At 37.7% G+C, this 288358-nt stretch overlaps 8 protein-coding genes and 1 long non-coding RNA gene across 13 annotated transcripts; 7 read left to right on the top strand and 2 right to left on the bottom strand.

Moving 5' to 3' along the window:
* Positions 1 to 7070: 7070 nt before the first annotated feature.
* LOC306872604 (B-cell CLL/lymphoma 9 protein-like) lies at positions 7071 to 57782 on the top strand. The gene is made up of 11 exons (XM_079421228.1): positions 7071 to 7773; positions 9789 to 9943; positions 27515 to 27581; positions 42262 to 42659; positions 46588 to 46922; positions 50246 to 50356; positions 50644 to 50803; positions 51676 to 51775; positions 51889 to 54190; positions 54772 to 55056; positions 55160 to 57782. The coding sequence occupies exons 4-11, from the start codon at positions 42319 to 42321 to the stop codon at positions 56275 to 56277; spliced, it is 4752 nt and encodes a 1583-aa protein (XP_079277354.1). The 5' UTR covers positions 7071 to 7773; positions 9789 to 9943; positions 27515 to 27581; positions 42262 to 42318; the 3' UTR covers positions 56278 to 57782.
* A 266-nt stretch (positions 57783 to 58048) lies between these two features.
* On the bottom strand, positions 58049 to 73500 carry LOC306872605 (gap junction alpha-5 protein-like). 2 transcript variants are annotated; one of them, XM_079421230.1, is made up of 3 exons: positions 73367 to 73488; positions 72649 to 73268; positions 58880 to 61063 (listed from the first exon to the last, which is right to left on the bottom strand). In XM_079421230.1, exon 3 carries the CDS (start codon positions 61045 to 61047, stop codon positions 59935 to 59937), a length of 1113 nt encoding a protein of 370 aa, XP_079277356.1. In that variant the 5' UTR covers positions 61048 to 61063; positions 72649 to 73268; positions 73367 to 73488; the 3' UTR covers positions 58880 to 59934. The 2 variants fall into 2 exon arrangements, with proteins under 2 accessions (XP_079277355.1, XP_079277356.1); XM_079421229.1 differs by having other exon boundaries at positions 58049 to 61063; positions 72649 to 73500.
* Positions 73501 to 83771: 10271 nt separating this feature from the next.
* LOC306872602 (gap junction alpha-8 protein-like) lies at positions 83772 to 87355 on the top strand (the record flags this gene model as incomplete). Its single annotated transcript, XM_079421225.1, has 1 exon — positions 83772 to 87355. The coding sequence occupies one exon, from the start codon at positions 83772 to 83774 to the stop codon at positions 84948 to 84950; it is 1179 nt and encodes a 392-aa protein (XP_079277351.1). The 3' UTR covers positions 84951 to 87355.
* Positions 87356 to 88639: 1284 nt separating this feature from the next.
* On the top strand, positions 88640 to 89053 carry LOC306873232. The gene is made up of 3 exons (XR_013784467.1): positions 88640 to 88744; positions 88853 to 88883; positions 89022 to 89053. It is a non-coding gene; the product is annotated as an uncharacterized lncRNA (long non-coding RNA).
* Positions 89054 to 90600: 1547 nt separating this feature from the next.
* Positions 90601 to 111360, top strand: LOC306872094 (follistatin-related protein 1-like). Its single transcript, XM_079420476.1, has 11 exons — positions 90601 to 91169; positions 91297 to 91353; positions 104704 to 104805; positions 105774 to 105903; positions 106779 to 106811; positions 107730 to 107860; positions 107964 to 108085; positions 110054 to 110166; positions 110277 to 110387; positions 110528 to 110628; positions 110822 to 111360. Exons 1-11 carry the CDS (start codon positions 91167 to 91169, stop codon positions 110861 to 110863), a joined length of 945 nt encoding a protein of 314 aa, XP_079276602.1. The 5' UTR covers positions 90601 to 91166; the 3' UTR covers positions 110864 to 111360.
* Positions 111361 to 112459: 1099 nt separating this feature from the next.
* On the top strand, positions 112460 to 118080 carry LOC306872401 (leucine-rich repeat-containing protein 58-like). The gene is made up of 4 exons (XM_079420930.1): positions 112460 to 113143; positions 115095 to 115223; positions 115313 to 115590; positions 116996 to 118080. The coding sequence occupies exons 1-4, from the start codon at positions 112689 to 112691 to the stop codon at positions 117187 to 117189; spliced, it is 1056 nt and encodes a 351-aa protein (XP_079277056.1). The 5' UTR covers positions 112460 to 112688; the 3' UTR covers positions 117190 to 118080.
* Positions 118081 to 119327: 1247 nt separating this feature from the next.
* On the top strand, positions 119328 to 123663 carry LOC306873156 (CST complex subunit STN1-like). The gene is made up of 9 exons (XM_079422239.1): positions 119328 to 119671; positions 119955 to 120050; positions 120454 to 120531; positions 120675 to 120842; positions 120979 to 121099; positions 121487 to 121637; positions 122177 to 122302; positions 122563 to 122635; positions 122943 to 123663. The coding sequence occupies exons 1-9, from the start codon at positions 119536 to 119538 to the stop codon at positions 123098 to 123100; spliced, it is 1107 nt and encodes a 368-aa protein (XP_079278365.1). The 5' UTR covers positions 119328 to 119535; the 3' UTR covers positions 123101 to 123663.
* A 1119-nt stretch (positions 123664 to 124782) lies between these two features.
* On the top strand, positions 124783 to 226167 carry LOC306873155 (SH3 and PX domain-containing protein 2A-like). Of its 4 annotated transcripts, XM_079422235.1 has the most exons (15): positions 124791 to 125341; positions 141998 to 142078; positions 163253 to 163328; positions 164978 to 165054; positions 167178 to 167269; positions 186508 to 186533; positions 203862 to 203990; positions 214454 to 214567; positions 216185 to 216268; positions 220264 to 220381; positions 220678 to 221057; positions 221328 to 221342; positions 222076 to 222125; positions 222219 to 222338; positions 223506 to 226167. In XM_079422235.1, the coding sequence occupies exons 1-15, from the start codon at positions 125270 to 125272 to the stop codon at positions 225456 to 225458; spliced, it is 3387 nt and encodes a 1128-aa protein (XP_079278361.1). In that variant the 5' UTR covers positions 124791 to 125269; the 3' UTR covers positions 225459 to 226167. The 4 variants fall into 4 exon arrangements, with proteins under 4 accessions (XP_079278362.1, XP_079278361.1, XP_079278363.1 ...); XM_079422236.1 differs by lacking the exon at positions 221328 to 221342 and having other exon boundaries at positions 124783 to 125341; XM_079422237.1 differs by lacking the exon at positions 216185 to 216268 and having other exon boundaries at positions 125110 to 125341.
* A 7927-nt stretch (positions 226168 to 234094) lies between these two features.
* On the bottom strand, positions 234095 to 269851 carry LOC306873154 (E3 ubiquitin-protein ligase NEURL1-like). The gene is made up of 6 exons (XM_079422234.1): positions 269632 to 269851; positions 258893 to 259134; positions 256749 to 257070; positions 243592 to 244287; positions 238466 to 238615; positions 234095 to 238376 (listed from the first exon to the last, which is right to left on the bottom strand). Exons 1-6 carry the CDS (start codon positions 269663 to 269665, stop codon positions 238135 to 238137), a joined length of 1686 nt encoding a protein of 561 aa, XP_079278360.1. The 5' UTR covers positions 269666 to 269851; the 3' UTR covers positions 234095 to 238134.
* Positions 269852 to 288358: the final 18507 nt, after the last annotated feature.

Raw genomic sequence — 288358 nt, 5'->3', positions numbered from 1 at the left:
AGGGTGGCTGGGAGGAATATCTTTCTCTCGTCTTGCTGTACGCCTTCATAAACCTTACAGCTTTCTTTTCTAACAGCGCTTCCCTGAGTGTGCTGTTCTTTCCTCCCTCCACTGGCATCAGGCACAATCTATTCCTCCCTGTTTGATTGGCAGGTGTTGGCTCATAGCTTCGAATGTTCCTCCTGCTCATTGTGAGGTAATGACTTCTGAATGTAGTGGATGGAAGCCAGTGTTTAAGCTAAATAATCTAGGCTAATGACTGCGCTCTTCAATTATTTATCAGACTCAACATGCTCGCTCTGCACAGTATATATAGACATCCTGCTGGCTGGTTGGCTGGCTGGCCTGATGACCTAGTGACTGACTGGCAGCCGTGCTGACTGGCCTATTTGCCAGGATTTGCTGAGTCACGCTGCCCATGGGGTGGAGGGGCTCTCTAAAGCTGTTTCCAGATCTGCAGGGAGGCACTTATACTGATTCTAATGTGTATTGATGTACATTTGTGTTTCACAGAGTCAACATTTTTCAGAGTATGCTTTAAAGTCCCCAATATATGATACAACGAGTGCAGTTTTCTTTCCTCTGTTGATCTATCTATCTATCTATCTATCTATCTATCTATCTATCTATCTATCTATCTATCTATCTATCTATCTATCTATCTATCTATCTATCTATCTATCTATCTATCTATCTATCATTTTTCATGAATGTATGAAATCAGTTCCCCTCAAATTCACAAAGATTTGCAGATTGTAGTTCATTAAAGTGATAGTTCACCCAAAAAATGTGCCATCATTTACTCGCCCTGGTATCATTCCAAATCTGTATGAGTTTTTCTTATGTTGAACCTAAAAGAAGATATTTTGAAGAACGCCGCTAATCAAACAGTTGATGGTCCCCGTTGACTTCCATTGTATTTCTTTCCCTATATAGAAGTCAATGGGGACCAACAACTATTTGCTTCTTCAAAATTCTTCAGAATATCTTAAAGAAACTTGTATAGTTTTGAAACAACATGAGGGTGAGTAAATGATGACAAACCTTTTGGGTGAACTACTAACAATATTGTTACGGTTTCATATTTTGAAACCTAATCAACTTTTTAAAAAGTTTATTTTCTAAAGCATTTGGACTGAAAAGTGTGTATAAAATGGAATCATAAAATGCTGATTTCCAGGCCTTGTGAAAATGATAGAAAAAAATAATTACATATATTGAAAGTGTTCTATTAGTATCATTTGCTCTTATAGTATTTATTCATATATTTTCTTTTTATTTATTAATATTAACTTTCATTTTTAAAAAGTGTTTAGTTTTAGTAATTTTGATGTGCTTTTATGTTTTTTTAATAGTTTTATTTTTTTAAATGCATTTCAGTTTTAGTTTGAATACTTCAGCTTATTTTATTTCAGTTGCTAATGTAACATTACTTTTTTCTTTGTTTCTTTCTTTTTGTTTAAGTTTTTCACCTAATATTTCTATTTTATTTCAGCTTTATTTCCATTAACAAAAAAAAAACAGTTTTAATAGTTTTAGTTTGAGCACAATAACAACAAGGTCTGGAAACCACTATTTTACGTTTTCCATCATCACGAAAACCTCTATAAGAAACACAATTGTCCAAAACATGTTAAATTAGCTATCTTTAGGTTACAAGCTCAGACTGTTAACCATAGGCACTCTAGTGGTTACCATTTAATAAATCCAAGTGATTAGGAGCAGTTTTAGATCCATGGGAACATCAAGGACACCTATTAAAAACACGTGTTGCTGACTGAGAGAAAATATGTGGGCATAAATGTGTTGTTGAGTGAAGAAAACCAAAGTCTGTTTAGCAAACGCCACAATGGCCTCCTCAGCCACCCTGACAACCACAAACCACTACAGCTACATTACAGTAAACACCCTCTCCGACTCACATACACACTGAGAGACAATGGTTAACGTGAGAAGGAAGCAAACAGATACAGTCTGTGTAAATGTTTTTCAGGTTTAGATAATTATTAGTGTCCACAGAAACTCACAAGTGCAGTGTGTTGAGGTATTTGTCTTTAAGCATAGATGGCAGAAGACACCTGCATCTGAAAAGTGGCATAGGGGCTGGCGTGCAGAACTACAACCACATAATGACTGGATACCTGCCTGAACAGATGACTATCAACGCAGCCTTGGTGGTCCAGTCCTCACCTTCTAGTGGGGGACAAGCACATCCATTTGTGTTAGACAGGTAGAAGATAACATCTCATGGCTAAGGCAAAGGCCAGGAGAGACTTGTGTGGGTGTTGGAATGCTATGGCTGTTTGGATCTTCACCAAAACTACTGAACTAAATTTGATCTACAAAGGTGTCCTCGGGCTGAGGGCGTAATTTGGGAAAGGGCCAATGACCATTAACTCTGTATGTACATTTTCCGTAAACTTTTTTTATTCGGAAAAAAAGGTATTAGAAAATTATCTGAAACATTATTAGAAAAAAAACGGCATGAAGTGACAAGAAATTGTTTGGGAAAAAGAGAAAAGTCATGGACTAATAGGAGTATAAGGAGCATAATAGGAATAATAGGAGTATAATGGGCAAACTTGAAGAAAAAAATGAAAATCATGAAATCGTATGTTAAATATTGTGGCCAAATCAAGTAGGAGCTGTACTTGAATGTCTATTTCCTACATAGATATTAACTGTCTGGTTGCAGATCGAACTGATTTACCAGACTTAAACCTATCACCTACGAGCGCTGGCTCAACCTGTTGCTAGCCAGTGCACCTTGTACAATATACTAAGCACAAGGCATTTATGTTGCATGCTGGGTTTACCAGGGATAGAGAGAAATGTTTCCTATTACAGTGACAGAGCGTGTAACACAGAGATGAATGAGATAGAGGTTGAAGGGAGAAGGAGGGTAGAGTGGCAAGAAGGAAATAAACTTTAGAGAAACGCAGAGAGAGAGGGACAGACAAGGATGGATGGTGCAACTAAGCTATGCACGCTGCCAAAATCGTAGAAATAAATTAAAAAGGAGCGGGGGCCCAGCAAAGGAAGTTTGTTTTGCTGTGACGTTTGTGCAGAGTCGAAAGATCTTCTGTCCTGTCGAGACGGATATGACTGCGGCCAAAAAATCTTTCCTTCAAACTTGAGCCAAAAGTTGAAGAGAGATCATAACTCACTCACACTGGTAGCATTGAAAAAAAATTAAACCACTGCACACTTGATCACACAAGCATTTCACTTCTTCCCTAATTAATATACAATTTTAAAAACCTTGCTCAAGTTCAAGTAAATGTGTTATTTAATTTTGTAAACAACAATTACACAGAAATTAATTTTGATAACTCTCTCTTAAATAAGGGCTTTGATATGCTATTATCAAATATATGATGGTGCTTGATTAAATTGTTTGGTATTAAGTGGCATGTTGATGAAATGTTAATTGTTCTTTTCAAAACACATTTATGCGCTTTTATGCAGCTGAAGCAGTTGATATTTGACCCAAGAGCAAGAGCAAAAATAGAGAGAAGAGAAGAAGGGACAGTTAAAGAAACACCTTTAAGTGGTGATTATAGACCAAAAAAAATAAATTAAAAAGTGTAGAAAATTCTAATTGATTTATTATTATATTATTTTTTAAAAAACATGTTAAAATGTAATTATGAAATATCAGGCTTGGTGGAACTGGTCTAAAGGTTCAATAAACTGTTCCATTTCCAAAAATTGAATTTTATTTGACTATTATTATTTTATATGTCAAGCTGAACAGGGTTAACATTTGACAGCTGGATCAAGACAGTGATCTGTATCCTGGTGATGAACCAGATACTGTTTGTGCTCTTTCATTCAACCAGATGTCACATGGTGACACTCGATGGTTAAACACACCTGTGCCATATGGCTCCAAGGGCTTATGTTCCCTACACATCTTCATCCTCATCATCTTCATTATCAGAGCATCCAACAAAACTCGTGTCAAATCAACAGTAATGTCCAAAACAGGTATGTGAAAGGCGTATAGTTACACACGTTGGATTTGACGGGTCACTGCCGCAAGGGGCGCTATAACAGGCATTAGCAAGAGAGTTTCTCCTTCAAGATGAGTCTTGCTGAGTAAGTTGATTAAACTGCTAACAAGCCACCTGAATAAAAACACAGCCAGTTTAATGACACAGATATTTGAAGTGAACTACTGAAATTACCTTCACTTTAACGCAAGAACGGATTGGAAGTATGTGCAATGAAAAAAATTTGGTGTAGAAAACTTTTCACTCAGAAATTACTAAAATACTTAATACTTAAATAATTAGTAACACATAAAAATGATTTAATTTTTATTATTTTTTTTTTTTTTAGCTGCCCATGTACAGGGATTATTATTGTTAATTAAAACTGAAACCATAAAAAAATGTATAATAAAAAAGTTTACTGAAATAAAACAAAATAAAAAAAGCAAAAAAGGGGTTAACCACAAAACAAAATTACAATATCCAAAATATTTTATGTATATGTATATTGCTATCCCTACTTAGGTCCCATTAATGAACCTAACTAACAATGAGTATTACATTTGTTACAGTAGCCTGTTTGTTAATCTTTGTTATTTAATAAAAATAAAGCTGTTCATTGTTATTGCATGTTTGCTCAGGTCCAATATTAAGAGATAAATCATTTGTTTTTAATAATAGCACGTTGAATTGAACATTAACTTTGACCAGTAAGCATTTTTCATTGTTAGTATAGGTTATAATGCGAACACAGAACCTTATATTAATAAGGACTATGAGTTTATCAGTCATACTAAAATAGCACTGACTCCATGCCAGTGTTTTGTATTTCCCAGGAAAGCTCAGTTGAGCACACTAAAGTATGTAAACAGTGTCATCTGTGCCTGTTCTCTCCTTCATAGTGTGGAGAGGTAAAAGCTTCATACTCCACTAAGACTCTGTCATGTTTTTTTTATCTCCTAGAAGAGAGTTAATACATTTCCCTTCTATCAGCAGGGAAGCACTGTTTGTACGCATCACTGCTGGAGGAAAAGGCAACAGATCGTCGGTTTTCCTCTCCTTTGTTACCTGGGGGGACCAAGTTTGGGACTCAGCAGTGGGTAAAAAGCGAGAAAGCAATTGCTAACATCATGGGGAATTGAGTACACCCCAGGATGGAAAGAGAATCTTGTGCTGTTGTTTTTAGCCCCCCCCCCCCCCCCCCCCCCACACACACACACAAACAGCGCTTGGGTTTGTTGGTGGTAGTGACGGCTCAGGATTAGATTGCCAGCAAATGCATTGAATCCCATGAGTCTCACCTCTCCTCTTCTTCAGCATTTAATATTCTGTAGTGTGAACAACAGATACGGTCACCTCCGAGCGCTCACACACTCACACAATAGTTATTGTTTTGGTGTCGTCAAAATTAAGAGAAATGTATTTTAGTCCCCTCTCGCTCTCTATTTCAGGCTTGAATAAATAGCAATTTCTTGTTGTTTAAATAAGTAAATATATTTCTGCTCTTGCGCTCAGTTTATACTTATGAAATCTGTTTGTATTCTGCCGCTCTCTGGTTTTGCTTCTATATGAGGTTTTGTTGCCGAAGTGTCTCAGTGCAACAGGGTAATATAAGGATTATGTGTTTCCAAATGACATTTAAACACAGGATCAGCAAAAGATTTTGGAAAAGATTGTTGGACCTGCGGTATATCTTGTGGGAGAGTGTTTGACATAAACTATGTGCCTGGCCATGGACAAAAAATGCTGATTTCTTAATGCAATATTACTTGTGCCCATAGAATTTTTAATGAAACCTGTCAAGAACATGTTATATTTTACCCTACAATCATAAGAAAAAGAAAAAAGGAAATTCTTCAGAGATAGGCCTAAATCTCATTCTCATAGCTGAAGAATGTAAAGAAACACAAATACAATAATTATATCCTATCAATTAAGATTTAAAGTGTTTATCAGTGTTGGGGGTAACGCATTACAAGTAACGTAATCAGATTACTTTTTTTCAATTAACTAGTAAAGTAATGCATTACTTTTTAATTTACAAGAAAATATGAGTTTACTTTTTTTCGCTCACAAAAAAATGAATTTACTTTTCCTTCAGCCTGAGGCGTATTCATTTCACTTTTGTTGTGAAAGGGCTTTTACATTTGCCTAAAATATAACTTTTTCCATTAAAAACAAACAAGCAAGCCCAGGCCAGATTTAAAAAGTAATGCAAAAGTAACGCAATTAGTTACTTTTTTAGGGAGTAACACAATGTTGTAATGCATTACTTTTAAAAGTAACTTTTGCAAAAACTGGTATTTATAGCTACATAATGGTAATGTATTTATTCAAATTGCAGGATTTATGTATTTTTGCTGCACTTGATGCACTACTTGTTCTGGGCATATATGAATACTACATATTCAGACTCATACTTTTTTGACATAGTAGGGAAATATTTAGACTTGGGGATTGTGTAACGACTGGATGACTTTTGTCAATGCCATTACATGTGAAGATTAATGTATTTTCCTTTGTTGTAAATAATAATTAGAATTGTAATAATTTATTTTTTTGGATTTGGGAGTAAATATAATGCAGACAGAGTTTTCACGAGATAAATGGTAGGAATGTGATAATAATTTTGGCACCTTCTCTTGCCTCACAATGTCTCACCGGGATTCAACACGTCCTTACTACACTAGTGAGCTCTTCCTTGCTTTGATTAGCCATTACCCATATTTGAATAACAAAGAATTCTGTATTCAGAACGCAGTCTCCGCCGTCACTCACTTATATTCAGTGGCGAGTCAACCTGACCTTATTACAATATGGACTGAACCATCCGGCCGGATCAAAGAGGGGGGAGGCGAGCACACATCAGCGGCACTCGCTCATCTCTGATGGGGGAAGCTATGTTAGTGCCGTCAGCTATTTTAATCACCTGTGTTTCACGAGGAAAGGCCGTGACTAGCACGTTTTGGGGAGACGGAATCGCTCGCGAAGCCGCGTCGCGCGGAATGGGACACCCCTCTGTGTTTTTCCAACCGCACACTTTTCACCATTAAAATATAGCGGCTTTTCCCAACCACTGTAAAGGAGAGCAGTCCAAAGGATAAAGAGTATGCTTTTCGCATCTAAAACATATAATGTCGATTAATATACCAAGAAACATGGCCCTAAAAGTGCTCCGATATATTGTCTATAAGGACCGACGTTGATCCTCATAAGATATCTTTGTGTCGCTGCGGCCAGCTGCGGTTATTATTTGATCCACTGCTATTTTTAACGCATATCACTCGCTCTACAAATACACTGCAGACTTGATTAAAGCGTTTATTCCAGTGGATCGCTAGCTCATAAGAGCCTGCAGGATTTTAAGCTCTCTCTCTCTCTCTTTGGCCAGGAGCTTGATAAAACGGCTCCCCTCCCCCAAGCTTTGGCGAAACAGGAACAACTTCTTTGAGAGAGGAAAAAGCCTGCACAAGTTTGGGACGTCTTGGATCCGCCGTTTAGACATTTGTAGTCCGGAGCTGAGATTTTTTTCCTACACCGATTCTTTTTAGGTTTTTACTTAGGATTGTCGGCGCCCTTTGTTAGCGAGGAGGCTCCGGCATACATTTAATTTTTTCTTTGGAAAATGGGATACCTCTAGGATTATAATGAGGGGAATGCGCTCGCTTGTGGAATAACTTCACTTTTTTTCCAGTGGGAATGGAATTCGCGGAGCACTGATTTATTTGAGCAAATGCAATGGGAAAAGTGCTTTATGTGGAATATTTGCTTGACATGGGTAAGATTTGTTTTGCTTTCGTTCATACTTTTCTTCCACGCTCGATTGGCCTTGCTCCCATTGAATTATAATTTAGGAAACCCCGAAGAATGACTCATTTCGGATTATTTGCTTTTAAAGGTCACAAATAAATAGTCCAAGTGCTCTTAATTTAATTCGACTGCGTTATATATTTTCCTTAACAAACATGCATTCATAGTAAGGCACGTATAACTTTCTTGCAAATGCCATTATGGCTGGAGATGCTAAAGGAAGCTTGTTTTCCCACCCCGCGGTTCCCCCCCCCTCTTTTAATCGCTACAAATCTCAACTGTTCATTTAAAAACACTTATTTCCATATGCACCGTCCTTATACATTTAAACACCTTCTGTTTCCCTCGTAAACGCCTTTGCTTTCCTCGGGTTTTTGTCCTCTTCAGAGAATCCACCAGGTTACAAGGAAGTTCGTGAGGCCGCCGCTGCTCTCCATTGTTACATCAAGCCCCATTTACTTTTCTTATAATGTTGCTAAAACCCCGTTTTGAAACCGTATATCCATCTGAACATGATACGCAGATATAAATGGTGTTTTGTTGTCTATTAGCTTCCTCTGTGTGCAGGTATCTGTGTTGGGTTAGTTAACTCTGCCCAGGCCTGCACACAGCAGGGTGTATCACAAATGAGCAAAAACATAAGCAACCAAGGTGCTTTTGAACTACATTTTCATCAGAAGACTGTCAAAATGTGTTTGACCTTAGGAAGTTATGGTGCTTGAATTGTGTGCAATATAGATAAGGTTGTCACAGTCAAGGAACTCTCATACTTTGCATATTTGTGATATTATTCAAAAGGAAAGCCCATGTTTGCTGGGTGTGGTTTGCCAAGCGTGAATATATAACCTTGAATGCTTTATTTATAGGTGTTACAACCTTTGGTAACCCTAGTTTGGACTTAAGTGACTTTTAGTGCATTATGTATGAACTTTAAAGACTGGTCTTGTGTGTAGTGTTGTGAGACTTTGGCTTAAGGCCACAATTTAGATATTGATGAGGAATTGTTTATTATTAGGGTCAAATTTGTTTTATAGTCAGGAGTAAATGCTCAGATTGTGTACTAAATTGCTGACTGTATGCTATTATGGGTAACAAATTACAGTGTTTTCCTTGGTAAGGACTGACCTTTAAGATACAGATGGTTTTTGTTGTTGAAGTAAGATCTTGTAACTTAACTACTGTGATTTTGAGAGCATGAGCACCAACCACTTTTCATATTTACGTAAAATCGCTAAAGAAACATTGCAGTGTGCTAATGTAATGCTTGGTTTTCTCTGTTCTGAAGATTGAATGTACTACTTTGTCAATCTTGTAGACTACAGCATAGAAGACCTGAGGGAAATCTTCCCCCATTCTTTTAACAAGCCAGAGTGTGTGCTTAGAGAATGGAATTCTTGTTGTACCTATCCACAAAGTGAGTCATGTAATTGCTGCCGTAGGTTTGGTTTTGTCAAGAATTAGCATGTGGTGAAGTTCGTTAGAACGATTGGAAAGGAGGGAAAGTTCTTATGTTTCTTGGATTTAGTTTCTGGCAAACGTTCTATTCGTTTTGGCTTCACCTCACCACAGCGTTAAACAACAATGCCAGGTATTTGTCCCAAGTCACTGTGCAATAAAGAGAAGCCCAATACCAAATTGTCTGAAATATTGCACACTGTGATATTTGAGAATAGTTTGGTTTTTCTTTATTGAATCTTAGTTTCTTGCTGCCGAATGATGTTGAACTGCATTGGAATTATTTGGAACCTGGCTTCCTGTTTTTGCCCTCGTTTCTGCACTTTCCATGAAATCTCATCATCGCTTTTATAACTTGCACATAATCTCAGTGCAACCAATTCTACTTGACATCTAAGAGTAAATGCTCAAATAAGAAAAATCACATAACAACCTCTACCACCGTCAAGCATCTCCTGCTATCTTCAGATCTTCTGTGGTTATGTGTATGTTTGTGGTCTGACTCTGAACTTCTTTTTTTCTCCACAGGTGTTCGGATAGTCTGTGATCTCCTGAGCTCACTGGTTTAATCTACGGGAGAAGAGGTGCTCACAAATTCACACACACTATTTACAGTGGAAATTATTTGCATGGTCTTCAGATGAGGGAGAACGGGAGACTCTGAAACCTGAGGGGTGTTCAAGGTAAGTTAACTATAGTGCAATGCACACACTGTCTTGTTTTACACAGATCTGAAATGTAGGATTTGATATTTAAGACCTTTTTGATTTAATACGGCAAAGAAAGACTAACAACATTACTTTACATAAAATCAGTTGTGTTTTAGAAGACCTTCATACTGGATGATGGGGGACCCTGCTTATTTATTTGAGTCCATTAAGGAGAAAGGCAGCCCACTAGATTGATTTGAATGGTATATTGAGTGATAGAATATGTATATTAAGGTAAAAGAATGCATTACTGTTTCTCATGCTTGAGATTATGGATGTGAGTTTCTTCTACAGAAAAGACTGATAGTTTTATTATAGCTATTGTTTTTGAAGCAATAGTTCACCCAAAGATTCATAACTTGCTTGTTTCTGTTGAACGCAAAAGGGGAATTTGAGCAATGTTTTAGCTGCATTTTTCCATGCTCTTACAATTAATGGAGACAAAAAGGAAGTAAAAGCATCATAAATGTAGTCATGCACTCTATTGCAATTCTTATTATTTTTTTTGTGTGTGTCAGACAAACCAAAATCGAAGTCGTTGTTCACTGCTAGTTCCTCAAGAACCAGAGTGATATATTTTGTGAATGAATTGCTCGGCACAGTTTTGTGAACCAGCTCAACCAACTCATGCTAAATATTGGCTTGAAAGAATAATGCCTTTAATGTTGGCTTCAAGAGATTTGGTGCATTTGCATTCTTGGTGAAACTTAAAACACCATTCCCAATTAATTGCTATTGCGTGGAAGAGAATGACAAGTACATATTTAATTACAAAATTAATATGTCATAAGGGTTTGGTATGACATGAGAGTGAGTAAATGATGACACAATTTTCATTGTTTCATTCTTTTAAGTAGAATTGTGGATGGTGCATACATGTGTAAAAATCCAGTCCACGTAGCAACATGTAAAAAACCGAAAACACCCTAGCATTGTGTTGTTGAGTTTTGCTTGGGCAAGTATCACTCCATTTTTTTTTTCTTCTTTCTGAAAGTATAATTTAAGTCTAATAAGATATGGGCGCCTTGAATTTCTTTTGCTTTTGGCACTGATTATTTTTGCTGTATAGATGTTACAAAGCACCTATGGAATTTATCCGCTGCATTTAAACATGCCAATTATTGAAAGTGAATTTGGGAGAAAGTTTATGGGAAACAATGATTTGATTGTGTCTTCTGATGCAATTTTAGTGTCTTGCTCTTTCAGTGTCTGTCCCACTCTCATATTTGGCAGATATTGCTGGTATTCTGTATCACAGGCTTGGCTGTAGTTGTGGTATGCCCAGAGGTGACTGATGCTAGCAACCTGTCCTTTGGCCAACAATAACTGTAGCCGTTTACAACAATTGTGTTTGTGATGCATGAATAAACTAATTATTCTTATGTTGGTTTTGAAAACACAAATTGTCAGACATAATCAAAACTTGGATGTCAAAGTAAAACAAGTTTTTTGTTTCCTTCTGTTTATTTTAGGATTCCTTCAAACATTAAATTTATAATTTTCATTGTTTATTTGAAACATTTTCTTTGTAGTTAAAAGAGCAGCTAAGACATTTGGATTAATATCCTCTTTTGTGTTCTACTGAAGAAAGAAGGTCATATAGGTTTGAAAAAATGCCATTTTCATTTTGTGTGAACGAATACTTTATTTCAGTATAGGCCAAACTGACTCATTGAATTGTGAGGAACCACCAAAATGTCAATGTTGTAGCTCAAACTTTTCTGTAAAACATGTTTTGGTCAGCCCAAATTTTAATGTCATGAGACAAACTTTGATTTTGTAGAAAAACCTTTTTAAGTTTTTATTTAATTACATTTAAAGGGATAGTTCACAGAAAAAATAAAGTCGTTAATTACTCACCCTCATGTCGTTCTAAGCCTGTAAGACCTTCGTTCATCTTCGGAAAACAAATTAAGATATTTTTGATTTAAGTCTGACAGCTCTCTGACCCTACCATAGACAGCAAGGAAGCTACCACGATCAAGGCAGAGAAACATGGCAAGGAGATCGATGAAATAGTCCATGTGACATTAGTGGTTCAACCTGAATGTTATGAAGCTACAAGAATACTATTTGTGTGCAAAGAAAACAAAAATAAGCATTGTGCAGAGTATCATGACGTATGCACTTGCTTCCGGTTCATGTAAACAACACATGTGCATTACGCTGCTGCTTACGTAACACGCACATACGTTGTTTACATGAACAGGAAGCAAGCGCATGTGTCATGATACTCTGCACAGTGGCGACACACCTTTGCAGACGGAATGAGGAGTAGAAGAATTGTTGAATAAAGCAGTTATTTTTGTTTTCTTTGTGCACACAAAGTATTGTAGTAGCTTACTGAAATTTTGTACACGGTTGAACCCCTGATGTCACATGGACTATTTCATCAATGTTCTTGCTATGTTTCTGTGCCTTGACCGTGGTAGTTCGCTTGCTGTCTATGGAGGGTCAGAGAGCTCTCGGATTTCATCAAATATCTTAAAGGTGGGGTAAGTGATTTCAGGTAGCCAATGTTGATATTTGAAATCACCAAAACAAACATGCCCCTACCCCAAAAGGCAAAAGGGTCTCGCCCCTATTTTGATAGCTCCGCCCCACACACATGTACGGCAACGATTAGTTCCGTGAATCAAAGTTACGCACCTATCAAGAAGAAACAAAGCAACCTCGGCGCCCGATCGTAGGCCTTCCCGCTCCTTGACTTGGCTCCTACTTCTTGCCTTATCGTAACACCGTGTCTAAACCGGACGCGAGTGGCGCGGTATGACAAAATACTATAGAACTCATTATAATCACTAATAATGCCGTGTACGCTGGATGCCGCGACACGATAAATCCCCGACAGTAAACTGCTGCTGTGTTCTATTTATTATGATATATTGACACAAATTTCAAATGATTATCAACGGTCGCTTTGTCGCGTCCGGTGTAGACATGGTGTAAGCCGCCTTTTGTTCTGCAGACGTTTTCCTCCTTGTTTATTTTTATCTGCCATCGCTATCTTTCTGTCGTCGCTCAGCTAATGTCTGTCATGTGCACTGATGAGCGTGCTCTCCTCGTATTAGGAGTAGACACGCCCTTTACTGCTGATTGGCTACAAGTTTGTTTTGGTACTGGCCCGTCTCAGTTTTCTAAAGCGTTTTTGAAAAAATGCATACCCCACCTTTCATTTGTTTTCCAAAGAAGAATGAAGGTCTTATGGGTTTGGAATGACATGAGGGTGAGTGATTAATGACACAATTTTAATTTTTGGGTGAACTATCCCTTTAAATAATCTTTTATATAGTTGTGTATATATAAAATTATTATTTATTTTTTTCTAAATTGAAATGAATAAAATGTTCATATTTATTGTTTGTTGAATTAGGGCTGAAAAAGATTAGTCAACATTATCGATGATGCAGACAAATTTTTTGTTGTCAAATAGTATGATATGGCCTAATGTAAGAACCTACAATAAGATGTTTTGACCAGTGTGGCGCTGTAGAACAAGACTAATTATTATAAAATTGTTTTAACATTTTCAAAAACTTAAGTGATTTATCTTGTTTTATTTATTAGCTAGATTGTTGAACTCATTTTAACTTTTTTGCGAAAGCAAAAATCCTACCAATTAATCTGAAATAATCGATAAGTCAATGTCGTTCTAATAGTAGTTAGATTAATCGATTATCAAAATAATTTGTTGCAGCTGTATGTTGAATCTATGTCTGCAAATAGGCCTACTTTGTTTCATAGTGTTAGCATTTGTCTGAATTTACAAGTAAACGGAGTGATTTTAAATGCAAGTACTTGATTTGTGAGTATATGAGTGAATGCTGATGATTGTCTGGATGTGAAAGTCTGTGTTTGAAGTATGAAGTGTTTCTAGACTACTAATTAGAATATATCAATGTTATTGTCTGGCAGTGTTGAATGAGGTTTGTGTACTTTTGACAGCAAAGAACTGTATTAAAGTTTGTGTGTGACTGAGTTGGGACCCTGAAAGATGAGTTGTTCATATACAAACACCTACATACAAAATACCAACCTGTAATCACTGGTTCAGCCTTTACGCCTGTCCTGCTCAGTGCCAATGAAATGCTCTTTAATGTGTGTGCTTTGAGCTGGTTGTTGTCACTGTATGTCTGGAACCAGTATGGTGAGAATAGTTTCTATTGCTTGTTTGTCTGTGAATGGGTTTTGTGTGAATTTTGTGTTGACTTGCCCGTTTACTTGTGTGCTCTTTTGATTAGTACCATCCCCTCTTTCAGGTCTGTGTATGTTAGTTTGTGGTTTGCATTTCCTTTGCAGTTCATAATTAAAGGTGATTTTGATAAATGTGCAGGAGGATTTTATAAACCCCACTGGCCACAGCGGAAATCCTGCCGTTTAACCGGAGCTGGTCATACTTTTCTTTATTGGTTGTCTTGTTGCCAGGGTTACCTCACTGAATTATGAGTGTCATTTATCACTGACGAACTTCTAAAACCCCGTTTTTCGAAAGTTTATAATAGTTGCAGTTTAACCTGTAGGTTAATCTGAAACAGCATTGAGTTCATTGGAAAAGTTTCGACCGAAACTCCAAATGCTTGTTTTGCATAAAGTGGAAGCAAACAAGCAGGTTGCTTGTTTAAAATGAGCTGATTTCTCCTGGAGAAATAGGATTTGCATGTGTAAATGTTCAGACTGTTTTTGCTTGTCGCATAGAGCTAACTAGATTTATTTTTATTATCTTTGAGAATATAAATCACTTGCATTATAATTGGTCTTTTAAAGATGTGATGTAATGGAAGTAGTGGCAGATTTTTTTTTAAATATTGTGATGTACATCTGAGTGGAAAAGGGCAGGTACTTGGTTATGTTTTATTGGTTGTTGATTGGATGGAGGCCAATGTCAAAAGAAGCTTACCTTTGATTTAAAAAAGGGGCGGGTTTGAGCAAATGAAATGATTGGAGGGGCCCGTCATGTCACTGGAGAAAAGTCTGTGATTTTTAGCGATCTCTGATTCAAAATTATGAGCTCAGTTTTTCAAAACGTATGGATAAATAATTCACAAGGTTAATCACGTGCATTTAGAAATGAATAGGTTGCATTTTCATTTCATGTGTCAACTTTAGGGTTCTGAATTATTTCCAATGTAAATCCTTTTTTGCACTTGTAAATACGCATATCATATATGGATTTGTTTAACAAGGATATCTGTAAATAAGTGAGTTATTATTCCTGATGAAATGAAGGCCCTGTTTACACTTCGTATTAACATCCATCTAGGTGTATCCCATCACATGTGGTCACGTGACATGCATAATGTCTCAAATGTGACTTCTATGATCTTGTGATCAACTTTACTCACGAATGGGTCTCGTGTGTTACTATATTTGCTAAAATTATATTTGCTCAACTTCAGATGTGTGTGCTTTATATCATCTGTGTCTTTACATATTGACTCTGAGATCGTGTCCATTTATATGTATGAGTTTTCTATAGTTTATCAGTTTTTTTAAGTTACACACAAATAGCAAAATTTAAAACCATTGCTTGATTGACAGAGTAGGCGTTTTTGCATTAGGATGCATTGTGTAAATGCGATGTGGACTACCTCCCTCTACAGTTTGGATCACAAAACATCCTGGATGCGTTGTATCTAGGTCTGACCACGTGTAATCAGATAACCTGAGACTGAAGTTGTAAACGGGGCCTAAAATGCATTACTCTCTTGTACACTGGCATAGATTGAACTCATTATAATCTAATTCAGTTGTGTTCGACAAAGCAGAAGCCCACACCTGTTTTTGCATTGTTTGTTTACCTCAAAGCACTACCAAAATGCAGTACATTTATTATTTTTGCAGTTTAAAAAAAAAAATATATTTTTGTGTCATTCTTTGAAGTACTATTCCAGAAAAAAAAAAAAAGGTTAATGGTTTAGATGGATATGACTGGTTTATCTGGTCAAGCTGGTCTCCCAGTATGCTCAAACTCTCTAAAACCAGCTGACCAGGCTAGGAGACCAATTTAAGACCAGCTATTTTTTAGTCTTAGCTATTTTGCTTTTTTGAACAGGGATGTAAATAGCAAGGTATATGAATACAGTAATCATTCATTGCCATAGTAATGTCTGATATCATCTTCGTACCATGGTCCTGCTGCCATAGTACGGTTTTGTGAGTGATTTTCTTCAGTCTTTTCATTTTACTTTATTATAGTTGGTTTGCTGGTAGCGTGTTGGGGAGTATATCTATTAAACAGTTCAGAAAATGCCCTGAAATTTAATTTGTAGTCTAAATTTTCAGATTAGAAGTTGAGTGTGTAATAGTGTAATCATTGTGTGTTCTCAGACCGAATCTAGCAGCATTAAATCGACCTACAGTTCACCAACTCTGTTATCCAAATTGTAGCCTCAAGCGAATGAAGAGAGCAAGAGCTTCTACCTCCTGCTAACCACATTTATACAGCGGTAAATTGTACACACATGATCAAATCTTTTAACTGAGAAGCTTAAAAACATCCTAGGTGACATTTTTGCACTTACACTTAGTTGTGGTGTACAATTAGTATTTGAATTAGCAAAAGCATACAAAAGCATTTGTATTAGCATTTTTATTCTACTTTTCATGCCAGGATAAATAAAAAAAATATATATTTAGCCACCGGTAGTTTTAACCATATTTGCATTAGCAGTCTCGACTTTTTAGGCTCTTTTGCTGGCTAGCAGTATTCCCGTAACCATATTCGTCTGAGAGAGTAGTGCTCTCAATATGCAAGCGTCATTAAATGCTAATCATGGCCGCTGGGTGCTGCGCTGCAGAAATAAGTCTCACGGTTTCTCACTGGTGACCAAGTAACCCTGTCCTGACACAGTCTCGCTGGCTTCTCCCCTACAGGCCAGCTCACCATCTGGCCACCCTCACAGCTGTCATCCAGAGCAGCATTAACCAAAAAGACTCTTTTTAATCTCTGCAGGAAACCATACTGCTCTGCTAATCTTAGTGTGCTTGCTATTCTGCCAAGCTTATTTTTGGAATTGGTTATTAAGATCAGGGATGCTGCTTTACCTTCTGTACAGACGGTGTTTGTTTTTGTATTGTAATATTGTTCAAGCTATTGCGCAGTGGGACTGTGGAGTAATATTGATTCATGTAGACAAAACCCCCAACCATCTTGTCTGTCTTGGCTTACTTATTCACCATATATTTTTGAGTGGCAGGCTGACAGTTAAGAGTAGGGACGGGAACCTTAAAGTGATAGTTGACAAAAAGGAAAATTCTGTCATTAATAAAACCCGTAAAATTACGGTCGATGTCACATTGATTATTTTAGGATGTCCTTACTACCTTTCTGGGCCTTGAACATGTCAATTGCTTGCTGACTATACAGGATCAGAAAGCTTTCAGATTTCATCAACAATATCTTAACTTGTATTCCGAAGATGAACAAAGGTCTTATGGGTTTGGAACGACATGAGGGTGAGTAATTAATGACAGAATTTTCATTTTTGGGTGAACTATCCCTTTAAGCAATTGACTGATTCTAGTTCTGATTCCTTAACGATTCCATGTAATGATTCTTTTAGTACTTTTGAGTAAGTAATTCAGTGAGTCAAGAACCGCTCTGACTGAAAAACTGATTCAGTAAATTGAAATGGTGAACTTGATCGCTTCCTTCAAATACGCATACTTCCATATTATGTACAGTCAGTGTTGGGGAAAGTTACTTTTAAAACATTTTCATTACAGTATTGTGTTACTCCATATAAAAGTAACTAATTGTTACTTTTTATGGAAAGTAATTGGTGCTGAATCGCGATTTAATCGTATTCAAAAAAGTTTTTGTTTACATAATATATGAGTGAGTGCTATGCATATTTATGTATATATAAATATAAACACATGCATGTATATATTTAAGAAAAATGTTATGTTTATAGATTATACTTTTTTTTAAATATAGACAGTATTTTTTATGCATATATTTATATATAATAAACACAGTACACCCATTATGTAAACAAAAACTCTTATTTTGGATGTGACTAACCGCAGTTAATTGTTTGACATCACTAAAAGTAATGCATTACGTTACTTTTGTCACATGAGCTGGGCTTGCTTATGTTTTTTTTAATAACAAAAAATGCAAATGTTATATTTTTGGCAAATTTAAAGCACCTTTCACACCAAAAGTGATATTGATATTCCTCAGACTGAAGGAAGTGCCTCTGCACCTCAATCCCAGTATCTCTCAACGTGGGGACAGGAAAGGTGTCAGTGAATAAATGAGAAAACAAAGTAACTTGCTTTACTTATTTGAAAAAGTAACTCAGATATTTCACTGTAAATTTAAAAGTAATGCATTACTTTACTGTATACTTGAAAAAAGTAATCTGATTACGTAACTAGCTTTACTTGTAATGTGTTACTCCATAGCAGAGGGGAGTGTCAACAATTTCCCCTCCGAGCATTTAATAATCACTCCGCTCCGAGTTCACCATTTCACGCTCCCGCTTCACTCCTCGCTCACTGATATCAGAAACACCGCTCCGCCTTTGTTCTGCATCTGAAGTATTTCAGTAGGTTTAAAATATCATGTTTAACATGTGAATTCTTGCTAAATATTCAGTTATATAACAGGCCGTTGGCATGAATTGTACTCGTGATGGAGGGAGCAGTGGTGGAGCGCTCTTGGAGCGAGTGAAAACCACGACGCTCCGACTTTTAAAAAAATCCAACTCCTCGCTTCAGTCAAAATCACTCCGCTCTGCTCACATACTTTGCTCCATATTGTGTAAAAACAGTATGGCAAAAGAGCAGTATGTCTGAATTCATAGCATTCAGGGGGAAAAAAAGTGGCCAGAGTACCCTGATGTCCTTATACTTTTAGCAAGATCCTGGAGTGTGCATTTGATGCTAACTTTACTGTCCCATGAAGCCACGAGAGCCATCAGTTGCATCACAGCTCTCACGCCATGCTAACTGTATTGACTGCATTTGAGTCTACTGAGGAAAGGTGTTAAAGATTTTTTTGCCTTCCTACTTCCCTCCTTCTCATTTTCTCCTTCAGAAATAATCTCATGGGCTAACAAGACTGATCTCTCTGTTTTCAGTCCTCTTGTAAGGATATGGTACTGGTGGGGGGCACTGCTGACCTAAAGCTGTGTCATTTATGGTGTACGTGTTCACAGTTTCAACCTCTGTGGGATATGGAGAGGTCCAGCTGTGCCAGCTTGCACCCACCAAGCCAAGAGCACTTCGGGCCAGAGCATCTGTGTGCCAGTTCAGAAGTGTGTGTGGGGGGTTTGTGTGCCAGCCTGCTAAATGGACCTGAATTTAACAGTGTCATTTTCTTGGACGTCTGTCTGTGTTTTTCTGTGTGTGTCCTGAAAATCTGGATCTATATGAAACAGAATAGCAAATTACGAGAGTATTTTTGGTAGTTAATGTGAAGTAGTCTATACTATCTTTGTTACGAGCCAAGAGATGATGTTCAGATAAATGTTTTTCCTAACTGGAAAGACTTTTTCTTCTGTGGAAGACCACTTTTCCCCCCAGAAAGTTCTTTAAAGGAAGTTTATAGATGTTTCATTAGCAGAAAATGTAGAAATTTGATCGTTTTCTGTAAATTATTCATTCTATCTTTTTATGTTTAGTCTATCTCCTTTGAACTGTTTATTTATTTGTTCATTTACCTATTTATCCTTTATCGTTCTTGCTATGAAAATACCTCTGGATGCTAGATACATGGCATAAAACAAAATACAAACAAAAATAAATAATGTACTAATTTTTTTAATTTGCACATTGTAATGTTGTGATGCCTAAATATACTTGGAAAAGATAATTTTTTTAAAGTTTTTAATTGTTATAAAAATGATTGTCTACTATATATTGCCCAGAACTGCCGTATCAGTGCCAGTGTTATTTTAGTATCATTGATACTATTATAGTTTTTATTTATATTTAGAATTTTTTTTTTTATTATTTTACTTTACATTTCCCGTTTTAGCAATTTAGTTGTCTTGTGTATAGTGTTTTTGTTTTTTAAATTGATTTAATTTAAGTTTTTATTTTATTTTGGTGATGTTTCTTTTTTAAGCAACAAATCTTTATGGTTTTTGTTTTTTTATTTTTCTTATTTTCTTCCGTTCTGTTGCACTTTTTGTGTTTTAAACAAGTCTTATGCAGACAGCCAATTTTACCGGTTAGTTGACCAATTTTTAAAGGCAACTGACTGATAGTTTGATTTTTACAATGTATAGTGGTACTCTGTACATATGTGCACATGAAGTATTGCGTGTGTGAGACCGAGCATGCTCATTTTCTTCGGTTGTGTGTGAATGCATGCATGCACGTGCACACACTTACGTGCCAGTGCACATCACCCTTCTCACCAGCTGGTCGTCCGACATCATTTCACCATGGCGCCAGGCCTTTGGCGGCCTGTAGAAGCCTGCAGCACCATGCCAACAGCACACACACAGAAACAGGAGTTTAGTCTTGCATTTAGGGAGCGGGAACACCATGCCAACTCTGGTAGCCAAGCAGGATAGCTTTCTACTGCAGACACGCACAAACACACAGGAGCGGGTGAGATCCATGCCAGCGGTGGTCTCAGATCAGGAGAGCTCACTTCACTAGACAGACACTCCACTGAACAAAGGAACATACACGGCCAAGAGTGCAGCGCTGCATTTAGAGAGAGCGAGGAGGAGAACGGATGGAGGCGCTGAACATTTGTCTACTGTTTAAGTTCGCCGGGTTCAGCCTGGGCCTGCACAGTTTATGGCTAATGCGTTTGGAAAATGTTCAGGCGCTGTGGAGGAAACAGACGCACGCCTGGTAGAAATGGGCATTTCGAACAGCATGTGTAGCTATTGTATGAAACAGTGTTTTTGATTTGAAAGACAAAAATCATACTGCAAAAAAGCAAAATAGTACAGTACAAATGCAACTGCATGCTTATGGTGGTTTGTGAATAGTTTGGGGTTAATGAAACGGGTGCTTGGTTAGAGTTTAGGAAACCCTGGTGTAAAAAGCATATATGCACTAAGTAACCGCAGTGTGACCTCAACATCAGTGAAGCTTTTATACAATACCAGTATTAACAACCTTTTTGATTTCTGTATTTAAATAGTGTGTAACTAGGGCTTGAATTGAGGGAGGATGCAGGGTGATGGCATCCCCCTGGTGGAAAAAAATGACACACAGCATCCCCTCCGTAAAACCACCATCCCCCCCTTACCATCCCCTTTGGATTACTAATTTTGTGTATTACGTAAAACTCATCATGCACATGAAATGTTAAAATATATCTCTAAACTATTGGAAATTATTTTAGTTTCCATTTCATCTAGACCACTTTTCCTATATGTGACCCTGGACCACAAAACCAGTCTTAAGTCGCTGGGGTATATTTGTATCAATAGCCAAAAATACATTGTATGGGTCAAAATGGATTTTTTTTTTTTTTATGCCAAAAATCATTAGAATATTAAGTAAAGATCATGTTCCATGAAGATATTTTGTAAATGTCATACACACACATATATATATCTCTCTCAAAACTTAAATTTGGACAACTTAAAGGTCGATTTTCTCAGTTTTTATTTTTTATTTTTTACACCCTTAAAGATTCCAGATTTTCAAATAGTTGTATCTCGGCCAGAGATTCTCCTATCATAATGAACCATACATCAATGGAAATCTTATTTATTCAGCTTTTAGTTGATGTATAAACAAAAATTGACCCTTATGACTGGTTTTGTGGTCCAGGGTCACATATAGCGTTGCAGGGATGGTGGAGTCTAGCTCAGCATCTTGGGCTGTAAAGGCAAGGAAATATCCTGGCTATTTTAGTTTAGGTTTTAGATTAATAATTTTTTATTTTTTTTTGAGGATGCTTTGAATCTCTCTTTGCTTCTTGATTTCCTTGTAGATCTCTTTCTTGCCAATAAATTGGTTAAACGATATATTAGTCTATTGTTTGGCCAATTGGGGATTGAGCAAGGACAGTAAATTATACTCGTGTTGTTCCAAATCATTGCCTTCCAGCAGCAGGGAGCATATATGTTTCTGCACCAGTTGTCTCTGTACAGATAAACTGGTTTGTTGGAGCATGTGTGGAATGCTATTGTGAAAGCACCGTACAGCAAAAGGTTAAGTCGTACCATGTCTGCTTGCGTCACTGTCTGCTGATGAGAGGCTGGGTGTATGTGTGTTTGCACACAAAAGAACCTGTAATTTGAGGCAACTCTATCTGACAGACTCATGACAGCACCCAGTTTTGCTACATCTCATGTACGTCATGTGTTTATTAGCACCTCTGTGTGCGTGTCTGATGTAACCTAGCTCAATGAGGATACAGAGTAAGCCTTTAATTAGCACATAACTATAAAACTGTTAAAAAAGATTGACTATAAAATAACCCTGGGCGTAGATACGGGCGAGCTGAAGGATGTTTTTAGCTTTTGAATGAGTGAAGCAAACAATCACCTTGAAGTGATTGACAGAAAACAAGGGAAGGCGGGGAAAGTCATAAATGATGTGTGTTGTGTGAGATTATTAAAAAGTTTAGAGTGTTGTTTATGATCTCATTGCAGATTTAAAGGAACAATTGCTCCATAATGAAAATTGGTATTAATAACTCAACCCATGTTGTTCTAAACGGTGGTTCGGATGTTTTCAACTTTGTTCTGCTTTTTTATAGCATTAAAAACAAAAGTGTGTGTTTGTGTGTGAGTTGTATATACTTGTGATTTGATCATGATGGACAGCTAGTCATTTCTTATTTTTTTTTTAAATAGTTTGAATAGTTTATTTAAAAAAATAGTTTTTTGAGCTATTTTTATAATTTGTTATTTTTATAAAGTGCTTTTTTATAATTTGTTTACTTTTATTTTTATACTTATTTAAATTTTTTTATATGCATTTCTTTATTTCATACTTTTTATACTTATTTTATAATTATTTTATAGCTGTTTATTTTATGCCTATTGTATTTGTCTATCTGTAAGGGGGTGAGTAAACCACCAAATTTGTCATTTTGGGAGAACTGTTATTTAAGTAAAAGTTGTTTTTGTGTTTGTATGTGTAGCAGATATATAAAATAGTCTGATGATGTGTTTATTTCATACACAGAATCTGCTATTGCATTCACATTAGGTCAGTGTTTGTCTCTCACTCTCTCTGTCCTTGACACATTCAAGTCACACTGTGCGGTGACCATAGAATAATCTGAAATCTGCAGTCTTTCGGTCTCTGGTAGTGGCTTAATATCACAGTGGAGCTCGTACTGAATGTGACTTCCTCAGATGATATGGCCAATTGATGTCACATCAGGAGAAATAATTTCGCTGTTAGAAACAACAGAGAAATGGTTCTCATGTGGCGATACACAGTTTCTCCCTGTCTGATTTGGTATAATATACTGCTGACCCAACTATATGCCTTTTTGCTTGATATTGATGCTCACATTTATTAAAAACCCACACATGTGGTAGACGAGGCCTGGTGAATCGTGCACATGCTTCGATGAATAGCGTGCAAGCAAATTTAACTCCCAATACCACTCATTTGCTGCTATTCTATCAAAGTAAAACTAGTACAAAAAGTCATAATCTTCACTGGACTTGACTGACAATGAACCAGATGTTTAAAATGCAGGAAGGCTCTTTTAATGACTTTGGGGAAAGAGGAAGCTGGTTCTAGATCAGCTCGTGTTTGGAGTAGGAAGTGACCTCATTAGATGAGGAGGCTTCTGATGGGATTTAGAGTGTCGTTTTGAAACAAAACAATGCGTCATTTCTTTATGACGTTGTATTGTCTGCTTTTTGTCTGAATGTGGGCTTTGAAGCTCCGTTTTTAACTGTGGGCGACGTGTTTGCATCGGTGCCTGGAACCTTTGATAAACGTCTTTCATGTCTTATTTCTATGAGTTTATTATATTTGGGGACACCCACACAGATTTGCACTTTCTTTTTCGCTCTCATTCATTCCTTCATCTACTCTTGAACCGAAAGGTAAAAGCTTGCTGATTTCGTGATGCTTGAAATAGAAGTGCTCCTCGCTTGGTCACTGCACCTATGCATATCTATATCTATCACTGTGTTTGTGCTTGTTCCAGAGACTTTCATTTTAGTGGTGTTTTTTTTCAGACTTTGCTTGTCTGGGTTGAAAGGCCAAGTTTTTCTGACATTTTTATATATATATATATATATATAATTTATTTCCTTGATGAATATTTATTTGCAATAAAAAATGTCTAACATTAATGAAATATTTGCTGTCATTTTAGATTAATCTAATGCATCCTTGCTGAATAAAAGTATTAATTTTGAAAAAAATAAAAATCTTATAGCCCCCAAATCTTTAAACGGCAGTGTATACATAAAAAAAGAAAAGAAAGAAAAATAGGTACCTCTCAGAAATTCTTGGTGTCCACTTTCAAATTCAGTTCCTGCTCTCTCATATTTAAAAACATAAGAACCAAATGCATTTGCTGTCATTGACATCAAACCTGGAGCGTTACATCTTGCCAAGTTTGAATGTGCTGATGCAGTTGACATTTCAGAGGTTTCTGCTGACGGCTAGATTTAAATGAAAAAAGTGGTGTCATACAGGTATTAAATGACATAAATGGTGATTTGCTTGAGCTATTTCTTTCACTGTTTTCAGTATGGTATATTACAGCATATAGTGCGAGCGTGGGAGCGGGTTCGACAAGCTCAAATTCTTTATAATGATACACTTCTCAAACAAGTGTCATTCAATCAAAATCTGCTTCACCCATCTATTATTAATCAAGCCGTTACCTCAGTCTATTCTGCAGATCTGGCTTTAACACGCTGCTCTTGCCTCTTAACAACTTCAGAACAATAGCTCCAAAATACTTCCAACATCACCATCAACACGCGAGGTGATCGTGTACTTGACCACTGCTACTCTCCATTCCGGGACGCCTACAAATCGCTCCCCCGCCCACCTTTCGGCAAATCGGATCACACTTCCGTTCTGCTCCTGCCTGCTTATAGGCAAAAACTGAAACGAGAAGCACCCGCCCTCAGGACAATTCAATGCTGGTCGGACCAATCAGACGCTATACTACAGGACTGTTTTGATCACGTGGACTGGGACATGTTCCGGGCAGCGTCTGATGACGACATAGAGGCGTACTCAGATACTGTAACGTGTTTCATCAGGAAGTGTGTAGAGGATGTAGTACCGACAAAAACAATCCGCATCTACCCCAACCAAAAACCGTGGATTAACAGCGATGTTCGAGCAGCCTTGTCAGCGCGGACATCTGCCTTTAAATCCGGAAACTCTGACGATCACAAACAAGCCAGTTACGATCTCAGGAAATCAATCAAAGCTGCCAAACGACAATATAAAAATAAAGTTGAAGAACAATTCAAATCCAACAACGCAAGAAGCATGTGGCAGGGTATCAACAACATTACAGATTTCAGAGGGAATAAACCAGCTACTGTGAACATTGCCGCCTCTGTCCCGGACGAACTTAATCACTTTTATGCTCGTTTCGAGGCTCACAACACCGCCCACACAGAGCGCGCTCCCGCGGCTGTAGCAGAAGAGGCGAGCGCACTTTCCTTTTCTGTCGCAGATGTAACCCGATCCTTCCGACGGGTGAACATCCGCAAGGCTGTGGGTCCCGATGGCATCCCAGGCCGTGTGCTCCGAGCATGCGCATTCCAACTGGCCGGGGTTTTCACAGACATTTTTAACCTTTCCCTCTCTCTGTCCGTGGTTCCCGCATGCTTCAAAAAATCCACCATTGTGCCCATACCAAAGAAAAATAAAATCACATGCTTGAATGACTGGAGGCCCATTGCTCTGACACCCATCTTCAGCAAATGCTTTGAGAAACTCATCAGAGACTACATCTGCTCTGTGCTGCCTGACTCACTGGATCCCCTACAATTTGCATATCGCAGAAACCGTTCCACAGACGACGCTATTGCCTTCACCCTGCACACTGCTCTCTCCCACCTGGAAAATAAGAACACCTATGTGAGAATGCTGTTTGTGGACTACAGCTCAGCATTCAATACCATAGTGCCTGCCACACTGGTTGAGAAGCTCCAGACTCTGGGACTAAACGGATCTCTGTGCAGCTGGATCCTGGACTTCCTGACAGGCAGATGTCAGGTGGTCAGAATGGGCAACAACACTTCATCCCCGCTGACCCTCAACACTGGTGCTCCTCAGGGCTGCGTCCTCAGCCCACTCCTGTACTCCCTGTACACACACGACTGTACAGCAACACACAGCTCCAACGTCATCGTCAAATTTGCTGACGACACAACGGTGATAGGCCTGATCACTGACAACGATGAGACGGCCTACAGAGAGGAGGTGAGAACCCTGACTAAATGGTGTCAAGAGAACCACCTCTCACTCAACATCGACAAGACCAAGGAGCTGGTGGTGGATTTCAGGAGACAGAGCAGAGAACACACACCCATCACCATCGACATGACACCTGTGGAGCGAGTAAACAGCTTCAAATTCCTCGGTGTTCACATCACTGAGGATCTCACATGGTCCGCTCATACAGATGCAGTGCTGAAGAAGACACACCAACGCCTCTTCTTCCTGAGACGGCTGAGGAAGTTTGGAATGAGCCCCAGCATCCTCAGATCATTCTACACCTGCACTGTGGAGAGCATCCTGACAGGCTGCATCACCGCCTGGTTTGGAAACAGCACTGCTGGCAACCGCAAAGCTCTGCAAAGGGTCGTGCGAACTGCCCGTCACATTGTTGGAGGTGAGCTTCCCTCCCTCCAGGACATCTACACCAGGCGGTGTATAAAGAAAGCCCGGAGGATCATCAATGACTCCAGCCACCCGTCCCACAGACTGCTCTCTCTGCTGCCCTCAGGAAGACGTCTCCGCAGCATCCGATCCCGCACTAGCCGACTGAGGGATAGCTTTTTTCCTCAGGCTATCAGGCTAATGAACAGTAAAAACTAATACACCCTACAGCACACTCCCACTTTACAATATACCACGCACTGCACTTTAATTCCATACAGTTCAAACTGGACTACCAGTACACTACTGCACAAATACAACAATCTTTTTGCCAGCACTGGATACCATCCAATGCACATCCATGACATTTGCACATCCGGTTATATATAATCTGCTGCATCTTCGCATATTACTGTGTGTATATAACGTAGAATGTGTACTACATACTGTGTATAATGTGTATCGGTAACTGTATGTCTGTCTAATAGTACACTATGTGTACTGAGTATATGTATGTGTATATTACACATTGTCATCTGTATAAGTCTGTACGTATGTATGGTAATGTCTATATGTAAATTGTTTATATGTAAATTGTCTATATGTAAATTGTTTCTGCAGTGTCTGGAGCACGCTCTCAAGAATTTCACTCACGAAGGCACACGTGCTGTGGTGATGTGACAATAAAAGTGATTTGATTTGATTTGATTTAAAGCATTTCCTCGGCAGTGTTACATTGGCCCTCAGAGTGTGTTTAATAAATGTGTATTTTCTGTCTTTCTCTCTCAGATCGTTGGTGTTCTGTTGCAGTCAGTGCAGTCATGGCCACAGCTATATCGTGACATAGAGGGACATGGTGAGTGCCTTTTGTTAATGCATTCATGTCAAACAGCAGCTGCGATGTATTTATGTGTGTGATGCACTACAATTCAGTGTGACATGATCCTTCAGAAATCATTCTAATATCCTGATTTGGTGCTCAAGAAACATTTCTTATGATTTTCTTGGTTGAAAACATGTGCTGCTTAGTGTTTTTGTGGAAAGTATTTTTTTTTTTTTTTTTTCTCAGGGCTTTTTAATGAATGGAAAAAAAAACATTTATGTGAAATAATAGAGACCTTTGGAACCAATGTCACTTTGAATCAGTTTACACCATCTTTGCTGAATAAAAGTGTTACTTTAAAGAAAAATTCTAACTTTTGAACAGTAGTTGTATTAAAATTACAATGACCATTTAAAATTATATAGGTTCAGGACAGTTGATGTGCAGTAGTTTGGACTTGACATCCTTGACTGCTTCAAGATGCACTATATTGCCTAAAGTAGTGGGTCACCCCCTTCTAATGAACATGTTTGACTACTTTAGTAATTTCCATGAGTACAAATCTTAATGTTTAAGAATATAATGAAACATAATTTTTTTATATACATATATTTTTTATATATATATAAAAAAAAATAATGAAAATATTTACATATACATATATTTATTATTATTTTTTATAATTTTTCCTTAATGTTTTCCTGCATGTTCTGAGTGATATTGTGTCAAATTATGAAGCAGGTTTGTGTTGCCTTTGACGCGTATCTACTGCACATTTGACTGTAGCTTGAGTTGGCAGTAGTTGTAGCTTGAGTCTAAATACAATTGTTTAAATAAGTTTAGTATAAATGCACAAATGCTGTAGCTTAATCACAAAAAATACTATAATTTTATTTGATTACTCCTTTTAATACATTTATTACATGTCTATATCAATCATATAATAAAATTTTATATTAATGTCCCACATTTCTGTCACAATAGCATGGTGTAGTAAATCCATGGTGGCGATTTGTAGATTAAAAAGCCTTCTGACTGTATCGTTGCGCACAGTGTTTGTCCTGTTTGTCAGCGCTGTTTTAAACTCGTTTAAATCACCGAGTCATTTGTGTTCTTGGCTGAATTTAGATGCTTCACACTGGATCACAGTGCTGTTTAGTGCTCGTGCGACTGAGACTCCCCATCAGGGAGTAAACGCATCTGCTCTAGTGAGCTTGCGCTGCTGTTTGAACTTTGAGCCGAGTGAATAAATGGTCCGTGTGCCACGGTTTAAATAAGTAGAGCTGTTTCCTTCCGTTTTTGGTGTATATATTTTATATTAAACATTTATCAGACTGTTAATATCTATTTTAGCAAGGAAAATTATTTCGCAATAATTATCGTTTTCATTTTATCGCCCAGCCCTAGGATCTGGGCACTAAAGAAACTTGGATGGTTGCTCTTGAATGGATGAGTCCTCCTGACTCTCTGTGAAACTTAGTGGTTGTCATCAAAAATGTTCTGGACCTCTTAAAAAAAATTAATAATTATTGTCCAGAATTATTTTTTTGGGCTCTGAAGAGATTTAGTGGAAGTAGTTTTTGTCTTTAAGAGAAATAAAGCTCAATATATTGAGTGCCCATAATTAATTTACTTGGAGCTAATAATGCTGGTTTATGACCAGTGTAGGGGTCGACCGATATGTGTTTTTCAGGGCCGATACCGATTATTACAGACCAAGTAGACCGATAACCAATATATTGAACCGATATATATATGTCTGGTGTAAAAATTAAAATGAATGTCAAAATTAAGAATAACAAGGTTCTGACAAAAACGGCCTTCCCTAGTGTTGGTTGCACTTCTTACTCTTGTCTTCCCCCATGCATCCATCTACAATAAGGGTAATATATCAAGAGAGAGTTAAAAGTGGGGCCACTGCATGCTTCATGATTAAGCCTATGAATACTAAATACTAAAGCTAAACAGCTTGGGGAAATGTAAGTATTTGGCTTCAATAATTTACATGTTAGAAATGTATGTGTAATAGCATAACCTCTCATAATTCTTCATTAATTATTTTTGGTTGACTAAATCATAACCTACAAGAGGGGACTATTCAATTCATCATCTAATGCACATCAATTGATTAATTTAAAAAGCGCAATGTATATAATAAGTGTAAATAATTTAATTGTCTTCATGGCTCCATTGTAGAAGTTGCGAAGAAGACCGCAACTATTTTAATGAAACTATAACACTAATAGCCTTTTATAGGCTCACTTGGTTCAATAGCCTATTGAAATGTCCCAATTTCCGTCATCATAATCTTGGCCTATGTGACAGTATCTTAATCTTGGCCTATGTGACAGTAATTTCCATTAGTTTTCATTTACAGTGCAGTGCAAATGAAGGCATAAAACATTAATTTAATTTATCTTTTAATCAAATGAGTTAAACTCAAATTTGGCAAACAAATGGGTTTACTATTAAAATTAAAACATGTAAGAAATAGTGTATTGTGTGATTGATAGCCTATTTATGATATGACGATCGTTTTACTCAAAGGAAACAGTCAAATGCTCATGAAGTAACTCTCAGAGCAGTTCTGGGGATGATGTTCATATATTTATGTCCTCATTTAGTGACATGGCAGATGCGGAAAACACCGCGTGTGTGTGTCAAAACCGCGCGTCTGTGCCATTCACATATACAGAGACACACCGAACATGCAGAATTCATATTTAAATAGTCTTTTTGCAGCTTAATGTTTACAGATAGTCCATATTGTGAGTCAATTTAAGTGTACTGACCTACTTTTGATTAATTCATCCAAACTTTGACTAATTCCGTGACTCCGCGTTATACAGTAAATGCTATTTATATGACTGGATTCCGCGTTTCCCCCTACGCTTCCCCATCTCGGAAACCATAAATAGATAATATTGAGGTTTTTACAACTTCAGTGTAGTGGATTGTAATTTATTGCAACTTGAGCAACGTCTGCTGCTGCCTTTGAGAGATAACTGATGTGTGATGAAGCAGCACCAGTTAGCAAGCGTTTTCGGTGTGAGAGTGCCTTTAGTCTTCCACGTTGATTGGTCAGACTCCTGACTCTCAACAAATCAGATGCGCGATGGGCGGAGACTGCTCTAGGCCACAGAGTGGTGAGTTCCAACAGGCTGCATCCGAGCCAAATAGCGCTTTTCAAAATTAAATAATTTTATCGGCACATCGGTTTTGAAAATGACCGATACGATTATCATAAAAATGCTTAATATCGGTGCCAATAATCGGCCAGGCCGATAATTGGTCGACCCCTAGACCAGTGAATCCCTTTTTCTGTTAGACTGATGGCGCACACATTTCAGCAGTCTCAATCTTTTTTTCCCTCCCAGAATGCACTGAGCTTGAAGTGATTGATCTGAATTGTCTTCAGCTTTACTTTAGCAGTGCAAGGTGTCTTTGTAAAACATGATTACTTGAATGTTGTCCATTACATCTGTCTTTGGCATTTTATTTATTTTATTTTTATTTTATTTTATATTATATATGTGGGTAAATTTGATTCTGGTTTGATTCATGGTTCAAAGTAACATGCTAAACGCATATTGCTCTTTAAAAGCAGAATTTATTAGTTTTATAATTGTTAAACCAATGGAATGTAGCCTTCAAGCAATAGTTAATAATTATGCAGTGAATACTATTCTAATCATTTAGCTATAAATCATTTAATATGGTCATGTAATGTTGATTGTTTTGACTGAGAAAGACCCTGTAATTAAAATAAGTCCTGCCTTTTGTTTGTTATATTGTAGTGGATTTATTCAATTATTCAAAGTTACCTATCTATGTTTTCTGTCTTCTAAAGATATTGTAGATTTTTTTTTTTTTTTTTTGTATCAGCGTGTTACCCAGATGCCAGTACTTTTGACATCCCTACTTGTGCATATAATTCACCTTAGTTTTTATTAAGCATAATTAAATTCTTAAAATATAGGTGTTATGTTGTGCATAGAGTAGATCAGAGGTGCTCTGTCCTGCTGCTGGAGATCTGCCTTCCTGCAGTCTTGAGCTGCGGCTGTAATTAAACGCGCACCTGAAGGAGCTAATCAGGGTCTTTGGTTCACTTATAAATTACAGTCAGGTGTGTTAGAGCAGATCTCTGCTAGAAGAAAAGTCTGCAGGTGCAGGACAGAGTCCTTCTAGCTGATAAATAGACTAATTACGTGAAGTCACTTACCAGTTCATAAGTGTGCTGTGTTAAGTGTTTATGGTGAACCAGTCTCCGCAGCATCTCTTTGGTGTAAAACCGTTTCATAACAAGGCATGATGTGATAAACCCTGTCTGTTCAACTTTTGAGTGTCTGTGTTGATCAGAGTGTGAACCAGTGTGGCAAGCTATACTTCACACTTGGTTCGATTACCTGGTCCGAACCAGAGTTCGATTGCCCCTCCCCTCCCGCTGCCCCCACTGGACTGCATTCATATTATTTAGTTTGGGTCCGAACCGCGGTTCGTTTGCATCAAGCCCGTAGCTGTTTACCCCGTTGCTTGGTAATGATGGCGCAGGAGAAGGCAGCAAAATGCATAACATTGCTCTCTGCACTTTTATATATTTACGTTTTTGAACCGTTCGTTTTGTTTACAAAGTTTCAGTGCATAAAGCCCTTACGTCTGTCTTATGAATGTACCGCAAATGCTCTAAAGAACGCTGAAAGCGAACAGAAATGTGCTTGCAGCGCGTAAGTCACGCTCAAAAACGCACACAAACATGCATTTTTATCAAATAATACTGCATTAATAGCGGTTCACTTCCGCGATTTGGTACGATTGCATTCACATCAGCAGCGACCCGTACCCCAGGCCACCCTTATTAAGTGGACTCTGGTACGGTTTGTGGGTGCGCACCCGAGGTCGGAAGACAGTTTTCACATCATCCAAACGAACCGAACTCTGACGTAAATCGAATCCGGGTGCGAACCAAAAGTGCTAGTGTAAAAGCACACTTAATGTGGTTAAAACACACCAAAGCTGAAGCTGAGCTACTATAATGCTTCTGAGAAATGTAGTTACATTTAGTGTTGCTATTTTTATTTAGTGTTATTTATAAACTATTTATTTTTTAAATTGTTCTCAAATTTCGTTTTAGTATTTATAGCAGTTCAGTCAGTAATTTAGTCACTTTTCATTTTTTTTGTTTATTTTTCGTTTGTTGTAGTGCCATTTTTATTGCTTTTCAATAATTGTTTTTATTTATAAATTTCAATTTTACTAATACTAGGCTGTGTTATTCAAACATTATGAACTTTTATAGTATTTATTAATATTTTGAATTAGCATTTTTATATTTTCAGATTTAATTAATTGTTTATTTAATTACTTTTTATTTTAAATTCAGTTTTAGTCATTTTAGTACTTCAGCGTTTTATTTCAGTTAGTTGCCAATGCAACGCTTCTAATTTTCATTCAAGTTCAGGTTTTTAATCTAACATTTGTTTAATTTTAATTCAGCTTTATTTTAATAAACAAAAACACATTTTAATAGTTTTAGTTGAGAGAGAGTTCCCTCAAAAATTAAAATTAATGTCTTCATTTATTCACCTTCAAGTTGTTGCAAACCTGCATGAGTTTCTTTTTTCCGTTGAACACAAAACGAGATTTTGGTAGAAAGAATGTTGGTAAACAAACAACCATTGACTTGTAGAATAATTCTTTTTCCATACTATTGAAGTCCGTGGTTACCGTCAACTGTTTGGTCATTTTTGGGTGAACTATCCCTTTTACAATAACACAGTTCGATTACTGCCATCACTGCTTATAACGGGGACATTTTGTTGGTCACATAGTTTAGCCCATATAATGCACATCAAATTTGCCTGCTGATTTTTGTTGCATGCTTTCAGTGTGGACACATCACTGGACACATATCTCAGCATGCACAGCGGGAAAGTTATGTATTTGCCTTGTTTGCCTTTAAGCACACTACTATATGTTTACTGGTTTGTCTGAGAAGCATCTATACATGAAGACCCATTCGTGTAGCTCAAGTCCGGTGCTAGCAATGCAAAAGTCATGAGTTCAATTCAAGCAACCCAGTGTATAGATTGAATGCACTGCTAGTTGTTTTATGTAAGAGCATCCGCCGAATGCATTGAGTGTCTGGATGCCTAGTCGGTCTGCGACGGACCTGCAGTTGTTTTATAATCTACAATTGACAGGCAGATCTGCTTGTTTGTGTCTTTGTCACTGTAGGCACTCGGCCAAAGCAGATGGTCAGTTTAGACTCGTTTCCTATCGATTATTTGTGCATTATAAATCCTATATGCATATGTCTGGCCTGTTTTTTTATAAGGAATGAAGACATTTGTGTAACCATCTAACTCTGAGCGGTTCAGATTGATGGATTTTATGTCGACTGTTTGTTCTGGCTGCTATATCCAGCCATAAATCATGCTAGCTGTCTTTATTGTATTAACAGAAGCTAGGTCTAATAGCAATATAATACCATTTTCATACGCTGTCTTTATTGGTAAAGACTAGGATTTGGGTACGGAAAACCACAGCTCGCATTAAACGACAACTTAAGTGCGTGTATGTGTTTATTTATTTTTTCCACCCAAAGGCAATGGCTTTCAAGGTTATAGCAGTTCTTTTTGTCTGTGTGAGGAAAAATATGAGAAATCCTTTTCACCATGATGCCGCACGCGTGTGTGTTTGGGCCCACACGTCTCCTACACACATGCACACTCTCTTTATGATTTATAAGTGGGAGTATACAGCCCTGGAGCCATGCAAAATGGAAATGGAGTTTAGGAAGCTTTGCTTTAACTGAATAAGGGTGGCAGGACCTCTGCCGTAAACAGCCCATTACACAGTGCATATAGTCATTTAAGCCTCACGGCTCTGTGGCGTCCAGCGTGGCTGTCTGTGTGCACCACACACCTCCTGCTATTTTTCTATTTGCCTGTTTGCGTTCCTGATGATGCCCGTAGCGGTACCGACGGCCGGCCGCATCCCAAACACCTTGATACTGCTGCGCCAGTTTGGAGGTAATGGATTGTGGAAATGCACAGTGAAGGCTTGATCCACTTGTGAAGCTAGTAGAAGCAAGCATCTTTATTTCTCTCTCTCTCTCCCTCTCTCCCCTTTCTTCTTTTTCCAGCCTTTTGACAATATAGCATATGTTGACCAATAATACATAGAAAAGAATATCTAGGTACTTTTTATTTAATTTTTCAATTTAATTTAGTTTATTTTTATTTACTAAATTCTGTTTTCCGTTTTAATTTTTCTGGACTCCTTTTTAATGGTCAAATTAAATTGTATTAATCAAAAAGCATGTCTAATTAATTAAAATCATGAAACTTATACAATTTAACATTAATTTATTAAATGTGTAACAAAAATGACATGTTTAGGGCTGTATGAAATGTTTTTTTTTCTCACCTTATGTTTTATTGTTATCAAATTCTGTGTTTTTAGCATGTCTGATTATTTGAATGCATACAAACAATTTTATTTATTCTTACAGTAGCCTTATGAAATGTTTTTCCCCCTCAGAAATTCTGTGTTGTGTATTTAAATTTTACTGGTTATCAGATGAAGGCATAAAACATTGATTTAATTTATTTTAATTAATGAAAGTTAAACATTTAAATTTGTCAAATAAAGGGGATTTACTATTAAAATTTCAATATTTTGTGATTATTAAAATAAAGTTCTATTATTTTTCAACAGTAGTAGTAGTATTACGTACATTCTACTAAATAATAGTAATATAGCCTATTTCTGCACAATGTCCTTAAGTTAAACTGAACTTTTATTTTGACGGGTTGCCGTGATTCATATTTAAATCGACTTTTGCGGCTTAATTTTTACAGATACTAGTCCATATCGCGATTTGATTTAAAGGTCCCATGGCATGAAAATTTCACTTGAGTTTTTTTAACATTAATTTGAGTTCCCCTAGCCTGCCTATGGTCCCCCAGTTGCTAGAAATGGTGATGGGTGTAAACTGAACCCTGGGTATCCTGCTTAGCCTTTGAGAAAATGGTTCTCAAAGGTGAAGTCTATGTGTGGGAAACACTGACCGTATCCAGACACAATATTTTAAACTAAGCATTCGGAGACGTCCTGCTGTAGCCGCTGAGTTGCAACTTCTTCATCTGGTGCTTCTCCATCCGGATCAGATTCTGGGTCAAACTGAAAAGCTTGAACGACTGCATGTCTATGAGCCATTGCGATACATCCACTGTCAACATTAGCGCATGGTACCCACACACCCACCCTCCATCTTGCCCCGCCTCTCTCCTCCTCATTAGCATTTAAAGCTACAGACACAGAAATGGCACATCCTAAGGAAAGCTCATTGTGGGACTGGCTCATAGTGGCTGAAATTCTGCACCAAGGCTGAATTTCGGGAACGAGACTTCAGATACAGTACTAGGGACCACTTAGGCCTATATAAAAGCATCCAAAAAACAGCATGTCATGGGACCTTTAAGTGTAATTACCTACTTTTGATTAATTCATCCAAACTTTGACAAATTCCGTCACATTCCGCTTTGAACTGTAAATTCCGTTTTTATGACTGGATTCTGCGATTCCGTCTGCATTTTCTGCATTGCGGAATAGGGCCCTACTAATTATAATACATAGAAAAAGATGTATGTAGGTACTTTTTGCTTTCATTTATTGAAAGAATGAAAATTTTCCATTTTTTTTTCAAAGTTTTTTGTTTTGAATATTCCCAGCCTGCATTGTTGCAGTTGTTTTTCATAGTTATTTGATATTTCATATTAATTTAAATTGGTGTATTAATATGTATTTATTTCTTCAGTCTGTCCCAGATTTCACTGGATATCTTGTCACACTGGCTACTGTTTTCACATTTTTCTTGTTCCCACTCGTTCAAGACTGGACAGGAAGTGTAAGAGCGTTCAATGTTTGTCCATTTCTGAGAAGGAAGTGGAAATGTCTGAGCTTGAATGCATGTGCGTTCTTTTTCTCTCTCTTTTTATAGCTTCATAATTTCAAGACTCGTTCCAGGCTTCTTAGACTCAGAATCGGATGTTAACTTATTTTTGTTTATTTTGTTTTCAAGTCAACACGAGATGAAAATAGACACACGTCATTTAGAATTTTTCGAAATGCATCAACGCATGTTTCAAAGAAAAAGCTCTGCTTTAAAAAAATTCCATTGGAATGCTTTGGGATTCCATTGGAAATGTACATATAGCTTTAAGTGCATATACATTGTAAATGTTGGCGCAGATTGGTGGGTACGGGTATGTTTTTGAGGCTGCTGTAGATCCAGGGCCTGTCAGTTGGGGTTTCCTTGGCAACGGTGTTTGTGGGTGTGTGTGCATGAAGAGAAATATCTGTGGAGGGCTGGAGAAGGCTTGACGGCCATGCTGCTGCCGTTGTACGCCATTAGAGCTCGGCACCGGAGCAGCGCACCAGCCTCTCACACGGCGAACGCTGAAATCTGAGAATGTCAGTATGTAAGTGTGGGTTCAGGAGGAGAGAGAGGGGCCATGGAAGGAAACCACGCTTTAAATGACAAAAAATGAAATGGCTGCTTCAGTTGATGTGCTCGTTTCTCTCTATGTGCTTCCTTTTTACTTTTTTGTGATATTAAACCGATATGCTACCATTCAAAAGTTTGAGTTTGGTACAATTTTTTTTTTTTTTTTTTTTTTTTTTTTTTTTTTAGAAAGAAATTAATCGTTTTGTTCAAGGATTAATTAATTGAACAAAAGTTACAAAAACAGTTATAATGTTACAATTTCTATTTTAAATGTTTTTGTTTTGAACTTTTTAAATTCCTCAAGAAATCCTGAAAATAAAATAAGTTTCCACCAAAATATGAAGCAACACAACTGTTTTCAATATTGATAATAAGAAATGTGTCTTGAGCAGCAAATCAGCGTATTGATTTCTCAAGGATCATGTGAGACTGAAGACTGGAGAAATGATTCTAAAAATTCATTTTAGCATCACAGGAATAAATTACATTTTAAAATGTTTACATAGAAAAGGTATTTTAAACTCTAATAATATTTCACAATATTACACTTTTTATTGCATTTTTACTCAAATATGGTCCGCATAAGAGATTTAATTAAAAATGGATTTTAAATGAATATCTTCTATAAAAATGTATTAAAATCTTCCTTTACAAAAATATTCCATATTAAAAAAATCCACCCCAAATTTTAGAGTAGTGTGTTTGATTTATTGTGCATTGTAAATAAATCTAGGTAACCTGACAGGTGAAACTAAACCAAATCAGACTGATTACTTCAGAATAAACGCGTGTTAACACATTTATAATAATTTTATTTAGTCAGTAACATGCGTTGACTGTTAGATATGTACTTGCACTATTCTTTGTTGACATGAATGGAAAGCAATGAAAAGCTCCAAATCAGTGTGAAACACAATTTGCGTCGTTAGTTGAATTTGAATTTTTATTCTGCTAATATTATTATAATCCCGTTTGGCCAAATAATTTTTCACATGCCTAATTTTTACTTGCAATATGTGAGCAATATGCTTTGATGTTTTACGTTTTTAAGTTTAGCGCATTTGGGTTTAGATGGCGTGTTTGAAAGTAGTATAATACACTTTGAAACATTGTGTAGTTTACCTGAATTCATGTGATCTAAATAAGAGTTAATCATTTGAATATGATTTCTTTTCAGCCCTTTTTTTCTGAAACACTTTATGAAAGTGTTTATGGGTTTAGTGTACAATTATCTTAAATCCCCAAAATGGAGTCTTGGTGTCGAGTTAGCACTGTCTTTCAGTGCTCACTGTTAGGCTGGGAGGGAGTACGCGAGATACTTGCATCATTTGAGTGTTTTGGAAGCTGTCCTGAATATTTTCTGGATGACAACGCAGTCTGACACTGCAGCTTTTTGTGAGGGTTCTCGTATTTTATGAAAGCTAGATTTTACATAAAGACAGAATCCCCCTACATGTTAATACAATCTCATTTCCACACAGAAGAACTAGCACACCCTGAAAGACAAACTTAATCATTCCCACTCCTGTGATTTTTGTACATTTCAGTCGAGTGTAAAGAATTCTAGTCACTTATCAGTTGATTTGTCGACTCAACCACAGCTGTTTCTGTTAGAGAGATCTGGGTTACAAGGTGGTACATATTATGTGCTGCTTGTGCTTGCTTTCTGTCTCTTTCTACACTTGTAATCTGAATTTCTTTTACATTTATGATTTACTGTCAGATTTAACATCAGATTTGGGCTTTGGTAATCATACAGTACCGTTCAAAGGTTTGGGGCTGGCAAGGGTTTTTGGAAAAAGTCTCTTATGCTCACCAAGTCTGCATTTATTTGATCAAAAATTCAGAAAAAATTGTAAATAGTAATACTGAGATACAATAACTGTTTTGTATTTGAATATATTTTCAAATGCGATTTATTCCTGTGATGCAAAGCAGATTTTTTTTGCATGATTACTCCAGTCTTCAGTGTCACATGATCTTTCAGAAATCATTCTGATATGCTGATTTTCTGCTTAAGAAACATTTCTTATTATCAATGATGAAAACTGTTGTGCTGCTTAATATTTTTGCGCAAAACATTTTTTTCTTTTTTTTTTTTTTTTTTTTTTTTATTACTAAAGTTCAAAAGAAAAGCATTCATTTGAAATAGTAAATAAACTTATATGGTCTCACAAGATTTCTTGGTAGCACTTTCTTTTACAGTTCATTCCGCATGTACAGTGGGGCAAATAAGTATTTGATACACTGCCGATTTTTCAAGTTTTCCCATTTACAAAGAATGGAGAGATCTGTAATTTTCATCGTAGGTACACCTCAACTGTGAGAGACAGAATATAAAAAAAAAATCCAGAAAATCACATTTCATGCAATAAAATGGAAATTAATTATTCAAAAATCATACAATAAGTATTTGATACAATAGAAAAATAGAACTTAATATTTGGTACAGAAACCTTTGTTTACAATTACAGAGGTCAGACGTTTCCTGTAGTTCTTGACCAGGTTTGCACACACTGCAGCAGGGATCTTGGCCCACTCCTCCATACAGGTCTTCTCCAGATCTTTCAGGTTTTGGGGCTGTCGCTGGGCAACACGGAGTTTCAGCTCCCTCCATAGATTTTCTACTGGGTTCAGGTCTGGAGACTGGCTAGGCCACTCCAGGACCATGAAATGCTTCTTACAGTGCCACTCCTTAGTTGCCCTTGCTGTGTGTTTGGGGTCATTGTCATGCTGGAAGACCCAGCCACGACCCATCTTCAATGCTCTTACCGAGGGAAGGAGGTTGTTGCCCAAAATCTCACGATATATGGACCCATCCATACTCCCCTCAATACGGTGCAGTCGTCCTGTCCCCTTTACAGAAAAGCACCCCCAAAGCATGATGTTTCCACCCCTATGCTTCACGGTTGGGATGGTGTTCTTGGGATTGTACTCATCCTTCTTCCTCCAAACATGGTGAGTGGGGTTTATACCTAAGTTATATTTTGGTCTCATCTGACCACATGACCTTCTCCCATGCCTCCTCTGGATCATCCAGATGGTCTTTGGCAAACTTCAGACGGGCCTGGACGTGTGCTGGCTTGAGCAGGGGGACCTTGCACGCGCTGCAGGATTTTAATCCATGAAGGTGTAGTGTGTTACTAATGGTAACCGTTGAGACTGTGGTCCCAGCTCTCTTCAGGTCATTGACCAGGACCTCCCGTGTAGTTCTAGGCTGATCCCTCACCTTTCTCAGGATCATTGATACTCCACGAGGCAAGATCTTGCATGGAGCCCCAGTCCGAGGGAGATTGACAGTCATCTTGAATTTCTTCTATTTTCTAATAATTGCGCCAACAGTTGTTGCCTTCTCACCAAGCTGTTTGCCTATTGTCCTGTAGCCCATCTCAGCCTTGTGCAGGTCTACAATTTTGTCCCTAGTGTCCTTAGACAGGTCTTTGGTCTTGCCCATAGTGGAGAGGTTGGAGTCTGATTGATTGAGTGTGTGAACAGGTGTCTTTTATACAGGTAACAAATTCAAATAGGTGCAATTAACACAGGTAATGAGTGGAGGATAGGAGGTCGTCTTAAAGACAAACTAACAGGTCTGTGAGAGCCAGAATTCTTGCTGGTTGGTAGGTGATCAAATACTTATTTCATGCAATAAAATGGAAATTAATTATTCAAAAATCATACGATGTGATTTTCTGGATTTTTTTTAAATATTCGGTCTCTCACAGTTGAGGTGTACCTATGATGAAAATTACAGATCTCTCCATTCTTTGTTAGTGGGAAAACTTGAAAAATCGGCAGTGTATCAAATACTTATTTGCCCCACTGTACATACTATGTACTTGTTATAGCAGCTGCAGTAATTGGGTAATAACCAGCTACTAAACATAACCTTAACCCTTGTTGAGGATTACCTCAAACTTTTTAACAATTTATTATGTACTATGTATCTTTCATGCAAAAAGGTGAATATTCATCCTAGTTTGAGAGCAGTGAGGGAGAAAATTATATCAATTGGAAAGCGCAAAGGTTCGGACCAGGATTAGCAAGTCAAAAGTATTTCAAATCCAAGTACGTCACAAGACTGACTTTTGCTGAATGTTTCAAGGTATTGTCCAGTTGGTTATTTGAACACTTAAATTTTCCACACTTGGTTCCATCCAGTTCATGCTTGGATTTCTAACTTTTCCGGTCCTATTACAGAGCCTTGCATGATGGTTCTCCTCGCTTTAACTGTGTCCTCAGCATGATGTTCTTTTGCAGACAACAAAATCTACCAGCAAACTGTTTTCAGTCTATCACACGCCTCCATCCGAGATGTTACACGACCACTTGTTTTCAACAAATCGTTCTTTTGGTGGCCTTCAGTCTGACTCTTCATTGAGTTTTGGATGATGGCCACTGCCTGGCAGATTCACAGCTCCACATTTTCTCACCTTAAACTTCAGTGTTTTGGAGAATATGCAGTGACTTGAAATTTGCTTATATTCTTGGCATGACTGGTATTTTTTTTTTTTTTTGAGTAATTTGACTTGGATGTGTTAGTAATGTTGCTTGGTTTTCATGGTGTTGTAACTTGGTGTGGATGTTCATAGCCACCTCAGGTTATTCAGACAGTTATGGAACGTGTCTGCACAGGTGGACAAACAAGTAAACATGTGACTTGGCGTTAGTTACTTCAGAGCTAATGTAGGTGTGGCAATGCAAGGAGAAAAATAGACTTTATTATGCACTGCAGTTTACCTACTTATTTGCAAGAAATTAGAATTTTTTTTATTCAGCAAGGATACATAAAATTGATCATAAAGACATTTTATAATGTTGATTTACATTTAAAATAAATGCTGTTCCTTTGAACTTTTTATTCTTTTTAAAAAATCCTGAGAAAAAAATGCAGCACTGTTTGCATACAAATAACAACAAATGTTTCTTGAACCGCAAATTAGCATATTAGAATGATTTCTGAAGGATCATGTGACACTGAAGATGGGAGTAATGATGCTGAAAATTCAGCTTTGCATCACAAGAATAAATTACGTTTTAAAATATATTCAAATAGAAAACTGTTTTTAAAATGTAATATTTCACAATATTACTGTATCTTCTAATTGAATAAATGGAGCCTTGGTGAGCATAATAGACTTAATTTAAAAAAAATTAAAAGATCTGACTAAACTAAGTGTTCTTTGCTTGTTTGTTTGTGTTTAGTGTGGCCAGGGGCTGTGAGGGCTCCTCGGGGAGACTCCAGACAAGCCCACACAGAGAATGCTGGAGGTGCAGGAGGAGAGACCAGCAGCAGCAGCAGCCACAGCCACGGCAACCACCGCAGCTACCGGAACCACAGGAAACGCTTCGGGCAGGAAGGAGAGGGCCAAAGAACGGCAAGAGGAGGGCCAGGACTGCAGCAGCCCTGTCGCAACCCCCAATACCGGGCCCCGGAGCACCCGGGCCAAAGCTACGCCCACCTCTACACATACACACTCCCACACACACACACCCAGTCCCCACCAGCACTCTACTGCTCCTGCCTCTGTCGCACTGGGACTGACGTCAATGCATTCCAGCAACCCCAAAGTGAGGAACTCTCCATCGGCTAACACTCAGAGGTGAGAGAACTGTACATGTGTACGAACTATTCCTTGAAACCAAAGTTTTATTAGTTTTGTAATGTCATATATAGCCTATATACATGCGCTACAGTTTGAAAGTAGTTTATATTTTTATTCAGCAAGGATGCATTAAATTAAGCAAAAGTGACTGTAAAAACATTCATAATGTTACAAAAGATTTGTTTCACATAAAGGCTCTTCTTTTAAGCTATTCTTAAAAAATCATATAAAAAGGTATCTTGGTTTCTATAAAAATATTAAGCAGCTGTTTTCAACATTGGTAGTAATTAGAAATGTATCTTGAGCAGTAAATCATCATCTTAGAATGATTTCTGAAGGATCGTGACTCTGAAGACTGGAGTAATGATGCTGAAAATTCAGCTTTGCCATCACATGAATGAGTTTCATTTGTAAATATAAACCAACTTTTTTCAGAAGTTAAAAAAAAAAAAATATCTTACCGACCCCAAACTTTTCAACAATAATGTATCTAGCAATACAATAACAAAATGCTGAAATTAATAACAAAAATAGTTTGGTTTGTTCAGTGTGGCATGCAAAAATTGTATAGAGGTGAATATGGACAGATGTGGATTAACATTAATTTTAAATAATGGAAGCAATATTTAGCATTTTTATGTGATTTTCATTTAAAGGGTTAGCTCACCCAAATATGAAAATTCTGTCATTAATCACTCACCCTCATGTCGTTTCAAACCCATAAGACCTTTGTTCATCTTTGGAACACAAATTAAGATATTTTTGTTGAAATCTGAGAGCTCTCTGACCCTCCATAGACAGCAATGCAACTGACACGTTCAAGGCCCAGAAACTTAATAAGGACATCGTTAAAATAGTCCATGTGACATCAGTGGTTCAAATCTAATGTTATGAAGTTATGAGATTACTTTTTGTGCGCAAAGAAAACAGAAATAACTACAAAAAGTATTATTATATCTTCATAACATTACATTTGAACCACTGATGTCACATGGGCTATTTTAACTAGGTCTGTCGCAATAATCAATATATCGACTTATTGCACAATATATGTACATGACCTCAATAATTTTTGGTGAAGCGATATATTGGCCATTATTTACATAAAAATTAATGTCACCGTGTTTTTTGCATTCCACTTGCGCCTGTGTCTTTTGCAGCTTCTGCATAACGTGGTGTAGTCATGAGGTGCTAGTTCAAATTTAAAACTGTCTTCTGCAGTTATGGCTTTGTTTAGGGGTCTCTGCCTTTGTGCAAACGGGCAGGGATTGTGTTTTTCAGCAGTATTGTGCACCCTTAATTTACAGAGAAAGGAATGTCAGGGAAAAATCTGTTGATGGAAAAATCTCCATACAAGTTCTTTGTGCCTTTTTCTTTTTTCTAAATGTTACATTGCACTTTTGTTAGAAAATCTTAATTTTTCAATTTATTCATGTTTTTTACGTATCTAATATTTTGATTCAGAATTAAAAGTTTGTTGTCATTTGAAAGTGTGTAGGCCTTTTTGCATTATTAAGCCATTATATTATGATTATATATTCAGTGGCATAAAATGGTCTTAAAATGACAATAATATCGCTTATCGCAATTATTTCTGGGGCAATATATCACACAATAAAATGTTATCGTGACGAGCCTAATTTTAACGAAGCCCTTACTACCTTTCTGGGCCTTGAACGTGTCCGTTGCATTGATGTCTATGCAGGGTCAGAAAGCTCTCGGATGTCATAGTCTACTGATTTTGGAAAATATGTAGTATTTCATAATCCCTAATTTTAATAAATTATCGAAATTGGTTTTTGTTTCATCCTTAGTTTTATTTCCCTGGGTAAAATGCCTTAAACTGTTTTAATGCAGTCAGACACAATTGCGGATACTATTAATTCACCACTATCTTATATTAAACCGTTCTTAAGTGTATGAGGAGTAGTTGTTTTAATTTCTGCCTAATGGAGATGCACCACACCAGCGACTCATTTGCTGCCCACTTACTCACAATTCCCACCCCCACTTATGGCCATTGAGCTGTCTCTTATAGACAGGAAACCAGTGCGAGCTGAAGTAACTGCGGCACAAGTGCAAGGCAAACTGTGCCCTAAAGGCAGCGCTGGACATGGAAAGCTTCCAGAACCTCATTGAGCATTTGAGAAACTGACCCACTTCAGCTCAGCCAGAGCATATACATCCCGCCCTGCTGGACGTTGGTTCCAAAATGGCTGCTCTTGCTGATTCACAGATCTGGAATTGGTTAAGGAGTCGGCAGCGGGGCTCCTGGGAGTCCTTCAGTGAACGCTATGGCCCATAGCCTAATCACAACCCATTCTGTATGTGTTTGCAGCTGCTGTCCAAAGCGTTTGGATTTTCTCTGAATACTGAAAATAATTTTGCATTGTGCGCAGAGCTCTGAAACATGGCCATGGCCTGTGAAACCGGTACCTCACTTTTGGAAAGCAGTTTGTGCTTTCAGGCAGACATTAGGATCTAATATGGAGGCAAAATGGACAAGAATATAAGTTTTACTGCCAAACTCAAAGGTGTCCAACAATGACTTGCCATTACCGTTGGCGTGTAACTGGTTTCCCTGGTAACCAGGCGCTGTGGACCCATTTCTTTGGCTATGGATGGAGGCTAGCTTGCGGGAGATCTGGTTTGACGAGTTTTGATTAAATATTAACCTGGCAGTCGGTCAACAAAGAACAGGCTAGGACAGAAGGTCGCTGAGAGTACTGTAATTGCGTCACCGGTACACGTCAAGATTGCCCTCCTATTATCGAATGGCATGTTTTCAGGGTGTGGTGGCTGCAATTGATCAGTCAGCTGCTAAGATATGACTCAGTCGTCTCCACTTTTTCATTCTGGCCTAAGTGGAATTCTTTACCAAAGAAAGGGAAGTTAATAGGATTCTGCTGGTTTTCCACAGACAAAGTGGAAATGGCAGAAACGTTGGAACTATTGAGTAAATAAATGTTTTGGCTTAAAGATATTATGAATGGGATACAGTCTTGCTGTAACGGTTATAAATGTATAATTCAAAATATGCAATAAAAACAAATAAATAGCAACCTTGCAGAATATTTATTGTTTTTAAAGAAATAAATTTTATTCAGCAAGGTTGCATTTAATTGATGCACTTGACCGTGAATATTTTTTTCGGAAATATTTGTTACTGAAATCCTAAAAAAATGTATCAGGGTTTCCACAAAAATATTAGGCAGCACAAGCTGTTGGTGATTATTAAAAATAATGAGTCATAAGCACCAAATCGGCATATTAGAATGATTTCTAAAGGATCATGTGACACTGAAGACTGGAGTAAAGATGCAAAAAATTTAGCTTTGCATCATAGGAATAAATTACATTTTAAATTTATGTATTAAATATAGTTTAAATGTAATATTTTGCAATATTACTGTTTTTGCTTTTTTTCATCAAATAAATTAACTTTAGTGAGCATAAGAGACTTATTTCAAAAGTACTGATAAAAATCATACCGACCCAAAACCTTTGAAACGGTAGTGTTCATTTTTGTTAAATATTTAAGAAATATTAAAAAGCCTAAAACATTTTCAGCACAGTGTGCAATACTAATGCTCAAATTATCACAGAAAATTACAAATTAAAGCTTGTAACACTTAAACGCATAACACCATGATACATAATAAACAAATGCAAGATGTAGTGTTAAGACAAATTACATTAATAGGCCCCAAACTCTCTCGAATTTGAATATTGTTAACAATTTTTTATATTAAATAACTGTTTGATTTGAAAAATATTTAGATGTCAATTTTTGTCTTTGTTCAGCAGTGCCAGTTTTTTTTTTTTTTTTTTTTTTTTTTTTTTAAAGGCTGAAATGATTGATCTTGACCGTCCAAACTGTGTGCCCTGGGTCAATCTCACCCATTTTTTCTTTCACTTTTCTCAGCAGTCCGAAATCCAAGCAGGAGGCCATGGTGAGGTCGCCACCCGTGATGTCCCCCTCCAGCGCCGCACAAATGGACTCCAAACTGCCCAACCAGGGAAAGCAAGGGGGCGCTGGCAGCCAATCACAGCCGTCTCCTTGTGACCCCAAGTCACTGAGTGGAAGCCACACACCCAAAGGTCCCCAAGGCCCCATAGGGAGTATGGGACTCAAAAATGGACAAGGCCTGAGTTCAGGCAATGGGGCAAAAGGCAAGATTAAAAGAGAGAGGAGCACTTCAGTGGAGTCATTTGAGCAAAGGGATACAGGAACGCCAAACAATGAAGGGGACCAGAAAGGTAAAATAAAATGTGATTTTGAGAGTTTTTCACATGCATTTTGAATTATGAAGCTGATTCAAAGCTCTTGCATTCATAATGTATCATTCATTAAAGGTATAATTTACCACTATGGTTTTAGATGACATCTAGTGTGGTTTTAAGCATCTCCAGTATCTTGCATTACTATATTGGTCAGGTAATTATATTGAGCGGTGGCATGATGTGCAGTTATTTTTGTATCTCTCAATATTATGATCTTCCTGTGGCACAGAGTGATACTATTACCACCTTGCTTTGACATTGAATGGACGTCAGTTTTGTGCATTAGGTCCATTCTCAGGAAACGGAGCGTTTTTTGCTTAAACTCCCCCCCCCCCCCCCCCCCCCCCCCCTTTTGTTTCATTCATTCATTTAAAAAAAAAAATAATAATAATAATAAATGCCTTGTAATAAATCACACATTATAATTGGATGAATTTACATCACATAGAGGAAAAATTAATAAACTTGATAATTATGCATTTTGCTTGATGGGGAAAATCCAAGCAAACGTGATGAAACACTGATTAAGAATGCAAGATGGCCTTCTGTTTCTTTTCTTTTTTTTTTTCTTTTTTTTTATATTACATGATGGTCAAAGATGCAACATTCAATAAGATGCTATGCAAAATTAATGTTAGAAATATAAATAGAAAGGTGCAGAATTGTGACATTGGCAATAGTAATAACTTATTTATAATGGCTAATAATATTATTTTAAAATTTCTGAATTGCACACTTGACTGTAAACTTTGAAGTTTGTAATGGGAACAGGCATACCACGATGTCCAGAGAATGACCCATTAATGTCCTGGTTCTTTTGTTTTGAATTGTTTAATAAGGGTCTTTTTATGCTGTAATGTAGTGCTGGGCTATCATTTTCATATGCTTCTGGATGCACATTCTGTTTTCTGTCCATATATAGAATATGGCAAAGCTCCATTGCCAATGACCTTTAAATGACCCATGATGCTAACAGGCACCTTATCCCAAGGGCCACACATTTTCGCTGGTTTTCTTGTCATGTATGCGTTTGTTCATTTGGCAGGGTTGCACTGAGGGCTATAGTGGTGCATGAAGACATTCATACCCCTGTACGTTTTCTAGTGGCCGCATCACAGGATAGACCTGGTTTAGGAACGCCAGGGAACAAACCATTTGGTTTGCTGAGTGAGGGGGAGCCACCTTGCTGTTATTTTTTTCTTTTCCTCTTCTCCCCCTTTTTAAGGTTGGTGTTCCTGACAGTGTGAAGGACCCCTGCTGGTTGTTAATGCCTCTGCATAAACATATTTCAGTGTGACGCTCAATTTTTATTTTTTTGTTCTTTTGTTTTCGTTTCAGATTCTATTTTTTAAACCAGCTTTCCCCCCCCCCCCATTTAATTTTTTTAATTGGTAATTCTTGAGGTGCAGCATTAAAGTCTGTCAGTCTATATTTAAATGTTAGTTTTAAATGTTGATGTTTAAGTCCGAAATGGCTTGTTCAGAAGCAACCTGTTTGGTTTTCTTTGTGTACCAATGTGCTTGTATGCTCACAGGGAGACAGCTTGTAAGTCTGTTTGGTGTGCATGTTTGTGTTTGTTCAAGCTGTCGAGAGTTTGCTCTTGCCGTTTGAGCAGTATGTGATGTCTGTACACAGGAAGTCTTACATCTCCCCTTTTGACCCGACTGTGTCCTAGTTTCAGTGAGATGTTGTGGTCTGGGAACTAACCAACTGGATAGACACTAACAATAGTGCTACTGTATTGTCTTTTTAAAACCTTGTTCACACTGACAGTAGGGCTGTGCGATTTGGGGAAAAATATCAAATTGTGATTTTTTTTTTTTTTTTTAAATTTGCAAAGTCAAGCTTCAGCTCAATATTGTCAATAATGTGCAGCACAGTATGAGGATCATTACCCTGCTGAAAAAACAAACAATAGAAACCATCACAGAAATTCTTATAGTTTCCATAAAAACCAATACAAAATTCCTTTTTGTTTTGGGCATTATTCCAATAGGAATTGCTGTTCTATTGGTTGCCACCTGCTAGATTACATCCCAAGAACTGTATTTCTTTAGTCAATTATTAAAGTAGTACATGTTACACTGGCTGATTTATTCATTTTTAAGTATTTGGGATTTTAAGAACAAGTGGGAAATGTACTGAATGTTTCATTTCGTCCACGTGAAATTGGCAAGAGACCGGCTGCGTGTGTGCGGCTCGTCCGGGAGACGCGCAGCGTGGGTCAGAGCGGAGCGAGTATGAGAAGCATTCAAAGACACAGGCTGTGTGTGCGGTCTTCTGAATTAGCGAACATACATTTATTTCAAATTAAAATGTTGGGGAGATAAAATGTGTAAGATAACGTTCATGTAGCCTACTAATAAAAACATCTTATTTTCTCCAGTACTGAAAGCAGAACCGATAAGCTCTTGATATGCGTTGTGACGCAGCTCTTGCAAATTACCTTTTTTGGTCGTTGTCTGTCATTTCGAAGCTGAAGTTACATACATTTATCTTTAGTTTTAATTTGCCTAACTTTCGATCTGGCCCTAACTGACAGTGATTATTTTTTCTTCCTCCTCACTGGAGGTCAGCTGTTTTGATTGTTGTAGGTGTTCCTTTTAACTCCTGGATGCTGGTAATGTTATTGTTGGGCTGCACAACTGGCCATAAATGTTTTTGTTTTTTTCCCGTAAAAAATGTGGTTAAAAAATGTAATCATATCAGTCTTGAAAGTATATGTAAATGCAAAAGCTAATTCACTTGTTTGTATTTATAACTCTTGTGTGTTGACAGTGTGTTTTTGTGCTTTAAACTTACAAAGTGCTATAAGTGCATTGTCTAGGAGTTTATGTAACTCTAAATTTCTGTGTGCATTGAGGTTTTGAAACTTTTGACCTCATAATTGGTGAAATGTAAGTGGCTGGGTTGCATACATTTATTGTACTTTCACTTCTCTAAAACTTGAGCCTGTGGTTTCATGGCATTTAATAGTGACTAAGAACTTTCTATGTTGTCCAAGAAAAGTTTTATTTAAATTTTTTTCTTTGGAGAGCAATGTGTATTTTTGGCTCCAAGTTATCCAAAGTCTGTTTTAAGCCATCTTTGACACCTTTAAAAGTTTCAGAACAGCCTAGATTAGTCAGCATGGCATGAGCAAATGTGGAATTTATAAGGAATTATATTGTTGCATTTTCTATCCACCGATGTGTTTGAGAAACAACCCTGCAATTTAGTAGTAATGTGCTTCCCAGCAGTAGAAATCATTGACTGTTTCATGGACATCATGGTAATCTTACTCTTCTGTCTCTCTAAAGAAATGGGCAGTAGAGCGAAAAGGTTATGTGTTGGAGAGCGACGGTTGCCATACAGCGGTGCAGATTGGTGTTCAGGGGGAGAGAGTGATGAAGACGACCCAGGATTCTTCAGTATGTGCTTTCTGCATTTCATTTTTTGTTTATAATAAAATACATTTAAAGTGTAGAACAGTTCTTAAAAAATGTAGGTATGAAATTATAATTGTCACCTTGTGGCACAGATTTATTATGTAATACTAATAAGAAATTGAGTTGTAATTACAAATTCAATTTACAAACTATTGACATTTTAAGTCTTACTGCAAAAAAAAATTACGAAACCGAGTGATTGGCAACGTTATCTTATTGTTGCTAATGCTATGTGATCATATCTATAATGCTGCTTATGTTTTGCACAGACTGTAACTCCGCTGACATAAAGCCAGATCCAGTTGCTCTTTCTGCTTCTACGCCTACCCATAATACAGTTGGAGGACAGAGCACAGCGTCTGAATTGGGGAGTGGGCAGAAACCAGGGTCAAAGGTCGTTTACGTCTTCACCACAGAGATGGCCAACAAGTAAAGATTTCCTGTTTGTTCTTTATAAATGGTGCTTGTCATAATATAATTGTGAACGTGTTCTAACGCTTTGCACCCTCGGGTGCACTGATAAAATGCATTTGTTCTGTTAAATCACAGTGCCATGGTTTTGTCAGTTCAAAGAAGCAAATCCCTCTATCACTATCTCTCTCTTTCGTATTTCCTTTTTGCTGAGCTAAGAAATGTCTAAAAGTAGTAGTGGTAAAAGATGAAAGTGTTTGAGCACTGACAGCAAGATGTTTGTCTAAACTAGTCTCTTAGATGGCAGATATTAGAATGCCAAATGTTAGTGACAGGATGTGTCAGAAACTTTGTCAGATGTTGTGACCATAACGAAAGTCTCCCACAGAGCAGTGCCATTACTGCTCTCCCATCACACTAGATGGGACTGAGCCTAGTGTCAATTTCTTGTGACTATTTGTCTATCCTTTTCTAGCACTGGTGTGAATGTGGCTATGGACAGTCACCGTACTCGTTACTAGCATGTAACGTGGTGGTAGTGAAATAAATATGTTCTGTAATAAAACTGAAATGTGTGATTTCTGTGCCACGATCATCACTGAACAGAATTGCTAAAAAGTTTTTAAATTGCTTGAGCCAGTGTTGCTTTGTTTGTATATTTGGCATGCTCAAACAAACAGCAATTTTATAGTAGTGCCACAGATACAGATTGCTTACAGATTTCAAGAAAAACAACTGTTGTTTGTACATATTAAACTGGGATTGGCGTAAGTGTTTTACGAGAAAATAAATGCACACTTCAGTTTTAAATGAGATATTAAAGTGAATACTGCTTTTGGTCAGAAGAGTTATGCAAAGCTTTGACTGTGACTGTTTTCTTCCCATCTCAGGGCGGCAGATGCAGTCATAACGGGACATGTAGACAACATCATCACTTACCATATGAATAATATCTCTAATAGCAAGGGTGGAAAGCCCCAGCTCCCCCTGGTAAGAAAGGACATCACTGAATTGTGATTACACTAAATGTCAAGAATGTTTGCTACTAAATGTCAAGATTTTCACAGATGCGTTAAACATTTCTATTTTATTGTCTGTTTTAGAACAATCAGATTGGGTCCCTCAGAAGTGACACTAAACAGCAAGGAGTTCCATCCCAGCAACAGCCCTCATCTCTCGCCAGTGATCAGAACCACCAAGCAGCCTCTAAAGTAGCGCAGCCAGGCCAGCAGCAGCAGCAACAACCTCAAGCGCAACCCACCCAACCTCAGCAACCAACCCAGGGGGCAAAACCAACTAGCCTGCCTCCAGACAATGCACCTTCAGCTGGTATGGACTCTAAGAGCCTCCCCAGCAGTAGCCCACAGGATGGTGCTGGATCCCACGATGGTAGCAACTCTGCAGGGACACCTGGTAGCCAGGCCTCCAACCAGCCTCCCAATGCTGGCCCTCCACAGAGCTTCCCATCCCTAGATTTACCTAAAGGGGCAGATGCCAAGCTCACAGCTCAACACCACCAGCAGCTGGCTCATGAAATCATGTCTAGCATGGGGGACAACCCTGAGGGCCTTTCCCAAGAGCAACTTGAACACAGGGAACGTTCCTTACAGACTTTACGTGATATACAGCGTATGCTCTTCCCAGATGATAAGGACATGGCTGTCATGGGCCAAGGGAACATGGGTGGACCCCTGCCCAATTCTGCAATGATGGAAGGAGGACCCAAGAAAATAGAACAAGGGCCTCTCCAAGCCATGATAGCCCAGTCAAAAAGCCTTGGGAAGCCAGGTGGTCCTGGAGGACCACGTCCAGATGGGCCTCCCTTTGGTCCACCTGGTCCTAGAGACATGCCCTTTTCTCCAGATGATCTTGGACCCCCTCCACCAGGTCCAGGACTTATGAACTCTCATCCAGGTCCTGGTGGAGAGCATGGAGACCATATGACCCCAGAGCAGATGGCCTGGCTAAAACTGCAGCAAGACTTCTATGAGGAGAAGAAGCGCAAACAGGAACAAATGCAGCATAGGCCAATGGGAGACATGATGCTTCATCAGGGTGGACCTAGAGGAATGATGCGAGGTCCACCGCCACCCTACCAGATGAATCCTGGAGAGGTGTGGGGCCCTGGTGGCCCTGAACCATTCCCTGACCAGATGAACATGGGCCCCAGAGGGATGCATCCACACATGCAGAGGATGCCTGGCTTCCCTGGCATGATGAACCCTGACATGGAGGGAGGGCCCAATACTATGCCCAGACCTGGAATGAACTGGCCTGATGATATGCCAAAAATGGGGGATGGGAGGGGATTCCCTCCTGGACAAGGCATGTTTGGAGGTCCGGGTGGAAGGGTGGAAAGATTCCCTAATCCTCAGTCTGTACAGGAAGCTATGTTCCATCAAGGTATGGGTGATAAACAAGGCATGGGTCTGACGCCTGGCATGATGATGGAGATGAATCGAATGATGGGTAATCAAAGACCCATGGAGCCTGGAAATGGAGGTGGCATGATGTTTCCCAGAATGCCAGGTGACGGTCCCATGAGCCCCTCCTCAAGAATGGAGTTTGTGAAAGGTCTTGGTCGAGACATGAATGAATTTGGCATGGGACCTGGAAACCTCAATGTAAACATGGGTCCTAGCCTGCAGATGATACCACCTAAGATGAGAGATCCACCAATGAACCTTAGTCCAGAGGAAATTATGAAGATGAGGCAAGGTGGAGGTCCAATGCCTGACAATGTAGTTCCTTCACAGAGAATGATGCAGGGGCCTCCTTTCCATGACCAGACCCATGCAGGAGACATCAACATGGGACCCAGCCGACAATTCCCTGGCATGGGTCCCCAAGGCCCTGGAAATCCAAGAGGTCCCAGAGGCGAGCCACCCTTTGGACCTGATCAAAGAGGAGGCAGTGTGGGTGGAAATGGTCGTCTTAGTCACATGCCTCCTTTACCACCGAACCAAGCTCCCAACAGCTCAGGGCCTCCGCCTGGCCAGAGAAATATGAGTCGCAAGCCCTCAGACCTGAATGTCCAGTCTGGCCCCGCTAATTCGCCCAACATCAATGTCAACCCGCTAAAGTCACCAACACTGCGGCAGGTTCAGTCGCCGATGCTGGGCTCACCATCAGGTAACCTCAAGTCTCCACAGACGCCGTCCCAGCTGGCTGGTATGCTAAGCGGACCATCAGCGGCAGCAGTAGCAGCAGCGGCAGCCATTAAGTCTCCTCCCATGATGGGCTCAGCAGGGGCATCACCTGTCCATATGAAGTCTCCTTCGCTTCCTGCCCCCTCCCCTGGCTGGACGTCATCACCCAAGCCGCCCATGCAAAGTCCAGGAATCCCTCAAAACAAGCCTTCCCTTAGTATGACGTCACCAACTATGATGGGCAGTGTAGAGCAAGGTACAATAAAAATTCCTGCCTAAACAAATGTCTTTTATTAGCCATTATGTATGTTACACAAGTTTACTTTTTAGTCAGTGTGCATATGGCATATTTTTATGTGGAGAGTCTTTGTTTATCGGTATGTAACACTGTTGGTACTTTTTGTTGGTCCCCTTTAGACATTTTGTTGACTATAGGTGACTTTGCAACTACACGTCAATCACCAGTCATTAGAGTATTAGTAGACCATCTGCTTAATATCTGCTGAAACATTTTATTGGTTTCTCAACATTGGATGTTGAACAGACATTCTACTGACTTGAAGTAATTTTGTAAGTACAACTTACTCTACTAACCCTAACCATGAAGTCTACTAATACTGTAATAACAGTTAGTTGACAGTCAGTTGGCACTTTGTTTTCACGTGGTCTCAATTATTCCTGCTAATTATACTGTTACACAGCAGGATCTTTTTAGTAATGTTTTAACAGCTATTGACCTAAGATGTGTCAGATAAAAGGTCATTGGTAAAAGCTTTTCTTCCTATATCCTACATCTCCTCTCTTCTCTTGACCTCCTCTCTCCTCTTCTTTTCTCAGGTGGTAATCCTCCTCCCTCAGCTCCTCCCTCCAGTAGTTCCTCCAGTCAGCCAGGTGGCATGAATGTGCCAGGAAGTCTTCCATCCAGCAGCCCCTACACAATGCCCCCAGAGCCAACGTTATCCCAAAATCCTCTTTCCATCATGATGTCCCGCATGTCCAAGTTCGCAATGCCCAGTTCTACGCCCCTCTACCATGATGCAATCAAAACCGTGGCTAGCTCTGATGATGACTCGCCGCCTGCTCGATCGCCAAACCTGCCATCTATGAACAACAGCATGCCCGGTAATGTCTATAAGAGTTAACAAAAATGCAGTAGGTTTTGGTTATGCTGGCATATTCTAGAGGTCTTTTCCACTAAATTAAAATCTTTTGGTTCTCTTTGTAGGTATGGGTGTGAACCATCACCCAGGTCATCCTCGAATGATGACACCCAACTCTTCTGGTCCCATGCCTTCCCTCAGCCCAATGGGGATGAACGCTATGGGCTCCCAGCCACTTTCCCATGGCATGCCAAACCAGATGCCCTCGCCCAATCCCATGGGCCCCAATATGCCTCCTCACTCTGGGCCTATGGGTCCAGGCATGATGCCTCATGGTATGATGATGAACCCAGTCTCCCAAGACCCTGGCATGGGCAACCACCACATGATGCCACAGGGGCGTATGGGTCTTCCTCATCGAGGACAGGGCTTCCCTCCAGGACAGTCACCTCCACAGCAGGTCCCCTTTCCTCACAATGGTCCCGGGCACCAGGGTGGCTTCCCTCACGGGATGGGTTTCCAGGGAGAAGGGGGCCCGTTGGGCAGGATGGGCAATATGCCTCATGGACCTGGTGGTGAGCCAGGTATGTGTAAACCTAACACTCCAGGAGGCCAGGAGTTTAATAACATGCCGGGTGTCTTCAGTGACTCGGATTTACATGAGGTCATGCGACCAGGTGCGTCAGGTATCCCCGAGTTTGACCTCTCTCGAATTATCCCCTCTGAGAAGCCTAGCCAGACTCTGTCCTACTTCCCTCGTGGTGGAGACGCCCCTGGTGGGAAGCCACCACACCCGTCTGGCCCACCTGGATTTCCTCAAATGCAGGGGATGATGGGTGAGGGCAATCCGAGGATGGGCCTCCCCATGCAGGGAATGGGTGGTCCTCCTGGCCCTGGACATATGGGACCACAGGACATGCCCATGGGTAATCCAGGCCACAATCCCATGAGACCCCCAGGTTTCATAGGTCAGGGTATGATGGGGCCACAGCACAGGATGTTGTCTCCTGGCCAGCAGCCAGGAATGATGGGAGGCCCTGGAATGATGCAAGGAAAGGAACGGCCAATGTACAACCACCCTGGCCCTGTGGGGTCTCCTAACATGATGATGTCACTACAAGGGATGAGCGGTCCTCAGCAGACTATGATGATGCCTTCTCAGATGAGGCCTCGAGGAATGGCAGCAGACATGGGCATGGGATTTAACCCTGGCCCAGGGAACCCTGGGAATTTAATGTTTTGAGCCTCCACTACAGTTATGAACAGTCGGGAAACTGTGTAACCTGTGAAATAAAAACCTTCTGAAATGAAAGACAAAAAGAAACTCTTTGTTGTCAAGCAGATACGTGTGGAAACCGGGACATTTTCTGTGCGCACACACACCCTGACACCTGGTTAGAGCAAGGTTTATAGCTTAAACATTGATGGGTGTCCATCACATACACATGGATGTGTTCACAGGGAATCTTCTGCATTGGTAATGTCATTAAACAGGCGGAAGTGTGAGAAGCTAATTGTGCTTTCCTCAAAGTTGGGCTCAGGTCCAGCACCGTTTGGAAGGGACTTTTTTTCGACAACTTGGGAATGTATATGGAATTTACAAGACCGACTTGCGTCGAGGATATTTGTTTGACATTGTGGACAAGATGCCACATATAAAGTCTACAGCAAACCAAGTATGAACGTTTAGGGGCTTCATTGTACTTTTATACATGGTTGGAAACCAGGAAAGATTGTTGGAAAAAAAAAAGTCCAAGAACTGAAAGAATAGACATGAAAGTGGAAAAGTCAAGGAACATTTTGTCACAAGGTGCACCGTCTTGGCTTTATGTTTACATCTCATCGCATCACTTCCCTCCAAACAGGAAATGCTCTTTGTATGTGTGTACTGTACTTGTGTTGTTAAAGGGATTCTACCAGTGATTTCTATAGTTTTTTTTTTTTGTCTTCATTTGTAAAGGGGGGATTGAAGTGGTTGTTTGTGGACAGTAGGTGACACAACAGCACCACAAAATACTGTGTACTGTGGGGCGTACAGAATATTTTAAATTTAATTTTCTTTGCTACTCCAGTGTATGATAAAACCAAACTAAGACCTCATACAGATCATAGTATTATTAAAAAAAGCACAAATAAGAATTAACTGTAAAGAATAAAGTTTTTTCTTTTCTCCTTTTTTTTTTTAATTGTAGAGAAAAACACTTTGACAGTCAGTAGGAGCAGTAATCAGATGTATGCAGTGTGGTCTTCCGTTCCTGTTTTAGAAACCTCTGTGAGCTGGTCTGGGTACAGGTGAGGGTGACTGTGGAGGGGCATTTTTGAACCCCATAAACCAGCAGCACTCAGTTCTGCAGTGACGCTCAGGCTACTGTCTGCATATCAGTGTCTGTCCGACAAGGACTTCAGTCAGGCTGTCGCTGTTTGCCACCACTGCGGAATACATTGAAAAGATGTTTTTTGTTTTGTTTTTTTAATTGCTTGGCTGTGTACAGCTATACAGTGCAGCGTTGACAACATCTGAGCTACTGGAGGGTGGGCTTTTTCTTTCTTTTTTTGTAGAAAACAAATGATTATTAAAACAAAAACAGAAAAAAAGCTAATAGGTTGTCCTCTTGACCCTGCCCCTCCTGTGTTGATGCTCGTCATGTGTAACTCCATTGAATTTGGTACTGAACCACTTCCTAAGGCTGGGCTGTGGTGTTGGACGACAAATAAAATATATTGTTTGGTATAAAGAGTGTCAATGGCTTTGTGTGTATCTCATGGCTAATAATGGTCTTCCTCTGCCCCCTAGTGGCAGGTTATGTTTTCCTTTTTTTGGCTACCAGTTGCACAAAGCCAACAAGACATGATTATTTGGAATCTGTTATTATTTGTATGATTGAGTTGGCAGTGTAACATATTTAATCTGGTTTAGTGGGGGTGTAGCAAGTTTTTAAAAATATAATTTGGTACTAGAATGTTGTAATGTAAATTCCACAAGGTGATCACCCCTGGGATTTTTGTTCTTTTTTGAGCTGTGCATTTTACCTGTATTGCAATTAGCTTTGCATAAAATCATCAGGTAAATCACAAATGTGTGAGTACTTTGGATTTATGGAAAATCTCCATTTTGCAATTTCTGATATATTTTTTATTTTTTTAATGGAAAAGCTTCAAACTACACTCTTATTGTTAATTTAAAACAATCAAATTAGTAAAAAAATATTAAATGTAAAAATTTACGTTTACAGATTCTATATAGCCTTATGCATATGGCAGAATTACAGATACAGGTAAAGTACATAAAAAATGGCATATCTCAGTGTGTATTATCTGACTTCAAATATTAACAACTTTAAGTTATGTATCTTTGCAGTTACACTCACAGTCTTTGATGCTAATTGTTTATTTGTTTGTGGAGAGTTCATGCTTGGCTGACTGTGGCTTGATTCTCCTGTAAGTGGACCAGTCCTATTACAAACCTCAGTGTTTTTTAGCAAATTCTTTCTAAATGTATGTTTGCTGAGGTGCAATAATGATCCAGCACATTGCTCTTGAACTGATGGTGTCCATTGCATGGCTAATTTTAGCTGAGGTTTAGCAGCTGCTGCAAGGAGACTAGTTCACTTATTTGGTCCCTATTTATCCACTAGCACAAAATGTAAAGCACTTCAGTGTCAGGACAACAACACATGACCTATTAGCTTACACAGAGCATTCTGATGAGTGCATGTTTAGGCTACTGGCCAGCTTTGTATTGTAGTGGAGAGTGATTGCGCCATCTAGTGGTAGCCGTGACATGATTGGTTAGATGTAATTTGATATGTAAGTGGTAGGGGGTTTTATAAGTATGTATATAAGCTGACATTTCTTTTCATTTTATCTATACTGCAGTATGCATTAATAACACAAATATGATACATAATTAAGAACAAGCACATCTGTTTTTACAAATGGAATTAGAAATATGACTGCAAAGGCTAAAACAGCAACATTGTTTTACATTCCTTTTTCTTTCATATCTTCAGGCAAAGTATACACAATTGGGGCTCAGTTCAAGAGCTTTTCACCCCAGATTTTCAGTTTAAATCACTCTTGTACTGTCGGGATTATTTGGTTTGATCAAATTAGAGGCAACTGCTTCTTCAGGGCTGGCCTGTTATGACAGTCCCTGGATTTACAGTAATGTTTTAATTTTTTCAATATTTGATGTCTCTCTCCATTGTCCTGTCTTGTACGCAATCAAAATGGGTTGTGAAGTCACAGTAAGTGTTCAAAATGCAAAAAGTCCATTTAAGTGGTTAGCTCAACATCCATTTTCTGTTTGAGAGATGTGTTTGACGAAGAAAGATGCGTTCATTTTCTTATCAGCAGTCCAGAATATTTACATACTGATAAGATCGGCAAATATAAAATATCATAAACATCTCATTTAGCAATAATGAGAAAAAAAAGATCCAGAGTTAGTGACGAACATCTCATCAGTGCATTGTGCAACGATACATTATAGTGCATTATTACAGTGAAACTGTGGTATAATATGGTGTATTTCAAAGTAAAACGTTGGCTTGATTTTGTTTCCAATGCATTAGTCCAAATGCAAAGCAACAAAAGGCGCTTCTGAGGTCGAGGAAGTTTCTGAATTTTGCTGAAAGATTATAAAGATAAGCATTTAAGTATAACATGTCTTGGTTTCATGTTGACTTTTTTTTTTTTTTTTTTTTTTTTTTATAAAGTCAAATGTTTTTCTTTATGCATCACTCACTCACATTATGCATCTGTGCAAATGTGTGAACCGATATGCTGGCTCAGGCAATCAGACAGCAATAAAGTAAATGTTAGGTCAAGTGCAAAATCACGTAGCAGATTTATGACTAGTCACACTAGATGTCCCTTTTCCAGATTCGATTGGTCAGTACTACACTGCAAGGTCATCCGGTCTCATGCGGCTGCTGGTCCCGCTGCTCTTGCTAAACCTTCGCTTGTCCTCAACAAAATCACTGCTTAGAAACGAAGGCGAGGCGCATGAGTTGGGCGTCTCTGTAGGTGAGAAGCTCAAGAAGTTGACACCTAGATAGTCCTGACCTCGATGGTGTTCAGTGACCATGTTCACTGAGTTTTGCTGGTGCTCCAGCCGGTTGTGAAAAGGTGGGTAGGTTGGGTGTAAAAGCGAGTGTGCATGTGTCTGTATGGTTGGGGAAGACGGTGGAGATGTCAGGCACTGGTTGAAGTCAGGAAGCGGAGTGCAGGCTCGGTTTGGTGAGACTGCAGCTACTGTGGATGGTGTATTCGGTCGCTGTTTGGAAGCCTTATATCTTTGCAAACAACCCTTAAACTGCTTCCACGCCAAATGATAGAGTTCTACAATACTGAGCAACAGCGACACAGCTGCTACCGCCAGCATAAACACAATAAACACATTCTTCTCCGTAGGTCTCGAGATGTAGCAGTTAACCGCATGCGGACATGGAGTGGCCTTACACACGTAGAGCACATGAAGGAAGACTCCATAGATCATGTACTGGACTATGATGAAGATCACTTCCATTACAGTGCGGATGAGGATGCTTAGTACGTACGTTTGTAGCAAAACCCCCTTCAATTGCAACTTCCCACCTCCACCTTCGTCCTCCTTCCCACAGTTCTTGTCTTCCTCTGGGTACTTCTCTCCATCTCTGTCTCCTTGCGCTCCTTCATCTTCCTGCTCTTTCCTCCTCTTCTCCTCTCTGCGGACAATGTGCATAGCTTGTCCCATGTAGATGAGAGAAGGTGTGGACACGAATACAATCTGGAGCACCCAGAAGCGGATATGCGCAATGGGAAAAGCTTGATCATAACAAACGTTCTCGCAACCGGGCTGCTCCGTGTCGCAGGTGAAGTCTTCCTGCTCGTCGCCCCACGAGGACTCTGCAGCCGTGCCCAGGACCAGGATCCGGAAGATGAAAAGAACTGTGAGCCACACCTTTCCCACCGAGGTGGAATGTTCCTGGACTTCTTCTAGAAAGTTCCCCAGCAGACTCCAGTCAGCCATGACTAATCAGAAGAGCCTGAGAAAAAACAATAGTGTGAATGAAGGGAAAACTTATCCTTTACTAATATACTTTCAAACTGTAACATTTAATGCCTTCTGTTTGTACATACATGTTGTGCTAAACCTTAGTACTAAAGGAGGCAAAAGTATCGTTATTGAGATGGCTAGATATAAACATGCCAACTTTAAAGGAATATTTAACCTAAAAAGGAATTTCTCATATTCCAAACCTGTGACTTACTTTCTTCTGTGGAACATAAAGATATTTTGCGTGATGTCTAAGGTTTTTGTCCATAAAATGGAAGGCAATGGTAACCAAAAAATTGTGTACTGCAGATGACAACAGACTTAATTCACTTTCCTGATGTCCTGTGTTTTAATTTTTGGGTAAACTAACTACTCTAACTTGTACTAGTCTTCATGGCCTGAAATTTAAGAATTACCATACTAGTTTACGCTAATGCTAATGTGCTAACACTTCAGCAAAATTTGTGCTCTGCCAATTTTTTTTAATTATGTGTGAAATCAAACATACACAGCTAGAAGGTTTTGTGTTCATGTACTTGCATTGGCCTTTTCTAATTCGCATAGGCCTGAATACTGTTGTCCATGAGAAAATCATGTTGAAGAACAGCTAAAAGGTGTAAATGATTTAGAGGTGCTCTAAACCACTTTTAAAAAAACATTTACAAAATTAATTGAATAGTACTTTTGATAAAGTGTAATTCGAATCATATGCGTTGCCTACAAAAGCTACTTTATTCTACGTTAGGGTGGTCCCTCTTCATGGTGATTGCTATGTTAGGATCACATGACCATTCACTTTATCTATTTATCTGCTCTAACACAATTGCAAATATGGTATTTCAATAATTGCATTTTGCATTGTTTGTTTTGGGTTAAATTGCAGCCACACCATTCTTATTGACCAATGAAATTCCCCTAAAAGTTCATGCTAGTTTCTTCCATGTACTTATTTACAATAATATAGTGTAGTAAAATTTAGGCATGTACTGAAAATGTAACAATATTTAAGGCCTGTTTAAGTGCCTTGTGCACTGTGGTCGGACTTTCGCACAGTTCCAACCTTCAATTTTCATAGAATATCATACTATTGATATTGTTTCTGCCACATTAAGATATAGGATAAATAATGCTAGTTGTATGCTATTTCGAACGCTGCGCTACATAGTATAATCATATACTGCACTGCCTTCTCATGCTGTTATAAAACAAGGACAAAGATGTCAAACATGCAGCGACTGTATATTTGGGCTATGTTTATGTGTGTAGATTTCTGTTATTCAATACAAACTTTTCCCACACACTCAAGTACTGGGAGTCTGGGAAAAGGAACCTACAGCTAAAAATAAGCAAAGAAGTAGATATTTAGTGGCATTTGTCTTTTCTGGGTATTTGATGGCTGAACGTTACCTGTTATCGTTTTAAAGCAACTGTGAATATTTTAGCAAAGTAACATCGCCTATCAATGAAGATAAAGTATTGACTTCCATAGCATTTCTTTCCATACAATGAAAGTGAATGGGTATCCAACAACTCTTTGGTTCTTCTATCTTCTTTTGTGTTCCATATAAGAAAGAAACTTATACAGGTTTGGAACAACATGAGGATGAGTAAATGATGACAACATTTTCATTTTGGGGTGAATTATTCCTTTAAGACTACACTCAAGTCCTAAAGCTTGTCATATTTAAATGTCATGGGAATGTTCAATTGGCAGGGTGATGCTGGATAAACGTGTATGATTTTTGACTTTTTTAATTTTGTTGGTACTTATGTACCAATTACACAGCGTGACGATGTGCTTTATTGGTCTTACTCTCTCTCCCTCTGGATTAATGCAAAGTTTAGCATCAGAGTCTCAGTCCTCAAGGGGGTTTATGGGAAGAGGGAGCCCAGAATACTCTCATTGCTTTAACGTGAGAACTTGGGTAAGACTGTGTGTTTAAGGAACAGTTTGTCTGTGGGAAGTATTGAGAAAATATTTGGATGCAAATTTAACTGCAGACACGCACTGTGTAAACAGACCTTATTCAGACCCCCACTCTGCCAGAAGTTTATCAGTCTGGAGCTTCATGCCCTACCAGCATTATTTTAAGAATACGTTTCTGCAAGGAGGGAGGTTTTCTGCCTTTATCAACTTCCTCCTTTAAAGTTCACATAAAGAAGAATAAGCTCATTTCTTCATGACTGTTTTGATACAGTAATGACCAAATGACTATTCATTATTCTTTACAGAGTTTTATTCCTATAAGATGTACCTATATTCCCAAATATTTATTTCTATTGTTATTCTGCGAATTCAGTCTCTCTATATACACACATGTTGTCAACAATTAGTGGGAAGGGCAGTTTGGCATCAGATGTGGGAACCACGTCTTTAAAGATGGACTGAATGTTGCGGAGTCTCTATACAAGTGTGTCTTGCTCCCCTCCCCTTTAAGGAAACAATCCTAAAAATATAATTTCCCTCTTACAAGGCACTTGAAAGGAAACTGGCTGGGTTCAAGACACTGAGGCCAAAGAGGTTATTGGCACACTTAAGATTGTGCTGTGAATTCAATCTCTCTATACTACCATTGTCGTGGCACAGAATGTAGGTTTAAGTGTTTATAGGTGAGAATGTAGTTGTGTAGACTAGCATCCAGAAGGTCCATAGCCATTCACCACGGCCTGCAGACTTGTGCCTAAAGCCAAATCTCAGTCGTGCTGATAAATGAGCAACGTTGCATTGCTACTCATATGGGCAAGAATGTACTCATTTAGACTTAAAATATGCAGTTTGTTAATAAAACATCTGTTAGAAAATTTGCTTCAATGTTTTTGGGGATTTGAGCTCCAGGGCACCAGCGGCTATTCTGTGCTCATGAACCCACCGAGAGCAGACTTACCTCGGCCATTCAAACTAATGATTTATTGTGAATATGAGACTGAGCTGAAGAATGAATGCTGTATCAGATGCAGGTAAGTTAATCACACTCGCTCAGTCCTCTCTCATAATACTCTACATAATACAATGAGCTTTTAATACAGTAATACAATAAGCTTTCAATGAAGAAACTCAACGTTCCTTCGTTACTAGTTTTAAAGTGACATTTTAAAATTACTAACAGAGGCTTGGGCTCAGCTGTTAAACAGTCAATCCGTTGCAGACGGAAGTAGTTCTGTACAAAAGAGGGCTTTTAAAGACACTCCGTTGTTGTTTAGTATGTATTTGAATTGTCGAACTGTTGTATAAATGCAATATCACTCTCGTAGCCGTGAGATATTGCTGTATATCGGCATGCAGTGATTATCCATGGCCGAATCACAACCGTGCCCATATATACCCATATCGCACTATGATATCTGTGATCTGTATATACTTGACCAAGTTATCTTAATGAGTTAGTTGAGCTCTGCACTATTTCTGTGTCAGGGAGACTTTCAGGAGGAAGGTGGTGAGACCTACTCCCTTCTCCACTTGTTTACCCGAGGAAAGGAGAACAATGTGGGAGTTTTTTTTGTGTGGCAGGGGCATCTGGAGATGGGGGCTGCTAAACAGCCGCATAAACAGCAATCAAGAAGAGAACCATGCTCTTCCGGCCTCTGTTTGTCCTGTCGGAGTCAGCACTGTGGCAGACGGCACAATAAAGAAAGCCTGCTAGCTACATACAGTGCCCTCCATAAGTATTGGAACAGTAAAGAAAAAATTGCTTTGTTGGCTGTAGAGTCAAGACATTTGCAAATATGATTAAAAGGTGAATATGAGACAAAACTACAGAATATCACATTTTATTATTAGCCGTTTCAACACATACATGTTTTGCTAAATAAAAAGAACAGCACTTTTAGAGTTCATCCCACTCATTGATGTGAGGATAAGTATTGGGACAGTTGAACATAAGGCAGATATAAAAGAGTAAAGGCTATTATTTAGTTGCAGATCTCTTGCGCGCAATCCCATCAGTGAGTCTGTGACCCATAGACATCACCAGACTCTTGGTCTCATCCTTTGAAATACTTTTCCCAGCCTTTAATGCAGCCAATCCCAATTGTTGCTTGTTTTGGGGAGTTTCTGCCTTTCCTCTCCTCTCCAGCTGGTGAAATTCATGTTCAATCAGATTTAAATCTGGAGATTGACTTGGGCAATCTAAGACTTTCCATTTCTTTGCCCTTATAAATTCCTTGACTGAACTGGTAGGGTGTTTTGGGTCATTGTCCTGATGCAATATGAAGCACGTCCCAATGAATCTGGTGGCATTTTCTTGAATATTGGTAGGCAAGATGGTTTTGTACCCTTCCAAATTCATTCTGCTACTGTCATCATACAATAAGTCATCAGTAAAGTTGAGAGGGCCTGTTCCAGAGGCAGCCATGCATGCCCATGCCATGACACCACCTCCACCATGCTTTACAGATGAGGCTGTATGCTTGGGATCATTTGCAGTTCCCTTTTTTTCTCCACATTTTTGCTTTCCCATCACTTAGATAAAGGTTCATCTTTGTCTCATCGGTCCATAAACACAGTTCCAAAACTCTTCTGGCTCACCTTTGTGCTTTTTTGCAAACTTTAATCTTGCCTTTCTATTTTTGGTGCTGGTCAGAGGTTTGCATCTTGCTGTGTAGCGTCTGTAATTCTGTGTCAAAGTCTCCTGAGGACAGTTTTTTTAGGGTTCATTTCCACAACCTTTATTTGTCTGTCATCAACTACTGTTGCTTCCTCAGCCGATATTCAAGAAAATGCCACCAGATTCATTGGGAAGTGCTTCATATCAGAATCAGAATGAGCTTTATTGGCCAAGTATATTTACACATACGAGGAATTTGTTATAGTAACAGAAGCTCCACAGTGCAACAGAAAGACAGCAACAGGGCAGATATTTAAAGAATAATATCCAAATATCCAAATAGGCAATGTACAAAACAGCAAAAACACAATATATAATATAGAAAATTATGTGTGTACAGGTCTGATATGTGCAAATTTGAAATTAAAAAAATAATAAGTACGTTTGGTGAATAAATAATGTATAATAGAGTTGTGTGTTCCACGTTTATTGTCAAGTGTTCATGAGATGGATTGCGTGAGGGAAGAAACTGTTCCTGTGTCTGGTCGTTCTTGCTCAGAGCTCTGTAGCGTCGACCAGACAGTAACAGTTCAAAGAGGGCGTGTGCTGGATGTGAGGGGGTCCAGAGTGATTTTACCAGCCCTTCTGCTCACTCTGGATAAGTACAGTTCTTGGAGAGTGGGGAGGGTTGTACCAATGATTCGCTCAGCAGTCCTCTGTAGTCTTTTGAGGTCAGATTTGGTAGCTGAGCTGAACCAGACAGTTATTGAAGTGCAGAGGATTGATTCAATGATGGCAGAGTAGAACTGTTTCAGTAAGTCCTGTGGCAGGTTGAACTTCCTCAGCAGGCGAAGGAAGTACAACCTCTGCTGGGCCTTTTTGACAATAGACTCAATGTGAATGTCCCACTTCAGGTTCTGAGAAATTGTGGTGCCCAGGAATCTGAATGACTCCACTGCAGTCACAGTGCTGTTCATGATGGTGAGTGGGGGGAGTGCAGGGGGGTTTCTCTTGAAGTCCACAATCATCTCCACAGTTTTGAGAGCGTTAAGCTCCAGGGCCCGTATTCATAAAGATTCTAAGAATCCTCTCAGAGAGCTCCTATTTTAGCTTAAAAATGTCTAACTAGGAGTCTTAGCTTAAGAGTGATTCAGGACCAATCTGAGAGCAACTGTGAGCAAGGAAAAGACAAAAACTTTTATCTTAGTGAGGAGGCGGGGTTGACCCCGATGCTAGGAATGACACAGTCTTTTGAAAACTGGGATTGGTTGGTTGTCAAGAAGGAAATAAAAGAGTGCTTTTAAGAGTAAGGTATATTATAAGCCTTCACTTTTCCTCTCGCTTTTTCTCTCTTTCTCTCACACACACACACGTTGGTTTTTGTGGTTTATGGGGACTCTCCATAGGCGTAATGGTTTTTATACTGAACAAACTGTGTGTGCTATTGCCCTACACCTAAACTTAGCCCTCACAGGAGACTTTGTGCATTTTTAGATTTTCAAAAAAACACCATTTACTATGTTTTTTTTATAAGCCTTTTGAATTACGGGGACATAGGCAGTGTCCTCATAAACCACCTTCATATTGTAATGCCTCTGTCATACCCATGTCATTATGCAAATTTGTGTCCTCATAAACCACATAAACATGCACACGCACACACACACACACACACATTATATATGTATATATATTCTTTATTTTTTATTTACCATGCTGTCATACTTACCGTGTTTTATAGGAAATGAACAGAGACATTGCCTAATAAGTGCTGTAACAGACCCAAATCATCACTGCTGCATAGTTGGATTTTTCCAGTTGCCAAATATGTTAATGTAGTGATTACGTCCATTTCTGGCGCTATGGCATTTCAGCATGGTGTCGGAGATGTTAGCATGTCTTTAATAAGATTGGTCACGAACATGATCCCTGCATGATCTAATGTGTAGCGTCTTATTAACTCCCTGTCATGCATTGTGTGCAACACATTTCTTCTCCCTCTTCATGTTTCGTCCATTTTCTCCGCTGCTAAAGAAACTCTTAAGCCCCTTAAAAGTCCTTGTCCGTACTCCTAACAATGTTGGACCTTAAGACCTCTTTTAAGGGTTAAGATGCTTTCTGAATTACTTTTTTTTCTCAACTCTTAGCACTAAGATTTTTCATGAATACGGGCCCAGGTTGTTAAGACTGCACCATACAGCCAGCTCCTTAACCTCCTGCATGTAAGCAGACTCGTCACCATGCTGAATGAGGCCGATCAGTGTGGTGTCATCTGCAAACTTCAGGAGCTTGACAGAGGGGTCTTTAGATGTGCAGTCATTGGTGTAGAGGGAGAAGAGCAGTGGGGAGAGAATGCAGCCCTGAGGAGCTCCAGTGCTGATGGTGCAGGTGTTGGATGTGAATTTTCCTAGCCTCACTAGCTGCTGCCTGTCTGTCAGGAAGTTGATCCACTGACAGACAGTGGTGGGGTTGGAGAGCTGTGTCAGTTTATTCTGAAGGGTTTCCGTGATGATGGTGTTAAAAGTGGAGCTGAAGTCCACAAACAGGATCCTCACATAAGTCCCTGGTCTGTCCAGATGCTGCAGGATGAAGTGCAGTCCCATGTTGACTGCATCATCCACAGACCTGTTTGCTTTGTAGGAAAACTGCAGGGGGTCCAGTAAGTGTCCAGTGATGTCCTTCAGATAAGCCAAAACCAGTCTTTCAAATGATTGCATGGCCACAGACATTAGAGCCACAGGTCTGTAGTCATTAATCCAGTAATTTTGGGTTTCTTTGGGACGGGATGATAGTGGAACGTTTGAAGCATGAGGGGACTTCGCACAGCTCCAGTGATCTGTTGAAGATTGGGGCCAGCTGTTCAGTACAGATTTTTAGGGTGGTGGCACACCGTCTGGGCCTGGTGCTTGTCTTCTTTTGTTCTTTCTGAAGACCTGGCACACGTCATCTTCACTTATCTGAGTTGTAGGTGGGGGGGAGGGGGGTTGCTGGAGGTGTTAATGGTTGTGTGGAGTGGTGTTCAGAGCGGGTGTGGGGTGAGTTTTCAAACCTGCAATAAAACTCGTTCAAGTCTTCAAGTCGTCTGCTAGTTGTTGATTCTCCAAAGTGCTGGGGGATGGTGTCTTGTAACTGTAACAGAGCTACTGCTCCGCCAACTACAATGTCCAGCAAAACATCCGAATAGTCAAAATTCGGTAAAAGATTTTGTGGTGTGTTCTGCCGAATGCTCAGCAGGGCATCCCTGGTAAAACTGATCGTATTTGAGAAACAAAAAACAGGAAAAACAAACAAAAACTACAAACACTGAAGAGCAAAGCACAGTAGCTGCCATCTGCGGTGCCAGACAATGACCCAAAACACCCTGCCAGTTCAGTCAAGGAATTTATAAGGGCAAAGAAATGGAAAGTCTTAGATTGCCCAAGTCAATCTCCAGATTTAAATCTGATTGAACATGAATTTCACCAGCTGGAGAGGAGAGGAAAGGCAGAAACTCCCCAAAACAAGCAACAATTGGGATTGGCTGCATTAAAGGCTGGGAAAAGTATTTCAAAGGATGAGACCAAGAGTCTGGTGATGTCTATGGGTCACAGACTCACTGCTGTGATTGTGCGCAAGGGATCTGCAACTAAATAATAGCTTTTAATCTTTTATATCTGCCTTATGTTCAACTGTCCCAATACTTATGCTCACATCAATGAGTGGGATGAACTCTAAAAGTGCTGTTCTTTTTATTTGGTAAAACATGTATGTGTTGAAACGGGTAATAATAAAATGTGATATTCTGTAGTTTTGTCTCATATTCATCTTTTAATCATATTTGCAAATGTCTTTACTCCACAGCCAACAGAGCAATTTTTTCTTTACTGTTCCAGTACTTATGGAGGGCACTGTACAGGTACGTGCAAACATAGACATAAAAGAGTTCTGGAGCACCTGCCCTTTTTGTTCCTCGAGAGAAACTGCCCTTTTTTCTGGAGAGTTTTCTTATTTTTTTATTTTTATTTATTTTTTTATTTTTAATAAATGAATATAGGCCTATGTATATACAGGTCCTTCTCAAAAAATTAGCGTATTGTGATAAAGTTCATTATTTTCTGTAATGTACTGATAAACATTAAACTTTCATATATTTTAGATTCATTACAACACAACTGAAGTAGTTCAAGCCTTTTATTGTTTTAATATTGATGATTTTGGCATACAGCTCATGAAAACCCAAAATTCCTATCTCAAAAAATTAGCATATTTCATCCGACCAATAAAAGAAGTGTTTTTAATACAAAAAAAGTCAACCTTCAAATAATTATGTTCAGTTGTGCACTCAATACTTGGTCGGGAATCCTTTTGCAGAAATGACTGCTTCAATGCGGCGTGGCATGGAGGCAATCAGCCTGTGGCACTGCTGAGGTGTTATGGAGGCCCAGGATGCTTCGATAGCGGCCTTAAGCTCATCCAGAGTGTTGGGTCTTGCGTCTCAACTTTCTCTTCACAATATCCCACAGATTCTCTATGGGGTTCAGGTCAGGAGAGTTGGCAGGCCAATTGAGCACAGTAATACCATGGTCAGTAAACCATTTACCAGTGGTTTTGGCACTGTGAGCAGGTGCCAGGTCATGCTGAAAAATGAAATCTTCATCTCCATAAAGCTTTTCAGCAGATGGAAGCATGAAGTGCTCCAAAATCTCCTGATAGCTAGCTGCAATGACCCTGCCCTTGATAAAACACAGTGGACCAACACCAGCAGCTGACATGGCACCCCAGACCATCACTGACTGTGGGTACTTGACACTGGACTTCAGGCATTTTGGCATTTCCCTCTCCCCAGTCTTCCTCCAGACTCTGGCACCTTGATTTCCGAATGACATGCAAAATTTGCTTTCATCCGAAAAAAGTACTTTGGACCACTGAGCAACAGTCCAGTGCTGCTTCTCTGTAGCCCAGGTCAGGCGCTTCTGCCGCTGTTTCTGGTTCAAAAGTGGCTTGACCTGGGGAATGCGGCACCTGTAGCCCATTTCCTGCACACGCCTGCACACGGTGGCTCTGGATGTTTCTACTCCAGACTCAGTCCACTGCTTCCGCAGGTCCCCCAAGGTCTGGAATCGGTCCTTCTCCACAATCTTCCTCAGGGTCCGGTCACCTCTTCTCGTTGTGCTGCGTTTTCTGCCACACTTTTTCCTTCCCACAGACTTCCCACTGAGGTGCCTTGATACAGCACTCTGGGAACAGCCTATTCGTTCAGAAATTTCTTTCTGTGTCTTACCCTCTTGCTTGAGGGTGTCAATGATGGCCTTCTGGACAGCAGTCAGGTCGGCAGTCTTACGCATGATTGCGGTTTTGAGTAATGAACCAGGCTGGGAGTTTTTAAAAGCCTCAGGAATCTTTTGCAGGTGTTTAGAGTTAATTAGTTGATTCAGATGATTAGGTTAATAGCTCGTTTAGAGAACCTTTTCATGATATGCTAATTTTTTGAGATAGGAATTTTGGGTTTTCATGAGCTGTATGCCAAAATCATCAATATTAAAACAATAAAAGGCTTGAACTACTTCAGTTGTGTTGTAATGAATCTAAAATATATGAAAGTCTAATGTTTATCAGTACATTACAGAAAATAATGAACTTTATCACAATATGCTAATTTTTTGAGAAGGAACTGTATGTATGCGTGTTTGTTTCTATTTGCGCACAGCTTTCCCTGTCAAACAAATAAAAAAATCCAAATATCAGGTCGGGTCAGAAAATGCTGAGACTCTGTCGAGTTCCGATGCCTTTCTCCCCTCCGCGTCTCGGCGCAGGCGCGCGCAGCACAGCAGTGTCACACACATTGATCGGCACATGCACATCACAGACAGGCAGAGAACCGCAGAAGTGAAGCCCTGCCTCCCTCTCCAGTTGTGTTTATCTTGGTGTGGAGGTTGGTGGTGATAAACAAAAGACTAGCTACCTGTGCCTTGAATTTACAGCTAATTATCCAAAAGACAAAAGGCAAATATAGTTACTTTGCCTTGCTAACATCAGCTACCATAGTGTGCGTTCTTTCACAGGTAAAAAAATAAATACATTTAAACTAATTGGAAAAGATTAATTTCTACCACTGCTGTGAACTGATCACCACAGAATATGCAGAATATCAAACACTTTAGGAGTTGTAGCTGTCCACGGTAGTCCTGAAGATATCAGCACAATAACACACTCAGCAAAATATTCTCTAATTATCGTTATCGATACAATTCCAGAAAATATTGATATATTTTTTGTCAATATCGCACACCCCTAATATATTTAGTGTTTTGTTTAGAAAATAATGAAATTAATATGAAAAGTGCCCTTTTTTCCACTTGAGCCCCTGCCCCTCAAAATGTCTGCACGTCCCTGGCACTGTATATATATAATATATATATATAATAGAGAGAGAGCGTATAATTTATTATCATAAAATTAATACACAGTATGTATTACTAATATATATAATATACTTTTATTATAATAAAAAGTTGCTCCATGTTAACAGTTTCTTAATATGATGATATTACCAGTTTTACTACACAGGACAAGTACTTTGGGATACTTTTTTATTTGATCAAATAAATAAGCTTACCATTGATGTATGGCTTGTTAGGATCGGACAATATTCGGATGAGATACAACTATTTGAAAATCTGGAATCTGAGGGTGCAAAAAAATCTAAATACTGAGAAAATCGCTTTTAAAGTTGTCCAAATGAAGTTCTTAGCAATGCATATTACTAATCAAATATTAAGTTTTGATATATTTACAGTAGGAAATTTACAAAATATCTTCATGGAACATGATCTTTACTTAATATCCTAATGATTTTTGACATAAAAGAAAAATCTATAATTTTGACCCATACAATGTATTGTTGGCTATTGCTACAAATATACCCATGCTACTTATGACTGGTTTTGTGGTCCAGGGTCACATATATTCAATTTCAGGCATATTGAAGACATTTCCATTCATTCAATAATATTTTTTTAAACAAAATGTGTGTATATAATGCTTTACATACCTTTTAATAGTTGTGGACCAACAGGTGTCTGTAAAAGATCCGACAGGTGTGCGTTTGTCTCTCTGTCAACTGATGGCTGTTTAGAGATGAATCTTGACAGATTCTTGATCCCTCTGCCTCTTTACCTGTGAACACTTCCTGTCTCTTCTGCTTTTAGGATGTGCGATTAGTTGCCAGAACTCCTTGGCTGGCTGACAGTCACCGAGCCTCAGAGGCCTTCAAACTTCAGCCGAAGCTTTACTTTGATATATGGTTCTGTTCATATGTTCTGTGATTAGAGTGTTTCTGATGAATGATCCTGACTGAACGATCTAGAATGGAGTCAGACTGTTGATGCTGAAGAGCTGAAGGAGGTATGTTGACACCTCAGTGGGAATAAGGTGATTGAACTGCAGTTCTTTTTCTTCCTGTTGTATTTTCCTGACAAGGTCGAGTTGTGGACACAAGGCTGTTTGCAGACAGATTGCTTCTTGTTCACTTGTCATCGGTATATTCCACAGACTGATGGTGAAGATTGACTCTTTATTACGCCAGTTGACAAAATGTAAGCCGTCTCCTTCAAAGATAAAGCTGGAATTGATGGATGACTCGCTGTGGTAGTTTCTAGCCGTCCACAGTCTCTGTGTTTGAGAAAGGAAAGATGAATGTCTTTATAGATGTTCACCTCTGTTGTTTCACCCCAGAATGAATCTTAAGATATGTCTAGTGTAAAACAAACCAATCAATTCAGTTTTCTCTTTAGATGAGTCCTTGTCCTCTCAGTGTCAGGGGATGACAGATTACAGACTTGCTGATAATCAGAAACAGCTGCTAGCGGGCCATCATGGACAATCTGGAAGTGCCCTCACACTCAAAGGACATGTTAAGAAATACCACCAGAGCAGCACCACCTCCTTTCCCTCCCTTTCCCTCCCTTTCCCTCGCCACCTCCTTCTACTCCTCCTCCTGCTCTCTTCTCACAATGCCGGACTGCCACTCTATTTTAGTTGAAGGAATATCTCCTCATCAGGAAGGAAAGTGAGATTGTATTGAGAAACAATGGGGATTCAACTCAGGCTTGTAGTCTCCATTATTATTTTGAGCTCTAGAAGGTTCACACCACTCAACTTATTTTGCTTTCAGTTTATTTTATATTTTTAAATATGTGCCTCTAACTCAGGTATTATTAATGCTTTAAGCCTGTTTTTTCATAAACCAGCATCATGCACTCCTATAGAAGGATGATAATCATCCATTAGAGTAGTATCTTATAGCAACATTTTTTAGGTTAAAAATTCATTGTTTATTTGTTTTATATCTGTGATTGTTTTTGTTTTTTCTTTAAAAGTCTCTCCTTCCCAGTAAGGCTGCATTTATCTATTAAAAAAATACAGTGAAAACAGTAATACTGTGAAATATTATTGCAATTTAAAACAGCTGTTTTATATTTGAATATATTTTAAAATGTAATTTATTCCTGTGATGAAAAGCTGTATTTTCAGCATCATTACTCCAGTCTTCAGTGTCACATGATCCTTCAGAAATCATTCTAATATGCTTCTAATCACAAGCAATCAAATATATTTCTTCTTCTTCTTATTATTATTATCAGTGTTGAAAACAGTTAAGCTGTTTAATATTTTTGTGAAAATACATTTGTCTCAGTATTCTTTGACGAATAGAAAGTTTAAATGTTACGTTAATGTATCGAGTGTCAATTTTGATCAGTTTAATGCATCCTTGCAAAACAAAACTGACCCCAAGCTTTTGAACATCATTGGAAATAAACCAACATTTTGCATGGGGATCATTTGACTCGTATTATTATCAAACTGAAATTTTGTTAATAATCAGTTTATCATCAGTGTAATCATATGAAATTTGTTCAAAATATCAACATGATCTCAATGTCAAGCTATTAAAGGAACACTCCACTTTTTTTGGAAATAGGCTCATTTTACAACTCCCCTAGAGATAAACAGTTGAGTTTTATCTTTTTTGCATCCATTCAGCCGATCACCGGGTCTGGCGGTAGCACTTTTAGCGTAGCTTAGCATAGATCATTGAATTTGACTAGATTTAGCATCGTGCTGAAAAATGCCCAAAGAGTTTCAATATTTTTCCTATTTAAAGTTTGACTCTCCTGTAGTTATATCGTGTACTAAGACTGAAAATGAAAAGCTGTTATTTTCTAGGCCGATATGGCTAGGAACTCTACTCTCATTCCAGTGTAATATTCAAGGAATTTTGCTGCTGTACCATGGGTGTAGTAGGTGCAATGATATTACGCAGCGCCTGAAAGTAGTCCTCAGCTAGGTAACTAGTTATGATATAGCTGGGGACTACTTTCAGGCGCTGCGTAATATCACGCAGCGCCTTAGTACGGTCTTAGTACACGCTATAACTACAAGAGAGTCAAACTTTAAATAGGAAAAATATCGAAACTCTTTGGTAATTTTTGATGAACAAATGCTAATGGTCTAATCCGATTCAATGATCTATGCTAAGATAAGCAAAAAGTGCTACCGCCAGACCCGGAGATCGGCTGAATGGATTCAAAATCTGTAAAACTCAACTGTTTAACTCTAGGGGAGTTGTAAAATGAGCCTATTTCCAAAAAAAGTGGAGTGTTCCTTTAAAAGTGCCTTTGGGTCTCTTAAACAAAGATTTACTCATCCAACAAAGCCCTTTGATTACAAAGTTTCTCCCACAACCTTTTAAAAAGTAATATGCCACACTACCAATTCGACAACAAATATCTCTTTTATAATCCTTCAGTTTTATATGAGTGATGCAGGCACATGATGTGTATTGGTAATGGGACATTGAAAAGACCCACCATGTGACCAGACTAGCTTTGGGCCACTGTTCAGTTATGTCTGGAGTTTGCTTTCTTTGTTTCTGTTTCTGACACCAGTCTCGAGATCTGCGATCAATTAAAAAACTTGGAATTATCAGTATAACAAACGTAACTAATAATACAAATTAATGTTGCTTCTGTTCCTTTAACGGGTCTCCAGAGCTGCTCGAACCACTAAAGGAAACGTGTTACTGTGGCACTTGAAGTTGTCATCAACACCGCTGTGACTAACAGCACTCTCTCATCAGCTCTGGTCATACGGACAGCGATAAAATGCCTTTCCCTTCATTTAGCTGTGCCACAGTGTGCTCAAACCACACTACACAACATACAAGCCTGAAACAAGGTCAGTGAGGGGTGTAAATGATAATGTAGATCATCGCTATATATTGCTCAAACAGCTAAATGTCAAAAGAAATTCTACTCAACTCTGCTCACACCTTATGCATTCATTAAATTTAAGAAGAAAATGCCACTTAAAAGTCATAGTCATATCAGCTGAATTTCGACCATCTTTTATTTACCCAGAAGTCATTGCGAGGACCGCTGTAAGGATAGTGACCTGTCCTGACCCCTCACATTTTAGACACCTAGACGGTGTTAATCCACCTGATGATCGTGCATGAAAAGACAGACTTTTCCTTTATTTATTGCTTTCATGCGTCTGTCCCTCATATTGACCTTTATTGTTGTCCTAACAGCCGAGCGGATTATTACGTAAAAGGCCTCTGCAAACGCCAAACAAAACATTGGCAGTGTTCAAAGTGATATCGCTGGCTTTTTCTGAAATGGACAAAAAAAGCAGAACAACCTCTTGGTGTCTGTCTCCGTCTGCTCTTGTGTTCTGGTGTCAAAGTTTATTTTCGCATTCACCTTTTGGAAACAATGGAGAAAAGATGGCAGCTTTCCACACTCAGCAAATATCTTTATCGAAATTCTTATTCATCACAATGGTTGTGCTGACACCTTAGACGCTTTCAGATCTGACATTCAGACTCAGCTTTAAGATTACAGGGGCAAAGGGTTTTGTTAAAATGTGGATTTATTTATTTATTATTTATTTTTTTGCTGGGTTAGAACTTGGTGGCTGTTGAAGTATATAATAGTTACTCACAGTGACCACAAAAAGTATTTAGACACTATAGCCGTATTTAAAAAGGAATGTCTTTGCATTAGAAACAAAAACATAAAGCCTTCCGCGAACAAATGATGCTAGTGTCTCTCTAAGAACTGAGCTATTTTTAAAAGATGTATGAATAGTTTCCCTCAAGTTCACACAAATGTTGAGATCATTTTCAGCAATATACTGTTTTGTTTTTATCTAAAAGAAACTATTTTTTCAGTTGTTAACTGACAGAATTATTATTTATTTTATTATATTTTAATTGTTTAATTTTTTTTTTGCATATTTGCTATGTTGGAGTGTGAAACTAATCATGATGCTGAAATCACCTCTATCTATTTATACTGGACGCCGTGAAGCTGCATAATGCTAGCAAGTGATAGAGACAACCTTTGCATCAGGGTTATCACATGAGAGTGGACCCTTCTACAACCTGGTGTTAAAGAGCGATCTGACTCGACCCTGACAGAATCCTGGCTGAGAGAAAGAGTCAGACAACCACACATTCATACATGGCAAAGACTGATGCTTGCAATGTGAGATAAAATCTGCAAAATGTGTCAGAAAGTTACCAGAAATACTCTGCTGCATTGTTATTTGTACTTAGATTTCCAAATTATCTGGATTTAATTGCCAGTGACATTAGCTAAAAATTGCATTAATAACATTCTAGACAGTTTTATTGACCTTACGTTGTTTTTAATTGGAATTTTCTTGTATAGTCTAGAACATTCTGAGATTAAGACGTATCTACCTGGCCCTTAACTAATTTTTGAGCACATCTGAAATAATAAAAATTGTAAAACCTGTTGAAATTCAAGAGTAAAGTTAAATTAAATTTGAAGTAATGTAACTGCTAACTGAATTAGCAATAGCAGAATTAGAAGACGTAAAACATTTTATGTTAGGTAAAATTGTGATGCGACGTAAATAGCGACAGATATTTTCCTGTGTATCGTGAGATACAAATGTAAAAGAAAAGTAGGGCAGGTAATCTGTTCTATCTACTGGGTGATTATTGGATAAAGGCAATTTTTGTCCTAGATTTGATTTGTAACACCCTGCCCCTCTTCCACCCCAGAATGTGATTTTATAGGGTTACTCCACCCCAAAATGAACATTTTGTCATCAATCACTTACCCCCATGTCGTTCCAAACCCATAAAAGCTTCATTCGTATTTTGGATGAAAATCAGGAGGCTTGTGACTGTCCCATTGACTGCCAAGTAAATTCCACTGTCAAGGCCCAGAAAGTATAACAACATTGTCAAAATAGTCCATCTGCCATTAGTGGTTCAATCTGAACTTTATGAAGAGACGAGAATACTTTTTGCATGCGAAGAAAATAAAAATAACGACTTTGTTCAACAATTCGTCACATCTGCGCCATCTGAATGCACATGTTGAATATACTTCAACGTGCATTCATCTCTTGCCTCTTAGAGAATATGCGCTGTTAATGCAGCGTTAGAAAACTCCCTCCGTTTTTTTTTACTTTCACTTTCTGTATGACTGAAGTTAAGAAGTTCACCGGCATAACTATTGCGCAAAGTTTGCACGTTACTTTTGTGATATCCATTGGCTCGCCTTCATGGTTTAAAACATAAATATTTTCAGTATTACGATGTAACTGCAACCCCCCATGCATATGTATCTTAAATGCAGGGATACATGAAAGAGGAAAAAAATCGGTATGCCGCGCTGTCAGAAACACGTCTCTATGCTTGTGCTCGCTTCGGGTGTGTGCCAGTACAGCGCCCAAGTAACGAATTGAGTTTTGTTTCCTTTCTTCTTCTTGTGGTTTTAAATAGCTTGAACGTGTAAATTGGCAAATTAATCTGCGAATCACACGCCGAACAGTGGGGTCTGGACCTGGTCCGTATATCACCGATCAACTGCGATCCGTCTAAAGCCCTAGCCATGACAGATCAGAGCTATCTTTTATTTACTAATTTAACATGAAATCGTCAAATTGCTACTCGATATCAATCGCATACAATGAAAATACAGAATAATTAGAAAAATCATTTACGCACAATAAATAACAGAGCATCATATCTATACACATTTTCCCCAGAACTTTCTCGCGACCCAGTAGGAATTCTTCCACGGCCCAGTAGTGGGTCGCGACTCGGTGGTTGGGGACCTCTGGCGTATGCTGTTCTGTGTCAGCCGCATCACACGGATACGAAGCTTTTACGGGTTTGGAATGACATGGGGGTAAGTGATTAATGACAAAATTTTCATTTTGGGGTGGAGTAACCCTTTAACCATTTAAGGGGAACCCACTCAATTTAAGAAAATAGGGTGAATTTCCATTTCATGCCAACTTCAAGCGACGTTTGAAGAACAAAGCTCTCTGAACTCCGTGAACTCTGGTTTGAGCTGACGAACATGATTGATTGTCAAGATGATCCCCTCGCCCCTTTTTAACCTCCTTTACTTTATCAGGGCCACTGGACTTAAGTCTTCTAGCCTCTCTTTGTGACTTGTGACCACTCTTGCTTCCGTCTTTCTATTGTATTGCCATGGGCCTTTCTTTCCTCTTGCTGTACCCTAACCAACATGTACATGCACAGGAAGTCTCATATCCATTTCCTTTGAGTTTGGACAGAACAATCGATCACCTTTTCTCCACCCTTTCTCCTACCAATTCAGTATTGTAGGTGATGCATTAAAGCCCATGGAAAGCTGGAGCTCTTGGTCAGGGTGTGGTTAGATAGTTGTTTGTCACCATGCTTCTGCGAAATTAACAATTTTAAACCCCAGTGCTATGTACTGTATGTGCACATTTTTTTTTTTCAGCTCTCTGAAGTAATCATTTAGCCACACTAATGGATGTTTAGCCCTTTGTTAGAAAGGCTAAATCCAGAAACCAAGAAAGACTGGACAGTGTCCCATCGAAGGTGTAAGATTAGATCTCCAGTGAAAGCTGCAACAAAGGCTCAACCAAACCAAGTAGTTAAGATGTTTGCCAAGAGTGGTGTCCATTGTATTCCATGTGGTTGTGCTACTCTAGAAAGTGGCGTACAGATATGTTAAGGATAGTTTAATAATCTCATTCACAGTATCTCTGCACTGCAAGTCTACAGTGAGGCTTCATTCACTCTTTAGTTTCCCACGAGGAATGGAAGTGAACTGAATCAGGTAAATCCTCCTTATTGTAGCTGGTATCTCTGGCATGCACAAAGAACAGAGAAGAGAGAGACCCACATTGGATCCATCAAATGGCTGGCTCTAGAATAGAGATTAATGGGATTACCACAGAAGAACAAGAGGATGGGCACCACTGTTAAACCATGCAGGAGTTCAGTATCAATCTGGAGCAATATTTAGAAAGTAAACCCACATTTTACAGATTTACAGTCGTGGCCAAATGGATAGAGAGTTGGACTTGTAACCCAAAGGTCGTGGGTTCGCGTCTCAGGTCCGGCAGGGATTGTAGGTGGGGTAGTGAATAACCAACACTCTCTCCACCCTCAATACCACGACTGAGGTGAGAGCAAGGCACCAAACCCCCAACTGCTCCCCGGGCGCCGCAGCATTGGCTGCCCACTGCTCCGGGTGTATGTTCACTACTGTGTGTACACTTTGGATGGGTTAAATGCAGAACACAAATTCTGAGTATGGGTCACCATACTTGGCCACACACCACTTCCCTTTCCCTTATTACTCACAAAGACATTAAGTGTCCCAGTATGTACAATCAGTAAAAATACTTAACAGGTCTCCTGGAAAGAGCAGTGATGGTTCAATTTTGGATGATAGTCTCTAGAATGGTTTACTAGTTTTCCCAGCAGGATTCTAAACTAACTTAACTAGCCCAATTCCATCGCAAACCAATGGAAATATCATGTGAACATTCTATGGTTCTTTGATATAAATGCAACACTATCCTTGCAAAAGCTACTGTTATTTAGTAGTTTACACATCCCAAGTGAAATTAAGTCCCAGTTATTCAAAGTAAATCTACACTGTCTCACTAATCTTGCCTTAGTTATCCAAAACTCAATGTTTGTGTACAGAGTGAGAGCACAGGGGATGCATCCCCCTATCCCTTTTCCCTGCTAATGGTTAATGCTACCTGCATGCTAATGCTAGCCTTTCACTGTATCCTATGTAGTTTTATGGCTGTCAGCTAAATTGTCCCTTAGAAGCAGGAAACGTGGTGCAACAGCATGTAGTCAGATCGGCGTAAGATAACTTTGTTTGAGGGATGGTCCTATGCTTAGCCATAGCCTGGGGCCTGCTTCATTCGCACAATCTGGGATCATGCCTCAGTGCGCACGTTTAATGGACACAGCGGACTTCATTATGACATCATGCCTTTGTTTGAAATCCCAACACCCATTCACCACTCTGCTGCTGGCTTAGGCTGCCAGCGCCGGCAATATCAACAAGTAGCACCTTTAAATGAAGGCTTCAGGGTCAAGCTAACATGAGGACTGTTTGCTCCAGCATACTCTAATGCAGATGGTGTTGAGATACTTGTGTAGGACTAAAAGTCCATGCAAGAGAACTAGGTTAGGATAGAATATATGGTTTATTTATTGACAGGCCATACTGGTTGCCAAAAAGCTCAGTAGATGCCTAAAACAAACAGAGATGGCCTGCTGATCTCTTCTTTTCTCTCAGCCTTGTTTTTGTTGGTTTTAGAGGGGTTTTGGCCACTTATCAGTCTGAGACTAGCTTGGCCAACCATATGGACCAGCATAAACTAGCTAAGACTTATGATGGTCTTAAGCAGGGGTGTCCAATCCTGCTCCAGATGGGTCAATGTCCTGCAGATTTTAGCTTCAACCAGGTCCAACACATTAGCCTGGAAGTTTCTAGTTAGACTGATGACCTTGATTAGCTGGTTCAGATGTGTATAATTAGGGTTGGAGCTAAACTCTGCAGGACAGTGGCCCTCACGGAGCAGGATTGGACACCCCTGCTTAAGACCATTTTAAGCCTTAGCTGGTTTAAGCTGGTCTACATGGCTAGTCTTCAAGTGGTTGGCCAGCTAGTCTTCCAGTCTGATAAGTGGCCAAACCCCCTCTAAAACCAGCAAAAACTAAGCTGAACACAAGTTTGGACACCCCTGTTACACACAAAGTATTCTTTGTTTTTGGGACTTTCACCACTGGTGTCCTGAATGATCATGGTGCATTAAAAAAATCACAGCCTTCACTTATTATTTTTTGATAACACTTTAGTTTAGGGACCAATTCTCACTATTAACTAGTTGCTTATTAGCATGCCTATTATTAACATACTGGCTGTTTGTTAGTACTTATAAAGCACATATTCTGCATGATCATATTCTACATCCCTAATCCTACCCGATACCTAAACTTAACAACTACCTTACTAACTATTAAGCAGCAAATTAGGAGTTTATTGAGGGTAAAGTCGTAGTTAATGGTTTGTTAGTAGTGAGAATTGGACCTTAAAATAAAGTGTGACCATTTTTTCTGTTAAAATGATAGTAGAGGGTATTTTGGTTGATCTTCCTGCTCCTCTATTTCATCCATATTAAATGCAACAGGGTCATTGGGTTTATCACGTTAGTCTGTAGTAGCTATAAAATGTTTTAACACTGACTTGTGATATATTTCAGAGGCGTTGCTAGTGTTTAATTTATAGAATATATGTAAATGCACTGCCTCCACCCACCAAACACTCACATAACCACCCACTGAACATCTTTCTTCAGTATCAACCAATGGCAACACTTACTCCATGATGTAATTTCTAAAGCACATTCCAGTTGGATGAAAAGTGGTCCACACAGGCTAAAGCATTGTCCAGAGAGGGATTATTGGTTGTGGTTTTGACTAATTAGACTTGACTCCTTTGGCTTTATGTTGCTATAAAAGCATGTGTAAAATATGACTCTATTTAATTGTAAATTTAAATGTTGAATGTTATATATTTACATTACTAGTATAATGTTACTTTTGATGACTAGTATCGTAAAGTGTGAGAAAAATAAAACTTCATGATAACATGGTGTTTTATAGCCATGTCCTGATGCATTATTGTGACATGAAGAAGAAAAAAAAAGTCTCTTGCCATATTACACAGTATTATTATCCATGTATGATTAAAAAAAAAAAAAAAAATGTTTTAATGTTTATATGTTTGCTTGATTGGGATTTTTATTTTAAGTGTTCAAAGAACAATATGAGTTTGTTGCTAACTTTCAAGCCTTCAAATAAAAAAACCCATCTATAATTATTGATGCGACTGCTTTCTCTGATGGGTTTAGCATAGCAGTAACCTTGTGTCCATAAAAAATTGACATGAACAAATTTGAGTAAAGGCCACCTTACCACTTCCTGTGAGTCAAAGAACCAATGTTTCTGAGAAATGTAACCAGAGTTTCTAATAGCAAACTGATAATGCTGCTAGTTCAAACTCAAGTGACAATGTACTGAATCTAAAAATGTATGCTCAGAATCCTGCACCATGTCAAGTTTACACTTTTAAAATTGCCCTTTTCCCAATGCCAGAGTCACATATGTTCCCATTTGTGTTTGTGAATCCTATTGTACTACGCGTCACCATGTGTCGCCCTCTGAATAAAGGCTGTCTGGCTCCCAGCTTAAATATTGCAGCAAACTAAAAACCAACCATCAGACTGGATTCATTCACTTCTGCTCACTCGGGCGACAAGGATTGGAGGCCATAGGTGGGAACCAGAGAGCAAAAAGTTCACTTCACACCACAGTGTGCCAAGAGAAGGGGAACACAAATACTCTGGAGCTCTTACTGTGGCAAGTTGCCCATTTCATACTCTTTACCTGTATTGCTTCTCTTCTGTGTTTGTTCTATATAGAGCACCTTTGGCTGTATGCATTTGATTCGGTTGTAGAGAATTGTGGGTGTTTTTTTTTTACAATCAGATGAGAAATGTAAGAGTTTGTGACTTGTTTTTAGACGGGGTAAAATATCATGTCTTGATTTGTTTATCTTTCGAACTGTAGATGTTTATCTGCTAGAACTAATGTCGCAAATGTGATTTTTAAATAATTCTATCAACACATTTCCAACAGTATATTGCTTGGGACAATCTACATCAAATGTACTCCCAAATTTTCAATACAAAAAAACATTTCACATCTCTGCCCGCTTTCAAACATCTTGTTTGTTTGCTCCACAGTGCTGACAGTCAACCATGGGTGACTGGAGCTTTTTGGGTAACATCCTCGAGGAAGTAAATGAGCATTCGACGGTAATCGGTAGGGTGTGGCTAACGGTCCTCTTCATCTTCCGAATCCTCATCCTGGGCACGGCCGCGGAGTTCGTGTGGGGCGACGAGCAATCGGATTACGTGTGCAACACGCAGCAGCCGGGTTGCGAGAACGTTTGCTACGACGAGGCCTTCCCCATCTCGCACATTCGCCTGTGGGTGCTCCAGATCATCTTCGTTTCCACGCCTTCTTTGGTGTACGTGGGCCACGCTGTCCACCATGTACACATGGAGGAGAAGCGCAAGGAACGGGAGGAGGCTGAGCTCAACAGGCAGCAAGAGATGAACGAGGAGAGGCTGCCGATTGCACCCGATCAGGGAAGCGTCCGTACGGCCAAGGAGACGAGCACAAAGGGCAGCAAGAAGTTCCGTCTAGAGGGCACTCTCTTGAGGACCTATATCTGCCACATTATCTTCAAGACTCTCTTTGAGGTAGGCTTTGTGGTGGGCCAGTACTACTTGTACGGCTTCCGAATCCTGCCGCTCTACAAGTGCAGCCGCTGGCCGTGCCCAAACACGGTCGACTGCTTTGTCTCAAGGCCTACCGAGAAAACAGTGTTCATCATCTTCATGTTAGCCGTGGCCTGCGTCTCGCTTTTCCTCAACTTTGTGGAAATCAGCCATTTGGGCCTGAAAAAGATCCGCTTTGTGTTCCGTAAACCAGTGCGGCCGCAAGTTGAGGGACCAGGGGCGGCCGAGAAGGCCTTGCCTTCCATAGCATCCTCTTCGATCCAGAAAGCCAAAGGCTACAAGTTGCTAGAGGAGGACAAAGCTACGTCGCACTTCTTCCCCCTGACTGAGGTAGGGGGAATGGGGGCTGGCCGGCTTCCGGCTCCATACGAGCCATTTGAGGAGAAACCAGACGAGGCGACCGCACCTAAGAAAGACGTGTCTAAGGTGTATGACGAAACGCTGCCCTCCTACGCCCAGACGACCGTGATAGGACCGAGCGCAGCGGCTGGAGTTGCACACAGGGATCAAGACGAGGACGAGTTGGCCATCAAAGCAGATATGGAAGCCAGCGAGACGATAGAAGACGCGCGACCGCTCAGCAGCCTGAGCAAGGCCAGCAGTCGGGCAAGGTCAGATGACTTGACGGTATAAATAATATAGAACTGGATTAGAAGTGCAGCAGTACCAATTGTAGTTTTGGAAAAAGCATAGAAAGTAAAAACGAGAGCCTTTCGGCAACTGCGGCGACATTTATAATACCAGCTCTTTTTTCTATATAAGAACACGATTTAAAAAAATAATGCTGTGTAATTTTCATGCGGAAACTTGAGAGCTTGATTCGTTTTTTTTTTTAGTTTTTTTTCTTTTTTTTTATACAGCAGTATTTTTTTTAACTGTTTTTATCAAACAGTTAACAAACCAAAGATCTGCATAGGGAAGCAAAAATATGTGCTGTTTTTTGTTTTTGTTTTTATATTTTCTATCCAGAATTTTACTCGAAGGTGGGATTCTGATGTTTACATTTTTGGATTAGCCATTAGCTGAATGTTGTATGTGATATTTTGTTATTATTCTGATAAGAAAACTGTCAGGGCATCATCCTTTTCACCTCAATAAGTTCAACCATACATGATGATAAATGCTCAATCAAGCTTATTGATTTGTATGTGAATGGTACTGTAATGGATATGTGTATGTGTGAGGTGAAACAAATGCTGATAGTTGCACAGTCGTTCATCATGGCATAGTAGCAAAATATAAAGTATCTATTAAAAGAAATGACCACCGCTGATATACGTTCAACATAACACCTTGTTTCTGGACTTACATTAAGAGTCTCTGGATTTCATGAACTGTAGGTTAGAGTGTATCTAGCGATAACTGTAATAATTACATTAGCCATAGAAAAGATTGTAAGCCACTTTCTTTCTAGTCTCTCTGCGCATACAGCCATGATGATGATGATAAAGATCACGCCCAATCAGCACAAAGTATTGTTCAGCAAGAGACAATAAAACAACATTACATGACATGTCACCGCAGACAGTTTGACATCCTTGATGTTTTTGGAAACAACATTTTCATACTTTGGACCTCCATGATATTTCATTTAAAAATTCAAAATATTTTAAAGGGTTTCACCCCTTTATAGCCTTATCATTTTCAGCAAAGACATGTCTTATATTTTAAAATACACCTTAAAATTGAGTATGAAATATAGAATTTCTTTTTTTAAAAATCGGTTATGTATAAATTTCAGTTTTTGATTGTTTATTTGATTTTATTATTTATTTTAATTATTACCAATTAAATTGTCCCTTTGTTTGTAACATTTTCACAGTTCTACCAAAGTCATAACACACAATTTACTGAAATGTATAAAAATAGTTCATTTCGTGTCAAATGAGTGTTTATGATAATAACTGGTATGTCAAACAAGTTTTTTCTTTTCTTGCCAGTGGTTTCATATTAGTTTGGACTGAATGTAAAATAGTTTTATTTCAGAACCTAAAGAATTGAATGAAACTAGAATTGAAAGGCCAATTTTCTGTACTATATGTCGTATGTGGATGATATTATTTATTGGCAAAAACACACATGATGCTTGGGCAGACTGCATGAGGTGATGCAACATTAGACCCATATTAAATAGCACAAATATCATCAAGTAGGTCAAATAAATAAAATTGCAGAAGTAAAAAAAGAAACCCATAAACAAAAGCAGAGGAATAGTCATCATTTGGCCCCTTTAGTTATTGTATTAATGTACAGCATTTTCTGTTCAAAAAGCCTCAAAGCAGATGTTTAAAGGAACACTCCAGAATGAGAGGATAGTTCCTAGCCATATCGGCCTAGAAAATCACAGCTTTTCATTTTCCGTCGGTCTGAGTACACGATGTAACTACAGGAGAGCCAAGCTTTAAATAGCAAAAATATCGAAACTCTTTGGTCATTTTTGAGCGCGATGCTAACGGTCTAATCAGATTCAATGATCTATGCTAAGCTACGCTAAAAGTGCTACCGCCAGACCCGGAGATCGGCTGAATGGATTCAAAAACAGTAAAACTCAACTGTTTAACTCTAGGCGAGTTGTAAAATGAGCCTATTTCCAAAAAAGTGGAGTGTTCCTTTAACGGCAGTTATCTTCTCTGTATGCGTCTTTGATAAACAGTTCTTCACTGTGTCTTTTCTCAGAACTGGTTCGTAGAAACAACAATAAAACACGGAGGGCTGTTATGATAAGATAAGAGCATGAGATTACTTCATAGAGAAGCTTGCTTTTCATAATCTGTGAAATGCAAAAGAAGCAACCACTGTGACACACATTACCACAGAGTTTGCAGCAGAGGACTCGTTCTACATTTTGCTGCGGTCACAGACGAATCATAAAATCTGATTATCGGTTCTTAACTGTGAGTTTCAATGGCAAATTGTACTGAGAAGTAACTTTGTTTAAGGCCTTCTGCCTTACTTCTGCCTTGTAGTCCTTTACCGCACCTATACAGAAATGACTGTCAGTTGAAACCTGTGGATATAGCCAATAAAAGTCATGTGTGGTCAACAAGACTGTCTGACAGTATTTATTATCACAGTGTGAAAAATCATTCTTCCCAACACAAGCAAGTTTACATGTAAAGATTTCCCACACACAAACACACACATCTATCTAACAAAAAAAAGATATACTATTATAGATATACTATTTCTATATTCTAATTTGTGGAATATGCATTATGCTTATGAAATCTATTAATATAAATATAAATTATTTATGATTACTATATGTTAAACATTAATTAGTTTCTTTTTATATGTAATTTTTATAATTATATAGTTTTTTTCTAAAAAAAAAAAAAAAAAAAGGAACAAATTATTTAAAACATCCAAATTGCATGCTACTACCAATCTACATGATTATGGTAATAATCTCCTGATACTTCATTGTACCACTTTGCAAGGTTAAGCTGAGACTCAGAACACTTTGCTGCTCTCTTGTGGTCATTTGGTGAATTATTTTCTACTAAAACATTACAAAACTTACACAAAGCAGTTTGAGAACAAGAAAGAAATATCTGCAAATAATATTTGAGTGGGTAAAGATGCCATTATGGACAAGTGAAAACTATACTAATGCTAACTGATTCATTAATAACGACAAGAGGCTCACTGCAACCATAAAAAATATTTATTTTGTTGACACTCAGTAGTAAAGCCATTGGATGTTACTTTTTTGTTTTCGCATTATGGATTTTTTTCTAGTCTTGTTTTGTTTATTATAAAGATTTTACTATTCAAATTCTGAAAGGGTGTGAAATTTTGAAGAGTATTTCCTGTGTGAGGCTGCTCATAGGAAATGTGAGTATAGCCAACCACAGTGCAACATGACATGCAGACCTCGCTCACACACTGTATTAACAGCTACTGCAAGGCTTTAACAAGCAGCAGATATCAGAGGGTAAGTTTTATTGTCAGTCTTCATTGATTTACACCACAGATATGTTTTTAGCCTAGTTTTTATAAGAGGAAAACATTAGTGCAGAATATTTTCACTAATTTCGTGCTACTTTTGTAGGATGTCATTTTGAATTCAGCAATGAATTTCAATCAGTCTGTGGGTGAGCTGAGACTCGGTGATGTATATCATCATGAACTAAACTGAGACAGAAGACAAGACAGACATTGATTAAATGACTACATTAATTCTGAACTTTAACATTTTCAGTGCTCTTAGCATAAAAAATTATTTAAAAAAGTTACTAAAATACAGAACAGACATTATAATATGTCTAAACAAAATTCTTTATTTCTATTTTAGGTACTTCTCATCCTCTCAGTCTTGTAACCAGATTTTCAACAGTGGTCGTGTTGTCCGTCCTTTGGTGTTTAGTTTTTTTTCTGTTATTCAGTATCTGCTTGTTTTTATTTATTATTCATCAGAACAAAAAGTAAGTCATATCTTCCAACATAATCTTTCATTATCATTCATATTAATCAACTACATGTAACATTTTAATATTACAAAATGAAAAATGGTTCCTGCTTCAATTTCACAGGCAAAAATCACAACCGAACGACGATGATGAGGTAAAATATTTTCATATTTACTACATTATCGCTCTAGCAAATGCAAAGGACAGCAGTGTGTTGATAAAGAGAAAGACATGAAGATAGCTTGATTATTTATTATTTATTATTCATTGGTTGTTGTTTATTTTTTGAAAGGTCACAGAAGCGGATGCTTCTTCAAATGAGGTATGAATTTTGAGAAGTCACACGTCTCAGTTTTGCTGTCAAACCTCAAGCCTGTATTTAGTATCTGTTTATGCCGAGGGTCATCCTAGCTCTGTCTCTATTTTTAGGTCTCTGAAAAGATGAAGAAACAAGAAAAAAGTAAAAGTTACAAAGAGAGGGTAAACTCAGTGTACTATGAGTGGTTTATGGATCACGAACCACAGAGGAAATCAAGCAGTTCCTACAGTACAGTATAAATGCACTAGTCTAATAAAAAAGAACTTTGGTCTTGTTTCAATAATAAGAAATGTCTTAACGTATTATAGTGAGTTATAAGTGCAAACACCTTTTGTTTTCATTGGCCATGATAAAAGGGCGCTGTTGCACTAAATCACTAATTAGGTGAGATTCATAAATAACAAATATTTAAGGAATAGTTCACAAGTTTTATGTCCATGTTTTCACATTTTGGGTGAACTAATCCTGTACTGGACAGATTCAAGTAGTTTATGCACATTAAAATATCAATTTCTTCCACAATTATTAGACCTCTATATACACACTGCCGCTCAAAAGTTTGGGATCAGTAAGATTTTTTATGTTTTTTTTAAAGATGTTTCTTCTGCTCAAGGTTGTATCAATTTGATGAAAAATACAGAACAAAAACTGTTATTTTGTGAAATATTATTCCAATTTAAAATAACAATTTTCTATTTTAATATACTTTAAAATATCATTTATTTCTGTAATCAAAGCTGAATTTTCAGCATCATTACTCCAGTCTTCAGTGTCACATGATCCTTCAGAAATCATTCTAATATGCTGATTTATAATCAATGTTGGAAACTGTTGTGCTGCTTCATATTTTTTGGGGGGGAGGGGGGGGGGGGGGGGGGCTGTGATATTTTTTTTTAGGATTCTCTGATTGATAAAAAGTTCAAAAGAACAGCATTTATTTAAAAAAGAAATGTTGTGTTACAATATACAATACTACTCAAAAGTTTGCGGTCAGTAAATTTTTTTTATTTCTTTTTTTTTTTAAAGAAATTAATACTTTTATTTAGGAGGGATGTGTTAAATAAAAAAAGTCATAGTAAAGACTTATATTGTTAGAAAAGATATTTTGAACAAATGCTGCTCTTTTTAACTTTGTATTCATCAAAGAAACAGAAAAAAGTATCACATGTTCCAAAAAACAATATGAAGCAGCACAACAGTTTCAACACTCATAAATCAGCATATTAGATTTATTTCTGAAGGATCATGTGACACTGAAGACTGGAGTAATGATGCTGAAAATTCAGCGCTGCGTCACAGAAATAAATTACATTTTAAAGTATATTAAAATAGGAAACCAATATTAGAAATTGCAATAAGATTTCACAATATTTCTGTTTTTTCTGTATTTTTGATCCAATAAATACAGCCTTGATGAGCAGAAGAGACTTCCTTAAAAAACATAAAAAAATCTTACTGATCCCAAACTTTTGAGCGGCAGTATAAAGAGAGCGAGAGAGGGTGACTGTTTTTTCTCCCTTTATTTTTCCTTGATTTTAAATATGATCATGTGGTATTATGATGTTTGTTTAATGAAAGACAAAGTTATTAACATGTACATACAAATTCTATTTTTATTCCATCCATTATACTTAATTTAACCTGCTTTATAAAAATGTTAATGAGTTGGCAATTGTAATCCATATAAATCATGCCAATAAAGTTTTATTGACTCTGATTAAGAATAGTCCGTCTCTGTGTAGCTACTTTTTTGGGACAAATTTATACCCAGAAGTGAACTAGATCTGACAAACCTCCTACAACCTCCTTTGGGGACTTCCTCATTTGTAAAAACAGCATAAAAATAAAGTAAATAGAGGTTTTTAGGTTTAGGGTGCATGTAGATTAATGTTAGTATTTATAGCTATACATAAAAATAATACAAGTCTATGGAATGTCCCCATTTAGATAGCCAAGTAAACGTATTTGTGTGTGTGTGTGTGTGTGTGTGTTTGTGGGTGGGGGTGTGGGGGAGGGTGAATCACTGGCTCTCTCCAGAACTCTGTTATCCCTCAGTTCTCTCTCTCTGTCCGTGCAGCAGCTCCTCACATCTCTCCTTTCTTCTCTAACTTCCTCAAAATGGTAAGTCATCATGTTTCTTAGCATTGCACAGACCTTATATATGCACCAATACATCTGATATATTTGTACTTGTATTTTTTCGCATTTATATTTAAATATCTTCTTCTGTACTTATATCTTTCTGCAGATTATTAGGACACTTTCTCCATTCATTGTCCTCTCCGTTGTCTGCTGTTACGCAGAGGTAAGAAGACAGAAAGCTTTCTGAATTGTTTGGATAAAGGTCTCTAATAGAGGAAAAAGTGTCCAGGGGGAGTTGAACAGAGCACTTCTGTATATTTTCCAATTTGGCACATTGTCAATTTGAATAACTGCAAATAATTACTTCCATAATTCCAGGAATGCAGGCATCGGAGAATTTCATTTATTTGGCATGTCTGATATTAAAACATAATTTCTGATAGACACTAAATTAATTTCAAGAATCATGTATCATTTTTAATGCTTTATTGTTAATAAATAGTTTTTTCCCCCCTGATTAATTTACATTTTAGTAAAGGGTTACTATCTCTTGAGTTACTTTATGTATTTATGTAATTTTTTTTTTTCTGTGCAATTCTACTTTGGTTAAAAAAAAATGTCTGTAATTAGAAAACTGCATTTTCCATATTTTACCCATGTTTTGAGTTATGCATTGCATTTTGTTTTAGGACTAAAGGAAATATTCAGAACTTGGCAAAAAATTACCAGTACCTTCTTTTCTCTATAGATTGTTTTCTCACTGTGATAGTTTGAACAGTCACACTTTATTTTAAGGTTCAATTTTGGCTATTAACAAACGATTAACTGGTCCCTATACTAAAGTGTTACTGTTTGAACTTAATATAATTCAGAAATCCTGAAGCACCTTTTTTAGGAGTGTAAATCCAGCATTCGTAGGCGTCAGATGTGAGCTAGTTGTCTGGGTTTAGCAGATGAATGAGCAGCTGCTGTTTGTCTTGGCAGGTAAAAGCAAAGTAATTGGTAGGTGGAGTAATGGAAAGCCAAACAACAGCAGACGTTACCACACGGGTGGGATAAGGGCATTTTAACACTAACTCTGAAGACTTCACACAGATGCACAAGCATAGCCGTTCTGTGTTGTGTGCGCGCGCGCAGAACTCTGGGATGTGATCTGTCTGCTGATCTTGTGCGGTGTTCAGGTGCTGACACATAGTTAGACAAGGCAGATGTGCTGGTCTTTTCATGTGTGCACCTGGAGGCCTGTTTATATCTGCACATCATCAGGACGAACCACGTCATGCCTTTTCCAAACCAAACCACAGGGCTCACACAATGAAGTTCCTGTGTGCAGTTGTGTGGAGGGTATATTTTTAGAGCTGACTTCACATCTTTGTGATGATGAGATGGTTAAAGTGTTAAAGAACAGATTGATCTTATGTAGGAATGTGGTAAGACTACGAAACTAATGTGAAAAAACTACATGTAAAAGTTTGGTGCCTCTAAGTTTTTTTTTATGTTTTTGAAAGAAGTCTCTTATGCTCACCAAGGCTGCATTTATTTGATCAAAAATACAGTAAAATCAACAATATTGTAAAAATATTATTACAATAAAAAAAAATGTAAAAAATTAAATACATTAGGGCTATCAACGTTAACGCGTTAACGCATGCGATTAATCTAAACATTTTAATGCGTTAATATTTTTTTTATGCAAATTAATCGTTTGATAATGTTTGACCCCAACTTCTTGCCGTCATCGCAGCGCGGAAGGAAATCATTGCCTGCATCCCAATGTGCACACTATCCATCCTAAATTCTATGTGATATTAGTAATTTTCAATACTATTAAGGGCAGATAGGGTGGATAGTATGCACATTGGGACGCAGGGATTGTGTGATTATGAGGCGCCGGGCTCAACAAAAGTGAAGCGAACGTGGAGAGAGGGAGTGTGTCCGAGAGAGAGCGAGCGAGAGAGAGAGAGAGAGATGGTGTAGGGGGTAAAGTTTGTGACATTATTAAATCAATGTATTCAAGCAACAAATGTGCCATACGAATTGGCAACAAACATACAGAATTCTTCACCCAGAAGAGAGGAGTACGGCAGGGCCGTAGCCTGAGTCCAACACTGTTAAATATCTACATTAATGAATTAGCGGTGCAGTTGGAACAGTCTACAGCCCCTGGACTCGCTCTACAAGACAAAAACATCAAGCTTTTGCTGTACACAGATGATCTAGTGCTGCTGTCATCCGCCCCACAGGGACTACAGCAGCACATAGACCTGCTGGAGAACTACTGCCAGAACTGGGCCCTGGCAGTAAACCTCAAAAAGACCAGCATTATGATCTTTCAGAAAAAGCCCAGATGTCAGGAACACAGATACCAGTTCAGTCTAGGCAGCACCGCCCCAGAACACACGATGCAGTACACTTACCTCGGCCTGATCATCACTGCATCGGGGAGTTTCAGTATGGCAGTGAATGCTCTAAAAGATAAAGCTTGAACAGCTCTATACGCAATCAAGAAAACAATCCAAAATATTGAAATACCGCTTCCAATTTGGTGTAAAATCTTTGATAGTGTAATTCAGCCCATAACGCTGTATGCAATTGAGGTTTGGGGTCCACTCAGTGATCAGAGCTACACTAGATGGGACAGGCATCCAACAGAAGCCCTAAACATAATTCTGCAAAATGATTCTAAAATTACAAAACACCCAATAATGCATGTAGGACAGAATTAGGCCATTTCCCATTGATTATAAATATTCAAAAAAGATCCCTCAAATTCTGGATGCATCTAAAATCAAGTCCCACAGAATCGCTACATTTTAAAGCACTACAAACTCAAGAACTGAACCCCGAAAAGAGTCCACTCAGTCAGCTGGTTCTGAGACTTACTAACCTGACTAACTCTACTAACACTAACCAGTCTCAGACCAGCACTGCTTCTCACCCAATCATCAAAATAAATCAAATGATCAAACAAAAAAATATATATCTGGAACACTGGGATCAAGAAACCAAAACACAAAGTAAAATTACAACTCTATCGAACTATAAAATTAAATTATGAATTATAAAAATATCTCCAGAGTGTCAAAGACACAAAGCAGAGACAGATCCTGATCAAGTATAGGCTCAGTGAGAACAGACTAGCCATTGAGACCGGCAGACACAAAAAGAGCTGGTTACCCAGAGAGCAAAGAGTGTGTGCTCACTGTGAGACAGGAGTGTCACAAGGAAGCAGAGACAGGATTCAATAGTGGGTGCTAAACAAACAGTTTATTAGAGAATCTCTGAAGAACTACAATTGCGCGTCCACATCAGTCTAGCCGAGGGCTGAAAAGTCACTGTAGTGCAGGGATGCAATGGGCAGCTCACGGAGGAAGAATCCCAGGAAGCAGACCAAGGAGCCAGAAACAGGAAACACAGAGAGACCAGGAACGCGAGGACAAACATCAAGGATCTGACAAAACAAGGCGAGATTAGCACAGCCAATATAGTGCCGCAAACGAGCCACACCTGGAAATGATTAGCTCGTTGCGGTAATCAGACACACCCACACACACAACAGTACCAAGCCCAGATGAGACCGTGATCCCATGAACCGTGACAGTACCCCTCCTCCTAAGAGCGCCTCCTGGCGTTCTCTGCTGATCTTACCTGTTGATTGTAATCATCAATAAGTGAGTGATCCAATATGTCCCTGGCAGGAACCCAACTTCTCTCCTCCGGACCGTTACCTTCCCAGTCCACCAAGTACTGGAATCCGCGTCCCCTCCATCTTGAGTCCAGAATGCGATTAACCGAATAGGTAGGTTCCCCATCTACGAGACTCGGCGGTGGAGGAACCGGAGTAGGCAGATTAAGTCGTGAATGAAAAACTGGTTTAATTTTGGAAACATGGAACACGGGATGAATTCTCCCAGTACGCCGGAGGAAGTTTGAGGCGGACTGCCACTGGGCTAAGAATCTTAGTGACAGCAAATGGGCCAATAAGTTTACTACATACGGGGCGGAGCGGAATGTTCTTAGTAGAAAGCCACACCTTTTGACCTACGACGTAGACGGGAGGCCTCGTCCGGTGGCGATCGGCCTTGGCCTTGTTGCGTGCTCCCACCCGGAGGAGAGTCTCACGGGCTCTTGTCCAGGTGCGACGACACCTCTGGATGAAGGCGTGAGCAGAGGGGACCGCGACTTCAGATTCCAGACTGGGAAAAATGGGTGGCTGGTAACCTAAGCTACATTCGAATGGCAAGAGGCCCATAGACGACACTGGCAACGAGTTATCAGTGTACTCAACCCACGAGAGTTGTTGGCTCCAGGAAGTGGGATTCTGTGTGACTAGACACCGCAACATCCTCTCCAGATCCTGGTTAGCCCGCTCAGTCTGACCGTTGGTCTGAGGGTGAAACCCCCGAAGACAGACTAACACTCGCCCCCAGTAAACGACAAAACTCTCTCCAAAATTTGGATATGAACTGGGGGCACTCTGGAAGCGAGGAGCTGGACGGGACCAGCGGAGACATAGGAGGGCGCTCTGGAAGCACGGAGCTGGATGGGACCAGCGGAGACCTAGGAGGGCGCTCTGGAAGCGCGGACTCCTGGGGGCACTCTGGAAGCGCAAAGCTGGATGGGACCAGCGGAGACATAGGAGGGCGCTCTGGAAGCGCGGACTCCTGGGGGCGCTCGGGCAGCGCGGAGCTGGACGGGACCAGCGGAGACATAGGAGGGCGCTCTGGAAGCGCAGACTGCTGGGGGCACTCGGGAAGCGTGGAGCTGGACGGAACCAGCAGAGGGCGCTCTGGAAGCGCGGAGCTGGACGGGACCAGCGGAGACATAGGAGGGCGCTCTGGAAGCGCAGACTCCTGTGGGCACTCTGGAAGCGCGGACTCCTGGGGGCGCTTGGGCAGCACGGAGCTGAACGGAACCAGCAGAGGGCACTCTGGAACCATGGACTCTTGTGGGCACTCTGGGGCACACTTGAGTAGCTTCTCTTGACAGGAAACTAGGAACAGGAACTGGACACACACCTCACCAATACGGCTGACAAGGACTGAACTCTGGAGCACGCAGACTAGGGATCGCTGGAGAACACACTCAGGAGAAAACACAGCAGGTAAGTATCAGGCATAGAGTTGCAATAGCAATGGTAGTCCTCTTCATACGAACGATTAACGCCTTAACGAGACCAGAACGCGAGGACAAACATCAAGGATCTGACAAAACAAGGAGAGATTAGCACAGCTAATATTGTGCCGCAAACGAGCCACACCTGGAAATGATTAGCTCGTTGCGGTAATCAGACTCACCCACTCACACACACACAACAGTACCAAGCCCAGATGAGACCGTGATCCCATGAACCGTGACAAGGAGAGATCGAGACAGAGACACACTTCCTACTTCACTGTTACCAATTTAAATCAATCAGAGACATATACATCAACAAATTCACAAACATCATAAAGAACTTTACAGCCATGACTGAAGAGGAACAAATAAAGATTATACTAGGAGAAGGACAGACAGCAGCACTGGCTGCGAGATGTTTGTGGACGTGCCACAGCCTGAGAAACAGCAGGTCAATGTACATAATGTGTGCAATATGTGTATTATGTCTGACCTCAGTGTGTTTCCCTACTGTCCACCACAGTGACCCTCAGCCTGTGTGTGTTTATATGTTAAACACTGTGGTATGAAATGTTCACACTTCTGAAATGTTCACAAGAAAAAAGTTCTTATTTGTTACACTGTTTATTTAAGTTTATATTGTTATAATGTTTTTATTGTATTATTTTGATATTTTCATTGTTATTATATTTCTATATATATATTTCAAGCTTTGGCAATATTGTATTTTTTACAGTCATGCCAATAAAGCAATATTGATTTGCTTCGAACTCAGAGGCTATGCTGCAGGCGGCTCTTGATGACGTCGACTGGGACATGTTCTGGGCGAGTTCTTCTGACATCAACGAGTTCACGGATGTAGCATTAAGCTTTGTAAACACGCTAACCGAGCAAGCTACAGAAACAATAACTATAAGGACATTCTCCAATCAGAAACCGTGGGTGGACAGAACAATCCGTGCAACGGTTAACACACGCACTGCCGCTTACAATGAGGCTCTTCTGACCGGGAATATGAGCGAGTACAAAGCATCGTGCTATGCTCTCCGACGCGCAGTAAGAGCCGCTAAACACAGATACAGAGAGAGAATTGAGTCTCATTTCCAGCTCAATGACTCTCGACGGATGTGGCAGGGACTGAGAACCATCTGTGCCTTCGGAAACAAATCCTCCGCTGAGGTGAGAGCAGATCCGTTGTTGGCCGACGAGTTAAAAATCTTCTACGGCCGCTTCGATTGCAACGGCGGCGGCGCGACCCTGCCGTCCAGCGCGTCAAGAAGCAGCAGGCAGAGCAGCGATAATCCTGTAATCACCTATGTCGGAGGATGAGGTTCGGAGGGCGCTAAAGAAAGTGAACGTCAGGAAAGCAGCCGGACCTGATGGGATAACCGGCCGTGTTCTGAGGTCCTGCGCTGATCATCTCGCTGGTTTGTTCACTTCCATCTTCAATGAGTCCCTTGCTACCTCCGTCTTTCCCACCTCATTCAAAAAATCCATCATTATCCATTATCCTGTACCAAAGAACAATAATCCCTCTTGCCTGAATGACTATCGCTCAGTTGCCCTCACATCTATAGTCATGAAGGTTTTTGAGAGACTTGTAAAGAGCCACATCTGCTCCTCCATCCCTGATACTTTGGACCCTCTTCAGTTTGCCCAAACAGATCTACTGACGATGCCATCTCTCACGTCCTCCACTCTTCCCTCACACACTTGGACAGCAACAATGGGAATTATGTAAGGCTGCTATTCATTGACTATAGCTCAGCTTTCAACACTATAGTCCCATCAAGCTGGCTTCTAAACTCACAGACCTCGACCTAAACTCCTCACTCTGTGACTGGATTCAAGACTTCCTCACCGGCAGACCTCAAGTGGTGAAAGTTGGCCAGTTAACCTCAAACTCCATCACCCTGAACATAGGAACATAGGAGCCCCACAGGGCTGTGTCCTGAGTCCCCTGCTCTACTCTCTCTACACGCATGACTGCGTGTCCTCTCACAGCTCCACATCTATTATCAAATTCGCTGATGATACTGTGGTTCTGGGCCTCATCTCCAACAACGATGAGACCGCATACTTGGATGAGGTAGAGAGACTCACATCATGGTGCCAGGACAACTGTCTCTCTCTGAATGTGAGCAAAACTAAAGAGCTGATCATGGACTTTAGGAAGAGACAGCAGCAGCCCTACACTCATGATCAGTGGGACCCCTGTGGAGAGGGTGAGTAGCTTCAAGTACCTCGGTGAGAGAACCTGACTTGGACTACACACATCCAAACACATCCAGGCAAAGACTGTACCATCTGCGACAGCTGAGGAAATTCAGGGTCTCACCAGCAATCCTGAAAACTTTCTATTCAGGGACCATAGAAGGTGTATTGACTCACTGCATCTCAGTGTGGTACGGAAACAGCTCCAATCAGGACTGCAAAGCACTACAGAGAGTTGTGCGCTTAGCTGAGCGCATCTCAGGGTCTGCTCTCCCCTCTCTGCAGGACATCTACCTCAAACGCTGCAAAAATAGAGCTGTCAAAATCATCAAGGACTCACCTGGTAACCGACTATTCACTTTGCTTCCATCTGGTAAGCGCTTCCGTAGCCCGTTCCGATGGCAAAAACTGAGAGACTTAGGAGGAGCTTCTTCCCCCAGGCCATCAGGCTCCTAAACTCTAACTCTGTGTCATAACATCACTTGACTCCATGTAAATATCACCATATCAATAAGCTATTCATAATTTTTCTCTACCTCATATTCAACAACATACTGACCTGCACATTTATATTTTTTATCTTATCTTATCTTATCTTTTATTTTATTTTATTCTTTTCTTTTTTTCTACCTTTATTTTTCTTATATTTGTATTCTATATAATTGCACTGTCCTGGGAGCAGACCTGACCTACATTTCACTGCTGGTTATACTCTGTATAATTGTGTATGTGACAAATAAAAATCTTGAATTGAAATCCGAGAGAGAGAGAGAGAGAGAGAGAGAGAGAGAGAGAGATGTATACTCATATTTGATAAGGGTACAGCGAACCAGTGTTGCCAGGGTCGCGGTTTCTCAGCACAATTGGGTTATTTTGAAAATACAATCGTGGGAAAAATTACAGAGCCGTGGGTTGCGGTTTTTTGGGTTAGTTTTATAATGTACCGCGGCCGCCCAAAGTGTAAAGCCTATATACACACATGTGATAGCAAAAGGAAGTTATTACAAACACTCGGTGGTGGTTTAAAGTGAGTTCTGAGTAAAAAGTGCACTATTAATCTCATAAACTGTCTTATGTAGCATGATGCTAATGTTAGCTCTAATGCACCTGCAGAACAGGTCCAATTCTTCTTCATAATGCATTTTATCATAATACTTCATGTAAGGTCGCAAGATAATATGGCTGATAATGGCTGAATTAAAACAAAAGAATTAAAGAATATGTCTCATACCTGGCGGAGATGTGAAAGGTTCTGTTTCCTTAAACTAGTTTGTTATGCATTCCTTTATTTCAACACATTTACAGGTCCAGGACTGTGATTAACGTGATTAAATTTTGTAATCAATTGACAGCACTAATTTAAATATATTTTAAAATGTAATTTATTCATGTAATGTAAAGTTGAATTTTGGCTGTCAATCCACTAGTTCTGTTGTCGGAAGTAGCGCAAGTTCTTGGACTATGTCTGAAACAAAGCTGTGAAAATTGTAATATAACTTTACACAGAACATATTAGTGTGACAAACCAAAAGGGAGCTGTGCAAAAATAAAAATCTGACTTTTGCATGCAAATTAGCGAAAGATTTCATGAGCACGAGAAGCTTTTTTTAATTTACGTGAAACATTTGCATGCTTATGTATGGAAGCCCGTTTCCCCCAATGAATAAAAAATAAAACAAAGTAATTGCGACTTTTTATCTCGCAATTCTGACTTTTTTTCTCAGAATTCTGAGATATAAACTTGCAATTGTGACTTTTTTTCTCGTAATTCTGAGATATAAATTCTCAAAAAATTCTCTGAATTCTGAGAAAAAAAGTCAGAATTGCGAGTTTATATCTCCGAATTGCGAGTTTATATCTCCGAATTCTGAGAAAAAAAGTCAGAATTGCAAGTTTATATCTCAGAATTGCGAGTTTATCTCCGAATTCTGAGAAAAAAATTCAGAATTGCGAGTTTATATCTCCGAATTCTGAGAAAAAAATTCAGAATTGCGAGTTTATATCTCCGAATTCTGAGAAAAAAATTCAGAATTGCGAGTTTATATCTCCGAATTCTGAGAAAAAAAGTCAGAATTGCAAGTTTATATCTCAGAATTGCGAGTTTATCTCCGAATTCTGAGAAAAAAATTCAGAATTGCGAGTTTATATCTCCGAATTCTGAGAAAAAAAAGTCACAAGAAACATTACAGTAGTGTATGTTTTGCATATTTTAGTCCACATTTCCATGTCTGTAGATTTTTCATCGGTTAAGGACGAGCATGTTTATATCATCATATTAAAGGTAAGGTTATTTCAGATCAATTGGTCTACTTTTCACAGTCATACCAATATCAGAAAGGGGCCTGAGTTACTTGAGCTCAACCTGTATAAACAGTCATTTTGCAGCTTATGCTTTATACTTTTGCCAATTCTCCCAACATCAAAAACACATTTACACTTGCATTCTTTATTTTTTCATGAGCATGAACAAACATCAGGCAGACAGAAGTATAAGAACTAGAGAGAGGCTTTAAATGCTTTGCTGAAAAATGCAGCAACTATAGATATCACAAGATTTTATCAGATCGTTTGCATTCTGCCACTTCAGGCTACTAAACTAATAGGCTTGTGGTTGGTGAAAGCTTCTTCGGTGTCTGTGCAAAAGGATGTTGTGGGCAGTTGCAAAAGTGTTGTTATGCGGTTGCCAAATGGGTTTTGTAGTCGTTATGTGGTGAGACAAGACATTCTGGTCCCTAGAAGCCCACCTATTGACTCTTTTTACATTTCCAAGCAAGGAAGGAAGAAAAATCATTATATGACTTTACAAAAAAGTAAAAAATTATTACATTGGTCAGAAGCGAGAAAGATTGAAAGACAAATTTGTTGTCACTCATTCAGCAGTTGTATTTTTAGAAACACTCACATAGTAGTGTTAACTAGTTATATATATATATATATATATATATATATATATATATATGTTATATATATTAACTAGTTATATATATATGCAAATGGTCCATTCATTTTTCACAAGAGTTGTACTCCTCACACGTTTGCCACAGACTCGTTCTAGATTGCTATATGGATACATAATATGGATACATTGATACTGAAGCCCTGAGATTGAGTCTAAACAATATAGTACATCTCAAGTTTTAAAAAAATGTGTTTTGGGACTGGGAATGGAGTAAATGTCTTTTTAACACAAAGCCATTTTATTTTATTTTATTTAGTACAGGCTGTGTTTTTGACACATATTATGCTGCAACAACACACACAGGAACACACACACACTGTGTTCTAGCACTTACTGAAGCTGTCACAAAACAGTTTCCCTGACAAAAACATGTTGCAATGAAATATTATTGTAGTTTTGCAAAGCAGTCAAAGAATATTACAGACCTGAAAAATGTCTACCAATAACAAAGTGGCTAAATTTTCTCTTACACACTGTTATTGTCCCATACTTCTAGTGTGTAAAAACCAAAGTAGTTAAAATGTGGATGATCACATATTTGAGTTTTTTTAGAGTAGTGTTTCCTCTGTGGTTCCCTTATGGGTGTTAATGAAAGTCATCCACATGAGTGAAGGGCTGGTGTATCTGAGACACTGCACCAAAACAAAAACCAGAACGAGTACAGACAATGGTGTCAGTTTAAAAAAAAAAGTTAGGATCAGTATAGTGATTTTACACAGACATCTGTTCACTAATAATGTGGTGTCGTCTTACAGAGTCTGTCTGCTCTGATCTCCATCAAACAATCTCAGCTGACACACTCGGGAATGTGAGGAATGTGCCATCTGCCCTCTGGTTTTAGGTCAATGCTCGGTGTGTGTGTGTGTGCTTTGTACAGCCTGTTAGGAGTTGTGTGACGTGTGTGAAAGGGGTTTCCGCTCATCTCAGTTTATTGGTGTTAATGTTCTGTTGAATGTGATAGACTCTTCTGGTTTCTGCACTTTAGCCAGCATCTGTTAGGGTGTGAATTGCTTTCAGTTCTCTTCAAAACTGACCTGTCTCTCTCTTCAATGTTATATTTTATATTAATATGTTAAACTATAGATTTAATTTCCTCATTCCATATAATGTGTGTTGGAAAAGTCGTTTCTTATGCTCACCAAGGCTACCTGGTGGTTAAAATACAGTAAAATCAGTAATAATTGTGACAAATTGTGATTTTGTTTTCTATTTGATTATATATTAAAATGTAATTTATTCCTGTGATGCAAATCTGAATTTTCAGCGTCATTATTCCAGTCTTCAGAGTCACATGATCCTTAAGAAATCATTCTAATACGCTGATTTGCTGCTCATGAAACATTTCTTATTATTATCAATGTTGAAAACAGTTGAGCTGCTTCCTGTTTCTGGTTGAGTTATTGTGTTTATCTGGTTAGGATGCTCATATGAATAAAGGAGATGAATTGAGTATGCTGCTTTTCATATTTCAGAATAACCATGCACTGATGTTGAAATATCTTAAATCAGACTCGGTCAAGAAACTTAAATACAATTTCAACTGAAAAGTATTTGAAAAAGGTCTTTGGGTCTGTTAACAGATCAAAATAAATGGACAGGCCTGTTTGTTTTTCACTTTTCTCTATGTACATATTGTCTGGCACTCTGAGTCATCACTGGTAAACACATTCACACACACACACACACACACACACACACACACACACACACACACACACACACTAAAACACACGCACTAACCAGTGGAAAACTCTGACGCATTCCCCAAGTGAGATCATATTATTGGCACCCAATGAACATTTTATGTGAAATATTCATTGCACGTGCACACATTCCTATGTGATAGAGAAAGAGCAGCATCTGTCAGTTCATATTAGGCTGCTCCACCCTACATGATCCCCTTAAAACATAATCCCTTTTCCTCACTTCCTTGAGATACCATTCTATTATGTCCCAGTCTTCCCAGTGAGAAGTTAAAGATCAGAGTTGAGGGGTCACAGGCCATGTAGAGATGGACAGATGTCCCCAGGCCGTATGTCAGCATGTATCCAACTATACATGTATGACATCTTCCAGGATTTTCTGTACACAGACGCAGTCTGTCCTGAGCCAGCAAGTAAGCACTTGCACTGGTGAGTATACCTCCTCTGGGGCTTCTGAAAAGGTCTCAGTCGGTGTTTTACTAAAAAGCCACTCTTTCACTAAAAATATGTAATGTACAATGTGCTATACTAGGCTATATATATGTACATGTATGTACATATGTAGCTAGGCTAAAATATATAATAGAACATTTTCTAGTTTTTAAATATTATTTTTATTTATAGTTTCTATATTATATTATATTTTAAGAATATTACCAATGTTCTATTTTGGACTTTTTTGCTGCAAAGAGGTAGCTCAAAAACATCTGCTTTTCGACAGTATACCAGTACAAATGCTTTTCCTGTAGAAGGATCAGAGCACATTAGGATACACAGATGTTGCAGTTGGTTTGTATGTGTGTGTGGGAGTGTGTGCCATCTGTCTTGCAGTCGTGTGGTGCTGCTTTTATATGTGTGTTTTTCAGTGAGTGACAGCGTGTGCTGCTGTATTGTCATGGTCAGACTCTTTGTTACTCACCCTCTTTATTAGATGGCAAAGGTCAACAGGTCTGGCTCCCATCTGGAGCTGTGTCAGGGCAGCTTTCACTTCAGCCTGCACCAATCAGACGGCACAACAAAAGGACAGCACATGTCTGAACAGAGTGAATGAGCAAGTTCTGTTTATTTACGTGAAAACATGGTGGACAAGAGTGCTTAAAGTTCACTTTTGTACGCCTGTGGGTCAGTGTAATTGGATCATTTGTTATTTGGATGTTACCAAATAAAGAAAACAGCATGTTGGTTGTCATTTATTAGTAAATAAACTGTTCTGCTTCAGGTTTTGTTAGGCGTGACCCAGTGAGTGCACTATTATGTTAAGTATGGCCTAAAATATGCATGTTTGTCTTTACCAATAAAAATGGGATTGGTTAGAGTTTGGCGTTTAATATTTGGACTACATGACGTATCACTTTAAAACTAAGTAATAAAAAGTACAACAATTATAGGCCCTTCAGCATAAAACCTATATTATAAACGCTATAATTTCTGAGGAATTAACCCTCCTTCACCACTAGTTAGAGCCAAAGCACAACACTAAATGTCACTGTCATATCGAAAAGATCTTGGATACGCTATTTGATGTGATAATATTCTAGACCTACTTACATTTCTCTGTTTCTGTTTGTGTTTTGTGCAGGAGGTAAGGAGTAAAAGTAAAGTTTGTGCCAATGTGTTCTGTGGAGCTGGGAGAGAATGTGCTGTGACAGAGAAAGGAGAACCAAGCTGTCTGTGTATTGAGGTGAGTCATTGTATTCACCGGGACTCCGAAAAAAACCCATACACATGCTGCCTTTCCCACCACGGTTGCCAAATCTGCTTTTCAAAACTAATAGGCCTACTAAAGCTTCAATGAGCAATTAAACCAACTACCATAACTCTAAATGCCACTCCCATACTATATATTTTACACTTGAACTTGAAAATCAATGCATGGTAGTAATAGTTTTTTATAAAGGAGATTATAGGAGTTCATAAAAGTTCAAATAAGAATGTCTCATTTCTTTCTTTGTTAAAGAAACATACATAATACATAAGTTTTTCAATGCATGCATTTCAGTAAAGTATAATAAATAAACCTGCAGGAACAGTTTACACTTGTTGGCAACCTTATCACCCACATTTTATTGTTTTATAAACAAACTAGGTGTTTTACATGGCTAGACTAGGTTTTCATTTTTGGTCATCAAGTGGTGACCCAAGAAGTAGCCTAGCAAAATATTTGATCATACACAAGTAAACAAAAATATCCTTGAAATGCAACAACCCAACAATATGGAAAATCAGTAACGTTAAAACATGACAGGAAAACACACACACACACACACACACACACACACTTAAATATATAAATAACAGCAGAATTGTAATTTCCTATCCTGCAACAAACACTGGATCAGATATTGTAGGCTATTAGTTTTAGTTCATATTAAAATAACAGGTGATTTGTATTGGACACACAGCCTTTAAACAACAAAACATGAAATTAGTTTTTACCATTTAAAGTTTATTTATTTATTTGCTTGCTATTGAAATATGCACATAGTTAATTGTCATATTATTTTTTGCTTTTTTTGGGGTAATTTTTCTGTTATAACAGACCCATTTTCTTTGATTCAACATGCGCTAGTTGAGAACAACTGAAATAAATTACATGGATATCATGAATGTACACTTATTTCAATGTGTGTGTGTGTGTGTCTTGATCAGCAATGTAAACCCCATAAGCGTCCAGTTTGTGGCAGTAATGGGAAGACATACCATAATCACTGTGAGCTGCATCGTGATGCCTGTCTCACCGGACTCAAGGTTCAGGTTGCCCATGATGGACATTGTAAAGGTAAGTGTGTATGTGCTCTCATTTAACTGGTTTATAGTGTTTGCATTGATAGCTCATGTCTATACAGCATGACATAGTTGTATTCATGGAATACTACAATACACATAACAGACCTTTCCATTTCAATAACGAGTACACTACCCTCCAAAATTTGGAAACACCCCAACCTTCCTAAACCTTCCAACAAGACAATGACCCCAAGCACACTTCCAAGCTGTGCAAATCCTATTTGGAGAGGAAACAGTCAGCTGGCATCATGTCTGTCATGGAATGGCCTCCCCAATCACCCGACCTCAACCCAGTTGAGCTAATGTACTATGGGAGGAACTGGACCGTGATGTCCGTAAGAAGTGTCCAACCAGTGTGAATCATCTTTGGGAAATCCTTCAGGAGGCTTGGAGTAAGATACAGTATCAAGTCAATGTTTGAATAAACTGACAGCTCGGATGCCCAGATTATGCAGAGCTGTAATAGCTGCTAATGGTGGATATTTTGATGAAGTTTTTTCTATGTATAAACTGTTTATGTAATAAAATATGTTTTCGTAGTTTGTGTTCTCCCTTATCAGTGCAAAATTATCACAAAATAAAAAGGATTCATGCCAATATTGTCCAAAACCCCAAATGTTTCCAAACTTTTGGAGGGCAGTGTATGTGTAGATGCTTTACCACAAACCACTATCATAGATGTTAATGGGAAATGTCATTGTAGCCTAGGAATTTAAATAATTGCAGCCATTTCCTCTCAGAAATGTCACCACAATTTGCCACATTCGAATACATAAATATGCAAGATATTTTAAGATCTTTGCAGAAAAAGCAGCTTTCAGTTGTTGTTGAAACGCACTGACCTGGTTTCTGTCTCTTCTCATTTAGAGAAAAAAATGGAAAAAGTCATCAACAGCCCAAGTGAGTAAACATACATCTGTTAGGTTGAGAACTGATTATCATTTTTTTAAAATATGGAATTATGCCTTTTTATTGTTAGAGTCTACCATATAACATTCAATACTCACGTGTATTTACTGAGCAGTTTTGTTTCGACAGAATGTGAATATGTAATATAGAACTTAAAATTACTTATAGTTGTTACGGGGCTGACGAGACGTGAGACGTGCGGATCCATATGCAAAGCTTTATTATTAAACATGGTCAGACAGGCAGGGTCGAGAGACAGCAAACAGGTATGGCAGAGGCAAGACAGAGCAATCCGTGGAGCAAGCGTGGGTCAACGATCGGCGTACAAAATCCAGACAGGGCAAGACAGAGAGAATAATCCAAGAACTCGGGCAGGGTCAGACACGGAAAGGAAAACAAGGCAAGGCAAGACTATGAAAACTAGGAACGCTTTGTAAGGTAGCACGCTAACAATACTCGGCCGTGAGCAAGAGCAAGTCCCAGGCTTAAATAGAGTGATGGTGATTGTGAAATGGTGATCAGGTGTGTGTGATGAGTGAATGGTGACAGCTGATCTGTGCAATGCATAGTGGGAAATGGAGTCCAATGTGTTGTGTAGTGTGAAAAGTCCATGTGGTGAACGGGTGACCTCTGGTGGTGAATGAGTGGAAGTGCATGGCCAGGATTCGTGACAATAGTAGATAGTGATTGAAAACAAAGGATTATATTTTCTTGATTTTTCTTGAAGGTATTTTCATTCATTCATTCATTCATTCAATTTTCATTTTAATAATTATCTATTCAAATAGGGTCTGACTAGGCCAAAGATGGTGGTCGATATGTTTTGAAAGGGCATAAAGTTACTTAGTTTTCAGATGTATAGTGCAATTGTAACTAGTGCCTATTTGTCCTGTTTGTTTGATTATTTAGTTGTTTGTTACCTTACGAACCGCAATGAGTTGAGAAGTCGTGTGATTGAATGGCTGCAGTCTGAGGTGGAGCCTGACGGCTGGTTTTCTAAAGGATCCAACTTCTCAGATGTCCTCCTCAAATACTTCCAGGTTTGTGTGTGTGAATGTGTGTGTGTATCAACATATTGATTCATTGAACAATGCATTTGTCTTCAGAAAGGCCAGTGTTTCTCACACTTTTATGTTTCAACAGAACTATGATAACGGAGATGCTCAGCTGGATTCAACAGAATTCTTGAAGTTCATTCAACATAATGAGACTGCAATAAATGTCACATCTCCTTATGCTGAGGAGGAGAACAACCACCTACTCAGGTCACACACACACCCACCAATACTAAATCTCTTTAAATAAAATGGTAATGTACACTCCCGTTAAAATATTTGCGATCTGTAATTGTTTTTAAAAGTCTCTTATGCTTACCAAGGCTGCATTTATTTGATCAAAAAATACAGTAAAAACAGTACATTTGTGAAAGATTTTTTACAATTTAAAATAATTGTTTTCTGCTTTAATATTTTTAAAAATTACATTTATTTTTGTAATGCAAAGCTGAATTTTCAGTGTTGCAAAATGCTTAAGAAATCATGCTATAATATGCTGATTTGATTTTGGTAGCCAAAATAAAGTGAGTGTAGATCATTTTAACCTTTTGTTTTGCACCTTATAAAATGCACCTTCATTTTAGATCAGTTTAACAATACATCTATAAAACAAATCTCACATGCATTCAGATATAATGTTCATAATAGGCATACTCTATCAAGTATATAATGTCATCTTGCCCTTGTTGGCTCATCTCCATCTTATATGACTTACAATCATGTTTTTTTAATCATTCGACCTGCACAATCAGATGAACTGATGAAAGTGAGTCATTTCTAGATAGAGACAGTTTACAGTTGTAAGGTTTATTAACCTGAACACTTTCTTTATAATCGGCACTATCTGTGTCAATACTATTATCGGTTCTTCTTTACAGCCACTTCTGATAATTTCTTTCTGAAGATTCTGAAAATCTTTTTGATAACTGATATATCTCTGGGCTAGTCTATAAAATATAATGATTATGACCTCACTGTCCTATGACCGAAGCGCAAAGCAAGTCTTTCAGTATGCTTACAATTTACGCTCACAAGACAAAACAAGATATTGGTGGTATATACAGGTTGTTTTTACTTTGTGCATTCAGCATTTAAGTTGCATTTTATTTTGGTTAATAAAAATGGGCACAAAATCCATCACTTAGTAAATCTGATAAAGACCCCACGATATTCACTGCTGTGACTGTCCCAGTGGTCGTCCAACCGATATAAGTTCTTCAAAAGGTCAGTGCTGATACTGATATCTAGAGATGAGGGTGTTCAGTGGCTAATGTATATATGTAATACAATTTGTAGGTTGTAATACCAATGCAGAATTGCTTGGCTGTTTAACACAATATTTCAGTACATAGTCCATTACTGTCCAATCTGTACCACATTTTAACACGAAAGTCCTTTTTCCTTTGTAAGCCCTCTCTGTGAGATATTTCATAGGCATTGTAATGCTTTGGAATCGGAACTGAATTAGGATTGAATGTAGAACGCTTAATAGAGAGAAAAATGAATTGGAGCTTATTCTTATAATTTTGTGAACGATCAAATCCCTTGACGGCTAGAAAGCAGACATGCTATCTGATTGCAAACCGCCGTTATACTGCTGTTCAACCGTTTGGGGGTAGTATGTTTTTTTTTTTTTTTTTTTTTAAAGAAATGTATACTTTTATTCAGCAAGGATGCATACAATTGATCAAAAGTGACAGTAAAGACATTCATATGGTTACAAATAATCCCATTTTAAACATATGCTGCTATTTTGAACTTTGTATTCATCAAAGAACCAAAGTATCGCAATTTCAACAAAAATTTATTAAGCAGACTGCTTTCATAATTGATAGAAATAATGGAAATGTTTCTTGAGCAGTAAATTTGCATATTAGGATCATGTGATATGACTGCATGCTCTGAATTCATCACTGTTTGCAAAAATATTTTAAAATTTTACTGTTGCCAAACTTTTAAACATTAGTGTGCATTGTACATTCTGTAATGTCCTTTACCAGGAAAGAGAACCGCAGAGAGTTATTATATGAAACTAAAATAACGCTGAGAATTTTATTTTAAAGGGTAGTAGTTATTCCAGTAGAAATTTTGGATGATTGTGTCCATGAAAATGATTTTGATGTTAATAGAAAGTTATAAGAAAAATATTAAAAGCAGTGGTGACTGTGTGTTCTGCAGGAGTCTGTGTGTGGATGCCCTCATTGAGCTGTCTGATGAGGATGCTGACTGGAAACTGAGCTTTGATGAGTTCTTGAACTGCCTCAGGCCTGGATTCAACCCTCCGGAGAGGAGTAAGATCTACAACCACTCGCTCCAGTTTCTAGTATTATATATCTATAGACCTGTGAATGAACATATAGCCTGCAAAATATGTGTATTGAGTGCCGTTACATGTTTATAGAGTGTGCCTTAGAGGACGAGACATACGAGGATGGCGCTGAGACTCAGATGGAATGTAACCGCTGCGTTTGTGCCTGTGGGAACTGGGTCTGCACTGCTGTTATTTGTGATGGTGAGCTAAAACCTGGGATATTGCTGTTGTTTTTTTCTGCAGCTGGGCGTGAGAAAGGGATTTGGACAGCAAAGCTGGATGAAATTAGATTTTTTTTCTTTGGAATGTGGTCTGACTTTCTGTCCTCTCTCTCACTGCAGGTTCAAATAAGTTACCTGCGCTTGAGGAAATGGAGGGAAATGATCAGGAGATGACAGAGGAGGAGTGGACTCGGCGAGTGGCCGAACTCAATAAACATCAGGTTGGGACTGAGTGTAATGTTTGTAATGACAAATCACATCATGTCCTGCTTAAAGGGCACCACTGATTAAGTGTGATGGGATGTGCATTTTCCCTGCCGAAACTTTCCTTCCTGATGTCTGTTTTGTTTGGCTGGGTCTTCATGGACCTAAAACAACTATAATGTGTGACCCTTGAACTGTTTTCCCCCATAGGAAACAATGGAGAAGATGAAAATGGCCACTAAAGAGGTTTGAGGAGTAATTCAGGAGGAGGGATGAACTTTTGCCCAGATTTCAGCTTTAATCAACATGTGTTTGAATGGAAAGAGAGAGAAAGTTTTATTTGTTTAGTTTATTAGAAGAATTATTGATGTATTCAAAGGTGTTTGATATAGTATTTGATATAGTCTTTTTTATTTGTATGGGACAATAAAAGAGTGATTTGTGTCTGTAGTGTAGTGTATTTTTAATACATTCAGTGTATTCATTTTAATGCTTCTAAGGCAATGTGTACATTTTTACCTTAAAGTTAACAGAAAATATGAAAATATATTTTGTATAAAGACCATTAACATCAACAAGATTTTTGCATAGTGAAATAATTATAAATTTTATCACAATTTTGATGACTGTAATATGACAAATCTTATGTACAGTGTAGTAAAAAAGTGGGTTTTGGATAATGTCAACAGGAATCCCTCATTATTTTGTGATGACTTTGCAGTAATAAAATAAGAATGAATTCAGAACATACAAAACTGGTCAGGGTTGATCTGTTTGTTAATTTTGGCCCTTTTTTCCCCAGCTGGCTGGGCTAGGGGATATTTTAAACTGGCTAAGACCAACTTAAACCAGCTTAGGTTGGTTTAAACAGGGTTTTTGTTTTCAGCAGGGAAATACTACAGCTTTTTATAAATAATCTATGTTGTGTATTAACCTTAATTGGCAATCAATCAATAAAACTATAAAGCAATAATCTTAAAAGAAAGGGCCAAGTTTAATCGAGTAATGGGCATGTCTGATTGTACAATGTGCAGTTTGCCATTATTGTGTAATCAAAATTATTACTTAGACCTAGATAATTGCCACTTGAATTACTTTTTCATTTTTTTTTTGTATTTATAAAATATGACTATATGTTGTTTTATAACTACACAAACTGTTATGACTTAAGTATAAGCCCTGGCTTTTTACTCTATAAAAAGAGTAAGCCCTACTGTAACTCGAATGCCTTTTTGTATGATCTACCAGTAGATTTTTGCAGTTATTGATCATAAAACAAGCAGACCTGTTGAATGTCATGCAATAGGCTAAAGCTTAGAAGAACAAGGAAAATTTTTAATATAAATCCGACTGGAGTTAAAAGAAGAAAGTCATATACACCTACGATGGCTTGAGGGTGAGTAAAACATGGACTAATTTTCTTTTATTGGGTGAACTAACCCTTTAAATGATGCATTGCCTTTTGCGATCGACTGTTTAGATCGCGATCGACCTATTGGACACCCCATATGTGCACAAGCCCATTTAAAGTGTCTGTAATGAGACTATTTGTGTATGAGCATAGAAGCCCTATTATTACAACTGCCATCATTTGAAGTGTCAAAATGTTTTTAAATGATCGTAGGATAGGCTAAGAGATTAATATTTTTTTAATTATTGATCGTGCATGGTACAGAGGTCAAAATTATTGAAGAAATACGACAATTATCGTTCGTCTGGCAACACCGACGTGCTGGGTCGCATAAGAGCCTTATGAGACGGAGCAAACTTGCATCATGTTTGGCCCCAGGATGACCAACCACTGACTGCAGGAGGCGTGCCGCGTGACACATGCGCGCACTCCAGTACAGATATAAAACCAAAGCCTTCGGTCAGGACTTAGGAGCGCACCTCGTACAGCTGCGGTTTAGTTACTTTAGTCAAAGAGGACCATCTAAATATAATATATGTGTATGGATTATAACTCAAGACAAGAATTCCGAGGCGATAACTTTTTAGATTGTTGCACCATTAAAAAGTGCGATCCTTTGCTTTATTGTATTCCTATTTTATTATTTTGCTGTACTAATTAGTCCACATGGCCCGTTTCCCAAGCATGGACGACAATTGTTCTGTTTTATATTTATCGCGTCTGCATCTGGACGACTTGAGCTTGGATCATCTCACGGACAGTAAAAGACAACAAATCCAGCAGCTGCATCTCACGTACAATCGTTTATCGTTTCTTCCACCTTCCGTTTGTTTTCTGTCCAACCTGGAATATCTGGATATCACCAATAATGCGCTCACAGTCATACCAGATGACATTATGCGCCTAACAAACCTAAGGACGTTTTTAGCAAAGAACAATCTTCTGAATGAGTCCTCGTTCCCCAAGGAGTTTGAACGCATGCAGCTAGAGACTCTGAATCTGAGTGGGAACAGGTTTGAGGACATTCCCATGCAGTTTCTCAAAATGACCTCACTACAGTCCCTGTCACTAGGAGGAAACAGATTGAAGAATATCCCTGGAGAAATACAGAGCCTGACCAGGTATGAGTTTGTTTCTTTGAACTAGATATATCTTAATGCAATGACCCAAAAAAAAAAAAAATAAATAGACTGATTATTCTAGATTATTCTAAATACATGAATAATAATAATCATAACAATAAATACAGGTATTCGTTTTTCTACTATGGTAGCCTATATCATAGTACCATGGCAGTACCACTGTGCAAGTGCAAGATTACTTTACTGCAAGAGGAGGAAGAAAATAAGAAACTGCTTTGACTTTTCAACCAGGTTTCAACCTCTGAAAAAAAAAATCAAATACATTTTTATTTTTGTGTTTTCTATTTTAATTTTATTGTGTTTTTGCCATTTTAATCAATGTTTTCTAAAATGTTTTAAAATGTTACTTATTTTAGTACAAACTAAATGAAAATGAGAAAAGTGCTTTGGCAACATTAAAAATAATAAAAAATAATATTTAGGTAAAATGTATTGTTTTTATTTTTTATTTTATTTCAGCTAACTTTTATTTCATTTCAAGTAAAAAAAAAGGTTGTACACTGTAAAAAATTACCATAATTTTAACGGTAAAAAACTGTGAAAATGCTACAGTAAAAACCTGTTAAATGGTTAACAGTAAGTTCCCCTAATATATACGGTGAAAAACTGTACTAGACATTTCAGATAATTTTACGGTGAAATACCATTTTTGGAAGTGAAAAGAATGTAAAATTTACAGGGAAAAAACATAAATTGACGTTCCCAGAATTCTCTGTGTTGTATTTCAAATTGGAAATAACGTTTAAGTTAATATATATGTTTCTTCTTAGTTTTTTCATATCAGTTATGTTTATTAGGGCCTAATTTAGGGTTGTATGTTACATCTAATGTTGTTAAATGAATGTTTATTGCATATTTCAGTTTAAGAAGTCTCACCATGATGGTGTTTAGTGTTTGTCTGAATGACACTGTGCACCTTCTACACTTATCATTTAAAAGCTGCCTATGATAGGCTTTGGTTCATCATGTGACTTTCTCATCACCACCTGCATTTGGTAGTTATCAGTGCATTACAAAGCTACAAAACAGATTTCAGTCCTTCAATAGGTTGGTATATTAACATTATATCAGTTTATGAAATTACAGTATTTAACTGTAAATTTAAATTAAAACGGTAAAAACCTAAAATGTTGCAACCGTATTTTTTTTAAGGTAGAATTCCGGCAACCACAGCTGGCATTTTAAATTGTACTGATTTTTTTTTCCAGTGTACTGTAGTTATAGTTAACAATATCCCTAACATAGATATACTGCTTTAGACCATATACTGTATCTCTTGAGGGCTGTTGTGATCCTTGTACAGATTTGCATCTGGCTTGGATCAGTGTTACAAAACTAGACAGTAGCTGAATGCATTCCATGGCCTGGGGTTGGTTGGTGGGGCTTTTGGGTAAAAGACTAATCATTAGAATGGGCGAACTTCTTAAATACTCTAGGCAAATAATTAAACATGACATAACAGTCTGTTTACTCTTAAGTTAATGATCTCTCGTTTCATTCAAACCTAGAAAGTTAAAATTAGATTTTCCTGTTTCATCATTGCATTGCTAAATTCTGTATTTACTGTAGATGAACTCTGAACTTCCCCCTAATGGTGCGTTTTTGTCCTCATTGTATGATTGCTCACCTCTACATTACAGTAATTCCACTTTAGCTTTTCCCATATTAATATACGCATTTAAAAACAGGCACTTTCTCATTCAGGATTTTTAATTAAGATTTAAAAACACCCCCTTTGGCAAGATGACAAATTAGTATTTTGTGCAATTTTCCAGGTAGTAAATCTGCTAAAAATTGTTTGGTCAATTTGTAGGAGTATGCTAGCATACTCTATAGCTAGTCTTAAAGCTAACACAAACTAAAAGCTACAAAACTTTGATTTTAATGTCATGGGTTTTCAACTTCTGACATCTGTTATGTGATGCTACAGTCTAGAGATGCTGTACTTGGGAGGAAACCTCATCTCCTCCATCCCACCTGAGGTGGCTAACCTCAACAGTCTGAGATACCTGGTTCTATGTGACAATCGCATCCAAAGCATACCGCCCCAGCTCAACAAGTGAGATCTTTTGTTACTTACTGTATGTTGTTAAATCAGAGCAGATATGTGATTTGTTTAATGGTATGAGCTGATTTCTGTCCTTGCAGACTACATTCCCTGCTCTCTCTCAGTCTCCACAACAACCTGCTGACCTACCTCCCTCGTGAGATCCTCAGCCTCGTCCATTTGCAAGAGCTCAGTCTGCGTGGAAACCCTCTTGTTGTGCGCTTCATTAAGGATATGACCTACGACCCTCCATCCCTGATGGAGCTGGCAGGACGCACCATCAAGTCCCAGAACCTCGCATTCAGCTTGTGTGACCTACCATTCAATCTGATCCATTATTTAAACCTGGCTAGCGAATGTCCCAACCCAAAGTGTGCAGGTATAGGAGGACAGGAAGGCTGTATAATCTGTGAAAAAGAGACATATTTAGGATAACAGTAAAAAATACTCTATGTCCTGTGAGGATAACATTGCTTTAGACAGCAATGTGCATTAATTACACTAAATCATGCATTAATTAAAGGAATATTCTGGGTTCAGTACCAGTTACCTCAACTGATGGTATTTGTGGTATAATGTTGATTACTTCATCTTGTCCCTCATTCAACAAAAAAGGGCAAAAATTGATGTTACACTGTTACAGCTTGAGGCTGTCTACACTGGACGCTTCAAAGCAGACGTTCCAAATCCATTAGTCCTGTTACTGGAAGTAGCGCAAGTGCTTGGAGTGTGTATGAAACAAAGCTGTGAAAATTTATATAACTTTACACAGAAAAGATTAGTATGACACACCAAACGAGAAAAAAAAAGAAAAAGTTTGCACAAGCATGTGAAGCCTTTGCGTACTTATTTGAAACATTTGCATGTTTATGTGACATTTTGCATGTTCGCATAATACGTTTTCCATGCTAGCAATTTTTTCTTTTCTCGTTCGCATTCAAAAGTCAATGGATTTTTTAGGTTCCTTTAGGGGCTCTGTAAAGTAAGTGATTTTTTTCATGCTAAAATCATGTTAACGTGCATAAGTTTGCAACTAAATTGTTGAAAGTGAGAATTTTAACATTTAAAGATTGAACACATTCACTCCCAAATTTATGTTTTTTTTTTTTACAAAAGTAGGGAATTTTTGTGGTAATCAGCATTATGCAACAATTGATCCTTCACTAAGACCTGCCCCCTTTAGTTACTGTTGCTATGTCTGACAAGCCATGGCGCTCTCACACCACACATCATGAAAAATACATCGCGGAACAAAAAGAAAACTGACAACACGCCAACAAACAAGACAGAGCAGGCTACTTTAGCTATGAAACAAAGTCTCAGCTTTCAAATTTTGTCATTTTCTAAGAAATTCTCACAATAAATAAAGTTTTGGGGCTCTTTAAAGTGTCATGACAGATCACTGTAGCGCCTCAGTTCAAGCAGCACATGAACCGATCATCTCTTCCTCTTTACTAGTTATATTATGAAATAAACATGAATGAACATCAGAAGGTATCTTGTTTCAACCGTGGAAAGATGTCTATACTCACAATTTGTCAAGTTCAAGTCCACCAGCGTTAATATACTCTCCTGTCTGGTTTGTTTGTTGGACAAAAATGACAGAGTCAGTGTTGTGATTGGTCAGATCGCCTGTCAATCAAACTCCATGATTCTGTTTACTGATTCTTAACTAAAAACGTCATAGGTTGACAAAGTTGCAGATTTGTATCGTTGTCTTTGACATGTTGAATATTTGTCCACCTCTTCACATTTCTCTATATCTCTCCCGTCATGCCCTCTAGGTGTTTACTTTGACTCATGTGTGAGGCACATCAAGTTTGTGGATTTCTGTGGGAAGTACCGCCTGCCGCTCATGCATTACCTCTGTTCGCCGCAGTGTTCCTCTCCCTGCAGCTCAAACCCACAGAGCGACGCAGAGTCAGAGGAGGAGAACAGTGTCCCTGCAGACAGGCTCCAGCGGGTACTGCTGGGATAGGACAAACCTCCAACAGAGACTGTTACCTGCCACAGGATTTCCATTTAATGCTTAATTTCATGGTTTTGTAGGCCTATAAAATGTTAAAAACACTTTGACCCAAAAAGAGTTGGGGTTTAGAACTGTTTTAGTGACTCAACATAAAAGCAATGGCTATTTCGTTTTAATGTGATTAATACAGGTTTAAACTGTAAATCAAATTTAAAGGAATAGTTCACTCAGAAAAATGAAAATTCTGTCATTTTCTCACCCTCGTATCACAGATACTTTTTTGGATGACCTTAGAAGACTTTTGATACTGTATATTGTCACATGGACTACTTTTATAGTTCTTTTATGGTGTTTTTTTGTAATTCGCCTTTTGTGTTCCATGGAGAACAAAAGCAAACTGGTTTGAAATTTCATGAGGGTGAGTAAATAATTAAAACTGTGAACTATTCCTACTAATGTTGATCATGAGGCATCTGAAAACTTTTGCATCTTGCCTAAAACAGTATTTCGAGTAGGTCAGCTTGACACAGACCAATCCTACATGCAATCAGAACAAACTGACCGCTTTGCACTTCTGGAAAATGTGATCAATACGTGAACAGTTACTCTTTGACCTCTTCTTTGTATTGACTGTTAATCTGCCCTATAACTTTTCTGTGCAAGGGTCAGGTTATGGACTATGATGGCTACATCTCACAATTCAAAAATGTATAGAAAGCTAACATCCATGAAACAACCTTGAAAATAGTTACAAGCAAAAGAACACTTTTTTTTTTTTATCTTGTCTTATTTTCAGAAGTTTGGCTACAGCGAACAGTTTCAGATCAGTATTAAATCTCTAAAAGAGCTCATAATGACCTTAATAGTAGGCTAATAAAACATATTATACTCCTCAATGATAACTTATCTGTTGTGTGTGTGTTTCTTGAGAGCACTAGTTATTATTTGAGTCAGTCTGACTATTTTATCATACGGTGATGATTATTTTAATGCTATTGCACAATGCGTATGACTTTGAGAGTTTTGGGTCAGTGAGTTCACATCAATATCTGACAGCTGCATTTATGACCAATTTCTATGCACTCTTCTCCCATCAGATCCAGCTATCACTCTTATTGCAAATATCAGTCTTTTATCACGGTTTACGATCTAACAGTGACCTGACAGAGATTGCAACACCTCTGCTGAGACGAGGAGGGAGCTGTCCATCTCTGTCTGGAATAATAGGACAGTTTTACAAAGGAATCTCAAAAATAGGATTGAGTCAGCACTTCTCTCAGCTTTACAGCACATTTCAAAACACATAAACGGGCGTAGAGAACTGAAATACGAAAAATAGTAAGTGTCTAGAACCACCCTGCTGTAAAAACTAAATAAATAAATAAAAGGCACCCCCTTGGCTGCGTTTCCCAAAAGCATTTAGGGGTTTTGGAACTGGCTTGGCCAGATTGGGGGACAGCTGTAGGAAAGAAAGATCTCTATCCCATATATTTCAAGACTAGTGGATGGTAAAAACTAAAGAGGAAAAACAATCTTAAATTACAGTGTTTCACAAGACCCAGGTGTAATGATCTGTAAACTTCAGAAGATAATTAGTGTATTTTGAACAATAAGTCCAACAAATCTTTTGAGTGAGCTGATTATCTTCTGAAGGACTCTTTACTATTCTTTGAGAACATACTATAGCCCAGATGTGGCTACTCAGCGCTCCCTGGTGGTCTAGTGGTTAGGATTCGGCGCTCTCACCGCCGCGGCCCGGGTTCGATTCCCGGTCAGGGAACATTAGTTTTCCTTAAAATAGCTACTCATTGAGAAAACGAAATTTAGCTATCTTCTAAAGACTTTAAAGACCTCGGCTGGCCACCCGTTTACTGTTTGCATATGCATATTTGGCTCAGAAACGCAAACAAACAAACAAACAAATAAAAACATTCAATTCAAATGTTTACAAATAGTACCACATTTTACAGCTTTCTTTTTTTTTTTAGATATTGTTGAACTTCTTTAAAATTAAAAACAAAGGCTTATTTCCACTATATTTACATTTATCTAGACTAAACTTAGCTACTTGGTCACCTTCCTTGAGCGTCCTGTCACGTAACCTAATTAATATTCATGAGTTCCGCGTAGCTCCTTCTTATATGCGCAGTGAGTCAACTGCGCAGGGAGCGGAAAAACACAAACATGACTCCGTGCGTTCATCAGGCTCCAGCATTATTTATTTCATGTTGCTGCGTCATTTAGTAAAACAAGTTAAGTTTAATCGAGATCACTCTAGAAGCGCGGATATTTGCTCTCGTGTTTATGCTTCTCTTAGTTTTCGGTGCTTAACTTTGTACTGTCGAGTGATGTCCGATGGCAGTGAATCCCGGAGATGCTGATGCTGTTGAGCTGCCGTCTGTTCTGTGGGGTCTGGACCCCGTCTTCTCCGCATACTCCAGACTCTACATCACTGACATCCTACAGATGAAAGAGTCCAGACAAGTACCTGGTAGCGTTAGCGTAAAATCAAGCAGTTAACCCCTGCCCCTTTCATTTTGTTTAACGGAGTTGTCTTTATATACACGGGAATAAAAATAGGCTAACAGTTACTACAGAACTTTTCAAACCTCTCTTCCAAACACCTGTAACTTAGTCCCACTAGGAAAGTGTTTGTCAGCCTCTTGTTTGTTTGTCAGGTGCTGTCTTTAAATAATAACGTATAGATAAAAAGACTCTGTTCTTTCTGTTGCCACAAAGCTCCCATATTTGTCATGTGGATGTGATGTTTGTAGGAGTTTATTTCTACAAGACTCACCCAATCTTCAAGGTGGATGTATTGGGGACAGTTGTTTACAAGCGGGAGAGAGAAAATTTCCACTGCTATGGAGGTCTGGAAAAACATGTTTTTTTTTTATATTTTTGTTTTTATATTTCAGCATAAAAGTGTAAACATTGTAGCATTGCCTAAATAATTTATATATATATTTTTTAAATAAATAAAACAACAATAATAATATGGTAGTAAAATATATTTACAGTAGTTAGCATAAAATATAGTTAAAAATAAATGCATAAAATCTGTTATCAAATAGATCACAAAAAATGAGTGGTGGTCACTGTCGAGTTGGAAATTTTCTTTGTTCATCCATGAACATTAGCACTTGACTAGTAATTTTGCTTTTGTGTTATCTTGCCCTGGGAATCAAGTGACCAAGGACTGCACCTGAAAAAAAAGAGACACTTGTTGCACCTTGTCTTACTCTTTCTTGTCTTTTCTCCTTCAACACACAGTGGATGATAGTACCGGTGTCATAAACTGTCTTTGTTGGAAAGATGAGAAATGTAATGCTCAAGGAGAATCAACTAAATGTAAGTTATGAAAGCTCTGACACAACATTAGTACCATTATGTAAATATTTAATCACCAAAATAAAATAAAAAAAGCTATGGAAAATATATGTAATGGACATTAATCCATTAAAAGTACTAATCCAGTGCGAATGTTAATGTAGTCAGAGAACCTAGTGGATCCTCCAGAGGATTTAACATTGAAGATGAACTCAAACAGCTGAAGGAGGCTGAACAGAAGAGCACTGTGCTGGAGATCGGAGACCTGCTGAGGGTACGAGGAACCGTCAAAACCTCCAGGGATGTGAGGGAGATCAGCGCCTCCTCCTTCTGTGAGTCAAATGTTCAGGGATTCAGACTCTATTCTGGCAGATAATTCGTTTTTTTAATCAGTTAGATTGAGCCTGTTTGTAAAACAGTTTGGATTCAGTAATAATTATTTTTCTGTAATCATCACTCTGTGTGTAGATAAAGTCAATGACCCTGTGATGGCAGAGCAGATATCGCGTATGCTGGAAATGCCTCAGCTGTACAGAAAGTGCTATGATCAGCCCTTCCTGATGCCAGGAGATGACCTGGGCGGTACAGAGTGAGTCACAGAAAATTGTGATATCTTAGATCTTACACTGCAGTGACATTAACCTAATTCTTTTAAAGGGAAAAATGTATGCATATATTAAAAAAGACCTCTAACACTAGCTTGCTCTATTCTTTTTCTATTCTATCTGTTTTCTTTTTATTATATATATATATATATATATATATATATATATATACCTTGCTACGTGTACTGCATTAGGCTAACTGAGACTTGTTATAGCACTTGCATATCATTGCTCTTTTGTTGATTTTGCCTCCATTGTATCTATATATATATATATATACATATACATACACGCGCACACACACACACACACAAAATACAATATGTATATATACAAAAAATGCTTTCTGTGCTCTTAAATTTTATATACAGAGCAGGTGGTTCCTCGCATTTCCACTATTTGCTGTCTCGGTCCGTTCTCACCCTTAAGGAGTTCTTCTTGGAGAAAGAGGTTGCCAGGTTTCGTCCATACGATGTTGAGTTCCTCTTGCATCCGCTGATCCAGAGTTCTTCAGCAGAACAGGTACTGGCCCTGACCTTGACCTCCGTTATACTCAGATAGATAGATAGATAGATAGATAGACAGACAGACAGATAGATAGATATTATAAATGCAGATTTTGCATACACAAAAGATGAATGCATGAAGCTATCAAAGTAAAACGTCCTTGTTCAATGTCACTGCTCTTGGCTGGAGTATAGCAGAATATAAGAGCCAGGAATAACTTATGGTGGGCACGGCAGGGAGGATGTGTTGTGCTGTTTGATGGCAGCAGGGAGTGATCGTCTGTAGCACTTTTATGAGATGCTGCTAGTCTGGAATTTTAAGGACAGCAGCATATGGTGATGAGAAGTATACTAATGAGAAGCCTAACGATATTTTCCTTAGTAGTCAAATGAGAACGTGCATGGAATTTGCATTTTATTTAAATGTTCTTTATTTGTTGAAAGTTTTTTAGGAGGCTGAATTGGTAATTTTCAATGATGCATGACAGAAGTGTGATTCATTGTTGAAGTGACTCATCCTTCATAATGCTTTTTTTTTTTTTTTTTTTTCTGAAGGAGTCAGATCAGCCCGGGACGTCATTTGCCACACAAATTCGAAACCTTCTGAAAGAGACTCTGAGTGTTCTCCAGGATGAGGGACAAATATTCCGGAAAATACGGACCCAGGATGAAGTCTACAATGTATGTGCGATGGTTACACACACCTCTTATCAAGTGCAACAGTGTTAATGTTACCTCAGGAGACTCTGAACAAAATTAAAGGGATAATGTCTAATATTTGCTTCCTACACATTCTTTCTACACATTTCAGGATTGTACCACTGGGATTTTAAAATAATATTTACTGTGGTTTAATCACAACAGAAATGTTATACAACATATAATAATGCCTAAAACTAGTGTAAAATATAATTATGTTTTCATTAACTTGGCTGTTTTAGGTAACAGAGCAAGACAAAGATCTTCACACAGCGATCAAGGATGTTTTACGAAAGGATACCAAACGGGAAAAATGTGAGTTTTTTTTTTTTACATAATAGTTGCACATGCTGTTATTAATATTAGTTTCTGGTTGTTCAGACACTGCATTCTCAAGTCAGATTATTTTGTATAATAAACTATAGAATCTTTTCATTTCAAATAATAGTTTCAATTTGAAGCAGTATTAATTTTTGTAAATCTTGATTTATTGTATTTTGTTTTATAATTAGTATAATGAGTGAGATAATGTATAGGCAGGCAACATTATTTCAAAACATACACCCATACATGATTAGAGGACCTTCCTCATATGCAGTTTAAAAAAACATTTTTTTGGCAGATGCTGAGAAAGGATGCCATGTCCTGCATATTTTGTCCAGCGTGAGGCAGAGCTACAGCCAAACTCTGAGTCGAGAGGTGCTGGAGGTTGCCCTGACATTCTTAGAATGCAATAGTGACATAATAAGCACAACAGAAGCACACTACACTGTTTTGTAGCATCATTTTTTAAATTCCATAAAATGTAATCAAGAAAAAAACTATCATGAAGACCTGTGTTATTTAAATAATTAAAGACAGTTTTATACATAATTTATTGTTTTCCCCCCAGTGGTTCAGCATAAGAAGAGCATACAGACAAACAGTATTTACTTTTAACAGATTAAACAAACTTTTATTAATTGAGTATTTCTACTGTTTAACCCAAATGTTATAGCCCTGTTAAAAAGATTCGATAATAATAATAAGAGCTTGATGGAACCAGATCCCTTTCACTTCCATTATATTACAAAGAGTGTCCTGGGCCTGCATTCTTAAAGCTTCTAAGAATCCTCTCAGAAAGCTCCTAATTTAACTTCAAAATTTCTACGTAGGAGTCTTAGCTTAAGAGAGATTCGGGACCAATCTGAGAGCAACTCTGAGTGAGTAAAAGACAAAAAAATGTATCTTAATGAGGAGACTAGGTATGACACAGCCTTTTGAAGATTGTGATTGGTTGGTTGTCCATGAAGGAAATAAAAGAGTGCTTTTAAGTGTAGGGTCTATTATAAGCCTTCACTTTGAAATTATAGGTGTCATTTTACCATACACACACACACAGACACATTATATACATATATGTATATATATATTTTTTTTTTTATTTACCATGCTGTTAGTGTCATAGGCTACTTAACGTATTTGATAGGGGATGAACAGCGACACAAATAAGGTAATTGTTTGTGTAATCACTTTGCTTATAGAAGGTTGTGACAGACCCAAATCATCACTGCTGCATAGTTGCATTTTTTTCCAGTTGCCAAAGATCCATTTCTGGATGTCGGAGATGTTAGCATGTTTCTAATAAGATGAGTCACAAGTATGATCCCTGCATGATCTAATGTGTGGTGTCTTATTAACTCACTGTCATGCATTGTGTGCAACATATTTCTTCTCCCTCTTCATGCTTTGTCAATTTTCTACACTGCTAAAGAAACTCTAAATCCTCTTAAAAGTCCCCGTCTGTACTCCTAACAATTTTGGACCTCTTTTAAGGCTTATTGAATTACTTTTTTCTTCACTAGGAACTTTTTTATTTTTATTTTTAAGAGGAAACCACCACATTTCTAAGAATTTTCTTAGAATTTTGTTACTAGGAGCACTGAGATTTTTCATGAATATGGCCCTGGGGTGTTATAGTGGGCGAGCTAATTGAGTCGTTTGAAGCTGTAGTTACGCTCAACGGCCTAAGGAGGTCACTGTAAGCAAATAGATACCTCACTGTCCATGAGCACATCTGTCTCTGCGCGTTCAGCTCTCCGTATGCTCAGTGGAAATATGAGTAACAGAAATCACGTCTCACGCTGTTTGTGATATTCTTAGATTATGGAATAGATGCGCAGCAGACTTTTATGATTTTGTTTGTATGCGTACATAGACTATGTTATTACAATCAAGATACGCTACCGCATTCTTTTCTCACACAATTGGTCTTTAAACAAGCTGAAACATGCAAACAATGCCTGGTCTGTAAAATCCAGCCATTGTCTCTTTTACGAAGGAGGACAACGACATCAACACAACACTCGCATTATTATTATTATTATTATTATTATTATTATTTTCTCTCCCCGTAGAGGCTCTTAAACTGCAACGGAGCCCTTGTCAAGAAGCCCAGCCCCATTGCCCAAATATCCCAGTGTGTGCGCGCGCTTCCTGCGAATGGACTTCACGGTGAATGCGCCCCGGCCTTTATGACTTGCGCCGCTCACGTTTGAGGAGAACCCCCAGACTTCAGCTTCTCTACTGTAGTCCATACAAAGGACGCGCTCGTGCCTTTATGACGCGTCGATCCGGATTCCAGAATGACACTGTAGAACGCGTCTCGATTCGAATTCTGCTGGGACGCGGCGGGTCTAGAATCCGCTCTGCGTTGTGAGAGAAATGGATACGGGAATGTGCGTTTCCTGCAGACGGATATAAGTTTTGCATGATTTATTGCTCGATCTCCATTTCTACATTACGTCAGGGGGGTGGGGGGGATAAACGGACTGATTAAACAAACGGACGGACGGGGCAAGAATCGTTTGCTTTTATTGAGAAGAGGAACATCGATATTATTCGTGACTGTCCATTTAATTCTGTAGCTATCTGATTACTAGCCGTGCTCCCGAAGCCTCTGTGTTCACAATGCAGTTTAGGACAGTTTTGGATGTAAAAGTGGTGGATGTTCAGAAGAGGAGGAATCCATCCAAACATTACGTGAGTTGGCTACCTATTCACCTTGCGTCCTTCTCGAACCTGATGCTGAGATACAGAAAGACGCATCTGGATCATGATAAAGAACATTTCTGCAACATTATGACCAAATACGTTTTGAGCTGGTTCTGCGTTCTCCTATAATAGTCTGTTTTTTTTTTTATCATTAGCCGAGATGAGCCAGAGAGTTGTTTTATTGTTATTGGAGAATAATACACATACAAACCACAGACGTCCGTTTAAGATGAAAAACAACAACAAATAAACAAATAAAGTACAGGAAAGAATTACCTCAGATTAAACACCTGCATATGCCTAATCAATTATTTTCATTTGGCAAATTAATTAGTGGATTTAGATTTCTATGTAAGATTCAAATGAAATAACATGTCTGCAGGTAATGTCAATTGCATAATCAGGACAATAACAACAGCATAATCACAATTTGCGGAAATGCTACAATTATGGTATAGGCTATATTGTTTCTATGAACATGGAGAAAAAAATCCAATGTTATTGAGAATGAATTTGTGAGTCTAATGATCAGTGGCGTGCATGTTTTGATCATCTGTCTCAAAAGTTATTAAACTTTCTGCCACACCCCCCTTTTCGAGCAATTTAGGCCACAACTTCAGTGACAGATTCTGGGTTTAGTGGCTCGAAGAAGTGCCCGTATATGGCTGGAGTAGAAGCTTATGTATTTTCTGCAAAAGATGGACTCTGCGGGTTCTTTTAAATATTTATGATGCCACTTCTTGAAAGCATGTGCTAGACCATATAGATTAGCCTACCTAAAGACTAGTTCAACATAAACTACATGGAATGAATTTGGGCCATTTTTGAAATATAATGAAAATCTGTCCCATTTCCCATAGTCGTATGGATTTGAGATTTTATTTGTGTTTTGCATATCCATCCCTTATGTAACGCCATAAATGTGTGTGAAACCCGATGATCATGCATGATTTGAGAATGATCATCCAAAGAGAAGATATATCTGACCTACTCTACAAAGAGTTCAGATGGTTAATGTTACCAGTTGATAAGTGACCTATTTCTAGTACAAAATCTTAAATATTTATTAATTCATATTCAAAATACTCAAGCATAGTTTATTTCAAGGTATAAATTAAGATTGTGCATTATAGACTTGTAAAGTTCATTCCAGCTTGAGTGCATACTGAAACAAAAAGGTGGCACATAAAAAAGATAGTTTCAACTTTTCACACTGTTTTGCCATTAAAAATAGAGAAACCCAGTTTTTTAGACAGTAGCCAGTCAACCAAATATTCTGTCATTCTAAATGATGGTACATTTGAACAGCCTTGACATTCATCAGTAGTTGTTTAACATGGGCCCATTGTCTCAATCTCCTAACCCACGAGAGTTGCAGGGCTGTTCTCAGATCAGCATTAGTACAGCATCCTCCCCCATAACTTACACTGGAGTCATTTGCTTTGCCACAGATTCACTACAGTCTCTCCCGAGAGAGTGAGACTTCAGAATATGCATGACCTTGTATCCCACAGGCTTCCACATACTCTGGAAAGAGTGTAAAAAAAAAAAAAAGAAAAGCAGTTGTTCAGTCTCATTAGTAATGTTTGTCAAACAGCTGGGTATGCTTTACTTTTCAGAGAGAGAGAGATAGAGAAAAGGAGGAGGGGAAATGTGAACCCACATGCCCTTGTTTTATTCCCCAGGAACGGTCTGACTTCCTCTCTTTGAATGGAAGCTTGGCTGTATTTACAGAAAGTGCAAACAAACTCCTTCATACACTAGACAAGGTTCTTACTGGCTTTTACTCTGATCCGGGACAAGTTTTACGTGCATCGGTTGGATGATAAAGAGTGTATTCACAACCACTTCGGAAAAGGAGTGCAGGTTTGTCATCATTAGTCAGCTGAGAATTTGAAGTAGGGCCGAGTAAAAATAGGGGGTCATACGATGGAAAATGTCATGCTTCCAGACAGGAAGTGAGCACTGAAACCCTCCTCCGAAGGTGGACAGAATTGCTTCTATGTCTTTGTGGAAATCGTGTGTGTGTGTGTGAGACATGTTTTCTCACACACTCACTTCATTAGCGAGCACTGGTTCCCAACAGAGCCCCACATGTCCAAAATGTGTTTGTGTGTGTGAATGTTACACAAAGCTGCCTTGAGGCTCTCCCTAGACAATCTGCTGTCTTGTCAGCTTTTGTACATGACACATTTCCTTAGCTGTTTCCATCTGTTAAATCCTTGTTATAGGCCACTACAACATGTTAATGCCACAACATGCCATGAATCATGACTGTTTGCCCTGTGTAATGGCTATTGAAACACTTTTATTTCTAAATTTTTTTTCCTAATAGTTCACACCAAAATGTAAGATCTCTCATCATTTACTCATCCTCCTGCTGTTCCAGGTGTTTCAGACTTTCTTGTTTTCAGTATAGCACAAAAGGAAATGGTTTGAATGGTGTTAATGCTGCTATTTTCCTTAAGCTGATTTAAAAGTACCACAAAAGTTGTCCACAAGACTTGTGTCCTTTATTCCAAGTCTTTTTGAACCCATACAATAACTTACAAAAACATTTTTGTATTGTAGATTTAATTAATATCTCGTACGACATCACTCGTATGATTTGTCTAAACCCCAGTGACGGGTAGGTTTAGGGGCGGGGTGAGGTGTAGGTCATTCGTACAAATTCATATGAATTGGCAACTCGTAAAATACGTACGATTTAGCAAAAATCTTGTGAATTTGTATGAGTGAGGTCGTTTATTTGTATAGCGCTTTTCACAATGCAAATCGTTTCAAAGCAGTTTTACAGAAAATTTAAGTTTCTACATTATATTTAGTAATAGCTTATGTGACCATCTCAAATTGATGTCCATGTGGCTGAAGTGTACGGTAAAATCAAGCAGTTCGTTAATGTCATGTAATCAAACAGACGGTGAACACTATTAACAGCAATATATGTTGCGATCAAACTTATAGCAAAATGTGGTCCCACTTTATATTAGGTGGCCTTAACTACTATGTACTTACATTTAAATTAATAATTTGATATAATGCACTTATTGTGTACATACATGTTTTTACATTGTACTTATATTTTTTAAAAATACCTATATGTAGTTACATCTGTAATTAATTTCTGTAATTACATTTATAATTACACTGTTGACCTATCCTTTACACCTTAACCCACCCTTAAACCTACCCATATAACCTGTCCCTAACCTTACCCGTATCCCACCTCAATAGCAGAAGTGTTTTGCAATACAATATGATCACAATAAGTACATTGTACTTATTTTTGTAGCAAGTACATAGTAGTTAAGGCCACCTAATATAAAGTGTGACCCAAAATTTGGTAGTTTTGTATGTTGTGTTGTTACCACAACAATGAACATTTTATTTATCCCTTGTTCTGTTTTAAAAAATAAAAATAAAAGAGGTAGCCTACAATGGAATTATTTTTTTTGCATTATTTATTATTATTTTGTATTGCTTGTGTATTATTTGAGCTGTCATGGCATTTTAATGGTTGTTTTAAGGTTGTAGGCATGATTTTGTTATGTAAAATTGCATGTACTATTGTTCAAAAGTTTGTAGTTTTTTAAAAATTTATTTTTGAAAGAAATCTCATGCTCTCCAATGCTCATGCCATATACAGTGCCCTCCAAAAGTATTGGAAGAGTAAAGACAAAATTGCTCTGTTGGCTGTGGAGTCAAGACATTTGCAAATATGATTAAAAGATGAATATAAGACAAAACTACAGAATATCACATTTTATTATTAGCCGTTTCAACACATACATGTTTTACCAAATAAAAAGAACAGCACTTTTAGAGTTCATCCCACTCATTGATGTGAGCATAAGTATTGGGACAGTTGAACATAAGGCAGATATAAAAGATTAAAAGCTGTTATTTAGTTGCAGATCCCTTGAGCACAATCACAGCAGTGAGTCTGTGACCCATAGACATCACCAGACTCTTGGTCTCATCCTTTGAATTACTTTTCCAAGCCTTTAATGCAGCCAATCCCAATTATTGTTTGTTTTGGGGAGTTTCTGCCTTTACTCTCCTCTTCAGCTGGTGAAATTCATGTTCAATCAGATTTAAATCTGGAGATTGACTTGGGCAATCTAAGACTTTCCATTTCTTTGCCCTTATAAATTCCTTGGCTGAACTGGCAGGGTGTTTTTGGTCATTGTCCTGATGCAATATGAAGCACTTCCCAAGGAATCTGGTGGCATGTTCTTGAATATTCGTAGGCAAGATGGTTTTGTTCCCTTCCAAATTCATTCTGCTACTGTCATCATACATTAAGTCATCAGTAAAGTTGAGAGGGCCTGTTCCAGAGACAGCCATGCATGCCCATGCCATGACACCACCTCCACCATGCTTTACAGATGAGGCCTGTATGCTTGGGATCATTGCAGTTCCCTTTTTTCTCCACATTTTTGCTTTCCCATCACTTAGATAAAGTTTCATCTTTGTCTCATCGGTCCATAAACACAGTTTCAAAACTCTTATGGCTCACCTTTGTGCTTTTTTGCAATCTCTAATCTTGCCTTTCTATTTTTGGTGCTGGTCAGAGGTTTGCATCTTGCTGTGTAGCATCTGTAATGCTGTGTCAAAGTCTCCTGAGGACAGTAGATTGTCAGAGCATCACCCCAGCTTTCTGGAAATTGTTGGTGATTTTACAGACATGTTTTTTAGGATTAATTTTCACAGCTTTTATGATTTGTCTGTCATCAACTACTGTTGTTTTCTCACCCGATCAGGTAGTTATTGGTTGCTGGTGTCACTGGTGGTTTCCAAACTCTTGATTTCTCCATGCCCTTTATTTTTGTTAGCGCTCTAACTGACTTCCTCTTTTCTTTTAGCATCCAAATTGCTTACTTTTCTCTCAAAGTCATCTCCCTCATCTTCATCCTGGTTTGTGTGTGTAATCATCGAATGCAAGATTCAGAATACAGAAGTAATGGATATAACTGATACGGCACATTCCCTGCTTTTAATATCTGAAGAATTAATGCAACAGGACACAGCTGATCACTTAGAAAGACCTGTGAGGCAACTGTTCCAATACTTATGCTCACATCAGATAGAGGGATGAAACTCTAAAAGTGCTGAACTTCTTAGCTGGTAAAACATCTATGTGTTGAATCACCCAATAATAAAATGTGACATTCTGTAGTTTTGTCTCATATTCATCTTTTAATCATATTTGTAAATGTCTTGACTTCACAATCAACAGAGCAATTTTGTCTTTACTGTTCCAATACTTTTGGAGGGCACTGAGTGAACAGACTGAATTTATTTGATCAAAATACAGTAAAAACAGGAATATTGCGAAATATCATTATAATTTAAAATAACTCATTTGTATATGAATTTATTCTATTTGAATATATTTTTTAAACGTAAATTTTTCGTATGATGGCAAAGTGAAATTTTCAGCAGTCATTACTCCAGTCTTCAGTGTCACATGACCCTACAGAAATCGCTCAAAAACTTCTTCTTCTTCTTCTTCTTGTTAGTATCAATGTTGGAAACATTGTTTCTGTTTACACAGAAAAAAATCAGTAAGCAATTTTTCCATACAACAGTCATGTTATCATGCATCTTGTGGCCAAACCTTTGGAACAGTGATCCGCTGTAAGTGTCTAATTTTTGTGTGCGCTGTCCCTTTACAGCCCCTCCCTCCATTCTCACACACATCCTATACCAGCACTCGCATGCGTTCATGTACTGATACATGACTCCCGCTGCATCCTGCCTGTCTTCAATTTCCACGTTTTCATTTCCCCTCCTCCTCGCTTGTTCCTTGTCCAACATGACATCTTGGAGCACTAAAGCTCATTGCTCCTTTCTGTAGAGTTACTGTCTGCCCGCCGCCAGTTGCAGAGCAAACGCTATTGCTTTCAGTGCAGCTTGATTACATCATAGAGAACAAATGATGCCAGAGCTGCTGGTGACAACATGTGTGGGCAGGAAGTGAAGCTCTGCCACAGTACCGCAGCCTTCATGGGAAATGGCTTTCTCTCTCATAGTAACTAATGGTGTCGTCACCCATAAAGAGAAATTATCCCAGCCAGCGCTTTCCTGGGATGCTTTATCAGAATTGTATCATAGTTTCGGTGCATTCTAATTGTTTCTAAGTTGCTTGAATGATGTGAATTAATGACGTGTTTTGTTTAACTTTTTATTGCCTGGGACACTGGGCCTGGCTTTCTCAAAGGGCTCTATGATGAAAGATGAGATTGTTGAGGGGGTTTGAAAGTCCACGTAGGTGTAATGGAGCTGAAAAATAGCAGTACAGTGTTCACTCGCTGACAGTTTTTGTCTACACACCACCAGTTACAACATTCAGACGCATAAGAACTGGCGGAGGCGGCTGACTGTTCGCTCCAATTCGCGAGTGTCTGACTTCTAATAGTAATTCGTCGGATGATATTTGACCGTTTGCAGATTATCAGGTTGTTACAGTTCCTAAATCTACCACGTCCTTGTCAGTGGATGATAAATGTGCTCCGCTTTCACATATTTTTGTGGTTCAGAAGAAGTGGCTTGTCCCAGGTTACTCTGAAAGGCCAAAGGTTTTGACGCTCAAAGCTTGATGTGTACGCTGAGTTGACACTTTTTTTTAATCTGCAGTTCTTCAGGAAACGCGGTGCACTCAAGTACCACTTCCTGTACCACGTCCCTTCTGGAAGCAGGAATGTGCGTGTGCATTTGCATTTGTAGATATCAGGGTGAAGAGGCACTGGCAAAGTGGAAATGACCACAACAAAATGCAAAGGAAGTAGAGAGAGAATGAGTGTCAAATGCGGTTGTTCTTTGGATCATCGTTGTTCAGTGAGGAGGATCAGAGAGCTACCTTTCATCTTTTGATCTCTCTGCCTTGATCTACATATTGTTTAATTAATGATTTACAAGTTTATCACTTCCTGTGGGAAATTCACTTTCCAGAATCCCATTACCAGTGGACCCACCTGCAGTTACCCAGCTTACACCATGCAGTAAATGCTCACCCCTTGAGACCTGGACTTGGAGCTATTGCCAAATTTGCTGTGATAGGAACGCATTTACTGTACTTAGCCTTTGAGTTTGTGGTTCTTGGTTTCGGTCAGTGTGTTGTTTGGGACAATTTATGTTTCCACTAGTCCTTTGTTATAGGTTTTGTTAGAGTTCTGAATACATTTTATGAGAATATGCACTGTATGTTGCGGGTTTTGACAATTCATTTGATAGGAAATTAGTAGTTTACAGAGGGACAAAATTATATAGAAATAGTGTTTCACGACCTCAAGAAAAATGACGTCTGTCAATCTATTCCCATTTGATTGTGTACAATAAAAAAATCATTTTTACTGAGTACACAAATAACATGAAACAATTTCCAACCCATATTACTTTGTAATATGATATTTCAGAGTGAAATAGAAAATTCAATGAGAACAAATATTGGATGTTTTTTCCATCTATTGGATTTATCCATTATTTCAGAGGCTGATTTTTGGTAAATGAAAAATGTAGTATATTTTATTTTATTAATTAATTCGTATTTAATTTATTTTTAAAAGATTTTAGAATTTTAAATTAATTTAAATTATTATTATTATTTTTTTTTTTTTACAGTGTGCACCAATAATACTTCACAATAATGTCAGAAAGATGTTTTTAGAAAGTAAATGGTGCAAATTTTTTATGAATTTTAAGTTTGTTACATTAAATACACTTTATTTGGAAATAAAGATGCTTCACGATGCCATAGAAGAACCTTTTTAAATGCTTCCATGAAGAACCTTTAACATCTGAAGAACCTTTCTGTTTCACAAAAGATTCTTTGTGGCGAAAGAAGGTTCTTCAGATTATAAAAAGGTAAGAAAGACATGGTTCATTAAAGAACCTTTGACTGAATGGTTCCTTGTGGAACTAAAAATGGTTCTTCTATGGCATCTCTGTGAAGATTGTCAGTTGTGGACCCTGGCATGACGTTATGTATATTTGCCTTTGGCGACACATTGTGGGTTTGCTTGGTTTCTTCAAAATAAAAGTCTATAAAATCCTAACTTCACCTAATGTCTAGACAAGATCTTAAACTAGAGCATGATAAAAATCAGCATGATCATGTTGCTGTTTTCACATCAGAGATTTTAACTATTTAACCAGCTGAATAAAATGCCATTTTGTGGCTAGGAATGCACCATGGTTGGAAATATGGTAGATGGATAGTCTTTTATGTGTCTCTTGAAATAGTCTCTTTAGGCGGGGTTGAGTTACTTAAGCGGTGAGGCCTGTACTTTAAGCCCCGCCAAGACTTCAAGCTTAAAACCTCCTCATCCTTTTCTTGTGACAAATCTGAAGACAAGACGACTGCTTTTCAGTAAGTTTTTCTGGCTTTACTTCTCATGTCTATTCAAAAAGCCGCTTCTCCTTTTATTCTGAAATATGTGCTTCAGCTGGACATGCTGAAGTCTGTTCTGCTGATGGTAATCTAATGCATGATTATAAGGAAAGCTTTGGTTTTTGATGAAATGCAGAGTTTTGTTCTTTTGAGTTTGGTCTTCCAGGACACTTCCTGATCGTATGATCAGCGTGTTTGTGCTGACTTTTATTTAGCAGTATAAAATGTGTGCGGTCAAACCTTTAAACCAAGTTTAGTTGAAGTTTTTAATCAGCGGGTGATGTTCTTTGTTTGCTGCCATACTTTGAAGATTATTGTTGACTCTGCAGGTGTTGAATTGCTTGAAGAAGGCTTTTTTGTGGCATCTCTGCATCTCATTGGAGACAGAATGAGGGTTTTATTCTCGCAAATGACAAGATAGAAATGGTTGAATGCGCTCTATTGCTTTATATATGCATATTCAGTGTCTGTGTCGTTCATAAATCCAGCTGCTTTGTCTTAATCCCGTTCCTTGACTCTGTAATAGGATAATTATTTGGAAGAGGGTGGTCTCCATTGTGTTACGTCTGATCTTTTATGCCTAAAGATTTTGAAGAACACTTTTAATCAGGACTCTTTGTTGTGTTCTTTTCAACATCATCAATGGATATAATCAATCCAATGCCAGAGAACAGATGTTATAGGCAAACTTTTCACCACAGTTTTTACCAAAGGGAACATTTTATTGCTCAGAGTTTGACCTTTCTTAGATAAAGGCTCTTCATGGAATTCTCATTATTTAAATATCTACTTCCATATTTTTTTTCTACAATTGCTTAGGAGGAATAAAAACAGATAATGTGGATTAAATGTGGATATCGTGGCTTAGTTTGGTTTTGCCTGAATTTGGTGAGAAATGTTTGAGTACTTATATTTGAGCATTTTGAAATCACTCTGACTTTGAGCACAATTTGAGACATTGGCCGTTTCTCAATACCAAGTTCTCAGAGTCTGGACTTCCGTCCTTTCGAGTTTGGACTTGCCAAGTTCGACTTAGAAGAACGAACTCTCGAGGACGGGAGGACGAACTGAATTCTGGGTTATGGCCCGTATCAAGTCCGCACAAGTCACCTCTCGATGCATCCTCGGTAAAAGGGGCGGATCAAGAACACATCCGGGTATTTGAACTGGACTTGGCTAGATGTGAACTTTGAATTGGAACAGTACTTGGGCAGCGACTGATGACGTTTCACAAGTCCACAAGAACACAAGTACAGACAAGTACGCATATTGAGAAACGGCTATTGTTTAGATCAGGGCTGTCCAAACTGTCCTGCAGAGTTTAGCTCCAACCCTAATTAAGCACACCTGAAGCAGCTGATCAAGGTCTTACTAGGCATACTAGAAGCTCCCATGCAGGTGTGTTGAGGCAAGTTGGAGCTAAACTCTGCAGGACACCGTCCCTCCAGGACCGAGTTTGGACAGCCCTGATTTAGAGTTTGTGCCTAGAAACGGCCCTGGCATTACATTTAGTCTAATTTCTGTCTTGACCACACAGTTGAGTAGCAAAAAAATGAAATTAGAAATTGGGCTGTCAAACAATTAGTTTGTGATTAATCACTTTTGGCACTGTTGTTTCACCCAAATACAGCCAAAGGTATTGCAAGCCTGTGCACAGCGTTTTGCAAGCGAAAACAACTGTATCAAGAGCTGCAATACAGATTGACCGCGTAAAACCAATATGTGTGTGGAGAAAGAAATCGTTGCAACTGTTTAAATGACTTCTTGTGTGCGTAGGGCAAAATGTTCCTCAAATAACCCGCTATTTACGTCTGCGTCTTTACGCTTGCAGTTTTGGCACGATTCTCTCACTGATTTCAGATTTGCAAGCACGAGTGGAAGGCGGGTCCTTCTTCATGCAGCCAATCAAATGAGGCTCTCGCTGGCTCTCGATTTACTCTTATCTGATTGGTTCAATAAACACTCAGACGTGAGAACACATCTTTATCTTAATTTGACTCAGCGTCGTTCTTATTGTGGGGATGGTATTTTTAATGCACAGATACATATTTAAAAAAATAATTAATACAATAAAATAAAATAATAAAAACAAAAAACATGATTGATTTTTAAAATAAACAATAATTATTAATAAAACATGATGTGAGCTTAATGGGAACAGGGGTGTGCTTAAATGCAAAAATGTACCCATTAAGCACAGCCAGACTTTTTGAATTTAATGATGTATATCTTAATTGAAATGCTTTTGTCATGTAAAATAAAATTAAATATTTTTGTGTGAGAGATTAATATTTTATTTTAACATAACTTTTTGTACTGAAACCAATGTCTTGTGCACTAAAAATGTCTCAATGTAGATTTTGGTGAGCTTAATAGGTTCCTTTACCCTATACATGTGTGTATATTTATATTATTATTATTATTATTATTATTATTATTATTATTATTGTAGTATTAATTCAATAGGCTGAACTAAACCACTTCACGTAACAGAAAAAATTAAGCAAATGTGTGATTACACATACTTGGAGTAGTTTTTACTCCAGGGTGTGAGCATGGATCAACTGTAGTTGCAGTGTAGAAATTTAGACTAACTTTTTACATTTTCTGAGATAGATGCCTGTTATGTTGTGGGTGGTTGCTAGGGTGTTACTAAGTAGTTGCTATGGTGTTGCTTAATTAAAGAGATTGTTTGCCCAAAAATAAAAATGCTGTCATCATTTACTCACCCTCTACCAAACTTGCGAGTTTCTTTCTTCTGCTGAACACAATATTTTGTCTCATGCCATGGAAGTCAATGGTTACCATCTACTGTTTGGTTACCAACATTCTTCCAAATATCTTCTTTTGTGTTCAACAGCTGAAAGAAATGAATACAGGTTTAGAACAACTCGAGGGTGAGTAGATGATGACAGAATTTTCAGTTTTGGGTGAACAGTCCTTTTTAAATGGCAGGCCAAACTCAAATGGCCAGGTGCAATGGACGCAATTCAAAACATTGTAGTATTTTTATTAGCAATGCTAATTCAGAGACCTTCAGGTATTTTTCATTTTCAAACAAACAAAGAAAAAAAAAGCCTGGAAAAGTTCAGAAATATCATGAATATAGTTTTACTTGTGGTGGATGTCCTGTTGACTTACACTCTTAAAAATAAAGGTGTTTTAAAAGGTTCTTCACAGCGATGCCATAGAAGAACCATTTTTGGTTCCACAAAGAAACATTAAGTCAAAGGTTCTTTAATGAACCATGTCTTTCTTACCTTTTTATAATCTGAAGAACCTTCTTTCGCCACAAAGAATCTTTTGTGAAACAGAAAGGATCTTCAGATGTTAAGGGTTCTTTATGGACCCATTTAGACAAAAAGGTTCTCCTATGGCATCGTGAAGCACCTTTATTTTAAGAGTGCAGTCTATTCTGTTTCAGATCTATTTTGGCTCTCTGTGACAGTGAAGTTGCACTTGATATTTTGGGCGTGGGCTTTCAGCAATCCTGTTTTCCACTGTGGTTGCCTTGAAGATGGTCCCTAAAATGTGATGAGTTTGCACACACACACACACACACACACACACACACCCCAGATGATTGAGGCCACTCTCTGTGGTGAAATTACATATTACAGTTGGGCAGAGAAGGGCAGAATCAGCAACCATAAATGCCAGTCCTGTCAGGGGTCTTTAAATAACTCCTGTAGGAGTAACTCACACACACACATGGAGTATCTTTTTAGCACATACATCAAAGAAAGCCTCTCATGCACTCTATCTCACACATTCACACGCTTTTCTAGGCACGCGGTGTGTGATAAGCATGCATCTGTTTGGATAGTTGCACACACACTGTGGGAAGCAGCGTGAGGCGGTTTAGTCAAGGCCGTTTCCCAGCATTCTGCTAACAGAGGAGGCAGTTTAACCTGGCACAATGCAAATACTCACAAGCATGTAAGCCATCTGTCTCACAGCACAGGTCAGAGGCAGAGCCTCTTCTATCTGTCTCTCACTCTCTCTGTAGTTCCGCTACAAACATCTGCCTGTTTCATATGATAGCAGTCATATTTCATTAACCACAGAAAAGCTGATGCTGCTTCCCACTTTATGGTCCATGACATAATCTTTGATACATGACAGACTATGGAGATAAGGTAAATCAAATGATTTGCTTGTCTAACAATCCAGACATTGTGCTAAACATTGTGTGAGAAAAAAGTTTGTGCTATGGGTTACCGTAGTTTCTGTCTCAACAGATGTCAAAGTGTCTCAGTCTCTGTGTGCTCAGTACTCTGAGTTTACTACTGCTAGTTTCAGAGCTGGAAAATGTTTCTTATCAATTAGAAGAATCTCTTCCTTTTTTTAACCACAGTCACCATAGTTACTGCAAGTACTGTTACTATGAAATTTTAAACTGATGAAAATATCAATGATGCTTGCCTGTGCAAAACTTGGCACCACGATGTTAAGGCTGTTAGCGTTCTGCTATGTGTTTGCACGGTGAATGCTTGTGCTTTGGACATGTGTAAATTGTCCATATATTTTTATTTCAAATTCTGTATCTTGTGTTTATATTGAGCTCTAAAATGATCAATGCCACAAGAATATCTTATAAAACAATAAAACATTCAGAGAATAAAAGACAGTATAAGTCATTATAATCAGTAATTATGTCCTCACTGAATGCAACAAATGCCTCGTTTATAGCGGGTTTTATTGTTTTAGTCTCGTCATGCTGGGACAAGGCATCACAACATGGGAAGGGGCGTAACATTTCCGTCACACGCTTGAGGTATTCGGCTGATCACAATGCACTGGATAGCTGGCCAATCAGAGCACGCCTCGCTTCTCAGAACGATGAGCTTTGTAAAAATCGGCGCGTTTCAGAAAGTCAGAGCATAGAGGAGCAACAATTATGTACAGCCTATTGATTACCATTTGTATAAACAAAGTTTTACTACAAATACCATGATTAAACTATGGTTAGTGTAGCAAAACCATAGTTAATTTGTGGTTACCTTGTTTTAAAGAGTTATTCCACCCCAAAATGAAAATTTTGTGATTAATCACTTACCCCCATGTTGTTCCAAACCTGTCAAATCTTCGTTCGTCTTTGGAACACAAATTAAGATATTGTTGATGCATTCTGACAACTCTCTGACCCTCCCATAGACAGCAATGTAATTAACACAATCAACGTCCAGAAACGTAGCAAGGAGATTGGTAAAATAATCCATGTGATTATCAGGGGTTCAACCGTAATTTTACGAAGCTACGAGAATACTTTTTGTATGCAAAGAAAACAAAAAATAACGACTTTATTCAACAATTTGTCACCCTAGCGCCATTTTGGAGAGTATTCACTGAGCGTAAACAGTGTATGCTGTTCTGTGTCAGCTGTGCCACGTGGATACGCCGTTTACGCTTTGATTGGAATGAAATTCATCTGACACAGAACAGGATACAAAAAAAAGTATTCTCGTAGCTTCGTAAAATTACGGTTGAACCCCTGATGTCACATGGATTATTTTACCGATCGCCTTGCTACGTTTCTGGATGTTGATCGTGTTAATTACATTGCCTGACATGTAGTTGTAAGGTTACTTATAGTTAGTAGAATGTCTAAAGTGGACTATCAAAATAAAGTGTAACCTACTGGGGTTATTAGCATGTTGCTTATGTGGCTAGTGGGATGTTCTAACTGATTGCTAGGGCATTTCGGTGCAAAACCTGATGCCACAATGCTAGGGTTTTAGCATGTTTGTTGGGTAAATGCTAGTGCTTTTCTAGGTGCAAAACATAGTACTGCAATGTTGGGGTTGTTTGAATGTTGCTATGTGGCTGGTAAGTGTTCTGGGTGATTGTTAGGGAATTACTTTCTGGCCTTTCTAGTCAATGAAATAGCTCTCTTAAAAATGAAATGGCATTCTTTTAATGTTAAAGGAGATGGCCAATCGTAGTGGTATCCGAAACCACAGTGGACATTATCAAGTGTGCTCATTCAGTCCCACAATGCATTTCAATAACGAACGTACAACCGAACGGCAAGCTGCTAGAGAACACCAGTGCATTTTGAGCGTCGAATGAATTCTAGTGTCTTGCCAGAAGATGCCATCCACAACACTTTTGGTGCACTTGTTTGTCCAAATTCACTCACTCTTTTTCATTCACTATTTTAAAGGTCTGTATTATTGGAGTAATGCAGGGAATAGTGAATGAGAGTATATGGGGTGATTTCAGATACAGCCCAAGTTTTTTGTGGCCATTTTATTATTTGGCAAAAGTATAATTGTTTAGATGATAGCATACCTCCTCTCAACTAGCTACACAATTTGAGTGTAGCACAAACATGACAAGTTAAGTGCAGAATTTTAGTAGTAAGGGTTTAAAAAAAATAAAAAATAAAAAAAATCTGTAGGAGCAGTAGTGATGCTTGCCTGAGCAGAAATCACTAATAAATGGCATAACTTGTATTTTGGTGGGTACCATGGTAAACAGACATGCAATACTCTGCAATACTACGGAGCCCCTAAGAGCTCATGGTGGTGGTAAGATTTCGGGGTGGGTGAAAAAAATTTGGGGTGGGAGGGAAAAATATTTTTCAAATCTTTTGCGTTCTCTCGCAAAACTTTTGCGTTCCCTCGCAAAACGTTGCGTTCTCTCGCAAAACTTAGTTTTGTGAGGGAACGCAAACATCTTTGCGAGAGAACGCATCGTTTTGCGAGGGAACGCAAACATCTTTGCGAGAGAACGCAACGTTTTGCGAGGGAACGCAAAGGTTTTGCGAGGGAACGCAAACATCTTTGCGACAGAACGCAACATTTTGCGAGAGAAAGCAAAAGATTTGAAAAATATTTTTTCCTCCCACCCCAAATTTTTTTCATCCACCCCGAAATCTTTCCACCACCATGAGCTCTAAGGGGCTCCGTAGCAATACAGAGCAAAAATGTGTCAATATTTACTGATGTATTACTTTTTCCCCATCTATGGAAAAAGCAAGCCATTTTATACACATGCACATTACACTGCAAATACACACATACTACTGTGCTTCATACAGCTTGTTGAGGGTTGACAGGAGATCACTAAAGATCACAGCAAAACTCCAAAGCTGTTAGATCCCAAGTGTCACAAATACAGCTTCCAGACACTTCTCTCTCCAGGATCAGCTCACAGTGACAGGTTGCTCACAGTGGAGAAGACCTTGAACAGGTTTGACGTGACTGAGTTTAGACCCTGGAGAGACGTTGTCAGCACACTGTCCTGCAGCTCACAATTGGTGGGGCAATTTATTTGAAGGATTGGTTTAGTTCATTTTTATTTCATTTTTATTTTATTATAATTTTTTTTTAATTTTCTGTTTTAGTGCATCAAATTTAACTTAATGAACTCAACTGAAATAAGATTACATGTGTCATTTAATATTTATTTATTTCAGCTTTATTTCAATTAACCGAAATGTTTTTAATAATTTTAGTTTTAGTTAACAATAATAACTCTGGTAGATTTGGGCGATTACCAGAACGTTGCAAAGTAATTTTTTTCTTTTTGCATATTTTATCAAGTGATAAAACCCCTAAACCCTAAAAGCCCTAAACACTAACGAGTAACGACGGAAGAAGTATTTAATTATTTTTTATATAATGTCATTCAAACCTCTAAAATAATAGTATTTATTAGTAGTTATTTTAACATGCCAGTGGCATGAAAGACGGATCTCGTATATCCTGTGTTTAGAGGACAGAAGAAGCTGTCCCATCCACTGCTGAGTGGGGTGCAGGGTGGAGGCACCCTGCAAGTGTCCCGTCCAGGGGGAAATTCCTGCAAACAGGAGTTCCCCTCATCGCTGAGCACTCGGTTCCACATGATGTCACATTGTCTGTTGGTGGCCTTGTGGAGGAACAAAACGTCTGATCTTTATTTCTGTTGCAGGTCAATAGACCTGGGTTTGTCAGGAATTGTATACATGCAGGAAATACTTGTCCCTGACTATACAGTGTCATTTCCTGATCACTCAGTGCTGTGAAGTCATCATTACATATCTCGCTTTTGGGTTGAATTGAATTAAACTGGGTTTAAATTGGGTTAAATAAAGTAAATTTGCATATTTGAAACTTTGAACTGCTTTCTGACACATTTCAGAGCATAGTGACTCGCATAGCTAGAAGCAATCGTGTCACTGAAATCGTAGCAAAATGTGTAACTAAACTGTAGATTAAATTGTGGAGATTCTAATTGCCTTCCTTGTCTTTTTTTTCTCTTTTCAGGTGTATCTCATCAATGTCACATACTCTGACTCCACATCCCACATCATCTACAGAAGATACAGTAAATTCTTTGACCTTCAGGTAGGCTTGCTTAAGTTTAACAGTTGCAAACTCTCTGTTTCTCTGTCTAACTTCTCTTACTTTTATATTATTTTCTCAGGTAATGGGTATTCACCTCCAAACTGAGTTTAATGTCTTTTTAATGCCGGTCTTATGCAAGCCAGGGCTACGTTTACATGCCTATTTCTCACTTTTAAATGTGCTTTATTATCATGACACATTAATAATGATTCATTTTTATTCACAAAGCAGTGGCAAGTTAGAGGAGAATGAATAATAAGGAGAAGAAAGATTGTGATATGAGTCTAATGCTATTTAATGTAGCATGCGTTACAGGCTGGAGCCGAGGGGTTATGCTAAATGACATTTATGGGTGAAAGTCTAACTCTGCGACAGAGCTCTGAGGATACCGCAGCCAATAACAGTATTTGCTTTGGAAGCAGAAGGGAGAAAAGACAGCGTTCACACCCAACCCTTCAGGTGCAGCGGGAGCCCCTCTGTGAAGTCTGAAAGAAAGAGTGTGTATGTTGGTTTGTTAGGATGTGTGTAGGGTTGAGATGACTTTGCACATTTAGTTGCAATGTAAGCATGTGTCTATGTTGGTACAGTACTGGTTTATTTACATTGTGTCTATCACTAAAAAAAGGTTAAAAGTTCCATTGCATCGTTGTGTTTTTTGGACATGAACAGTGGTATGTACTGTCTTTTTGGATTTACACTACTGTTCAAAAGTTACACACTGTGATTTTTTTTTTTTTTTTTTTTTTTTTTTTTTTTTTACAGTTTAAAATAACTGTTTACTATTTGAATATATTTTAAAATGTAATTTTAATTTGTAATAATTCCTTTGATGGCAATACTGAATTTTTAGCATCATTACTCCAGTCTTCAGTGCCACATGATACTTCAGTAATCATGCTAATATGCTGCTCAAGAAAAAAATTCTCATTATTGTATTAATTTTTTCAGTATTCTTTGATAAATAGAAAGAACAGAATTTATATATATATATATATATATATATATATATATATATATATATATATATATATATATATATATATATATATATAGTAGTGTTTATACCATGGTATTTGAAAATGGTTATTATTTGGAACTATGGTATATCAACAAACCATCAACATCTGATACCATCACTACACGTATATCATGGTACACTGTTCCTCAGTACAGTTTTTGATAGGAATGTATTTGTGTGTGTAGGGAGTTTAGGGCTCCCCCTTGGTTCTTCCATATCCATCTACAGTCTGTTGAGGTGATTAGTCTTCTGTCTCAAAGACTCCAGTGTTTAACAGAGGACTAATGGCGGCCATGTTGTGTACTGGGTGAAGTCAAAGCCTCCATTGATAAGCTGAGAGGACGGAGTAACCCAGTCAATCATTTCTCTCCTCTTGAGTTCCTGCTTCTCCATACAGGAACAATAACAAACGTAAGGAAAAGGGAAGTGCCTTTTGAGATGTCAGCAGATGTTTCAGATCATTCTAACAATGTATAAAGTACTTGATTGTGCTGACTCTGCTTATTGGTGTTAGTAGTTTTGTAGTTTTAGTAGTTGAGTTTGTAGTTGCAAATAGTGGTTTCTTTGTAAAAAAAAATAGTTTTGGGTTTGTGTGTTTGGGAAAGTAATAGCGAGTGCACTACTGTTCAAAAGTTCGGATTCAGTAAGGTTTTGAGATAAATTAATGGTTTTATTCAGCAAGGGTGCAATAAAATGGTCAAAAGTTACATTAAAGACTTTTACACTTAAAAAAATTCAAATAAAGGATTATCTTTTGAACATTCCATTTAATATAATATTTTACAATATTGTTTTCTTACTGTATTTTTGATTAAACAAATGCAGCTTTAGTGAGCGTAAGAGATATTAAAAAAAATTACCGACCACAAACCTTTGAGCAGTAGTTTAAACTAGTGAGACTGTGAAAAATGTGTTTTAAGAGGGCTTTTCACTGTATAGCCTACATGTGAGCTTTTACAGCAATTTTACATCAATAGTGAATGTACTCTAAATGCACACAGAATCAATAGTAATGTTGTGAATACTACTTACCACATTTAGCACCGTGTTCATCTCAACCACAGCTGACTGGCAGGCTCTCATTTATTCAATTTCCAAAGTTACTCTTATAATGTTATCATTACCTACTTGCAACATATAGATTGTAGCAAGAATAAAGCCAAATGTTGTTGTCTGAAACAGAAGTAAAGAGAATAGGGAAGTGATAAACTGTTTGGTAAATGTGCCTATGGATGGTTTTGTTTTGAATTAGTAGTCATCAATCCTTAAGATCCCATTATCTTCCAGTGTTACTGGTTAGCATTAGCATTGTTCATTGTGTATGAAGTTTAGTTGAGCTCAAAGTTAAACAAGTGAACTGTGCTTAATAAAAGCTTCCCCAAAACACTGGCAGCTGGTTAAACACTATTTAACCATTTTCTAATGCTCCACAGTTCATTTAAAACAAAATCAGTCACGCTTGCCAAGAAAAATTGCCCTGTGCTTTCATTCAGCTAATTTTCTGTTAGCTGAGCCGAGGTCTTTAGTTATCCAAACACACGTGCAGACCCAAATGTACGACGTCTGCAAGTTGGGCCTTAATTGTACCTTCACAAATGCTTTCATATTCTGGATGTCCTTTAATTATCCCTTACAGACATTTACCATGGTAACTATAGTTTACACTGAAACCATGCTACCATGCTTACTGCAGTTGACAGAGCAATAAAACTGTGGTTAGGCTGGTACTGTATTTGCCTTGCCAGAAAGATTCTGAAAGCCTCCTCCTCTGTTTAAAAGAGGCCATAATAATTTATAATGCTTTTACCATAGCAATATAACTGCAGGAATTGTGCTAGTTTGACAGGTAACTATGGTAAATGTTTGGAAGGGATAAGCCATCTGACTTATCCTTATTATCAGCACTAACTGTAGCACTTTGGTGGAAATGTTGTAGATTCCTGCTAAATAATCTACTTCATTTTTATTATAGTAATAGCAGATGCAGTTCTAAATGTGCTTAAGCTTCTATTTCTATTATAACAGACACAACTTATTGGTGCCTGGCAACATTGCTGCAAAATGATATTACGCTGCTTCTTGCAAAGTGAAATATTTAGTAACTAGTGCTAAAACTGTGTTCAGTTTTATCCGAAACAGAAATCTGGCAACATATTGTTCCATTTGTTATTGTATGTATTGCATCAGTTTGGAAATTAAATGTCCAGTGAGTAGAGCTCAAAGATTTGCATAACATACCACCTACACTAAACCATACCCTTAAACATGAGATACAAACACATTTGCTGAAGCAATGATGACATTTTCAGTTGCCATTACAAGTGTTTGAGCTGTTTTATCATGACTCGTCTTTCATGGGACTCGTAGCAGTGCTGTACCAGGTGCGCTACTGAGCAAGTTTACTACATTAGAAAAGCCATGCAGTTGGCTATGTGATTCAAATGTGTATTACAAAAATGTATTACTGTACAAATTATGCATTATAGTTCAAGCATGTTTAGACCATAACATAGTTTTATTCAAGGAGCTGTGAGAAAATAAAGCTTTATTAATCAATAATCTGCCCCTGTAATCATAATTTGTAAAAATAAGGTTGTTGGTGTGTTACTGCCACTAGTGGATGTTCATGTCAGCTGGAAACTGTAGTAATTTGTAATACATTTTAGGATTTTTATGTGGAAAAAAATATGGTTTTGTAGAAACCTAACAGTGATCTAAAAGTAGTGATGATGGTTATACACAGTCAAACCATGGCTTTTATGCAAGCACTGTGGTCAGTTTACTTAAGGGGTAGGTGTATATTCTTGGATGTATATCAGGAAGCCTGTATTGTTTGTACTTCTAGGTTCTTGTTTGAAGTTTCAGGTTTATTTTGTCCTTTCTGGTCTCTGTGGAGCAACCACCCACAGAGCTTGTGTAGCAAACTCGGAGTACATAAAGGCCATTTTAAACTGCAGACTAGTAGCAATTGTGTTATAAAAAGTAAAACTTGCATCTGTCTCAAAGCTTGGAGATTGGTTAAAATGGATTCTCTAGCCCAAATCTAAGGCCTCTATCCCATATGGATATGCAGGTACAGAATGAAGTATTGTGAGCAGAATGTTAAGAGGAGAACTCTGCTGTTTTGGTTGCTCCTCTCTTATTCCTAGAGGAGGTGGGTGTGTCTCAATGTCAAGTGATCTGGCCATGCTCCAGTACTGTAGTACGCTCAGGTCTTCATCTTATCGTACAGCACTGCAGAGTCCTGACATCTGCATAATGCGCGAGGTGATTCATCCTGGATTTTCCACCCTCACTCTAAATTTGTGGTCCTGTTTAGCCTATATTTTATTTGGAAGAAGGTGAGAAATTGAAAATAATAAATGGCACAGTACAGTGTTCAGAAACTGGGAAAAGGGTAACAAACAGTTGGTCTGTCAGGGTTAGGGATAAATTGGGATACTTCATTAGTCATTCATCAACTGGCTAGTCAATTCTTGAGTTAAAATGGATTTTTTTTTTTTTTATCTTTATTTTTACCAGACATCCTTTAAATTGCATGAATTTAGAGACATAACCTTTCTGCAAGGGTTTTAGCATGCTAACAGCTTAATAATAATAGCAATTTTAAAAACAGCACACTGAAATAAAGAAGTGAAATGAGAAGTAAGAAGTCAACCAAATTTTGTAGCAAACAAAATGTATTATTATTCTGTTTATTTTAATGTATTATTTGATTACATTTCATTAATACTAACAGACTGCAAATGTATTGCTACAACTGGACTTTTTAAAAAAATTTAAAATATGTAGGTTTGCGCAGTCTAGTGAATAACCCCCTTTCGCTATTAAATGAAAGCCTTTTGTGAAAGGCACAATTGAAGCACAGGGGAGCATAATGCGTCATTCTGTAATCAATGTACTGGGGTTCTTGATAACTTCTGAGTAATCTGAAAGCCTAGTTGTATATGCAAGATCCCCTGGCTTTAAGATCATCATTGTGTGGGCTGCTAAGCTGGTTGAGATGGGGATAAGAACAATACACCTGACAAAGCAACATAGTCATGACATCTGCTTTGCGTTTTCCTCTCATCTAAGCTGACTTTGTCAGCTGTACTCAGCTTAAGCTATCCAAGACCAAACCAAGATCAGCTGACTGCAGGATTTAACAAGCACTGACTCTATGTCGTGTATAGGGGCCGCGTTTGAAGACTGTGTTTCAGTGAAAATGTAAATTCCTGGTTTTGTGAATATGGGGAGATTTTTGAGCTCTATAGGTAGTCTTGCGTAGCTAGACTTTCAGACTGACCGTAGAAGGTCTGAGAACCTTGGCCCAAGAAACCATATGACTGACAGGTAAAGCAACCAGTCACGTTTCATTTTGAGGCGCATCATGTTTATGGGTGTGGAAACATCATCACGATAACAGACTGGTGTGTAAAACTCTTGGACGTATTTTTAAGATGCCGTGAATTTTATATATTTCACATACTTTTGAAAATCCAGCATTTAGTTGATCCCGAGACAGTCCGTGGACGTGAGGTCTGGGGCTGAGACTAAGCTGTAGGTATCCAACTGGAATTTGTTGAGGCATTGTTTTTACCAGTATTTTATTATTTTTTTATTTTATTTTTATTTTAAAATGCTATCTTTCATTTTTACATTTTTATTTTATTTTATTTTAGAATTGATGTATTTTAAGCAATACTTTAAAGGCATCATTGTTTAATTAATTAATGTTTTTTTTTATTTATGTATTGTAAATAATATTTTCAGGGGCGTCTTTTCATCAAGTACTATCAAGGCCAGTATTGACAATATTGATACTGATACATACTGATTAAATAGATTTTTTATAAAAAAATACAGTTTTTTTTCAAAGCAAGAACCTGTATCCATTTTTTTTTTTTTTTTTTTTTTTTTTTTTGCATTAAATAGGCATAAAGCAAATTATTGCATACAGCATAATATTGACTGTTTACATCTATAACCACTGTACAGCGCTATCCCAAATATATAGTGCGATAATATTGGATGCCTTTTCCTCTTTCCTTTGCATGTTATTCACGGTTATATTGTAAAATATCTTTAAAATTTTGTCTAGATTATAGATTTTTTGCTCTGAACTTTTTGAAGTAGCTTTCGACATGAATGCCCTACTTCTCTCACCACTCCTTGGTCCTCAGAATGTTTCAGAACATGAACCCTTCTGACACTGGATGATGTCCCAAAGTACGTGCTTTGGCAAACATAGGGTCATTCAGTCTAGATTTGGGAACGCGTAGGCAGCATGGCCCGGCCCAAAAGTCCAAAACGGGTGTTTAGACCACAAGGCATGGCAGGCACGCCACATCTCCACCAGCGGCTGGAGTAACTCAAGGCCTCAGCGCTTTGGGGGCGTTCAGGGACGCTCCGCTCTGCATACTGTACTGATGGCAGTGTGGAAAGAAGGAGCCTGATTGTTGAAGCTGGATAAAGGCCTGTTTCATGAGCAAGGTCGAGTTGTAGTCAGAAGACCGACACCTACTTCAGAGACACACTGGCCTTGTGCTCAAAGGGACAATGGAGAGTTTTGAGCCTGTGGTGAAGAGAGAAGTTGCCCTTGGCTCCTGATCTGAGGCCAGATTTGTACAAGCGAGAGAGACTAAATTTAGTGTTTCACAGTCAAGTCCATTTAGAAAGGAGGTTTCCATCCTACTCTAGTTATTTCTTTATTTAACTTTTTAGTTGATGTTTTAGTTTCAAGACCAACCAGAGAGTGAGAAAGAGATCTCTATAATTTCTTTATGAACTTAAACCTTTTTTATTAAATTCTTTGTAAACCAAATTATCTGGACTTGCTGCCAAGAAAATAAAAATTGTGTTGCGTTCTTTGTGGAAGCCAAAAGATGATATTTTAAAAAGTGTTAGGAGCTAAATAGTTTCGGTTCCCATTAAAAACAATGGAAGTCAATGGGGATCAATTGTTTGGTTATCAACATTCTTCAAAATATTAATAGCTATAAAAATATAGGTTTGGAAAGACACAATGGTGAGCAAATGATGACTTAATTTTCATTTTTAGGTGGACTAAGCCATACTAAGCTGGTTTGCTGTTCTTAGCTGGTTTAAGCTGGTCTTTCAGCTGAAAAAAAAAAAAAGTGCAAAACCCCTCTTAATTTCTACCAACAAACCAGCTTGACCAGGTTGTGAGATCAGCTAAGACCTGCAAACCAACTTGGGCTGGTTTCTTTTGTTTCTGGTTTTATTTTTCCTAACGAACCATCTGTGACAGAAGTTGAATGCTTAAATGAAACATAATTCTGTCATGACAACTCTCGGAGGGATTGGCATGGTAATGTACATGACAATGTTAATGTATTTGGTCTTGGCGGAATAGATCTGCTACGCTGCTGCTGCGGCAGAGCAAGTACCGAGACTTGCTATTGCCGATACATCCACAACATGCTGCCATGAGCATGTAAGAAATACTGCTGCTGCACATATAGCACATATGAATAACCCCATATAGCATACATGAATCACCTCGTAGCAGATCTATACAGGTGGAGCTGGGGAAGGTGGAGGGTTTCTGAAGTGCGCTGCCAAACTGCTACAGCAAACAAAAGCCAGGTATTTGAATATTGAGCAATGAGCTCATTGGCTACTGATACAGGAGAAAAACAATCAGCTGAGACATACGATAATGATGTCATTAGTCCAGATTGAGTTGGACCTATCGGACTACGCCAACTTAGAGTTTCATGCCAGAACTCTGTATTTGGAGAGCCTCCAGAGCTACTAAGCTTTGGATGTAAAGTTTTGTGACCTGGACGCATGTGTCAGTGTCGTGATGGATGCTTTGGGTCTAGTAATGAAGTGGGACTCTTTTGATGTGTTTGCTGTTGTGGCTGTGGTCATGTTTGTGTGTGTACTCACATGTCTGAATGTGGCTTTATTGTGCATTTCTCTGTGTTGGTGCCAGACTGTGGGCTTTTGACCACCTCTCTGATGTCTTTTGATGTTTTCGTAGGCTTTGAGTCTATGTTGCCGCACAAACAAATTTTGAGCGAGTATATGACTGAAACTAGCCTGTTAGCTATTACAATAAAAATAGTAAAATATTTCCTTTCCATTCATTCAATGGCTCCATGGACAACATCTAAGCTGTTCTGGAACAGACTGTAGTCAACTGAGACTGAGATTGTACATGTAGGAACTAATACAAGCTGCATTGAGTGATTGAACTGCATACAATAATTTGTCAAGGAATAATTTCTGTGGTGGTTGAATAGAATTGTTTAATGTAAGGGTCAATGATGTGAATCAAATTTTTTGCCCAGATCTATTAAGTCACATTTAAAATTGAATTTATTTAGATGATTACTTAAATTATTTCTGTTTTCATAAGTAGTGTATCATAATCTTTTTTAAAAATAATAAAATGATTGTGCCACAATGTGTAGTGGCGAATCAGTCTTATTATTATTATTAATATCTGAAAAATGTATGACTGTGTGCCAAAGGCAGTATTTTTTTTTAATATTAGATATGTTTATGTATTATGAAAAGGTGAAGTTAGTTAAGCTCAAATGGACTAGACCCAAAAAAACATGATATTTATTAAAATCTATATTTATTTTTATCCTAAAAACAGACTTTTTTGTAAAAAAAAAAAAAAAAAAAAAAATTATATATATATTATAATTGTTTATGATGGTTCAATCACTTGATATATATATTTTTTTTACTGTATTTTATTTCCCCCAAACATTTTAACCAATACGATTATCTTTGTTTACAAAAAATTTATTTTGCACCTGGGCATTTGCATTTTGACATAGATTTGTTATTGACCTTATTTGTTATTACCCATAATATGCAAGCAGTAATGAATTACTTAATTTTTGTCTTATAATAAGCATAACATTTTTTTTTTTTTTTTTAATTTGATGAAATTGGTCTCAAGCTAATGGGTTTATACCATTTTTTACAGTATGATAATTAAATTTAATTATCAAAATTAATTATCATTATTATTATTATAATTCTAATTATTTTTTTTATCTTTTTTTTTTTTTTTTTTAAATCACAAAGGTTGCAGTTCATTTTAGATTTGACTTCTCTGCAAAGAATACTGTCCATGTTGCTGCTGCCTTCTAACTGGAACAGCTTTTGTGTCTGGAGCCTCTGACTCCTTTTTACCTATACCACTCAGTTACTGAATGTTTTAGTCACTTGATAATGTTATTTAAGTTGTGTGGCACAAATCTTGTGAATAACGTCACTCAATATAAATAAATGGATCTCTCTTTGGTCTACAATTCAGCCAAACACTCACACAAAACCCCAGAAGGAAGGGTGTGCACGGTCTTTCTCTGAAAGGGAGGACTATGTTTGTTTAAACTCTTCCCTCTGGAGATTTCACTGTACAATTTATACACACACTGTCGCTGAGATGGGATGTCCCTCCGTTTGATCCCCTCTGCTGAAGTTAGACTGGTTGGCACAAAACATGGAAATTATTCAGAGAGGCTCAGAATAATGAATGTGTCTGACTTTGAAGCACTGTTTCTGTGGGGATATAGTCATTGAGTACAGATGTGGAATATGCAATTATGTCACTGGCAGGAATGAGAGCAGGTTGCGTTTATATGTCCATTGTATATGAAGTGTTGGTTTTCTCGGGTGACCCAGATTTGCTAGGGTTTTCTCTGAACCTGGTTACAGTAGACACACACACAGAACCACACACTTACTTTGGGCACTGCCACTCTCCCAGGGGAAGTCCTTTGGCACACTGATATATACACACATGTTCTCTCTCTCTAGCTCGCTCGCTGTAGTAGACATTCAACAAAGCATGGACTGAGCTTCTTTTTCTATTTGAGGCTCTTTCAAGGTCCGCTGCCTACTGTTACTTTTGTATCATTTTATTTTTTTTCTTTCGCCTGAAGGTTACTTACATTGTTAGTCAAGATTTCTTGCGCCAACGTGGTTGTAATTTTGTTGCATTTTTCATCCTCTTTCTGTCACTTAGAATTAAATTATATTTAATTAGAATTATAGAAATAGGTTTTCATCTCAGAGTAAAAAATATAAAAAGTTATTATTGTTATACAGTGTATATATATATATATATATATATATATATATATATATATATATATATAATATATATAATATATAATATATATATATATATATAATATATATAATATATAATATATATATATATATATATATATATATATATATATATATATATATATATATATATATATATATATATATATATATATTAAAAAGGTTTCTATTTAATGAAAAATTTGCCTTATCAGATGAACTATTATTTATAATAGTTAAGTTATTTAAGTTTTTTTTTTCCTTCTGGGGCCTGAAATAGAGGATTTTTTGGTCAATATTTTGCTGAATGTGTTTTTGTGCTGGCACCTTGGCTCAAAAACGGATTAATTCACAGAATGAAACACCGTGTTGCTATGCACTGTTGTATAAAACTAATAGCACATTTGTGCTCGGGGCCTCGCGCACATGTGCTGATATACAGAAAAGTAGATTGCTTGTGCAATGAATATAAAAGCGTAAACAGTTTCATTGCTGGAATTATAAGGGCATTCTAACTGTATTCTAATGGGCTTCATCGCGCAGTGAATGCTTTTGGACTCTCAAGACGTGTTTTTCTTTTTTTTGGATCATGTCAGCTCTCCTATCGTCTCTCAGTTCCTCACAGTCACACATACATTACGTCAGGAGGATGTCTTTAAATTCTAATCAAGGAAAAATCATACCTTCTGTTGTCTTCTTTTAAAAGAACTTCAAAAGTTGCGCTTGAACCATTTTGCGCGAAAAATGACGAAATTGCTTCCGCTTGTTACAGTACCAAGTTCTGATTGGCCGATTGCCGTTATTTAGTTCGTAAATGATCATCAGTAGAGAAATTTAACATTTCATGTGCATGATAAGTTTTATGTAATACACAAAATTAATAATCCAAAGGGGATGGTAAGGGGAGATGGTGATTTTACAGAGGGGATGCTTTTTGTCATTTTATTTCGACCAGGGGGACATCCCCCTGCATCCCCCCTCAATTCGAGCCCTGTATATTTATATATATATAAAGATACATCCTAAGATACACATTAACAATATGAAGATATAAAGTCGCCCAAGTTATAATCACATTGCAAAATAAAGTCACATCGTATCTCGTAATTGCGACTTTACATCTCACAAAGTTGCAATTAAGAAATTTAAAGTCATATTGTGCAATTTAGTCAAATTGGAAAAATATTCTGAAATTTAAAGTCAAATTATGAAATATTGTGAAATGTAAAGTCAAACTGCAAAATATTCAGATTTGCAAATTTAAATTCATGTTGCAAGATATGAAATATAAAGTCAAATTGCGAGATATGAAGTCACAGTTGTGAGATTTAAAGTTATAATGCAATATATATAAAGTCAGTGTGTGAAATATAAAGTTGCATTTACAAGAATTGCAAGATTTAAAGTCATTGCGATGTATTAGCTCTCATTTTTTCATGTTGCAAAATTGTAAGATATACAGTACCAGTATGAAGATATAAAGTTGCAATTATATGAAGTCATATTGAGAGATAAAGTTGCTTTTACTAGAAACAAAGTCACAATCGCAGGTTTTATGTGATATTGCAGGAAGTCGCATTGCGATATATAAAGCCGCATTTACAAGAAACAAAATCGCAATTGAAATATTGAAGACAAAATTAGGAGACAGTAATGAGTATCAAAGACACAAATGTGAGATATATATTATTATTATTTATTTGTTAATTCCACTTGAAGGTGGAAACAAGCTTCCATAAAGCGTCCATAGAACTTTCAAATCTATTTATTGTGATACCAGAATGTGCAACAACACATTGCCAATCACCTTTACAGAATGCACACCATATTCAACCAACACAACGCAGGTCCTTATACATGTCAGGTCAATGAGACTACACTAGTGAGTATCAGTTCCCTGAAGTGCTTTCACTGTACCAAAGTCAATAAGAGTACAGCGTGCCCTGATTGTGTCTTCACAGCCATACCTGGCCCAGCACTGTATTACTGATCTGAGGTCAGTGTGGAGCTGTCATTAGGGTTCAAGGCTAAATCTGGGTGTGGGCAGACGAGACTGCCAAAGCCCTCTGTCCCTGCTGCTGGCTGCCTTACATATGCTGCTGAAATAGTCAGCGTGGACACACAGTTACTCATGTGTATGCCAATGCCAAAGTGCTTTCTTGCTGCTCTTTAGTCTCCAGTGTGTGTAACACACATTCGCCAAATGTAACAAGAGGCAGGTGAGGAATACATGACACATTCGGGAAATTGTCTGTCAGTGTGTGATTAATTTTAAAATGGACCCATAATTTGAATCAGGCATCTCTGTTGACACATAGAACATCTGACAATCTGTCATTTCACAACCCAAAGATCTTTGCAGCTCCGCCACGGCTGGTTGCAACTATGTAAAAAGGTTAATTGTGAAATTAACTTAAAAATAAAATAAGATAAGTCACGTTGTGGGATACAAAGGCACAGTTGGGAGAAGTAAAGTCATAACAGTAACAGTTTGGATATACAAAGTCACAACTGCAAGATATAAAATCACAATTACAAAAAAGCATGACTATGTCACAAAGTTGCAATTGTGAAATTTAAAGTCATATCACAAGATAAAAAGTCACATTGAGATATACGACATAACTGGGAGAATTAGTCATAATTGTTAGATCTATAGTCACATCTGAAGATATACAGTAACAATTTGAAGATATAAAGTTGCAACTGTGTAAAGTTGGAATAACAAAAAACAGCTACTTTTTATCTCACAAAGTTACAATTGTGAAATTTAAAGTTGCGAGATATAATGTCATTTGGGGGAAATAAATTCAATTGTTAGATCTCAAGTCATTTAATAAGATATACAGTAACAATTTGGAGATACATACAGTTTCAATTGCGAAGTCACACAGCAACATAAATTCACTTTGTTTCTTGTAATTGTGATTTTTATATCAAACGACATTTCAGTTACAAAATCTAAAGTCATATAGCAAGACGTAAAGTCACATTGTGAGTTAAATTTGCTTTTAAGAGAAACACAGTCACAATTGTGAGATTTAAACTAATTGTGAGAAATGAAGCCACAGGGATTCTCGTAATCAAGACTTGATATTTTACAAAGTTGCAATTGAATTCCAGAGATATTTGCAGATTTGCCTCGGCTGGTCTTCAGGGTCAGTCTTGGGGTCACATCAATGGCATTGGATTCCCTCTTTGTCTGTGGTGGTTGAATTTCAGACTCACCTCAGATCGAGGTTGCAAATTTGGGTAGTTTTAGCTGGTAAACAAAGAGTTAGGAACAGAGCATAATTAGTCAAGAGTACATTCCATATTTAATAGTTATTCAAAGATGTGGAAGGTTGGATTTACACAAGGGTGTGTAATAATGACAGAACTAGACTGTTGCTGTAATTTGGTACTAGAGAGGAATGGAAGAACAATTTGTTCAGGATCTTAACTATTTCAAAATGCTGCACAGCGTGACATTAAGTAACAGCCAATCAATTAATGAACTGTAATGTGAGGATTTTGCACTAGTGACATTTCACTGTGGCTGGGGCTATTCAGAGTGATAGAAATAGTAACCAAGCAATTGACAAAATCATGCTTGATCGTGTGGCACTTGGCCAGAGCACAATTTTTCAGTGTTTTATCGACATACTAAGCATCATTCATGAAACATGAGTGAGACGACTTTTTGAGTGAATTATAAAACCATTCTTACGTAAATTGTTGGATTTTTCACTCTAGAGCATTTGATTGGACATAAGTCTATTCTACTGTTCAAAAGATTTTTCCTTTTTTTAAATATTTTATTCACCTATAATGGATTAAATTGTTATTTTTACGGTGAAAGTAAAATTTTTTATAATGTTGCAAAAAATTGTAGTTCTAATAAATTATTTCTTTAAACTTTCTATACATAAAAGAATCCTGAAAGAAAATAAATCATGGTTTTCACAAAAAATATTAAGCAGCACAACAGCTTTCAGCATTGATAATAATCAGTAATGCACCATATCAGCATATTATTATGATTTCTGAAGTGTATGTAGCCCAGGATGAGTCATCAATCATTTGTGTCCGATTTCACGCAAGCTAATGATCTTGAAATGCGTCTGTCTGCTAAAGTGAATTTTGTCACTGCATGGGGTGCTCTAGCATATATTTGACCTCAAATGGACCGAAAGCCACAAAATGTTGATTTCACAGGGTCTTATGGCAGTCAGTACGCTCTGATGACTCTGTTTGGCTGCTGCTCATTCAGCATCACAGGACAACCTTCTGATTCGTGGCCCACCAGAAAGAGCCCTGATCTGTATATAGAATGTGTGTATATGTGTGTGCAAGTGTGTTGTCAGTCCAAGTGCACATATGTCTCCTGAAATCTGATACTGTGCTCACTAATGCATGTCCGGACTTGATTCACACTGTCCATTAGTAACCTGTATATATATGTGTGTGTGTGTGTGTGTGTGTGTGCAGGCCTGGAGTGAGTCACGCTTGCTATTAGGTTCCACAAATGTGTGTGTGTGTGTGTTCATGTGTGCAGTGGAAGTGCTTTTGTAATTGTGTGCAATTGTATCCATGTGTGTCCTGTCAATCAGAGCTCTGGCCAACGGAGTAATTCAAGGAAAACAGCTTTCTCTCTCTCTCTCTCTCTCTCTCTCTCTCTCTCAACCTTTCTCTTTCTTTTTCTCTCATGCTTTACTCCATCTCTCACACTGTTTATTCCAATGGAATCAATAAAGCTGCCCGTAATGCTGTAATCACAGGATTTATTGCGTTCTTGGATCAGTGTAACTACTCTCACCCTTTGGCTACTAGTCGCTTTTACCTTGATTTAAGACCGGTGCTCCAGTGTTTTGGCAGGGAAAGAGCTGATCTTAGATCTGCTTGAAAGTAGTTTCTAAAAGCCGGCTGAAACACCAAAGCCAGAGGGTTTATTTCACTGTACCCAAACAGGGAACCTTTGATTATTAGTGATGCTTGCTGAGGCATTACTATTGCTTATATACTTGAGGTTAGGGATTTGAACAAACCCTTAACCCTAATTAATGAATAAACTTCAGAGTGTAATCCTTTATGATTTGACTCCTCAAATGCTATTACTTTTCTTCGACCGACCGACCAGACCAGACCAGATTTGCTTATTTTATAAAATAAATGGGTGCAAATCACAGACTGATGATCATTGCACACTGAGTCCGAAATTTTTGTCCGTAAAAAAAAACATTCGGATCAGGTTTGTTTTTCAGCGTTTTCGCATCCGTAGCATGCATTTTGACAGGAAAGGGTGGGGAATACGAAAAAACTGAAAAACGCATGCGAAAATTTTGGATTTACACTGAAGGAACGATCCAAGCTATTTATATCAATCTATAAACAAGATTATTAATTTAAAAAATAATAATAGTAATATAACATAGCTTAATTTTACTGTGCTATGTGAGCATTTTAGAATAGCTAAATATTAATAATTATCCGTAGCGGCATAATTATAATAATAATGATAATAATAATAGTTGTTGTTATGTGATTATTATTATTATACTGTGCTGTGGAATAATTTTAGTGTTGCTAAATACTAGTACTACTCCTACTTCTAATAATAATTATCTATTTAATAATAATTATAATTGTTTGTATTGAATAATTATTATTATTACATATTAGTATTATAACATTATATAATGATTGTAGTGTTGCTAAATAATAATAATGTATTTAATAATAATAATTTATCACTATTATTATTATTTCAATACAGTTTATTATAATGAATAATTAAATATAATGTTGTATTTGTTTATTTATTTATCTATGTATCCATCGAGCAGCACCCTAGTAACCACCGAGACCCCTGTAAACTTCATAGCAATGCCCAAGCAACACCCTTGCATAGCGGTGACTTCTGCAGCACTTTAATTTTCTCCACAGAATGTGAAAGTTTATTTTTGTAATTTCTCTGTGCAAAAGCAGCTTATTGGGTGGATGTTCTGAGTGCGCTCTGTGTGGTTCCAGGTGGATTATACAGTGTGAGTTCTTCATGTTTGGAAATCTGTCACCCTGCTGAAAGTCACTTAGCAGGTCATTTTAGAGTCTGTTTGACTCTAAACACTTCACAGTTCGTCTCAAAAATAAGCAGACATCTTTAGAAAAAGTTGGAATTTGTACAAACTGAACTCTGTAATTGGTTATGACATCATGGAACTTGAGCTCAATTCACAAGCATTAGCAAGAAGTCATTTGACCATTGCCATTATTTGGGTCATGGGAGATGTGCACGTGTGTAAAAGGAGCAAGAGAGAATAAGAAAGAGATTTTCCTTGCTACATTTGGTAAAAGAAACCTTAACCAATTAAGGGAGAAATGTTACAAAGGTGTAGACTATATTGCAGAGCAGCTCCCCTATAGCTCCATAGCAGGATCACTGTTGGTGTTATGAAATATGTATTGACGTTTTGACTTGAATAAGCCCATTGATGGAGCTGCATGACAGAGCTCACTCTCCTACAGCGTCCTCAAACTCTTTGGCTGTGTTTTACCAGAAGGGCCCCCTGGTGCAGCTCCTTGAAAAGGCTAATCATGAGGTTTATGTGGCTCACACACTTATCTCTGACTTTGCTGGAGTTACAATCACTCTTATCTCGAATAGGAGACCACATGGAGCTGGTCTGCTAGTGCAGCTTTGTAGTGTGACTTTATAAGCATATCAATTTAGCAGTGATTTCCAACTCTCTCTCTCTCTCTCTCTCTCTCTCTCTCTCTCTAGAAACGTTTTAATAACAGTAATAATAATTATTAACCATAACATTTATTTATTTACAATGACCCTGCATAGTATTGTAGCAGTGACATTTTATCCATCCATCCATCCATCCATCCATCCATCCATCCATCCATCCATCCATCCATCCATCCATCCATCCATCCATCCATCCATCCATCCATCCATCCATCCATCCATCCATCCATCCATCCATCCATCCATCCATCCATCCATCCATCCATCCATCCATCCATCCATCCATCCATCCATCCATCCATCCATCCATCCATCCATCCATCCATCCATCCATCCATCCATCCATCCATCCATCCATCCATCCATCCTTTAAATGATGATTTCATTTATTAAAGGAAAAAAGCTGTCCAATCATACTTGGCCCTACGTGAAAAATTAATTGCCCCCCTCCTGTTAAATCATGAAAGAACTGTGATTTAACCACATTATTTTAGAAAGCTGAGTTAAATTTCACTTCTAAATCCATTTCTAAGGCTTTGGGATCTAACGAACCATGGTCAGAGCCATTATCCACAAATAGTGGGGAACCTTTTTTTGTGGCATGACCTTAAACAGTCCATTCATGCTCAAAACCCCCCCAATGTGGCTGAATTAAAACAATTCTGCAAAGAAGAGTGGGCCAAAATTCCTCCACAGTGATGTGAAAGACTCATTGCCAGTTATCGCAAACGCTTGATGGCAGTTGTTGCTGCAAAGGGTGTCACAACCACTTATTAGATTTAGGGGGCAATTACTTTTTCCAGGCAGGTTTGTACAGCTTTTTTCCCTTAATAAATGAAATCATCATTTCAAATCAGCATTTTGTATTTACTCAGGTTATCTTTGTGTAATATTAAAATTAGTTTGATGATCAGAATTATTCAAGTGTGACAAATATGCAAAACATTAAAGGAAGGGAAGGGAATCAGGAATGGACAAAAACCTTTTCACACCACTGTATGTATGTATGCATGTATGTATGTATGTGTGTGTATTATCCATTATATATACACACACACACACATATGATGTAAACTAGAACTTTTATTTTGGATGCCATTAATTGTGATATATATATATATATCACCCTCAAAATAATTTAGAATAATAATCTATATTGTTTCTGTGTGATCACTAGAGGTGTGTTATGGGAATGAATGTGTTGCACACTTCTAAGAGCTTCTAAGTGATCAAGACACATAAGCACTGATATGAATGCAAACCCTGTATCTGAAGAGTTGATGGTATAGATGTATGTATGTGTGCATGTCTCCATTCTTCATATCCATTCTCTTGCACACACACCCTGTCATCCAATCACTGGCTCACTCTTCTCTCTCCCCGCCCCCTGTTGCTATGGAGACTCAGGAAGTCTTCCAGGTGCCTTGGTGGTTGGGAAATACAGCAACTTCTCCTCGTTCGGTCTGTTCTCACTCACATGTGTTCTCTCTTCACATCTTAATATTCTTCTATTGTTCGCTGTCATTTTCTTTCTTCTGTTTTATCCTGCTCATTTTCATTTTCCATTATGTCATTACCTCTTTGTCTTTCCTTATATGTTCTACACTATTTTTATCTTTATCTTTATTTTCTTTCCCCTCCTTTTTTCCCTCTTGTTTTCCTCCTCTACAATGTCCAGAGTTCTACAAGCAAGTGACTTTCTTTCTTTCTTTCTTTCTTTCTTTCTTTCTTTCTTTCTTTCTTTCTTTCTTTCTTTCTTTCTTTCTTTCTTTCTTTCTTTCTTTCTTTCTTTCTTTCTTTCTTTCTTTCTTTCTTTCTTTCTTTCTTTCTTTTTCTTTCTTTCTTATTCTAATTTGGCCATCGTTTGTGTATATGGTGTAAATATAAATTGTGTTGAATTAGCTCTCAAAGGGTAGTGTATCACAGTTTCCACAAAAATATAAAGCACCACTTTTTTCAAGTTAATAAAAAAGTTATGATAATAAACATACATGTCTGTAGCTGCTCTATGGTTGAGAGTGACTCAGATAATCTGCAGAAAGCACAAATATTGTGATATTATCAGCAGAATAAATTCAGGATCTTGTGAAAATGAAAGTGCAAGACATCTGATATCTGTGAGACGTGATTTGTTTTTATCCTCCAATTCTTCATGCCATTTGACCCAGCTCCTCACAACCCTATCAGTGTGCACCAGCGGCTGTGCTTGTACTGACCCCACATATATAAACAGGGGTTGGCTGCTTGTGTGTGTGTGATCTTTGGCTGTCCTCAATTACAGATTAGCTCAGATTTCAATTACTCCTCTCCCTGTGTGCCATGGATTCATGTTAAAGCATGACCAAGAAGGTTTTGGGGGAGATATTTCAGCAAGACCAGCAGGAACGGCGAGAGAAGCTGTGCATCTGGTGTTTCCTCGCTCCACAGTCTGACCATGTTGTACCAGTAGAAAAGACATTCTGACAGGCCTCATGGGAGAGAAAAGCCAGATAGAAAGACAATAAAAAGAGACAGAAAGATAAAGAGAGCCTCAAACTCTAAATGCCTCTCACAGTTTTCAAGTTTTCCTGTAGTTTTTTTCCCCCCAGTTTGGCAGAGCTAAAGATTCTAAATGTAAAGAATCCGAATACTCTAAAGATTCTATTTCCAAAGATTATAACAATGTTTCCTGCAGCATTATATGTTAGTTAACTGGATTTGTCAAATTAACAACCTGACAGTAGTTAGACTGAAGTTTTGCTAACCTCACAAATAAGCATCTTAACAAGAGTACACATAGCACAGTAATAGTTCTTGGCTTATTTTGAATCAGACATCATAACCTTTGGTTCAGTGAGTGAGCAAGTAATCCAAACCAGTTCAAAGAGGAAGTGACCTTCTGACTGGTTCAAACCAGTGACTCCAGTGTTAAGTTCAGACTGATTCTCATTAAAAAGATTACAGATTATTGATTCAATTGGATTTATCAAATCATCACAGTTTCCACAAAAATATTAAGCAGCACAACCATTTTCAACACTGATAATTATAAGAAATGTTTCTTGAGCAGCAAATATGCATTTTAGAATGATTTCTGAAGGATCATTTGATAATTAAGACTGGAGTAACGATGCTGAAAATTCAGGGTTGGCGTCTCAGGAATAGATGATTGATTGATTGATTGATTGATTGAAAATTTTGAAAAAATGCAGCCTTGGTGACTTTTTTTTTAACATTAACGTCAAAAACATTTAAAAATCTTACAGACCGAATCTGAATTTTTGTCTCTATTTTCTTAAGATCTAGAGATTTTAAAGATTCTAAAGTCTAAAGAAAAATTTTAAAAAGGAAGTTTTACTTCTAAATAGTCTATACCTAAAAATTCTAAATTGAAAGATTTCAAAGATACTGTGGCAAGAAACAGGGGGGTTCAGGAAAAGTCCAGCCCGATCTCACAGCAATTTGTACGTATTTTACGAGGTGGTTAATTCGTACGAAATTGTATGAACCCACTCATACAAATTCATATGTTTTTTGCTAAATTGTACGCAATTTACGAGTTGCACAATTCGTATGAATTTTTTCGAATGAACTACACCTAACCCCGCCCCTACATCTACCCGTCACTGGGGTTTAGACAAACCGTACAAAACCATACAAGTGAGGTTGTACAAATTCGTTTGAATTAGCCACCTCATAAAAAACGTACGAATTGAAAAGTTTGAAAAGTCTGAATTGGAACCGGCGTCCCAACTGAATCATTTTTAAACATGACATATGCTACAGCTCTGTTAATATGCTGTTTTTTTGTTTGTTTTTTATCAAAGGGCATTATTATTACTCATTTTCATTTAGAGTTTCTTGTAATCTTTCCTCGTCATTTTCTCTTCTTCATTTGGTTCCCACAGCAGCTACTCCTAAACTTTTACTCAACCTCTCAGTTCTTGTAAATGTTTCTTACTAATGAGCACAGCCCACCGGGAGTTTCCAGTCAGAGCTCTTACAGGGTCACATTTGCATGGGAGCAGCTCATGAGGAATCTCCCAGCTTCTGTTGCTGGTTTCCTGTAGTTGTTTTTAATTCTTAGAACTCAGATTTACATTTGTTTGTGGGATACTTACAAATAATCTCCAGCTGGTTGTACTTCAAATGCCCAAAAGGGACAAAAGTAAATATGACGTTGGAGCGAATTTGGATTTTGATTTGTGTGTTTTCCCTATTACACCAAATCAGAAGACTTTGTTAGTAATGTGAATTGTAAATAGTGTGATTGTTATAGTATTAATATTGGTGATAGTTGATGGTGTCTGTTATTGACTAATTGACCTTTACGTGTTGTGTTTCTTGTGTCTTCCCACAGATGCAGATTCTCGACAAGTTCCCAATTGAGGGAGGGCAGAAAGATCCCAAAAAAAGGATTATCCCTTTTCTTCCAGGTGATTTTAGGAGGAGTTTGTTCTCCCCTTCCTCTCCTCTGCACACACAAAAACACAGACCTGCAAACACATGGCGTCAGCAGATCTGTCCACAATAAGTCATGGTTATGCTGGGATGGGGTCGTGCTTCCGTTCTTGATTTACTCACATGCAGGAAGCAGGCACACGAGTCATTGAGATGAGCAGCACTGTTCCCTGAGAACAAAAGCCATCAATAAGAAAAAAATGAAAAGAGTGAGACAGAGACTCAGAGAGATCGAGACACGTTTTCCCGGCTTGCTGACGTGGCTGCTCTATTCCCTGGACATTTAATGTCTCTCTTGTCCTTTGTTTTCCAGCAGTCCTTCTGGTTCTCTTTGTTAGTTCTCACATCCCTCAATACGAACACACAAGGTCAGATTATCACCGGCTCCATTAGATTATTTACTGGAATGCAGTGTAATTGGTGAGATTACTAGAATATTAAGTGGATTGTAAAACCATTCAGAGCATTTGTAAGGGAATAATAGGGTGTCAAGTGTCAAACCATTAAATCTGTGCACTGTCTTTGATTAATTCCATTCTGATTATTCGACTCCACTGGGGCCGTAAAGGGGGACAGATCAGATTTCTATCTACATCTGTCTATACACTATAAAGAGTTTAAACTCCGCTAAACTAAATATTTGCAATCCTCAATATTTAGTTCCATTTTCCTCTAAGCTAATGGTTTCTATATTTATAAAAACTTTATACGTAACATTTTAACAGAGAGTTAAGAGTTAACAGACTTGGACTAAAACCACTCATTTCAGTGTCTTAACTTGCATTTATTTGTGAAATTTACTAGCAATTTATGAGTAAAATTGTTTCTACGCCAATATGTTTTTCAGTGTACATGGAGGAGCACATAATAGTTGAATATGAGACAAGTCAAGGTGAAACTATGCTTTATAAAGGTTTTGTTCACAAGGGTTTTTTTCTTTCTGCACAATGCTGAGTATCTCTCAGTGGTTCCTTGAGTGTAAGAAGCTTGAGATAGGAGAGCATGACAGCTGGAGCTTGGTGTTATGTGGTGATCTTATCTCCTCCAAATGTCTGAATCTGATTAGGATGTTCCAGCTCTGAAGAAGACCACATGGCATTTCTCTTCAGTAACTGCTCTGCGCATCATGTTTCTAAACGTTTTCTTATGCGTTATTCTAAAATGCACTGGATTTTGCTTACAGCAGTGAGTGGGGCTCAATGATAAAGATTATTTATTTATTTATTCCCAATTGGGCCAATACATCTGATTTTTACTTGCCCTGTCAACATTTTCATTGGCTCAGTCATGAATATGATAGTTATCTAAGCTAATATATATATATATTTTTTTATCAAATTAAATAAATTCAAATCTAAAATCAATCATGTAACAATATACATTTATAAACACAGACTTTCTGGAAAGCAATGGAATAAAATGCAACAGATTTTTTTATTATTTTGAATACATTCTAATTGTGCTTTCCAAACTATTATTCAAGTTATTCTTGCAATTTCAGCAAAAAGCTCTTTCTGGAAACTAGATAATGTTATTATAGGTATCATTATGTTATTACATACTGTTGTTATAGAATGATTTTATGAAGTAGACTACATGTTTGATTCTATCTTTTATTTTAAAGGTAAAATCCTATTCCGACGAAGTCATGTGAGAGACGTGGCCATGAAGAGACTACGCTTTATTGATGACTATTGCAGAGTAAGTCTCTCTTTTCCTTCCTTCCTTCCTTCCTTCCTCTTTGTCGGTGCTTTTGTGTTTTGTCCTCTTTTATTCTCTTATTTAATGTGTGTAGGCTGTATTACTTTATTTAGAAAACCATTAAACTGTGAGAGGTTCTTTATAGCTCTTTTTCTTTGACAAACACCGTTGTTTGTGTTTGTGTGTGTCATATGCTGTCATGGGGAAGTGTTGCTCACATACATATGTGTATGTTCAGCTTATGAGGTTGATAACATAATTAGGACTGTGGTTATGACACTAGCGTTCCTCAGGGTTCAGCATTAAGCCCCTTTTTGTTCTTACTGATATTCTTTGAAGTCCTTCTGCTGTTCAAAGAATAATTACTTAGTACAAAATTAATTCAAAAAACATAAATATAACAAATGTGCAGTAATATAAAGTTATCTAGCAGCATGAGGGGATATGTGTGTTTACTATGAGTGTGGTAAGATGTATTATTAAAAACAATGTGTGAATCATACTATGTATTTAAGGGTGGTCAACTTTTTGAATTAAGTTCTTTTAATATCAGTAAAACTGCTTTGTTGCATTGAAACTATTTAGTTTATGTATTTTCAAGACCCCCAGCCTATTGTTTTGACTTCCTCTAGGGGGTTTCAAGCCTTAAATAGCGATGTCAAATCCCCCCAAATCACAAATTTCACCCTGAAAAAAAGGAAATGGTGCATGCAACCACATCAGATTTTGAGAGTGAATTTGCCTCATTATCAGACAATATCTCCTGTCTTGTTGAAATATGATTATGCTAATGTATTGAACAACAAAACTCTTGCAACACGCATGAAAAAGTGTCTTGCGCTTATTGGTGTTCACTGTCATGTTTACTTTGCCAATAGCTATAGCTTACCCAATAACACCCTTAAAATTATGTTATAGGGAATTTAACGACGTGTTTGTTCCTCCTCTCTATTTCTCCTTCTCTTTATCTTTTCCCCTCGAGTGACTTGTCTCCTTTTCTTTCCTCCCCCCTTCTTCCTGATGGAATAGAGCCCACTTTTTAAAACAATCCACACAGACACACACACAGCACGTGTAAACAAACACACACACACACGCACGCACGCACACTCACTCACTCACTCAAGTGGAGAGCAGCTGTTAAAGTGGGCTGAGATAGTCAGATGGTGAGGCAGCATTATGGGATATCTTGGATGGACTGCTGTTGTGGCAACAATCTCCATGACATCCTCACAAAGGACATGAAAAAAGACACTTCCAAAAATAGTTTAGGACATAGAATTAATCTTAACATAAATGTGTCTTTACGATGCCCATAATTTTATTTTGTTTTATTTTTATTGGATTTTATTTTTTGTTTAATCACTAAGCTATTGGCAGCTTTTTTTTTCTTTTTTTTTCTAAACCAGCCTTTAATTATGTGACAGTTGATTATATGACATTTAGATAACTAACTTCCTCCAGATTTCCTCTGTCCTTTCACTGTAAAACACATCAAAATCCCTTCATGAGAGAGGGAGGGATGTGTCTTTGAAGGGCTTAAACGTATGATGTTTACCAGCTATTTCCTGTAAGCTTTAATTAGACAAACCATCTCCATTTAATTGCATTGTGTTCTTCAAAGATAAATAAATAACAGGGTTTACTCCAGGGATTCTTCAGAGGAGTTGTCTCTCTCTCTCCCCCTCTTTCCTTTTTTATTTTTTCCTCTGTTCTTTTGCTAATTTTCAAATCATGTTTGAAAGCAGTTGGAACACAGACTGTATTTATTAGACAAATGTTTGTGAAATGGCATCTTTAGAATCCAAGTCAAGTGTTTTAAACTGAAATCGTAAAATCACAATAGTGTTTTCTTTCTTTTTTATGGTGTTCCAGATCCATTTAAAACATTAGATTCATTCTGCAGTTCATGTAGAAAATTGTTTATTTTCTCTTGCTGAATTTAAAAGATTTTTCCTCTTGTCACCTTGGACATCCGTGTTTATCATTGACCCTTATGGAGATTTCAAAGGAAATAATATTCGGTATAGTGGAGATTCATTATTCTGCTGTGTTTCTGGATGATTGTTTTGTTGTTCGGGGTCTGATCGTCTAGGTTCATGTCCTGTCTGTCTGTCTGTCAGGCGCTGGTCCGGCTTCCTACCCAGATCTCGCAGAGTGAGGAAGTTCTCCGCTTCTTCGAGACCAAACCAGATGATATCACCCCTCCCGTAGAGTGAGTGTCACACAGACCTTCACAAACCAATGTCTGCACATTCTCTCAAACAGAGCAACCTAAATTAATGCATTTACACAAATATGATACTATAACTATATGTGGAACGGAATACAGTACTGCTACTTTAAATGCATACTACACAACACTGTATGCCGCATAGTATTTTTAAAAAATAGTGTGTTCAAAGGTCGACACATCAATTTTGTCTCAGATGTTTCTTTTAAAATTCATTAAAGTATAGAAAAATGAACAATATGCTGATTTGAATTTGAATCCACATGATAAGAGAATTTGGAGGAAATATTTGAGCGTTTATTTATATATTTGAGCACAGTTTAAGGATTGATGAGATTACTTCTATATCTCTATAGAGCCGGGTTATTATTGTTAAATTAAACAAAAATTAAAACCAAGCTTCAGCTTGTTGCCAACGTCAATTTCTTATTTTCTTATAAGAACTTACTTTCTATAAGTACTAAAAATACTAAGCTGAAATAATAAATACGCGCTACAGTACAGTATATATATATATATATATATATATATATATATATATATATATATATATATATATATATATATATATATATATATATATATATATATATATATATATATATATATATACACAGATATTAAAAGTGCTTGGATTGATTCAATGATGGCAGAGTAGAATATATATATATGTATACACTCTCTCTCTGTCTCCCTCTCTATATGTGCTTTCAAATGATTAATTGCGATTAATCACATCCAAAATAAACGTTTTTGTTTACATAATATATGTGTGTGTACTGTGTCTATTTATTATGTATATATAAATACAAACACATGCAGGTATCTATTTAAGAAAGATATGTTATGTTTATTTATTAAATATATTTATATAAAATATAAAAATATGAATATATAAATATATAAACATGTAAATATTTTCAAAATATATATTGTATGTGTGTGTATTTATAATTACATAATATACATTCAAATAATAATAAAAACTATAGTAGTATATCAGTGATTAAGGAGAAACATCTGAACAAAAAAAAATAATCTCTGATTGAGTTCTTAAAGAAGCTATTCTGATATTAAAGAGATATAATTTTTTATTGTATTTATTGTGGCACTAGAAATGGAAGATTGAGTGGGTTGCACTTTGGAAAACAATATTCCGTGCAATGTTTTCTGGATATTCAAAAAATTTGCCGCACACAGTGTACATACTGCATATAGCCTCGCCTGATTTCTCACACTCCCACACATTCTGCATGATGTTGTGTACATTTTTGAGCCTCCTGCTGTATTTACATACTTTCCTTTGGTTAGCTCTGTAAAGATTTTTATAACTTGGCTCTCAAGAATGTCACTTCTTAACTGTAAAAGAATGTGTGTGTGAAAAGAGGTGCAAATGTGTTTCTATGTGTGAAAGAGAAAGAACCACAGTTTTTCTTCATTATCCAGCTTTAAGTTACTCCCAGCCTGACACATTTTAATCACAGGGATGGTATTGTTTAATTAACACTGATGTGAATGTGTGCAGTCCTCTGTGAGAGTATATATGAACGTCTTCCCCCAGGCTGGGCCATAATTATCTCCCATGAATCCCATGAAAATTTGAGCTAAAAGAATAACCTAGAAAATTAACCCACGTTAGAAATAGCTGATATGCTATATACACTACCTTTCAAAATTTTGGGGTCAGTAAGAAATTAATACTTTTATTCAGCAAGGATACATTAAATTGATCAAAAGCAACAGTAAAAATATTTATAGTGTTACAAAAATGTATCTGTAAATGTAAAATTGTCACTGTTTCCACAAAAATATTAATCAGCACAGCTATTTTAAACACTGATGATAATAATAAGAAATGTTTTTTGAGCATCAAATCGGCATATCAGAATGATTTCTGAAGAATCATGTGATACTGAAGACAGAAGAAATGATGCTGAAAATTTAGCTTTGCATCACAGGAATAAATTACATTTTAAAATATATTAAAATAGAACACAGCTATTTTAAATTTTAATAATATTTCATAAAATAAATGTTGTGACTGTATTTTTGATCAAATAACTGCAGCCTTGGTAAGCATAAGAGACTCCTTTCAAAACCAATACAATTTTTGAACAGTAGTGTATATATTTAACTTAATTATTTATTTGAATGAAGAATAGAATGAATCAGAATGAGCTTTATTGGCCAAATATGTTTACACATACGAGGAATTTGTTATAGTAACAGAAGCTCCACAGTGCAACAGAAAGACAGCAACAGGACAGATATTTAAAGAATAATATACAAATATCCAAATAGGCAATGTACAAAACAGCAAAAACACAATATATAATATAGGCAATTATGTGTGTACAGGTCTGATATGTGCAAATTTTAAATGAAAAAAATAAATAAGTAAGTGTGGTGAATAAATAATGTATAATAGAGTTGTGTGTTCCGCGTTTATTGCCAAGTGTTCATGAGATGGATTGCCTGAGGGAAGAAACTATTTCTGTGTCTGGTCGTTCTGGTGCTCAGAGCTCTATAGCGTCGACCAGATGGTAACAGTTCAAAGAGGGGGTGTGCTGGATGTGAGGGGTCCAGAGTGATTTTTCCAGCCCTTTTACTCACTCTGGATAAGTACAGTTCTTGGAGAGTGGGGAGGGTTGTACCAATGATTCGCTCAGCAGTCCTCTGTAGTCTTTTGAGGTCAGATTTGGTAGCTGAGCTGAACCAGACAGTTATTGAAGTGCAGAGGATTGATTCAATGATGGCAGAGTAGAACTGTTTCAGCAGGTCCTGTGGCAGGTTGAACTTCCTCAGCTGGCGAAGGAAGTACAACCTCTGCTGGGCCTTTTTGACAATAGAGTCAATGTGAATGTCCCATTTCAGGTTCTGAGAAATTGTGGTACCCAGGAATTTGAATGACTCCACTGCAGTCACAGTGCTGTTCATGATGGTGAGTGGGGGGAGTGCAGGGGGGTTTCTCCACAGTTTTGAGAGCGTTAAGCTCCAGGTTGTTAAGACTGCACCATACAGCCAGCTCCTTAACCTCCAGTCTGTAAGCAGACTCTTCACCGTCCTGAATGAGGCCAATCAGTGTGGTGACATCTGCAAACTTCAGGAGCTTGACAGAGGGGTCTTTAGATGTGCAGTCATTGGTGTAGAGGGAGAAGAGCAGTGGGGAGAGAACGCAGCCCTGAGGAGCTCCAGTGCTGATGGTGCAGGTGTTAGATGTGAATTTTCCTAGCCTCACTAGCTGCTGCCTGTCTGTCAGGAAGCTGTTGATCCACTGACAGACAGTGGCGGGGTTGGAGAGCTGTGTCAGTTTATTCTGAAGGGTGTCCGTGATGATGGTGTTAAAAGTGGAGCTGAAGTCCACAAACAGGATCCTCACATAAGTCCCTGGTCTGTCCAGATGCTGCCGGATGAAGTGCAGTCCCATGTTGACTGCATCATCCACAGACCTGTTTGCTCTGTAGGAAACCTGCAGGGGGTCCAGTAAGTGTCCAGTGATGTCCTTCAGATAAGCCAAAACCAGTCTTTCAAATGATTTCATGGCCACAGACGTTAGAGCCACAGGTCTGTAGTCATTAAGTCCAGTAATTTTGGGTTTCTTTGGGACGGGGATGATAGTGGAACGTTTGAAGCATGAGGGGACTTCGCACAGCTCCGGTGATCTGTTGAAGATCTGTGTGAAGATGGGGGCCAGCTGATCAGCACAGGTTTTTAGGCAGGCTGGTGACACACTGTCTGGTGCCTGGTGCTTTCCTTCTTTTGTTCTTTCTGAAGACCTGGCGCACGTCATCTTCACTGATTTGAATTGTAGGTGTGGGGGAGAGGGGGGTTGCTGGAGGTGTGAATGGTTGTGTGGAGAGGTGTTCAGAGCTGGTGTGGGGTGAGTTTTCAAACGTGCAATAAAACTCGTTCAAGTCTTCAAGTCGTCTGCTAGTTGTTGATTCTCCAAAGTGCTGGAGGATGGTGTCTTGTAACTGGTGATATCTTTCATACCTTTCCACACTGAAGCAGAATCACTGAAAGAGAATGTGTTCCTTAGCTTGTCAGAATAATTCCTCTTTGCCACTCTGATCTCCTTTTCCAGTGTGTATCTGGCCTGTTTATACAAGACTTTATCCCTCTTTCTGTAAGCATCTTCTTTGGCCTGACGGAGCTGTCTGAGTTTTGCACTAAACCATGGTTTGTCATTGTTGTAGGTTAAATGAGTCCTGGAAGGAATGAACATATCCTCACCGAAACTGATATAAGATATTACAGTCTCTGTGAGCTCGTCCAGATCGGTGGCAGCAGCTTCAATAACACTCCAATCAGTTAGAGAGAAACAGGCTTGTAAGTCCCGCTCTGTTTCATTAGTCCATCTTTTAACAGTTTTTAACACAGGTTTTGCAGATTTAAGTTTCTACCTGTAATAAGATGAACCAAACAGTGATCAGAGAGTCTTAAAGCTGGGGACAGAGTGATATGCGTCCTTTATTGTTGTGTAACAGTGATCCAATATATTACTTTCTCTGGTGGGACTTGTGATGTGCTGTCTGTATTTTGGCAGTTCACGGGAAATATTTGCTTCATTAAAGTCCCAGAGAATGATGTAAATGATGTAAAACAGAGTCTGGGCGTTGTTGTTCTGTGTCTGTGATCATATCAGCGAGTTTCTGTAAAGCTGTGCTCACGTGCGCTTGCGGTGGAATGTAGACACTCACGAGAATGAACGAGCAGAACTCCCGCGGCGAATAGAATGGCTTGCAGTTAATGAAGAGCGTTTCTAGATCTGAGCAGCACATCTTCTTTAACACAGTTACATCTGTACACCAGTGGCGTAGCCAGAATTTTAATTTTGGAGGGGCCCATCTTGAGGGGGCCGCTCTATATTACATCTAGGTTATAATGTGAATATTAAATGTGCACACTTTCAAGTGTTTGTGCGGTTTGTTGAAGCGTGAATTGCAGCACGCATAATACAGCATGACAGTTAAAGCCTGGTTTATACTCGCGTCCACGAGCACGCCAGCTCAAGTTACTGCCAGAGCAATACTCGGACTGATTTAATTTGATTTTTTAATATTATTTTGTTTATTTTTTCATTATATTTATTGTGATTAACCTCCCGTTCGTGTTCACAGTATAATGACATTCAGTCATTGCACGCAACCACGGAGAATATAACTCTATTAAGATGATCAAACTTATTTTTAATTATCGTCTATGGGCTGGAAATATTTATTTATTTAAATCATAGTCAAAGTCAGTGGAAGTTCTTTTAGGGGCCGAGATGGAGGAACAGCTGATCATGGCTGTACAGGGATAGCCATTTTAAATAAATTTAGTAGCAGAGCGCAAGCGATTTTTAGTGCTGGAAATCCATTTATCGTTTGCTGAAACTTCCGCGTCTTCTTGGAGAGCATGGGTCTCGGTTGCTTAGCAACGGCAGATGCCACTGGAGCGTGAGCAACAGAGAGCTTTGAAAGAGGGAGAAAGCGATGCGCCGAACATTTTCCACGCGTTTTTAGGTGGGACATGTGAACGACCCGGCGCTACTATTTGACTCTTCCCTTTTCAAACTCAGAAGTGTGATAAAGGATAAATTTTTTTTTTTAAAGCAATCAGAAATCTGAGGCTAAGCCACTGCTGTACACCACCTCTCATTGATGTAAAAGCACATCCCGCCGCCGTTTGATTTCCCCATTGATTCCGCGTCCCGATCTGCTCTGATCAACTGGAAGTTTGCCAGATGTAGCACGCTGTCTGGTGTGTCGCTATTCAGCCAGGTTTCCGTGAAACACAGAGCAGCAGCGTTAGAAAAATCCTTGTTTATCCGAGAGAGCAGAAGGAGTTCGTCCGTTTTGTTGGGTAGAGAGCGGAGATTCGCCAGATGGATGCTAGGCAACGGCATTCGAAATCCGCGCTGTCTGAGCTTCACAAGCGCGCCGGCTCGCTTCCCCGTCTGCGCGTCCTGAAGCATTTGACCAGAGCTACGGCTCCGCCAACTACAATGTCCAGCAAAACGTCCGAATAGTCAAAATCCGGTAAAATATTTTGTGGTGTGTTCTGCCGAATGTTCAGCAGGTCATCCCTGGTAAAACTGATCGTATTTGAGAAACAAAAAAACAGGAAAAACAAACAAAAACTACAAACACTGAAGAGCAAAGCACAGTAGCTGCCATCTGCGGCGCCATCTTAGATCCAAAAAAAAAAAAATATATATATTAATTTCTTTAATTTAAATATAAATAAATGGCACCATTTATTTACTTGTTTTTTAGTCGAGCACCCATTTGAGATTGATGTGCGTGCTGTTGTTTGCTCTTTACCATAAAAGCAGTACAAATGACTTGGACAAAGTTTTTATTTTTTATTTTAATTTTAATTTTTAACGATGGCATAATTACTGAGTTGTAATTGTCAATCTTTCACTCGCTGCCGGATTGTTTTGTAATCTTATGTAAGCAGCTCTGTTTGCTGTAGTAGTGGAATGAAAAAATGAACACGAGTCTGTGACTGTTTACTTTCATCCTCATGTCTTTAGTTTATATTTTTCTTTTCTGTTGCTTGGGCACTGTTTCTGTACTCGGAGCTGTCCGTCACATGCTCATTTTAAATTCCCTGCTTTTCTTTCCCTCTGTCTGGATTTCACCCTGGTGATATGAAGTAGGCAATCTATTTTCATGTTCAAAACACATTCATCATATGCTGCAGTAGCTACACACAAACATGCACTTACACACACCAACACACACACTGCTCACTCTTTACTACTATGCTGTAGCTATCCAGAAAAACATAATCATTTTGTCTGTCATCTACAGTGCAACCTTGAACACTCTCGTGATGTTATGTTGCTGCTCGTGTCTGTGGGCAGTTCTTTGTATTATAACATCCCAACTCTGACAACAAATTATGAATGTGTGTGTTTACATGATGTTATTATCAAGGACATACATTTAAAATGTACTTCATTCATATTTTTGAAAACGCTTTCATCTAAAGTAAAAAAAAAAAAAAAAAAAAGATTCTATATGCCAATTGGTCAGTACAGCATTCCAGCCATTTCAGATTGATTATATTATTAGTAATTAACAATACTATTTTATAAACTGCTTTGCTGTGTAGTTGTGTGTGTGTGTATATATATATATGGTTTTGTGGTCCAGGGTCACAAATGGTAATAAGCCTGCTCTATATATATATGACAAAATCAGTCATAAGTAGCATGGGTATATTTGTAGCAATAGCCAAAAATACATTGTATGGGTCAAAATTATAGATTTTTCTTTTATGCCAAAAATCATTAGGAAAGATCATGTTCCATGAAGATATTTGTACATTTCCTACCTTAAATATATCAAAACTTAATTTTTGATTAGTAATATGCATTGCATTCATTTGGACAACTTTAAAGGCAATTTTGATTTTTTTGCACCCTCAGATTCCAGATTTTCAAATAGTTGTATCTCGGCCAAATACTGTCCTATCCTAACTATACATCAATAGAAAGCTTATTTATTCAGCTTTCATATGATGTATAAATCTAAATTTCGAAAAATGGACCCTTATGACTGGTTTTGTGGTCCAGGGTCACATTTAATAAATCTAAAACTACAATAATAGAAAATATGCTCGGTACTTAAAATGAATGTGAACTGAAATAAAAGAAAATGTAAGTTATAATATATAAGTTTAAATGTATTTTATTTCAGCTAGTTAGGTATAATTTCTCAATTTCTTTTACTTTGATTTGAAGTACTTGAAGAAAGAAATAAAAATGAGAACTACAGGATATAAGGCATATTTTTATAAAAAAGCTAATAAAAATGTTCCATAATGTCATGTAATGTGTAATATGTGATGTAACATTATCTTATCATACTGTATAGCACTTACTTTATTTCTGTCTTTCACTTTTGATCAGTTTAACATGTCCTTCTGAAATGAAACTATTATTTTCAAAAAATAAAATAAAATAACTAATTATCCATAATCGACTTATTGCGGCACTAGTCTGTTTTTCCCAGTCACTAATATCTAAAATGCCTCTTTTCCTCTTTGGCAGACGCTGTAATAATTTTAGCGGTTTATGCACGTGATGTTCGAGGGCTGACTGTCTTGACTCATGTTGTTGTGATGTATTATTCACATATCTGAGCATTAATTTCTCAGAGCTCTATTAGAACAGACACATTGCTGCTAATGGTTGAACAGCCTAATGTCATTCACCTTTTTTTTTTGTTATGCTGCTTTAGTTGCTAGAAATTTAAACCCATTTTCCATGTTTGCATGTGTGTGGTTTACAGACTGTGGCCTACAGTGAGCTGTATGCTAAGCTGGATGAGTACGTCTCTCAGTCTCAGATATACAGATTTGGAGTCCAGCGGTTAGTAAATCAAAATGAAACAGCTCTTTAAGATAGTGTGTCTGTGAGTGTGCACCCTATCAGTCATCAGTGTCTCTGTGCGTGTGTTTGTGTCTCTATTAAAGTTTCACTTCCTGGCAAACACCCACAACACTTTAGATTGTACAGTAATAAATTTGTATGTGTCTAGCAGTAGATATACTGTAATTGGTCACACATATGTGTGTATCTCTGTATATACTGATTCTCTATAGAAGCAGCATATGTTCTGCTCAGCTGTTCACACTAACTGCAGATCTTTTTCAGTGGTGTGATTTCACAGGTGTCTGTTTCTTAACTTATGTTAGACACTTGAAATGGCTCACAGCGTCATTCAAATGCTGTCATACAGATGTATGTCTGCAGGCAGTCAGATTTTAGCATGCTTTGAGAATGGAGGAGGGATTAGTGTTATTTTATTATTTAATTTGGTAAAACTTTATTTTAAGGTGTCCTTGTTGCATGTTACATGTACTCACTATTATAATAACAAATATTTATGCATAATTACTTGCAAGTAACCCTAAGAAAACCCTAATCCTAACCATAACCATATAGTAAGTACATGTAGTTAATTAATATTACTCAGTACTTAAATGTATAATTGCACTGTAACAAGACACACACACACACACCTGGAGCAGTGGGCAGCCAATGCTGCGGCGCCTGGGGAGCAGGTGGGGGTTCGGTGCCTTGCTCAAGGCTCTCAGTCGTGGTATTGAGGGTGGAGAAAGCACTCCCATCACCTACAATCCCTGCCGGACCTGAGACTCGAACCCACAACCTTCGGGTTACAATTCTGACTCTAACTTTTTGACATGTCTTTACATATCTTTATATATTAAGAAATTGTAAGAGTATTATGTTACAGTTATGTTTCATTCCAAATTCAGCTTCTGTCATCATTTACTTACTCACATATTTTTCCAGTATGACTTTTTTTCTTTCTTCTGCTGTTGAAAAATTGACTGATCACTCATTTCTATATAATGATAGTAAGTACTGTATGTAGCTGTGCTGGTTCACTCCACATACACACACACATACACCACATAATAGTATCATAATAGTGTGACTGATACACTATTTCAAGACTTCTGAAGCCGTACGGTAGCTTCAGATGAGCAGACTCAAATTGAAGTCAATATTCTCTCATAATCTACTTATTTTATAGTGGTTCTTTGTCATTTTGAAGCTGGGAAGCTTGCATTACTAAAAAAGAGGGTGACTATATCTTGAATTTTCATCGTTGGATGAACTATTCCTTTAAATGAGCAGATGTCTGGCTCAAGCTAACCTTTTAAATTGTATTACTTGTGAAATTTTACAATCATTTGCCACTATGAACTGTTAAACTCATGTTGCTAGACTATTATCACTCGAAACAGATGGTCCTTTTGTAACATTACCTAGATTTTCCTTCTAGGCGAGATGTGGAGTCATGGAGTTCAATGAATGATGTGGAATAATGGATTGGTCGAATGTGGTGTGTCTTCAGGACGGTTAAAGTGAAGGTGAAACCTGAGATGCATTTGTGCCATGCAAGTGTGCTGCTAGTGTTTCTGTTTTTAGACTGATATGAATTATTGATTCGCTTAAGATTTCCACGGGAAATAAATTCCCCTGAGGAAAAACACAAACCTGAGCACTCTTGATCTTGAGAGCTTGGCCACTTTCAGAAAATACTGATCTATGATTAGATTTCCCACCTTGATTTCAAACGTGCAACTGATTCCATATCATCTCGCTTCCTGCGCGTTCATGGCATTTGTTTTCTTTAGTGGATTTGTTTTTTAACTACCACAGTTTGTGCCATAAGACTTGTAGAGTGTTTGCGCAGCATGGCTGTTCTCAAGGACAATGTAGGGCACTGTTGACAATGAAACCCCTCCGTTAACACAGCTGGAGGGAAAGAACTCCATCCATCTGAGGAAGACAGACAAAGATGCTCTTTGAAATCTCACAATAAGCCACAACTAATTCATAATTGCTGCTAGACAACATTAGACCGTGAAATCAGGGAGCCAGGCATTTTGTGTTTAAGATTTAGCCAACATTTGAAGAAAAAAGTTACTTTTATACTTACAGTACATAAGGAATGTCAGGACTGTAGTATATAATTGTATATTAGATAAGTTTGTCTAACATATATAACAATATTTTCTTGTTTGTTTTTGAAGTTGTAAATGAAAGAAAGATTATTGGAGCATGTTTTGCCAAACAAATATTTCAGACTTTCTACTCAGATGTAATTCGATGTGTTACTTGTAATTTCTTTATAACTATTTGTGAAATTTACTAGCAAATTTTTAAAATAAATCCTTAAAAAAAAAAAAACATAAATAAAAAACTAATACATTTATAAATAAAATTACATAAGTAAGTGGCAAGGAATAAGACATTGACTTAATGAAATGTATGACTTATGTAGATATTTTATAGAAGTGAGCTACTGAACACTTCAGAAATATTAGATATCTGAAAAGTAAATCTTTCTAAAGCATAAAGCTTTTTTTTCACAATCAAGGGGAAATTGACTATTTGGAGCTATCTGCTGGAAAACATTCAAATTGCAGCTTAAACAGACAAAAAATGGAAAAGTGAACGTCTTCCTCAAATATTTCTGCATTTGGGAGATTTAATTGATCAATTTTCTGTTTATTATTATTATTGTTGTTGTTGTTGTTGTTGTTGTAAAAGAAAAAAAAACATTTAATTCTGATTTAATTCTTTGATTACCCTAATTCGAAGATGCGTGTACAGAAGATTACTTCTGTACATGCAAATGTCAAATAATTATTTTCTGATTTTATTTATTTGTTTGTTTGTAAGTGTAGATTGTAAAAACAATATTTCATTATTTACACTGAACAAATAGAGACATCCTATTCTAATTATCAGTGTGAATGAACTCTTATGACCACTAGAGGGCACTCTAAAAGCATCTACTGTCATTCTTATCTATTGTTTTATTACCATTTAAAAAGCCTTTTTGGCTTTATTTTTTAAAATAATTTTTATTTTAGGTCTTATTTTCTCAACAATGTCAATGCTTATTTGCATTTCGGGACTTGCTGAGTGTAAATTTTAGACACTGCATGCTGAAAATGGAATTCACACATTTTGTTTCATGTCGTAAAAATCCAATTTTAATTGGAATATAAGAAATATAATTTGTTATATGCATATATATCTAGCTGACAGCTGTCTGCTGTGTATTAGTCTCTCTCTGTCACACACTCACACACATCATTTAAATACACTGTGGCTGGTTGCTTTTCCTGTCAGACACATTTTTTCCACCCAGACTGAATTCTTTACATATCCTGAGCTCACAGACAACTGCAGCATGTGTTCACAGCACACTGGAGAGTGTGTTACACAATAGAGTATCACACAAAAGCTGCTATCCAGTACAGTCAGAATTGAGATGGCATGAGACTGAACCGACAGTATTACTGTACACAATTGCACAAGAAATAGTATTAACATTCAAAATCACAAACTCTAAATAAGCTTATAGACCTCCAGAATCTCTCTGTCTGTCCATTATTCTGTGTATTGAACCCGTGCACTGACATCAGATCTGAGACAGATGGCAATGATCAGAGCAGCGTTTCCACCACAAACAGACGTTTGCTATTTTAGACCATCTGATGTTGAGCAGTCTCTCTCTGTTTGCCGACCGTGTACAGGGGAACATTTTTTTATTAGCTGGTATGATGGATGGTTGTTGGTAGGCTGTGTATTCCCACATGGAGTGCTGTAAATCTTGACCTGCTTATCCTGGGGTGGGGGCTCTGACTTAAACCCATTAGAGAAACAAGTGGCATTTGATTACAGTGCTGGAAATAAATACACTCAAAATTTGATAGTCTGGAAAAATATTCCATATTTTCAGTTTAGATCATCTTTTAATTTAATTAAATTAAATTGTATATATTTTTTTATTTTTCTTATATTTTTTACATTAACATGTGACAACCACAAGGTGTCCAAATATGCTGTTTATAAAAAAAAATAAAAAAAATGCTGTTTTTAGTTTGAACAGTATATTTAGTGTTTTATTATTTAAATATTATTTATTATTTAAATAATTTGCTTGAATTTTTCATGTACACTATCGTTCAAAAGTTTGGGGTTGATGAGATTTTTTAAATGTTTTTGAAAGAAGTGTCTTTTGCTCACCAAGGCTGCATTTATTTGGTCAAAAATACAGTAAATATTATAACAACTGAAAAGAAGTGTTTTTTATCTGAATATTTTTTTAAATGTAAATTAGTCCTGTGATGTAAAGTTGAATTTTCAGCATCCATTACTTTAGTCTTAAGTATAACATGATCCTTCAGAAATCATTCTAATATGTTATCTAATATCAAACTTAATATCTTTTTATTATCAGTGCTGAAAACAGTTATGGTGCTTAATATTTTTGTTGAAACGGTGACTTTTTTTTTCCAGGAAAATTTGATGAACAAAAAGTTAAATAGAACAACATTTATTTGAAATAGAAAACCATCTTGATTGTTTTTTTTTTCTTTTTTTTTTAATCTATCAGTGTAATGCCGAATTAAAGTCTTAATTTAATTTTTTTTAAATGAACTGATCAAAAACAGTGTATATACGTGTTATGTGGATTATAGTGCATTATTAACACTGAAAGGGTTGAAAGGCTTATGTAATAGGTTTTCTGGGCGTAAAGCAGGTCTCAAAGTGTAAAGTGATTTTGTATGAAATGAAAGACTCATTCAGTGGAGAGTCTGTCCTGAATGGCTGGTTTAGGTGCAAAGCCAGGTGGTCACTGGTCACAGTGACTGATTATTGTGTGGCTCTTCAGGGGGTTAATGCCAGATAAAACTAGTTAATTATCTAAAGTGCTGTTGCCTGAGAGCCTGATAAGATGACCAGTCAAGGAAAGAGACAGACAAAGAGACACAGAGAGAAAAGACAGAGGATAGCTAAAAATAATTGTGATTTAGTTCAAAGTCAAAGGCCTGTTTTATGTTGAGGTCCTTTTAGACGACGGAATTTTCATGGAGCAAATTGATGTTAAAAATGTAAGGAAAATGACATCATGATGATGCTGATTGGCTGATGGCACCACAAGAATGTGCACTAGCTCTTAAAGGGATAGTCCAACCAAAAATGAAAATTCTGTCTTCATTTACTCACCCACATGTTTCCAAACCTGTGCGATTTTCATTCTTCTGTGGAATGTAAAATATTTTTTTTTAAAGAATGTTGATAACCAGCCATTTTCAGTTACCACTGACTTAAAATACAATGGAAGTCAATGGGAACCGAAACTGGCAGAACAAAATCAAAAACATAACAAAATGGTCCCAAAACCGTTACAACTCCCGAGCGATGGAAAAACCTCTGCGCTCTGTTGAGTCATCTTTCAGACTAATTCCTAAAACCGGATGGGTTTGTTAGGAACTGTTAGCCTCTGTGATTGCAGCCCATGGTCGTGCAACAGCCAACAAACATGATTCAGATTGGACCAGGTGGATGTTATGGTGCAACCACTGTTTCCTCGTTGTTTTTCTATATTACACAATGATAATGTCTTCCATTTAAACACAGAATGGTTTTGTAAACAGCAGATTGATTTCAGACACCTTCTTCAATCACCAGATCTAAACATCAGTGAAGCATTGAGAAAGTTCAAGAGCTGAGAGTGTGAAGTTCCACTGGAGATCTGAAGATCTCTGTGCTCTCCATAAACATGCATCATGAAGCTTTAGTTTCAGTAAAGGCTTGATCTGTTTGTAGCTCAGGAGTCTTGTGATGTAGCACATGGTCCAGTTTCCCGTCCACACTGACGCAGAAACGGAACAGTAACAGAAACCAGAGGCTGGAGTTATGAAACATTGCTTGGCATTTCTTGGTATTTTTGTTCTTCTTGTGTGCGTACGGTTGTGTATTTTCCTTTTCTTTGACATTGCACTAAAGGAGGGTCCCAAGCTGTAATATGGAAAAGAAATATCATAAATATTAAAATCGTAACTTGGGGTTTGTTTCATTTGGGCCTTGCAACCACCTAGAAATGACCCAAAACACTACCAACCACAAAGCAAGCTAAAATCACTCAGAACAACCTAGCTTGCTTGTTTCTTTCTTTCTTTCTGTCTGGTAAAAGTGGAAGAGTCAGAGGTCATTGGTTAGCAGGTCCACCCATTTCTCCTTTCCACACCTCCTGTCCTCCTCCCTGTCCTGCTCTCACCTCATGAGACCGTCCACTCCTCTGCCCCTCTAATGCTTAGCAGATGATCAGGCCAGTAAATACACCTCACCGCTGCTCTCTCTGTCTCTCAGAGTCTCTCCTCAGTCTAACTCCCACCTTCAGTCACCGTCATTCCTGTAAATGCAGAGTGAGGAAGTTTAAGCTTGTGCAAGTGCTTTGCTGAGGTGTTTGGAACCAATTCAGAACCTCTGAACTCTATTAAACACACTTTAACAACAGATGATGAACCATGCTGTTCAAAAGTTTTGAAAGAAATTATACTTCTATTCAGCAAGGAAGCATTAAATTGATCAAAAGTGAGAATAAAAAGACATGTACAATGTGTAAGCAGCACAACTGTTTTCAACATTGATAAGAAATGTTTCTTAAAGTGCCCCTATTATGGGTTATGAAAGGTTTATATTTTGGTTTTGGGAGTGTAATGCTGAGTGATTCGGCCTGTAATGCTGTTACCGGGGAAACCGCTATTTTTGAAAGAATGAATGAATTTGTATTTTCATTCAGACCAATGCGAAAAGACCAACAAGTGGGTGGGAAATATGCTAATGTTTCATGTTGATGTCAAGACGAAACGGCTTGGGATTCATTTTAAAAACGACTCGTTTCAATGATTCAGAGTCTACTCTTTTTTTTGAGAGAGAGAGAGACAATAACTTTATACACGATGCACTTTCAGATTTAAACTTTGCAGGATGTTTTCATTCACTTAGAGCTGTGTTACACTGCATGAAAGGTCATTTTTAAAAATCCATAATAGGGGCACTTTAAGCAGCAAATCAGCATATTAGAATGATTTCTGAAGAATCATGTAACACTGAAAACTGGAGAAATGATGCTGAAAATTCAGCTTTGCATTTACAGAACATCAAAAATATATGTAAAATGTTTTTACCGACTCCAAACTTTTGAAGGGTACAGTGTACCTGTCCAGCAGACTCTACTATTACTCTCTTTTGTTTCTCTCGGCTCTACTTCCACATCATCTGTTTTACTGAACTTAATCGAATTCCTTTACTTCAGTCTGATATTCTAATCATCTCATATTCACAATGATGTAACTGAATTATCCAAGCCCAGTGCTGGCTCAGTGTTTCTCTTCTTCTCTTTTTCTTGTTCATTTTTAATCGTTAATGTTCTGGTATTATTCCACTGTAAAGGGCTCTTTCTTGATAATGATTTCAAAATATTGAGCTTCAATATTTTTTGAACAGGGCCTTGCCTAATTGAAGCAAGCATGGCGTTCCTGCAGTTTAGGAGTCTCTGGGATAGGAATATTCCAGAAGCAGAGCACTTCTCTGAGAGCCATATAACTTCACTGCATGAAGTAGATGTCAGACACTTCCGCAACAACATTCTATTTTTTGCAACTCAAAAAGTAACATTACTCTGTGAATGTGTGTGATTGTATATTTGTCTCCCTGTTTATGGCCTAAGAAATGAAGAAAACAAAAGGTTGGGAAGACTTTTTGTTACACACTCTTAAAAATAAAGGCTTCAAAATGGGGTTTTCGCAGCAACCGTTTCCCAAAAAAAAAAAGAAAAAACCTTTCAATGTACAGCTCTTAAAAGAACTCTCTTTTTCCTTAGTGTGAAGAAGAAGAACCTTTTCCACTAAAACAAACCTTTTTGTGCGATATTTAATGTCGCTCTTAAAATTAACGGTTCTTTATCGGCATCTGTAATTTGCTATAGAACCTTTAATAAGTATATACTTCTAAAAATAAAGGTTCTTTATTGGCATTGATGGTGTCCTGAAGAACCTTGAACATCCATGGAACATTTTCATTCCACAAAATGTTCTTTATAGTGGAAAAGGTTCTTCTGATTTTCAAAATGTTCTTCAAACTAAGAGAAAATTGTCCTTTTAGGAACTGTTTAATGAAAGGTTCTTTGGGGAACCAAAAATGGTTCTTCTTTGGCATCGCTGTGAAAATTCCAGTTTGGAGCCTTTCATTTTAAGAATGTAGATGGCAATGATGGACCTTAATTTTTTAGAACAGTATTAAATATTGTCGTTGGGGCTCCAACAGAAATTTCAGTTGCATGATTGCACATCAAAATTTACCTTTAACATACTGTAGTCCAGTTGACCTTTCTGAAAGCCAGTGCATAATTCACACACTTGATTGGTGTCTAAGCCGGTGGTCACCATGAGTTAAACAAACACTGAACAGGCCTGCTATTTAAATAGACCACAGCAAATGCCAGAGATGACTTTATGGAGATATCACCAAGACATAGAATGCAATGCGTCACTTGTGGATTTATAGTATATTATTATTTTATGGTCAAGTGGAGTGAATGAACAGAGCGGTGCCCAATCAGTACGAACTACCATTTCCTGCCTTTCCTCACCCGTCATCATACGCTGCCCCTCATTTAATAGTGACTCTGGGAGTGATAAAGCTGAAAACTGTAGTTTTCTTGTCTGAAACGTTTGGGCCGACACAAGTGATGTTGTATATTACCTGCAGACCCAGTGCAGGGAATGGTGAACTGTCACTTTCAATAACACTTCCTCTGCTAAACGGTCTCAAGCGATAAACGTGAAGTATTTACTATTAGATACGACTCGAGAGGTTAACAACCGGAACAATTGGTCTGGAGAGGTTTGGCGGAGACTATTTACTGAATTCCTGCCATGAAAACATGCCTTTAAAATGAACCTCGATGTGCATTTCCTGAAGTTTTTAGTCTTTGGTTGTATGTAAAGAGAGCACAAAAAGCGTTTCCAGTTTACTTTTTAAATGCAAGAAGACCAATCACAATTTAGTATGCAAATGATTGAATTCCATTTTCACATTTTTAATTTCTTTAAAGTAATTAAAAAACAATTAATACCACAGACTGATGAATGGACTTAGAATGCAAATGCGGTTTGTGCTGTATTATTTTTTTTATCCCTATAAGACTCCGTATGATACTTGCTACAAATACTGGCATGCATTAGTCTCTTAAAACTGGGAATTTTCCTACTGTTCATTTCGAACATGTTCATAAATGTCATGTCCTATATTCGTCTTAATGGTGGCAGTTTCCTTTTATACGAGACAGATAACAGATCTCTCTGATTTAGGGCTTTTAGGACACTGTCCTGCCTCTCTTCGGCTACAAAGGAGTTCATTCTAGAAGGTTGGCAGTGACCTCATACTGCTGATCTGAAAAAGAGAGTATTCATTATCCCACGGGAGTCACAAAGGAGGAGATTGAGCGAGAGAATGATGAAAAGAAAAAGATGCAGAAACAGATGAGAGGAAGGAGAGAAGATGGAGGGCTTGTCATATTTTGGACTAGATGGGGGGAATGTAGATATTAAGCAAATGCCCTTAAGGGTATTTTAGGGAAATACCGGCCATGAATGTGTGTGTGTGTGTCAAAAAGACAGTCTGGCATATTTTCATAATACGTACAGTATGTCATGTAATAAACGTAATCTATTCAAATGGAACTACATCGGCCACTTCCAATTACGGTATGTTTGTATTATGCACCAGCATCTTTGGCATTATTGCATTTATATTAAACTCTTTATTATAAATTCTGTTAATTTATTAGACATTAAATTATGTTTGGGTGAGCCACCGGTCACTGTACATTCTAAATTATGTTTATGTTGCTTAGAAACACTAAACAGCATTCATTATAGGCTAATGAACTATATTACCAAGGATTTCTATATTTAATACTTTAAAATAAATTGCATTAAAAATAAATAAAGATTCATTTTTTTAATTACAAACTATTATTTTGTATTTTTTCTTACGTATCTTTATTATAACATAATAATTGTTATATGATTTTTTTTTTTTTACATAATTCTAGCATCTTCTGCATATTTGAACCCTTTCCAACAGGGACTGTTTAATTTTGAGATCCATCTTACATATTAGCATTCATTGCAATGCAGAAACGACACATTTAAGATGCTCTTTAATGCTTTTAGATGTTATTAGTGATGCTATTAACCATCAGCACATCAACCCCTTAAAAACCGCCTAACAATAACGATAAGTTCTTAGGCCTACTTCAGTATTACGTTTTGAAAGAACACGTACCCCTCTTTTTCTTTTAAAAACTTTAAACAGTTATTCTGTGTACTTTTGTCTTCTTTCTATTCGTCTTTCTAATGTATGTGTTTGCACAATTGCTAAATTGTATAGTTCCCCACATTGGCATCACTTTCCATTAATAGATCTCCTCCCTTTTCACCTTTTAACTTGATTTTTCACTGATGAATAGGCGTCACACACAGGCCGGGTGTCATTCCGATCTATTAATGAGGGCGTGTTAAGAGATCCGCCCTTTTTATCCCAGAGCTGGAGGATGAGAGGAGGGACGGGGGGATAAAAGGATAGAGAAAGAGCTATGGTTCTGTTTGGGTCACATGATCAGATGTTGTGGCTATAGCAGCTGGCCCCTTCGATCTTAACACACACTCGCTCCTTGGCCTGGCACACATCTTGCTCTCACTGCATCTCTAGTGTGTGTGTATGTGTGTGTGAGGGTGTGTGAGTGTGACAGCTGTCTGCTGCAGGACATTGTTTCACTGTGACTTACCATGTCACTCTGCTGTTGCTTTTTTTACAGGGATTATGGATCCAAACGCAAGTCAGGTAAGACAGATTTTTATTTACCTCCCATGTGAGTGTTAAACCTGTTGCCGGGTTTAAGTTCTAACTCGAGCCTGCTCACTAACTCTGCATGCCCTCTCTGTCATTGCGGCATTGAATGACTTGCTGTTTTGCACTCAACTCAGGGTTTCAGCTGAGTTTCTTTAGAGAATTGCACATGACTCAGAGGTTTTTAGAGCTCTGGGAGTGTCAGCTGTAAAAGGTTTGGGAATAACTGGCGGGACTTTGGAGGAAAACCACATGAAAATATGTGCATTTGTACTTCACGCTGTTGCCAAAGTGGTCTCAGCCAAGTTGTCAGGCTGTAGGCACAGAAAAAAAATTAAACTACATTTTTTTATTTTATTTTATTTTATTATCCCTGCGTGCATGTATACTTATTTTTCAGGCTATTATTATAATGTTGAGGCACAGAGACCTGATTTATGATGAGGATTAAACCAAGTTTCCTTTGCATAGCATGCTAGGGTGTGTGTTTTGTGAGTGAACAGCCGTTCTGCAGTTGGGACTCACTCAGAGATGCATACACACACACACACACACACACACACACACAGTTGAACACTAATGTAAATTGGATTGGAGTACGCGTTAGAGTTCTTGTCTCTCCCACACATATCCCTTAAAACATTTTCCGTTTTTGATCTGTTTGCTTTCCGCTTGTAAACACACATTCATTTGCTCCGACAATTTTTTAAATTTACTAACATTTGGATTTAGTTTTTGGTTCCAAATATGCAATATAGATGTATTCAGAAGTTTGAGTGTTGTATTAAATAATTCCAGATGTTGTTCTATTTCCTGTGTGCACTTATTTATAACTTTAATTTCAACAAAATATTTCAAAAAGTTGTTTTAAGGTGCAGTACTAAATCCTGTGGTTTTTACAAAATAAACCTACCAGCATGGATGCCAGAGGAATTCTGTAATCTAAAAATACAGTAAAAATGTAACAGAGGAACCTGTAAATTTGACATTTTAATTGTTTTTTTTATTTACAAAAATGAATATGCAAATAAACAAACCAGTAGATCCAACAGCTTTCTTTCTGCTAAATTAGCATAACCACTCTGATCCTTTAATCTATACTGACAACCAGCATAATAAAGAGAAAGACATGATGAAATAAAGTTCATCACAAGTTGCTTTTCCACAAGCTGAGGTGAATACGAATATGCACACAGTGTCATGCACAAATTAAAAACAACATCATAATAACAACATGGCATTAACATATTTACTATAAACATTTATTTAACAACATATAGTGTAACATGTGAGAACAAGATGTAGGTGACTTTGTTTCTTCAGTAGAACACAAACGAAGATTTTTAACTCAAACCATTGCAGTCTGTCAGTCATATAATTGCAGTCAATGGGACTCCTGGCTTTGAGAGAAAAAAAAACCATACACAGACAAAAACAAATTAGAGCTTGCGGCTCGTGGCGATACATTGAGGTCTAAAAACACGAAACGATTGGTCTGTGCAAGAAACTGAACAGTATTTATATCATTTTTTACCTCTGATCCGCCGCACGGTCCAACTGTCTTGAGCGTGTTCACACAACAGCCGGCACGTGACACATCATCTTCTTCTTCTTGCTTTACCACCACCTATCTCTCAAATGGACCATTACACTCGTGCTTGCGTCCCAATTCGCATCCTATCTGTCCTAAATAGTATTCGATAATAGAATTAGTATGTCCCAAATCATAGTATGTTTAAAAAAATATGCCAAAGATTCCCGGATGGTCTACTACTTACAGTTAGAATCTGAAGTGCAGATAGATGCACACTCTAACGGCTAATATGGCCCACAACACATTGCTCGGTGGACGGGGTTTTGATTAGAATTACAAACACGCATAAAAAGTGTTAAAAAACTACAAACATGGCGGATATGCACGACCGACGGACAGGTAGAGAAAGGGATTTGAGTGATAAATAATCGATGTCTAACCTGATGAAAAAATATTAATTTAATGTTATCCACGTTATATTTCATCTGCAGCAACATTGTGAACTTTTATAATGATACGTTTGGTCATTAACTTTTAAATGCATCATTATGCAAACACATGAGCAGAGTTCTCGGCAAGACCCGCGATGCGTCTCTTAATTTCTCTCCAATACGGTAAGAAATAAAATTAAGCGAAATGTGGATTGTTAACTGTGACAAGATGATTGACAGGGCAGTTTGAACAGTGACAGAATGCATGTAACTAAGCAACAGATCGTCCGTTAAAGATGCAGTTATGACGAAGTAGTATGTCTGGTACATACTCAAAAGTATGTACTTTTTCTTCACAAAAAGAGTACTTACTTTTAGGGCATAGTATAAGCAGGCATGGTCCATTTGAGAGATAGGTGGTGGTAATGCACTTATAAGTCTGCGATCCGCCGTAAATCAAGAAGAAGACGCGTCATGCGCCAGATGTTGTGAATGCGCTCAAGACATTTGGACAGTGCAGCGGATCAGAGGTAAAAAACTATATAAATACTGTTCAGTTTCTTGCACAGGCCGATCGTTTCGTGTCTTTAGACCTCAATGTATCGTCATGAGCCGCAGGGTTTAATTTGGTTTTGTCTGTGTATGTTTTTTTTTTTCTCTCAAAGCCATGAGTCCCATTGACTGCAATTATATGACTGACAGACTGCAACGGTTTGAGTTAAAAATCTTCGTTTGTGCTCTACTGAAGAAACAAAGTCACCTACATCTTGGATGCCCTTGGGGCAAGCAGATAAACATCAAATTTCCATTTTTGGGGGAACTATCCCTTTAAGGTTTGTGACTTTGTGTTTAGCTCATGCTGTCAGGTCAAGTATGCAGTAAGATGTGTCACTAAGTATGTCCCTATGAAAAAACATCAGCACACACACACACACACATTTGTTTTTCTATCATGTTGGGGATTTCCATTGACTTCTGTTGTTTATTTAAAGGTTAGGTTTAATGTTATCGGTTCTGTCCAATACCATTACACTTAACATCCACACAAACCTTTTTCTTTTCAAGATTTTGATTAAAACATTTATTAAATATATCCATGTGTATTTTGATTTAGGTTTTATTATCCTAAGGGAACATTACATTTGTTTGTTGTAGGCAAAACCAGACAAACATCCATTAGTGAATGTCATTTTTTTAGACCAGTAGATAGTTATTCTTAAGAAACAGACAATTGTTTTCCAGTATTTATTAGGTCTGCGGTGTCTACACAAATATTTGTCTGTCCATTCATCATCTGTTTGTCTGTTTGTTCATTCACATTTATTTGCTCTCACAACATTTGAAAATTGCTAACATTTAGGTTATAATTTGACCAGCAGCTGAAGTGATGTAATGAGCAATTCCAGCTGTTGCCCCCCCCCCCCCCCCCCCTCCACCTCTCATTTGACAATAAATCACGTGGAACCATTTATCATTAGTGTTTTGATCACTGGAATCTTCATCATCCTCTGTTCCATTCTGTTTTTAAGATGACCACTGGATGTACATCTGTCAGACATCAGTAATCATCCATGTTAGCTACACGCGAATAACATCCTGAAGATGTTATCCTAATTACTCAAATATGTATTTTGCAAGATTGGAAATTAGTAATTTATTTTTAAGTTTGAAGATCTGAGGTTTCACTTTGTCCCATCTTTCTGTCAGTTTGAACATTTGGCTCTATGGTTTCCATCCTAATTAATTGTCTCTGAGGGTTTAGCAGGTGGAAACTGCAGCTGGGAAGTGTCATTATCAAAAACAAACTTGTTCCAGGCGTGGGCTTCGTAGCTCCCCTGGCAGTCCTGTCCACCAGAGTTTCCACACTGTTATGAGAAATGTATTTTTGAAATTGATGATTTGCATGACAATGTGAAGCCTGGAATAAGCATTGTTTTCATTACAGATGGGCCGTCACTTCCTGTGTCAGCAATGACTAATTATGAAAACATTATTTCTTAAAAGTTTCTTTTTACATCAATTGTAATCCAGTGATATATTCATATTTACTGTATATTTATATAAAGGTAATTTAAAATTTCATAATTCTGAGTTTACATCTCGCAATTCTGACTTTTTTTCTCAGAATTTGCCTGGTATAAACTCACAATTGCGAGTTATAAAGTCAGGATTGTGGCATGTAAACTCGTGGTTGCAAAGTTACATTGCGACTTACAAAGTCCAATTCTGAGGGAAAAAGACTGTCTATATTCTTACAGTTGCAATTTATATCAACTGAAGAAGACTTGAAACTGAGTATTTGATAACAATATTGATAAGAAAGTCAGAATTGCGAGTTTATATTTAAATCATGCAGTTCTGAGAAAAAAGTGAGAATTGCGAGATGTAAACTCACAATTATGAGAAAAAAAATTGCCATTACCTTTTTTATTCAGTGGCGGAAACTGGCTTCGATACCAATCTGATGCATTATTGGAGGGGTTTTCAGTGGCCCTTTCAATGACTTTGTGGTTTCAGGTTACATCGTTACACCAGTAGGTGGCAAATAGTAACTGTTTTTGAGCAAACTATTCATTAGGGCTGCACGATATATTGCATGCGATTATGATTGCTGTAGTTCACTGACAAGCTATGCAATATCACTTTCAATATCGCAGGCGATTCATCTACGACGCCCCAAAAAAACAACAAACTGTGCTAATATACACCCATGATGTCATATAATACTGAAAAATTATAACCCTAACCTTTATCTCCATACTGAAATCCCAGATGGCCTGACAGTGATTCAGCTAAAATATTAGTGTCTGGGACACTGTGAGCACAGAGACTGTAGTGTGCCCATTTTTATATGCTTAGCTTAAATATGTAGTATTAAATAGTGCTCATAAATGGCTGTTGAGATAGCAGACAGATTTTTTTTTTTCCCAGTGTATTGACTTGCACGGTTTAATTGTTCACCACAAGACTAGTAATGTGCACTAAAAAAGTAAGTAGGGTCATTTTTTGATTTCATGGCCACTTTAATCATTTTCAATACCATTGGCAAAACTACCACATTACATTAATGTAGTTGTAATTCGTTACCTCCACCACTGTTTAGGAATGCCTGCATGGCTCATACTCAGTAACAACAGTACATATGTTCATGTTTTATTGTTTAAATAATATTTATCAATGTTTTTTTGTTATACATGTTCATTTACATACTGTATGTCCTGAATAGCCTACTGTATCCTATTTGTGTTCACAATATAGCGTGGGCGCACATAATGTACCTCATGGCTTATGTAGTGACAAACTACTAACAGCTTTAAGAAAGGAAGTGCAAATACAGCATACCTTCTCCTTGCAATGGAAATAGGGCCAGTATAATCAAACTGAAATGATGTGTATCATGAGACAAACTTTGATATTGCCATAGAGACTCACAAACTGAAGAAGAGTTTCCTTGTAGGCTTAGGTAAACAGTTTAGAGAAAGAGGTCACAAGTAGACTTTCATAGCTTTGTGGTGGCAGGAAGACAGGGGTCTTGTTTCCCTCTGAGGTGGCCCTTAACAGTATATGATTACAATATAATCACTCACACAGAGCATAATTCAATAGCATTAAACTATAGCTGTGGGACTTTACACAAATAAATGGCAGAACCCTGACTGAACCCTTTATGTATCAGTTTTACAACCTCCAGTTGATGTTTTAAACTGCTCTGATAGTCATAATGGTTTATTGCTAGCTTCAGCCATTCTTTGCATGGAATTTCGGTTAATTTTGGGTGATTAGTGAACAATCTGCCCATAACAGACCCATTAAGTCAGTTATTTTGTCTTCATTAAACTTTACTAAAAACTTGATGCTTGGGATTCTGCTGATGCTTTAATTCTTCATATTGGACTTCAGTGATGGTTTACATTGGTGTTTTTAGAATATATATATATATATATATATATATATATATATATATATATATATATAATTTTTTTGGATTGTTGATGTTTTTGGCTTATGCTTTTCACTTTTAACAGGTTTTCAGTTATACTTTTTTAAAGATTTTGTTTGTACTTTTCAGTAGAATTTTGATGATCGTCAATTTTAATAGATTTTTGTAAATACTTGAACTTTTTGTTGATGCTTTTTGCTTTTCATTGGATTTTAGATGCTTCACATTATGCTTTTGTTTTTTTGTAGGATTTTATTGACACTTTTTTTGTAAGAAGTCAATTATGCTTCTCATTGCTTTTTTTTTTTTTTTGTAAAATGTCAATGGTATTTTTTGTTGATGATGCTTTTCAGTAGTTTTGCTTACCTTGTCAATACTGAAGGTTGTTGTAATACAGCAAGCAAGAATTGCATAACTCTAAGACCCTTAAGACCCTAAGTTTGGCTTGTTAGTCACGTTTCCTCAGGGAGACCATCTTGACAAGCAGATGGGTTTGAGACACTTAAGCCCCAAATAGGGATCAGTTTTGCCTGGTTCTCTCCTCTCAGAACTGCTCTTATGTCAGCCTGAAGACATAAACCACCTGTTCAGAAGTTCAGAGCCTAAGGATTAGGTAAAGTGCACCAAAACCGTCTGATCTGTTCTTCACAGCTCACAATAGGGGGAATTTATGTGACCTGCACCATCATTTTGAGTCATTTTGACCAAGAGTTTAATGTTGTTTCAAACGTTTTTTAAATCCATTGTTAATAAATAGCAATTTAAATGGTGATCATCATACAAAAAAATCGACAGAGTTAGATTTCTTTGAACACGCATTAATTAAGGCATTGATGATAACAGGTTAAAGTGGTGGATTACCCAAAAATTACAATTTCTCTCAAGTTGTTCCAAACCTGTATGATTTTCTTTCTTCTGTTCAACACAAAAAAAATATATTTTGAAGAATGGTGCTGATAGCCATTGACTTCCATAGTATATTTTTCCATACGGAAATCAACGGCTACTAGCAACTGTTTGGCTCACTGTAAAAAGTGATAAGTTGACTTAACTTATTTTTTTTAATTATTATTTTCTTGATAATTTTAAGGCAACGGTTTTCCTAATAATTTTTTAAGTTAAGTCAACTTATCACTTTTTACAGTGTACAATTTTGATAAATTTCATACATCTTTGAACGGTAACTTTTCATATCAAAATATCAAAACTTTTGAATGGTAGCGTGGAAATACAATGGAAGCTATTCTTTTTCTGTGAATTCATCATTTAGCTGCATCTTTTGTCCGAAGCATCTTATAATTTGTTAATCCAATCCCCCTCGAGGTTAACCTGCGGTTAAGTATCTTAAAGACTTTTTACAGATCATACCTCGGTGTATTTGAACTTGCAACCTTTGGGGTCCTGAGCTTTAACCACTAGACCAAAAATGCACCTGGATGTTTTCCTCTCAGATTGTTCAGATGTCTTCCTGTATAAGCCCTACTTCCCTGGTGAGGAAAGGACATGCTTTACTTGCAGTTCTCCTGATTCTGCTCCCCATGTGAGAGTCAGATGTGGAGAGGGGAAAAACGGAGGGGGGATTGTGGGGTTCTGCTGGAATGGGGTCAGTCAGACATGGCAGAGTGGGTTCAGTGTGACGTCGGACTAGCTAATCTTGTTTACACAAGACTCAGGGCTCTGTGGAGGAGTGGAGGGGCCATACGGAGAGAGAGAGAGAGAGAGAGAGGCGTGCAGAATAGATGGGAGTTTCAGGGGAGGAGGGATAGTTTTAGTTTGAGAGGAATGGCTGTATATATCTGTGGTGTATGTTTGTCTGTTCCGTTGAAAGGAATGGGCTTAAATAGGTCAGTGTGGTTTTATGGTTAAAAAGTGCTTTTTAATGACGTTTAATGAATGCAGTTTGACTGATTAGAGATGTTAGCTACTAGAAAATGACAGGATGCTTAGTTCCAATTAGTTTTGAGCATGTTTGGCTACTTGATGAAGTTGATGAATGTAATTATTGTAAAAATAACTGTCTTATTGCTGTGTAAACTTAAAAATAATAGAAAAGCTATTAATATGCTAGTCAAATATGAAAAGGGGCATTGAAGCACCAAAACAAGAAAAGTTTAATACAGCTTATGTTAATACTGTCATGTTTATTTATTTATTTTTTATGTGCAAAAAAAAGACACATTTTTTCCATGATTTAGATAAAAATGTCATTGTGTAATATTAATTTGTACAGAAATATACATACTATACAGACATATTTTGAACAAGAATCATTAGATGACATTAAAAGGATCACAGTGTGCCCCCCCCCCCCCCCAAAAAAAAACGAATTCATTATAATATTAAATATTTACCACTCTTTGCTCCTATTCGTCAAATCTCTAGGTTTTTGGCATTTGTCACCAAGAAGTATTTAATCATTTAAAACATAGTAAAATTTAGTACGATCACTTTTTCTTTTATATATTTTAATAAGTACAGGTCAGAATAAGCATTGTTTCATTTTTGCATAAATATTTCTATAACGCTGATGAAAATAAAAATGAAAGCTAATTCAGAATAGGAATAAAAACTACAATAAATAGTTCTAAAATAATACTGGTCCGGGTCACTAACCAGGCTAAAACAATTAACATAAAAGGAAAAATAATGATGGAAATAATTGACTTTTAATTTCAGACTTTTAAGTTTTAAAGATATTTGTTTCAACCCCTGGGACATAATATTATTTTAAAAGTACCACATAGATACAAAAATAGATGCATGTAGCTTAGCATGTGTTTCTGTCTCATGTGACCTCTCCGCCAAAACACAGTCAGCATAAGGTTTGATTTTCATTTGTTGATGTTTTCTTGATTTTTGCAGTCTAGATGCTGAGCTTTCATGGCCAACAGCTGGATCAGTTCATAATATTCAAATCAACATAACTGTCTTTTTCATAGCGACCAAAATATCTTCAGTGTGCTAGGGATGCCTCATGCCCAAGAGCAGTCTAAAACCAAACAGATCAAAGAGTACATAATTAACAAGTCCTAAGGGTGTCGATAATAAATAAGTGTTGTGTTTTTCTTCAGATATGTTTATGGTAATACTATAGCATGTGTGAAACACAATTCCTTCCACACAAAAGAAAGAAAGACATATACGTTTCCTGTAATGGAGGGAGGTCGACTCTTTGGGGTCAGGAAAGAGTCGTAAATTACAGTGAGAGAAACCAAAACAGACGTTTCGCTCCGTTCTAACACCGCTGACCTGAGCTTAATCATTAATGTGTGTGAGTCTGTGTGTGTGAGCGATGCCGTGTGTGTCTATTTATCATGGGTGGGAGGGTGAGAGATTGAGTATATGTTCATAACAGTGAGTGTTTCAGCGTTTCTGTGTGAAAGAAGTGTCAGAGAGGTGGAAAGTTAATATCTGTCAGATGTGAAGAGCTTCGCTAAAGGGATGGATCTGTGTGGAGCATTTGTAAATGATTTGACCTCTAAGGCCCTCGAGTCAGTTTAATTCAAACCCCTTTAAAGTTTTGTAGGGAAGTACAGCTGACCTCAAGATCAACCCTGAGCTGGAAAGTGCAGGTGTGTTTTGACACAACAAAAACATTTCATGATATGCCAATTTCAACACCAAAGCTATATTCAATAGCATCTAAAACAACTATTATATTTAGTTATTAAGGTTAATACAAGTATTAAAAAATTACAATTGTAGTAGGCATATGTTCTACCTGTACACTGCCCTCCAAAAGTTTGGAAACAAAGTGTGGTTTTGGACGATATCAGCATAAATCCTTATCATTTTTTGGTGCAAATACATTAAAGTAACTTGACATTATCATTGAAGACCAGCAATAAAACATATTAATGGCAATATATACATGTCAAAGTCAGACATGCTCCTTTGCCAGCTGTGATGCCTGGTTACTGGTTAAAACTTGGCCCAGAATTTTAAAAGATTTTTGGGTCAGCACACCTTAATACTGTAGCTTCAACAATTGATTGCCAATTCAAAGTCAAAGTCGTTTCCAAACTTTTGGAGGGCAGTGTACTTCAAGTAATTTTTGAAGTGAACAGTCAGAAAGAAAGAGCATGAGTGATCTGAGCATGAATAATCTTTTTGTTGTTTGAGTAATAATACAAACATACTTAAGTATTTTTGTACCATCTGTTTGCATTTGACTGTTCAGACATGACAGGTTGCTGTTCAGACCAAGTACTAAAATGAGTCACTGTTCAACAAATGCTGTAGAAATGTATATTTATTTATTATTGTCATGACAAATCTCGGAGGGATTGGCATGGTAATGTACATGACCAGTGATTCACCAATTTGCCGGTAAAATCTCCAGCGTTCAGATCAGGGTTTGGGTGGGAAACAATCCCTAATAGGAGTATGAAAGGCTAACTACGGCATGGATCAAATTTTACATTTTTATTTGTTGTTTTAACGTTCAGCTCACAATCACATAGAAAGTAGGAGGGAAGAAATGTCAGGAATGAATGGATTAGGAGTCGGAGGTGTTGAATGGAACGGAAGGGTGGAGGGATATTGGGCGAGGTTAGTCCTGTGGGGTAAAAATGCATCATAGTGAGTATCTACATCTTGAATTCTGCCGGTGCTGAGTGTGTTCATTGTTTACAGAGGTTATATTACACCTCATTTTTTCGGTGGCATGCGTGCCTTTGTGCGGAGTCCATTGAAGCGGTGAAAAGAAATAAGTTATAGAAACAAAGTAATTGTTCCTGTCAGCCGAGACGTCTCCCCGGTGCCTTCTCATATTTTTACCGATAGTGACGTGTGACATTTAATTTCCTGATGGAGATTGGTGTGTGTGTGTGATAACAGAGAAGATATTAGGAAACTCTGCTGTGACCTCACACCCTTAAACTCAGACATACTTGCTTTCCAAGCAATAGATTTGTCAGAGCAGACACACGCACACACACCAACCAACCATGTGATGCTTTATGGGTATTGTAACCAGATGGCGCCTTGCTTAATAACTCTTAAATTGTTCACTGAACTATTTGCCATTTATCTGGTATGGGGTAGTTGGGAAATCCATGTGTTATGCAGCAGGATATAAAAAAAAGCCTGAAAAAAGTCAATGAAGCCTGTTTCTAAAAAAAAAAAAAAAAAAAAAAAAAAAATATTTAAGTGACATCAATTCTATGCACTAAAATTTATTTATACTGTTTTTAATTAAAAAAACTAATTATTGACAGCATGATATTGATTGCTGTGTTACAGTGATGAGCTTATCATTTGTTTATTTGCTACAAAATCTGTATTAATGTAACGATTATTTCATTTTATGTATGTATGTATGTATGTATGTATTATTTTTGCCCTCATAGTTCATTAAAGGTTTGTACTGTAAATAAGCTGTTAAAGGTAGGATATTTTTTCTAATGAAAGAATGCATTTCTTATCTTTGTGATTTTAAAATAATTAAAGAGACAAACTATTTCTGGTTATTTGTTGAATATTTTGAACACCTGAAATCAAAGCACAAATTGCTTGAAATGAAAACCTATAAACAAACCACAGTTCAACTGTATTGTAAAAAGCAAGTGTCCCAAAAAATGAAAAAAGAAAATTACTTAAAAAATAAATACCATGTCAACAGTAGAAAATAACTAGCATCATTTGCAAACATAATACATTTGAAATATTGTCAACATCATGCTGTCAATATATATGTATTTAATTAAAAACAGTATAAATACAATTTAGTGCACTATTATCACTATTAGGATGTCACGTATTTTTATCCTATTTTAAGATTTTTCAAGATATATAAAATAAAAAAATATATAAATTCACATCTCAAAATTATTTTATGGTCCTAAAATGGGCTTTGTTTTCTATAATGCATATAATTTCTTATATTTTTATTTGCTATCTTTAGTAAACTTTACAGGAATAACACTAATTTGAAAGCCAATGCTAATGGCCTGTGCACAAGTCACAGATTTGAAGGAAGTGAGCTGTACTGCAGTGCGTATAAATTGTTACTTTTGGCTTGATTTTGCTGCTTTGATGAAAACATGCAATGCTGGCTGTTGTGTCTTTTTCCACTCTGTTCTGACTAACATTTATACTCCTTTTTTCCTCTCCTCTCTTTTCCGCTGCCCTCAGTTTGGATGTATGGCCTTCAGGACAGTCCAACCAAGTCTGAGGCCTCAGGTAGATATGCTTTATATGTGTGCATGCGCTGTCTGTCACTTTTCCTTTTGCAAGTCTTCAATGTGGTAATTTTCTAGTTTTTACAAGAACGGTTCCTAAAACACCTCTTTCCCAGGGTCCAAAATTAACAAGTGCCAATTGTGAGTCTAAATTAACTTTTGCAAAGACATGAATCACAATTTGGCTGGTAACTCCATTAGGAAATGCAACATAATATACGGCTTTAATCGCGATATAACTGTGAAAGTGATGTGACATATGGCCAAGTATGGTGACCCATACTCGGAATTCGTGCGCTGCATTTAACCCATCCAACGTGCACACACACAGCAGTGAACACACACACACCGTGAACATACACCCGGAGCAGTGGGCAGCCATTTATGCTGCAGCACCCGGGGAGCAGTTGGGGGTTCGGTGCCTTGCTCAAGGGCACCTCAGTCGTGGTATTGAGGGTGGAGAGAGCGCTGGACATTCACTCCCCCCACCTACAATCCCTGCTTGCCTGAGACTCGAATCCGCAACCTTTGGATTACGAGTCCGACTCTCTAACCATTAGGTCACGACTTCCCCTGTGAGTCTGATGTAGGCAATCCAGAATTTAACATTTGACATTAATAATGGTAAATATGACTAATTTACTAATTGACTTTGACTAATTTAGGACAAGTCCATGCAATAGGCTGCAAGTGTTGTGCTTGACTATGGGAATTTAACTGGCTAAAGTGGCATAAAATATTCTCCTAAGACATTTACATAAGCATGTAAAACTCTTTTTTAAGAGCGAGAACTCATAGGCCGGCAGGTTTACATGTGGCTTATAAAGTTTATGCTGGAAGATGAAATATTTAGGTGTTGTAAGGCCAGCAGCGAAGAGAAAGACATGCAGTGTGAAAACAGAGGATGTAAAACATGGCATGAGAGCTTGTGGTCTCTCCTCAGTGCTCTCCTGGGAAGTCTTGCGGACGACGGCCTGCAAATAAACATTTCAGAAAAGAATGCGCACTGTTTTCGGAAATAAATGCTGACGCTCACAGAACTATAGCCCATGTGGAGTGTGTTTTCACCATGATCGTCGCACACACCCTACATAATTGTTCAATTTACTGCAAAATAAAGCATACTGATTATATAACTCAGCATTTGCTTGTGTACATGCTTTCTAAAAACATTTCATAATCCACCTCAAGAAAGGTGGTTTCTAACTTGTCCCAGCCAAGGTTATTTTCGTAAACGATTACTAAAACTAAGCCGAAAACGATTGATGAAAAAACTATTTCGTAAACCGAAATAAAATAAAAATGTCAAAATATTTGAAAAACTAAAACGAAACGAAACTAACAACAGTTATTGAAAAACTAACTGAAATAAAATAATAATTAACAAAAATAAATAATAGTTTTCGTAATCATTACGTTCTCACCTCTTGGCTGAAAAATATATGAGCTGTGTGGCGGTTTAGGGAAATACCTGTAGATGGCGCATCTCTGACGCAAAGCGGTTTAAAGCAGAGTCCTGCACGGGTCCTGTTTGATAAACGTGCACCAGCAGTACTTACAGAACACCCGACCCGTTATCCGACAGCAGCACTAATTTATTTCTGTATAGCCTACCAGACCAGAACCGTTTGACATAAAGACAGAGAGTCGCGACCCGAACTGGACTACAACATCAGGAAGGCAAACTTATTTATTTATTTATGTAACACAAGCAATCAAACCAACATTAGGCAAGTTGGTGCTTTGAAGAAAAACATACACGCAATATGATAATTAACAGAAAAAAAAAAGATGAGAACGCACCTTTCTGTAAACAATACAAAACTTGCCCTAGCATCTTGTGATCACTGCCAAACTTTCGAACAAATAAATATGCATAGGCTAAATCACATCATACACACGCTTATAATTCTTCATAAATAAAGAAAATAACATATTCAAATGTGAGCCTTTAAATAGGCCTACGATTGTTATTATTGAATTTCATTAGTCCCAGTTATGATTTATGCGCGGCTGTTCACAGAAAAGTGTGCAAGACAAGACAGTTACAATATCATGATTATGGTTAAATAAGAAAAAAAAGACATATAACCAAATTAGGCTACATTTATTGTCATATTAAATATCTCAACACACCATTAGATATGACATTAAGCGCATCTTTTTATGATTTATGTAGTAAAACGGCTTACTTCCTTTGGTGTATATTTGTATACTTTTACCATCAATCAATCTCAGCTTGAGTTAATTTTGTCGCTAAACGTTTTAAATTATGCTAAGTCTTTCTTTGGCCTAAACTGAAACGGAAACTAAAAACGAAATAAAAATGTGTTCACAAAATACAAACTAAACTAAAACTAACAAAAATATTAATGAAACTAATAAAAACTAAACGGAATTTCTTAGCAAATTTGAAAACGATATTAAAATAAAACAAATTTAAAAATTCAAAACTATAATAACCTTGGTCCTAGCTGGTCTTTAGCTAGTCGACCTTCCATGTTCCAACTAATATAGCTTGTTTATTGCTAGTCCAAGACTGACTACAAGCTAATAACCATCGTGGTCTAGCTAATATCCAGTTTAGACCAGAAGGAAACCACAGCTACTGGGTTATGATGGATTTTTCCACAGGGGTAAGATAACAGTAAACAGATAATAATGGAAAGTTTAGAATGAGCACTGTGTTCTTTGTGGTGTTGTGGTGACTGTCAGATTGAAGTGAAATATTTCTGCAATTGGCACAAACTGTGATAAAATATCAGAAATATATTTCACAGTTCGCTTCAGCACAGCTGAAAGCATTCAGTTGGGCAATACAGTATGTTTTCATGTTAGCATGACATGGCGCCATGAAGTGTAAGGCCTCGCTAATTAGTTTGTTCCATGCCGAGGGTGATAGTGACAAGATACAGAACTACTGCTCTCTCGCTTCTCACAGCACTGAGCATCTGCACTCAAAGGATTCCCAGTAATCCTGATTTAAAAGCTCATAGTGTTAAAACACATTGCGCTAGCAACACATGACAGCTTGACGTTGACTGAATACAAGACCTAATTTTATGTTAGATTTGGTTGGTACAAAAAGTCTTTTTTTGGCTCAATAATAGGCATATTAATTAATTGCTTAATGAATGAGCAAGCTTTATGGTACATCAAACACCAAATGCCAATATCAAACTATATTTATATGGTATTTACATGTGTTGGGCACATAATCCATGGATTTACCAGGGTTTGTGTCCAAAAAAGACATGTTAACCATAGTAAGTGTTTATGTGTGCTTGCAATGAGGTACAGCAAATGTAAAAAATATGATATATTTCATGTTTCTGTAAGAACATTTGAAACATATCCTATTAAAAGCTTCTAGTTTCCAGAAGACCACACCATGAGAAAAACAGAGAGAAAGCAACCACACAATGTTTGAAGCTCAAGCACATATTACGAAACTACAAATATAGTTCTCAGAAGTACAAATACAGCATTTGAAGTTTAAGCAACAATATGCAGAAAGTCTTGGAATGCATAAGCCAGAAACGTTTGATGTGTTATACTTTGAATATTTTAGTTGATAAACAACATTAAACCACATGTTCAGTCTATTTTATTGCCGTAATATGATATATTTCTGAGTTAAACAGGATATTCAATGAAAAATACACTACAAAAACTGAAAAGTCTGGAGTCCGTTAGATTTTTGTAATTTATTTGAAAGAAGTCTCTTAAGACACTGACAGACGCAGACAAACAGCAAAAGACTGTTTGTCCGGTTTTGTCGAATCCATGCCGTGGTCTATTGGTGTTGTGTTGTTGCTTGTTTTTGCTGATTGAACATGTTGAATCATCTTTTTTTTTTTGTGTGTGTAATGTCTGAGAAGCAATGTACTGTAATCCAGTGACTATTGTCATTGGTCAGTGCAAATTAGGCTTTTATTCTCACCAAATCTGCATTTATTTAATCAAAAAAAGAGTAAAAAGAATAAAAAAAGAGTAAAAAAAAATATATATTGAGAGATGATATTACGATTTAAAATAACTATTTTCTAATTTAATATATAAAAATGTGATTTATTCCTGTGATGGCAAAGCTAAATATTCAGCAGCAATCTTCAGTGTCCCACGATTCTTCAGAAATCAAAAATTGTAATATGCTGATTTGTTGCTCAAGAAACATTCCCATCAATGTTGAAAACAGTTGCTTAATACTTTTGTGGAAACCATGATACATATTTTCCATATTTTTATAAGATTCTTTGATGACTAGAATGATCAAAAGGACAGAATTTACTTGAAATAGATCTTTTTGCAACAATGTAAACATCAACTTATCAATCACTTTTTGATCAATTTAATGTATGTAGGAGTAATTTATATACTACAATTATGGAAATTCTACCATGAGCTTTAGAGAATAAAGTAAGTAAATAAATAAATTACAGAATGTTTTTTTTTGGCTGAATGATGAAGAGGAACAGGTTAAAGAGACTGTCAGAGGAAATACAAAAAGAAAGAGAGAGGGATACATAAAGAGAGCGTGGCTTAGCCCCAGTTGAAATGCTTACTTTTTGCGTTTCACATAAACACAGCTTCTCTCTCTTTACTCTGCCCACTCATATGTTTCTATTTAAGGCTTGGAGAGCAGTCTACCCTGATTGGCTTTTTCTCTCTCCCCGTTTCAGCCAGATGGGAAGTGGGACGGAGAGAGAGAGAGAGAGAGAGAGAGAGAGAATTGGGAGGGAGGGAGTGAGGGAAGGCGGGCGGGAGAGAGGGAGGGAGGCCTGTTCTTGCTCGTCTGTTGAAGAAAAACTTTCTATCCTTCCACTCGCGAGTCACGTCCCCTACCATAAACAGCTCTCTCCCAGCCTCTTTTTCCCTTCCTTACAATCCTCCCTGTTTCTTCCCAAAAAACTTCACTATATTATGGAGACCCAGCATCACCAAGACCCTGTCGAGCTCTCGAGTCCCTGAAGGAAGTCTACCTTGCCTTGCTTTTTTGTAATTGTCTTTTCCCCCCATTCAAATGTGCGTCCAGCCAGGGCGAAGGTTTGTCTAAATGGCCCGTCATTGCGGAGCATGCACAGTCAGCAGGAGTTTGATTTGCGCTAGGCTGCGGAGTGCGGATGGCGGTGTACAGGGGTCAAGCCGGAGGTCGCTGGCAGGGCAGGGTTGGCGGGGGAAGTGCAGGGATGGCGGGACGGTGGCTGACAGCCTGTTTCTTCCCTTCGCCGGCAGGACTGGACAGCAGTGAGCCCATGGTGCTGGAGCAGTACGTGGTGGTGGCCAACTACGAGCGGCAGGAGAACTCCGAGATCAGCCTGAAGGCTGGAGAGACGGTGGATGTAATCGAGAAGAGCGAAAGCGGTGAGTCCCTCACACACACTGCAGCTAATTGGCTTACCACGTGCTTTTTATTGGCGAAAGCTTGTCTATACACAAACCACAAACATGTAGAGTTGCCTCCACACATGAATGCTTTCAGATGCAAAATGTCAAGCGGGTCTGTTTTTAGCTACCTCGTCTTTTCTGATACTTTCTTCCTCTTTGATGTATAACCCCTCCTTCGGTCTTTGTCCTTAAGATCCCCTGGTTTCCTCTTCTGACATCCCCCTCTCCCTGTAAATCTACAGTCTCTTTCTTGGCTCCACCTGGAGGTGTCATATGGCCAGTTTTCTTGGCGGTTGGTCGGCTTGAACCCCCTATAGATCTCTGGGATGGAGGCCAGATTGATCTGGAATGTCCATGAGATAGGCATGAGAAGTTTGTGGGTTGAAACGTGTGCTAATGGATCAGGATTAGAGTTCATGTAGAATGTAGACATTGACAACAACAATGGAAAGTGTCGAAAGAAAGCCTTGAGTGTTGTTTTTATCCCTTTGGTTTCTTTTTTCCCAGATTAATGTCCTTGCTAATGCTGTAAATGTTCAAACTTAGTGCAAACTGTTCAATTTATCTCGTAGCCTTGTACAGTAGAGGTTGAACATTGACTCTTCCAATGTTATGAACTATGTCTGTAGACATGATTGCCAAACATTTGAGCATAGCGTTAGAGAGCAAGTAATGATAAAAACCAGGCTCTTAAAAACTAGCCTCTTACTGTTGCAAGTAATCATTTTATCTTTTCCTTTAAATCATACGGAAGAGGGTGGGGAGGATTAGGAGGAGTTGTCGGGAGTTATCAAGATGAGCAAAGACCCAGTAAACCCATTTGAACTTAGTAACATCATTGAGTAAGACAAACTCAAAGAGAGCTTGACCTTCTGATTTCAAGCATAATGCTTTGTCAAAACTAGTCTAGACTCTGTCTCATGGGTGTTCTCTGTGATACGCTTCATTTTGAAGTTTGTTTGCTGCCTGTTCAATTGACCTTGGGTGTTCTCATGCTGCAAATTCAGAAAAGTGTTTTCTTTTTTTTGTTCTTTTTTTTCTTCTTTGTACAATTTTTATTATGCAATGACAACATATAGGCCAATTTTTCAGAATATCTACAGGAATCTTGCTTTTCCATTGGATGAATAGAGCTAAAATACATTATGACCATCATAGAGTAATCATGCCAAAAGTTGAAAAAAAGGAAAACTAGAACAATACTATAATCCCCACCACCACTGACTCTCAGTGTTTTTTATTATTCATGCTGGGGGTATCACATTACATTACAAGTAACTTGAGTTATGTAATCCGATTACTTTTTTCAAGTAACTAGTAAAGTAACTCAATACTTTTAAATAGGGTTGCAAAGATACCATTTTTTCAGAACCGATCCGATCCCGAAAATTCTCAGTATCTGCCGATCCAATCGGATACCAGTGCAATTTTTTAAAATCAATGTAGAATTTCTTTACTTCTCTGTGTTGACCTGATCGTCACTCTTTTGTGTTAAACACAATCTACTACATATAGACAACTTCAATTAATGAAAAATAACAAATGAAAAAATATATAATCATAATCTATGACAAAAATACTATTATAAACTAGGTTAGTGGATAATTCAGCAGCAAAAGATACTCTAGAAAAATCACGGGTGCAGAATAATATTTTTTTATTTACAAATAAAAGTGAATAAGTGTAGGTCTAAATCTGGTCAAATGTTACACGTTGCTCTTTGTATTGTTGTAAAATACATTCATGAAAAACAAGTAAATACATTTATATATAAATATATGCTCTAAAATTAAAAGACATTTATTTTAAATGTATAGCACAGTAATGAAGGCAGCAACATATGATGGATAGGACAGAACAAGAAAGACTATTAATAATCTTTCATTGCGCTGAAAAGTATTATAATACGAAAGGCTCCAATCCAGAGCGGCACAAAGCGCTTATGCGCATCCTGTGAGCGCAGAATGACGAGCTTGAAGCAGCACGGAGTCACAGTGTGCAGGCTGCGTAGCCCTCACAGTCCACATAGAAAAGTTCAAAGTACAAAGGTAAGAGATATTGATGCGTAGTGTATAAAATTTTATGTGAGTTTATGTGAACTTGAATTTAAAGACTTAAATATTCATCTGTACCTCATGGAACAGCTTCAGAACATTATATAAAAAATATAGTGCATGAAAACTCTATGGTGCTTTATAATGTTTTTGTGCCTTTCGTGGGTCTCAACAATAACATAGAATAGTATACGCACAATATCAAATTTGGATCGGTCTCGTCTGTCCGATACCCGATCCGGCAGAAAATGCCAGTATCGGAGCCGATACAGATACTCATCAGAATATCGGATCGATGCATCCCTACTTTTAAATTTACGATGAAATATCAGTTACTTTTCAAATATGTAATGCAAGTTACTTTCTTTTCCCATTTATTCAGTGACACTTGGGATTGGGATTGTGTTGGGACTGAGGCTGAGGCACTTCCTTTAGTTCGAGGCCTATTAATTTCACTTTTGGTGTGAAAGAGCCTTTAAAAATCAAAAAATTTTAATCTAACTTTTGGGTTTTTTGTTATTAAAAAAAACAAATAAGCAAGCCCAGCCCAGGTGACAAAAAGTAACATAATGCATTAATTTCCATAAAAAGTAACTAATGCAATTACTTCCTGTTTTGGAGTAATGCAATATCATAAAGCATTACTATTAAAAGTAACTTTCCCCAACACTGTTCATCAGCTGGAAAAAAAGGTAATTCTGAAAGGGATTCCACTATTATTTTTAACTTATAGTTATCATTAAAGTTCATGGTGTGACTGGCCTTTCTTTTTACTGTAGATCACTAGTTTATTTGTTTAAGCAGAGTACAGATTTTCAGGCACGATGAATTATACTTGTTGATTTTCTCAATTGGACAACAGAATATTCAGAGACATCCAGGCCTAAGATTCTTGCTCAGTTGATTCTTGTGGTTGTCCTTGAGTAAGAAACACTTGGCTTCCTCAGTCCTAGTTAAACTCCAGCTGTTTTACAGTGCAGGCAAAAGCTTGACAACTTCACTTGGGTTGGGAAGAGATGAACCACACAGGGCTACAGGATTAATGAGCTTGAGAAACAGAAGAGACTGTCTGAATGGGAGAAAAAATGAAATCTAAACAGAATCGTTTGAAGGAGTAGCTCAAACATGAAGAAAGTCAGTCATACATGTTTGAGCTGTTATTTAAATGATGACAGAATTGTTATTCTTGAGTGAACTATTCCTCTAAATCAACCTAAAGCAGCCTAGACCAATTCCTGGAGTGAACTGTCTGTCCTCCGTTGACTCCTGAATTCCTCAAATGTTCAAAGCACTTATTGAAATTGAAGAAGAGCTGCAACAGCTTGATATCTCAGCACTAGAAGCCCATCCTCCAAAATCCAATCTCTTCAGCAGGCTTCCATATTTTTGTACTATAGTATTAAATGACTACCCTGGTATATCTGTCAGAGGCAGCTTATTTATTACCCTTGACTATCATTCAAACCTTAACTTTTTAATGTGGCTGAAATTGCGTTTATAAGAAGCGATTGGCAGAAGCCAGGCTGCTCTGGCTTCCCTCTAGGTCATGGAGAGGGAACGAAGGAAAAATCCCCCTTGTCCTTAGTTCCATAATAGGCTAATGGATCCTGCAGGGCCTCAGAGTCTTACAGAGTGGTTACAGTGTCACGCATTTCAAACTAATACCAACAGAATGCACTGTTGATTGAAGCTTTCGTTGAATGTCTGTAATATAGATAACAGTCAAAGCAATCAAGAGTTTATAGGTCAGCATGCTGTTTTTGTCATTATTTTATGCTATTACTCCATGGAACAAGGATGCTTTTTAACAAATTCTCCAAATAAATAGGTTGTATTGTATGTCAGTGGCGTTTAATACCACTGATGTTAAACCTGGCACATCACATTTTTGACATGGCAAGTTTGTTGCCAGTAAATAGCTGCTTACATTTTGGTATGTTTTTCAGACAAAGCTATTGTATGGTTTTAGAAGACATGGAATGTAGCTGTATTTTCTATTTTTACAGTACTTTAATGGTTCATTTTTGAAGCTTATGTGAATAGTCAACTTAAAAAACGATGCTCCCATCTTGAATTTTTACTCCTATAAAAATATTGCAAATGAAATCAGGCCTCAAAACATTGTAATGTACAATGTAAAGTTGGTTAATAAAGCCTTGCACTGAAATAGTATTCTCTTTAAATGGAAAAATGTCCTGATATTTTCTGATATTTATCTATCTAGTTGCAATGTTAGATGTTTTGATACTAGTTTTGATGCTAGTTTCGATAGTTCCAATAGTTCTGATATGGTCACCAAATTTTTATTAATGAATCACTGTTAAAAAGTTTTGTGGTCGGTAAGATGTTTTTTTTTTAAACGTGACCGTAAAATCATTTATAATGTGACAGAAGTTCTGCTCTTGAGAACTTTCTAATCATCAAAGAATCAGTTAAATAATATCTCAGTTTCCTCAAAAACATTAATAACATTTAGTAAGTATTAGTGATTATTCTAAAGAAACATTCCTTGTTCCAGTCAGTATTTGAGCGTTTAAATTTTTAGCTCTTTTGGTTTTTCCCAAGGCTGCTGTGCTTCCTGAACAATGCTCTACTATGAAAATTGCTCTGTGCCATCAATATTGTGAGGTTCCCTCCCATCCTCTTGCCTCTCTCTCCCCTGGGTCCATTCATTCAGCCGGTAACCCCCGCTTACTGAAACAGAATCAATAGAGAGCTGCTCACGGTCTCGGGTAGACTAGTTTGTCTTGGCCTCGCTCCCATTGGAGATCCGGTCCATGGAGAGCCACGCTGAACCTGGACAAAAGGGTTCAAACTGACATGTAGCTCTGAGGCTGTCTGAAAGGATCTTTATAAACCTGGTGCTACACCTCTCAGGGGTCTCTATTGTTTAATTGATGACGTTCATTGAGATAATAGTCTTAATAGTAAGAAGGCCACAGAGCTGAAATAGCATTAAACATTTTGAAAATGGACTGATCAATATATTTAGTTATTATTTATTTATTATATCAGTATCCAACCTTAAAAGAATAGTTCATCCAAAAAATAAATGGTAATTTGCTCACCCTTTAACATGTATTCTTCTTCCTCTTGTCTTCTGCGTAACACAAAAGAAGTTTTTCCATATAATGAAAGTCAATGGGGTTCAAAACTTTGTTGGAGTGTTTAGTTAATTAATTGTATTTTTCATGTTTACATAAACAAAACTGAAAATTCTGTTATCAGTTCCTCCTCCTTGTAACATTTTCAAACCTGTATGCACTCATATTCAAATGTTGCACTTTTATTTTTCTTTTCAGTTATTTTTGTCATGTGTGTGTTTTTGATATTGTTTGTTCCTCAAGATCTCCATCGTTCTTTCACTGATTACTTTTCTGAACCGTACTTACCAGTTTCCTCAAAAACATCGCTCTCTGTTCTATGAACCGGTCCAGGAAAACAAGTCTAGGGAAGAAATAACATGTTTATGCTGATCTAAGACCAGCTGTTCCTGAACAAATCTCAGCCACTGGAGCTCTTGAAATAAAAACCACAACAGTGATCTCAGATCAGTGTGCATGAGCGACCGACATCATCAGCCTTTGAAGTTCAGACCAAAGAGAGCCCCCTCCGCCTCGGCTTTATCAGATTACACAAAACCCATTTTGGTCTTAAGCCCAAAACCTGATGCTCCAGCTTTTCAGGAAATATCTTGAGTGTGACCGAATGTAGGCCAGACTCTCCACTGGCCTGGATTTTAGAAAACGTCAGATGAAATATCCTTCCAGTGATTTCAGCCTCAGCTCTGTTAGATTAGGAATCAGACATATGACTTTTTTTTATTGTAGGCAGCTAAATTGATAGATAATACTGTGGTAAAAATGAGTTGGACAGTGATTAAATTTGGCATTCCAAATGTGTATGTCAAATAAAAGCATTGTAATTTTAGTGAAAGATAAATGCTCTGCTCTAAAACCTTTTTTTTTTTTTGTGTTGCTGTCTACTGCTGTTCCTAATCATAATAGCAGTGATTGATTCCAACACTCTACACTACTGTTCAAAAGTTTAGGTTCAGTAAGATTTTTTGTAATGCTTTTGAAAAAAGCCTGCATTCATTTTAAATATTGATCAAATAAATATTACGATTACGTGAAATATTATTGCAATTTAAAATAACTGTTCTCTTAATATATTTTAAAATGTCATTTATTCCTGTGATGGCAAAGTAGAATTCAATAAGTGTATTTAAAAGCCTCAAAAAGACAACATTCAAAAAAAAAATAATTGAAATCTTTCATAACATTACAGATGTCTGTGCTGTTTTGGTCAATTTAATGTGTCCTTTCAGAATATAAATACTATTTTCTTAAAAATTATTTCATAAAGTAATTGTAAAGCTAATCATTTTGTAAAGTCAATAATATTAAAATAAAAATATTTTTTAGAGGCAGTGTTTGGCTGCTGTAGTTCAAAGTGAATAAGTGATTTCTTTCTTTCTCTCTCTCTTCTGTCAAGAATGATTGCAGGCCAGAGTGTGAACTTAATAAAAGCAACATGTTCCATTTGAATTTTTTTCATCTTTTTTTTCTCCCCCTTTCACTTCTGGACCTATTTTAAGCTCATTCTCTCCCTCTCTCTCTCTCTCTCTTTCTCTCTCTCACTCTCACTCTCTCTCTCTGTGTACTCATCTACAACAACATTCACTTACATAGTAATACAGTAAATACAGTAATATAGGAATGTTTTCATACATTTTTTTTTTTTTTCTTCATGTTTTCATTTTTGTTTGCTACTTCAGCTCCAAAATAAGAAAGTGAAAGGCTCATGTATTTTTGCTTGTCTGGTGTTTTTTTTTCTCCTTCTTCCTGGTTTGGATGGAGGGAATGTTTGGTGAAAATTTCAGCTTTGAAGTTCAGGCCAAACATCTGTTCTCTCTCTTTTGTCTTTGTCTTTTTCGTGCCGCTCTCAGTTCTTGCCTTTACTTTCCTCTCATTCTTTTCAGTTTAATGTATTTTCACATTTTGTAATGAATTTGTATATTGGGGTTAAATATCGGAAACCCATTAATTTTGGGATTGTTGGCATTTATGGCCCAACAATCTTGTGGGAATTATGACATCATAATCAAGCCTTCGTTTTCAGGTTAGTATGTTCGTACAGTCTTTTATCATTCATTTTTTTTCTTTTTTTATATCTTTAGTGCATTCTTTTTTCTATTTGATTGTGAATGTACACAACATCGTCTCATTGGTTGAGCCAGTAGATTAAATTTTGAATTGCACAATAATAGTTTTGATAATGCAAGTGTTTGCACATTAAACTAGAACAGGAGAAAGTATTTTAATATTACAACCAAATCTTATCTAACCATGTACATAAACAAAATCTCACATGACCCACTACCATGTGTATCAGAACTAAGTTCATGGCACACACATGCAGCTTTCAGAAGAAACATTTCTCAGAAGCAGATACGCAGTCTAAGATTTATTAGTCTGTTTTGCACCAACACCATCTTTCTAAGAAAAGCCTAGAACTTTTGCTTTGAAGAGCAAGTCCACCTGTATCTCAGCAGATCGGCTTCTGTTGTCTGTTTTTGTGTGATATGATCGTAACGTCCTGAACCACAGAGGAATTCAGAGGAGTACATCGTTTCAGCATCACAGAAGCATTCCTGCTGTCTGTCTTGCGCTCTGCGTTTCTTTTGTTTTGGTGAAAGAATTAGTTTCTTCTCTGTTAAGCAAGAGTTTGACTTTGAAAACTGGCAGGCATAACACATAGTATCAATCTGAGCTCCCAGTTGAACTCAGATCAGAGGAATAGAGTCAGTTCTTCTGACTGTTCATATTCATTATTTCTTGATTGGAGGTCCAGTATTTGAAAAGTTTTTTTTTTTAATGCCATCTTAAACGTATACTGACACCTAATGGTGTGGATGCTACATCAGGCTAGACATAAGACTGATGAAACCGACCTATAGCATATACGCAATAGATAAACAAACACAAGCAGAATCCAATCAAAAGCATCTTTGTGATGGCTAAACTGCATGCAGCCCTTGCCATTTTGCATTTTGTTTGAATTGACCCTCTGTGCTTGCCGTAGACTGTTCCTGGTGTGCACAAACAGGGAGACAGTATCTCATTCAAAGAGGGTCAGTCAGGCAAGGTGGCCACAACCTGCTCTCAGCTCTCTTACAAATTCATTAGCAAATTCATACTACTCGTGTGTGTGTGTGTGTGTGTGTGAGAGAGAGATTTGCTGTGTCAGGGTGGTATAGATGTCAGTGTGGTCTATTTGGCTCAAATGAATCTTATGATTTCTGTATGTAAGCACTGTTCTGATCTGTTGGCACACTGACTTAGATCTAGCACTAGTTTTCTGATCTCTGTGTTTGTTTTTCGTCTCTCTGTATGACTTCCAACTATTGGCATCAGCATTCAGTTTTAAAAATGAGAGTGTTTCTTTGGGGTTTAAAATGTATATTACAGTCCAAAAGTTAGGGGTCTATGAGGTTTTTAAAAAAATGTTTTCTAAAGGAGTCTCTTATGTTCACCAAGGCTGTATTTGTTTTATCAAAAATACAGTAAAAACTGAAATATTGTGAAATACTATTACAGTTTAAAGTAACTTTTCTCTTTGAATATATTTTGAAATATAATTTATTCCTATAATGGCAAAGAACTAGAAACAGTTCTGCTTAATATTTTGTGGAAACAGTAAAACTGAAAAGATTATTTGTTGAATAGAATATTTATTTGAACTGGAAATCTTGTAAATGTCTCTCACTTTTGATTAATTTAATGCGTCCTTATTGAATAAATGTAGTAATTTCTGTCAAAAAAGAAAAAAGTACTAGACTAGATTATTTTTGCCTTTCAATTGAGATTTGAGTCCAGTTTTCTGGATAAATGAGTAAAAAAGTCTCCTACACCGCATTTGGATGTAGTTTTGTTTTTAGTATTATGATAGGCTATCCCAAAGTTGAAGTATTTATCCTGTGGTCTTGAGACCACATAAACATGTTCTGGGTCTGGGTCTCAACTTGAGTTTTGGTCTGGATAAAGATCTTGGTTTATGGTCACAGACAAGACCACAGTCTATTTCCAACACACTGAAGATGATGATTATGTCCACCACAGGTCGGTGCGGCATCTTCACCATTGCAAAGGATATACAAGAATTCCATGACTGTAAACGGTTACAAAGCCACTGTACAAAGTATGGTTTGAAAGGAAAGATGCAGTAAATTGTCGTTTCAGCTGATGAACTGGATATGGGGCCTTGGTCTTGAAGGGTCTTGTACATATTGCAATATATTTATGCAAGTATTTTTACACATGTTTGATGTGGGTGTATTCTAGAGTTTACAGTATTCTGACGTCATTACTGGCCCAAGTGGGAGTTTAGAACATTTGGTGTTAATCACTTCACACCTTGCTTCTGTGTTATTATGATGTCAGAGCCAAATTATTGCTGACCGATGACATCACACTCTTATGAAGAGCTTGCCAGTGATACTCTGTTACCTTGGCAACAGGCTCGTTCAGAAGGATCTGTTTTTCAGCTGGAGAACCGTTTTGAATTTTCATCCATTGGCGTTCCCTTATGTTGGCTTTACATTTTTATGCAAGTGTGCCGGATATATGATTTTAATTCCATAACCCAAATAACCTTTCCATGAAGGCTGTATGGGTCTCTCTTGGTATATCACTCATGTCCATCTTTTTTGCTGCTTTGTTTTTAAAGCTGCTCAGAAGCAACTTTGAGTTATAGTGGAAATGTGAAAAAAACATTACAATCCACATTTCAGAAACAAATCATAATGCTGACACTACATTTGACAAATTCAGCACTTATTCAGACACATGAAGGAGGAACCGAAAGACATCAATTTAATCGATGAGGTTATTTTGGCCCAAAACACACAAGCACACGCATATTAGCTCATAAAACATGTCATCGTGTTAGCTGCTAAGAACATGTCAGACACATCCAACCTTCCTCGTGTTTGACTGCGCATACAAATAAAACCATGTACACCCACTTTGAAATTTATGATAGTGTCAGGTCTAATTGATCCCAAATGTTACACAGTAGGTGCACAGAATTAATAAACGCATCGCCTGAAACTAAATAAGACCAGAATGAGTGTGTTTGTGAGCATGACTGGAGCCAAAACATTGCCTCCCATCAGATTAGTGAAAACCAAATGTTTGTGTATTAGTGTTTGTTTACAAAGCATGGAGGCTTCATTTTTATTCTGTAAATATAGTCTTTCTGTCCGGGTGGTTAAAACAGGGTCATTTCATCATATGTGAGCTCAGTATTTGACACTGTATTAGGTAAAAAAAAAAATATATATATATATTTCATGTTATTTTTCTTCTGTTGTGTCTGTAGGCTGGTGGTTTGTCAGCACAGTGGAAGAACAAGGCTGGGTTCCTGCCACGTACCTGGACTCTCAGAGCGGCACCAGAGATGATCTGGACTTGGGAACATCTAGATCTGGAGAAGGTAGGACACACTAATTATACTCTCGCTCATACTTTCCTTTTGAACATCCGCACAAACATTCTTATACCCCAAAAAATCTTGACCAAAACCAGTGATTTGTTTCACATTCATTGAACAATCAATACCCACCAATAAAATCTGTATCCCAAATTTTCCTTGAGCAACTTCCACTTGTTTATGAGAAGGAGTGAGGGCTTTGGGACTAGAGACATCTTCGATTGCAGAAGGAGAAATGAAGGAAAGAAAGAAGGCTCTCTCATTCCTTCATGAAAGTGTTGCTATTATTTCTTTGAACCTAATAAATCTAAATAACTTCTCTAAAAGGTTGCACTAGTACATTGGTTTTATTTCATAGCATGTCAAACTGAACGCCACATTGAATCTGGGGGTTGCCTCGACTATAAGAACTTTTGGCCCTGTGGACTTTTGAAAACATTTAGACAGAAATCTATTTATGTGAGTTTTTATTAAATAGTTTATTTGTTAATAGTTTTCCCCCAAAAGTATTTATTTGTTTAATGAAAATCCAGGCCACAGTGTCATTTCTACAACATTTTAAGTTACATATTGTATTTATTAGCATTATGTGGTTGAAATGATTTCAAACATTTTGTAATAAAAGATTTTCGCACTGTTTGTGGAGGGACAGGGTTTAAGCAAATTAAATTTGGATTGGAGATGTCTGGCATACGTCACCAGATAGAGAGATTTGTCATTTTCTAACTTGGAAGATTGAAATTTTGATTAAACATTACAATGTTCAAATAAATAAATGAAATCAAATAAAATAAAAAAAGAAAAGTATACATGGATGAATCATTCACCATAAAATCCATAACATATATTTGCAAAATAAATATGGTGAATTTTCATTTCAAGTCAACTTCAGTAAAAATCAACTCCTGGAACATAAATGGACCGAATTTGAAGAAACACCCATTTGTTATCTCACTGCAATGAAACACACATAAAGAACCGTATAATTATAAATGTTCTCCTCTACTGTCCAGACTTCAATCATCTGCTGCCATCAGCATTTCCTGGGTTGAGTTTCCTGTTTTAGCCAACCACATTTTTGCCATGTCTTGAAATTTATGCCACTGAAAGACAAGATTAGGAGTGGTCAGGCCGGAGATAAAGCTTTCGCTACTATCTTTGTCTAAGATGGATCGATACATCCTTACACATGCACACAATTTATTGATCCCTGAGGAGTAATTTACCTTCCCATATGGCCACAACGGCTTCATTTCTGGATGTAGCTGCAGTTTTTTTTTAAGCTGAACTTTATTTGAACTAGACCATCTTTAGTTCGTCTTTTCTTTAGTTTTGAATCTTTGGAATTGATGAATGGTAAAGCCACCATCAATTTTCAGACTTTACCATCCCACAGTATAAAGTGCGCCACCAAAATCTAATAACACATGTAATAATCCAAGTCCTCCTTTGCTTTGCCATCATTGTGCAAGCCAAGAACCCTCCTAACCAATCACAAAACTCTTTTCTTTCATGTAATAATGCCTTCATTACACTAATACCAGTGTTCCTCTTGAGTTGTTTATGTTGAGTTTGTCATGTCTCTGTTCTCTTTCTGCTGTCCTCATTCATCACTGTCAGTTACTAAGAGACGTAAGGCTCATCTGAAGAGGCTCGACCGGAGATGGACACTAGGGGGAATAGTCAACCGCCAACAGAGTCGAGGTGAACACACATGCAATCACGCATGCCTGCATAGACTGATCACATGCAAGCACTCATGTGTGTGACCAATCTGCATGGTGCGTTTGTGTGTTTGTGCTGGTTTACACAGTGATTATAGCTTAATAATGCACACAAACACACTCTTTAGAAACCTAAACTCTCTTTCTGGATCCAACTTCTGGATCTGGCTCCCAAAGCATGCTGGGTGGCCTGTTTCATATGCAAGCCATTATAAAATCTTTATTACACTTTGCTTGCTTTATGTCTCTGCTTGTGTTTATATGTGTATGAATTCAAAATAGGATTTGTTAAATTCAAAATAAGTTTGTTTTTAAATTAAGAAAGCAGAGAAGTTATTTTAAAGATGTTTCTCAGGATGAAGACTGGTTTAGAAGAATATAATAATTCTGAAATATTGTAGTGTGATATATAGATTATAAATTTTATAAATGGCATCGTAGAGTACAGAGTTGCAGAATCTTGTTCTTAAGACTGGTTTATGGTAGTTAGTACTGATTTGTTGCTGGTTTGTAGCTGGTGGACCAAAAATATGCTGGTCAGCCAGCTTGATCTTCTTACTTTTCTGATGACCAAATTACTTTTGCCAGTTAAGACAATTTAAAGAGATACTTCACCCAAAATTCTAAATTCAGTCAAGATGTCTAGTCTCCCTCATGCCATTCTAAACCTGTACGGAATTCTTTCTTTAACAGAACACCAAAAAATACAACACAAGTCAATGGGGACCAATGTTGTTTTGGACCCCTGTTGACTTCTACTGAATGGGCAAAAACATTCTTTTGTTGGTGTTCTGCCAAAGATAGAATGTCATAACGTTGAATTCAGAATGCTGAATTCAGCTGAACTTAGTTAGATCTGGCATTCTGGCATTTGACTACATGTCAAATAATTGATATAAACAGTGCATAAACTCTAAACTCGAGGTAGAGGATGAGTTGAATCGCACTTGAGGTTTGACCTTTCAAAATCACAGTGTTTGATTCTAAACACCCAGACCTCAAATGAGGATTAATGTCGAGACCTTTGCTGGAAATGTGTGTTTGTATGGATAGAGTCTCCTTGGAGATGTGCTGTTTCATGTTGAGTCATAAGAAGAATGGACCTCCAAGCTTTAGAGTTGTAATTCCCGCAGTTTTCCATTTGTGTAGCATTGGAGTATGCTAACATGCCATGGACACCACGAACATGGCTCTAAGTAGAGCATGCTGGATCTGGAAACGGTGGAAGTCAATGCTAAGAGCTTTTCCACGCTGTATTGGCAGGTGGATGAATAATAACCTGTCTGGGACTGGGTGAATGTCTCCTGACACTAATAAGATACGAAATCCCAGGTCTTATGGGATGAGTCTGTTCAAACGTCTGTTCTTTAGAAACCACTCTAATAACCCTGGTAACTGATATTTTGGATGAAATCGGGTTAAACTTTTACGTGTATTGTTTTTCTGTTCTCTTTTGACAGGGACTCATGTAGATTTGGAAAAAACTTCTGGTTTCAGATTGAATGTGACTCTGTTACAGTAACTCTGTGGCTACCTTTCCCTCATTATTTCTCCCTTACTTTGCTCTGCATCATTGGAGCAGTTGTTGGAAACTCACAGTGGAAAGTATAGAAGTAGGTCATTGGCTCGCTGTGTGTGACTGTATTTAATCCTGACCTTTTTATTTTTACTGTATACATACTAATGAGTCAGAGAGCACCATGGATGATCTGGAGAGAAAGAGCAGCCAGTGGTTTCAGAGGGAAATTTTCTCCATAAACACAAATTGCAACCTTCAAAACAGGTTGGCGGTAGTGACTGTTTCAGAGTGGTTGCTCGAAAGACACTAATGATCTTCGATTAAAAAAAAAACTTTTGTAAAGCACTGGTTTCAAAACATATTTTGTAGAGCATCAGTTACAACTAAGCAAGTTCTTACAAAATACATTTGATTCTAGATGAACATTATAATTATATAATTATACTCCAAACCAGTATAATTTCATTTTTGATTATGTTTCCATATTGCACTTTTCAATATAGTGAATGGGGACCAGGAGCTGTGAAACTCCAGAACTAACAAAAATACACCATAAAACACCACAAGTCTTGATGTTGATTATTTTATATGTGGATAATGATTTAAAGGGCTAAAAGGGTTTGTGTTGATGAATGTGTGTCGAAGACTGACATGGAAAATAAGAAATTGTTGAATTAAGTAATTTTACTCAAAAAGTATTCTCGTAGCTTCATAAAATTAAGGTTGAACCACTGATGTCACGTGGACTATTTTAACAATGTCCTTACTACCTTTCTGGGCCTTGAATGTGGTAGTTGCTTTGCTGTCTATGGAGAGTCTGAAAGCTCTCGGATTTCATCAACAATGTCAACAACAAATGTCTTACGGGTTTGGAGCGACACGAGGGTGAGTAGTTCAGAATGATCAAAGAGTGAGTCAATTAACAATTTTCTTTTTTGGTTGAATTATTCAGAAAGGGTAGAAATCAGCAGCGAGAAGAGTTCAGATTCAGACAGATGCCTGCTGGATCCAGTAGGCATTTGGTTAGCTTGGATGGCTTGTTAAAGCAAGTTTCAGAAAGATCAATGTGATAGCTAGAATGATCTGTGTCCACAATTTCTTTCTCTTTTAACTTGTTTGGACATATAGCAGTAGTTTTTAGGTCACAGAGGCTGAGGGAGAAAATTCCTTTGTTGGCACATCGCTCCACGAGTGCATGCAAAACTGAAGTAATGTGTTCTGGACCCACCTGACTTTTTCCACCATCCAGAACAGTCCTCCAAGAAAATACTGCTGATTGGTGGAAAAAGCGTTTTGAGGCGTTTTTTTGGCTCTTGCATTTTTACCCTGACATCTCTCATTTCTGTTGGTCTTTATTAATCCACACTATGACTTTCATCTGTGAAAAGGAGATGCCTGTGATCAGGTTTAATGACGGTTTTTGGTCAGTAGTTCAGGATGAGATCAGCACAGGGTAGTTTCTTCTCTGTTGCATGTTCAATTATCAGATTCCCCCAGCTTGTCTGCTGCTGGGAAAGCATTAAGTGTTGAAAGAGAGTGACTAACTGCCCTGACCTCATGTCATCTGTTGTTGGCAGGCTTAAGTTATTCACTGCTTAGAAAAAGTAGATATTGGACATTCATCTCTATTTTTGTTGTTTATCTATTTCAAAACTTCTCCCACTGCTAATATATCTTTTATCAGCACTATTTCTATTTCTCTTTTGCTGTTTCACTACATCTAAATTTATAGCTTTGCTCCGAGCAGACTGTGAGCTATAGTCACTGAAGGAAAATATTTCAAAGTTTGATATGTAGATGTTAAACATGTTATGTCAAATGTAAACATTACTGAATGATGCTTTATGTGAGTTTTTTTGAGAAGAGAAAGGCTTTATAGGATCTCAGGAGGGTTCAATGCAAAATTGAAGCATTAAACTGGTCCTGATCAGTTATTTCTCTTACTGGGTGAATCTCATTAAAGTTGTCCAAAGAATTATGGAAGGGAATTGTCATGATAATGTCACAGTGAAAAAGTCTTAATATTCCTAAAAAGGTTCACATTTTCTAATGCAAAGTATATATATATTTTTCTTTTGACTTCTGATTGATTGACCCTACTAGATATTTCCTATGGAGGCTTACCATTATTATTGTGTCTTAAGCTGTGTTGCTCTAGTTACTTTAGTCCCACTGTCTCCTAGAGGATTTGTTAGTGATAATATCAATGATGGATTGTGAGATGACTGTGTTATTGTGCCTGTGGTGAAGGGTGAGTGTTGGAAGGGTCTTACTGTAAACTTTGTGGTTTTACTTCTGCTCTGTTTTCCCAAAGAAAGTCCTAAAATGTGTAAGTTTGAAAGTTAGCAGTTGAATCCATTTGTCAGCTTCCTTTCAGACCACTGAAAAGGCAAAGGCCCAAGTACAGGATAAAAAAAAATCATTTCTCATTCTTTTTCCCTTATCTGTCTTTTTAGAGGAGAAATATGTCACTGTCCAGGCGTATACCAGTCAGGGAAAGGATGAGATCGGGTTCGAGAAAGGAGTAACCGTGGAGGTCATCCAGAAGAACCTGGAGGGATGGTGGTACATCAGGTAATCAATCTGGTCTTCATACTTGAAGGTGATGTTTAAGATGTGATTTTTTTATTGCAATATGATTTACATGTTATACATGATGTGTGTATACATCAGTTACATCAGTGTGTATGTTACATCAGTTTTACGTAAAGGGAGATATGTGTCCATAAAGAGCACTACAACTTTATCTTACTTAAAATGTTATGCTGACCTCTAGTGGTCAGTATGAGAATGGTAAATGCATGGAGTTATACAATACATTTTTTTATTTACCTGTCTGGAAAAATAATACTGCTACTAATGTGTTGCAGGTATCAGGGTAAAGAGGGCTGGGCCCCTGCCTCATACCTGAAGAAACTGAAAGATGACCTTTCCCCAAGGAAGAAGACTCTGACTGGCCCTGTGGAGATCATCGGAAACATAATGGAGATCAGTAACCTCCTCAACAAGAAAGCTGTAAGCGAGAAGGACATTCAGACTGACGGAGAGGCCACCAGCCCTGAGCGCCACATCTCCAAAAGTGAAATCAGTTTACCTATCCCATATGCCCTAGAGGCTGGAGTGGCACCCACAGTGGTCACTGGTTTAGGAATGAACTCTGGATCTAGCACCGCTCTACAAGAGAACAAGAGCAGGGCAGAGCCGGGGTCACCTGCTATAGCCAGGGTGGCACCACACAGAGTTGAAATAGGTGAGTAAAGAGTTGGGTTATGACATGTTTGACTAAATGTATACAGTATTCACATATTCAGAATGTTAGAAGAAAAGAAAAAAAAAATATATATATATATATATATGTACATATTTATTCACTTCAAAAAAGTTTCTGACATAATTATAATTAAATTGTATTATATTTTTAAAATAAAAATATATAGCTATAATTTAACTAAATATCTTATTTATATAGCCATATTTTATATAATAAATATGTTTATTTTCCTGTCATTTTTGCACATAGGATTTGACGCCATAGGTAACATTTCTTTTTGGTAAACAGATGTTTCCTAACATTTTGTCCGGGTGTTGTGTACCTTGATAGTGACACATTCACTGTCTCTGTTGCTCAGCATTCAGCCTGTCAACTGCTGTTTGTTTGTTCTTGTGCTTACTTATTTGTCTAATGCCAAATGTACACATATACAACTGAAAAAAAATCCCATAGTGCTATACCGCTCACATTACATGACTTTCATTCTTGTAAATCTGTTTTGTTGTGGATTTCATCTTAACAGGTTCTTAACAGATGGCATATGATCCCCAAAATTCCTGGTGTTGGTTAAAACTGGCAGTGACTGATATCCTGTATGCATGGCACTTTGTGCTAAAAACCTAAAAAATAAAAAAGATGAAACATGACATTTTCTTTTGTTTGCTCATTGGCTATTGCTTATCATTATTCTCAGTCATAACCAGGCCATTGCATTTCCCACACTACAGTATTTCCTTCTGATTTTTAAAAAAAAAATATGCTTGAGTGTGTTGAAACATGTCTCAACTTCTCTCTCTTAATGAGGATTACTGATGGCACTGTAATCCAGTTTGGCCCCTATTTGAACTTTTTTTGAAAACACTAAAAATGTTTTGGCAAGGAAAGGAAAACTGCAAAATCTCCTAATTTCCAAGTCCTAAATGTTATTAAGCTTCAGTAATATTTGCTGTCTTGACCTGAGAGACCGTTAATAAAGTGTTTTGTGTTCACTTGGCAGGATCTCCAAACCTCAGGCAGAAACCTCCTCCTCGAAGAGATACAAATCTGGTAAGCAGACCAAAATCATTTATTGATATTTTAAATTCATAGAGAGCAGCATTTACTTATTAGACAGTACTGTCTTTTTCTTCAATACTCAAGGCATTCCAGTTGCCCAAACCTCCAGAGGCCCCTACTGTGGAAGCGGAGTACTACACCATAGCAGAGTTTCAATCCAGTATCTCAGATGGCATCAGCTTCCGTGGAGGACAAAAGGCTGATGTAAGGCAGATAAATTCTTACTATAAAATTAGATTTTTTTTATTTTATTATATAAAAAACTAAATAGAAACATCTTTTGACTAACAAGAATATAAAAAAGTATAAATGTGGAGTCAAAAATTGTCTCTTTAAACCTTAAAGTCCCCCTGTAGTCAGATATTTTATTCCTTAGAACTTATCTTTGATCATCAAAATGACATATTTAAATGTTTTTTCTTGTGAAAATAATTTTATCATGCCTTAAAATAGCTTGAATGTAACTCAACACCCTTGCCTCATTTACTATATGCTGATCTATGAATATGCAAATTAGCCTCGCCTCCACTCAGTCACACCAGCCAGCGCCTCCTGATCCACTTAACTGTAGTAAACGCAAAACATTAGCATACACGGATAATGACTGATAAAACTATGTTTTTACAATCGGACAACTACAGTGAATATGGTAACATTTGTTATAAGTTACTTACTTGATGATGTTGTGTCCTCAAAATGCCTTTAAAACTGAATGCAGCCGTTTGTGATTCTTGATTCGCATTCGCGAACATACGCGTGTGACGTGCAGATGCGTCAGAGATGAGAGGTGGGTCTGACTCCAGGCTACTTTTACACTGTTGCCACGGGTTATAATGCTAGTTAGAGGTTCTAATTTCACATTAAACCACGGCTTCATGGGTTTTTTGCTCTAATTTATGTTTGGTTTTGTGTTGGTATTGGTATATTTTGTATGCTAGTGATAGGAATCTATCCCTTCACGTGATTGGTTATTGGTTTGTGACGTAGCAACCCGAAGGCTGTTTTAAACTGCATTTCTGGGAGTGTCATTGGGAAACTACAGGAGAAAATACTCAGCAATGGTGTTGATTAATGGATTGGTACATGGTTTGTCTAAAAGCATATTAAAAACACCACATAGACAAATAAACAACATAAAAAACTTGATTTTCACTACAGGGGGACTTTAATATAAACAAATTTTCAGGATTGAAAATTAAAAATGATATATCTGAAGAGAAATATTTAGGATTATTTAAAGGATTTATGCAAACTTTAATGATGCAAACAAATTTGTGACATTGTAAGATAAGCGTATTAATTAGTGGTGATTAGTGTTGTTTAAAACTCACTGTCATTGTATTATGTAAACATGTAATATGTGGTCTTCAGGTCATAGAGAAGAATTCTAGTGGTTGGTGGTATGTCCAGATCGGGGATATGGAGGGCTGGGCACCCTGCTCCTTTATTGATAAACGCAAGAAGCCCAACCTGAGCCGGCGAACCAGCACACTTACCCGGCCTAAAGTTCCACCCCCTGCTCCACCAGTCAAGAAACAGGACTCAGAAGAATCACCTTCTCTGGCTGGCTCTGCCTCCAAAGCTCCAGAATCTCCCACTCAGCGTGTCTATGAGGAGCCGGAATATGATATTCCCGCCATTGGTTTTGACTCCGATCTGGACAGTAATCCTCCAAAGCAAAAAATAAACAATTCCCCAAAACCAGAGCCCCGTAAGTTTGAAATTAAAAGCAACCCAGCAGCAGCCGAAAGAATTGCACAAGCTGGCAAAGCATCGCCTTTACTAAAAGTGATGACCTCCCCCTTGAGAAAAAGAAACTCATTGGAGGATGTCAATAAGGAGGAGGCGATTTATGAAAATGAAGGCTTTAGGTTCTCCTCTGATGACTTTGCCAGAGGTTGCGATTCAGATACCCCAAGGAGTCTCACACTGGGTCGTAAACCCTACGGGTCCTCCTCTGGAGGAGGGAAGCCCCTCCGGAAGGTAACGCCAGATCTAAGCCGGAGTCACTCTCTTGGCCGTGCTGAGAGACACAGCCACAAGTCATCATCAGTCGAATCAGGACGCAATCCCAAAAGAGAGCCTGTCATGCGAAAAGATGTGGAGATCCGGGTTGGTCAAAGTCCCTTAGCCAGGCCCAAACCAGTGGTGCGACCCAAACCTCTGCTTACAAAGTCAGAGCCACAAAGTCCCGAAAGAATGGACATCAGCAGCCTACGCCGGCAGCTTCGGCCCACCGGAAGTCTTCGGCAAGGCCCGATCCGTGCAGTACGTGGCGGTGAAGATTCCGAGACTGCTTCCGTTGTGTCCTCTGAGGATTCCATCTCCTCAAGAAGCACCTCCGATCTCTCCAGCGTCTATTCCAAAGGTAGCCGAGGTGGGGAATCCGACCATGAAAGTGTGCTCTACAGGACCACAGATGCCTACGAACGGGCCCAAGAGTCAGAGGTCAGCTTCCCAGCAGGTGTGGAGGTTGAGGTACTGGACAAGCAGGAAAGTGGATGGTGGTATGTCCGTTGGGGCAATGATGAGGGATGGGCACCTACTTTCTACTTGGAGCCAGTCAAGCATACCCAAAACGTCAGTGTACAAGAATCCCGTGATGGCCCTCTTGTTGATCTTGGTAGCACCAACAAGTCCAACAGCCTCGAGAAAAATGAGCAGCGTGTTCAGGCCCTTAATAACCTAAACCAGCAGAACCTGAGGAGTATGAGCAACCCTAGCCCACCAATCCCATCCAAACCACCGGGGGGGTTTAGCAAACCAACCGCAATGCTGAACGGTTCAGGCGTACGGATGAGGAACGGTGTCCGTCAAGCAGCAGTGCGACCGCAGTCAGTGTTTGTGTCTCCACCACAGCCTCTGAAGGACACCAATATCCATACAGGGTCTTTGAGAAGAAATGAATCACTGGGTGCAGGTGACCACTTGAGGTCCGCAGGCGGTGTAAGGCGAAACTCCTCCTTCAATGCCGTTCGACCGCAGGCGGTGACTGATGTACGGGTCAGGTCTGGGACCACCATTACAGCACCTGCAGGAAGTTCAAGCCCCTTGATTTCCCAGAGAAATGGAATTCCAATCTCTACAGTAAGACCCAAGCCCATCGAGAAGCCCATTACGCACCTCATTCACAACAACCTTCGAGAGGTTTACGTATCTATCGCTGACTATCGTGGCGACGAAGAGACCATGGGTTTTTCAGAGGGCACTAGTCTTGAAGTTCTGGAGAAGAATCCAAACGGATGGTGGTACTGCCAAGTTCTCGATGGCTTACAGGGACGTAAAGGCTGGGTACCGTCTAATTACCTGGAGAGAAAAAAGTAATTCCCCAAAAATGTTTTAAACATGCACAATTGTAATCAAAATGTAAAAAGACGAACTGACTGAAGGACCTTTGATTTGAAACGAGACGGACAGAGCCTTTTAGAAAGGAGTTTACATTAAAACTAGAGTAATGCAGGTGAATGTTTAGCAAAATACCTGCCGTAACTTTATGCCAAATGGGTGCCTTCGTACATCTTTCACTGAATGTTAAGAGGAATTGGTCAAATACCAGTGAAGCAACGAAAATACCAAACTTAAACTTAGTGCCATAGGCCTACAAGTACAGAAAGCAACAAACTTATTTTTGTTACAACAAATACCAGTGAGAAAGATCATTTCAGCATAGGTGCATAACCAAAAGTGCAAATCCAATCTTAAGCACTTGTAAACAAGAAAATCCTGTTTAAAACTTTTTGAACAAAAAACCAACATGAAATGTTGTCTTAGCACTGAGTGTGCTCAAAGAAACAAAGCATAACTTTGATTGTTGTTTTTTTAAAAACAATCCTTTTTTTTTTATTGTTTTGTGATGATGTTTGTGTTATATCTTCCTTAGAGATTTATTTCTGCTTTCTTGTAACATCCTAACACATCAAAACAGTTCACCGAGTCACATCCTGTCCTGATTAGTTGCAGGTCGTTATTGTTTAAGTCTCTTTTGTCTTCCCCATACTTTAAATATGCACAGGCCTAAATGAATAAAACATGTTAAAGGAAAATAGTCTGTGAAAGCTACATGCATAGATCACCTCATGCCCACTTAATTATTTGGTTTAAACCCAAGTTTAGTTTACAAAGTGCATCTGTTTATATTAGGAGGATAGACAGCTTCAGAGGACAGGACTTTAGATATTGCTGCTCTGTGTGTGCTAAATCTGTTCATTCAAGAAATCAGGACTGGAAAATCTTTTGTTTTGTTCAGCATTTTATCCCAGGGAAGTAGTGATGTAACATTGAGCCCAAAATGTGATCACACCAAAGAAGAATTACAGACACATTTGCTAGTTTGTTTTAGAGTTAGTATTTATTTTATGGGTATAAAGTATATTTAATTGTTATATCTGGAAGCACTTGATTTTTTTAAACCCAAATAAAAGCACATTAATATGCAAGGATAATTTCTACGTTACGATATTGCTGGGCAGTATTGAATCTGAAGTTGGACAATAAGCAGTTTAAACTACTATCAAAGTGTTTCATTTTCGACAAAGATGTTCAAATAAATTCACAAACTTTATCTTAGTCCAGAGTCCAATCTCTAATTCTCTTCTTTATAGATGTCTGAGCTCAGAATGATTACTTCCCCCTTATTCAGTCAAATAATATTCACTAACAGCATCAAACAATTGATGTTCAAGACTGCTGAAATATTTTTCTAATGAATAGTGTGAGCCCTTGAATGAGTTTAACACTACTTTTATTTGATTTAGTTTTCTGCTGGACAGTATTTTAGTGTTAAACAGTTAAAACATTAATTACCTGCTAGATTGCAGTTATATTCTATTAAGCAGAAAATTGTTTATTTTATCTTGTTTGTTGGTGGTTGTGTGATCACACATGGACAATAATGATGAATGAAGTCGTTCATTTGTTGTCAATCAATGCATTTGAGCTTTTTCTTGAATGCACTGGTTTAAAGATGCAGTGTACTTCATCAGCATATAATTTATTTTTTGTTGTATTTATAATTTTTTAATGTTTTAAAAAAAATGTTTTTAATACTGTCTTGAGAAGATGCCATTTTATTGTTATTTGACACTCTCTTTTAAAACTTGAAATTCTTGGTAGTTCTGTAGTAATTGGCTACTGCTATATTCTGAGCTTCTTCTTTTTTTATTTATACCAAGATGATTTTTTTTGTCTCTTATGTAGGCCTCTGTTAATTAGGCAGATGAATAATGTCTCCTACTGTCCTAAAATTGGAAGCAGATTTTTAAAATGAGAACATTTATCTCATCATGTGAACATGCATTCACATAATTTTTAAAATCAGAAATGCATTTTCAACCAAGCTGATTGCTGCACCTTTAGCAACTATGGACACTTCCTTTCTCGTTATTGATCCACATATAATGCCAGATTATTTAAACAAAAAAATATTTGTATTTTATTGTAACATCATCCTATCACTCCCAGATTTTTTTTTTAATTGACATTACAAAAACAAAAATCAGAATAATAAACAGTCAATCCTAATTAAAAGCCAGCAGTAATATGGGAACGATCAAATGACATAACATTTTATAATAAAAACAGCAGGGCTCTGTAGTTATATAATAGATATGTGGATCCCTAATTGTGACTGGACCAAATCTGATTTGAGTGTTTTGTTTAAATGTTATCATTTAAAAAAAAAAAAACAGCAATAATGGGATTTTAAAGTTGTAATTTGGGTGATTTTGTTTTAACTTTTAAATTTGAAATTGAAAATCAAGCCATTGCACTCTCAATTGCAACTCTTTTTGACGATGGCATTATAGAAATGTGTCGATTCACTACAGCGCAGCGCTTGTGATGGATGTTGCTAAGCTCCATTAACACTTTGCTTTTTCTTCATTTGCGCCTATACAATTTACAAGGGAACTGTTAAGTGTCAAACTAGTTCTTATATTACTTGTGTATCTGCTAGCTTTGTTTTATGTGTTCTTTATTTATTTAAATTTTAATGCTTTTTTTCAGGAACAGTATTGTGTTTTACTGTTTTTTTTCTTTCTCCTGTTCACTTTTGACATTACTCAGATGGAATGAGGAAATGTGCAATACAAAAACAGGCATCTCATCAGTTAAGAACCATAGCATTGGAGAAATCTTTGTTTTTACTTAAATCAAATCATGCCTGGTTTTGTCCCATAGTTTTTTTTTTTAATCCTCCAAGTCAAAATATATCAATGTGTGTTCAAATATGTTATGCTGAATGTTAAAATGCCCTGATAGATGGACACCTTCAGTCTGCCAGCCAACCATGACTTGATTTCTGCATTCATACTTTTTACCTAATGAACCGCATCTTGCTTTAAGGGGTTTAGTGACCTTACAGACCCATGGTGAATCAGTATGGGAAGAATGGGCATATCTAATTCTCTGAGGCATTTGACAGATCAGCCTGTCAAATTACAAATTTGAGATGGTGGGACAAATCCATCAGCAGCTATATGAGCGCCGCACCACACACTGCCAACTTCTCTGAATCCGCCCCCTACATTCCACTGTTACCATGGCAAACTCTATCCTAAATCCCAATCGACTTACATACTGTATCATTGACAGCTTTTTTTTTTCTTCTTCAGTTTTTTTAGTCTTCTAAAAAGTTCATTTTGGCTTTAGGTTTATTCTGAAAATCCAGGTTTAACTTTCCACACCTTCAAATAATGTGGGCTGCATATATTTGCTTATCTTCCTGTCTGAATTCATTATTACATGAGCTTACAATGCCTTTGAATTGGAATGCTTTTACTGAGAGTTTGAGAACTGAGAATTTCACTTTGGTTGAAAATGAGGAGGGTTACGAGTGACTGTCTTTGAGTTTCTGGTCAAGAGAAGCTTATTATGAGAGTTGAAATATCTTCACCTTTTCATAGTTAAACAGGCCCTCTCAGATTGCTATAGTTTCTTGCTTAATGCTGTTTTCTTTTCTGTTTTCGTTTTGTATAAACATATTAAGGTTTATGTTTATGTGGAAGAATGTATGGGATATGTTTAAAGGAATGTCCCAGGTTCTTTGACATGGTGTTGGAAATAATTTCAACCAACCGATCTCTTGAGAAAATGTAACTATTTCATGAGTTACAGTGATTTTGTATGAATTTGTACAGTGTCATTAGGACAGAAACATGCTTTTTTTTTTTTTTTTGAAAAAAAGTCTTCATCATCATTCGAACCTCCATGAATTTGTACAACGTGATTCATACGGAAAAGTTAGCATTGAGGTCCTCCCTCATGAATTCAAAAGTTAGCATTAATGTCTATCTTCATGAATTCGAACTAAGGTCCATGAATTTGTACGATATTTGTACTGGGGTGTAACCAGATAGTAAGAAAATGTCCAAATTAAATTATTATCGTTATCGTTAATTGCGAGGATGTGCTGGTTCTTAATATACAACACTTAGTCTTGAAACTGGAACATCCTTTAAGCTCTTGAATTGGAATAGAAGAATGTTGCTTTACGAAAATAAGATTGTGGGTGTATCTTTCCTTGTTTGGTGTATTCTGTGATGGTTTGTGTACGCGAGTTTTTAAACGGTGGAAAGTGAAGGTGAGCAGAGGGAATGTTTGTTTATGATGTTTGGTTAGAAGAGAATCTAGTCAGGTAAGGTTAGACATGATTAAACCGCTCTAATGGACATGAAGAAGTGTTCGCCATGGAAAGAAAAGCAAGGCTTTTTACGATAATTAGCACTTCAGAGAAACTTCCCGCTAGCAGCAGCTCATTATGATGTCACAGTGGCACTGCATTGTCATAACAGCACTAGTGAGGTGCAGTGTTCTAGAAACACTAGTTATTTCTGTTGGAAAACTGACTGCAACTTAATTCAAGCGAGCAGCCTTGTCTCCAAGGCCATTGTTTCTCAAAACATGCCTTAGTGCTGGAGTACACATGCTGAGCTTTAGAAACTCGCAAACGGATATCCACCCCAGCTCGCCGCTGCTGCAGGCCTCTTTATAACAATTAAAAAGTTGCTGACAGAATGTGTAAAAGAATAGGACTGCTCGTCTCCAGCTCACCCACCGCAGAGTCAGGAGTACAAGCGCGCTGTGAAATCACATTACCCGAGAGCTCGGTTAATTACAGATGCTTGAGAAGAGCGCCGTGAATACAAATGTCACACTGATTGTGGATGTTGAGCTGCCGGGGGCTCGGATCAGATGCCGAGATAGATTGATCGTGTCTCTAATGGCTCACAGCATGTCGAGATGTATTAACATCATCAGTAGGAATCGTTTGAGCTTCCTGCGTCAGCGAAAGGCTTGATTTACTGAGGCGTCTATGTGTTGTGTTTGGTGTACAGCAAACGTTGTAAGAATGTACGTGATCGATTGCATCGGAAGTCATTTACAGGGCTTGGAAAACCTGGGAGTTTTAAAATTGTGAGTTTCAAGCCTGGAAAAGTCGTGGATGAAAACATATTTCATTGGAAGTATTGCTTGGTTGCTGGACAATTCATGGAAATTAATTTGTCAATAGTTACAGGAAGTACCCTGTGACTAGTTATATTTCTACTAAAACATTTGATACATTTTATCAATAATTTGACTAATATTTCATGCGACCTTACCTGGATAATAAGGAAGTAGGCCTGCTTCAGGCATAGATTATGGTGGAGAGAGTTGGTGTGCTAGGTGTGATGTATGAAGTGCTTGAAAGGAGTTTGGTAGGTTTTATTTCTCATTTTCTGTGTTAATTAGCATTTTTGATCAGATGCATCAGTGTTTGGTGTGAGGCGGCAGGGTGTGTTTATGTGTTCACTTTGATGCGAACAAGTGCAGAAAGGGAACATGCGGCGGCAGTCTAATCTCTTGCTGTTTTGTGTCCCTGTCTCTGCTCGCCTGTCTGCACTAATTACCATTCTTCTCCTCTTAATTAACAGTCACGAAAAAACAGCACGTGGGGCCAGTAACATCTTGCTTAAAAGAATGTTTTGATGAGCGTCACTCTGAAATTTACATTTATTGAGGTTTGCTTTCATCATGCACCCACTTCACAGACTGCTTATAAGAGATTTTATTTAATTTTTTCTAAATATGATTTTATTCATGTATAGCATGTATTCTTGGACAGTCTTTGAACTAGTTCAAAAAATATTTTTTAATCAAAGTACTCCTCAAGTTGAATTTTCAGACAGGAAGTGAAGATGCCTGCAGTAAATAATATGCCACGATGTTTCTCTGTTCCAGACCATTGGATGTAAGTAATGTTTGACTAGATATTTGCAAAACCCTCTTGTCATAAGATATATTAAAAAGTGTGCTCTTGGACATATTGAGAAAAGGCCTTGCATTGATATTATTCAGCGCTCAGCCAAATCTACATTTTGTATGCATTTCTTTTAAAGATCTAAATGTCTACAGCTTCAGCTTTTAATTTTCAGCATTTTTTTTTTTTTTACTTCATGTTTTGTTTTTGTACCTTTTTATGTTTACATTGTAACTTGCATTGTTCTAAAGGAAAACACAATAAAATGTATCCTCCTTGTTCTTATATCTCACTGTCATGCTTTGGTCTACATTTAGCAGAGAACATTCATCTTTCATAGATTTATATGCAGAGATTTAGAAATCAGGTGTTAGGCAGTCAAGGATTTAGGAATCATGTCTCTAAATCCAACTCCCCATTTGTCTTTTTCATTTGAACATGATGGAGCAATGATAGTTCACAAAAAGAACAAAAATCATGTAGAATTTGGAATATCATGCATATTAACATACTACTCTTACTATTTCTGCAGTATAGTAAACTTTACACAAAAACATGCACATTTCTGTTTGCATGGCATTTACAAAACTGTAATAACATTGTGGAGTACAATATTCCACAATGTAGTGCTACAATGACTGGCTTTCCTTTTCAGAGATTGTTAACCTCTTTGTTTTGACTTATTTAATTGGACTGCCAAAATGTTTGGATAAAAGTTAATCAAAAACACTAAATAACCTTATTCATTTCTAAGACAATCTCACATATGTGATGAAGCCATGATTTAGCATGGCTATTACTGTCTAAAGGTTATGCTTGGCTAGCATAAAGGCTAGCATGCTAACATAACTCTTGTTATTGCTGCATATAGGCTACTTAGCTTTTGTATATAGTAACCAGCAGTCATACAACGCACAAGTGGAATATTGAATCCCACTTGATGGATGAGTTTTCCACTAGCAAAAGAGTGCTGCAGTGATGATATATTTTAGGCCAGTCTTCTTATTATTGTTAGCATTGCGTGCCCAGCCACAGAACCACCTTTAGGCCAGTGAGAAAGTTAGAATCACTCTGGTTTATTGGCTTTTGGATTAATGCAGAAAATAAGCTCTATGACCAACAAAAGTTGACTATTCTTTGAAGTTTTGATCATCATGATAATAGCACAACTAATTTTGAAGCCTATACAATCGGCAGAAGTAAAAAGCTAAACATAGGCTATAAACGAACCATAGCATAGCTTAAACATCTACTACGCTTCCAGCACCCTTTTCAGTCTTTATTTCAAAAACATTTTCCCTGAAAGTTTAAATTATAATAGTTTGTAAGAGTGCAGAAATAAACTGTGAAAGCAGACTGGAGAGTAGATAAGTTTTCCTTTTTGGTTTGATGATGTTTCATGTCCCCGAAATGATGTTTCATGTCACATAGCCACTCGCTAGCAACTAGCCTTTCTCAAGACAAGTTTTAAAAACACAAGGTAGCCCATATGATGTATTTTATGTAGCCTAGTAGGCTAGAATAAAATAAGAATGAAAATTTCCTTAAGTCAGTCATTTAACCAAAAACCAAAAAAAATGAAGGACAGAAGCACACATGCTAAAATGCTAACTGGTTTCTGTGTTTTGGCCTAGAAATTATGACATCCCTTCAGCATTCTATGCCAAGGTCGTTTCCCAGGGAAAGCAAGAATAAAGTGTACATTGAATGCAGTGTAAGCATCTGCCAAACGCATCGCAGATATTCAGTTTCGTTTCAATTAGTATGCGGTTAATTGATGTCCATTCCATTTCCGCGAAAAGACGCCAGTTTGTATCACAGGTGCCAAACTTCATTGGTTCTCGCCTTTCACGTGACTGATCTTGAGCACCATATTGAATATATTCAGTGTATAACGACTCAAAACTACTGTATGATTTTAAAAGGGATATTCTGAAAATCAGCGACTTGAGGTCAATCAGCGATCATTTTTTTCAGGTGATTTATTCTTTTAAACAGGGATAAGTAGCCTATTTGACCACTGTACAATTCGTAGATGAATACGATAAAGCTTTAGAGGTAAAGCTGTACGTTGACTTTAAGTAAACCTGACTGCAGTCCCATAACAGAAGGAACTGTGAAGCACAATGTTCTGTATAGCTAAAGGTGAATTGCCAGTTTCTACATATTGTGCTGAACCATAGAGTTGTAATAGGCCTATGTAAAGAATGAAGTCAAGCACTCATTTCTAATTGTTTGTGGACGCTGTCATATCAGAGCAGGAGACAGTAATTTTGTCCACTAGGGGGCAGCCTTAAACAGGCTTGAACCAACATGTTAAATGACTAAATTTAGATGAAATAGTGTGTTCACAGTGGGTTGTCGCCCTGGTTGGTCTCAGAAACCCCTAACTATGAGGGGAGATCTTCATCCTCTTCTCAGCTCCAGAGCACAGCATCAAAGACACCTTTCATCCTTCATCTGCACACCTCTGATCTCAGGTACGTCAAGTGCTCCTGTTAATCCACCTCGAATGTCTGATTCAGGGTCAGGTTGCCATCACGGTTCATTCTGTATATTTTCAGACTTAATTTTGAATTCTTGATCAGATGCGGTGAGTTACAGATCACTTCACAAATTGTGGGTGTTGTGTTATAGAGGTGTAAAATGAAGCACTTGAAGCACAATTGTGTCATAAATATTTCAATTTTAACAAAGAAGGCACAGAATAGACACACCACTTGCTGAAACGCATCTGCAAAGTTTATTGACAGTCATCTTAGACAAAGCTTCATAAACTGATCACTGTAAGAAGAAAACAAATCTGAACATGGGTTTGAGTCAAAAACTGAATGCCACAATAAGCTGAGACATTTCTTGTGACTAAATCACTACTGACCTCATGGACTCTATCATATGAATCAATGATTCAATTAACACAGCCCTTGAATGAACCCTGGGAAAGAGGAGTCATACCTTTTTGATTCAATATTAGTTTGGTCCCACTGTTCACCAATGGGTAGTGAGTGAACGAAACACACTGGAAACAACAATTACTAGGATAAAGAAAAGCAATTCCAATCATTTTTTAAAACATGTATATATAATAAGATAAAAAAGCTTCTGTTTTGATCACCATTGAAAAAATATTCAGATTTTATCAACATTGAAATTATTTAAGGTTGGGGTGATAATTTATGCAATCCCTGATCCCATTTGTGGTTACTTCACAAAACATCAAAACTTTTTTTTTTCCTGAAAGAAAAAAAATGATTGGCCAGTGTGCGAATATGGCTGTTTTCGTTAGGCCTATATCTAGAGCTTTGATTAATTCCAAAACAAATCGTACTCTACACGCGGTACATAAATAAAGTACATTACAGGGTCGACAATAATCAAAAGTGAATCCAACTGTGGTGCATCGGTAAGGACTATGTCCTCTGAAGGTCCTCAGAAAAACAAGGTGGAGTAGCGAGAATGTAAAATAAATAATCCCATTCTATAGCGATTTCATTACAAGCATTTAAATGATAGAAATGTGGGGTAAGATTAGTACACTTATTCAAACAGAATTCATTTCATTTTGTCCAAATATCAAAAACTGGTCAAATTTTTCAAAACAAACTACAATCAAATTTTATAAAGTGACAGAAACACAAAGATTGCCCTTATATTACACCCTAAATTGTGCAAAAGACATAAAATACAAAACTGGGGTGAAAAGAAAAATACATTTGGGGGAATATTGATTCTTTTAAAGTGACGGAAATTTATTTTAAAAAAGTGCAACGTTTTTTTGTGACGAAAAACTGTCAATTTGCTGTGTTTAAAAAGGTTTGTAAAGTTTTTCAAAAATCTTTAAAACGAACGCTCTAAACTGAAATATTGGGCCTTTAGGGCATTTTCAGAACTGCATGAAAGTTCAGTAAAATTTCACCATAAACAGACACCTCAGAAGAAAATACGTTGCCAATGAAATCATAAAACACCTGATATCAAAGGGAGTGTACATAATCTTTAGTTCATCTTGCTCCCAACAAAAAGCTGGTTATGATTGTTTACTGCGAAGCCCCTGATTGGTGTACTGCTCACAGCTTGTTGGGTGCAAGAAAACCAGCACAAAATTCAAGAAATACACTTCTATATAAACCACAGAGGACTATACAATCATCATTTCGGTCCAATAATTAAAAAAAGAGGAAAAATAATAATAATAAAAACAAAGCGCTATAGCAACACCTCAGATACAGCTATGCTAATAGGTTCTTGTAATGAACATAAATTAACATTCAAAAGCGAATCACCACTTCAAACAATAGAGTAAAACTCTTAACAGAATATCCTGTCAAGACTGACAGGACATTTTGTCGACACGGTGTTAGCATTGCCTAAAGGAGAGCTGGCTAATACTAATAGCAGCATGAATTTAAGCGCCAGTCATCACGATTGCTTTACACAAGCTAACTGGCTAGTTATGAACAATATTAGCCCGCAGTCCATTGTAGTTCACTGATATTACTCGTTGTGTCTTCTTTTGCTTATTTGCCATAAATAGTCAAATGTGATCTGGATTTCTAAAAAAATATTGATTATGGATTGTGTGGGATATTGACGTTTATAGGGGATCTAGAACCAAAAATCAAACCTGCTCCTGCTGTCCACTGACCTGAATGCAAATTATCTGTCACATCAAACATGGTCACGTCACATTTCAAGATTTTTCAAGATTATAAAGACAATGAAAAAAAGACACAAATGCACAATTAAGCATATTTAACAGACATAAGAATGTTTTGATTTAAATGTTTTGGTGGTTTTCATTATAGATTGTCATGATTGCATCTGCTTAAATTAAAGGTACTATACATACTGTAATAGAAACAATAAATACAATTTTGACTATACACCATTATTATTTTTCAGTGTGCAGACTGCACTGCAATGGACATCTTATTTATTTATTTATTTTTAAATTAAGAGTTAATATTTGCTTAATTGTCATAAATACTGTAAATGCAAATGTTAAATATTTCATTGTCTTGAAATCAAAATGTAATTTCCTATTTCTTTAGATTTTAATTTAAATATGACAGACATATTCTTGACAGGTTTTGTGACATTCATCTATGCATTTCACCTCTACAATGTAAAACTGTATTAACTTCAATCTAAGGGATGGAGTTAATTTTTCAATGGTCGATCGTACAGTAGCAGGACTTTCTATATTGTCCTTAATTGTCCTTAAATTACCTTGAGAAGCTGTTAGGATGCAGTTGTAAAGCTTCAAAAAAGAAGTCGGCTGTGAAATGCTACTTTTACCATGAATTTGGCTTTGGTGGGGAGTCCAAAAAAAATGTATCATCTTTCTGACCCTGCTTTTTTCGTTCTCAATGCCAGCAGGAACACTGAGCTGGCCTGTTTCCCAAACATATTCCATTTTAATCAATTTGCTATTTCATCAGTGGCCTGTGCTCGCTATTATTCCCATACACACCATTTTTGGCCTACAGAAACTGTTGGCAGTGGGGGGCTGGGAGAAATATGGATTAACTGGGCAAATCAAATATCCTCTCACCACAAATGACTCTTTCATTGGTTAATGCCTCAAGGCTGTTTTCCTTCTTCCTAGATTTTGCTCTCCATGGCAACATTGCAATTGCTTTTGCAGAAAACCCAGAGTGTGCATGTTCCAATCGACAGTCGAGAGCAAGTTCACAGTAAATCAAGGTTTGATTAGGCCAACATGTTTTAGGGTCGTGAGATGAGGTGCTCTATTTAACCGCACTTCTCTGTGGCGATTACATTTCCCAGCGTCATTGGATCAATTAAGATATCCAATATTAATATTCTTTAAATGAGTTGTTACATAACTGAATATATGTGTATCTGCCACATGACTCATTGGTTAATCATTCCTGTGTATTGTTTTAATAAATTATATGTCTTTATTTCCACCACAATGTCCTGCTTGTTGAACGCACGCATAAGCAAAATTATAGCGGATCATTAGCTAACTTCACCTTCACCTGCTACCTACCAAAGCTTCATATTAAATTACGAAACACGTGATCAAATAGTCATCAATGCACAAAGACCTCCAGATCAATTCACGTTATAGCATGTAATATGGGCAAGCTGTTGGTTACACAACTAGCATGAAATGGTGAGGTATGAAAAGTGGTGTACCTTTATATATGTATTTCTGCCTCTGTCTCAGGCCAACACAGACAAAAATTGTGAAACACTGAGACGTTTTTGTATGAATTTCACTGGTAAAAGTGCCTTAGCTGGTCTGACTAGAGAGGACAGCAGAAGGAAAAATTAATAGACCGTAACACCCCATATTGAATATGATTCCAGCTTTAAAGGATATGCAGCTATGCTATGAATGAGAGTCTATTATGGCTCACGGAGAAGGTAGAGGAAATGGTAGATGTGCAACCTTGAATATCTCCTGTGTCGCCTGAAATGTCCTGAATTCAATGAGATACTGTCTATGATTTGTCTTACATCAGTTGAAAAGCCAGATGCTTCTAAAAAGCAGCAAAATCACTGGTTACCATAGCAACAGAGACTTGAGCATGAAATACAAAAGACCTTTGTGAATGGATGCCTGAGCCTTGAAGGTTCAAAGGTTCCAAAGTCATCGCCATGGGAAAGGAGACCCATGCAGTGCCAGAGCAAGTCCCTGAACTGTGACACCAACCCTCTCTTGAAACAGAGATCTATTAGAGATCCTTAATGGCCCTTATGAGACTTGGGTTTGGGGGGTGAGGGAGCCCCCTAAGTGCTCCGGAAGGTCTTTATAATGTCTTTGATAGCTCTCCTACAGATAGGACAGCTAGCGTTGGCCATTTTTTTGAGGCGAAGGCCACAGGTGTAGCAGAGACACATGTGTCCGCAGGCGTAGATGACCGTGTCCACTGTGTTTTCATAGCAGATAGAACACTCGTCCTGCCATGAGCCTGAGGCAGATGGGAAAGTGGGAGATTTGGGGAGACTGACGGGCGAGTTGGGTGTTGTTCCTGTTACAGGAAAAAAAAAAGATTACCATTCACTCATTTATAACTGGAACTCATTTATACTGAAATACAGTATGTCTGAACATACAGACCTTCCGTGGAGCTGCAGAAGGCAGCAGAACAGCCACGTTCATTGAGACTGGGCTCTGGGCTTCCACCGCACAGGCCTGAGGGCGAGAGTGGCGAGGCAGAGGGCGAGCCAGGGCTGGACGGCTCACGAGCATCACCCAAGAAAGTGGAGCCTGAAAATGCACATAGTATATGAACAGGTGAGATTTTAAATGTGATTCAGTTCCTTTCAGTTCTACTAATAATGGATTCTGTACACAAGAAAAATGTGTTATCATAAATTTTTTTAAATAACTGTATTTCTGTCAGGACCTCTATCGTCAAAGATGATTGCAATTAGCATATAGTTTGGATTGGCGGAATGGTTCTGTTCTGGGCAAGAACACCCTGCGCATCCATGCAGCCTAGCATGGATGAGAGCAGGGAGAGCAGTGATAACCCCCCAGGGTAAACAGAACAGAACCAAAAAAAGTATTGCAGATTTGTTAAAAAGTTCAGTAATTTTATGTACACATTTTTGAATTTGTCTGATTCAAAAGAGAATCAGAAGGCTGGATCCTGACTGACAGAGGAGGAGTTGGGGATGGAGGAGGGTAATTTGCTATTGAGCAATGCGAAAACTGCTGATAATACTGACGACCTTATATATGGATGCTTAGATAGATGTCGTATTCCTATAGGTAGATGGGGATCAGCTGAGAGTCAGCTGATGCGAGCTTGACTAATGTGACCTGTCAGAACTAACGCTACGCTCGATGTAATTGGTGAACCGGGTCAAACTTTTGACTATGATTGTAATGGCACAAACATTTCAATGCAACCCTGTACTTTAAACATGGCTTCTGACCTGTGCTCAGTCAGAGTCTCAGATATTTGTAAAGCAAATCATTGCTTTAAAAAATTTTCTTTTTTTTTTTTCTTTTGTAATATAGATTAGTTGGTCAGTGAACACTGAGAATGACATTCATAAAAGACCATTAAAGGAGATGTAGCCTCTATCTGAAGCTGTTATTGTAACTGTGTCACCCTCTTCGCAGAACTACATAGAACAATTTTTGATAGAATGGCACAAGTGCTGTATTTGTGAATGTTATGGGGGTGTTTGTTTCACTAATCTCAGTACATTGTTCAGGCTGCAGGATCTTAGGATGGAATCTGAATCTGACATCTTTAAAGACCATGATGGCCTGTGATTCATTAACGGAGCTGACACAAAATAGGGAAGCCACATTGTATTAACCAGCATTTTAACAGCAGACCTAATCTATACAGCTTGAATAAAATAGAACAGCAATTCTCTCAGTGATAGATCACCATTTGGAGCACTTTTTGACTTATTCACTGAACTGCAAATATATTCAGCCTACTGATTGGTTGCTCATATAGCAAAATGTAGTGAAAAATAATTTTTCAGTTTTGAACTAAATAGTACTTTAATATAAGGAAAAAATGTTGATAAAGATACATGATTAAATATGGTGTATATGACCAATTATTGAAGGGGTGGGGGTCTGTTCAAGTTCTAATAGAATTGTTAATGGAATCATTAGGGAAGTCATTAATTGGAATTTGAATCGGAACTGGACTCATTAATTTCCTAACAATTTCCATCCCTAATAAGGGCCATGGTAAGATTTCTGGGCCTTTTAATGTAGTCTGTAGAGCTGAGACTGAATTAAATTGAACTGACCTCATTTCTAGTTTACTGGATCTTATAATATATCTGTGTGTAAATGAGAGGGAAAACTAGCTGAACTGAAACTAAGCTGACCTAAAACCCATGAATACATGATCCTCTGAAGTTAGACTAACTTCAGAGGATCATGTATTCATGGGTTTTAGGTCAGCTTAGTTTGTGTAGTGTGTTGTGCGCATTTACTCTAGCTGAGGTCTATGACAATATTAGATGGGAGTCAGGGGATTCCCCAAGGTCTTGTTTTAGGTCCGTCAGTGGTTTGATTTACACGTGTGTGTTCTTGGCTCACATGTTTGCATACAATGTGTTAGTCCTACAGCGTGATCCTTTATTAAGATGGAGACAGGGTGAGGGGTTATATATGGGGTGGGGTCCACTGAGCGTGATCCTTTGTGAGTCTGACATGCCATTCCACCTTCTTGTCATTCCACACATAAACATATCATAAATCCCCTTCTCTAGGCCTCAGCAACTGGCCCTGGATCACAAGAGCCAGGCCTCTTCAAGAGCATCTCTACTAGATTAACAGGAACACATGAACAGCTGAGCCTCTCTAGCCTCCACCCGTAGAGGGAGAGACTTCAAAAAACCTATTAGAGAAAGTCAGGCCTCCGTAAAGCCTTTTGTCATGCGTAAAATGAGCACTATGAGCAAACATGGTAGAAAGGCTACCAAAGGTGTACTGACTACACCAGCTTGCATGGTATAAGCAGTCACATTGTGCATCTGTCAAATAATTCTGTTTATGCTTAAGTAAAGGTGTGAGCTGCATGTCTTCGCATATGTTCTACATTAGGGGTCTCGATTTCAGAACAAATATATTTCATATGCACAGTCTCTGTCTTTACACCAATCCTATAGTCTCTGCTACCATCACTGTTAGCTCTTACTGGCGTCATGGGGAAAAAAACGTGTTCAGTAATCGTTTACTGTAGCTAGCAGACACCTGCAATAGACTACAGATAAACTGGGAATGGAGAGAGTCAAGAAGGAAGTGTTTGTATTGTGTATATTACATGCATGTGTTTGTGCATTTCATTTATAACAACTAGATTTAATTAAAGTGGTTGCAAGGCAATAAAACCTAATCGTCAGTCACTGTATGCATACCAACAGTCAATATTTGCATACTGAATTGCGATTCAGTCTTCTTCCTTGGATTTATTTCCGTTCTGAATTGTGATTTGTCTCTCTGGTGGCCATCTTTATTACACAGCTCTCTGGAATACTTGATTGTCCCAATCAATCAAGGGATCAATCGTTGATTTTCCTGATCAAACATTGTCTATGGCAACACAGTTACAACTTTTATAACTTTAGTATCATTATGCTGTCTCTCTCTTTTCGCAAGTTATTTAGCGAATCAAAACGGTAATCTACTTACAGGTTAGTAATAATATATTGAATATTGTTATATTAATTATCATCATTTACCTAGAACCAAAATCTAAAGACTAAGCTTACATAAAACATTATTTTGCAGTCTTGCAAGCTCTGGTATTTCTTTATCATGTTTCATGTCTTTGTATATTCCCTCTTCTGTTACTGTTGAATGAGCATAATGAGACCATTTTCTAACAAGTAAATTGCTATTACAATGACGTTTTGAACCTTGAATCTTGAAAGAACAAAAACATTATGCTAAGAGGGGAAATAGGAATGAGAAGTAGAGAGAAGAGATGTAAACGAGAAAAATGTTCTCAAATGAATGTTCTCAAATGAAGTGTGAATCGCCCACTCTCCTCTTCACTTTATAATTTTTTTTCCTTTACCGCATGCTAATGAAATAGGGTGAGTGCGTTGGTGGAGGGAGGGGAATGTGCTTCCAGTGACACAGACATCTTGGAGAATGCATACAAAGCTAACAGAGGTCAGAGACCACCCACACAAACTGTTATACTTCCTGTTTTTAGCTGTGTATGTTTTTGTGTGCACATACTTTGAGTTCAAACTTTATTGGGAGCGTGTCAGTCGCAGGTGCGTGGGTGAGACCTGGAGCACTGTCTGGTGATCTGAAATGTTACTGGAGTGTGCTTGTATTTGTGGTATAAACAAAATTCAAGTGATTAAAATCAAATGAACAAAGCTTTGAAATTAATCTGTTGATGCCAACAATAGCAACAGCACAAGTTTGTAAAGTTATTTACATACTTTGTATATGTTAGGGGTTATATCTTCTTCTTCATTTATCTGAAATAAATGCATTTTTGAGGGCCTAAACATGCTCCAAAACTCATTAAACTCTGCACATGTATCAGAAGTGGCGAAAATTTACATCTGGGTTTCAAAATGAGGAAGCTGTTGCAACTCAGGAATACAATGTCCAATCGGCCCTAAACTTTACAGGTTTCATTAGAGTTCAGACAACACGCACATGCCAATATTCAGTTACAGTAATAGCGCCACCTGCTGGCAACAGGAAATGGCATGTTTTATACTGTAATGCACTCCCTGCAACATATTAAAATATGCCATCAAGTCCCAAACATGCTATAAACATGCTAAACCATGCTAGAAACACTTAGCTAAGTGTTAAAGCATGCTACTATGCCATAAAACCAAAAGTTGTTGTAACTAGTGTTGCCAGTCAGTAAAAACGTCCATTTCCGCTAACATTTGAGCACTGTTGAGTGCTTCTTGAACACCGCTGATTGACCAGTGTGTCAACAGATATGACTGTGATTGGCTACAATGTTCACCGCTTCACGCTCTTCACCGAGCACTCACACAGAAGCACATGGGAGAGTTTGAAAGCAGGTGTCTGTCAGCGGATCTATCTATGTGCATATATATTAGGCATCTGCTGATAGACGTGGATTTCAAATGCTCCCGTGTGCTTCTGCGTGAGCACTCGGTGAAGAGCGTGAAGTTATTATCATAGTAGCCAATTACAGTAATATCGGTTGAGCATGCGAACACAATGGCCAATCAGCTGTGTTTAAGAATCCGCTCAAAAGCACTCAAATGTTAGTGGGAAATGGAGGTTTTTAAAATTTTAGTACCAACTGGTTCCGAAGTCTGTACTTTTGACAACACTAGTTGTAACTCAAAGACGCAATTTCCAATCTGCCCCAAAGTCAGTCCTGGCCTGAACACATCTAAAGGCCAATAATCTGTTACTGTATACTCATAACGCCACCTTCTGGCAGCAGGAAGTGTGGCACATGACTGACTGACACACTGCTCCTTTATTTACCCACATTCCAAAATTGAACAAGTTGAATGTAACACAGTTCTAGTGCAACCGAAATCCTACGGGGAGTCTCTAGTTCGGTACCCTATTGCATTCCTGGGCTTTCATGACAGCTTTCAGATGACCAAATTTTAATGTGAACCGTTCCTTGTTTTGATCTAAACTGCTAGTGGGAAAACATTTTGTGTTTTTGTCTTTTTTTAAGTCAGACTAACACACCTAGATAATGTAATGCAGAACTATAGATTTGGCATGCTTACCTAGAATCCGTAGCTGCGTGACAGCACCGTGCAGTCCAAAGAACATCCAGAGTGGTCGTGAGTTGTCCACACACACCTGCATCCCCACACTGTTGCCATTATGACTTAGAATGACTTCCCCTTCCTGTGTGACCAGGAAACCCAGGATATCGCCACTCTGCAAAGCAGTAGGTACCCTGCACACCGCCCAGAATTCCTTACGGTCCACCAGCGCCTCAGGATTGTAAGGGAGGTCGCTAGGGCGAAGCACTGCTGGGTCACATGACGTCACACCATATGAGAGAGAACCAGATCGAGCAGGGCTGGACTTAATGACTTTGATGAAGATGGTTTCACCAATTCGCAGTGGGCGATCTGTGAAGACCAGCGTGCGTTCTTCACGGTTGTGTTCGGATCGGGCCACGGTATGTTCGTTAAGGGTTTTGATGTGGGCACCTCGGAGCTGGTGGAAACGTAGGTCACATTCCAAGGTGTGAGGAAGCAGTGATGACTGCTGGGAGTTCATGGAATTTTGAGGAATGGGACAGGCGACAGGGGCGGGAGGGAGCCGAAGTCTGGTATCATCTTGTTGCAGGTTAAGATCGCAAAGACTGACGGACAGGCGTGAGGTGTCTGCTTCACGTCGTAACGAGGTGGATCCACGTACTGTGGTGAAGGATCGTGGACGTAGAAGGTCAGGAGGGACGACTTCACTGTCTGTGGGACAGAGGTGGGATACGTAGTTAGCTATCAGTTGTCAGATTAGCCTTTTGTATTACATTCAGTATGGTTTTATTCAATGGTTGATCCTAGGTAATCGAAAACTATTGGGTGGTTAACAATACTGGAAAAAAGAAAAAAAAAGTTTGCAGAGGCCCCCTAGTGGGCCCTGGTTAAACTGTTTTAGAGGGTTCCCTGTTGAATAAACCAGCATATGTTGGTTAGGTATGTTTTGAAGCATGGCAGTTGGTTTTAGCTGATCCTTAGCTGGGTTAAGCTGATCATGTGCTGGTCCTAAGCTGGTCCTAAGTAGCTAGCTTCTGCTCAGGACCAGCTTAAACCACCTCATGACCAACTAAGGACCAGCTTAAACCAGCTCAAACCAGCTGCCATGCTTAAAAAATACCTAACCAGCATATGTTTTTTTCTCTTTTTCTTTCAGAAGTGTAGAGATACAAGTCTTTTTCGACAACTACCAAAAACGTAAAAAACAAATTCAAAAATCTAACTCGAGTCCTAGTTACTGTTCACATCTCTTGATCAGTACAATACGTAAACAATAAAAGTTCAAGAGAGCTAGCGTACATGTAAAGCATTAATATTTTACATAAGAGCTAAAGTTGTTTCCAAAATTGCTGCCAGGGAGTGTCTCTTTACATTCTTTAACATTTATACCACTTACTCATTGGCTGCCATGAATAGAACTTTATAGTAATGTAATAGTAGGCCAGCATAGTACTATAAGCACAACATACCCACTGCTCCTCGCCCATCTGCCAAAAATAGTGCAAAATATGAATGAAATGCTGCACTAGCAAAGTGTTTTGCGTACGCCAAATTTAATTCCCCACTCCTAGTAGCCTAAAATAGCATATCACAGTTGTTTAGAGGTAGGCTAGCTTAGTTTATCATAGCTCAGCACTCAAACAAGCTGAAGACTGTCGTTCCTCCTTTTGTAACTGATAGCCCCACTGAAGTGTGCCCTGTATTTAGACCTCATCTGTGCATTTGAACAGTCAGACCCCAGATAAAAATATTAGCACTAAAAGTAGCCTGCCGGTGCTAATTAGCTTGTTAAAATTAGCCGCTCCTACTAAGAGCCAGACCATTGATCGTTTTTAAAGAGAGGGAGAACATTATTTAACCTACTCAGTAAAATGGATTTTGCACGCTTAGTTTATGCATCTGCATCAGAAATATATATATATACACATATATAATTATTATTAAAGAGCTACATTTTCTATAAATATTTCTTTTTAATGTCCCAGTGTATAGGGACAGTTTTCTAACCATGAAAAAAAATATTTCACATATTTAAATATATAGGCTCCAGCCCTCCTGATAAGAGGTTTGGAGAATGAATGGATGGATATTTAATTATTTTGAAATCAACCCTGTGCAATCTTTGTTTACAATGTTTATTGTAAATAAATGACTCTGTAAAGTGCTTTGCATTAGCATCCTCACAGCAGTGTTGGTTTGAAAGAGAGAGAAAGAGATGGTTACACACAGAAGGAAATGACCAGAAGATAAAAACAGAAGGTGAAGGTCAAGAAGTGTGATAGATGGAGATAAAAGGAAAGTGAGAGGCTTTACCTCCAGAGGGCCTCTCTCTCCTTCTGCCTCTCTTTCTCTTCCTGTGTCTCTATATATCGACAATGACCCGCAGAGACTGTTGATTAGCTCTCATCTCAGATAAACCCTCTTAGACCCATTACAGTATGTGTGAGTGGCTCAGCAAACAACAGTGAAAGAGAAAAAGCAGTTCTCCAACCCTCTATATTTAGTTCTATAAGGACATAACTCATTTCCATCAGGATGAAGGACGCAAGACGGTTTGCTTAGAGATTAATCCCTAAAATACAAGGCGAACAAGTCAGCAAATGACTTATTCCCTAATAATACGCAAAGCTACTGTGCAAACAGAATGAAGCAAATATCTGTGACACAACTGTTTTTCTTTCTATCCTTCAGAATAGTCAACAAAGGATTAGAATCAGGATTATCACTAAAGCACTGAAATACTTCCATAGTACAGCTAGGGTAGGTAAATAAAAAAGGTAAGTGAAATATGTTATAATGGAGTACAATATTTTGGACATGTAAGTAAGGCTGCTAAAACTTTCTTAACCCTATTTGTGTGAGGTCATTTATCACAACAGATACTGTAGATCTCCACTGGTAATGCTTTGCAATTATGTTAACTTTGTTAAGATTAGGCTTTATATATCATTAACTACAGTATGTGCACTATTTTTACAGTATTTATTAATTGAGGTAATTATCTAATATAACTTAATATGAAATGTTGAGATGTTAAAAATTAATTTGTATATGTAGAAATTAATATATAAATATATATACTCTAAAAGTTATGTATATCGTCCTTTCATATTAGCTATTACATTAATGTTAACACAGGTTCTTTTTGCAAAGTGTTGCCTCTCCATTTTCTACTCCTCCTATTTGTGATTGCAATGTCCAGTTTGGATATTTGGATATATACATCTTCTATTTGTCAGCACTCTGAATCCTATCATCGGCTATCATGACTTTCAGATCTAGCTGAGATAAGTACATAGTCTTTGATTTCCATACAAAAAACCTGCCTGCCGCATGAGGTGCTCTGAACTGCAAATCAGTGTCCCAACATAAGGACTTAATTTTCCTTATTGATCCATTAAAACATTTTCTAAGAGCTTCAAAGTGTCTTGTGCTAATTAGCGAAATATTAAACACTCCTAAGGAGAGCGTGGGGATGGCCCAAGGGCACTAACTCTAACACAACTACAAAATCATTAAAGGTGAGATGGAGATAAAATTTTAACTGGTTACAGTCATTTATGAGCAAGAAGAAAAAAAAGTCACAGGAGATAATGAAGACATAATAGGAGCAGCATCATATTCCACCCAAAAATTCTAGTTGCAAATTTAAAAACAAATATCTTTCTGGTGGCCTCTGAGAATTTAAAAAGAATAATTCACCCAATAACCAAAATGAAAATGATTTACTTTTCTTTATGTCAATCCAAACCAACTTCCTTTCTTCCAAAAAGATGCATTTTGAAGAATGTTCATACTGCTTTTTATCATTTAACAAAAGTATATGATCAGGTGCTGTCAAGTTCCTTGCCTTCAGCCATAGCTTTCAAATTGTATTGTTAATCGCACATATTCAAACTTGCCTCAAAAAGGAAATGGTGTTGATGACTGATGAAAGGCTTTTAAGGTGCCTTTTTTTTCAATCCACGCCCAGCTTATCCATTGTTTATCCATTATTAATGGCCAGCTTCAAAGTGGTTCCTAATCCTGGTCCTGGAGTACCCCCCAACTCTGCACATTTTGTATGTCTCCTTAATAAAACACACCCGATTCAACCGATCAGCTCATTTGTAATGACTGAATGATCTGATCTGTAATGATCTGAAATTGTTGTGTCAGATAAGAGAGACGCCCAAAATGTGAACTGTTGAGATCCAGGACCAGCATGGACATTCATCAAACCATCTTTCATAGTGTTTGGGATCAACATGAGGATGAGTACCAGCCAGTTGGATTGGGCAGAGAAGCGGGTAATGACATCACCACAGGACGTCTGGCTAAAGTGTGTCTCTTAGATCAGGCTCATTAGAGTAAAGCCATGCTGTAAATAGGATTAATCCAGGCTTCAGTGTCCCACACTGCCCAAGACCTGATGCAAGCCTAAATCTAGTTTGAACAGACACAATGCTTCTCTCTGGATAAATCACAAAACAGAAAAAGGGAAGTGGACAGGGAAACGAATGGTTCACAAGGGATGAGATAGAAAAATGTGAGCAAAACATTTACTGGATGCTTTTGGATGGATGTTATCTATCTATTCCTATGTTGTCCATCACTGTCTCTCTCTTATGTTATCTCGTCCCTGTCTCATCATGTTCCTATCTTCTTTTTTTCCATAGCCATTCTCAATCCTAATGGGATCATACTATAGCGGGATCTGGATTCTGTCTGATAACCGTGGAAATAACACTTCAGATGTGCAAAATAGACACTTTCAGACAGAAATACACTGATGTAATCGGTTCTACAGTGACAATGTCTACATTTACACAGTCATTGTTTGGGATGGATAATCATATTTACTAAAATATGTGACTTGAATTATTCCGCTCATACAATAGCTTACAGTAGTTGTTTGAATACTGTCTGGATGAATAAATAAAGTCAAACCCTTTTCAGTTCTCATGATTTTCAGTTCTCTTAAATGTCATCTCACGCAGGGTTTTTATAGTTTTTAGTTTTATTTTCAATTTGTCTGTTTAGATTAGTCTTTTAAATTGTGGCTATAAAAATGGTTTTGCAGTCATGAAAATGTGTTTAAGTATAGATTAAGTTTTTTCGATGTAAGTTTTCATTTTTAGTTCAGTTATCAAAAATGTTTTAATTTAGCTTTTGAGAACAGACAATTAGTATCAAATAACGGCAGCTTGAAGCAACACATAACACGGTCTATGGGACGCTGAGTTCTTGAGCCTAGTGGTCAATGCTGTTTTTATATAGCTGAGACACAAATTGTCTTTGTCAGTCATGACGGAACGTCTGATAAAGCTGACTGAAATCTGTCTGCTTTGACCATTCGTCAACAGACTCTTTAAAAAAGCCGTTAGAACGCCTGAAGGTTCTGTTTGATATTCTCCATTTTGGCGAATGAGTGAGTGCTAATTACTCAATGGACTCGCTGGGCCACTCTGAGGGAGCACGGACATTAACTGCACGCTTGGAGTGGAAAGCTTAAAGGAAAGGAGATGGGAAAAACCAAGGGAGGGGTAAAGACAAGAGAGCGTTCGTGCCAAGATGTCTGTGACCGGTGGCAGCTGCTGCCCCTCTAATTACCCTGCACCTGCTTCGCTGCCAATCCTCGCATTTCCTTTGTCTTATTGGCAGCTTTCACACAAGCCCCGGCTATTCTGCAATATGACTGGCTGAGACCAGATTCTAATCTCATTGAAAGTATAAATCGCTATAAAAAAGAAGACATGAATCCAGGCTTGCGCATTAATGCCTCACTTTAGTGATGGGACGCAGCTGCACTGACCAAAAGCAAACACCCATTTGAATTGTCCTTTTTTTATTGTTTTATTTAGCATCAGACTCCAGCACCTGTTGGGCTAAACACAAAAGGCTGTGGAAAATAAGCAGATGAGGTTTCTGATAAACAAAAGCGGCTCTTGGTTCAGTCAGAAAGAGCCTGGATGGGAATGAAATGCCCAAAACTGGAAGTGCACGTTCTTTGCTTTTGCTTTACTTTGAGGCACTGTACAAGGTTGTTCTTATTGATTCTTATGATTCTTGATTTTTCATTTAGCCTTTTTGCTGTTTTTATCTACTACTATACGAATAACTATGTCTCTTTTTGCGTATATCATTTTCCCATTTTAATGAAATGAAAAGTTTTAGTTCCGTCTTACAAAGCTCAAGATTGAATCCCAGTTTGTTAAACGTTGAATGTGAACTAAAAACTGGGAAGAGAGCATGGGGCCCGCAGGGCAGTGTGATGCTGATGCATATGGTACATGTAATTGTGTGTTTGTGTGTGTTTGAGGGAAACAGTAGGGGGAGACGGGAGAGGTTTCAGTACAGCCTGTTGGCTCTATGCCATGCTTGGCTGTTGGATCTCTTTGTTTGAAATAATGGCCACACTGGCAACACGTGGACCCATTGACAAATGATCTCTAGGTCACAAACCTCCTTCCCTGAGGTCATTTCTCACTTTCTCTCTCTGGAACACACACACACACAGCCAAGTACACTCAGAAAGCCACAAAAGACCCTCTGTGTGGATCATATCCAAATTTTAGTCAGGCCAACTATGGTTTCCTCACCTTATGTCACAGATATAGTCAACACGGAATCCAAATTGACCCATTTTACTTTTATAATACACGTTCTGAACGATACATTGGTGAAGCTAATTCTGAAGAAATACTTGATCCCATTTTTTGGATCTTGGAAATCCCACTAACCACTTCAAGCCACAAAAAGTAAAAAGACTAGGCTGTGGATTATAATCCCATTATGTTATTATCTTCCATGTTGTTTTGTTCAGTTGCTTGTTTTTCCCTAACAACGTTCACAGTCCGAGGATTTTTTCATTTGTACCACCCATTTAATTTAACCCAGCAGATTGGAGACATACTGAAATTTTGCGCTATGAAACACGAGAAGGTCTGTGTAGTCATAAATATGTGGATGTTTATCTAGCAGTCTATAAACTGATGTTTGCCCATAACTCCCTCAAAGAGGCCCTGAAGAGCTCTGCCTATATATATAAGACAGCCACACCTTATCTCAGCAGCACTGTCCATGTTTGGATGTACCGAGGCCTTGGTATGCGCAAAATGAAGGAAAAGGGGAGATCTAAGTTTGGAGAAGGGATACAAGGACACTTAACAGCAGGAAAAGGAAGGTGTTCTGTTTTGGGATGGGTCACGCTACACTTTCCCGCCACCTTGAGCACTCTTCCCAGAACTTCCTGTGATGGTTTGAGCTCTTAAAAACAGAATCTGACCTCTTGACAAGCATTTCTTCACAATTCTTCCCCCTTCTTTGTACTCAAAACATGAAATACTGTCAAATAGCCAAATGGTACAACATCTGTTGTTCTAATTTCTTTAATTTGTTCCACCCCAAAGCAGTTGGCCAGCCAAACAAATGCAATTACTACTGTTAATACCCATTATGTGAGCTAGCACAGAAACAACCCATCAGTCTCACTAATTCACTCTTTCTGGCTGAATTGGTTAAATAGTCCATATTTAAGATTATTTTTGGAGGATTATGCTTTCAGCGGGGGACTTTCAATTAGGTTTATTAACCTGGAATGGCCCAACGTAGCCAAGTCAAACTTGCACGTCAATCAAATAAATCAAGAAAATCTGTATAATCGGCATATTTCTTAACAAATATTATAGAAGTGGTCCATGTACGTTGCTTTCATTCTTTTTATGATAATGAACACTGAGCCTATATTTGATATGAGAAAACAATAGATAGCTGTGATGGTAAAGTTACACTGATACTAATGTAAAATATATCTTTTGATATCTATCATTTCAACTTCATCCCTGGTCCAAAACTCATTTAAGTTACCAAATCAAAACAGAAGAAAGGCTTGCTTATGTAGGCCTATTCTTTCTTTTTTCTTTTTTTACCCCTGAACGTGAAAAGAAAAAAAGCACAGTTTTCTAATTTTTCTGCTTTCAAAATTAAATCAAAACTTATGAACACAATATATATGGACCTAAATAGAACTCCAGAGAGTTCTATAGAACTCCATTCATAGAATTCCATTAAGAATTAATGTAGTTAATTAATGTAAAAAGAATGTAGTTAACTTTTCTTGTAGCCAAATTGCATTTAGTACCACAAGGGTCCAGTTTAGCCTCTGTAATGCTAGAGAAACCAGACGCTATGCCCTTGCTACAAAGTCCAGATGTTTAACAAGCTATTTGAAATCCCATTAGGAGCTGCTCTGGATGTGCATCTAGAGAGTGTTTTCTTTCACTAGATTGCTTGGACACTGGAAGCACAAAGGCTTTAAACAATAGAGGCATGAAATGTACCATGACACCCCCAACATGAGCCTATCTGTTTGAGTCATGAGATAAAGATGGATGACACAGAGTATGAACTATGTAGTCTGTAAAATCTTCACTGCATATACTCAGTACCAGATTTAATCCACTGTGGGCTCTTCTGACTTTAGTTTTGTTAGTCATGTCTATGTAAGCCCACCATCATCCATCAAGATTTCAAGTTCATGCAGTATAGTATAATAAATCCACACATTGTACATACTGGAGGTTATATACCTTAATCAATGGTGATCATCTTGCAAAATAAACAGATGATCCAAACGGATGAAAAGAAACTATGTCAGCAACTTTTTTTGCCACCTAAATCTCAAAAAAAGATGCAAATTGTCACTCACAAAACGGGAAATCGTGCCATTATATGATTTTTTTTGTAAATTGGTACTTCCCAATAAGTTGGTCCACCAGCTTTTGCTTCATTTAGCATGGCCAGTGTTTCAGAAGTGGGTTACTGAGGGCTTGGTTATTTATTAAACAACATTCCAGCTTCACCGCATTTCCAAATGCCTCAAGGGACAATTTCATTTCACCAATATATTCTAGAACCCTGAAAACTACACCACGCCAAGGTTCAAGGTCCAGCCAGACTCTAATCACATACTAGAAAGAAGCCCGCAGGATCGTCGTGGTATCACCTGCTAGCTGCAGGAGCGATAAAGATTGTTGAGGAGCGGATATTACAGGAGAAAAGGAAGTTGGACAGACAGGAGATCATAGTGAGTGAGTGGTTGCCTCTAAGGAAGGAATGAGTATTTACGTGCAGGAGGCTGATTTACTGCTCATGGCTATAATTTTCCCTGTCAGAGTTTTATTAGTGATGGGGAGAATTTGAACACCATTCAGAAGCCAGGAGACAGTTTGTCAGTGTCACTGCTTATTTTAAAATGACTGCAAAAGCCTTCTGTTAAAGGTGAAACGTGTATTTTCCGCACTACTAGTGTCACAAAATGGAATTGCAAAAATAATGTTTTTAAACATGTTTCTAAACCCCCTGCCATTGGGTGGTTACATAACTAATCACACCCCCAAATGCACACCATTGGTTGAGTTTATGTTGTTGTGTTGGGCTGGTTGAGATGCTAGGATATGAGACAGAAAAAACAAATACATTTAACAAAGCTGGTCTGAATTTGTAAATAGGCTAGTCAATAATACTAGTGCTGTCAAACGATTAATCGCGATTAATCGCATCCAAAATAAACGTTTTTGTTTACATATGTGTGTGTACTGTGTATATTTATGAAGGGAGTTAACTAGTTAATTGAGGTTCGGGAGCGAGGCAACGCCTCTACCAATCTCCTCACTTCCCGAATCCTTCATATATCGGGCCACCTCATACCGTGCGGTTCGTCTCTTTCTCTCGAACCCACCCTTCCTTCCCCCTCTTAATCAAATCAGCTATCAGTTCTTTCAGGTTGCATTGGGGGGGCCTAATTATACAAACGAGATGACACCCCCATCCTGAGTCTCTGGGCCATCAATCCAAGACGCCCATATCAACCTGACTATCATCCTATCCCCCTTCATCCTCTTCCAACTCATCCAAAACATTCTGAACAATAAACTATTCAATTACATATTTGGTTGTGGCGTGGTCTTTGGTCGTGAATGTATATATAAATACACACACATGATTGTATATATTTAAGAAAATTATGTTACGCTTATATATTAATTATATTTATATATAATGTAAATTATATGAATATAAATATATACGTGTAAATATTTTCAAAACATATGCTGTATGTGCGTGTCTTTATTTATACATAATAAATATACACAGCACACACGCACATATATTATGTAAACAAAAACTTTTATTTTGGATGCGATTAAACGTTTGACAGAACTTATAATACCATTACAAATTATAGGCAAATTAACTAACACTAGAAATGGCACGTAACACATTTAATTAAATATGAAATTTTGAAGTAGAAAAACTGAAATAGCATTTCCCTATAAAAATGTACTCAAATAATCATTTAAAAAACATGTTTGCGGTCTGAGTGTGTTCTCCAAACTAACTGTATTTGAATTATTTCTCAAGACTATGATAAATCATGAATTACTCATAGTGCTATAAATCACACGCTCTTGGCTGTTTATGAGTTATGGTGGATTAATTAAATGTCAACTTGAAGACTATCCTGAAGTGCATGTCTGGCAAACTTAGCATCAGCTTCAGGCCAGTGTATGTTTCAGCAATGCATTCTCATACACACCAGCATAATAAACATGTTATACCTGAAATGATCTCAATCATTAGTGAAAGATGTGTCGTTAGTGTGGGTGTGTGCGTTTGTTATTGTGTACAGTGTAATCATTTGTATGTGTGTGTGTTTGTGCATGTGTGTGTGAGTGTGTTTCAAACTCACAGGTGCATGAGAAAATTTCATCATGTATTTAAGCCCGAGGCACTCAAAACACAGTTTCACAAGATAAGAACGGCTAAAATTACAAAGAACAATTCATGGCATCTGTACAAATGGGCCATAGAGCGTTCAAATTCATCTTTAAACCTCATTCTGTTAATGGTTTACAAATGGTTCCACCAATTTAGACCAGTTTTTCCATCCGCAATCAAAGCTGTATTTATCTAGCACATGAACTGAGAAAAACAGGAAAGCATTTCTTTAAGATTAACATGAAATTGCATTCACAACCTGTTTTTCTTCTCTAATGCGACATTTCTGAGTGAGATATTATATTCAACAAGAAAAATGTAGGTCGTGACTTTTATCCATTGGGATTTTCATCCTTCGAGAAAAGTGGGCGTTCTAGACCCGATTTTACATTTGCATTTGATTGTGTAGGCCTACCCCCTCTTGAAACACTGCTGGGAGCCACTTTTAACTGGGACATGGTGGCTGAAGGTCAAGTTCACCCTCAAGAGCATCACAATGTATCCCAATGTTAATGCTTTTTTGTTATTTGTCAAGTTATTGCAATTTGTTCATTTGTTAATTACATTAACATCAGCCAGAATGAATGAATTATTTAGAAAGGCATCGTTACCGACAAAAGCAACCTAAAACAAAGACTTTAGTTATTCATTCATTCAATCATTCATTTATGAATGTGAATAGTTTACAACAAGACCAAGAAAGTGTATTAATAAAGTAAATACTATATACGGTCAGTTTTTGATTCCTCAGGCTTTGCGTACAGTCGCTAACAAGTTCTTCCTTCCTACGTCCTGTAAATAAAGGCATTTCATGTCAGCCCACAGGAAACTGAGACTCAAATGTGATTGTTTCAGTTCTGGCATCAGCACTCCAGGAGCAACGTTTGATGGAAATACAGGAAGAGCTCTTTTGATCTTTCTCTGCATGCTCTATGCACACTTACAAACCCTTCTGGGAAGAGAAAATGTGACGTACTGCTGGGAGGTGAAAAGAGTGAATACACACACGTGTGGTTCAAATGACAGATGACTAGTTTGCTTTTTTATGTTTGTTCATAGTTTATGTTGCAAAAAATTGTGCTGATAAGTTTATAGTGCACTTTCAGAGCGCACACGTATTGCTTATGTACACAGTGTGAATACTGCTACGATAGGCGGTGAAATAAATACATACTGGTGGTGTAAAACAGGTCTTACACACACAAACACACACACACATTCTTTGGTTTCAGCATGGCAGTAGACCATCGAAGAACATAGATTCAGCATTGCATGTCAACACTGTCCTTTGTGAGGCAAAGGTACAGATAAAGTTACTCGCACATGTAACGAACCACATCCCACACAGTGGACAGATAGCAGACAGAGAGGCTGCCGTCAATTGCCACAGAGCTCAATTGGATAAATGGAGCTATCTCTGGTGTATGTGACCTGGTTCTATAATTAACCCTGGGGGATGACAGCATTAAAGCCTGCTGCATGTATGCGTGTTAGATGTGAATGTCTCGCCTCTTACTGCCAAACCCCCCTTCCATGCACAAACACTCGTACACTCGGCGGTACATCAAAGCGTGGCGTATGGTATGTTCTGCTCATGACAATGTTGACTGTGATTATATACAGCAATACATCTAGACCACTACCTTCAAGTTTAAGCTCTCTGATTTATTAAAGCTATTCTTGATCATACACTTACATAAACAGTAAAAATAAGACAACTTTATAAGCATTAGCACATTACCTAATTGGAAGAAATAAACCCTAGTTCATGAAACTGGTCTGAATGATTTGTTCAAAACTCAGATTGATCCAGTTCTCTAGTTCTTATGAAGTTTAAGTGTATTCAGTTTATTATCTTAAAATGCCTATTCTGTATAACTGAATTGAAAAAGTATTTATAAATTTATAAATGTTGGCTAAAACTGTTCTATCAAGAACAGTGAGTTAACTCAGGCACAATGGTTTGCATAGGGAGGAGACAAGCAACAGCCCCACACATGCATAGTGAATGTGTTATTGCTCGATTAACAGGTTTTCATTGACAAAAGCACCTGAAATTATACCTATTTAGAAGGAAACGTTTTGTTCATATAAATTCATGCAAAACATATGTGCAAAATATTCATAACACATTTTCATGCACCTAAACTAATGCACTCTAAGTCTGATGTCTAATTTTCACCATTCTTCAAAAAATATTTTAGAAGAACTCTTGGTAAATTGTAAAAATCTTACGTAAATTATTATTAATTATGATTTATGATGAAAACAGAGTCTTTCCAATTTAAAAACCAAGCTAGCGTTAAAAAACACACTACTTCATTATTGCGTTTTACAGTTTGTTAGGGCAGAACATTTAGACTCGGCATGAATTGGCTTAACTACTGTATGCAGACAGCTATATTTCTCACCCAGCAGTTGCACTCCTCTGGTCAGACCGTAGACATCAATGAGGGCCCACAGTGGCTCTGTGGTCCGAACGCCGCTGAAGAACAGCATGGGGCTGGAATCGTTGATGCGGTAGAATACTCTCCCCTTCTTATCTACCCAGAAGGAAATGAGGTTTCCTTCGTTTGCAAACTCTTCTGGAAGGGCCTTGGCCCAGAAGCCACTCTGGGATACCAGGTCAGGGCAGGCATATTTGGGAAGGCTGTCGGGATTGATTCGAGATGGGTCCTTAGAAGTAAAGCCCAGGCGGAGAGCACCACTCCAGCAGCACTGCTTTTTAGTTATCTAAAGATGGGAAAAAAATGGATCTGTTATCATTACAACATTAGATAGTGTTTTTTTTTGGGTCATTGCATAGCATAGAAATGTTTACTCTCAGAAATACTAATATGCACCTTCTTGGGGCTGATAAGGTGGAAAACAGTGTTTAAAAATTGTGGTTTTGATTTCTTTTTGTAATACAATATATGAAATATGGGACATACTTTATACAGAAGTTACTTTTTAATGGTACCACTAGCAGCAAGAAAACTATTTTTTGTAAATACAAAGTTCTGTCATGAAACTCTAGATGGCACAGTCCGACAGCTTCTAACTCAATCTGATATAATCACATGATTATTCACATGGCACAGCTGAATGGTTTCTTTTGCATCAGCAGCCAATGAGATTGCTGCTCAACATTCAAATACTTGGCTAGTGCTTGCTGTCGCAGTTGCAGTGCGCTTCAGAAATCCTACACCTTCCCCAGCTCCACCTATATAGATCTACTACAGTGTGATTTCATGTATGTTACATTTCATGTTATATGTGCAACAGCAGCAGTATGTCCTACATGCTCACAGCAGCACGTCTGTGGATGTATTGGCAGTAGCATGTCTTGGCAGCAGCAGCAACGTAGCAGATCTATTCTGCCAAGACCAAAAACATTGCCATGTATATTACCATGCTAAAACTCTGAAAGTTGTCATGACAGAAACTTTTTTGTTTCCCAAACACAAAATTTGTTACAAAACGTTACTCTGAGGGAACACAGGACTCAGGAATTCGACGAATAGAAGTTTTAATGAAGAGCAGAGAATAAACGTTCCAACAACGTACATAACTTTAAGACTTTAAGGCAAAACACAGGTGAACGGACTTAGCCTTAATTAACTAATAAGGAACTAATAAGGAAAACCAGAACAAAACCAAATAAGGGCAAACAGGAAACTGAGGAAGAACACACGTAACAAAATTCTTCAGCTGCATTTAAAAAAAAATCTCATTTCTGTTTTGGACAAACAACCAGGATTTTAATTTACATTTCTTTTGTGTTTTTCTTTCCTGTGGGCTGAAGCACTTTCCACTTAATTTCTTTAAAACCTTGTGATTTGTTTCAACTTAATTCTATCAAAGATTGACTTGTCTTTCCTTTTGTAGCAGTGCTGAAGGCCAAACAAGGGGCATGTTGTGTGCAGGTCATAAATGGTTGAGTGTAGGGGACAACTGAGGGGATGTATGAGGTAGTTGTGTGGTGTGTTTGGAGTAGAGAAGCTCTGTTTTATTTGATTTACAGTAACTCCTGGAATGAGCACTACAAACATTTCAAGAACACAATGACTTATATCACAGCGGCTCTGCACTGCTGAGAACATCAGGGTTAAGATTTGACTAAAGAGTGAGTATAAAAACAAAGCCATATGTGTGTGCTGGCCAAATAACTGGTTGGGCTAGATTGAGTGCCATAGTCTGGGATAAGAGTGTTTATGTGGTTTGTTACCGCATTGACCTGGGAAGCGAGAACTTGTGCAACTTCTTTAGGATGATGTTTTTAAAGTACAGTAACAATAGAGGAACAAACTAAGAAGGATAGAAAAAGCAAAAACCCATTTTCTTAAAGCCTAAAGTGTACAGTACAGAACTTAAATTTTTATGCTAGACTATGACAAGACAGATGAATATTTCTAACACAAATGTCATCTTTGCTGTAGCAGACCCTCAGAGGTATTCACATCCACCTGGTTGTATCGTCCACTTGAGTATTCCCGACTCACCCCCCCCCCCCCACACTATTCCCAAATATTCAACATGGCCTAGATTCATGTACGTATTTCCTTGTTCCTACCTTTAAGCGGACTTGCTCATAAAGAGCAATGGGCCGGTTGCTGAAAGTGATGGCGTTGCAGAAGCTGGCCTGCCGCTTGACGCTCCTTTGTGCTGGATCCATGACTATCTGAGAGCCTTTAGCGTTGCGGTGGAAGAGAAGGGGGCTCACAGGGACACCTCCGCACGGATGCAAGGGTAAACAGCGTTTGGGTTTGTGGTGGCATCGGTGAGCTGTTGAGGGGAATGGTCCACCCAGAGAGTCTAGGAGAGAGAAAGAAAGACTGCTTTATAAAACATGGTCCGCCAGTGAGATTAAAAAGTACAAATGATAATTTTAATTAATCTAAAAATACAAAATGGTGTGAAAATAAGTTTTCTCTCAGCCATAATCGTGTTTAAAACTTTAGCTTGGTATGACTAAGCCTGGCCTTTACTTTCAAATCAATGAACCGCATAAAACAGCATCAGCCCTTGCATGGTGAGATTTGTCTGACCCCATTTCACGCAGCAATTGTGTACAGCATTTTCATTGGACAAAGTGAATTTTAGCTTTGTAGATAAATCTGATTAGCTTTTCCCAACAGGCTGTACTGAACTGTACAATTTCAGTACTGAATCATAAAATGCTTCAGCATTTTATTGCGATGTGTTTTTGTATTATACAGTATGTTGCACTGCAAATTTGTCTTTGCTTGTAGTCACGTGATGGAAAATTGCGTTGACTGATTGTCAATGTATTAATTCATAACAGTCTTTCTCTCACTTACAAGTTCACAAGATTTTGTGTGTGTGAAGCTCCACGCCTGAATAGAGGTGCACTTTCATGCAAATCTGAGCCTTACATTTTACAGTGCACATATGCAACATAAATGATTTACATGATGACACAGCACAACAAAAGATCTTAACGTTTTTTAACTATACACCTACTACCAAAACAAAAGAGCTTTCCACCCTAATGCATCCATATCTCTCAACGTTATACTTGAAAATGCAGTTGTTTTAAACAAGGCTATCTATCTAATCTTCTTTCATACAATCTATAGTACTGTCGCTCTGCCATACTATTTATTAAAGTGTCTCCATAGTTCTGAATTGCTTTAAATTGTCTCCATAGTCGAGTTTCCATAATTGACTCTGTTCTTTCTATCTTTTTATCTATCATATATATGTCTTACTATCGATCTGTCCGACTATCTAGCTTACTTTCATCATGCCATTTATCAATCATATAACCTTATATCTTTTCTTTTTATTCACGTTGAGTGTGTTTTTTGTTTTTTTTTGCCAGACTACAAGCCCAACTGTTGAAACCACTGGGTTGTTCATCTCATATGCACACAGTATGATCAAAATCGTATATATCACAATACGAGTGATTTTATTTTACTGTAATGATATTTGTCACAATATAGTTATTTTTGCTTTAAATTTTTGATACCATAGAAATTTCATAATTCTTGTTACCAGTGTCAATATCACAAAATGTACAGACAGCAGGAACATTAGCAGGAACATTAGACTGCTGTCACTTTAAGAGATTCAATATACTGTTACTCATATGTTTTCTTTCTCAGCTGTTTGCTTTCACTTAAGACCTAAATTACTGTGTTTATGAGAATACTTGCAAAGATGGGCATGTTGACACATAAAAGTTTGTGTTTTTAACTGTTCAAGGCCTATAAAGCGGCAAAATAACCCCATTCAATACACCCCCGAACTATGAACGCCGCCTCTCTGACAGCGCGCGCATATAGCAAATTGTTAAGCCGCAATGCTTAAAAACATGTGCAAGCGATAATTTTTCATGGCCACGTAGCACAGCAACGTCACGTGAATGTGTAACCGTGATAGAGACAAAATCTCTCCATAGTAAAAAATCTCTCCCGGTTGACAACCGGTATATCGCCCACCCCTAGGGTACACACAGTAACATTAACAGTGGACTAGATGCAGGTGTGGCCAGAGTAATGATTTCTGCTGTTTTGATCTAACAGAAGGTGAATAAGCATGTTAGGCACAGTAATGATGGTTCATTTGGGACAATGTCATCCATGAGCGGTTTCAGCTCTATGGCTATCCTCTCTGCATTCATTCATGTCCAACATTCACCCAGTTGGCAAGGGGCTCCTTTAACAAGATAACACACCCTCACAGGTCTGTAATGGCACAGTTGGAGGAGCATTCAGTGATGACACCAGTCCTCTCAGCTATTGTGGCTCCCTTGTAGAAGCTGATAGTGGGCAATGACATGTTTCCTGAGCAATGCAGATAAGGCTACATGTCACAAGAGAGGATAATAAAGACTAGATGTTTTTCTATATCTGGCAACCGCAGGCTCATATAAAACCATCATATGACAACATATTGTATTATAAAAACATTAATATGCCTCAGGTGTCTTTTCAGCCTTGTAAGTTGCATACATGTCCTGTAAGTGTGTGTGTGTGTGTGTGTGTGTGTGTGTGGGCAGGTCTGTTAGCCGACGAACATTGTGTGTAACACACATATTCTGAGCAGACTGAAATGAATATATTAGCAAACACAAGAGCTGCAGCTGTCAGACAGAAAATGGAGGTTAAGTAGCAGCTCATGTTCCTTAGCAACGCTGCCATGGTGAGAGCTTTCCGTTTTCTGCTGATCTGAGTTCAGTGTCTGTGCTTTCACTTGGTCTGTCTGGACAGGGAAAGTTGATCCCAGATCGGTTTAATCTGCTAAATGTCTTATGTCTAAATGTCTATAACAAAAATCTGTAAATGTTTGCGTCGAAAATGTGTTTGAGGCAGAAGAGAGACATTGTACGAAATATTGGAACAAGTTATGGTATGGCGTGAACAATGTTAAATGTTAATTCAAACAACGTAGGTTCATTATTCAAAATAATTAAATGATAATTCATGAAATCAAAATTGACCTTCTTAATGGTGTTCCTGGTCTTATTGCAAACAATTCATCATAATTAAATTATAATTTACTTTAAATCACTGTGAAATCAAAAATGACCCTATTATCTTTCTTAATAATGTTCCTGGTCTTTTTGTGAACGATTCATCGCAAGTTTTTCCAAAAAAAGGCTTTAGGTATTGATTTAGCAAACTCATATTAAGTCCAGCTCTGTTCTTTAATATAACACACACTTTTTATGATGAAATCATTTCCTGGTGGATAAAATCAAGTCCCACCCCATATTTTTCCCCGTTAAAAATTAGTAAAATCTTTTGTGGACAGCAATTCACACCAACTTCAACAACGTTCTCTTGTCATCTGAAATGTTACTATATATAATAGACACAAGTCATAAAATACAACAGCTCGGGACATGCAGAGACATATACACACATTGTAAGTAATAGAAGCCAGTGACATAAACAGTCTCCCAAAACACAAAAAGCAGATTCCACACTGGGCTACCAAACACATCATAATGCTGCTATTTCTATGGTAACCACATTCTTTTTTAAGGTAAACAATGGACAGAAAATGATTCTTACATAAGTTCATCCCATAAAGAACAGCCTGGGGTGTCTGAATCAACACACTTGAGCATATGAATAATCGCTCATGTGAATAATATGAATAATTAGCTCATGTGGATTCGGTTTCCTACCTACCCTGTAGTAGACTATTGAATAATGATGATATTATAAATATTTTTATAATAATGTACAGTAAATGCATCAGTAATATAATATTATATTATATCATATCATATAAAATAATATAATAATAAACAGTTGTGCAGCTTAATATTTCTAATACTTATTTTTTTTTATTATTGTATCCTTGTATCTTAACCCAGGCTGTTGAATAGTGTATCACAGTTTCCACAAACCAAGTACAAAACTGAAAATAATAATAAATGTTTCTTGAGCAGCAAATGAGCATATGTGACCCTGGACCACAAAACCAGTCATAAGGGCCAATTGTGATTTATAATAAATAAGCTTATTAATAAATAAGATTTCCATTGATGCATGGTTTGTTAGGCTGAGTTTGATAGAACAATATTTAGCTGAGATACAACTATTTGAAAATCTGAAATCTGAGGATGCGAGAAAATCTAAATATTGAGAAAATTGCCTTTAAAGTTGTTCAAATTAAGTTCTTAGCAATGAATTTTACTAATCAAAAATTAAGTTTTGATATTTATATATAAGTTTTGATATATATATATATATATATATATATATATATATATATATATATATATATATATATATATATATCAGTATCTTCATGGAACAGGATCTTTACCTAATATCCTAATGATTTTTGGCATAAAAGAAAAATCGATAATTTTCACCCATACAATGTATTTTTGGCTATTGCTACAAATATACCCATGCTACTATTGACTTATGGTTATATGGTCCAGGGTCACATATTAGAATGATTTTTGAAGGATCATGTGACACTGAAGATTGGAGTAATGATGTTGAAAATATATCTTTGCCATCACATGAATAAATTACATTTTAAATATATTCAAAAATAAAACTTTGAATTGTAAAAATATTTCACTATATTACTGTTTTTGCAGTATTTTTGACCAAATAAATGCAGCTTTGGTGAGCATACGAGACTTCTTTAAATAAATAAAAATCCTAATTATTCCAAATGTGATGCCAGTATTTGGGTTTTCTAAAAGTTTTTGTATAATTTCTAAATTGGGAAAGAGTTTTAGTAAAGCACACTTGTGTATTTTTATTGAAGAGGACCTTCACATGCTAAGGTCAGGTTTAACTTCACTTTGTGGAATAAGGTTGTCAGGTAGCTGCTGTCTTTATCCTCATTACATCCTCATTACCATGCAGACATGTTCAGGGCAGGTTCAGATGTCTGACTGTAGGTCAGAGAATGTCATGTAATGTGGAAACACCTCACATCACACACACAATCTCACACACACTCAATGTTAAAATAAAACTGCTTGGCCAGCAGCACTCCTGGACTCTTTTTACAACAGAACATCCCGAGGCTGACTTTCTGCAGTTTCGTTTTCTGAATATACATCAAGTTTCATCCAATGTAACTTGCAAAGGAGCACTTGAGAGTATTTTATTACATACATCTCAAGGAGGCAAAGTCTACAGCCACATATATTCAACAAGCAGACAGTACGATATCTGTTCTATTTCATCTGTTCAACAGCAGGAAAATAGTCGTAGATGTGCCTTTAAAGGTGATGTGTGTTAGTTTTTAGTGTGAAAATACACTGTCCTGTTGTCATTTTAAATAAATTAAAACTGGATTAAAATAAGTGTAAATAAGTGTCATAATAAATTATTTTATGTCAAGCATTGACCTTCTTTCTAATCTGTTATCTAGGAATTAGCTTTTAATTTACTCTGGTAATCACATTAAATGTTCTACTGTAAGTACATGTCCCCTGATACTCGATATAACTTTATTAATAATGTTGTTTTTAGGTATCAGACACCAGAATGTAAATAATCTACTTGAGAATCAGTTTTTTTCCTGAATCATTAAACAGTTAGATTTCATTAACTCATGTAAAAGATTATCCGAAAATCATTGCTGTATGTCAAATAATGAAAATGTAGCTGCAAAAGCTTAAATGTAAAAAAAAAAAGTAATTATATAAAACGGGAACACAAGCAGCATCTTAAGAAGCGATGTACAAGTACTTGGCAACTGTACAATTCTTCTAATCCATTTGAGATGAGAGGCACTTCATGTGACCATAATTAGTGAGTGTAATAGCAAGCTTGGCTAAAGATTCATATGCTAATATGTGTAGATATTCTGGTTAAAAACAACCAGAATAATGTAGCAAACACCCTCTGGCCTCTGCTTTATATAAAGCCCTTGCTCAAGTGTCGTCACACACTTCAACTTAGAAAACACACACTGTCACACTTAGTATAAACATCAACACTAGAAGAATACATTAATATCTATTCATTCATTTTACATTCAAACAGCTCAGAACATTATTAAACAAGCAGATCTAACTTTTTTATGTTTTTGAAAGAAGTCTTTTAACTGCATTTATTTGATTAAAAATACAATAAGAACAGGCATATCGTGGACTATTATTGCATTTTAAAGTAACTGTTTTCTAAATGAATATATTGTAAAACGTTATTAAGCAGTTATTACAGTGTCACATGATCCTTCAGAAATCATTCTAACATTCTGATTTGGTTCTCAGTTATTATTGGTGCTCAATTATTAGTGTTGAAAGCAGTTTTTGCTGCCTAATATTTTTGTGAAAACTTTTATTTGAAATGGAAATCTTTTGAAACATTATACGGTAAATGCTTTCACTTTTGATCAATTTAATTGCATCTTTGTTTGATACAAGTATTCATTTCTTACTTACCCTAAACATGCTAGTGTATCATAGTTTCCACAAATCAGTTAAGCAACTATTTTCAACATTGATAAAAATAAGAAATGTCTCTTGAGCATCATTTTAGCATATCAGAATGATTTCTGAAGTATCGTGTAACACTGAAGGCTGTAACAATGACTGCTGAAATGTGTAACAAAATAAAATTTAAAAAGATATTTTGCAGATTTTAGTGACATTTTTTCATGATTACGCACAATTAATGACAGTTTTGGTTACATAAATATCAACACCTTTATTTTTCTGTTCCTGGGGTGTTCTTGTCCATGTTTGCAATTGTTTTCCAAAACTAATTAGCAACTATCTAGTAGGGGTGTAAGAAAATATCGATACACGTGAGTATCGCGATATTTTGTTTGGCGATACTGTATCGATTCTCAAAAACGGAATATCGATATATTAAAAAAAAATCATACAGGATTCATGGCAGTTGTTTCGTTTCGAGTTCATATCCCAACTCAAGTGTCATATCCTGGGCTTTTGTGGTAACGTCCGCTCCGGGACCGTGGCGCGGGTGCCAACTAGGTCCTGCCGCTTGCCGCGTCCCGTGTTGAAGAGCCTGCGGCGGGCGATAATGTCACCGCGCGGCTGCAGTTTTCTCTTGTGTTGGGGGCGTTTTGTGCAGTTGGGGCGGTGCTCGCGTCGCGGTCTCGGCGATTCCATGCAGAACATAAATACAAACTGAAAAACCTGTGAAATCCAAGTTGAAAGGTTCTGAGAATGTTCAACATCTGTATTTATTTTATTGTTCTACAATTGTTTTGTTTTCTTTAGGAATCCAGCAAGCACTTTATTTTTCATTAATATTAAGCAGATGTAATTTTTTGTTCAGATCAAAATGTTATGACATTGTTTATTACAATTGTACACTTAAACTGTAAAAATGTGATTCAATAATGTTGAATGTTATATGGACTGATTATTGCAAATGCAGATCCCAGTGTGTCCTGGTTAAACATTTTTTACTTATTTATTTATTGCTAAGGTTTGCATATAGTGGTGTGCTCTTAATGACAGCTTTCCTAAAAATATATCCTATTTCTAAAATAAGAAATATCCCAATATATCGCCTTGCTTACAGTATCGTAATATATCGTATCGCCACCCGTGTATCGTGATACGTATCGTATCGCCAGATTCTTGCCAATACACAGCCCTACTATCTAGTCAGGTAGCAATAAAGTGAACGAGTGCAGAACATATTAAGCGCTGCTGTGGTCTTCCGCCATGGTTGGCTTGCTCCTAGGTGATCTGATCCGTACATAAACATCAGTGTGTGGTGGTGTCATTTAATTTCTGTGGTGGATTAAATGACTCATCAGTGATGTTGTGCTCCACAGAGGTGCAGCGGATGGTTACTTAGCAGCATCAGCACCTGACCTCCAGACATATGTTTCTGTCACGACATAGAAACTGAGCGATGTAACCACAGCAGGGATTGTAGATAAGAGCAGTTCCTCTGTTTGCCTTTTAATAATCTGTCACCACACCGCATTGACTCCTTGTCTGCGTGTCAACCAATCACTGATAATCAATCCCAACATGCCCCATTAAAAGTTCCACTCCAAACAAACTCCAGTGCTAACAGTTTCCTCATGTTGTTTGTGAATGGCTGTCTTATTGTGAATTCAACAGAATAACACCATGGTAATTGATTCGATAATTTCAATACTTTCTGTGCCGTTATAAACAAATTAGCAACAAATAACTAAGCAATTCAACTCTGATGTTTATAGGGGAATTGATTAAGAATTAGGGATGCTCAATATACTGGTACCATATTGGTTATTAGCCGAAATTATATTTAATGTATCGCCATTGGTCAGTATTGGATATATATATATATATATATTGGCTAGTGTTGGATATTTAATTATGCATACTCGTCTCTTACCTTTCATACCTTTGCTGTCATCTAATGCTCAGTTATTCTTTACATATATTTAATAACACTGTTGAATGTAATCTTTAGCAAATCTCAAAATGAACATCCATTTTTTTCATATTGTACATTAAAATGTGATGTTCACTTTAAGAATTTAAAATAATAGATATTCTATTTAGCTAGTTGGTTTTAGAGATTTATTTTTTTATTTATTTAGACAAAATATTATAAAATGTCAATATCTGCCATTTATCATTTATCAGTACCAGCTAGGATTTTTATATTGGTGCATCCCTACTAAAAATCAGTTGCACTGTCTGATAGTGCCATTTATTGCACAAAATCTATTATATAAACATATGCAAATCAGATGTTTAACGGTGCAAAAAAGAATAGACCAGAGAATTTGTTTAAACAGATGGAAGCAAACTGACAGTATGCATATTACTTTCAATTTGCAGTGCACTCATATTTCTAGTTTAAGGTGGAGAGCTGATACTGTTTTTGGTCTAGTGACAGTGGGAAATATATGGAACTGTCGTAATGTTCCATTTTTAACAGCCTTTATGAAAAAAATGCTACTTATTATTCATCTCTTTCCTGCCTCAGAGGATGTGTTGCAGAGGTGCATGAGAAACACCCAATAGTCTTAAACACACACAAACACATGCGTGTCTATCCAGCTCAGACACTACACAAAAGACTATCTTGTTCTCAGTTCTGAACAGTTTCTGTTTTTATGCAAAGATCGGATAAATCACTGTAATTTACTGTATTTAAGGTGAAAAATGCGTGCGTATCTGGATAAGCAATTTATATCCAGTCAGCCTGCTGCAAGAACTAAAAAAACCCCTCAGAAATGGGAACTGGAAGGTGAAACCAGAATGTTAGGAGCTAGACATCTTTAAATGATTTGTGCTCCTGGTAAATGTTTTTTAAAGAAAGACAAACTTCAAAAAATGTCAGAGCAGCGGCCAGCTATAGTGCATCTGCTCATGTTAAGCAAAAACGACATTCGAGTCTGGCTTGCGTCATTTCCCAATCCTGTTTCCACCTCTTCTTCCCATCATTTCCTTTGTCTTCTTAATAGTCTCCAAATATAAAATTGAAAAGATTTCAGCTCAAATTTCAAGGCCTCAAACAAATGCGTATGCTTTTAATTTTTAAAAAACTCTTTATTTGCTTCTAATCAAATGTTGTAATGTTTTCGTTTCAGACCTGACTGATTTGTTTTGAATGTAAGCTATTCCACTCACATTGCTTGTGTTTTTCAATGTGATTTATTTAGCTTATCTATTAATTCATTTTAATTCAGAAATTTTCTCAAGGGTTTCCTCATGGTATGAAAATATAGAGTATGTTTCAGACAAGTGCGCTTTTTACTAACATCAGGTGCTACTACGCATTCTGTTATAGCTCTAGTCCCGGTTTACCTGATTGGATGTGATATAGTGCTTATTATTAGAATTAATGATCAAGTGGTTCAGATGAACTCCAGGCCAATCAGCTGCACTCAGAGCAAGAGTAAGACAGAGATATTTACATAAACCAACTGCTCATGTTTGTTTCAGTTACAGTCACCCTTCCAACACGGAAGATTATTCACCCATTCACCCTGCAGGCCAACGGCCAAAACATCCCATACCAGATCAACTCCTGACATTTAAACCATACTGAATCTATACACCACATATATTCATTTTTGCTATGATTTGGTATACTAATTGGATAAATATACTAATCCATATTGGAAGTCTTAGCATCTAATGGGTAGTTGAAATTGAAGAAGATACTAGTGGATTACTAAAAAAGCACTGACATAGCTATAGATAGCCTAGTTGCAAGTTTAACAATAAATACATGTTACAACGACTTGCCAAAACCAGTAATGTAGCAGCACAACAGCCTGAACATAAATTTCAGGACATATCAGTATAAAAGATCGACTCTGTGTTACCAACAACCGTGTATTTTTATGTAGAACTAATCAATTGATTTATTGATTTATTTGGTTCTTTTTTAAACCAGCTGCCTCGCGGGATTGTTAATAATACAATCAAACGTTGTGGAAAACCCGCAGTAAATCCTTCTTATTTCCAACAACAGAGGGAATCCCCTCAAATTCCCTTTGCTTTCTCACGCTTTCACGCTGCTGTGGGGGAAACACGTCTGATGTGAAAGCGCATTCACTGGCATGAGACGCGCTCGTGCATTCGTTCCTTGGAGCGCAAAATCTCCAGAAAGCTACACAAATGCCGTCTATGAATTGTGCTCGATTGTGTTTTGTGTTCCAAGTATTCCAATGCCTATGTGGTATCTATCTATCTATCTATCTATCTATCTATCTATCTATCTATCTATCTATCTATCTATCTATCTATCTATCTATCTATCTATCTATCTATCTATCTATCTATCTAGGAGCGTTCATCAGCACGCAAACATAATGAACATCATTCAGCGGTTGCATGGAGAGATCCTTAACGCAGTTCCTCACCGTACAAGGCGTTTCGGGTTATCTGGCCTCCCATGACTCAACGCCGGGTCACTGTTTTGCGCTGGCCGCCTTTATTTCTCAAAGGTTGAGAGTGCGATAATTCCACACCGACATAATGCTGAAGGAAAAAATCTCTCGGCCCCCGAAACGGGATGTAAACAGTCACACTCCTCCTGTCTCGGTGCTCATTGACTGAGCGCGCGGACACCAGCGCCACACTGACTCATTTACATAGAAGGCGGAGTCTGAGAGCGCTTCACTGGGGGAGTCACGCCCCTCAACTACAGCCAGTCTTAATTTATTAATCATTTTGTTTTACCACATAGGTGCAAGGTTTAACGAGTTCACAAAACTCAAGACTTAATACGTTTTAATAATACATAGTCATTACATAATATAAACACGTAATTTTACATTAATTGTTATTCTTAAAAAAATAATAGGCTAATAAAATCCCCTTATGTCATACTTCAGTTTTCAGAGTTCAAAGGGAAAAGAGGCTGTCTAATCTGCAAATGGTATATATATGTATGTATATACTTGCCAGTATATGGCATGTGTGTTCTCAGGCTTTAACAAAAACATATAGTGAACAAAAATGCTCTTTTGGGTGTCAGGAGGATGTGGTATATGCACACTTCTCTGGTGCGGTTGACCTACAGCAATATCTGAAGAGGAAGTAAAGCTTTCAATCTGAAGAAAAGAGGAACATTTTTTTTAAGCAAACACAAAACAATGGCAAAAACAGGGTTAGATTATGTTTATGGTCATTTTCTGTTATGTCTTTGAGATACAGTAAAACTCCAAACTCCAAAACTCATTTTCTCCCTAACTTTCTAGGAATATTGTTCTCCCTCGTCTGTGACCCTTGTTCAGAATTATGACCTCTTAATGTCATCTCGGGTCAGCCTACTTACTGAGACCTGACTGATCTGGGACCAGGTTCTCCTAACCCAGATTTTAATCTCATCCGTTTCAAGAAATGTTTCTTCAGCCAGTACTATCTCTGAGACAGTTCAAAGGGTGGTTAATTCATTACACTTTAGAATTTTATTTATGTTATCTAAAGATATAAATATAAGTCAGCTAATAAACAAAGAGCTGGAGAGTTTCGTTGTTACAAGTTAATAAATAAATGTAATTAAAAAAGGGCAGGGAGGACAAAAACTCAATTAAACTCATTCTCACTATTGCCTCTCTGATTACGTGGAAAACATTATCCACTAAAATCACATTAGCAATAATATTTACTTTTTTGCCTTCCCCTTTTTAACAATTGGAATTTTGAAGGGAACCATAACAAACCACAGGCCTTCGCTCCAGAACACCACCACTTTGATCAAAATGAAATCATCGCTTGCTCCACAACGATGGGCTGATTGGTGCTCTCTCACTCACACATGGTGCACACATTTTTGGGAGCCCATGCCCGAAACTCACAAGCGCTTGTGCTACTTTTGTGTTCAGGAATAGGGGATTGTCATACGACTTTCATTAGACTTTCACTGCTGTGAATGATGAATTCATATCCTTTTGCAATACACGACAAAATTAAATTTATAATGCCCTTACAAAAACCTCCTCTGAGAAATATGTCAGTGCATGTTTGCCATATATTGCTTTTTTAGTTGCTTTAATTAAGAGGTAATAAAAGATTGTGCAATTGATTTTGTTTATTTTTTATTATGTTGATTACTTTTTCATTTTCCATAAGGCAATATATATATATATGTGTGTGTGTGTGTGTGTGTGTGTGTGTGTGAAATATATAGAATATATATGATTGACTGACTATATGATACATTTAAAGTGCTCGTAATCAGATTACTATTATTTATTATAGAGTACATAATTACACATTATTTACACAGTGGCAGTAAATTATTCAATATATTTATTTGCCTTAATTCTTTTTTTTTCTCTTTAAGTTTTCCTTTTAGTTTTCCTTAAATTAGTCATTATTATGATTTAATTAATCATTTAATAGCTTTTCATCACCTCACAAAGCATTCAGTTCTTTCGGTTTGGGAAACCTTGGTGTAATTTAATGTGTAATTTACAAGGCTGATAATAAAGAACAGAAAATATTTTCTTACAAATTATGTCAAAAGTAATCAAACATAATCAAAAAGTAGTCACATTACATTACCTAATACAGTATGTGTAATCAAATAGATTAGATTGTTAACTACAATTTCTGTTTTATATATATATATATAGTATATATACTGTATATACTGTATTGTGTTGAAATCAGAAGGAAGTAGTAGCTGCTACGTGGCACCACCGCAAAGAGCAAAAGGTTTTCAACTACTCTCACCATATACTGGGTAAACAGATTTATGGTAATTGCTTTATGTACCTATAAAACTGAATAAACTCTGAAACCTGGAATGACTGGAAGCACATTGAAATTGGAGACTGGCTGCCAAAGTGTCCGTGAAATACTATCCTCATTAGAACCAAGAGACAGGCGATGCAGGAACAGCACTTATAGATGACTTGACAAGCACTGCAGCTGAACCCCAGCCTGCATTTGAGTGCTGGGGAGATAGCCAAGGCCAATTATGCTGACCTTTAGGATTCATTTCCCAAAGTGGGATTGTTCTTTTGCAGATACGCCATCAATCCTGCAGTTACAGAGGAGTTTACTGAGGTTGAATTTTCATGTGTATTATGTTTGTGCATGCTGTATATATGTTATCACGAGGTTGCCCCTTTCTCCTTTTAATTCCAGATAGATATTCTCTTACATAATACACTCAGAGAGAGAAAAATGTTTTAGAGGGGCTCTGCTAATAGAGCTATCCATTATATTCCACATCCTATGTCAAAATACTTCAGTTTACATTTTATAATTAGACCTCATAATTACATTAAACCTGCACACAGTCTCAACCTCGAATTATTATAATGTCATCTGTTTTATAATGCATTGTCAGTCAATTAGTTAATTGATTGTTTTGAAACTGTTTTTAGTAAGGAATTGGCATTTATGTTTCCACAAAAACCTATATTCACTAGGCTTTGCACAGTTCTCTGGAAAAGCAGTTTTCTGATCCCAAAGAACTTAACGTATACAGGCAGCCAATATATAATGTGTAAGGAGAATATTAAGAATCATATTAAAAAGACAACATGTTGTTTCCAACATTACATGATTATTTTTTATATATTTTTCCTGTAAATCTGTATATCTAGTAAAATTAATGTAGTAAATCCAATAAAATGTTTTACTTAAGCTAATCTTTTTTCATACCTATTGCATACATTTATATATATATATATATATATATAGAGAGAGAGAGAGACAGAGAGAGTGAGTGAGTGAGTGAGTGAGAGTGTTTCCAACATTGCATAATTATTTATGTTTTTACTGTAAATCTGTACTAATTTTTTTAAAATTTTTACTTTGCATTAATCTAATCTTTTTTCATACCTTTTGTATTTATGTGAATATAATGTGTGTGTGTGTGTATATATATATATATATATATATATATATATATATATATATATATATATATATATATATATATATATATATATATATATTCTCTTGGTTTTTTTTTCAGATTTCTATTGTTTTCTTAGCAAACATCCACAAAACAATTGCAAAATTGTTGCTTGATTCTGATTGGCCAATATTTCTTATTTCGCAATATTTCGCAATATTACTTTTTCTGGGATTCGTCTGCAGCAACTGACTATACACTATCCATTACTTATTTTTACCAATATACATCAGATTGTATGTTTTTAACTGGAACTCAGCCATGGATACTATTTTATCACAGTCCATGCCATATTTCTTTCTTCATAATAAATCTGATTACATAAGCACCTTTGTTTGCCTTTTTCTCCCTATATATATTCCCTGTTGGAACTCCATTTTGCATCTGTCTACAATTGCTGGCGTTTATGTTGGCCATACAGGGGACTTTTCCTGACATATGGATAAACACTAATCAATCTCACTATGGCTTGGCACGGTCTGACACGTTTTTTTAGTTGCTGATGTTAAATAATTTAAATGTCCAGTTGGGGTGATATGTTGGACTTTGAGACTGCATGTGCTTCCATGATGTGCTATTGTGAGCTTGCGTGAATAGTGAACTCTTGAATTATACGCTTGGTCACGATGCCTCAAGCTGAGTATCTTCTTTTTGTTGTTTGGTGGTAGATGAGAAAACTGCAGACCAGAGCCAAATTTAGCTTGATAATATTGATCAAGGACAGACATTGCTGCTAGTGTCATGCCATGCAAGCTGGTATGTATCAAGTACAACACTCATTAAACACACAAATTAAACACTCTCTGTCCCCCAAAGGTGCGTGTGTCTGTGTGTAATGTTAGGGGTATGCGTGTGTGTGTGCACACTCTCATTTTTACTGCCATCATCTGCTGTTGAACAGCAGCTGCAGAGCAGTGCAGGTTTCCATGACAACCATCGTTCACGGTTGCACAGGGTTCAAATCACACGTCTGCTCAGATAAAGAAATGCACAGTACATTCACATGAAATGCAAATGTTTGTAATCTGTATGCAGTTTTGTACATTTAAAGTTAATGTTGATGTGTGTTAACATTTAAAAATGGATCTATATCAGTTATTATGATAACAGTCTGTTGAAATGGCCAGGTGATAATGGTAAGAGATCTATAACACACAACTAATTCTTTAACTGGGCAAAAACGGCTGTTTAGACAAGCCAGAGATGCTGAAGACGAATGCAAAGAGAAGAAATTACTGTAGCAGGCAGAGCAAGATCACTGTTCACAATGTACAAAATATTGGAAGAAAAGCCTAAATATTGAATTGGGATGGGGGTTTATATGAATGTATCTCTGATAGGGATGTAGCGATTCACTCAACTCACAATTCGATTCGATTCACGATTTTGGTTTCAAGATTCAGTTCGCTTCACGATTTAACAAAATGAGATTCAAGACAAATTATAAATGAAATGTGTCCTTTTATTATTGCTTGGGCAAAATGCTGCACGTTTTTTTGTGAAACTGAAAAATAACATTATAATAATATACTAATGTTGCACTTGCATATTATTGCTCTTTTGTTGGTTTTGATTGATTCTATTGTTTTCATTTGTAAGTTGCTTTGCATAAACGCATCTGCTAAAAAAAACAAATGTAAATATAATGTAAATTTTAAAACAAACCCCAAATCGAATAAATAAGTAACATAAATGAAAGAAATCTCTTCATATAAACAAAATAAGGTATTGTCTGTGCTCTTTCCATTTAAAATTAGAGGCAACCACGGCATTTTATTCATGATCCAAAAAAGATGCTGCATACATGTAACATGAGCAATTTTTAATCTAAATTAGATTGTATAATTGTGAAATTTGAAGCAAAAAAAGAATGGTCTGACTTCAGTTTTGTGAAACTATACATAAAAAATATTTGCATGAAATAGAAAAAGCAGACGAGCTGAATGAGACGCAGATTCACTCTCTGCCAGCAAGTGGCACTTGTGTGTTTCCTTGGTTTCTGCTGTAAACAAAGCGGCACTGCACTTATGAACTTTAATATACATAGGCAAGATGAAAAGAAAAGAATACCATCTAAACTTTCTCAGACATACATTCATATAAACTCCTATACCCATAATTGTATTGCAATTTGTTTAGCATCTCAACCGATTTGAATCATCACATATTTTAATCGATTTTCAACCGGCTCTCGGTTAATCGTTACATCCCTAATCTCTGAAACGTTAACTAACTGTCTTCAGGAAAGTTTAGATGGTATTTTCTTTTCATCTTAGCTCCATATAATGCATAGTAATGTGGTATTTAAAATGGCAGAGAAACGTTCTATCGCTGCTGTTCCATAAGCGCCACCTGCTGTCAGTGAGTGAATTACATTCTCATTCATCCCATCTGCGGTTTTTGTTTTGTGCAGATGTTGTATTTACAGTAGTAGCTACTAACAATGTAGAAACACAGTTGCATATCCATTTTCTGAACCAATTAAACAACATTGTGTTAAACAATTTAGTTAATGATGTAACAAGCAGATGGTGGAGTAATAACTTCTGTTAATTAATCAACTCAAGATTGCAATTAATGTACAATTATCAAAGTTCATTTACACAAACTACAGAAAGCCATTCATTTTTACAAATCATGTTATGTAATTGCCTTACATACTCCCAAACACATGTGGTGCATTCTGTTAGCAGCTTTGTTTCTCCGAGCAATGTAGTTTCTCTTAGATGCTGTTGCTACTTTACATTTCAGTTTTGCTTTCCTTCGATTTGCTTTATTTGATGTTCAGTCCATCATAAGTTCCTTCCTATGTCACACTCCAGTTCCTCTTCAGGAACTCGAGCTGTGTCAGGAGACGCTTTGGGGAACGCCTACAGCGTAACCGGCTCTGAATACCAATGAAATCTGTCCAATGGATGGGAGGGACGTCACGGGTGAGGTGACGTAATGACCAGCTGGTATAAAAGCACGTGCAGTGAAACCGGCGTCAGCTTTTTGTCATTCAGCAAGCGCTCTGTGTTTCTGTCTTATTCACTGTTGTCTGTCTTTAGCTATGGCTAAGAAGAGCCAGTTTAAGGCTTGGAATATGGGAGAAGCACAATACGAGCTGTGTGTTCCTCCCTACAGATGTTTTTATGTGTATGCGGGGGATACACACAGCTTGTGTGTGTTGGCGTTCCCCGCGGCGCTGCCCGCTTCCACCGAGGCAGAGCGGAGGCGGCGCTCGTGGGGTTCGCGGCGGGATCTGATGGAGGGATCGGAGACGAGCGAGTCTCTATCTCCATCCTCACCTGTTTCTCGTGTCTTCTTTCCGAGGAGGTTGACATGGGAAGCGTCGAGCATGTTGCACCCACTCTGTCACCCCAATATGAGGAGCTTGTGGAGTGGCTTGTCGAACCGCAGAGAGGGTTTTCTGCGGTTTCAGACTCGCCTACACATCCGAGCCTGCCTTTTTTTTTTTTTTTTTTTGACCTCAACACTGAGGTGTCGAGGTCGTAGGGAAAACAATTCGGCCCGCTTCTTCGTCCCCTCTTTTGATTACTACGGAAATGTGATGGGGACGAGTGAGCGATGCCACGTGATGAACAGACGCTTGCAAGCTATCTGTCCCCTGACGCTGCATCGTCTCTGAAGGCAAAAGGTACGCTGCAGCAGGTCGGGTTGGCTTATGTCTGCACTCCATGGTGGTGTTGCGGGCATGCCAGGCTGACCTGCTCAAGGAGTTGGATGAGGGCGGGGGTTTCTCCCTCGCCGCTCTCTAGCTCACGGGGCTGCTGGGCGAGGGCAGCCCCTGCTGCGTGCTGGCTCCTCGTATTGGCAAGCTCGCCCCCGCTGGAGCGGGTCGGGGCGGTAAGAAGGGTGCGCGGTCAAGGACCTCCCAGCCAAGCAGGCGAAGAGGTCTTCGGCCAAGAAGCCCAGATGTGAGTGGGATCAGGGCTTATGAGGGTAGCCCCACTGGGGTAGAGCACGATTCACCGCAGCGTACGGTGCTCGTCTTCCCCCAGTGCCCTCAGGAGATCGTTCTGCCAACCCTGCCACCTATGGTGCTTCAGGGCGCAGCGGTCTCCAGCGAGCGCACATCTCAGTCTCTTCCGCCCGGTACCGTAGCAGAGCTGAGATGCTCACCACCCCTTCGGGGGTCTCTAGAGCAGCTGGTACGGTCGTTCCCTGCCGGCTAACTAGCCGCTCTGACTACACCAGAGGCCAGTCTCGAGGGACTGGTTCCCTTAGTAGACTATTTCGCAGCGTGGAAGCTACTGCCAAATGTGTCTAGATGGGTCCTGCGCACTGTAGAGAGAGGCTACAGAATCCAGTTCGATTCTCGTCCGCCTCAATTCAACGGGCTGAATTCCACGTTAGTGGGCCCTGAGCAGGCTCTGGTAATGGAACAGGAGGTACATACTCTCTTAAGGAAGGAGGCCATCGAGGTGGTTCCTCCTCGCGAGAGAGTCCGGGTTCTACAGCCGGTACTTCATAGGTCCAAAGAAGGATGGAGGGCTGCGTCCCATTTTAGATCTACATCTCTGAACCGCTCAGTCAGCAGACTGAAGTTCAGGATGCTCACGCTCACAGGTCGCGTCTCAAATCAGGTCCAAGGACTGGTTTGTTGCGATCGATCTAAAAGACGCATACTCCCACGTCTTCATCCTTCCCTCTCACAGGAAGTTCCTGAGGTTTGCTTTCGGGGGCGAAGCTTACCAGTACCGGGTACTTCCCTCCGGGCCAGTCACTCACTGTCAAGCAGTTTCAGAGACTGCTGGGTCTGATGGCGGCTGCGTCCAACATGTTACCTATTGGCCTGCTGTACATGAGACCCCTACAGTGGTGGCGCAAGACCAAGGGGTTCTCCCCGAGGGGGGAACCCGCTTCGCATGATCAAGGACGCGGCGGTGCCTTGGACATGTGGAGACAACCTTGGTTCTTGTCCCTGGGCCTGGTGTTGGGAGCTCCGTGTCGCCACGTACGTTAGCGACGGACGCATCCTTCACCGGTCGGGGAGCGGTCATGAGTGGCCACCCTGCCCACGGTCTGTGGAGGGGTCATAATCTCGCTTGCTCAGCGAGATGCTGGCCATGTTTCAGGCTCTGAAATACTTTCTCCCAGAACGAAGAGGTTGCCATGTGTTAGTTCGCACAGACAACACATCGGTGGTCTCTTATAGCAACCACCAAGGAGGTCTGCGGTTCGCGCCCCCTGTAGAGGCTGGCGCACCAGATCCCTGCGTTGGCTATGAGGCTGAGCTCTCCTGGTTGGTCGAGCTGGCATTGCTCCCCTCAACTTTGAGGGTCACCTTGAGCATGCCGCTCCCTTCTGAGCGTCTGAGTTCCCTTTCATGCGGAGAGTTAAGTGCTCCGCTCTCCAGAGCTCTGCCTTGGTAGAGCTAGCATTGCTCCCCTCACTTTAGAGGGTCGCCTATGAGCAAGCTGCTTCCTCCCGGCTCTCCTGTTGGTTGAGCTGGCATTGTTCCCCTCAATGTAGAGGGTCACCTTGAGCATGCCGCTCCCTTCTGAGCGTCTGGGTTAGCATGTGGGAGCAGACACCCTGTCGAGGCAGGGGCTGTTATCCGGGGAATGGATGCTTCACACCAAGGTGGTGAAGCAGATCTGGAGAGTGTTTGGCCAGGCTCAGGTGGACCTCTTCGCCACTCAGACAGCGCAATGTCCCCTCTGGTACTCTCTACGTCATCCAGCTCCAAGGGGCTGGATGCCATGGTACAGACGTGGCCGAGGCTTCGTCTGTACGCCTTTCCCCCGATTGCTCCACTCCCCGGAGTTCTAGAGAGAGTGTGCCGGGACGAACTCCGGCTGCTATTAGTAGCCCTGTTCTGGCCAGGCCGAGTATGATTCTCGGACCTGATTTCCCTCCTCGACGGCTCTCCATGGGAGATTCCAGTCAGGAGGGATCTCCTCTCACAGGCAGGAGGCACCCTTGTGCACCCCCGCCCAGAGTTGTGGAAGCTGTGCGTGTGGCCCCTGAGGGGGCACAGCTCATAGCTTCCGGTCTCTCAACCGAGGTTGTTGAGACCATTCTCCAATCCAGAGCTCCCTCTACGAGGAGACTGTATGCCCTGAAGTGGAGACTCTTCACTTCATGGTGCGGAGATCGCCAGCTCGACCCAGTTAACTGCCCGGTTGGTACAGTGCTGGAGTTCCTGCAGGCTCGACTCCCCGCAGGGTTAGTCCACTCCACCTTGAAGGTTCTCGTGGCGGCAATTTCGGCCTACCACACCCTTCTTGGTGGACAGTCAGTGGGAAGACACCCGCTAGTTACACGTTTCCTCCGTGGTGCATTGAGGCTTTAGTCCTCCTCCCTTTCGGGAGCCTGACCAGCAAAAGCTAAATCGTATGTGTCCAGTGTGAGTCAGAGCTCATTCCACAAGGAGTGTGGCGGCCTCCAGGCCTTTCTCGCAGGTGTCCCTATCCAGGACATCTGCAACGCTGCGGGATGGTCTACGCGCCTGACGCTGTCAGGTTTTATGGCCTAGACATACGAGCCACTCCAGGTTTTTCCGTTCTCTCGCCCTAGCTGTGCTCCATATGGATACACACAGGGCAGGGACTTGGAAGTCTGGTTCCGTGGGTATATCGTTCCCCAAAGCGTCTCCTGACGCAGCTCGAGTTCCTGAAGAGGAACGTCTTAGGTTACGTATGTAACCCCAGTTCCTCGAAGGAACGAGACGCTGCGCCGCGAGGCCACACTTCCGGCATCCCTGCCAGAACTTGCTTCATTCTAGAAGCTGACGCCGGTTTCACCGCACATGGTTTTATACCAGCTGGTCATTACGTCACCTCGCCTGTGACGTCCCTCCCATCCATTGGACAGATTTCATTGGCATTCAGAGCCGGTTACTCTGTAGGCGTTCCCCAAAGCTTCTCCTGACACAGCGTCTCGTTCCTTCGAGGAACTGGGGATACATACGTAACCTAAGACAGTTTCCTTAAACATTTATGCACATGTGCACTCTTTCAAAATGGCACTGATTGTTGACATGCTAATAAATAAAAAAATGTAATGTGTGTATACTGTACAACTTCAAATGGAATGAGAGATATAGATTTTACTGCACATAAGCAAAGACCAATTCTCAGTATTAACTAGCATACATATTACAAACATATTGGCTGTATGTTAGTATGAACAGTACTAATTTTAGATCCATTAATTCTACTCCATATTTAAACTTAACAACTACCTTACTAACTATTAATAAGCAGCAAATTAAGAGTTTATTGAGGCAAATGTTGAACTTAATAATTAGTTAATAGTAAGAACTGCACCTTAAAATAAATTATGACCCCATTTTTCAAGTCAACAGGAAACTAGACTTCTAACTACAGGTTGAGAGTTTTAGTTCTAACTACACGATGCTGTTCATAACCAGCATTGCCCATCTAGAACCAGGTATGGCCATCTGGATTTTACACTGTTGTCAGTACCCCAAGTTACATCAAAGAATACCATGGTAAGAATACCATACTAAGAACAAATGTATTGAGTGCAAACCATGCCATAGTAAATGGTGTAGAAAGTAACATAGTAAATAGCAAGAGTAGCAAAGATTATTTTCACTGCAGTAACTAAATATGGAGGCAGCTGCAGAGAGTAGCCGAGGAGGGTCTATAGACGCACATGCACACACACACACACACACACACACTCATAAAGTCTCTAAACAAAAAGACCATTCAAGTACAGATCTCTAGTACAGCAGCATACCATGTGCAAAATATTACAAAGAAACATTAGATGCTCTCATTATTACAGACGTGCAGGGAGAGAGAGAAGTAAACAGCTCAATTCTGGAGCCCCCTTTGCAAAAATGACTGGTGCAACCGTGGTATCAAATGGTAATAAAAATCAGATGAATGCTTAACATATTCACATATAATTTGCATACCATGGTGGCAGTATGATACGTGCATGTAAAAAGTATGTCTTTTTAGATTTGAATGAATTGAATGTTTCATTTTTGTTTAAAGCATATTGTATTTTTTTAGAGATCTAAGAGAAAAAATAATGCTATAATTTGGAAACTGCCTGTGGAATAGTTCTGCCTTAAACTCTCTTTAGTGTTAATTTTACACATAATGTGCCCTTATTTCAGAGTACATTCTGGATGGAGTCTTGTACTCAGTGGACTTAATAAAAGAGAAGAGAGTTGTGAGCTGACAGTGAACCAATGAGAAGAGATGAAAGTCAGTTGGTAATAGGATCTGTCATTGAGGTTTAATAATACGCACACATGCACACAGATTGAGCAGGATTATATCTAAAAGGAGCCTTATAGTTGATTGTATGAGACTTACAAGTAAGAAATTCTAGAGAAGGAGGATCAGTATTAAAGTTAAAGCATAGATCATTGCAATGATAAATAGTTACTGACGAGATAGATGAATAGATAGATTTTTTTTTGTCTACTAGCCATTATCTCTGGCCCTACGTCCTGAGGTCCATATGGTATTACTTGCAGAAGTCATGTGTATCATGGAAATGACTGATCTGATCATTACACGCTGTTTATTATTCATTATATCAGTGTTAATCCACTCCAGCTGTTTTATATTTTCAAATATTACGTTGAGGTAAATTTGATTCTTCATCAGTCATGGGCTGTGTTGATGATTGCGGTTTTTGAATAGGCCTGCAAGAACTGGACCAGATAGCCAAGATGAGCATTTTCAGAATTTATGTCTTGTGATTTTAGCACCGCTTGTCATTGCTTTCAGCTTGTGCTGTTAGCATTATAATGCACCCCAAAATCATGCAGAGCTTTCACTTTGAATTTTATAGCAGCAGTTAGAGCGACCATATCTCGCATTTAACCACATGGATGTTATATGAGCTTACTGGGCTGCACATGTTTCAGGTTTTTAGTCAAGGGTTTTTGGCTTGAACGCAGGGCACAGGTTCAGCCTGAGATCAGTAGTGAAAGGTAGCAGTGTGTGTAACCAGAAACATTCAAAACTGTTGAACTGTTGAGTTTGGTGCCAATAAGATTTTTTTTAAAAAGTCTCACCAAGCCAGTATTTATCTTATATTTAATTACGACCAAATGCAGGTGGTGATGAGAAAGTCATATGATGAACCAAAGCCCATCACAAGCAACTTTTAAATAATAAAGTATATAGAAGGTGTACAGTATCATTCACACAAACACTAAACACCATCATGGTGAGACTAATTAAACTGAAATATGCAATAAACATTAATTTAACAACAATAGATGTAACATGCAACCCTAATAAACATAACTGATAAGAAAAAACTAAGAAGAAACATGGTTATTTCAAATAAAAAACATCAAATTCAAACAAAATTTGAAATGCAATGCAGAGATTTCTGGGAACGTCAGTTTACAGTTTTTCCTTGTAAATTTTACAGGAACTTACCGTTAACCATTTAACAGGTTTTTACTGTAACATTTTACAATTTTTTTACCGTTAAAATCCCGGTAATATTTTACAGTGCAGTCTTCAGTGTCACATGATCCTTCAGAAATCACTCTAATATGCTCATTTGCTGCTTAAGAAACATTTCTTATTATTATCAATGTTGAAAACAAGTGGTGCTGCTTAATATTTTTGTGGAAGCCATGATACGTTTTATTTCAGGACTCTTTGATGAATAAAAGTAAAAAAAAAAAAATGTTTAAAAGTCTACTTTTGATCAATTCAATGCATCCTCGCTGAATAAAATGATGAATAAAATTTAATTTCTTTCAAATTTTCAGCTTTGGACCTCACCGTAAATTGTTTACTTTAAAAAAGAAAGTTAAATATTGAACAACTATCAACTAAATATTCATAGCCATGGACATTTACCGCAAACAAAGGGCTTTAATTCATAGCTATGCACACTAGTGACTGAAGCATACAAAGAGCTGAAAGAAGTAAAGAAAGAAAATCTGTTTCTCTTTAAAACTCTCTGGCGGCACACAGATTTGAGCGTTGGACATATATCTGACTGTGAGTCGGAGCTAAAGCATGTCCAGTGAGGTGAAGCCACAAGTATTAGCTCTAATACACTCTGCGGTTTCAGGATTACATTTGGGCCAATCCGTCACTGAAATCTGGCTGTAAACCACAGTGGAAGAAGCTCAACAGTCAAACTTACACATCACAACAGATTTGATCACAAACCCCAGATTCCCTCAAGACCCTGCGCATACAAGAAAACTGTTGCATAATTACAAATCTGGTCAGGGCCTGACAGTCATATTAAGCATATGCCAAATGCTGCTCTCATAACTCAGTATCGATTGAGTTGGTCACAGTTCTGGCCTGGAGAGCTTGACGTTACATATTGTTTAAGGTGAGTGTACTTACTCTCAGAGTTGTTGAAAGGACACAGAGGAGAATTTGAAGTCAGAACATTTATATTCTCAGGCTTTTCAAAACAAGCCAAGCAGGTTTTCTGAGGACAGCATTGTACTGAAACGGACACAGAATGTCCACAAAAGCTGCAAAACTGATTTGGTTTATTTTTTCTGTTCTGTTCTGTGTTTGATGGTGAGAGTATTTGGTTATAATTTTGAGAGCCAAATGTGCCCTCACAAATATAGTAAAACCTGGCTCAAGTTATGTCTTAATTAAACTGTAAATAATGCAAAAAGGTGTAAGGCAGATTTCCACGTAAAGCTACCTTGTGTTTGGTGGCTCCGCCCACAGTGAAATCTCATTCTATGAATCTACAAATCCTCATAACTATACATTTTGAATGGCTTTGATTATTTTGGGTTATTCTTAACTAAAATGGTTTCAGATAAACTGATTATTTTTTATATTATTTTTATTTTAAGTCTACAGGAGATTTTTACAAGAATAGGTGTGACTGTATATGCAATATGTTTATGAGTGTTTGTGTTGACACTTGCCCTTGCCTGTGCATTTCGACATGCCATATGTCAGATAACATATTCTTTTCCGCCCTGAGAAAATTCTTTACTTTAGTTCTCTAGATCTTCTGTTCACACCTAAGGGGGCATTCTCATTACATTAAACACCAGGACCTGTAGCAACCCCATACATGACGTACATCAGTAGAATTAATTATCTAGGGATAAATCTCTTTTACGGAGGGGAATATAGGATCTAATAGCTTTTGCCTGTGAGACACTTTGGAGCGCTGTAGTAACTGAAGCAGACAAGGCAGGGTAGGTGATAAGCTGGTGAGAAGCGCCCGTAGGGCTCCGGGATCAGATTGCAGGCAGTGCTGTTAATTGCAGGCGATGAAGGACAAGACTGATCATGAAGGGTGAAGTGTTGACCTCTAGCTTAGCTATGCTGCAGGAGGACTTTAAGGACAGTGGGTAAAAGATTTAAAGGAGACATAATCATGAAAAACCTGGTTTTCTTTGCTCTTTTGAACACACACACACACACACACACACACACAACATAAAAAAACAAACATTATTAAATTTTAATATTCAAGATGCGAGGTTCTTCCAAAAAAAAAAAAAAAAAAAAAAAAAAAAAAAAAAAATATATATATATATATATATATATATATATAAAAATGTTTATGTTTATGACATATTCTGTGAGCAAAAATGAATATAATAATAATAATAATAATAATTATTATTATTTATTAATTATTATTAATATTCATATCAATATCAATATTCATATTATTATTATTATTATTGCTGTTGTTTAAATAATACAATCAGTGAGTAATAGTAAAATGTATTATTAGTAAATCTTTTGATTGATTGATTAATTGTATTTTGATATGCCCAAAGTGATTATTGCTAATTGTTTAAGCTTATTTTAATTTTTACTATGCACATGTGAGGTGATCATGTGTTTAAAATAAAATAAAATAAAATAAAATAAATTCTAAAGACCTCTAAATAATAATAATAATAATAATTATTATTATTATTATTATTATTTAAATAATACAATCAATAAGGAATAGTAAAATGCATTGTTTGTAAAACTTATTTTTTATTTGTTATGATGATATGGCCCAATGTGATTATTGCTAATTTTTTAAGCTTAGTTTGTTTTCCTGCACACACGCGAGGTGATAATTTTTGGAGAAGAGTGGTCAGAAATGGACCCTGAAAGTCAAAGCCGCTTTCTGTCTCTCTCGTGTGCCCCTGACAGATGGCAAGCGGGATAAAAACTCTGCAAATAAAAGTGTAATCCCATCCTCACATGGGTCGACACTCACTCGCTAGATTATCCTATCAGAGAGAGAGAGGATGTGGAGAAGGAGAGGATAGTGTAAATGGCAAAGGTGAGGCTTAAAGAGGTTTAAAAGAATGAATGGACAAAAGGCTATTAAAATAAATAAATAATATTTATAATGTAAATTAATAATAATAATAATAACAGCATCTAAATTTTTTTAAATTATTATTAAAATGTTATTATTATTAATGTTATTATTATTATTATTATTAAAGGCCCAGCATAGGGTTTACTTCCTTTGCCAGCTGAGGAAGTTCAATCTGCCACAGGACCTGCTGAAACATTTCTACTCTGCCATCATTGAATCAATCCTCTGCACTTCAATAACTGTCTGGTTCAGCTCAGCTACCAAATCTGACCTCAGAAGACTATGGAGAGTAGTCCTGACTGCTGAGCGAATCATTGGTGTAACCCTCCCCACTCTCCAAGAACTGTACTCAGCACACTCCCTCTTTGAACTGTTACCATCTGGTCGACGCTACAGAGCTCTGAGAACCAGAATGACCAGACACAGGAACAGTTTCTTCCCTCAGGCAATCCATCTCATGAACACTCAACAATAAATGTGGAGCACACAACTATAATACATTATCCATTCACCACACTCACTTATTTTATTTTTATTTCTCATTTCTAATTTGCACATACTTGACCTGTACATACATAGTTGTCTATATTATATATTGTGTTTTTGCTGCTTTGTACATTGCCTATTTTGATATTATTCTTTTATTATCTGTGTCCTGTCCTGTTGCTGTCTTTCTGTTGCACTGTGGAGCTTCTGTCACTACAACAAATTCCTTGTATGTGTAAACATACTTGGCCAATAAAGCTCATTCTGATTCTGATTCTGATCTAAAAATGTAATATAATAATAATAATAATGGACTTTGCTTGTAAATGCCATAATTAAAATATTGCTTCTGATTGTGGCTCACTAGGTTTTGAAGCAGCGTCAGTGTGTGGTTGCATGTCATGTTAAAGTTAGATGTTAAAGTTACTGTGAAGTCAAAGATTACATTGGCTCATGGGAAGTGGTTGTGTAATGCTAGCTACTCTTTTATATAGTTTTGTCTTGAAGTATACTGCACAAACATCATTTAAAATGCCTCCGGTGCTAAAATCCCTGATATTAAAATATCACAATACACGGGCCAGGGCTCTGATTGTGTAATACTGCAGGACCTGAGCACAGCTGCCCAAACGCTTGTATTTTTATCAGCTTATGCACTACTGAGTGCTATGTCAACACAGCATCTATAGGTCAAAATGCACAAGCACACACATGCCGGGCCCACGCAGTGCAGTCTAGACCCGAGGGCCGGGATGTGGAGGTGGATAAAAACAGTGATGAGCAGGAAAAGAGAGAATGCTGGTTCTTTGGATAATGTCCCACAATATGGCAGTTATATTACCAAAGGCTCAAAATATGATAGGTTTTTCTGTTCTCCAACATACAGACACAACAAATAGTGTCACTGTCGCCAAGAACCACCTACACAACAAACAATGCAGTACTGTTTATCTGCAAAACAACATCTGAATATGAATTGCACGGGAATTTTCATGAATAAGAATCAAAATGGGCCTAAAACTTTTTCTTGTTCAACGAATGATCAGAGGAAAGTGCTTAACCTTCAGAAAATAATGAGCACTCTCAGAAGAGCAAATATCAGGCACCTTATATATACTCTTTTGTTTTCAGCTCATTTGAGTTTACCAACATTATAAAGTATTATTATTACTTGAAAGTGCTACATGACTTGTACTGACAGGCAAAACCAATCAAAGCCTATTATTACTTTTCTATAGTGACATGGAAGAGATTTCAATCAGTTGTTGTTATATGGCATTGGGTTTGTGGACTCAGTGTACTGTGACTCTGTGATTTATTGTGCCCTGTTATTTTTAACCAACAGTGTTTGGTGTGCAGACTTTTATCAATATTATTGATAAAAATATGCATGAAAAGAAACAGTTCCAAATCTGACATAGTCATTTTTCTTTGTAGAAAAGTCAGTGTGAAAAATCATCTATTTATGCATCTGGTTCTGGGATGGTTTGGACTCCACCTGTGACGTGGTGGGGGAAACCCCAACAGGGAGTCTCACCAGGGGGCCGAACGCCTGACTGATCATGCATGGCTTATAAAGCTCTGAAATGCATTAAAACATGGACAAATCCCCCAACTAAACTTACAGAGAATCCCTTTCAACTCTAAAGAGAAACTTGGCAAGAAACTCTCAACAACAGGCAAGCTCCAAGTCTGGTATTACTTAACTATGAAAATACACATCCAGTACATCGAGGCGATTTAAAGGGATAGTTCGTCCAAAAATGCCATCATTTACTCACTCTCATGCCGTTCCACACCATTTGCGTTTCTTTTTCTTTTCTTTTTTGGTAAATGTCTCAGTATTTTTTTCATACTGTACAAGTGAAAGTCTTTTTTCATGGGTAAAAACAGCTGACAGTTTGTTTTTGGAACAGGAACATCACGAGGAGGAATATAATTTAATTTTCATTTTTGAGTGAACTATCCCTTTAAGGCTTTGTTCAGAATAGCATACTAACTTACCACTCAGAATATGGAAATGCCATGGAAATAAACATCAGATGATGCCAACCCTCAGACAACATACAGAATCACCAAATTTTGACATATTACCATTAGTTAAATATATTACGTTTCTACAATATATAAATATATTGTGGAAACTTAATTTCCTGTAAAGATGCTTTGCAACGATTTGTATCGTAAAAAGCGCTATACAAATAAACTTGAAACTTGAAACATGCATGTAACGAGTTCACATGACAACAATGCACCATACTATGTTTAAAACATTTTAGCCCCATTCACAGGAATGATAACTATAAAGCTAACACAAATAACATTTTGCTAACAATCCCATTAGGTTATGAAGATGTTACTGAATGTTTTTTGAATGTTCAGTTTTTAAAAACTTTTCATGGTTATGTAAAGGACAAGGGAACATTCAGTTGACT

The sequence above is a fragment of the Barbus barbus genome (assembly GCF_936440315.1).
Source record: "Barbus barbus genome assembly, chromosome: 7".
Taxonomy (NCBI): Eukaryota; Metazoa; Chordata; class Actinopteri; order Cypriniformes; family Cyprinidae; genus Barbus; species Barbus barbus.
This window is presented reverse-complemented; position numbering and strand designations above follow the sequence as displayed.

What these genes read in the sequence shown, in the direction of transcription:
- LOC306872604 (XM_079421228.1), top strand. Translation starts at nt 42,319, where the DNA reads ATGCTGGAGGTGCAGGAGGAGAGACCAGCAGCAGCAGCAGCCACAGCC. An exon ending in GAAAGCCCCAGCTCCCCCTG is followed by an intron (nt 51,776 to 51,888) that starts GTAAGAAAGGAC and finishes TGTCTGTTTTAG; the next exon opens with AACAATCAGATTGGGTCCCT. An exon ending in TATGAACAACAGCATGCCCG is followed by an intron (nt 55,057 to 55,159) that starts GTAATGTCTATA and finishes TTCTCTTTGTAG; the next exon opens with GTATGGGTGTGAACCATCAC.
- LOC306872605 (XM_079421229.1), bottom strand. Translation starts at nt 61,047, where the DNA reads ATGGCTGACTGGAGTCTGCTGGGGAACTTTCTAGAAGAAGTCCAGGAA.
- LOC306872094 (XM_079420476.1), top strand. An exon ending in CAAGCTGTCTGTGTATTGAG is followed by an intron (nt 104,806 to 105,773) that starts GTGAGTCATTGT and finishes TGTCTTGATCAG; the next exon opens with CAATGTAAACCCCATAAGCG. An exon ending in CACTGCTGTTATTTGTGATG is followed by an intron (nt 110,388 to 110,527) that starts GTGAGCTAAAAC and finishes CTCTCACTGCAG; the next exon opens with GTTCAAATAAGTTACCTGCG.
- LOC306872401 (XM_079420930.1), top strand. Translation starts at nt 112,689, where the DNA reads ATGGCCCGTTTCCCAAGCATGGACGACAATTGTTCTGTTTTATATTTA. An exon ending in ATACCGCCCCAGCTCAACAA is followed by an intron (nt 115,224 to 115,312) that starts GTGAGATCTTTT and finishes CTGTCCTTGCAG; the next exon opens with ACTACATTCCCTGCTCTCTC. An exon ending in TCCCAACCCAAAGTGTGCAG is followed by an intron (nt 115,591 to 116,995) that starts GTATAGGAGGAC and finishes CATGCCCTCTAG; the next exon opens with GTGTTTACTTTGACTCATGT.
- LOC306873156 (XM_079422239.1), top strand. Translation starts at nt 119,536, where the DNA reads ATGGCAGTGAATCCCGGAGATGCTGATGCTGTTGAGCTGCCGTCTGTT. An exon ending in GATGACCTGGGCGGTACAGA is followed by an intron (nt 121,100 to 121,486) that starts GTGAGTCACAGA and finishes TTTTATATACAG; the next exon opens with AGCAGGTGGTTCCTCGCATT. An exon ending in GGATACCAAACGGGAAAAAT is followed by an intron (nt 122,636 to 122,942) that starts GTGAGTTTTTTT and finishes TTTTTTTGGCAG; the next exon opens with ATGCTGAGAAAGGATGCCAT.
- LOC306873155 (XM_079422235.1), top strand. Translation starts at nt 125,270, where the DNA reads ATGCAGTTTAGGACAGTTTTGGATGTAAAAGTGGTGGATGTTCAGAAG. An exon ending in GATTATCCCTTTTCTTCCAG is followed by an intron (nt 163,329 to 164,977) that starts GTGATTTTAGGA and finishes TTTATTTTAAAG; the next exon opens with GTAAAATCCTATTCCGACGA. An exon ending in GTGGAGGACAAAAGGCTGAT is followed by an intron (nt 222,339 to 223,505) that starts GTAAGGCAGATA and finishes TGTGGTCTTCAG; the next exon opens with GTCATAGAGAAGAATTCTAG.
- LOC306873154 (XM_079422234.1), bottom strand. Translation starts at nt 269,665, where the DNA reads ATGGGAGGCCAGATAACCCGAAACGCCTTGTACG. An exon ending in AACCCGAAACGCCTTGTACG is followed by an intron (nt 259,135 to 269,631) that starts GTGAGGAACTGC and finishes TCTCTCTCCTAG; the next exon opens with ACTCTCTGGGTGGACCATTC. An exon ending in ATGAGCAAGTCCGCTTAAAG is followed by an intron (nt 257,071 to 258,892) that starts GTAGGAACAAGG and finishes TCCCATCTTTAG; the next exon opens with ATAACTAAAAAGCAGTGCTG.